Source organism: Chaetodon trifascialis, chromosome 6, assembly GCF_039877785.1.
Source record: "Chaetodon trifascialis isolate fChaTrf1 chromosome 6, fChaTrf1.hap1, whole genome shotgun sequence".
Taxonomy (NCBI): Eukaryota; Metazoa; Chordata; class Actinopteri; order Chaetodontiformes; family Chaetodontidae; genus Chaetodon; species Chaetodon trifascialis.
The window spans coordinates 9,638,252-9,897,500 of NC_092061.1; the positions used below are offsets into that span (position 1 = coordinate 9,638,252).

The 259,249-nt window shown below is 41.2% G+C and overlaps 8 protein-coding genes across 10 annotated transcripts; 5 read left to right on the forward strand and 3 right to left on the reverse strand.

Moving 5' to 3' along the window:
* Nucleotides 1–2,616: 2,616 nt before the first annotated feature.
* Nucleotides 2,617–3,579, forward strand: foxb2 (forkhead box B2). Its single transcript, XM_070965147.1, has one exon. The coding sequence runs from the start codon at nt 2,617–2,619 to the stop codon at nt 3,577–3,579; it is 963 nt and encodes a 320-aa protein (XP_070821248.1).
* Nucleotides 3,580–14,079: 10,500 nt separating this feature from the next.
* Nucleotides 14,080–15,336, forward strand: LOC139332145 (C2 calcium-dependent domain-containing protein 4C). Its single transcript, XM_070963864.1, has one exon. The coding sequence runs from the start codon at nt 14,080–14,082 to the stop codon at nt 15,334–15,336; it is 1,257 nt and encodes a 418-aa protein (XP_070819965.1).
* Nucleotides 15,337–16,508: 1,172 nt separating this feature from the next.
* vps13a (vacuolar protein sorting 13 homolog A) lies at nt 16,509–48,718 on the forward strand. The gene is made up of 76 exons (XM_070963723.1): nt 16,509–16,703; nt 17,393–17,436; nt 17,534–17,576; nt 17,659–17,754; nt 18,207–18,308; nt 18,568–18,677; nt 18,800–18,859; nt 19,021–19,080; nt 19,411–19,491; nt 19,895–19,952; nt 20,311–20,438; nt 20,655–20,761; nt 20,866–21,037; nt 21,571–21,633; nt 21,767–21,899; nt 21,999–22,093; nt 22,236–22,378; nt 22,601–22,802; nt 22,896–23,010; nt 23,374–23,510; nt 23,686–23,818; nt 24,156–24,273; nt 24,394–24,535; nt 24,686–24,797; nt 24,942–25,117; nt 25,256–25,412; nt 25,606–25,685; nt 25,814–25,873; nt 26,019–26,217; nt 26,301–26,417; nt 26,575–26,678; nt 26,902–27,069; nt 27,178–27,485; nt 27,656–27,803; nt 27,885–28,056; nt 28,288–28,412; nt 28,553–28,722; nt 28,959–29,215; nt 29,374–29,558; nt 29,648–29,791; nt 30,551–30,760; nt 30,988–31,131; nt 31,270–31,371; nt 31,475–31,627; nt 31,714–31,972; nt 32,177–32,337; nt 32,703–32,806; nt 32,912–33,224; nt 33,353–33,489; nt 33,760–34,054; nt 34,425–34,529; nt 34,705–34,851; nt 35,370–35,501; nt 35,689–35,822; nt 37,062–37,130; nt 38,677–38,809; nt 39,157–39,214; nt 39,397–39,568; nt 39,806–39,959; nt 40,090–40,236; nt 40,403–40,484; nt 40,580–40,649; nt 40,869–40,983; nt 41,118–41,231; nt 41,587–41,732; nt 41,842–41,923; nt 42,115–42,228; nt 42,449–42,524; nt 42,853–43,016; nt 43,262–43,307; nt 43,450–43,573; nt 43,972–44,086; nt 46,695–46,780; nt 46,915–47,038; nt 47,160–47,234; nt 47,444–48,718. Exons 1-76 carry the CDS (start codon nt 16,604–16,606, stop codon nt 47,492–47,494), a joined length of 9,837 nt encoding a protein of 3,278 aa, XP_070819824.1. The 5' UTR covers nt 16,509–16,603; the 3' UTR covers nt 47,495–48,718.
* Nucleotides 48,719–49,149: 431 nt separating this feature from the next.
* gna14a (guanine nucleotide binding protein (G protein), alpha 14a) lies at nt 49,150–57,759 on the reverse strand. Its single transcript, XM_070963805.1, has 7 exons — nt 57,573–57,759; nt 51,730–51,914; nt 51,214–51,368; nt 50,405–50,533; nt 50,145–50,274; nt 49,893–50,046; nt 49,150–49,540 (listed from the first exon to the last, which is right to left on the reverse strand). The coding sequence occupies exons 1-7, from the start codon at nt 57,691–57,693 to the stop codon at nt 49,350–49,352; spliced, it is 1,065 nt and encodes a 354-aa protein (XP_070819906.1). The 5' UTR covers nt 57,694–57,759; the 3' UTR covers nt 49,150–49,349.
* Nucleotides 57,760–62,673: 4,914 nt separating this feature from the next.
* On the reverse strand, nt 62,674–80,104 carry LOC139333151 (guanine nucleotide-binding protein G(q) subunit alpha). The gene is made up of 7 exons (XM_070965434.1): nt 78,897–80,104; nt 69,082–69,266; nt 67,124–67,278; nt 66,819–66,947; nt 65,907–66,036; nt 64,936–65,089; nt 62,674–64,090 (listed from the first exon to the last, which is right to left on the reverse strand). The coding sequence occupies exons 1-7, from the start codon at nt 79,030–79,032 to the stop codon at nt 63,900–63,902; spliced, it is 1,080 nt and encodes a 359-aa protein (XP_070821535.1). The 5' UTR covers nt 79,033–80,104; the 3' UTR covers nt 62,674–63,899.
* On the forward strand, nt 77,719–90,815 carry wdr31 (WD repeat domain 31). 3 transcript variants are annotated; one of them, XR_011602311.1, is made up of 12 exons: nt 77,719–77,990; nt 82,313–82,394; nt 84,378–84,448; nt 85,020–85,152; nt 85,498–85,572; nt 85,699–85,843; nt 86,827–86,927; nt 87,125–87,192; nt 88,608–88,749; nt 89,357–89,519; nt 89,642–90,217; nt 90,284–90,815. XR_011602311.1 is itself a non-coding variant. In XM_070965431.1 (10 exons), the coding sequence occupies exons 2-10, from the start codon at nt 84,402–84,404 to the stop codon at nt 89,842–89,844; spliced, it is 1,077 nt and encodes a 358-aa protein (XP_070821532.1). In that variant the 5' UTR covers nt 83,351–83,660; nt 84,378–84,401; the 3' UTR covers nt 89,845–90,815. The 3 variants fall into 3 exon arrangements, 1 of the variants encoding a protein (XP_070821532.1); XR_011602310.1 differs by lacking the exons at nt 77,719–77,990; nt 82,313–82,394 and adding an exon at nt 83,351–83,660; XM_070965431.1 differs by lacking the exons at nt 77,719–77,990; nt 82,313–82,394 and adding an exon at nt 83,351–83,660 and having other exon boundaries at nt 89,642–90,815.
* A 1,416-nt stretch (nt 90,816–92,231) lies between these two features.
* Nucleotides 92,232–98,333, reverse strand: bri3bp (bri3 binding protein). Its single transcript, XM_070963728.1, has 3 exons — nt 98,017–98,333; nt 96,488–96,590; nt 92,232–96,361 (listed from the first exon to the last, which is right to left on the reverse strand). The coding sequence occupies exons 1-3, from the start codon at nt 98,191–98,193 to the stop codon at nt 95,940–95,942; spliced, it is 702 nt and encodes a 233-aa protein (XP_070819829.1). The 5' UTR covers nt 98,194–98,333; the 3' UTR covers nt 92,232–95,939.
* Nucleotides 98,334–100,534: 2,201 nt separating this feature from the next.
* stpg2 (sperm-tail PG-rich repeat containing 2) lies at nt 100,535–157,126 on the forward strand. Its single transcript, XM_070964006.1, has 14 exons — nt 100,535–100,640; nt 101,118–101,221; nt 101,607–101,774; nt 103,681–103,839; nt 107,916–108,031; nt 109,404–109,515; nt 113,153–113,260; nt 120,069–120,222; nt 121,322–121,485; nt 121,783–121,875; nt 142,702–142,867; nt 145,824–145,939; nt 155,988–156,188; nt 156,816–157,126. The coding sequence occupies exons 1-13, from the start codon at nt 100,535–100,537 to the stop codon at nt 156,153–156,155; spliced, it is 1,734 nt and encodes a 577-aa protein (XP_070820107.1). The 3' UTR covers nt 156,156–156,188; nt 156,816–157,126.
* Nucleotides 157,127–259,249: the final 102,123 nt, after the last annotated feature.

A 259,249-nucleotide genomic window follows, 5' to 3' on the forward strand; every position in this document is an offset into this window, starting at 1 on the left:
CGCTCTTTTATGGGCAAACGGAATGATGTGCCGTATTTTGCCTCTAAATAATTTCCCATTACACAAGTAAGGCTTACAGCGTCTGCACAACAGTCCTGAACTGGTTTAATTTTCCATTGAAAACAATGGGCCTCGCTAATTGATTTTAATGGCTCTCTCCGCGACGATGCGCCCCTTATGACTTGGAGAGAGGTCTTTAAGATTATTATTATTAGTATAATTGCCATTACCCCCACACTTTCCCTTTGCGAATGGGAGAGAGAGAAAGAATATCTTTGCCCTTAAGCTGAACAAATAATTATTAGAGACAGGAAACAAACAGACGACCGTCACTCACACTCTCACACCCACCCACCCACACACACACATGCGCGCTCCACCTTAGACTAGACCCCCTCCTGGCGACCCTCATTCCCTCCGCCGCCCTCTTCGTGCAGCGTGCCGCTTGTAATTTATGCAAAATTAATTGATACATCTTTTATAATTGATGTGCTGTAAACTTAATGAGTAATTTATGTAATTAGTCAATTAAGGATAATTCCAGCATATGTTCCCTATGCCCAGAAGGTGTGCTTTACAACTAGTTATTTGTCCAGGAGTTGGGTGCAGGCGAAGACTGCCGTAGACTACCTAATTAATTTTGTTATGCAGATCAGCCACGGTGTCTATTTAACGGCCCCCTTTGTGAAAACAGATTTAATATTGATCTTTCCCGGGCGTTTAAAGAGGATGCTTTTACCCGTGTTGGCCTCTGAGGGCCTCAGAGTTTCAAAACTCATTTTTCAGACGACAGGAAAACAAGAATGCAAAGAAAACAAAACAAAACCAAGTACAACAACGACTGTCTTTATTTAGCAGTGAATATATAATTGTCCGCTCTTTTTCAAGCAAAGTGGCACTAAAAAGTGATTTCCTTGCAATTACATGATGTTCTTAAAATATGCTCTCCGTCGACACAGTTGACCTTTTGAGTGGGCATGAAGGACTGAGACATAACGGGAGAGACACAGCGGCTAATTAATTGACACAGTTTTGAATATTCATACCTAATACAGCGAGCTTGCCCTTAATTACATTGTTGGACTTCTCTCCTAGGAGGCTAAATCACGGAAGGCTTAATTATTGTAATGTATTCGGGGGCCCACCGGGGCACCGGGGAAGACAGGAGCCGTCAAGGACCCAGTCATGACACCTGGCTAGAGAAAAAATATATATACAGGAAAGGGAGCAGCTTTTGTTATTCTCCACTGAACAGAATTCAGAGCAGGGATGAAGTTTGTTTACATCCTTGTAGGATTCACCGGAGAGTGTTTGAACAGACAGACAGCCGCCGGACTCCCCTCTCAGCAATTAATCAACAGCAGCGCCTCTCTCTCTCTCTTTGTGTGTGTGTGTGTGTGTGTGTGTGTGTGTGTGTGTGTGTGTGTGTGTGTGTGTGTGTGTGTGTGCGTGCACGCTCGTGTAATTGAGAGCAGAAGAGTAGCGCTCTGATGATTGTGCGCAAAGGAAGAGATGATTTATTGTTTGCAAAGTCTGAAAGTGCAGTCGAGCAAATTTAACAAAGAGGTTGTATTCATTTATTCCATTCTTTACTGTTTATTTCCTCAAGTGAAATTTGAGAAGATGGCAAATCAAATCCACGTTCTCTGTCATGGCCGATTCAATCACGTCATCTCAGCATCGCTGAACATCTTGATTTTAAAAGCAGGCACGGTGGTTTTAGTCATGTTTATGACACAGCAAACTTCAAGGCAACAACGCCATAACATTACAGCATGTGGTGCACTCCATTGAAATGGTATGTTTTTTGACTGGAGAGGTCAAAGGTCAGGGTCAGCTTCTGAGTAGCAGTCATGGAGCTGAAAGACATTTGGAAGAATGGTCCCTCTGAACACAGTTTTGTGGTTAAAGTCAAAGAGTGCTGTGTACTTTACGCAGGACTCTGATTGGCAAACAGGAGATTAGAGGAGAACGCCTGTGTTGAACGCACCACCCACCCCTCATTTTTATTCATTTCTTTACTCCATCTCTCCCTCTCTCTCTCTCTCTCTCTCTCACACACACACACGCACGCATGCACGCACACACACAGCCCTCTGCTCTCCCCTGACGTGTCCCCTAAGTGTCTGGATAATAGATAATAGAGCCAGAGACCTGCGGGGGTCTTACAAAAACGGCGCTCGGCGAGTGGGAGCATCGCACAAGAGGAGAGGAGCACACACCACACACAGACAGCGGAGCAAACTGGCCCCTCACATCCTTCACCAGCCGCGGAAACAGGGGGAAACTGAGAGGACCTCTCAACTTTTACGCACAGCGACTGACTTTTATGCACAACGCCGAGAGCATAATTTGACAGAGCAAAGTCTTCAGGAGAAAGTGTTTTGGGATGCAGAAGCCTCTCAAGGACCTCACCTGACAGCAGCAGGCCTTTTGGCTACACTGTATTAATCGATATAAAATTTACCATCTTCTAATCTGATGGCTCAGAACTTTGGAACAGATCCGTCGATGGAGACTGAAATGAAGTTTGCTCCTTAAAATTCACTATTTCAAATATAACTTCAAAGGCTGTTTAATTTAACAATTCAAACTTCAAGAAGACAGTAAGCAGTCATGCCTCGTCCTGGGAAGAACTCTTACAGCGACCAGAAGCCTCCATACTCCTACATATCACTGACAGCGATGGCGATCCAGAACTCAGCCGACAAGATGCTGCCGTTGAGTGACATTTATAAGTTCATCATGGACCGGTTTCCGTATTATCGAGAGAATACCCAGCGGTGGCAGAATTCCCTGCGACACAACCTCTCCTTTAACGACTGCTTCATCAAGATCCCACGGCGGCCTGACCAGCCAGGCAAAGGCAGCTTCTGGGCTCTGCACCCGGACTGCGGTGACATGTTTGAGAATGGCAGCTTCCTGAGGAGACGGAAGCGCTTCAAGGTGATGCGCCCTGAACATATGGCCTGCAAGAGCTCCCAGATGATGCATTACTTTCACCATCACCACCACCACCACCCGGGCAGCAAGCTGGGCACAGCACCCGGCCACCACGACCACTCAGCCGGCCCGGCAAACACCGTCGGTCGGCTCCCTCACTTTCAGGGTTACGGGGGCATTGCCTGCGCACAGCCCGGTGGGTTTAAACACCCCTTCGCTATCGAGAACATTATAGGACGGGACTACAAGGGTGTGATGGCCAGCGGGCTCCCACTCACCTCGGTCATGCACCACTTGGGTTACCCGGTGCCCCCACAGCTCAGCAGCGTGGTCAACTCCATGTGGCCGCACGTCGGGATGCTGTCGGAATCCATGGGTGGCGTGCCCGTTCCTGCATCATCTGAGTACGCGCCCTTCAGTATGTCAGCAAAGGGCCTGTACCACAATGCCAACGGGCAGACCCTGCCCGCCGTTCCCGTGCCAATAAAACCCACTCCATCCATGGGTCCCGTTCCCGGTTTGACGGGTCTGCAGTCTGCCCCGACCCAGCTCTGCTCACCGGCCTCAGTGATGGAGAAAAGTGAGCTGCTGGAGGGGAAAGGCAACCCCCTACACCCGGCCCTCCTGCTGTCCTAACCGGGTAAATTGCGGGTCATTTTTGAAAAGTAACGCAAACATGAAGGACATTGTTATTGCATAAAATAAGAGAGAATCAGCAATTCCATAGTTTAAGTTAAGTGCAGCTGTAGGAGAGTTGTAAAAAGTAAGGTTTACATTGTGCTGTGTAATGAATTTTTCATTAGACCCATGTTGATTGAAATCATAATTTATTTGCACAATTTGTGAGGGCATTTACCACATACTGTAATGTGGCACTGATGAATACAATCAGAGAAGCAGATACGCTAAACCCAAAGAAAATTTTGTTTTAGGAGACAAACAATTCTTTCCAAATGCAAACCAACAACTCTGTTTATATTTTTTGCTATTCTATTTATTTTATTTGAATCTATGGCAGGCCTATCGGCTAAAGACAAATAGGCCGACATGCTGTTCAATTAGGCCTGTTGCACTTTTCTGTGTGTTACTTAGCGGCGCATTGCAAACGTCATGCTTGTATTATATGACATTATTTATCTGAGGATATTTATAAAGAACTTAAAACCGAATCTTCTTTGTTGCTGTATTATTTACTCTTTCTAATTCCGACATGTTTTCCAGGGGATCACTGCTGCACACCACAACTGAGTAAAAAAAGAAAGATAAATTCCGGCATTATTTTACATGAAATTACCTAGAGATTAAATTAATCTGGCGCAAAAACTCATACCGCTGTAGCTCAATCTGACTTTCCATTATGTTGATTATAACGTGTGTAATAATTACTTCTCTATATACAGTTTTTAAATATTAAAAAAAAAAAAAATGTGATCAAATCAGCGTGTACAACGGGAATGATAACAGCGCATGTGTGCATGCTTGCCACCAGTTGCTCAATGAAATGCATAGTTTCTAACTAAGATTATTTTACTTATTTCATACCAGCACTTGGCTTGTAACAGTAAAGGGGACACTGAGTAATAATGTTGCAGTGATCATGCTGCAATGTGGCTATTTTTATTGAATCTAAACATAATGACATGAACATAATTTGAGGGGTTTTTTTTTTTTTTTGGACTCTGGACTCACTCCTCTTCAAGATCACCCCCCATCTAACTCTGAATGGTCACAGGGGGAAGTGTATATTAAATATTAAACAATTCAACATGGATGATGGAAACTTTCTTCAGTTCATAATTTCAAGTTGTGCATTCTCAAAAAAAAAAAAAAAATGAAAAGCAATCTCTGCCTGAACAACTTTCCTCAGAGAGATGTTTAAATAGAGGTCATGGTATCATCTCCCATTAATCACAATTATGTGCTCACATTCATGTACAAGTGGGCATCATGGCATGAATCACATCTGGAATGGACATATGTGCTGGTGCATGTTGTATCCAGGAGAGGTGTGAGTGATCTTCATAAAATGGATATGAGCAGCCGACATTCTGGGCTGCAGCTTCGCAACTTCAAAAGCAGGCAGGCCGATCAGATCAAGTTTTGCTCTTTTGTTTCCTCTCTTTAAACGTAGCTTTGAAGCCGCTCCTCTCCAGAAGCACAAAGCGCCAGGTTCAGCCCACTGAAAATGACTTATATTCAACCTCCTGTGCCCTGCTTAGCATCCCAAAGGCTCCCACAGCCGACACTATTGTCACACCAGCCTCTGAACAAATAATTGAGATGCACCAGTGGAGGAGAGGCGTGGGAGTGAAGAATTAAAACCTATTTGGGTGTCATTGCTAACGAGCACATAATAGTGATTGCCCTTATCTTCGTCTTCTTCACCCTAACCTTCACCCTAAATCTTATCTGATTTTTTTGAGACAGTTCAGCTGACTTGTTTTTGCTGACTTTCTAGTTTCTTCTCTATTGTAGCTACATTTCCAAAAGTCATCTCTTGCTTTCTCTCATCTACAAACACACATTTTCACACACACTTTCACGGCAGGGTGTCTGTGATTCCTAGTTAAAGGGAACTGCAATTTCAGTGGCATGACAAAAGTGTCTAAGGAAAGTGTGTACCTCTGCTTGTAGGTGTGTGTGTGTGTGTGTGTGTGTGTGTGTGTGTGTGTGTGTGTGTGTGTGTGTGCGTGTGTGTGTGTGTGTGTGTGTGTGTGTGTGTGTGTGTGTGTGTGTGAGTGTGATGCTTTAATTCCCTGATCAGCAGGCCTCAATGTCTTTAATAGCCCTCACTGCATTAGTGTATAATTAAATGCCACTAATTAAGACACAATAAGAGGAGTAATAATGCAGCCATTATTACCCTCCGTGATCCTCTGTCCTCACAGCACCGAAGCTAGATGCCTCTGGAATCATAATGCCACATGAGGTCTCCTAATGTGCACATGTGTTTATGCATAGGCTAATAGGCAGTATAAGTGCAGTTTATTTTTATCAGGGTATACACTGCTGGTTGTGTCAAAGCATTTAACAGCATATGTTAAATGATTTTCAGTACATGTCTTGTTCTTGGAGAGAAGAGGAATTAGTCTTAGATGCTCTTATTTTTGTAGCCATGTTGGCGTGCAGGTTCCATTACCGTGTTAGATTTCATTCTGCATCTGGCTGCGAGTTTCTGTGGTGTCTCAACGTAAACGTTTTGTTTGATATGCTGATAAGAAACATAATCAAGCACATTCACATGCGCCTGTGCATTCTGGACAACTTGTTCAGTTTGTGTTTTAACAAAAAATTAAAAGCAATAAAAAATGAACAAAAATAAATAATATATATAATAAAAATAAAAGCAATCAGTCACTTGTATGGCATGTGGCAGACATATGTTTTTAGCAGATATGAATTTGAATTACAAGATGAATGTCATCATGGTGTAAAACATCTTGGAGTATTTACAGTAAATAAAGCTTCAGCGTCACGTCTCACTCCAAAATTAAAATCGCTGAAAACTTCAAGTTTGCACTGGCTCAGTGGCCTGTGTCAGCCTATATAATTACTTTCAGTAAGTTGTAAGTTGGTTTTCTAACACGCTAACCCTTCTGAGGCTGACAGTCATATGACGATAAACAACAACAACATAAACAAATCTAACATTACACCATATGAAAAACTGTTAGCAGTGATAAAAGTGTAAGGGATAATAATATGAGAGAACTCTATTCATGGAAAAACTGTTCATCATGTGAAATATGAGTTTAAAATGAATAATAGGAGTCTTATGAATGAATAAAACATTTAGGTCAGAGGTGTTTCACTGTGAGCCCCTTAGAAACGAAACGTTACGGTCTTGAATAGATGATGATACATTAGTGGTAATTACCCACACTTCATAGGGGCCAGGGTGGCAAATTCTACATGCGTTTTTCTTAATGACCAGCAAGAGGAGGCCATCATAATGAGCAGCTTAATTCATTGATCTGATCTGCCGTTCGCACTAACTCAAGTACACTGGCACACATTCACACACACGAACATGAACAACCTTCAATATTATTCTTTGTTCCAGACAGCAGTCTTTTATTCAACGTTGGCAACATCAGATAACAGAAATTTCTTCTAATTTCTTTAAACCTATAATTGCCATACAAGGATTCCTTGTTCAGTCACAGCTTGAGCGCTAATGAAAAATATCAGTGGAGCCAATTCAACAATAAATGGAGGCATAAATCTACATTAAAGCAAATGTTAACTTTGTTGAACAATTTTACCAGAGAACAGAAATCTGTCTATCAAATGATCTTCATAAAGCCCTCATTATTAAAAGTTAAAATGCATCAAATTGTTTCATAATTTACAGAATTAGAATACAGTGAAGGGAGCACATTAGAAAACTCCCACTATTGGAGACTCGCTCAGGCTTCCTCACTTTTCTGACAGCAACCATGAGAAATGAAAACCAAAGGGGGATGAGAAGAAGCAGAGGGATAGAGGAAAGCAAGAACAGAAATGCAACAAGAGGAAGAAAGAAATACAAGAGGAAAGCAGAAAGGTCATTGTGACAGAGAGATGTACATGGTCATGAGGTCTTCATGCACTCTTACAGAACGAATGAAAGTGTAATATTCTTAAGAGGTTTCTTCATACTCCAAATTTGTCTTAGATTACAGGAGGTGACCTTCTGACGCAGTCTGAGGAGATCTGCACATGAGGACCTTGAAACAGACACAGACAGACAGACAGACAGACAGACAGACAGACAGACAGACAGACAGACAGACAGACAGACAGACAGACAGACAGAGACTTCAGGGAGACAATGGCGATACCACACAAACTGAACAGAACTGAATTCATTTGAAAGAGATGGTGACAATCACTACAAAAGGACATGATGTTGAAATTCCTCCCACATTCTCATGGACCAGCTGTGTGATTTTTAAGAAAAGAACATGCATGCGCTCTGAGTTCTGGATACATGCTTTTTTTCCATTTAGGAACTAAAATTTCCTTTTACATAAGAATACATTGTAGTGTTTTTAGTAAAATATACATATGATCATTTTAAATAAAGTGAGATCCCGATAAAATATGAACTGAAGAACTCCCATTTTGGGATAGGAAGAACTTAAATGAAGTCGTCTGTCTGTCTATTATATCAACGTATATATGTTTAAATTTACATGCAAACTAATCTCTATGTGTAGATCCATATTTATTCTCCATTTTCACCAGCTGCTGCAATATTTGCTGCAACCATTTATGGAGGCTGAAGTGTAAATTATCAATAAGTTTTCAAAATTTGAAACGGCTTTAGATTTTGAAATTTGACTCTTTATTAATCAGTTTGCTAATGTATCAATGAATTATATTCCACCGCACAAATAATGACAACAAATATCAATTTTACTGTCATCCACAGTTTAATTAAGATAGTTGTATGAAAGTCTTGAACTTCCTTCTATGTGTACTTAAATCTTCTCTTTAGAACAATATGTAATTCCAGTCACAGTAACAGCTGTCATCAGCCGGGGCCACAAATAAAGCCAATTTCAAAGTGTGTAATTTTGCGAGTTCTTATTAAACATGTATCAAATTTTCTATATCCTACATTTAGTCCATTGATCTGAAACCCTGCTGCAGCATAGGGTATTAGAGAACCTATTTCATATTATTTGACATCAAACAGACATAATTTTGTGGTGCAGAGAGCATTTATTTCTTTTGTAGGTCACACTCCACAGTTACACACACTCACATCTGGAAGCTGCCGGGACAACCACAGTCTGATCACCGCAGAGCAGCTGCGGTTTCAGGGCTTTGCTCAAGGGCGGCCCAGCCGGTCTGGGGATTGAACTTGGAGCTTTCTAGTCACAAGCCTCCTCCTCATACAAATCATTGTATTATACCTACTTTTCTCCATGTCTGAAAAATCACACGTGCATTTCCATCTTCACTACCACTTATCGTAATGCCTGCCATGGTGGGCTGCAGCTCTGGTGTGTAATAACTTATTATAACAGGATCCTGTATGTGATTCAGTGCAAGCAGGCAGCCGACATACGGCTATATCTGCTCTTATCTTAGAAACGGTTGCCTTGCCATAGTCAAAGCCATGCTCTTTAATAGTGGGACGAGGGGACAGTCATCTGGCGCATGTCGACAGGAGTCAGCTTCAGCCAATGAAAAGGCCATCTGAGGGGAATTAGCATATTGGCATCACGCCTGGAGACAGAGAGAAGCTGTCAGGGAAGAGGGTCCTAACGACAGGTCACCCTGGACCGCTGCACATTACTATAACTCTTCTGCTCTGTCTTTCCTCCATAATGTACCCTATTCTCTTTCTCCGTTTTCTCCGTTGTGTCTTAAAGTGCATCTCACCTTATCCACCAAGCCACAGACAATGTTATTCTCATACTTTTTCTCAGTTCACTCCTGTTTTGTTCCTCCTGTTTTCCAGCTATTCTCCAAAACTGTTTCTCATCTCCCATTTCTGACAGTCTCCCTCCCTCCCTCCCTCCTTCCCTCTGTCTCCCTCTTTCTCCTTAATAATTAGACAATGATTCACTGATCTGGGGTCAAATTTTATCTGCCCCCTCTGGCTGCAGTCTATTGTCTCTGCACCGTCCTCGAAGTAAGGTCTTCTGACGCAGCCCATATCATCTTCAATCTGTCATCTATCTTTATTGTCCCAAATTATTACATCTTATTAGCCATTATTGCATTTATTATCAATTCAAAACAGGTCAGTGGTTCAGCCATTCTGGCCTCCTTCCCGCTGTTTCTCCTCTCCGACTTCCTCACTTTCTCTTGGGAGCACAGACCAAGAAGTTCTCTGGCCACAAAACTTCAGCAATTTTATAAGAGGTTAAGTGCTTTGCAAGAGGATGAGTGCCCATATAGGCTCATCTGACTCCTCAATAATAGAGATTAAAGTGAAATGGAAATTAACAAAGTGTATCATCAGCTCTTCCCCTGCTCAGAGTTTGTACTTGGAATTTTAAATCACACCACACAATGTCAAAACATAATAATTGGCAGTGTTACAGGGAAAAGCTTATAACAAAGGTTTGGCTTACTAAAACTGCCTTGGATAGAGTCAGGAGCTGTTTGGTTACATGATGGGACAGAGTGAAACAAAACATCGTCAGACTTTTGCTCTTACAGCCCCGGTCAAACTGTTTGAATCAGGCAAAATCAGTAATGCTGACACATTGCTGCAACACTATAGTGTAATTTAGGACTTTAAAACATATGTTTTATTGTACCTAATTCATATTGGCCTTTTCAATACATGTGCGTAAAGTGAGTGTTTACATGCTGGTTGTGTAACATTGCAGCAGTTAAATACGCATCTCAAATTACTGTAATGAAAATGATTCCATTTGTTACCCTTTGATATTGTTCGGTCATCCTCTTGTCTTTCTGTAATGCAGTGAACTGGTGGGAGGCACTTTTTTTTCACACAAAGTTGATTTGCGTCAGTTTTGTTGTATCTGCTTATTCTTGTCTGTTTTAGCTTTGAACTCACAGGTTTAGTCCACGTCTTACTCTGCGTGGACCCATGGAGGCTTTCTCTTTACTTGTATCTTTGAATGACGTTACACTACAATATGTATGCAACTATCATGCAGATTTTACAAATTTTAATGCAATTATTTTATTGTGCCTTCATTACTGTAGTTATATGATTTCACAGTATGGGTGCAAGGTTTTGCCCATCATCGTGCAAAAAGATTACTTAATGAGTCATTAGTTTCAAATGACAATTTAGCAGCATAGGCAGCAAGCATGAAACTGATTTATCCTTTGAAATTGGAGCAAGAGATGCTTTAAACAAAGCCTAACCACATAAAATCGACAAAGACTCATTTGACTGAGCTTTGATCATCAGGCACCAGAGGTCCTTTCTGTCCAGCCCCAAAAAACCACCAGAAAAACGACCTGTCACTGGTATTCTCCATCATGATATTTGTCATTTTTGGAATCATTAATCTGCAATCTATTCAGTCACTTAAGCATGAGGATGTGTCATCCTGTCCCATTCACTACACTGAACTGAATCACCACGGGCAGGCAGGAGTAATTCCTCTTTGAAAGAGTCAACTTCCTTGAAAACAGTCTCCAGTGAACCTTTGTGATGAACGGAGGCTAAAAGGTCAGTATTAGCTCTGGGCAAGTGGTTAGAGGGATGAAGTTACAGCCCTTAGTTGGGAAAGAAATGTAACACATCAGTTATAATATCTATAATGCAGCGGTGGCTGTTTTGCTTATTGGTTTAACTCCCTCCCTTACCAGAAGCTGCTGGTTTATCCCAGCTGCAGCCAGTATTAAGCAACTATGGGGACTATGATGTAGACAGTAAATTTGGGTTTGAATTTGAGTTTGGGTTTGTGTTCATGATGCATCAAAGTGAATGTGCAAGATATTCAGACTTGTTTTGTCCATACTGGGAAGTATGGCTTTGTTGCATGTAAGTGAGTAGCATAAAAGAGGGACATTGTAAGAGCATATTAAATTACAGAGCACTTCACACAGATTCACTCTACTGTACTTCAGTGGATACTTGGCCTGTAGCCTATTTTAGTGTGTTTTTCACAAAGAAATTGAATTAAACATGATTCAATATAAGAATATTGTGAAGAAGAAACCACTATTCTAAGGTTCTGAGTCCTACAAAAGTCTTTTCAATGCAAGTTAAGCTGAATAAAATACAACATGTTTGAGAAGACCTTTAAAGCATTTTGGCTGATTAGTTAACATAGTATTTTACACAATGAATTACCAAAATGAAGCCCACAAACTAAAAAATAATGAATTATTATTTTGAAAATGAAGAGCTCCAGAACAAAAAGGTTTTAACACTAATGCACTTGACAGCGGTAGTGCATTTGGCAACAATGCACTGTTCTCTCGTTAGCGTTAATTGCCGCTGTGACAGCAGTTAAAGGCAAGGTCCTCCTCTGACTCCCAATCATTTATCTCTCCATTACAGAGAGCACTCTGGGTTTTTATTGGTGTAATAAAGTCGATCTTCACTACCACAAAAAGCCTCCTGACCCCTGGCTGCTCCGGAGGCCCCTGACTCCTCCCCAATGTATTCATCATCCTCATATTCATTTTCTGTCACACACACACACACACACACACACACACACACACACACACACACACACACACACACACACACACACACACACACACACACACACAGGCTAGGATGCTGTTTCACACTTACTGTTTAATTAGAACAATAAGAGAGGATCATTATAATGAAGCAAGGGGATCTTGAGTGTGGATGTGCTTGTCTGTATAGGTTTTAAATAAATTTGACTAACTGATTTCCATTTCTTTTGTAATCATCTTTATAGATGTTACACTGCTAATAATGCTGTACAAAAATATTATCTATATCCCACTGATGTCTTAATGAAGAGTCACCTACCTTTGAGGTTGCCTGATGTATATATAAACCATGTACGCCCTCTTGTGGTTGAAGAAGCCACATTGTTCAGAGGGTTCAGTTCAGCTGGCCTCATCTGTGTACAAATTGAGTTTGATGACATGAAATATATGTAATTTCTTCACACGATGACCTTTGGAAAAATCACACCAACAACTCTGAATGACAGGTATTCTTAGATAGAATTGACGCTGCCTTATGGATTAGTGGATACATATTCAGAGGACCATGACGAGTCCTGATCTTGACTTAAGCTTCGATAGAGTAGAAACCACAGAATATGTTACTTATGATTAGAACTATTAACACATTATTATAATTTAAATCTGTTCAAAATTTGGACTTCAAGGAAGGAGAGGAAAGTCAAATCATGCCAAAGAGGGCGAGGAAACAAGTCATACTTGGATTATTCAAAATAAAATATTTGATTTTAATATGTGGAAGTCCATGATGAATCGAACCCGTACCAATAAAAAGACTATTTGATAGCAACCAATAAAAGCAGTTGGACTAATATATGCAGTATGTTACGTAAGACTACAATCCCAGCAGGAAGTACAGTGACCACGTCTGTCATGTCTGAAATGACTAATTTCCTCGATTACTTGAAAATAAGTGTAAACATTTTAAAAAGTGATGTGTTTATCAGTACACATTTCTGCATAACCCAAATAGGAGTACATACTGACAGAGCTGTTTCGTACACATCAGGTCAGTTGTATTTCAGGACTGCCAGCTGTTTAAAGGTCAGTGGTGACGGCGGAGGTGGTGGCTTTGAGGTGGCAAGTGCTGTCTGTAGGCCTGGGGTGTTCCTGTCTTTGAACTAGAGGTCACTTCTCTCAAAAGCAGATTATAGTTTTGTCATCATGACCACAACGACACACAATTCATCGTTTTCTTACGTGTTTTAGTTAGCCTTAGAAAAAAGTTGTCGTCATTTGGATTGACTGTCTTTCTGCCATACATCATACATGATCTAACATCTGTGTATTATGAATATTAAGACTCAAGACATCTTAAATGTTTCGCCTCTCATATCAAAATACATTTGATGTTGTATCAAAGTTGTCATTCGCACTTTATTTTTTCACATTTTATTGGAAATTTGCATGGCGTATGATGAAGTGGAATTTAGAGCCTCATATTTAAATTTATATCTATGAAAGCATATTTCAGTGTTGATGTAAATTCCCTCAACTAACTGAAAAGCTGACATCACATCCTTGATGCACAAATGAATACACACCATTGCACCTGTTTCTGATTACCACCCACCCAGCAGGCACAGAGTGACTCCATACACTGTGTCCGTGTGTTCTTGTGTGTCTGTGTGTGTATGTACGTGCACAGCCTGGTTTCTGATGCAGGCGGAGGCGGCAAACCAGTGATGCAGAGCCACACAGTCACCTTTAAAATCTGTCATTGGCACATCCGTTACACTCATACAGATCTTACTTCGGAGAAGGACGTATCAAGACCTCAGCAGGTGAGAAGAAAATATTTGTCATTTCAGCATTTGGAATAAACTTCTTTTTTTTTAGTGTGGTCTGTTTCATGCATTGTTAGTTTGATTTGCCTAAATTGTATTTTTTTGTTCTTGTTGCCAAAGGGAAAAAAAAGTTTGGATTTGTGTGCACAGACTTAACACACACGTCGTATTAAATCATCAGAAGATAACAATGTGGGTCCTTGGAAAGATCAGGGAGAGCATGGAAAGCATTCCTCTAGAGCTGAGTCGCTACATGGGGAAGAGCGAGGAGGATATCCGTCTCTCTTCAAAGGCCAGTCTCTCTCTCAGTCTGCACAACAACATCCTTACCCCAGACAAGATCCCAGAGTTCTGCCTGCCACCACGGCTTTGCAAGAGGAGCCCTCTGCTGGCATCAGAGACAATGGTACCTAACCTGCATGGTCAGAACCCCGTATCCAAGAGCAGCACCTCTTCAGACACTACACATGTAAAGGCAAAGGATGTGAAGATGAAGAATGGTGATGCATCAGCGGATTGGAAAGCAACAAAGAAACCCTTGCCATTCTCTGCAGAGGGGTATGGCCTGACTGGGATACATGAGAGCCTCAACACTCGAAGGAAAGAGTCTTTGTTCCACTCGAAGTGCCCTGATTACATTTTTGATAGAAGCACTCCTACTAAAGCACCTATGCTAGCAAAGGAGACAAACCTGCCCAAAAAAACTTCTAGGTTCCTTCCTCTGTTGTTATGCAAGAGCCTGTCCGAGACGGGAAGTACAGAAAGTGAAACACCTTCCACCTGTGACTCCTCTCCCGTCAGTTCCCCTTACAGTGCTAAATTCTTGCCCTACATCCCATCAGGCTGTGGCCGTCTTAAAGGAGCGGCATCCTGTCCTTCATTAATTGACAGCAGGGAGAACAGGGGGAGGTGGAAGAGGAGTGGGTTAAGTTTGACAACCTCTCCCAGTTGCCCTCCAAGCTTAAAGGGAAGCTCACTCACCTTAGCCCCACCTGCCCCCTCACCAGTGGACGTTCTGCAGTGCCAGGAGAGACCTCACCGTGGACATGTCATCCGTATGCAGGGCCGTGGTGAAGTACACCTCATCGCTGAGCACACCACATTCTCCACCGACACATCCTCCTCCCTTTCCACGGTCAGAGTCCGTGTGATGTCTGTGGAAGGCCTGTGGGATGATACTGACCGACGAACCCTGAACTGTTCAGTGAATCTGTGTCTGACTCCGGGGAAGCTGCAGCGACAGGAGAGCACCACCATCAGGAACTGCCACGGCCCTGTGTTTAATGAAGATTTCTTCTTTACAGAGCTCAGAAGAGAGGACCTCCTGGGACTGCAGCTCAGGTTAAAAGTGGTGGATAAACCTACATCTGGAACTCTGAGAAGAGGGACAGTGATTGGAGTGATCACCAAACCACTGTTTCAGTTGCTCCCTCTTAAAAACGGGTAGAAGAATAACTCATTTAGTGTAATGTGGTGGAAAGACAGCACGTGAAATATGACATTACAATATGTACAATAGAAAAGGGTTAAAGAAAGGGATATAATAAATACTATAACTTGTGTTGGCAATATGTGCATATGACAGCTGCCAGGAGGCAAGAATACTAACCAACAAAGTACATTATTTCAATATGATGCACAGTATACAATTTTAAATATAAGTACAAATAATTGAATTGTATGTTTGCTACCCCCTCTTACTCTCTTTAAAGTACACATAAACAGGTCTGGATCTGCAAGTTGATTAGAGATACTCATTGATTATTTGGTCATGTCAATGAATAGACAGAGGATCATGTGTGATGTTTCCACCATATTTTTTCTGAAATAGTTTTTAGTGCTGCAATAGAAAATGAACACAATGTAGCAGAAAACTAAGAGATGTTTATGACTTGACATATTGCTGTATGCGATTGCTTTTACAACCACAACTATTTTGGAACATAGTGACCTGATTTTAATGTGTGTGTGTGTGTGTGTGTGTGTGTGTGTGTGTGTGTGTGTGTGTGTGTGTGTGTGTGTCTGTCACACGACCGAACAAAATCAGTGATTGCAGGTGTAATGTTTTTGAATTGTCATAGAAGTTTGCAAAAGCCAATATAATTGCTGACTATGATTCACTTTGTAGTTTAAATTCAACATTGCCAAAGTTGAATAGTTAGAAAATAACGGATGTCTGAAATTTTCTGCAACTTATTTGTCTTCTTGGTCCAGAAACAGTTAAACATACTTAATCATGTTTAAAAATAAAGTTTAATCTCTCAATTGAACCATATGTCACTGAAGAGACCAGAGGACACAAGGATGTCTTTACAAAAAAGCATGAATTCAATTAATTCAATCAGTCAATTTAGCAGCTTTTATACTGTTTGTAAATTCTGTCATTGTACTGTTTGGTTGTAATAAAGATTTTGAATTTGTGGACAAGTGTTAGAGTATTATAATTAAAAGAAGAAACTATATTGTCAGTTGTGAATCTCGTCAAATATTCCCATTAAAAAGCCCACATGAGGACACTTCCTTCAGCTGCCCTCTTTCTCAGCGTTGCAGCAGCGGTTGAAATTTGATGCGCACGCGCCGCAAGCAAGTAATCGTATTGCAGGAACGAGATGACGTCAAAGCCCCGCCTCCAAAGACCGTCCGAAACTGACGTTGAGGCAGCCGAGTCCTCAGAAATGTAAACATGGTGACAGATAGATGAAAGAAACGCCGAAATGGTCTTCGAAAGCGTGGTGGTTGATGTCCTCAACCGTTTTTTAGGGGACTACGTTGTCAACCTTGACAGCTCACAGCTACAGCTTGGCATATGGGGAGGTAACTGAACGCTTGTTTGTCAATTCAGTAGACTAGCAGGCTCGCCAAGCTAGCGAGCTAATGCTAACAGACGTTAGCCACCAGTCGTGTGTGACAGGCTCGCTCAGCTGTCAGTGTCACTTTATCGGCTCTTAAATCTAGTTCAGTTGTCCTGTGTGAGCAAGAGGGTGCCGCTAAATGCTAATTTATGGATAGAATAATGAGCATTGTTAATTTCTTCCTTCTTCAGTTACTGTCTATTAACGAACCTTATTTGCTGCTGCACGCCTGTTTGCTCAATGCATTCACTCAAGTAAGAGAGAGGCGAGCAGTTCAGGGTCACACCCTTTTACAGAGCCAGGTTGTGACTCGCTACTGTTTCATACTGAGCCCAGAAAGTTTGATAGTGAGAGCTCTGAAATACTATCCAGTTAAATGGGAGGACTAGAAGAGAGGTTTCCGACCCACTGCTAAACATGTCCGAGCTTGTAAAACTAGCCTAATTATAGAGCGTTTTAACAAACCTTTTCATGAAGGGCTTGAACGATAAACATGTGCCCCATTGCCCTGTGTGCTGAATTATGTCATTGGACAAAGGCCAAATACCTCTTTAGATTGGACTGTTGAGCCTTATAAGATAGTGCTAATCTATTTAGTTTATGAGAATGTGCATAGTAACAGTCAGTAAAGACATATTCCTGTCTTCACAGGTGATGCTGTTCTAACAAATCTTGAAATAAAGGAAAATGCCTTGGTAAGTTGCAAGTAAATGCGTAAGTAAGCAAAATTAGTCTGTCATTACATTCTAGCATTCACTTGTGCTACAATAATTTGCTATTCTTTTGTCACAGAGTCAACTTGACATTCCTTTTAAAGTGAGAGCCGGTCATATAGGTGAGATTACAGTCACTGCCCTCATCTGCCATCTTTCCTTTGGTGCAAAAGATTTCTCACAATGTGTTGTTTCTGTGTTCAGGACGGCTGGAGCTAAAGATTCCATGGAAGAACCTCTACACCCAGTCAGTGGAGGCGACACTGGATGGTGTCTATCTGCTCATAGTCCCCACAGCAAGTAAGATCACCATCTATGTCCATCTAAATACATAAAAAATTAGACCAAAGTGCTCATCTTATACTGTCAATTCCCACCAATAATAGAGATATGTAGTGCCTTTAGGATATTAACCTGCTGCATGTCAGTGTTAAGATGATTAGGCTTCTCATTTTACGTGAACATTTTAATGATTCAAAAACACATTGAAACATTTTTGCATTTTAATGACATGTATTGTCATGAAAAGCAAGCCTTTAAAATATCAGCAGTATCAAGTACAGTCTAATGAATAACCCCTATGATTAGTAGAGTGTAGCACAGTAGTCAGACAAAGGAGGTCTGTTACTTATTCATGATCCCAAAGTTCTTGCCAGGACAAACCGGAAACTTAGGTTAATCATTCTGTGTATTTAATAGTTTTCAGAGATGTGCAGGCAAATAAACATTTGTATTGACCACATTCCTGCCAGGTATAAAGTATGATGCAGAAAAGGAAGAGAAGCAGCTGCAGGAGGCTCGTCAGAGGGAGCTGCAGCGGATAGAGGAGACAAAACTGAAGGCTGCTGAGCAAGGTGATGATTTTAAGGGCTCTGTGTGTGTAAGTGTGTGAGTCCAGCAAATGGTGTGTGTGTCGGTGGTGATTTGTCTGGTTGTTAGTGTGTTGTCTTTGGATCAGCCAGCAGTTTTCACACTTCATATTTTCTGTGTTTGTTGTTACAAGATGAAGACTACACCTTCCTTCAAAAGATACAGATTTTGAGAGAATAAATTCAAATAGTCTGTCAGATAAGACTTGTTCTCATGTTGTAGATATTTGTTTGTGTTTGACAGAAAACCCTAAGCTGGAAAAGCAGGACACCTTTGTGGAAAAGCTCGTCACCCAGGTCATCAAAAACCTGCAGGTCAAGATATCTAACATCCACGTACGATATGAAGATGATGTGAGTATTCAAGCTGAGCTACCATAGTGATGTGTACATGTACGGCATAACTCAAATGTTTGTTTGAAAAGTCAGCTGTAAGTGATGAACTTAGCTTTTATTTCTCTCTGTATTTCCTGCAGGTCACTAATCCAAACTGTCCTTTGTCATTTGGAGTGTCACTTAAAAACCTCAGCCTTCAGGTAATTGGTTGTACTTTCCCTCCGGTCAGAGTATATCCTGGATAACATTCAGCAGTTAAGGTGTTCTTCGTCTCTAGTCACCTGCTGAAACATAATTGTATGTGTGCATTATATGTATTTAAAAATGTAAAGTAAGGCTCCCATACCTCGCTGCTTCACAGACATCTGATGAGAACTGGAATCCCAGCCTTTTGGATGAGAATTCCAGGCTTTTCTTCAAAGTAAGAGATCCAGCCACTTAATCTGTCAACTATGCCTGTACTTTAAAACCTATACAATTATATATGATAGGAAACATATGTATGCTGTTTTTTGCATTTGATGTCTCTGTCCCTTCAGGTTAACTGAAATTTCAGTTAACGATTTGGCAATTTGTACCAGTTGGTTCCATCCTCTGCAATCAGTTTGTCAGCAGTTGTTCTAAGAACTAATTTTATGTCATTGGCCCATGATCCAAACTTCAGAAATCATTGTACACTGTCAGCTCTGTTTTGTTTCAGCTCTGTCAGCTCTGCGGTGCTCTAATTGATTTCTGTTTTCCTTCTTCTCAGTTGGTTCAACTGGACAGCTTGTTTGCCTACTGGAATGTCGACTCAATACTCTTCTCCAATCACAGTGCCGATGAGGCTTTGGTGAGTCACTGTGTTTTTGCTGTATTGCACCTTGTGTCCGCCAGCCTGGATACAGCCATGTCATTGTTTGTCTCATTCTGCCTTTTTGAGACACAACTTCATTATTGTGTGCACAATAATCTTAGGTTATCAAGTTATAGAGTCACAATATGAAAGGCCCTTTTCTCAAATCGTTTTGAAGCCTTGCTGTGATTGTCTTTGTGAAAATTGAAAAAAGGCCTCTGCAAATCCTTCATTGATCACTGCAGATTTTGTTAACCATTCATTTCACCTGTCTATGGGTAGATTGCTTATAAATGTGGTGTTGTAAAGGTTGACTTCCCCATGTCGTCAGGAGGTTAAGCAAATATTGAGCAAAGAAAACGGATAAAACAAAATGAAGCTCTTCTCCCTGTGTCTATAGCGATGTCTCCAGAGCAGCATGGAAATCCACAACTCTCTTTGTTTCAGCCATGACTTCAGTGAGTGTCTCACAGTTTTATACTGTATTTCATTTGCTCACTTTAAAAATTTTAACATGTAATGTTTGCACTTACACAGCAGTGCCTGAAAATTGAGTGAATCACACAGCTTGAATCACCACCAACAGATTTTAACAGGTTTTGTTTTGAGCTTCAGTTGTCAGCTCAAGCTCACAGATTTTTGAACAGCTAACCTTGTTAAAGAAAAACATATTCACAGTTTTTGAAATCCCAGTGAAATACTGGTTAATTTTTTGCCCATACAATCATAAAGTCATGTTCAGACCCAAAGTTTATAAACGCTTTATTAAATCAAGGTTGACAATTTGCTTTAAATAATCTTTTTGGTGGTCCACAGTTTTTCGACCTATCTCAGCGGACGCTAAATTGCGGATGAATCCCAGGTCAGATGTGGACTTCTCTTCTCCCAAAGTTGACCTGATGGTCAATCTCAGTGAGGTGGCCATTGAACTTAACAGACCCCAGGTAGGTGTATGTGTTGTGTCTAAATGTGTCTATATAAAAGCCTGGTAAAAACAGGGATTTTCAGAAGAGAGAGAGAAGTTTAAGACAAACAAGGTGGGAGAAAGTGAATTCAGAATTTGAAAGGGTTCATAGGTAAAGATGTTGCTCAGTGATGATAAATCCTCTTCTCTCAGTGCTCAGTGCCAGAGAGTAATTGCTGACTTCCTCTCTTTCCAGTACATTAGCATCTTGGAGCTGCTAGGCTCAGTGGATATGATGTCACGGAACCTGCCGTACAGGAAGTACAGACCCATGGTCCAAGTTCACAGGAATGCTCGTATATGGTCAGAAAACACATTTTTAATTTGATTTTGAGTTTTGATTCCATTCAGTGACTACATGCCATATGGCCATATGCTGCATATGCTTTTATGTTTCTACCTTACAGGTGGAAGTATGTGATCACAGGCATCCTGGAGGTGGATGTGAAGCCTCGTCTCCACATGTGGTCATGGCAGCACATTCGCCGGCACCGGCAGACGGTAAAACGCTACCGGGAGCTCTACAAAACCAAAATCACCAGCAAGAAACCCAGCGAGGAGCTGCTCAAGGCATTAGAGGTGGGACAGGGCTGAATTTTTAGATTCTTACTTTGATCCTTTTAGATCCTAACATTTGAACCACTGACCGCTTAATGTGATGTTAGAAGGAGGATGAGGGTAAACGCAACATTTTTCATGTATTTGCCTTTCATTAGCTCTGAGTTCTGAACCTTTTTGGCAAAATTTTGCCTAATCATCACATATATCTGGAAGGGTGCTAGTGCCAGTTAAAGTTCAGAGCAGCTGCTCTGTTCTGTTCTGCTCGATTGTACGCTTGCAAGTACCTACTGTACTTGACTGCAGTAATCATGATTCATTGCTTACATGAAATGGAATATGCAAGTAGTTAATTATAAAGATATAACCATCTCAATATCCTTTTCATTACATTACAGTTAAAGGTCTTTTTGTCCGTCTCTCCTCTGTTCTGTAATCTTCATCTTTTCCTAATGTGATTAATAATGGGCGGTTAGTAATAGATGCATCACTGCAGGGAGTAGCAAGAATTTCAGCCAAAAGCTCTAATCAGTTTGTCTTGTATCTATTCTCAGGAGCCTGAGAAGACCTTGGATATTTTTAACATCACGTTGGCAAGACAGCAAGCTGAGGTGGAGGTAAGCTCGCTGTCTCAGCCACTTTATAGTGGGAATCTTCACTTTGTATGCTTACTTTGTACTGGATCTCTAGCTTCAATTGTAATGACTGCAAACAAACAACAACAAACAAATTCTTCTTTTACTTCCCCAGGCAAGCAAGGCAGGCCTGTGTATTTACCGTCCAGGGATGAAGATGGAGGAGGAGGAGTCTCAGGGTTGGTTCAGCTGGATGTGGAATTGGGGAGGAGAGGCTGATACACCAACAAAAGAGGTCAAGACAGGAGGTAGGATGTAGAGAATAGATGTAAGGATATAGAGAAAACAGAAGATTTATACATTAAAGATAACATGGAAAACATGTCAATTTATTCTCTCTGTCTCAGGTTTTGATGAGCTGTTAACCCCCGCTGAGAAATCTAAGCTCTACACTGCCATCGGATACAGTGAGACCGCTGTTAATCCCAACCTACCAAAAAATGTGAGTCACTTCCTTCCCTGACTCCCACCTGTCAACTAATAATACGCTTCCGTTTGGCTTGCCATCCACATAAACAGTATTACAACGATCAAAATACCGCGTCAGATACTTGATTATGTAATATGTTGTCACTTCTTTATAGTTCGAGGACATGAAGGTCAATTTCCACATGGAGAAGCTGTCTGTGTCCATCAAAGACGACAAGGACAAAAATGAGATCATCAAGCTGACTGTGGGGGAGCTCAAGTCCACGCTCACACAGAGACCTGGAGCACAAGCCATCAAGTTTGTCACAGATTTTTGTTTTTTGAGGGGTCTTCCTTAGCTTTAACAGTACCAGCACTGTTTGTGTTAAAGAGCCTAGTCTCCAATGCAAGCAGGGGAAATTGTAGCTGGTCTTTTATTTATTCACCATCCTTTTTGCTCCCAGTACTTAGAGTATATGTCCTCCTTAGTATTCTGCCATGGATAGCACTGACAGTTAGTTTCTCTTCCTCTTTTTATCAGACTCACAGCCCTGCTCAGTTTGTTTGAAGTCACAGGCCTGGCCAGTAACCGTCCTGCACCAACACTCCTGTCATCAAGGAAGGCAGCCACAGGTGTAGGGACCCCTCTGCTTTCCATCCTGTTTGAGACCAACCCGCTAGATGAGAGTGCTAACCAGCGGCTTCATGTGGAATCACAACCCTTGGAAATCATCTATGATGCTGTGAGTGGTGTCTGTCAGTGTGCATGCATGGGCAGGAAAAAAACATGAAGGGGTTACATATCACATGTCTTCGCTGTTTCTGGTTCTGTGCAGATAACAGTGAACAGCATGTCAGTGTTCTTCATGCCTCCTGACGACCTGCAGCTGGATGAGCTCACCAACGCAACCCTCATGAAACTGGAGCAGTTTAGAGACCGCACAGCCACTGGTCAGTTGCACATTCATGTAAACACATTGACTATATGTGAGGGGTTGGTTTAAAGCCTGCTCTCAGCTCTCTGATGGGCAGCCTCTGTCCTTGTTTTTACAGTTTTCCAAATATCCAAGGTCTTATTCTAGATCTATGATCATAATCTGAGAGTCCAGTTACAGAAATGTAAAAAATTGTACAAAGCAAGCAGCCCTTAAACACCCACTCTTTTCCCCACTGAAACATCAAATATAACCTAAAATATCTTTTAAAGAAGCAGAATTAATTAAATATTATATATTTTTGATATCTTCATGCATATTACAGAAATGTTTCCTGTTTTGGCTGCATTTGTTCAATTAATGAAATTTTGTTTTTTAGGTCTAATGTATGTGATCGAAACACAAAAAGTTCTCGACCTGAAGGTGAACCTGATGGCCTCCTACGTCATCATTCCACAGACTGGCTTTTACAATGGCACTCAGAACATCCTACTGTTGGACCTTGGACACTTTCAGGTCTGAAAGTGCAAAGCTTAACATCGGGCTGAAAAATCCAACCCACATAAAATTATGTCAAAATCCTAAACTAGTCCTTCTTTTGACCATGTTTGTATGGTTTCCCAGAAGAACTGTTTTCGAGTTAGTTTGAAATTTTTCATGTGTGAAAACCATTATTTTGTTATCTTTTCAGATGTCCAGTCTAAGCAAGAAGCATCTGCCTCAGCTGTCAGCGGGCACCAGCAACATTGAAGACATCATATCCAGAGCATACGACAGCTTTGATGTACAGCTTAGCAGCCTGCAGTTCCTTTACAGCAAACCAGGTACTCACATGAGAAAATGCACCTGTCATGAGCCAAAGGGTCTTTACTGGGACCCTGTAGAAACTGAGAGGTCACATATTGAGTTGAGAGTTATTTCAAGCTGCAGTTTGAAAGTCACGATGCTCAAAATTTTTGGATGTTATTAGTATATTTTACAGTGTAACACAATTTGTACAGAGAAAACTGGATTGAGAAAATGTCAGTAAGTAAGTAAGCTAACTTTTGTGGGCCTGTTGACTGTACTTACCGAAGAAAATAACACACAGACATCAGAAGAGATTGTCTCAAAGCTTTAAGCGTTCTTAAAATAATCTAAAACATCTTCTGTGTCTGCCAGATGGTGACTGGAAAATGGCCCGTAAGCAGAAACAGTCACCGCTTCACATCCTTGAGCCAGTGGATCTAAAAGTTGTGTTCAGCAGGGCGATGGTTGTCAAAGACTCCCGCATGGCAAAGTAAGTTTGTAGTTTTTTTTCCCCATGTTGTAAGGATTAAAGGTACTGGGCAGACTTACATTAAAGGTTCTACTTTTGTGTATGTGTCTTTGTGTTTCCACGTTTGCTTGTGTGTTTCAGATATAAGATGTCTGGAGAGCTTCCTCTTCTGTCTCTTCGTATTTCCGATGATAAGCTTCGAAGTGTTCTCGAACTGGTGGAAAGTATTCCACTGCCTGAGAGCAGACCTGCTGCACACGGCACTGCTACATCCTCCACAAAGGCAAGAACATCATGATGGTCCCTAGATGAATGAATAAAGGAAGAGGCATATCAAACGATGTATATGGTGTACTCCAATGATAACACTGTCAGATTTGAATGAATTCAGTAAGATAATAGTCCTCATGTTCTGGTTCTCTGTCCTCCTCAGCCAAAGCAGTCATTTACCCCACAGCTCACTCCCAGACGACCTCTGAACTTAGCTGACCAGCGCTCCTCTCTCATATTTGAGTCATGTGAGACCATCAGCATCACCTCACTGGGTAATAGCCATGTCCTTTTCACTCTGCACCCCACATGCAGCCATGCATACATAATCATCACACCAAATGCCTTGTTACACTCTGTGTGTACCTACATTATACCAGGTGGGTCATTGTGCGTGTTTTTGTTTTGTCACCACTCAGGGTCAGAGGAAGATTTGTTCTACGATGCTCCCAGCTCTCCCATCGGTGAGCGACCCTTCTTCCCAGATAATCCCATGCCGCTGCGCTACGCAGACCTACACAAAAGAAAAAGTCTTGCTAAGGAAGATGCTCAGAAGAACATGACTGACTTCATCATGACGTTCGAAATCAGTGAGGTACAGAGAGGTCTTGGGGAATTAGGTGACAAACAATGTCTGTGATGCGTTTTTAATTCTGTCTGATTTTTCTGATCTATGTTTTCCTTTTTCCATCTACATGTTCTCTTCCTCTATGTCTCTCTATGTTTCATCTAGTTTTCTGTTCAGTTGTGTCGTCTGTCTGGGGATCAGGAGGTCACAGTGCTCCACTTGGACATCGAGGGTCTGGGCACTGAACTGAAAATACGCACCTTTGACATGACATCTAACACCTACCTACGAGAGATCTGCCTCAAGTGCCCAGAATACATGGGTCAGTAGATGCTTGCAGGACCGTTTGTCCCCTCACTTTTACTTCTGTCACTTCAGGAGACATTCCTCATAACTCAAATATTTGCTAACATTGGTGATTGCAAACATTAAGATAAGCATTTGCAAATAAAGGTCAGGTGAGTCTTGGCTGCAGTTTTTATATGTCACCATTTATTTGTTTGCTTCTTATATAGATTCTGAAGAGAAGCAGGTTCAGCTGATCACAACGCTAGACAACACAGAGGTTGACCTGCTAACCCTGGAGTACATTAAAGTATGTGTGATGACATAAATTAAAGTACATTTGTTTACAGCTGTTTCATAAATTGTCAGTATCCTGGATTAATATTTTCCAAATGTTGGTAAAAAGCTTTCTCATTGAGGATTGTTTGTCTTTTCTAGGCTGATAAAAATGGCCCTGAGTTCAAGTCTCAACACAACAACACAGAGCAGCTCATCAAGGTGAAGGAAACATTAATTTGCTAGTAATTAACAGTATTAAAGCGTAAGAATAAGAACAAATGATGTGTGATGCAAAAAAAAAAAAAAAAATTCATTCTTCTTCTCCACCAACATTTTAAGGTTTTTGCATTGCATTCCCCTTCAGGTGACCTTCTCATCCCTGGATGTGCATCTCCATACAGAAGCTTTACTCAACACCATGAACTTCCTCAACAACCTCCTTCCTCCATCCACTAAGAAAGAGGGGGGGCAGGAGGAGCTGCCTACCATCCCTGAGGAGGACGAGGCAGAACCAGAGAGGGAGGGAGAGAAGAAGGAGGAAGCTGTTGTAACCAGGAAAAAAAGTAACTGACCCTAATAAACCCTCTCTCGAAAGCCATCATTCTTCTGTGGTCATCTTCACTACATGCCTTTTTTTTCCCCACAGGTTCAAAGAGTTCAAAGTTCGCAGATGTGGTGAATCTGCATATCAGAGCTGATCTCCGCTGTCTTAAGGTTTTCATTCGAGGACAGAAAGCCAGGATCTCTGAGATTAGTATTGAAGGTATGGAAGTGATGTGACACTCTCCTGCTCCATGAATGGTGTTGCATGTGTTCCACCGCTGCCTCACAGAAACACTGCTGCCACCCAAAGCTCTTAACTGACCGCGGTCGTATGCAAATAAATGCTGTCTCACTGTCTCACTCTCTGAACCATCCAGGTCTGGTTTCTGAGGTTCTAATGAGGAAAAAGGAGATGGAGGTTCTGGCCAACCTGAAGAACATTGTGATCCTAGACTGCGACAAAGATGCTCTTTACAAGAAGGTACAATCAGAATGTGGCTTTCCTTCACAGATGTGAAGACTCTAATAACTAATGATTATAATCTGTTTTGCCTCTTTTTGTGTTTAACTGCTTGTATTTGTGGCATCCATAAATGTTGACCGCTAACTATGAGTCACTCGATAAGAATTGTATCTGACTTGTTGTTTCCTGTAAAGCTCTGATCATTTGAATTCGTCTGCCTTATCTCTCATCCATTTCTTAGGCTGTATCTATAGCGGATAAGGAAGTGTTTGCCTTCCGCATGGTGAACTACACAGATGCAACAGAAGGAGACGCCTATCTGGACATGTCTAAAGTTGACACCTTCGTCACACTGACTGTGGGATGCATCCAGGTCATCTTCCTCAACAAGTTTGTCTCCTCCATATTGGTAAGCAGTTAGTGGTTGCTTCAGCAACAAGTTTTTTTCTGCACTCCACCACCAACTCCTATTAATTTCTCACCTATGCTCTTGTTTTCCGTTCTTTCATCCTCCCAGGCATTCATCAACAACTTCCAGGAGGCTAAAGAGGCCCTGGCTGAGGTGACAGTCCAGGCTGCGGAAAAGGCAGCATCAGGTGTGAAGGAGCTGGCAGAGCGGAGCACTCGGATTGCTCTGAATGTCCACTTCAACGCACCTGTCATCTTCCTGCCCCAGTCCTCCTCCTCCACCAATGTGATTGTAGCTGACCTTGGTCTGCTGTCTGTCAAGAACCGTTTTGCCAAGCAGCCCTTTAAAAGTGATGCTAAGATCCCGCCTGTGGTGGATATAATGACTGTGAGACTGACTGATCTCAAGATGTACAGGTCAGAGACCAGCTATCCTTCGGATGATAAACAGTGAACTGTGATTAAACGTTCACCTGCTGAAAGAAGATGTTTTGCAGAATACTCAAACATGATTGGTTGATATTTCCAATAATCATATATTATTCTTGATAATTTCTCTCATTACTCAGTGTTGTTGTTGCTTTCAGGACCTCATACGTAAATGAAGGTTTTCAGGGAGAGATCCAGGTGCTGAAGCCAGTCAGCCTGGACTTGGAAATCCAGAGAAATCTTTCATCCAACTGGTACCACAACATACCTGACATAGAGATCACTGCTCATCTCAAACCAATGAGTGTAAGTAGTGCTGTAAGAAATGACCAGTCCAGGTGTTTTTTATTTATTAGTATTGTAAAATCTTGTGTCTGTTCCCAACAGCTGATCCTCAGCCAGGATGACATGACAGTGGTCCTGAGGACGCTCAGTGAGAACTTGTCAGAGAAGTCCGATGCTGTTCCACCTCCAGCTTGTCCGCCCACCACTGACCCCTCCTCTGACTCTGTGTCTAACAAAGAGTCACAAGGCTCTGGAACCACTGGACCTGCCAGCAGTAAGGACTTGGTGTTATGTTTTTTGTGTTCATGTGTATGTAGTGGTTTCAAACAGAAGAAAATTAGACAAAGGATCTTAATGGGTAGATAAGTACATTTTTGTCAGTCTACAAAATGAAAGTGGACAATTGACCAGTTAAGATGAGCCAGCTACAGGTTTTCCAGGACCACAGCAATCCTGGAAAGCTTTTGGAATCTGAAAATGTGTTTGTGCTGTGATCACTCTGTAGGTAACACAGTAGTGACGGCTGCTGTCGTGGAGACACAGAAAAACAAGCAGCTGAAGAACACACTGAAATTAGACTTCAAGTTCGACTCAATGACGCTGGTCTTATATAGCCCTCATGAGAATGTGGTAATGCATACACACACATATACACAGACAATATGCCACTCACAAGTGATGTGTAAACATAACATGAGGCGTGTACCTCTTCATTTTACAAGACATGCGTCACTAGCACAGTCTAACTCAGTGTATATGTCATTATCCAGATGCAGCTGTTGGATTCACATGATGAGCAGCTGAAGTTGGCAGAGTTTACTCTGGGCACCATCTCCACCTCCGTCCACATGTTCTCCGACAGCTCCATGAAGGCCTCGGTCTGTCTGGCTGCCTGTCTTCTAGATGACAAGAGACCCAGGATCAAGATGGTCACCCCGAGGTATATGCACACAGACATATGAACATATTTGTCTGTATATATCCTGCATATACACCTTGCTTTGCACTTTTACACACAGTCGCACATGCATTGTCTATGCACATCCAGACAGAGAAGTATGTATTTGTACACTTGCCTATCAAACCATGAAAAAGCTGACAAAAAAAACGTCTGTTTCTCTCCTCCACATCCCTCTTGTTCATTTCTTTAACACCGTTAAATGACGTCTTCTCCAGGATGATGGCAATGCGTCCCGGTGCAGAGCAGAACATGATGGTGGAGGTGAACTACCGTCAGGGCCGTGATGGCACCATTTTGGACACAGTGGTGCAGGATGTGTACCTGTGTGCCAGCATGGAGTTCCTGCTCACCGTGGCAGATATCTTTCTCAAGGCCACCCAGCAGGGTTTTGCCCAAGTGCCACAACCAAAGAGCAGCACTGGAGTGGGAGATAAAAAGAACATTAACTCCTCTGTCACATCTAAAGAGTCAAGTGAGTTAATCATATTCCTTTCTAGTTAGTTTTAGACTTTATCTGTCTGGTAACACAATGATTCACATACTGTGCATAGAGTTGTGGGTAGATATGAATTAAAGTAGTCTTCCATAATTTGTTCCCTGTTCTCTGAACTGATGTTTTCCTCTGATTAGCTGCAGCTCCAGCCGTGGTGACGAAGACGGAGATGAAAGTTTTGGTGCGAAACCCGGAAATTGTATTTGTGGCTGACCTGACGCGTGCTGACGCTCCTGCCCTGGTGATGACCACAGAGTGTGAACTAGTGATGAAAAGTGGCGCAGAGGGATCACAGATGACTGCGGCTATCAAGGACCTCCAGGTTTGTATTGCCACTGCAATGTAATTGGGAGAAGGCATAAGCAACAGCAACTAATATAAAGTTTGTCTTGATTATGGTTGTTATTGTAGGTAGTGGCGTGTCCCTTCTTGACGGAGAAGAGGAAAAACAATGTGACCACAGTGCTGCAGCCGTGTCAGGTGTTCTTCCAGAGTACTCAGTTCCCAACATCCCCTCAGGCTATGGAGGTCTCCATCAATGCTCTCACACTGAAGGTAGTTGTTTTATTATTTTTATTATTATTACACATTCTGAGTCCAGGAATATGTGTTAGATGTCTTGCAGATGATGTTATACATGTTGTTATTTTTGTTATTATTAGGAATGTACATAACAGTAAGTATGTAGTTGTGCTTAACAAAAATCTGAAATGCGTAACAGAATTTGGTCTGCCTCATATAATGGACAATGTCGTGAATGGGATCCCTTGTAAATAGTGACACTGTAAACAGTTCACACAGTAAAGCTGCTGCAATCCAACAGATGGCGGTAGAAGCAGATGGCAGCAACTGTCATTTATCGTCAACACAAATTTCTTGTCTAAACGCGTTTCTTGTCAACACATGATGATGCACTGAAGTAACCTACTGTGAGAGATGTCCAAAGGACACCTGACATTAATATTAATATTAACTTCTCTGGTGTTCTGCCACCATAAAGACACATTAACCCCGAGCAAGAAAAATAGATTTCAAGTGGCTCCAAGATGTGCCATGGCTTGAAGCTGATGGTTAGCACACCAAAATGTGGTGATAAGTCGTTTTCATCCACATCTAGCAAACAAATCACATCCCTTTTATCCAGGCTGACATATTTAAAATTATTCATTATCTGATGAACATTTGTTACCTTTGAAAATGGTCCACAATAAAAACATCTGAAAGAAGAAGGTTCACTATTTGTATGATAATAAACTGAAATTTAGCTTTGAGCTATGAAATTGGTATGAACCAGTTGTATGTCTCTATGCCCAGGTATCTCCTATCATCATCAACACAGTGATCACCATCCAGTCAGCACTCACTCCCACAGCAGAGACCCCCGAGGAGCTGGAAAGTCCTGTTCCTGTGGACCTGTGGGAGAAAAGGGGCTGGAAGGAGCTCAAACTCTGGTTCCTAGAAGAGGATGGGGATGAAGACACAGCATCACTGGCCCCACTGATACCACAGGGAGAGTCATTGCAGGTATTTATCTGCAATGTGACTCAACTAATTATAAAGTATGATTGCAAGCGATAATACCATTTCAGTTAAGATTTGTTTTGCAGTTTTTATATATAAACTTTGCTTACTCTTATATTATAAACCTTGATCTCTTTTGCTGTCATATTTTATTCTATTCACATAACGAAACACATTCTAGTTTGATGCATAAGAACTGGTTGTGTCATTTCATTGGCTTTTCCCTGCAGGTGACAATCAAATCCATCTGTCTGACTCTGGAGGCTGGAGTCGGGCACCGCACTATCCCCATGCTTCTGGCCAAGTCCTCCTTCCATGGAGATGTGACAAACTGGTCCACACTCATTAACTTGCACAGTGAGCTCATCCTGGAGGTAACACACACACACACACACACACACACACACACAATATATCGATATTCACAAAAATAATTGTGATTATGATTTGTGGCATAATCGAGCAGCCCGACTGTGAAGGTTACTGAAGTTTTCTTGTTGAATTGGCTTCAGGTTCACTATTACAATGAGGTGGTGGGAGTGTGGGAACCACTACTGGAGCCCTTAGAAGATGAGACAAGAGACGGTTTCAGACCATGGAGTCTTGAACTGAAGGTACTGATGTGTACGACACATGCACATATATAGAGTATATGTATACTCACACATGCAGATACACACACACACAGTGTTTCTCTTTTTACCATCCTATAACCAGATGAAGAAGAAGCCAATGAAGTACACAGGTTTATCAGATGAAGTGGATTACAATGTCCCAGACTATAAAACGGTCATCGTCATTAGCAGTAAAGACCAGCTCAACATCACGCTCTCCAAATGTGGACTGGCCATGCTGAGTAACCTGGGCACGGTAAGAGAAGGGCTGTAATTGTTTTTTAACAGGAAGTCTAAGGATGGATGGTCGTCTGTAACATTCATGTTCTCGCCTTTTCTCAGGCATTTGCAGAGGCTGCCAAACAGACGGCTGATTCCTTCCAGAAAGATGAAGCTCCTTTTGTAGTGAAAAACCGCCTGGGCTTGCCAGTGTCCGTCCGCCACAGTGAGATGTTTTGTCCCATCGGCCAGCACAGCACCAACTACACTGTGAAGCTGCAGGATGGGGAAACCCTCGGGATGGATTATTCAGCCACAACAGACTCAGACCAGTTCTCAGCCATGATCTCCTTGAGTGCAAAGGACTACTTCATACAGCCTAGTAAGTTAACCTATATACATAAATATACTGTATATGCACATGCAAGACTATCAGTTGCTGTTTCAGTATCACCCACGTGCACATTACTGCCAACACTATTTTGTTATACACACATCTTACAGTATACTCAATTTCATCATCTAATATATGAAAAATGTCAACATGTTACATATGAACTGCTCTTATGTCCTCTGCCTTCTCCAGCTCCGATGGGCCACACCTCAACCAGTGTGATCCCCCTGATCAAGGTGGGCAGGGGGATGTACAGTGTGATGCATAAAGACTCAGGAGTCACTCGTTTCCTGGTCTGTCAGATTTCCTCTGTGGAGGGCAGCAAGTACATCAAGATCCGCTCTCCTTTCCAGGTATTTAACTGATTATCTTATACATGTTTGCACATTTTCATGTTTAAGTTATCTGTAAAATATAATGTAGGATGTGTTGTAGGAATATAAATGACCCTCTCCCTTCAAGAAGCATACATTCTTTATTAGATCTCCTCTGAACTCCATCTTTTAAGATAATGAAATATGTAATAATGTCAATTAACCGGACGGTTTAGGCTTCAATCATTGTATATCAAGACATGAGTGCAAAAAGTTGAAATCCTTCCAAAAGAAATGACAATAAGCAGCCGTCCCTGAGGTAGCTCTTTACGTATCAAATAGAATAGAATTACAGATGATAATCGAAATACGATATTTTAAATCTTTTCTCTCCTTTCTTGCAGATCATCAATCATTTCTCATTCCCATTCAACGTGTTCGAAGGATCAACATGTCTCGGTACAGCTCTTCCTACTGAGGAGTTCTGTGTGCCTCTGGACTCATATAGGTGAGGGCAAACGTGAAAACACATCTTCATACGGTCTCTTTTTTGTGTCCTTTTCTCTCTCTTTCAAAATCCTTCACCACATCTACTCTCTGCTGCCCCCCTCAGGTCTGAGCTCAGCCTTCAGCCGATAATAGAGGGTGACGGTGACAATCAGGGTGAGCAGTTTGAGTGTTCAGAGGGCTTCAGTTACGAAGACATCAGCAACCAGCAGCCCGAGAAACACCTCCAGCAGACCTGCCGTCGCTGTGGAGATGAGGGTGGTGTACTGATAGTCAACATCGTGCCAGTAAAAGACGCTGTGACATGCAAACACACCGGAGGTGTTGGGGAGAACTTTGATGTGCCCTTTGTGCTTCACCTGTGGCCTACCGTCCTGCTACGCAACCTGCTGCCTTACCCCATCTCGTACAAACTAAAGGTAGGATGTGCCTGGTAATCACTACTCAGGTCAGCCTTCTAGGTTGAAAATATACTATACTATACTAAAATCTGATAATCCAGCTCCACTGTTGTACTCAGTGTCCTTCTCTGCCTCCTGCTTAACAGGACAGTGGAGTGTCTGCCCCTGAGGCCACTCTGAACCCAGGCTACTCTGCCCAGCTTCACACTGCAGTCATCAACCAGTCAAGTCTCGATCTCTGTCTGCTGGACTACTTGGCTCAGGACTGGTCTTCTGAGTACAGGTTTGACTTCAATTTCATTTAAAGTTGATATTTTACTTTCCCATCATTATTGTGTCCTTGTTTTCTACGTATTGGTCATAACTAACAATTGAAAAAGCAATTCTGTTCATAGGTGGGCCACAGTTCCCACATAGTATGTTTTTAAGAACACAGCAGATGAAGGGATGCATATTAATCATATTAATCGTCTTTATTGTATAAAAGGAAAGTTTAAAATCAATTGCCTTCTGCAGTTCTCATCAGAAATAAACAAATGATCATGTCATACAGTCTCCGCAGTGATCAGGAAGAAATCGCCTTCATAGTGTTCCAGTCTCTGCGAGAGAATGACGAAGATGACGGCGAAGGGACGGAGAGGAAGAGGGCTGAGTTGGACATAGCAGTGCATGTTAAATATAACCCAGGACAAACGGTGGTTGCTATCCACTCTCCATATTGGATGGTGAACAAGACAGGCAGGCTGCTTCAGTACAAAGCCGACGATATCCACCGCAAACACCCGCTGGACTATGACATGCCCCTCCTCTTCTCCTTCAAGCCCCGTTACTTCCTGAGAAATAATAAGGTAAAGACTTCATTTTCTCACATGTATCAGTACAACGCTGAAATATCTTGTTTGTTTTTGATAAGGGCCCAAAAAAAACTACCGCAATTTGTCCAGACAATATGGCAACTTGGTATCTGAAATTACTATTAATACAAAAAGATTTTATCCATTTATTTATTGCCCTTTTTCAAGTCAATCATTGAATGAATTAGTCAGAGAAATCAGTCAGTGTTTCTTTGCTTGTACATAGTGATATATGTAATATTCAGTACAGTACAGTAAAGCACACAATTCAATAGGCACTTCCAAAGATCCATCTCAGTAACCTCTTGCTGTTTCTTATTGTATTTCTTATCGTATATGAATGTCATCTTTTTTCATCCCTCAGGTGCGTCTTATGATCTCAGACAGTGAACTTTCCGATGAATTCTCCCTGGATACAGTTGGTAGCCATGGAGATGTCAAATGTAAAGGCCGATACAAAGATTACCTGGTAAGATTTTGCCACAGAGGCTGATACTGAGATATAAATTAATCCAGACTTACTGTCACATAAGCTTGATTTAAAAAGTCAGATGTTTTGGGTGGAGTTTTGAAGTACTTTTGTATATAACTGAGGAAAGTTTAATAATCATCTGTGTATTTGTGTGACGTCTGTCTGACCTCAGGTTGGTGTGAAGATTGACGCGAGCAGTTTCAGTCTAACCCGCATTGTGAGCTTCGTGCCGTTTTATATGCTGGTCAACAGAACCAAGCACAGCGTCTTCATATGTGAAGAGGGGCAGGACACCTGGACGGAGGCTCAGCCAGAACAGGTCAGAGCCAAACCAGTTACTGTTTGCATCAGTTCTTCCTTGCACAAGCAACTGTTTTTACAGCCAGTGAATTATACTTACACTTAAATGCTGTATACATTCACTGCCATGGCAGCAACAAATGAATAATACCAAGCAGTACAGCTACCTGACAGTTGGACATTTTGACTCTCACTAATGCCAAGTACAGTTAAAATGTTTGCATTATTAATCCTTAAAATGTTAAACGTTTCAATTAATGCCTGGATCAGAAAGATGTTACTGATTATAGATGTGCAGTGTATAGATGTACAGGATGTTGAAGACATCAGCTTTAACTTTCTGAAATTGCTTAAATGTGATAAATCATTAATCATCAAGTAGAGTCAGATTTTTATATTGCTTAGTTTTGACAGAATCTACAAACTAAGACCTTTGATGGCTAAATTTACTGTTTTTACTGTGTAACACTGGCAGATGAAACCCTGACTGTGCAGTGTCATTAAAGGTTTTGTGGTTTTGTTTTATTCCACGTTTAGTCAGCCATTCCCTTCTGGCCTGAGAACGACACCAAGCAGCTAAAGATCAAAGTAGGAGGCTGTTTGTTACCTCCACGGACTATTGACTTCACACGACCAGAAAACTGCCTTTTGCTGCATCTGGACAACTCTGTAAGTAGAAGATAAGTGTTGTCTCTTCATGTTAAGTGATTTATTACAAGGTGTGCTGTTTTCATCTGCGATGAAAGTTCATGTTCCTGTGTGTCCAGGTCTAATGAAATATACTGAAAGTGGCTGCAGAACATTTTATAAACCCTTATACTATATACCAGTATGTAGACTTGTTATTTTTCTGCAGGTGGGTGGGATCATTGTAGATGTGAACCTGTCAGAGCACTCGGCAACGATCCGATTCTCTGAATACCATGACGGCGCGGCCCCTTTCCTGATTATCAACCACACGAAAGACCAAACTCTGCAGTTCCATCAGAGGTGAGAAAAGACACAGCACTAAATACTTACTGGGAAGCATGTACTTAAATAGGCACATGCCTCGTCCACATGTTTACTGGAATTATAGAAAACAGTTTTTCCTCTCACCTTCTCAGAACATGTTAATAAAAAATATGATACACACACTGTTTCAAGGCCAAAACACATAGAAAAGCAATGTTTTAGAAAGAACCTGTGCACATGTGGGTGAGGAGGAAGGATAGAAGTTTGATAGGAAACATGATGGAGATGAATTATGTCACCATGGTTCATCAGTACAAACACAGGAAGGAGACAGGGAGTGGATGAGAAAATGAAATGTGGGTGAAGTATTTGCTGAGGATTGATTTCACCGATTTCAGTGAAGTTAAATTACTGAAGGAAGTTCTATCTGTTTGGAACATGTTATCTTCTGTTAAAGGGTTAGTTAAAACATTCCTGTCATAACATTTTCTACTGTTTTATTACGTGATAATGCAGCGCTTCTTTGGTCTAAATGTTCTCTGTGAATGTGCTTTCAAAGTGCTCTAAGTTTCCTTTGACTTATGTTGTGGATTTGCCACACTCACGGTAAGATGAGGAAGTGCACAATCAAGTGTAAACACAAAATCTAAGGTAGGTTGCCAGTTGTGCCATACCTTTCCATTCAGCTTCTGTATTTCCTATCAGGTTTTCTGCTCATTTTTATCTCGGTTATTTTTGTTATGCTTCCGCACCAGCAACAGCTGTGCCCCGAGGAGTTATGTTTTTGGGTTGTGCGTCTGTCTGTCTGTCTGTTCCATTCTTGTAAATGCATTATGTCAGGAATGCCTTGAGGGAATTTCCTCAAATATGACACAAATGTCCACTTGGGCTCAAGGATGAACTGAGAAGATTTTGGTGTTCAAAGGTCACTAGGACCACACTAAACACGTTTGACCATAACTCATTATGAGCATTTCACACAAATGTCTCATAGGATAAAATGATGAATTGATGACGTTTTGTATTCAAAAGGTCAAAAGTCAAAAGGTCAAAAGGTTTTACCAACAAAGTCGTAGTTCTTCATACACAACATTTACATTTGCATTCTTTTGATTTTTTTGTTTGATATTTGTGGAATGAATGAATGAATGAATGAATGACAGTACTCTTTTCTCCTTGTTCCAACAGCCTTAAACCATTTGGTTAATGATAACTGACAGTGCTTTTGTTTTTTGCTGATAGTGATTTATGTTTTGTGTGTTGTGGGTCATGCAGCACCAGGACAGAGCCCACGTGGGTGGCTGACAAGCTGCTCGACCTCTCCTTCTCAGTGGAGGAGGACAGGTAGAAAAATTTGAAAAGGAGAAACTCTTTTGACACACTCTAAACTCAGGAAAGGACTGAGAATTGAGAATGGGAGGGGAGAATAAGAACAAATGAGGATCTGAAAGGATCATCTCAAAGTGCTGCATTAGTTGTTTATTGCTGTCGCTCTTTATGTCGGTGCCAACTGATTTTTACTTGCTGGGAAAAAAATAGAAAAGTTGAGTTGCCAGTTTTCTCCTTCACAGGAAAAATATATAAATCTATAAAATTTATGTCATAACAATTTACTTACAGTTTGGGAATTTAGTCTTCTGCTCTCACTGTGTGTAGGTGAACAGCTGTGACAGAGCTAAACACACATCCTGTGAAGGTTGTGAAAATACACAACAGTCCATTTAACAGTAAATTAAGAGTTACTTAAAGTGTTTTAGAAGCAACACAAAAGCCTTACAAACTGTAGTTAGTACAACACCTAGCTTCTGCAAAATGAGCAGTTGAGGATGACACCAGTTGGACGAATGAAGTACAGCATAAAAACGCAATTTACAAGGCAGGCAAGAGGGCAGAAACACACAAATGGTGCAGCACGTACATGTGAAGTGGTGTAACACTAAAGGGCAACTGCCACGGTCACTTAAATGTGAGAGCATCCCTGAGTGCAGAGTGTGTTCAGATGAAGAGTGCAGGTAAAAGATAAGTAGAAGAAGACCGCCTCAACTGTGATCCTGGTTTGCCTGTGTAGTCTGCTCCTAACCCTCACCAATGAGAAATAAATACTGTGTGGACCATGCAGAAATTATACTGTGTGACACATACTTTTGAAATTTCTTAGAAATATGTGTATCATGAACTACTTTTGCTAAATATTTCAAGCCTTAAAACAATGATATCCGCTTTGTACACTCTTTCCTAAAGACCTACTTTATTAACCCCCTGTCTTGATCCAAAGTGTTTCAGGACCATTGGTGCAGAGTAAAAGGAGCGGGTTAGACATGTAAACCCATTTACTCATTGATTACTGTGTTTTTCTATCAAGTATTAATCATCTTTACTTGTAGAAATACTAGTTGTGAATGCTGCTGACTGGATGGGATTCTGCCAGTGGAATCAAACCTCCTGCTTCTTCCAGTCGTTCTGTTGCATCGTATTCTCTTGTTTTTCATCTCCATCTGTAGATTATGGCTTCTTTCATTTTCTTATGTCTGCTTTGTCTTGTTCGAATCGAGATCAGTATCAAAGTCTATGTGCATACTTAAACCTTCTCTCTCCAGAAGAGGTCTTGGGTACTTTGGCTGTCGTACTGTCATATACGGTCATGTGTCTGTCTGTTTATGGGAGTGTTTTGTGTCTTCTGTCAGACAGGTACTTTGGATTGGATGGTTGTCATGGCGGTATCGATTCTTGGTGGCTGGGCTCTCTTGTATCACTGTACTGCCATCTGTCATTATTTGCTTCCGGTCATCTCAAATCAGTGGAATATTTTTTTGATTTTTAGTAGTTTTAAGCAATGTTGCTGATGTATACAGTATGTGTGTGACTGGGTGGATGTCGTGTGTGTGCCCAGCTCGCAGAAGGAGGCGGAGCAGGAAGAGCTGGAGCCTGGAAAAGCTGTGCACTACACCTGGACTGAACCCACTGGCTCCCGAGAGCTTTGCTGGAAGTGTGGTGCTTACAGCGGGAAGCTGAAGAATGAGGAGGTACTGTACTGTACCCGAGACACAGTACTGTTTGTGGTTGAGGAATGATACAGTATTTATTCATTTACCTTAACTTCTCACCTTGTCAAAGTAAAGGTGCTTTACCTTTCCAGCTGATGACCTTGTAGACATCACACTCGGTATTTTGACGATGCGTACTTTTAGAATTAGAGTTGGTCTAGATCATCCATTTTTCTGCCTCTCTTAGGAACGAGTTATGGTGTAATTCATATAATGTTAATTGTCAACACAGTTTGTTGTGTTTTAGATGTGAACACAGTTGTCAGATGAGACCCTATGATGTGCGTTTTAACAGTATGTGCCTTTGTCTGCTCCTGTGTGTTTAGGACCTGCGTAAGGACATGAACAATGAGGGAAAACTGTTTGTGATCTCTTTCTATGAAGGTAAAGTACAAGGAGTTGAAATTTGCTCCCCAGACCACTTCAGTATATTCTGTAACTTTGTTTTATGCAGTCTTACATTCACTGATTCGCCTGGAGCAAAGGGGAAAGGGATAAGGAGAATTCTACTCTGGAATAAGTAAAGTTTTGAATCAGTATTGTTTGGGTTTGTTGTTGATCCAAAGGTCTCCAGCGCGTTGTGCTGTTCACTGAGGAGCAGCGTATCTACAAGCTGCTCTGTGAGAGCGAGAAGGCGCAGCTGGCTGAGCAGGAAATCATCTTGATGCTACAGAATGTGGGCGTGTCTCTGATCAACAACAGCAGCAGCCAGGAGGTCTCCTTTATTGGGATCACAAGGTAGCTAACCAGCAAGGCACACGTTTACACATACACACATACAGTTAAAAGTGCAAAACCTGACCAGCAAAGCCCGTGCATGTTCATGTTATGACCACAGCTCACTGCCAGTTCGGTGCATCAAATTGTGTTTCAGAAGAGGTTGCAATGCTAAATGTTTGCACTGTGGAATGCAGTTGAATGCATATAGATTTGCATGAGGTTTGATTTTACACTGTCTTGTTTGTCTGGTCATAGCTCTGATGTGGTGTGGGAATTAAAGCCTAAGAAGAAGAGTCGGTGGAAGACGCTGAGCACTAAAGAAGCTGAGATGCTGGAGAACAGCTTCAGAGAGTACATTGAATCTGGACCTGTAGACGACAGCATTGTCGATCTGGAAAACAGCTTCCAGGTTAGAGAATGAATGCACGTATAATCAGCTTTCCTGGTTTGAAACTGCTGCAGGTGGTTAATTTATAATGAAAGCAGTCAGTAGTCGCAGGCTCCTATTTGTTCAACTGTGTGATGTAATTGTCTTTCAGGTGCGCTTTACTCCTAATGGCGTGGATATGCAGATGCTGCAACCGTGTGACGTTCCCCTCAGGAGGCACTTCCTGCCTGGGGTGAAGGTGGAGTACAGTGTCTCACCACGACAGAGAGCCTACCGTGTCCAAATCCACCGCATTCAGGTGAAAAGAAGTCATATAAACATGAGTCTGAAGTGTATTACATAGTATTATCTGTATTACGGTATTACAAATTACCTTCCTCAGCATTTGTTCACTATTGTATTTTGAGTCCTTTACTTTGTTCCTATCCACCAGTTTTAGTTATACATCCTTTTTTGTGCCACAGATCCAGAATCAGCTGCCAGGAGCAATCTTCCCATATGTTTTTTACCCTGTGAAACTGCCCAAATCTATCACCATGGACCATGGTCTGTTAATCCACGTTTTATGTCATGTTTAATTCAGCGTTTTGTGCTGTTTATTTGCAGTATTTCAGAGCGTGATGGTTTTATTTTTCTTACAGAACCTAAACCTCTGACTGATATCAGCATTGTTACCAGAACAGCAGGGCACTCTGACATCTCTCGCATCAAGTAATTGTTTTTCCTTTGAGTCTGTTCTGTCGTGATGCCCTGAAATGTATTTTCGCAATGTTTTCCATTTTCTAATTGATTTTTCCTACCTTCAGAAGGCACGAGTTGTACTTTGATTCGGATTCTGAGCCATTTGTATTCGAAATGCTTTCCATTTTTGCATCAACTGTTTTCTCAGTCTGGCTTCCAAATGGTGACGGGAATGTCTGTCTACCTCAGGTACTTCAAAGTGCTGATTCAAGAGATGGATCTGAAGCTCGATCTGGGCTTCCTGTACGCCATCCTGGACATGTTCACACCTGAGAATGCCAGCATCATGAGCTCAGAACAGGAGGTCAGATGCTCACGTCACACCTCTGCGTTTTGATCAGAATCTGTGTCTTTAGCGACTTGAAGAGTTGAGATCCTGCTGTTTTTGTGCCTGTACGTTTATATTCCTGTGCATTTGTTCTTGTCTTATTCCTCTAGGTGGAGCTGTTTGAGAAGGACATAGAGTATATGAAGACAGAGCTAAATCATGTCTCTGCTGCTGACACCTCTCCCATCAGCCTCTATGAGTACTTCCACATTTCTCCCATCAAGGTTTGTGCAGTGTGTGTGTAGGTAGTGCAAAAATGATGATGAACAAATATTAAGCGGCAAAGTTCTTATAACCCTGATTCCAAAAAACAAAGAAGCTGTGGAAACACAGGGTCCTAATTTTTTTGGAATTGGCGTTGTAATGGAGTCCAATTAGTTTGTCTTCTTCATCTCTGCAACAACAGCACGATTTAAAAAAAAAAAAAAAAACTTAAGCAAACCATTTACTTTTGAAAGGGGGAAAAGCATGAATAAAACAGCATGAAAATGTTTTCACAAGGCACAGATACAGTGCACATTTCTGTCGTGAGTTTAGCACCGGAAACAGCCATGCTTAGTCGTGTTTTTGTTTACGCAGCTGCACCTTAGTTTCTCTCTGAGCACCGGAGGAGAAGACGGCCTGAAGGAGGTGAGAGAAACAGAACTCATTCCTGTTCAGTCCCTCAACCTGCTGCTGAAGAGCATCGGCGCCACACTCACTGATGCGCAGGACGTCGTCTTCAAGTACGAACACATGCGAAGGCCCAAATAGAAAATATATATTTATTTACTTCTGTGTGATTTGTTTATGTAAGAATTTCTGCTACTTGACAGATTCTGTCATTTATTTCAGGCTGGCCTTCTTTGAGTTGACCTTCCAGTTTTGTACCACCCAGCAGCTACAGTGGGAGGTCATCAGACATTATTCCAAGCAGGTAAGACACACTCACGCATTACTGACAAAGACATAGTAACTGAGAAACTGCAGTAATGGAGTATATCCCATATATTGCTCTTTTATGTACCCATCAAGGCATTAATTCTGAAAAATTGTGCATAATTTAACCAAAACCAACCAGGGCCTGGCTAAGAGTGGGCTTACCAGTTTCTATCCATCATCTTTCAGGCTATTAAACAGATGTATGTGCTGGTGCTGGGCCTGGATGTACTTGGAAATCCTTTTGGGCTGATCAGAGGACTGTCAGAGGGAGTGGAAGCCTTCTTCTATGAGCCCTATCAGGTAGAAAAGTAGTACAAGTACAGATAAATGATAAAATAATGTATCAGTGTTGTGGCATTCAAATAGTTAAGTGCTCTTTATTTAAGGTGAACATTTACATTTTAGGACTCCAGTAATTGTGAACAGCTATCAAAAACAAAGCATTAGGTTTATGTTAACATTTACAGCCGTGCAGACTTTACATGTTCTTTGTGTTTAACTCTTATCTGTGGTCTTCTAGGGAGCCATCCAGGGGCCTGAGGAGTTCGTTGAAGGAATGGCTCTCGGGGTGAAGGCTCTGGTGGGAGGAGCTGTAGGTAAGCACCGGCCTCATATGAGAATGATATCTCTTAAAAGGTGTTTGATACCTTGGGTGTGATGACTGTTGTATAAAGATACACATAAATACACTTAATTCCTTGTTTAGGTTTTTGTGTTTTGTATTAGAGCATGTTATTCTTTCATGTGCCTGTGGTTCGTCAGTTTCTTCCTGGCCTTCAGTGTTGTTTGTTCTTTGTTCAAGTTGAAGCAAGAGTAGAATAAGACAGAAGAACATAGTAAAGAGTCTCTACCACAAACAACTTTAACAAGAAATAAACATATTAAAGAGTTTTGTATCTGGAAATACTCCCATCTGCCTTCCAGGGGGTATAGCAGGTGCGGCCTCCAGGATCACAGGTGCCATGGCAAAAGGTGTCGCTGCCATAACGATGGATGAGGAATACCAGCAGAAGAGACGAGAGACCATGAACAAACAACCCAGTAGCTTTAGAGAGGGGCTGACCAGAGGTGGAAAGGGATTAGTGTCTGTACGTACTCAAACTTCTGTTGGTCAGAAGAAAATGTACCTTTGCAACATGTTTTTAAGTGTAAGAATGTAGAATAATGGCCTGAATTAAGTTGTCCGTTGCACCTCTCATTCAATCATTTAACAGATTAACTAGTAAGTAAGTAACTAGTAAGAATAGAAATAAAAAGAGGGTCTACCATTAGGAATTCTCCTGTCGTGAATGTCTTGCTGCTCCCTGGTGATATTGTTGTGTTTTCCTTTTAGGGATTTGTCAGTGGGATCACAGGGATTGTTACCAAACCTATTAAAGGTCTGTTGAATTGGCCCCTCGTACAGATTGTAGTCATAACATATGAAACTTTTACGGTCAAAATAATATAACAATATGTACTATATACTGTAATTGTGTGCCCAGCTTTGTTTGGATGTTTGATGATGTGTTATTTTTGCAGGAGCCCAGAAGGAGGGTGCAGCAGGCTTTTTTAAAGGTGTTGGGAAAGGTCTGGTTGGTGCAGTAGCCAGACCGACCGGAGGCATTATTGACATGGCCAGCAGTACTTTCCAAGGGATCAAGAGGTACGTTCTTTTCTGCGTGCATGCACTCCCATGGACGTGCAGCAGTGTCCATGTGTTTACAGCACCAGTGTGTTTACAGATAAGTGCCGCATATGTTTGCACGTTCAACGTCTGGCCTCTACACAGTGCTTATTTTTAGCGATTTGCCAGTTTAAGAACATACAATTCAAGTTAACCTCCAAGGATATATGCAAAAATACTTGTATAGTATAGGTAAGACGATAATGATTTGTAGCAAAGTGTGTTTTCAGAAATAAATCATGCACAGTAAATACATAAAGAATAACCAGCTGTTTAGCACAGCTGGTCATTGAGCTGTGGCAGAAGCTATTTGGCAGAATAAACTCTGTTTTGTTTGTGCATGAAGTACACATTTGTGTGCCTTGCCTCCTTTTTAGGGCAGCAGAGACTTCACAAGATGTTGAATCGCTGCGTCCTCCTCGTTTCATCCACGAGGATGGTGTCATACGACCGTATAAGGAGAGGGAGGGCCTCGGCAGTCAGATGCTCCAGGTAGGACAAACATCTCTGCATCATCAGCTCTCCATAGTCAGACCTGGGCAAATAACTTTTCATTAGTATTCTTTTAGTGATACATTCGTCATGCAATCTAAACAATTTGCCCCGGTTTGTAAGAAGAGTTGTGTGTTCATGCAGGCACATGCACATAGACATTAATTACTAACAGTAAAACCTGTTTTTTTAAACCATCCTCCCTTCAGTCTGCTTTATTTTAATTATCGTTAAACCAGTTCTGTATTTTAGCGACTGCTTTGGCCTGTCTTGTTTATAGATCCTCAGAAAGCAGTTCAGCTCAGCTCTCTGTGATTCATTCACCTCTGTGTCTGTGTGTAAGAAGGTAAAAATACATTTACAACCAAAATGAGGACATCTTCAGTTCCAAGGCAACAACTGCAGTTACTGAGACATTCAGTGTTCATATGGATGTTCTCACTCATTCATAGCAAAATCTTGTATTTTTGTTTTTGCACCGTGTCTGCTGAGAATAACATGATTGGTTTAGTGCCTTGTGATGTGGAGCACTGATTTTGTTTGGCAAATTTTGCTGCATCTGGAGCAAAGTGTCCTCAAGTATTCCTTGCAGCTATTTGACTGAACATAATGTTGGTTAGCACACTACTCTGAATGTGGCTCAGTCAGTCAGTAACATGGCTTTCTCATATTTGTAGATTTTATTGTAGCTTCAAAGTATTTAAGATATGAGCTTTAAACTGGGGGGATTTTTTTTGTAATGACATTAGCTGTCGTGCTGGATGGACTGGATTGAAGTTTCTGCTCACGAATCTCAGGTCAGAGCTGCACTATTTGGCTGATAGTAAAGACGTCTTTTGTAGGATTACCCCCCTAATTTACAGATAAGTGACAAATTAAAGTGCACTAGTGAGGCAAATCTTGAGATCTACGCAAGAAATTAACACCATTCATCCTAAAGATATTCCCTCATGTGGTGTGTTGGTGGAGAGCGTGTCCAAAACATCCACCCAGAATCTTCCAGGTCGTTCAGTTTGGTCGAGGTCGGGTGACTGTGAAGGCCATAGCATACGATTCATTTTCATTCTCATCATATCTCATCTTGTCCCCTGTATAGAAGCATCTGCATTCGTCATGTTTCTCATGTTGTGTTTTCCTTTTGTTCAGGTTTTTCCTTTAATTTGTCACCTATCTGTATCACCAGCTTTAGACCCAGGCTAGCTTTGTGTGTATTTTGATCCTTTAGATTACAGACAGACTCATGTAAAATTGTGACTAATAAGAATAACACAACTACACACAACTACAAATCACAATGGATGCCACATCTCAGGCCCGCTTTTGTGTTTGTGCTGTAGTTGATTAAGTTGGCATGAGATGTATTTGAAAGGCCGTTGCGTTTTGACAAGCATGCAGGAACTTTAATGCTTTTTGGAGCGATTCCTCATCAGATATTTCATATTTACTTACTGTTTGGAAATGTAAAACCTTAAAACCTTTCCAACAGTTAGCGGTGCATTTAGAGATTTGAAACACGGAGTTGTACTAACTTTCAGAAAGATTAAAGAATGATCATTGGCCGATGCAGTCAGATTGTGGATGCACGATATATTTTAGGCCAATAAATTAGGGTACGAGTTTTAATTTTAATGTTGTGTAACTGTAAAGCACTTTGTGAAAAGTGCTATACAAATAAACTTTGCTTGCTTGCTTGCTTGCTTAATCTTATATAGTGAGTCAGATCTGGTTAGGTCAGAGCTATGGGATCGTAAATCATCCGCCTTTGCTCACTGCATCTTAGCCTTGTGCAAAAATACAAAAATGTCTATATCGTGCATCCCTAAATCAGATTATTTACTTCCTTGTCTATCACTCAAAGCACTGCTGACCTCACTCCACGCGTCGCAGTGAGCCTTTGCAGCACAGTGGCCCTCTGGGTAGAAACAGGCTTTTGGCTCTTCGTGCTCTGACCTTCACTCTTCTCTCTTGTCATGTCCACAGAGGAGATTGGCCTACAGTGAATGGTGTAGAAGTGGCTCAGAGGATGAGGGTGATGAGGAAAAGTGACAGCCGTAGTGTAGCGTTGGTGTTGTCTGTCAGTAGTTCGCTGTCGCAGGTTTTGAACGAACCAAAGAAATGAGTGCGAGTAGTTTAAGAAATGTATTTTTATGTATTTTTAGCTGTTCATGAACTTCATGTGTGTTTTCTTTATTTTGTTAATATCTTTCATTATCATTTCATTATCATCACCTCCTACTTTATACCTTATACTCTTTTCTTTCCTCATTTTCTCACAAGCCACAAAAGAAACCTTTCTTTGTTTGTATTTGCATTCATTGTCATTCACTGCCTCTATTCACTGTCCTCTTGCTCTCAATAAAAAAACTCACCTTTTAAACTTCTACCCGTCGTTGTCTTTGTTTCATCTTTCCTCCCCACGACATTTTCCAGTTTCATTAGAGGAAGGTTTATTCATCACTCTTTTTGCAGCTCCTGCTTATTTATAGTATGCAGTTGTTTTTGATGTTCTTGTGTAGAAATTCTCCTGGAACGTAGACGTCTGGGCTTCATTTTGTTTCTCAGTCCTGCTGTTTGTGTTAATATTCACATACTTTCTTTCTCCTTTCAGAAAATTGAGAATGGACGTTTCGCCAAGTACAGATACTTTGCGCATGCTAAGGTCAATGACTCCGACTTCCTCATGATCACAAAGAGGTGAGCGGCTTTGGTCTCTGATTCATCTGATTTGTCATATCGTGTCTATATTGTGTCCTTTACCTTTGGAGTCGTCACAGATAGGTACGATATGTTGCTTCTTTCTAGCCCATTTTTTGTTGTTTCTTTTCCAGGGGAATATTTTTTGTGACCAAAGGCACATTTGGCCAGCTGACCTGCGAGTGGCAGTATCTGTTTGAAGAGTTCACCAAGGATCCAATGATTGTAGAGAACCGCCGACTTCGCATTGAGGCCAAGGTACAAAAACAGAAGATTCCTTTTTCCCCCTCGAAGGCTGCTGTTTTTACAAATGCGTTGCAGATTTTAAACATTTATTTGGCAGGTTATTGCACTAATTGCCCTATTTTGTGTTCTGCAGGAGAGAGTAAAGTCTGTCTTCCATGCCAAGGAGTTTGGGAAGATCATAAACTTTAAAACTCCTGAGATAGCCAAGGTGAGTTTACAATTTGACAGTAAGAGACTCCACTTTATTTTTTATTGTCTTTCAGTTGTGTAAGACATGCCTGACTGTTATATGTCGTCTATATATAATCAAAATGAGCAGATTTGTTTTACTCGTGTTTCCGTGTGTCACCCAGGCCAAAGCCTGCAGTCACAGTGAATGACTGCACTAAAATTTGTTCTACCTTTGGTTTATTTCAGTGGGTTCTTGCCAAATTGGAGGACGCAAGAGAGAGTTTACCCAAATACTAACCCGTGAAGAAGACCAAGAAAAGCTAAAAATGTAAAGAAGAAGAAAAGAAAACATGCACAAAGTCTGTGCGTGTCAGTGCCTTTGTTCCTTACTGCATGCTACATTTGTTTACCTCCATGTGTGAGTAGTGGTAAATACACACAATCGATGCTGTATGTTGACTGTTAGTGTGTGTCGGGGAGTGAGTGGTTTGTATGTGTGCACGCCTGCAAGAGTGCTATAAATGACTCGCATTCATTTCCCACAGAAGCGCAGAATGCATTGAACCAAACCACTCATCCTTTTGTGCACATGCTGCAGTGTTCATTTTTAATGATCGATTCTTATATGAAAACTAATGGAAGTCTGGAGTTTCAAACACATCTCGTCGCAGTGTGTTCGTGTCTGAAATGCTGCTGAAATTGTCGGATTTTCAGTTTCCTCGGCCTTGGTTTCCAGTTCTCAACGTAACACACCTGAACTCACTAATTTCATCCAGTTTGATTTTTATTGAAGATATTTCAAGCTGTGTTTGTTTGGCTGTTCCGGTGCAACAGCTTAGAGATGTGGTAGAACACAGCTTGTGTAACACCGATGCCAAATCAACCATAACTGTAGCACATTTAATGTCGTACACTGTTTATTTCACCAGATTATATAAAAGGGAAACTAATTGAAATCCTGCATATGGCTTTATAACACATGTAATTCAGAATGTGCTGTCTTTCAACCCCCTCTTTTCTTTTACTCTCTTACTTTCCTTTTTTTTATATATTTCTGCAGTTGAAGACTGTTCAGTGTGTGATTTCTAGACGCATGCTATTTTTATACTGTACTTACACGATCAATCCGCTGTATATTGATATAATATAGTATTCTATCTGTATATATCCATCCTCACACAATAGTCTGTATTACAGAGTTACGGATTGTAATTTTGTGATTTTTATGTTTTTATACCACACATATGCAATGCCAACGATGTTGATAAAATTATGCAGAGAAAAGTATATTTAAAAGAAGTGAATGCTAACTATTATCAGCTGCTGTTTACTCTGGTGTGTATTTTATAGGTTTACTTTTGGTTTGGGGTGCATCGCATCGCAGTTTAATACGACTAAATATTGCTGTTGCCATTAGTGATTGTCATTTATGTCATCAGGGAGCAAAATGTTCACTGCAGTGGCTTCATGTTATGTTCCCTCAGTTTTCAAAAAAAAAATAAAATATGTGTTTCAAATTTCAGAGTCTTCTTCCTTTATTTCTTCTGCCAAAACACACAAATTACACTCTTCTTTAAGTAACTATAATAGTTTATTGAAAATTACTATAAATATAATTTCCATTTCAAAGCACAGCTTGGATTATTTACATCTAAAACAAACTCAGTGGCTGTGCTGACTGTCCTGAGTCAGTATTGCATGGCAGGCACAGGTGGCTCAGTGTTAGAAAAGGTAATATTAAATCACAAAACTCAGCTAATGCATTAGCAGAAAGTGTGTTTCAGTTAAAGCTCTCACATCTTATTTTAAGAAGTAGTAAAACAAGTAGCCCACACAATAGATCAATGATATTACTTTACACTAATTTTCACATTCTAACAAATACACACAATAAACAGTCAGCAGTCGTTTGGGTATGTCTCATATATGTTCATATTTTCTTTGGCTGGACTTTTACAGGCACAACAGATGGAAAATGAAACCAAGAATCAGCAGTTGTGGAAACAGGGAGGAACTTGGTAAAATCTAACTGTTCTCTGTTTAGACGGCCAAGGAAGAGCTAAGTAAAGATCTGTTCCGTCGCGTCCTCCTCACGCCTTTCTTTGCACCCTCTCGCGTCCTTCTGCTTCTTCTCCTGTCCTGCTGCTCCTCTTCACACCAGATTGAACTCCTTCAGGTTGTGTCTGAGGATGGTGTCTTTGACGGCCACGAAGACGAAGCGGATGTTTTCCGTGTCTGTGGCGCAGGTGAAGTGAGGGTACAGCGTCTTGTCCTTGTCCGGGTTTTGCTCTTGGTACATTTTCAGGATGAATTCTTGAGCTGCTGTAGCATCCTGCTCAGGTCCTGCAAGTCAGGGTTGATAATATTTGCTTAATTTCTTGTTTATTACATGATCTGTTTATAGTACCTCTGGTCTCTGCTTCCTGTGGTGATTGCATAAATGAAAGACTTAAAGAAACAGTGACTTTTAGTGACAGTAACATGTGACTTTTCCTGTTATCTTTTAGAATTTGTGACCTTTGCGTCGTGCATTTTCTTTCTTCTGTCTTTTCAGACCCAAATGCATTAACAGTCTCACCAGTGAGACACTGAAGACAGAAAATGTGCAAAGTCTGCTCACTTCCGATCAGACAGGGCTTCTAATTATATCACAAATGACCTGCCTGCGTATGACTTTTCAAACAAACTCACTAACCTGTGAATTCTGGGAAGTAGGAGGCTACATGAGAGTACATGATCTTCTCCTTGAGGATGTCGGTCTTGTTGAGGAAAAGTATGACGGAGGAGCGCTGGAACCAGGGATAGGTGATGATGGTTTTGAACAGGGCCTTGCTCTCCTCCATACGGTTCTGAAATGAAATTGCAGTGTGGAAACAGGCAGCAATGAAGACACATTTTAAAGGATCAAAGTCTAGAAGATGATCTGCTCTCGATCTCGAATTCGCACCTCGTTGTCGCACTCAGCCAGGACCTGGTCGTACTCACTGAGCGCCACCAGGAAGATGATGGAGGTGACGTTCTCAAAGCAATGGATCCACTTCCTCCTTTCTGACCTCTGACCCCCAACATCCACCATCCTGCCATAACAGCCAACCCAACAACAATGAAAGGGTGCAACGTCAAATGTCACCTGTGCTGCCGACTGCACGACCAGATCCAAAGCAGCATACTTGAGCCATTACCTGTCATACTGGTGTTATATCTCACCTGAAGATGACATTCTCCATGTCAAAGGGGTATTCGATGATACCCGTGGTCGGCACACGGACTCTGAGGATATCCTGCAGGTCAGGTATGTAAGAGGGTTGTGCAATTCGATCCAGGTCGGCGAGATAGCTGAAAAATGAGAGGAAATATGAAGAAAAATAACAGAATAGGGAGAATTTTGTGGCTATTAAAACAGGTAGTCAGTCACGATATGAGAAACCTGATTTATCTTACCATAATAAGAGGTAAGACTGCAGGTTTAAGTAAGTATTGCCATTGAATCTGTGAGTGTCGGTCAGCGATGTGTTAAGTTCAAACCATTAGCAAAGGGGGACACCTTCCATGCTCTACAGTGTCTCTTTATGGACATGGGTGGGGTGGACTTATCTTCTAAGTTATTAATTTTAGACATTTTATTTCCCAACATTAAGGTCAAATACTCAATTTTTTTCCAGAAAGAAAAAAATGTGGTGGAGAAATACAGCATCCTTTATTTCCTCACCTATCTAAGGTGTGCTAAAAGAGGACAGATTTGAATAATCTGAATCTAAAAATACAGTAAACACCATAAAATATACCCACTCTGTGTATGTTTTGCTGCTGTAAACTCCCTGCAGATTGACAAAACCACCAAATTTAGAGGAATCAGCACTGAGACCAATGTCTTCAACTGTAGCTTCAGCCCCACCCACTCCAATACTTTATCCTTACAACTAACAGAGTATATTATCTGAAGCATTAAATATTTGGCAGTGCTGAAGGAGTAGAAGCTCTGTGTGCATATTACATGTTGTATGTCTCATGCTCACTATTTGGTGGAGTCGGACAGCTGGTATTCCCTGCGTCGGTCGTAGCACTCTTGTATTCCCGCATCGTCCCACAGACTCCTGACGGCCACCACCAGGCTTTGCTCTAACTCCTCCACTTTGTCCACTTCCACCTCCAGGACTGAGTCTGCATGACTCTGCGGACACACAGACAGCCACGAAGACAGTGAGAAAAAGGTCCAGCCGACGTGACGCTAAACGTCTCTTACTTTGTGGAAAAGCACCAAGGAGAGGAAAAGAAGCAGGACACTAGTTTGGATTTTGAATTTTTAGATTTAAGTGCAGGGAAATGTAGACTTGATTTGTAGTTGTGTTTGCAGAGCAGCAGATTCTCCCTGTACTCTGCACTGAAGTTGACATCTAGAGCCTATTGGTCGATGAACACAGGAGCATGTTTAATACATATCATGTAGAGACAAACTGAGAAAACCACAAAGAAGTAGAAATTGCTGATGTCCTCACTGATAGCTAAAGGAGCCATCTTGAGTCTGTCTGTACCTGGTTCTGGTGATTAGAGAAAGATATGCTGAGTGCCTCCATGGCTCGGATCATCGCCTGCATGGACGTGTAGATGTTCTGGTAGACCAGCTTGGCGTAGCTCTTCTTGTCCTCATCTGTGTATCCTCCTCCATGGATAATCCTCATTTGTTTGATAAAGGTGCTCTTTCCACTCTCTCCCGTGCCTGTTGGGTACAGCGAGGGTTCAATCCAAGGATATGTTTTTATACTTTTACATCTTAACGTGCTACAAACAGCGGTGAAGGGAAACCTGTGCTGGTGGGGAGGCAGGAATGAAGGGTGCTGATCAACATTATGATAACGAGTTACATTTTGTCTGTAATTTGTAAGTAATGCATTAATGTTGTCAGTGCATGGTTTTAGCTCTCATGTTTTTGGCTTTGAAATTTGTTAATCCGTTTTCGACACATGCTCCACTGAAAACACTACAAAGACAATATCATTTTACTTCATCAACTTCATTGATTTTTGTAAATGTATGCTCATTGTGAATTTGATGCAGCAGCATGTTTCAAACAAGTTGGGACAGGAGCAACAAAAGACTGGGAAAGCTGCTGAATGCTCCAAAAACACCTGTTTTTCCACATTCCACAGGTAAACAGGCTCATTGGTAACAGGTGAGAGTATCATGATTGGGTAAGAAAGGGGCATCCTGGAAAGGCTCAGCTGCTCACAAGCAAGGTTCACCACTTAGTGAACACATCCATCCATCCATTGTCTATACCGGACTATCCCTTTCCAGGGTTGCGGGGGGGCTGGAGCCTATCCCAGCTGTCAACGGGCGAGAGGCGGGGTACACCCTGAACCAGTCGCCAGTCAATCACAGGGCAAACAAACAGCCATTCACGCTCACACTCACACCTAAGGACAATTTTAGAGTCACCAATCAACCTAATGAGCATGTTTTTGGTCTGTGGGAGGAAGCCGGAGTTCCCAGAGAGAACCCACGCATGCACGCATGGGAAGAACATGCAAGCTTCACACAGAAAGGCCCGACCCGGGGATCGAACCGGCGACCTTCTTGCTTTGAGGCACATGCACTACCTGCTGCCCCGCCGTGCCGCTAGTGAACACATGGTTGTATAAAATTACAACATGAGCTGAGGAACATGCGTTGTTTTTATTTAGGTCTTATACGGAGCCCCATCGTTTTTGGAATCAGTGTTGTATATGTGAGCTGCCAGTTGATGATAAGCCGAAGCAGGTAGGTACAGCAGGTAGATCTACTGCTTTCATTCTTTCATTAGAAAGCAATAGATCTACCTGCTGTACCTGATAAATGAGCAAATGTTCAGTAACCGTCTTAGTTTAACACACACGCACACACACCCGTGCACACACAGAGTCTCTGTCACGTTCCTCTTCAGTTCCCCTCATTTTCTCATTCAGACCACATGATGCACAATCGATTTGTTTAACAAATGTGTGTTTGTTAACAGACCTGGATAAGTTGCCCTGTCTGCGTGTGGGCTCACGCCATGCGTGTGTGTGTGTGTGTGTGTGTGTGTGTGTGTGTGTGTGTGTGTGTGTGTGTGTGTGTGTGTGTGTGTGTGTGTGTGTGTGTGAAAATACTCCTGCCCCTGTATCCTGGCCTCTCAGCCAAGTGTGTTAAAGCTCGGCGATGAGCCTGAGTGGTGCCAGCAGTTTTGCATGGCACGGGGAATTCTCCAGTCTTTACATCTTGGCAAACAAGGTTCAGACAAATTGTCTGCATTTGAATGCATCTTGTTTACAAGTCAAGTTTCTTGGAGATGAGGGGGATTTGGGCAAGACAGGCAGGTAAACCCTGAGATGGAGGCAAATCACGATCCTGCACGTCTGCTTTGCTTCACTTGTTCAGAGAGACTTAAATGAGCTCAGAGGCCTCAGACTTTCATCACTCCGTGCACAAACTGGGGACACTGATGGAGTTTGAAAGACAAGTTTACGAGCCAAAGAAGGTATAACAAGTATATGCTTTAAGATGTATTTCAGGAAGTGCGACATTTCATAACCTTTTTTTTAATTTGTGTATCATGATTGATTTCCCTCAGTAGACGTGACACATCACATATACATATTTGACCACAAACACAACCCCACACCTACACGCACCTCGTTGGGGGAGTGTGGTGATGTGACGAGTGTGTGAATGAATGTGGCGTTAATGTGGCCGATGTAAGAACGATACGTAATAAAAAGCCATGTGGCGGTTTGGGAAATTCTACTATTTCCTTGTGTGCTGTGGAGAGGTGTGGGCTTGGTTCCTGTGTGTTTCCTGTGGTTCTCCTGGTGGACTGGGAGCTCCAACACAGCTGGGACTCGTCACAATCAAGCACAGCATAAAGGCTGGACTGCAGAAGACTCGTTGTTTCAGCTGCCTAGTGGTACAGCTGGCTGTTTACTAGAGCGACCTGCGAGTAGAAGTCTATATTTAGTCTTTGTTTCTCTCGTGTCGATAACCAGTACTTGATCTCTTGTGGCTTTTTCTTTATGCTCACCCGCCTCGACCCTCTAGTCCACAACCATCACCACCTAGTTTCATATGTGCCTCCACCACCACGTGCCCTCAACGCTGCACTCCACCTGAGCTCTGTGCACTCCAGCGTATCCCTGAGCTGCTCTCTACCTCAGTGCCTCACCTGCTAATCTCAGGACTTCCTGCATACCTGAAGTCTCCAGCCTACCTCCACCCACGACCGTTGATCATCTATCGTCTCAATAAATTCCTATTTTAGACAACAAACCAAACAATGAAAGGAAGGCAGCATGAAATCAGTTGTAATAATCAGGGGGGTGGGACCGTGGGGGAAAAGGGGAATGAGTTAACCGGCCCTCGTGTGTGGAGGGCTCACACATACTACAAAGCCATGGAGAACACCTAATGTGCAGGTTCCAGAACTGTGTGCCACGCTCCTGATAATAAGAACACTAAATAACGTGCCTGCGAACAAAAAATGAATCTCTTTTTACAAAGAGCCACCGGTCATACCTCAATCCATTTTATTCTTGCTTCTCTGGGTTCTGTTGTTCTAAAATGGATAATCAGCTTCATCTGTTTTCCTCTTCTTCTTTGTGTGTTTTGTGCTTGCATTAGTTTGTTAATATTTAATACTAATACTGCATCTGTTCAGATGTGCATGCCAGCCATGCATGGTTTATGGTCCCGCTTTCTTTCACATTTTCTATGTTTATTCTTTTGTTCATGCATTCGTCCAGCTCTTGTAGTGAAATTGCAGCTGAACTAAATGACCAGCACTTGTACCCTGCGCTGTATAGAGGATTGTTGATGTGTGTGCGTCGTCCTACAGCTTTTCACGGTCGGTCACCGAATCGACAGAGGAGGCAGAATGCGTACGTGTTGATCTCTCATTCTGCTTCACTCCCACTCGTCCTCTCCGGGGACCTGACTGTGACCATCCTAATGAAATCCTCTGAGAGCTCTGAGTCACTCTGATCAGGTAAATGAATGTTATTGTTAAAGCACTTCCCTTGTGATAACCTGGAATCACTTATTCTGAGTCATCTTTTTTTCTGGTGACCTGTTCAACCTGTTTCTGCTCATCAGACAGTTTAGCCTTTGTGCAGCCGTTTCAACAGCCCAATGACTTGTTTCTGTGTATGTCATCCACATAAATTGCTCAAAACTTTGTCGCAGCTGACAGTAACTTTGTCATCCTGAGCAGTGATGTAACACGCTCTGTGCCGGAATCCATGTAATAATGAGTTTTAACATATAGATAAGAGCTGAGATAAGAGCTTTCACAGAAAATAAAGAGGGATTTATAATGAATTTAGTGGGCAGAGGCCTGACACTCTCTGAGAGAAAGCCCTTTCTCAGAGAGCAGTGGAGGCAAACCTACAGCTCACATCCTGTGCGGGGCTGGATTTGCATGATATTTGCATGAGGTGCGCCAGTAGCAGCTAGTTATGGCTTTCAAACACACCACTGACAGAGGTCTTGACAGTGACTCCCGTGCCTGACATGCTACGGCACTGCTGCGGTAAAGTGGGCTGTGTCCAGAGCACGAGCAGAGTCATGGATGGAACCTGTTCCCAGTTCACCGGATCTATAAAAGCTATGCACGTGCATAGGGGGACACAATGAGTTCAAGCCTCAAGTCCTCTATCTCAGCTGGCATCAAACCTGCTGAGGATGAGCACTGAAATCGACCACCACCTGTCCTTCACACAACATGCAGGAGGGGTCTACAAAAAGGCCCAACAGCGCACGTTTCTCCAGAGGAAGCTGAAAGGTTTAAACATCAGACATTTTAACAGCAGAACGTCACCCCTCGAGCGGGCATCACCAGTCAAACCCAACTCTCAGACCTTTACAGTCAGTAAAGAGAACGGCAGACTCCATCATTTGGGACCGTTCGCATCCCCTTCATCACCCCTTTCAGTGACTCCCATCAGACAGCTGCTTCAGGGCAAAAAACCCCCTTTCATTCCCACTGTAATATCCATTTTAAACAAGGCCAAACAGATGTGAAGACTTTTTGACGCAGCTTCCACGCCTGCTCTTATTTAGTTAAGAAATAGTTTGTGTTTAAACACAATTTTATGTGACTCGTTCATGGGTATATGTTTTAATGTTCTTTGTGAGCTCCTGGGACATTTTTCTATCATTATGTGATGAAGTTTATGAATCTTGAATCCTTGAAGTGCCCTCGGACAAATCAGTGAGCTCACACCAGGAAGTGTAAGTCCCTCCTTCACATTATTGACTCCTCCATAAAAGACCCAAGGTGTAAACATCACAAGCATGAAGCAACACAACTGCCCCTCCTGACACAATATACTGATAACTGACTCCTGGACATCATATTCATACTTTCCCCTCACTATTTTGTTCTTCATTCCGTTTTCACACTAAGATGAAACTGCAGTTCAGCCCAACAGAGGAATGAAAACGGCCACCTTTGTCCACTCCAGCAAACTCTGCGAGAGAATTTAACTGGCAAGGAATGGATGCGCTAAGTTTCGGTTTCCATACACACTTGGACAGGAAACGAGCTCAAGTCAAAACACAATATCGTCTTAAACTGTCAAATCTCTCTGTGCGTAAGACAGTTTTCAGTATTTCTGTGGGAACATTTGAATCCAGACAACAAATGAATCAAGGCTAAAAAAATCTCCTTAGTGCGTAAAATGAACGGTGCGGCTACGGCGCGCAGCTACTCACACTCTAACGGTTGGGGCTTAGCCCGGGCGCACTGCACATCCGGAGACCAGACCGAGGACAGAGGAGACAGGACATGTAGAGAACAGTTAGATATGAAGTATACAGTATAGCTGGTCACACTACTCTTGACTTGGTTGCTTTACGCACAGTCACGTCTATCCAAAACATCTTAACACACAGAGCATGGATATATTTTATTAAATGTTTTTTGTTCCAACATTTATCAGAATTAAAATTTAATTTAGTTTCATAGTCTGCTGAGTGCTGACCCACCCGCCATGATACCTGCACGCCCAGGTGTGGTCAGGAAGCAGTGAAGCGATGGGAAATTTAAAGCTCTCCTTGATGACTCACTGATCTCCCGTAATTGGTACCAGGGAGATAAACCACAAACCCCCAAACAGCAAAACGACAAGTACGAATTATTCCATCACAGAACATTTTTTAAGAGCTTTGAAAGGTTGATTTTGACTGGAAATGGACAGAAAAGTTAAGGATGGGGTGGGTAGGGCACGCGCCATCAGTTTCCTCCCATTAAGACCATGTTTTCATACATAATTCGGTGTCACTGGGGTAAAGACCACCATGTATGTGTGTGAAGGACGTCAGCCATTCTGTACAAACTCAGTTACCCTCCAGGCTCAGCGTTGCTCACCTAACAGCAGCAGCTTCAGCTCCCTGCGAGAGTCTTTCTTGTCTCTGCGCAGCTGCTTCTCGATCTCCTCGTTGATCCTCTGGTTCTCTCTCTCCTCCGCCGACACGCAACATCCAGCCATCGTTCAAACGGAGCAGCCCGTCCTCCGCTGAGCCCTCTGCTGTCGACGAGAAAAATGCCGAAGGCGTTTGGGGATGTCAGCCGCGTCTTCTCCGCTCGTTCCACCTCTTTCGCCTCACAGATTCAGAGGGGAAAAGGCGCAGAGCATCACTGACGGTGATGCGTTCTTCTGCCTCTCCACTGAGAAAAGCAGCTTATTGAAGAAAATGAGGAGGTTCAAATAGAGAATTCCTGGTCTAAGGGGAAAATTCAGAGATCTTTTTGTTAGGACTCACAGTCTCTGACAGTCTTTGATAAGGTGCTGCGGTTGGTCTGAGGCTGGACACTTGTTAAACTTTACCCACCCGACTGTGGAGGGCGTGGCACGAGCTGCAAATAGAAAAGGATAAAATGGGAAGTTAACATCCGCAGCGGGCAGAGTGCGTTGCCTTCACCCCACAGAGATGATATGATACATAAGCAATAACTAAGAATGGTGGAGTATGGCCGCTGTGTAGACTTTAATTAAAGAAAGCAAGGCCCAATAAATGCAGGAGCTATAGGCCTGTCTTAAATACGTGTGCGTAAACTGGCGTTGGTAATATGGTTGCCAGCTGCAAGTAGCTGTCTTGGTCATTTTTAATACATCAGACATATATTATAATCCGGGTTTTAAGGGGTTCGGGACGTGAAACAGCCTCCACAGTTAAGCAGCACTGCAAGGAGAGGGGCAGTGAAGGATCTTGCCTCAGTGCGTCCTCTGACACTGCCATGTCTCCGTATGACCGCTAGGGGTCAGCAAGGCCAGCTGGGATACGGGGTGGCAGCCGATGGGCACAGAAGTTCCGAGTTGCAGTCTTTGTTTGTGCATTGGGTCATTTTATAAAATGAGTAAATGACCGAGAGAAGGGCAGGTGCAGGGGAGCAGGAGAGGTTTAGAAGACAAGGAAGACTGACAGGGAAGGTAAAGGAAGGAAATTCATGTTCCTAGACTGCCTTATTGGAGTCATGTTACTGTTCTTATATTCAGATTTATTTCACTGATTGTCTCCACATTTACTTTCACTTTGTCAATTTTTATTTTATAATATTTATTTTTCTTTCTCTTATAAATGTGTTTATTTGTGATACTGTTCCAGAAAAACATATATGCAAGAGAATTATATACTGGGTTCATAGAAAACTTATATATATCAAGGGAGATGAAAAGGTGTTACATGTTTTTAGAATACATATGACCCTGTAGGAATAATATGGTGACTTTCCTTTAGATTTGGGGGTAAACTCTAGATCTAGAAAGAAAGCATCTTTTATTGATATCATGAATGCACAAAAACAACCACACATTAAAATACAGAAGACAGTGAAAAGACAAGCAGTTGGTGGTTTTAAGGGAATTAGATCATAAAATGAATGTGAAGATGACAGAGAGTAAACGTGAATGTGCCCTGACTTTAACCATTAAAAGACAGGAATTGAGATTGTTGAGTGTTGGGTATGGCTGACCTTAACAAAATAACCATCAGCAGTCTTTGGGTCTTTGTGCAGTTTACTCTGTTTATCCACACTTTGGCCTCAATACAGACATTTTGGAGAAGTCCAGACTACTCTGTCTCATCATGATTGCCTTGCAACAAGAACGGCTGAACGTGTTACGATCAGCCGGAATACGTAAGTACTTAAGAAATTGGTTTATATCTAAATAAACTTTATTTATGGTGCTTGCTTAAAATCAGAATGTAAACAAAGCCAGACAAGTTTTCATAACCTTCTCAGTGTATTTTGTTGTCTCGCACGTAAAAATTAAAAAATATCGAAGATAACAAGGGAAAAGAGAACTAAACTAACCTCTAAGAGGCTGCTTCACCCAACATGTTGGCAGTTTGCTTGGGGCACATTCTATTGAACTTTATAGAGCAACAAGAACCACATCTGTGTCCACTTTAACTAAGCTTTCAAAGCTTGACAGAGGTTTGTAATTCAAATTGGACTTCAAATACATATGGCGAGGACGTGTGGCAAAGCACTACGCTCACAGACATACGATGGGGAATAATGACATAGGTTTAAAGGCATTGAATGGATCACACCGTAAAAATGAGCCGCATCACTAAAAGATAGGAAAATAAAAATCAGAGTCGACATACTTTTGAAAAGAAACGTGACTTCATTCAGAAACATGTTGAAGGAGTGCGAATTTATGGATACAGGAAACATTTTACACATTGTGATTGAAGATCGTCATAAAAGCACTATTTCAAAATGAGTCATTAAACTTTATGTCTTCATGATTTGGAGAAGGACACTCAAAAGTAAGACGTGACTTTGACTTGAGTTTATGGGAAGCTGACTTCCCCAAACTTGACCCCACTTAACGTAATTCACCATATACTGTATGTAACACTGCGCTGCTCTTGAACACGCCGCATGAAATTTGAACCGCGGCACAGGTTTCCAAACCATGTGTGCGAGTCAACACCAGCTGGAGTCTGTGCTCTCTTAAAGGGAAAATCGAGCCTGAACAAGTCACATGAGCTCCCTCAGAGCAATGACGTGAACATGAAGTCACTCACAAAGCTTGGAGGCTTGTGTCTCGATCAAAATCCGATTAGAATTTGTATCTTTACCAGTACAATGTGGTGTTTTTTCATAATCTACCTTCATCATTGTGTAAGAAAGTGAAACCAAAACATTAATCTAAGCTTCACTGTCAGTTGACACACTCCAGGTTTTATCACTTCAGCTTTTTGAATTACTCTTTTAGGCTCACAAACATGGACGGATGGTTTCCGCTCAGTGGGTTGAACGCAGTAAGTGAAACAAGGATTTTCCCTTTAAGTGACAAGGACAGTGTAAACAGCCACTTTACAACAGCAGGGACACAAGTTACTGATTACTGCAACTCTACAAGTTATCGTCAACACTGACCGGGTGAAACTTTCGTCCAGCTTCAAAACATCTCCTCTGGCACCAAGCAGAGTCACATTAACACCATTTTAACAATCAGCAAAATGTGTGACGAGCTGGCCCCCAGTTTTTCCTATTGGGCCCTGCTGTTGGTGAGTGGTGATTGTAACATCTTCATTTGCTTCAAGTACACTGTGAACTGGACTGGAAATTAACGTGCTGAAGTGGGTGTTGCCTGCCAAAATCAACCATCCTTGTAAGCAATTTCACCAGCCAGCTGAAATATCTGAAAACAACAGGACCTCCAAGCGAAGGCTGGTCACCTGCCAAAGTGGCTGGTAGATGCCAAACCACAGCCAAATGTCGCAAAAACACTCCGCAGGTGGCTGGTGGTGATTTGGAGTCCAGATTCTGACACCTTGCAAGCACGTCAGGCAGTTCAATGCGTTACAATGCACTGCGGCACAGGTTTTAAGACATGAATCTGATGTGACAGCATTATGAAATCAGTAATAATGTAATCAATGATTACAGTTCACTCATGGTGTTCTTATAATGGCCTGTAATGATGTCATATTAGCTACATGAGCTACACTTCAAAGCTCTTCCCCGGTCTTCTTATAGCACAGAATAACAGAGCGACCGCCAAGCCGAAAAACCAAACAATCTTCCAGCTGCACAAAGGGACATTATTGGCTGCACTAGCTTCACTTCTCATAAAAACACAGGTGCCTTGCATGGGACTTCAGAGGCACAGCTTATTCAATAAGGCAATATGTACATGTGAACTGTGTATTTTCTCCTATGCTGTCATTTCATAAGTCTAAAATAATACTGTACATTCTAATGAAATGGTGGCAATCAAGCTGGAAATGAAGTCAAAAATAACAATAAAGCACCTGTAAATGTACCAACCTAATTAGGCCAAATGGTTGAGTTGTCATTATTTTGCACAGTCAGTCACAGAGACTCTACAATGCAGTTTCTATCAGGGTGGAGGTTCGTTTGAGGGGTTTAAAGGGCGATGGCATTCCCATCTGTGAGCACAAACAGATAGTTACATCGCCTCCTTAACAAGATCTTTATACTGTAGACTAAGAAATCCCAAAGTGAATCAATACTTATTGAGAAGCTGTGTCATAAAGAAATTAAATATAAAAAAATCAGGAGTCAATGAGTCATGTGATTACACTTATATGGCAAGTGCTCTGTTCCTGAAGCCAGTTAAGAACTAAACTTTACAATTAGCCCTGTAGGTTGGATTCAGTCTGTAGTTTGTCAAATAAAAGTCAATTCAACAGACCGGCTACTAGAAGTACTGGCATACCAATCGATCAGTTGGATAATAATATTCCTCTTTATGCATTTCTGAAGCTGAACAATGTTTCTGTGCTGAGAAATTAAAGTAACACAAAATAAAACACAAAATTTACATTCTCCTCTTAAAAAAGGGAACAAAAACAAACATGTAAATAACTTTTTCTTCTTCCAAAAATGAATTAGCCATGAGACATACAATACAATTACATAGATACATATTTTCAATACTGCACATTCAATCTGCCAAAGAAGTAATGATTACAAAGCCGACAAAGATGCTGCCATATATATAGAGAGATGTATGTACAATGATTATAGCATTCATAATTGCACTATGCCTCAATAAATGTAAATTACAGGCTTATGTTCTTGGGACTTGTTACAAAAAAATACTTGGAAGTAATCCAGGAATGAGGAATTGCAAATCAGAGGTGCCAATCAGAAACAAGAAGGGCTTACTTTGGTACAAACTGAACAACAACCCTTTTATGCAAGAATTCACCAAATTTATCCTCCACTGCTATTGAACTACAACAGTCAGAACAGCCGGGCTGTGATTGGACAATTATAAAGACACAGCTAAAGTGTGACTGGCTTATCTGCAGGTCAGACGGAGGGGACGCGCGCAAGGTTGCGATTGGGCAGTTCGAGCAGTTCCGCACACTAGGTGGCGTCCTCCCCTCTGACTGCCTGCTAACTAACTGTAGCTTCAGTCAGTCCAAGCTGTGTGTGTGTGTGTGTGTGTGTGTGTGTGTGTGTGTTTGCTAGAGGGGGGGGTACCATTGTTTAATACTTCAAAAACTGCAGAATCAGTCGGTGGGTCAATAAGTCAGTCTGCGCTCATTAGCCCTGCTTTTTTCCTGTCCTCAACACTTTTCATTTAAATAGTAAACAGCGCAAAGTGGAGCCTGGTGCTTGAGTTGTTTTGGCATTGGCAATAAATACACATATTACCATAATAAAAAGCATTATGTGGCACAGTCGAACATAATCTTTTAACAACATTGTCTCATAAATTATTACCTCCTCAGCTCCCTTCAGTCTGAGTAAAACAACCAGCACCGTCACGGTTTTCGTGACAGAGCAGAAGTCCGCGTGTGCCTCCTCAGCCGGTCGCCTCAAAGCTCAGAAAGCGCTTCAACACCAATTTCGCTCACACTTCTGAACTTCAACGGTCATGTCGATGCCGGAGAACTGACACGTGACTGTCACTCAGTGCATGACTTGGACGACGTCCCCTCAAAATGTTGGGGGCACGCTGACGCATGCTCTACCCATCAGATGATGCCAAAGTCAATGGGATGTAATAATTAGAATGACTGAAGTCAATGGATACCAAATCAGTGTGAAATAATTTAAAAACCACAGTCTGTGCCTATTTAGAGAGACGAGCCAATCAGTCCTCTGAAGGGAAAAGGTCTCTGTCAATGAGAGATCTGTTGGGCAAACACGTAAACGGCCAGGACGAAGCTTCAGAATGAACCGACAGGGAAGGAGGGAGGGTTAAAAAAAACAACAAAAAAAAAGGGAATGAAAACTTGTTTTTTTCTTCTTCTTGCTTATAAAAAAAGGCAGGAGGGCGGGAGCGCATTGTGTTCATTCCTGCTCAGCTGTATCAGACCGACGAGGCCCCGAACCTCGAGTGCACAAAGAAGGAGCTCCTCTCTTTCTGGCAAAAAAAAAACAAAACTTCACAATGCGCGAAGCCTAGAAATGAGGATCATTGCTGTACATACTCAACAGCAAATCCCTCCCCGACCCTTCGGAATATCTTGCCCGCCCCCCGCATTTCATGAACTCCTTAAATAGCGAGATAACATTTACTCTGCTCACCTCTCGGGGACCAAGAGATCAACAAATGGCAAATAAATTAGTATTATGCAACCACTAGATTTTTTTTCTCTGATTTTCTTTTCGTGTGTGTGTATACGATGCATCTTTTCACAGATTGCGTCAGTCAGTGTGTGTCGACGGCCTCCTGCTGGGCGGCCCCGCTCCGCTCTACACCAGGTTGTACTCCTTGAGGTTGAGCTGCAGGATGGTGTCTTTGACGGCGGCGAAGACGAAACGGATGTTCTCTGTGTCAGTGGCGCAGGTGAAGTGAGAGTAGATGATCTTATCGCTGTCTGGATTCAGGTCCACAAACATCTTGAGGATAAACTCTCGGCCTGCTTGGGCATCCCTCTGGGGACCTGGAGAGGAAGATAAAAGGGGAACCAGTAAGTTCTCATCGCTTTACTTTCTCATGCAGGATTGTGTATTTTTGGGATGCAGAATTCTGAAATACAGAATAACTGATCTGAACAAAAGTCTACCTTCTACTCAAGGTTAATAAATCACTGCTTTTTTGGTACTTTTATTTACTTTGGTGTGGGATTTAGGGGAATCTAGTGACAAAAATGTGATATAATACTCATAATTACATTTTCATCAGTGTATGATCATATGAAAATCAGAATTAGAGTTGGCCATGTTGCACAGCCGTCTTTCTACAGCAGCCCATAGTGGACAAACTAAACACTGGCTGTGGAGAGGGCCTTTCACTTTTTTTGTGCCCACTGAACGGAGGCGAGGGGTATTCAGTTGGTTGTAATCTGCAACCTCATCGCTAGATGCCTTTCAGTCCTACACACTGGTCCTTAAATGCAACACAGTTTATGCATTACTCAAGAAAATGATCACAAATTCCTCTGACAATTTTAAACATCTTCATTTTTCAACATCGGGGATCACTGAAAGCCTTCCTGCTAGATGTTGATCAAACACTGTTTATGCATCAGGCAGAATATTGTATAATAGTATAACTGTTGGTGTTTAGGCATTTAGGTGTGATGACTGCCAGCATAATTAGATTAGAAGTAGATCTATTGCTTATTTATTATACAGTTTATCTATTATGGATCAGAATAAGACAATAACACCTTTAAAAAAGTATATCAGTATTGGTCCAATAATATTCTCATGGCTGAAGAAGAGCAGAGAAGAAGAGCTTTGTGCTCAGAGTGTTTTTTTAATTTGGGTTGCTGCTGTCACTCACCGTCATACTCTGGAAAGTAGTCAACCAGATGAGAGTACATGATCTTCTCCTCCAACAGGTCCTTCTTGTTGAGGAAGAGAATGACGGAGGAGTTTTGGAACCAGGGGTATGTGATTATTGTCCTAAACAGAGCTTTACTCTCCTCCATCCGGTTCTACAGACAGTGTGTGTGTGTGAGTGTGTGTGGAGAGAGGGGAGAGGTAACACGAGGGGGAGAGAGACATAAAGAGAGACAGAGAAAAAGAGTTAATCACTTAATTAAACTACAGTCTTTCATGCTCATTAAGTACAGATTTTAATAAACGTCTACCGCACCAGAGGGAGAGCAGTAAAGATGAGAGAAGGGCGGCCACGTCGCCTTCAAGACTTTAATTTCTCCTCTTGCACTTAATTTCAATGTTTGACTGAACAAAACAACCACAGTGAAAGCAAACCTTAGCCACCACGCCGCCAGCACTGCAGAGTGCGAAACAGAATATCTCCTGTATATTAGAAAAACTAATCGAATGGCGTCAGAATACAAAGGACATGCAGCTGCTCCGTCTCCTCTTTCTGCAGTTCGCAGCAACAAAGGAAGGAAAACACACAAACGCACAAAGACAAGACGACACACACACATATGAACACGCACCTGCTCATTAATATACTTTAACAAACTGACACACATGCTATATTCTCTTAAGGAGACGTGGCCCGAGGCGGTATTCAAAACAGCTGGCTGATCATTTACAAATGCTTTCCAAGGGGAAAAAAAGGTGGAGCACGTCCAGGCAGGAGGAGATTTCCATTGTTTTAAATAAGGAATAGCTTCTCATCTTCAGAGCCAACTCATCTTCTGCATCACATGATATAATAAAGGCTTTCAATAGGCCAAAATGTTAAAAAAGGGTGAAACAAAACAGTCGTTTAGCTGGGTCTTTAAATTCACTTGCTGTTTAAAACAAATCGAATTGCGTGTGTTCATCAGTCACCTCGTTGTCCGATTCCACCAAAACTTGGTCGTACTCGCTGAGCGCGACCAGGAACATGATGGATGTGACGTTCTCAAAGCAGTGGATCCACTTCCTCCTCTCCGACCTCTGACCTCCAACATCCACCATCCTGTCAAGGCAGCAGCGGTGTCGAGGTGAGAGAAAACAGTCACTACAAGCGCTGAAAATGTTGGCCAGTCTGTCTCAATCACTTCTGGACTGAGGGATCGACACGTTTCGAGAGGTCAAAGATGAAACGTGATTTTTCTGTTGATCTTTGAGTGTGATGACTAGCAGAATATTAACATCGTGACTATGACTACTCCTGCTAGTCAGACTAAGCACAAGGGGAATTTGCTGTAAAATATACTGAAGAAACAAAAGTGAAACTGCATACTTGGGTTAGTAAAGTCTATATGCCAATATCTCAAAACTTTAATTGAGTACAGGTAAAAAAAAAGTTTGCCATTGTTAGATTTAGTGGACTTCAGAGACAGTGAAAGCATCATTAAAAGCATTCTTCGATTCATTCTCCTTTGGGTCAAGTCAGTATTTGTAGTTGATGATAACTGTTATTCTACTATTATAAGAATGGCTCTGAGGTCTAAACCAAAGTGTTTTCTTTGAACTAGCTGGCAAAATCAGTTTCATCTTTTAAATCCCTTCTAAAAACACACTTTTATAAACAGGCTTTTATGTGAATCCCTCCCCATGTGCTGCATTCAGGAGTCTGGAACCACTGAAGGCTCCTTGTATTTCCTGTGTTTCTCTTGTATTACCCTCTTCCTCCTCCTCCTTTTACTAACCTGCACAGCTGTACAGACAAAACAGCTGTGCAGCAGTTATAAGCTGTGAGTATTCACAGTGATGCTACTTAGCTTTTTCTGAAACTGAATATACGTCTTTACTCACCTGAATATGACACTCTGCAGGTCGAACGGGTATTCAATGATGCCCGTGGTGGGGACTCGAACCCTCAACACATCCTGCTGGGTGGGAAGGTAAGCTGGCTCAGCGATCCGGTCCAATGCGTTCAGGTAACTGCAGACACAGAGGGAGGAAATGAACCAGGACAGCGGGTTCGTACAGCACCTTCTGGAAAGTCTTGTATTTCACATATTTGGAAAAGTCCTCCCTGAGATGTCTTATAAGCCTGAGCTCATACTGTCAGAGTCTGATTTTGACATCTGCGATGTGTTGTCTTCCACTCTACTCACTATTTAGTGGAGTCTGAGAGTTGGTATTCCCTCCTTCGGTCATAGCACTCCTGGATGCCCGGGTCATTCCATAAGCTCTTGATTGCATCTACGTAAGGATTCTCGAACATGCTGACCTTCTCTACGTCCACCTCTCTTACAACGTTGGCGTTGCCCTAAAGGGAAGAAACAAAGAGAAAAACTTCCTTAACACATCTTTATTTAACAACAGGCAAAAAGTAATACTGAAGTCATTAAAACTTTCATGCTTTTCTGATCATCCAAAAACACAGTAACTGCAAAAGCTAATCAACGTACAGGTTGTGCAGTCCTAATTATCGCTGGCTTATTTTCTCCCACACTCACGTATTCTATATCCAGAAATTTCTTTACACCTCCAGGCTCAGCATGGACCTAATATCTGAAACTCAAATCCCGCTGGGCCTATTAAGGGGAAAGTTTTGCCGTCCCAGATTCCCATTAAAACTCTCCTGTGTCCCATGACGAAAGATCAACATGTGCCTGGATGTTAAACTGTCCTATTACCTTAAAACAGACAGATATTGTCTCACAACTATTTTCATTGTTGGGCTTGATTAGCCAACAAGGCTACAAAATGCCGAGACAGCCGGTGTGCACAAGATCGGCAGGTTTCATTTTCACTTCCTTTTTGATCTTCGTGAGCTTTGTCAAAGGTATAATAGTTCCCGTTTTAGCCGTATGCATATGAGAGCTCGGGGATGTTGTACACAACGTAAGACAAGTAATCAGTAGTTCTGTTTTTAGTTTTTCAGCGTGCACTTCGATTTCATTACACACACAGAGGGTGCCTTGGCCTGGAATCAAACCCGGGCCACTGTTGTGTTGGGAGCTTGCTAAGTGCCTTCAGGATGGGAGAAAACTTTTAATACAAAAGGATTACCGGGCACTTTTTTTTGCTCAGTATATTTGAGGGGTGTAGTTAGTTTTTACTGTGTTCAAAGTGGGTGAAACGAGAGTGAAAGCGGTGAGCTGAAACAGCACATTCAGTTTCATTCTTCACAAGCACGAGGGAAGCGAAAGCACACACGGGGAATGACGATCCACCACAAGAGCACAGATTCAAAAGGCTCCCGTGCCTGAGTGCTCGAGCCATTTTAAATCTCTCGGTTTATACTAAGTGTTACCTAATGCACACCTGGTAGACAGGTGTTTGAGATATGGGTGTGAATTCAACCCTTTCTTAAACAAAATCTCAAAGTTATGACTAAAAGCTGCCTCTAATCCGTCACATAAAGTCAGATACAAAGCAACAGAAATGCAGCCAACATGTGGTGGCATCTGTTATGTGGCATCCTGTTGCTTTATTTGGCCAACAGGCTTCAGAAATCTGCCTATAAAGTCTATTCAGAAATAAATGACGAAATACTTTCTTTAAGACAACATCTGACTCCTGGTGTAAATCATCATTGAATGCATCAGTCAAATGTTCTGCACTTTCCAGACCACTCAATGAGAAAACACTGAAGCAGGTACCAGCCCTTCAAGAATTCATTTAGTAACATATTTTACATATTTTTAACATATTCTCTGCAAGTTTCCTCCTCAAATGAAATAAATGGGAGCCAATGGCAACTGGTGTACCTGCTGACGCATGTTTACAGATACAGTTTTTATCCACACAGTATCCCATTTTTTCCATTTTTTCTTTTTTTAGAATCAGGTTTGTACATATGCACGGAAGCACGCAAGCAAACACAAATACACGCAGGCTGTGATGGAGGGCTGGAGTGTTTTCAGGACGCAGGAAATGTCAAAAAGGGACAGGAAACCATTATGGATGGCTGTTACAAATAAGATAGACAACAGTCTAAAAATACACAAGGACGCTGCGGCTGCTTTGTAGCGTCTTTCCCTCTTTTTCTCAAATTATGAGTCACCCTACACGACAGCTATAACTGAGGAATTTGAAATGGCTTGAGTGAAAAGATCCCATTTACCTTGTTGTGCTCATATTTGTAGGGGATCTTGAGCGTCTCCATGGCTCGGATCATCGCCTGCATGGCCGTGAAGATGTTCTGATAGACCAGTTTGGTGAAACCCCTTTTGTCCTCGTCTGAGTAACCGGTGCCGTGGATAATCCTCATCTGTTTGATGAATGTGCTCTTCCCACTTTCCCCAGTGCCTGAGAAATTAGACAGGGGAAGAGGACAAAAGAACAGAGTTTATTTATTTTGTATGTTTGTGCAGGGTTTCATTTAACTAGACAACACATTTAATCTCCTGTGTCAGCATCCTTAAATGGACATTTTGCAGATAAGAGTCCAATCAGAGACCTAGTTCCATGGTTGTACATTGGGGTGGACTTGCTAGTGGGAAATTCTAACACTCACCATTCGATTCTGACAGTTATGTGGATATGAAGTCCATTAAATAGGTTCACATAGGTTGAAGCTGCTGAGGAGATCACTCTCTCTCAGATTAGATGAAACTATTCTCGCCTTGTGGTGCTACCGGAGCTGAAAAAATTAAAAACCCTCGCACAACCACAATCCCAGTCTGATCAGCAGGATGACTAAGTGAATATAGGTGAATATGCTTTACATGCAGCATTGAGCAAATAAGAATTAAAGTTCCTTTTCTTTTGGGTGCACACTAGAAAATATTCACATGCTTAAATGTTAAAAAAAAAAAAAAAAAATTCCACATGCTGTCCATTGCAGCAGCACCTCACTTCACCCTCTGTCTGAAATGCTCCCTTTTAGTACCTGTCTCTTTAAGGCCTCCCTCCCAAAAAGCCCAGTCTGCTCTGATTGGTCAGCTCTCACAGGCCTGACCAGTCACCGCCCACCATGATTCCGCATCAGCTCTGTTTTTTTCAACTGCGGTTGGGCTGGGGGCGTGGCTGAGGGCGGTGACTGTACGGTCGTGACATCACAACCTTACCGAGTCCCAACTTTACATCCCGTCATCCAAAGCTTGTGCAGTGATGGATATTATAAAACAGGCAGCAGACTTCTCTCTCAAACAGCGTTAAATGATGAAATTGATGTGGAAATGAATCAGCGGATTCACTTTGACAGGCGGGCGTAAGTGTCCCTCGCACTCACGATGATCATTAATTACTGCTTCAAAAGCAAAGGGAAGTTTTAAAATCCCTCAGTGACACAGCGAACATAAACCACTCCTCGCTGTTATACCATTTTTAATTCACCACTGCTCTCTCTCGCTCTCTTGCCCGCTCCCTCTTGTGCATCAGGTGCCAAATATTACAAGTACGCAGCTCTTTCCATAAATGTGCTGTCATGTCTGAATGAAGCCGTAAGAAAACATTAACATGTCTGAATGACATCACTTTAACGGACAGATGAAGCCGGAAATGTTAAGTATTCCGTTTCTTTCTTGGGCACCAGAAAACCAAAACACTGATCCACAGGGCCTGGGTGATAATTCTCCGTGGGTTTCTCACTAAGAACAACCCTTTCACATTGCACAGTGACTCATTTGACCATTGTTAATACGGAAATATTGACTAATGCAGCAAAGTTAGGTGCACACAAAGCAAAGTAAACCCCGAAGACTTGACTGCATTTGGATGAAAACCATTCTACAAACATCTAAAGACGTAAATGTGCGTGAGGATTTTTCCTGAGGGGGAAGAAAAAAGCTGAATCATGGCTCCTTGTAACACAACATGCTATCTTGGAAAAACCATGCCCGCATGCATTTCAACACACAGACATACCGTACATGCACACGCAGATACAGTATGTGCTCACACACTCCTGCACTCCGCCAGTTACGCATTTAATATTATGTGCTGGCTACTTTCCTCTCAGCCTGTTTGCTTGGTCTGGTGACAGACCAAGAACAACATCTCTCTCCTCTCAGTGGTGACAGGGACTATTTGGGTGTGAAGAGCTGGGGGTGTAGTTTCTCTTTGGTTCATTGAGAATCTTGGCAGACCAACAGAACAGTCTAACTTTACCTCACCGCTAACTCTTGAATAACTCTGGCAGGAGGGAGTGGATGTGTGTGTTTGTGTGTGTGTGTGTTTGCACGGCAGCGGCCAAGAGACGTGTGCTGCATTCCAGTGTAACCTACAGACTCTGTTATAAAAGTCTGGATGTGTTACACTCCTTTGTACTGTATAATATAAACCCTATTTTAGCCAAATTAGCCTCTCGACTGTGAGCCCACAGCACAGACTAAGCACTTAACAAACCAAGCTACAGACTAAACTATGGCTGAAATACTATAACCTCTCTAGGGTTGTCGATTTAGAAGCCTGGAATGAGCAGGGAAGGCAGTAATGACAAAACTGGAGTTAGCACAATTATCCTTGAAGCCAGCAGCCTGGCTCTGTCCGAAGGCAGGAAAATTCACCGACCAGCACCTCTAAAGCTCACTAATTAACACTTCATACTGTATTTCTTGGCCAGTGTTCAGGCAACCAGTGGAGTACAATGCTAAGCTAACTGTCTCCTGGGTGTGCTCAAACACTCTAAAAATCCTATTTATGAATTCATTTTGGAAAGTGCATGAAGCAGTGAGGAAATGCAACCGTGCACACAGAAGCATACGTTCTCACGCAGCTTATTCCCACTGATGTACTTGTTTGGTTGAGGTGGCTCTGAAATGTGAAAGTATGGCTACACTTATTTTAGCCACTTATGATGCTAATTTGTTTTAACATAATAAGAAGCACTAAACCTAAGTGTATTACATCCCCCTGTCCATAGATCCCTCTAAAACAGACCAAGGGAAAGTTCATACATGCTCATGCTATTTGATTTTGAGTGGATTAGGTTTTCAATTACTTGTTAGTGCAACATGCTAATGCCACACAACTACTGTTGCATTGTCCTTTAGTGCACTTTGAAGTATTCACCTTGGAGCACCAAAGGGTGGGTGGGACTTGTCACCACCTGCTTTCCGCCCACACACTCCAGAAATCAACCATTACATTAACCTCAGTGACAAGTCGTAGCTGTTGCAGACCACAATAGTGTTGCACAAGAGTTAATGCCTTACAGGATCCACCCTAAAAATAGACATTCTATTTTTTAAACAGGCAAAGTGGAACAGTGAGTAATCTCAAAAAACTTAAATTAACTGTGCCAGTGGGCTTTGGATTTGTAAAGGAAAAAAGGATCCGAGTTGCTCTTGTGCGGCGCAGTTCTAATCCCTTCATGGCTGTTCAAACACAGAAAAGAACCTGATGTCCTCACACAAGAAGCAGAAGAATGTGAGTGATTCATAAGTTCATCCGTAGACAGAAACCTTTATGATTATAGCCGGCTTTAATTTAAGTATAACCTGAAAAATTGGTGCTGTGATGCTGCAGTTCTGTTACAAAAATGGAATTCAGTGAATTTCAAGACAGCTGAGTCTACTTTTAAAGGCTGAATGTGTAGAGCGAATGTTTCCTCTGGAGATCCACCCATTCAAGAAAATGTTCCTCACAAACTTAAATCATAAGCTAGGATCCTAAAAGGCTACAGAATTTTTATACAGACGAAAACAATCTCCCGAAAATAATTCAGGATTGCTTGACAACATCTGAGTCCTAATGGGTTTTCTTTATTATACCAACAACAGTCACTGAAAACGACAGAGACAGTGAGCATGAGGAGGTACGGGCGACCGCTGTCCATTACAGGCTGCTGAGTCACCTTTCAAACCAATGCAGGGACCTGGGATGAAGCTCATGTTTGAGGTTGGTGAATGGACGGATGTTACATCGGAGGTGAGTGTGTCTGATCCAGATCCACGTCCGGAGGCCGAGCCCCAGGACTCGAGAAAGCAGTCATACTCAAAACGAATCAACTTGACTGTGAGGTGCCAAATATTCAAAACCTACGCTGTCACAAACTTAAACTGGCTACACTAACAATTAGCACACATTACGTTAATCGAAAGGATGTGAATTTGGTAGCTTCCTCCACGGACAAGACAAGCCTTTAATGTTGCATATTCCTACAACCCCTAAATGCATCAGTGTCAGCTATACACAGAAACGCCTGCAGCTGACTCAAAGAAGGAGCCCGATTCTACGGTCTCTCAATGTTCAATGCCAACACATGGCTCTTCTTCATATGGTTTAAGTGTATTATTAAATGATTACTAGGCTTATAGTATAACATAAGCCTCAGTTTAGATTCACCCTTCCTCAACAAGCATTACTGGACTCTTACTAGCGTTTAACGCGCGACTGACACTGCTTGGCGCTGATTTGAAAGGAAGAACTATAGAATTATTGTACAGCTTTAAAGAACTGAAAGTAGACAGCTCTGTTTAAATAATTCACAATATACAAGTTCAGGTATGAATCTGTGGTGAAGCAGTGTTAGAGGTGCGGTGATTCACGCCTGTTCAACAGTCTCGATCGAATGATAAATCCCACGGAATGAAAATGATCTTCCATTGAGCAGTTGATACTCTTGAATGGCGTTCATAGAAATGATCCGAGGAGCCGGCTTTGTTTTTCGCTTTCGCAGAAAAACTCACTGCTGTGGGTGTCAAAATCGATTCAGTGTGAATGGCAGGCGGCCTTAAGGCAGCACCAGCCGATCTCTAGGCAAAACACAAGGCAGAGACACGAATTCAATAAAAAATACTGCAGCGTACCCGCAAAGCTTACCAGACAGCATTCTGATGTTCTCCACCAGCATTCACAGTGTGGATATCTACATGTGAGTTATTTTAGTTTGGGGCAGCTGAATGTCAGTGAGCACAAGCATAAGTGAGAAGAAGCTGCACGTCAAAGACATGCAAGACCTGCATTATACTGGAGACAATGCTGATCCTGTGTTTACTTGCATTATAGTATATACAGTAAAATGGTCAATAAAAATGGTTTTCGTTCTGTGCTTTCTATTGCTGTTAACTGTTAACTTTGTCGCATTCATACAAGAGTCATATGATTCTTCAGTGCTTCCTCTCACAATTACAAGCATGTGTTTGTTAAAAGCTTGTTAAACGTTTGCAGCGGACTTTGTTCAGTCGTAGCCTTGAAAAAGTTCCCACAGCTTTCATTCGTCCGATAAAAACAGCCGACAGGGATTGCAGAGATCAACACTTTCTGCAAATGCTATGCAAAAACTGAGTGCAAAGGAGCAGACGACACATGTTGTAAAGCTGCAATGATTTTAGAAGCAGTTCATCTGCGCAAACTTTCAACACAGCTCATTTTCGGCTATTTTCTGCGATTCCACGATCGAAGCTGCTCATAGCTACACCTTTTACCTTCAGTCATCCCACCTGCCTATGGTCTGCTCTGTGTGTGTGCACATGTGTAAAGGGGGACAGGCATCACAAACTAGGTCCAATGGCCTCTTGAGGGTTCAAGCTGGGCTGTGCCACTTTTGTAATTGAGCAATTCCAAATCAATTTGGCAGATGGAGACAAGTTTGATAATTATTCATGTTTAACCCTTTTGGCTGTCAGCTGATACTTGAAACCTCAATACATAGAGGTCACATGTATGCAATACATGTAGAAAAGCAACATGAAGTACCATGCAGCAATCATATACACTAAAAATTTAAGGCACCGATTAGTTTTTAATTCTTGATTAATGCAATGATTATTTACTCAATCATTTTGATGAGAAAATGTCAGAAAATTGTGACAAACTGGCATTAAAAATGTATATACTGGATCATGGGAATTGGGTTAGTTGATCATGGGAGTTAAAAGTAACTGTTCTGCAGCTGACTTTTGAGTCTCAAAAGTCAAAGTCAGAGCTTTCATAACATCCGTGCTCACAGCTGCAGCGCCATGCTTTCATAAAAAATAGCACGCAGTTTTGAATGTCGTCCCGTCATCCACGCTGCACTATAAGCTCACCAAAACAAGTCCTAATAACTCAGAAATAACTCTACTCTACGAGAGTCACTGTTTTTATGAGAAACAAGCTGAAAAGACGGCAGCCTGGAAGGTAGAAAATCCCTCCTAAAACATACATTTGGAGAATGTTCAGCAGCATCATACACGCAATGTGTGGCTTATGTGCTAAGACGTACTTTTTAAAACAAAAATGTGTTGAGATCTATTTCAGAAAGTGTCCTAGCTGTCTAACACACACATATATCCCATTCCCTTCACACAGACGTCCCTCCAGACTCCAGCCACCATTCCCCCGGCTAGGTTGCTGCTTTCCTCTCTCCTCCATTCATCTTGAACTTCCCATGACTGCACAGGTTTGGAATCTCAGCTAATGCAGTGGAGCCGCGGTTTCTAGCGTCACTGGCCTGTCGCTTTACGTTTCTCGGGGCCCAAAGTCTTGCTTAAAGAAGAGGATTTTAGTCTCCTCAAAGATAAAGACAAGAGAACAATCTAAGTCTGGAAGTATTCATCATTTTCATTGTGTAATTGCCCTCAAACAAGGTTGTTTTAGCCTAAATGCTCCCACGCCAGCGCGCAGTCACGGGGATGACAGTAGCATTAAAGGCTGAGTTGGAAAGTGAGGAAGTGCTCCTCTTTAACTCAACAGCTACTGAAGTGTCCTCTAAAGCATTGTCCACTGCTCCTCCAGTGCAGCAGCCCAGTCAATGAGCCTCGACTGGAAAACAAGAGTTCACTTGTTCACTTCTAAATACGCAGACTTCACCTACTCGATTTTTGCCGGGTTGTCAGCGGGAAGGTCTCAGACGTATTCTCTGTCCCCACAGCAGACTCATTTCTCTACAGCTGTTGATGATACAGCGACATATTGATGCAGTGTAAATGATAAATAAAACAAAATGTGATCATTTGCTAATCCTTTTTTTTTCATATACTCAATCAAAGGCAATACATTCAATGTTTTACCTCATCAACTTTTTGTAAATATCTGCTTATTCTGAATTTGATGCTGCAACATGTTTCAAACAAGTTGGGACAGGAGAAACTAAAGACTGGGAAAGTTGTGGAACGCTCCAAAAACACCTGTTTGGATCATTCCACAGGTAAACAGGCTTACTGGCAGAAGTGGAAGCGGGAAAAAAAAGGATATCTGTGTTTTCTTTCCTTGTGGATGATGCGAGGTATGAGCTGTTCTAATGGATTATGACAGTGATTTCATTTCATGTGTTTACACTCATTACTCGTATTGCTAGAAGAGATCAATTTCTGCTGCTTCTTGCCGCGGTGCCCCACCTCTTCGTTCTTCTGCTTTGGCAGACATCGATTTTTACTGGACTTTTCCTGAGTCACCGATCTTAGTGAAGCCTTTAGCATCTCTGACTCATTAGCTGGCTTTAAACTATCTGTGTGCCAGACAGCTCCTAAGTGTTACACTAGCAAACCTCCTCCTCCTCCTCCTCCTCCTCCTCCTCCTCCTCCCGCTGCATCAACTCCTCCACTCTGCTGCTAGTTATGTATTCTTGGTAATCTGCCCAGGTTAAATGAGTGTTAATTCTGGAACATCTCCCATATTAGTTTACAATGCATTAATGGATATTAGCTGCACAAGGAGGATGGATTAAATGCTTTCAATGTTTTGTTTTTTTTAAACTTGCTCATTTCTTGTGTTGTGCGGGCTTCAATGTGCACGGTCCCTGTGGATATAAAGCAATTAGTGGGTTTGAAAGACTAAAAGTGAAGCTGAAAAGCCAAGATGATTTGTGAAAAAACAAGCGATGGACACTTTGAAGCACTGAGAAACTTCTCAACTGGAGAGTTTCATGCTGGATCCCACAGGACATTAAGCAATTAGTGAGTTTGAACGCCATAATACACTGATAGCATATGGATTAATAGAGCCACACAGAGCACGCACAACTTCCTCCAGTTAAGTCTACCACTGTAAGCAGGAGTGATGGAGTCTGTACGAAACACACGCACAAACGCTTTCAGCTCATACAGTTAATGAGCTCCAGTCTCACAGAAAAAAAAGGCCAGAATTGTGTGAGCTCAGACGTTGGTGTATGAGCGTCTCTTCTGCCCATGATGGTCAGTTATCCTGGTTAAGCCTCGACCATCACATTTCCTGTTTAGACTCCTTTCAGCCTCTTAGTGCCATCACTTAAATCGTCCCTACAAACTTCATGACAGCTCCACACTGCAGACGATGTCAGAAAAACTCATGACTGTCCGGCGGAGTAGAACCTTCTTCGTGTAGAATCTAACTTTCTGATTAGAGAAAAGTCCTGAACGTTATTTGTGTTTGTTCGAGCGAAATCACACTTATCATCCATCATTACAGGAAACTTTTTACTCTGCTGCTTAATGGATCGAATCTTCCCTACAACTCAAAGACATTAATTGTATGCTTCCTGTCATTAGAGGCGTGCTATTAAACCACTCTGAAATATAATAGCCTATATTGATAGGACCTACTGATAAGCAGCTACCACAAAAAAATAATAAATATCAAACATGAGTCATAATCATTCATTCTTTGGTTTGTATCACATGAGAACAGTGACTAATCATTGAATAAATACCATATACTGTCTTATGAGAAATACAGCGACAACCTCAAACTTTTTGGTGTGGGTCATTGGTTGTTTGTGTGTTTGCATAATGGTCGAATTGTTGAGTATTAAAAAGGGATTAGAGTGCAACAACACCACAATTATGCGTCCGTAATAACAAAGGAGGTGGCAGCCAGCTCCTTCAAATCCCATTCAGGGGGATTCATTTCATCATTCTGTGCTAACGGGAGGGCAAAGGGGAAACCTCTCTCCTTCAACCTCTAGTAAAACGTCCCTCAAGCGGCAAAAACCTCTACATGCCTTCATTAAAAACTAGCCTGGATGATGTGATCTCAAGTCCCAGCCTGCTCCACCACCTTCTCCCCTGTGTATTCTCCGAGGAGCTGAGAGAGGAGGGCACTGGATGAGGAAGAGAGGTTTCTGGCACCACTCACCACGGCCATCACAACTAATGGGCTTTTTGTTGAAATCTAATTAAAAACGGGATGGTGAGTAGATGACTTGTTTTCCTCAAATTTCTCCAGCATGACTAACGCTTCTCGACAGGATTGCCCCCCCCCCCCCCCCCCCGCACTCACATTTCACAACCCCACGCTGTAAAAATGCACAGGTACTGCGTGTTATTAACAAAAGTTTAACCTCTTACGGCACCGTTACTTTATGGTCAAGTGTTGAGACATTGATGGTCTACCTCAGCTCATTGTGGCTCTGCTGCGAGGAGTGAGTCTCATGCATTTATGTATATAAAGGTGGGCATACCGTCACACAAGCTTCTATACCTGATTGGACAGCATGCTTCCAAACTTGCTCCACAGACTTGACACCTGTGATATCAGTGGCCAGGTGAAGCTGCAACACTATCTCGATTACTCCAATAAAACGTTAGACTTTGGCCCAGCTGATGTCTCGCACACACCACCTGAATGGGCAGGCAGGCAGGCAGGGCGAGTGAATGCATGGAGAGTAACAGGTAAGCTTCCCAGCCATTGGAGGGCATTTGTTTCCAAACTGCTGGCAGTTATTCACATCAGGCAGGTTTTTTTTCCACATCGGGAGCCCTGTAGGCCTGGCAGGGCATCACCTCCTCCCTCTGCTGACCTGCCAATCTGTGCACTGGACTCTCAACACCGACATATTTCAACCACCCACTCCCCAACTTCACTCAGGTGGGAAGTCCCACAAACAGACCCCTACCTCGATCTACCTTCCCCACCCCTGCCTGACAAAAGGTATCTGTGGTGACAGGAATCTGGGCTTTGTTACCCCCCCCCAACACACACACACACACACACACACACACACACACACACACACACACACACACACACACACACACACACACACACACACACACACACACACACTCCTCCCGTGTTTCTCCCTGTCGAGCTTACCGAGAAGCAACAGTTTCAGCTCCCGGCGTGCGTCCCTCTTATCCCGGCGGAGCTGCCTTTCGATCTCGTCGTTGATCCGCCTGGCTTCTTTCGCCTCCTCGCTGAGGCAACACGCCATTATGGATTCCAGGGTCATTCTCGCTCCTTTTTGTCCCCCCCCCAACCCCAAACAAAAACACGCTTGTCTGCTTTTCTCCTCCTTCACTGATTCATTCAGATTTCAGCTTCGTCGGAGTAAAAAAAAAAAAAAAAAGGAAAAAAGAAACAAAAACAGAGGCCTGTGAATGCCAAACTGCGTCCTCATACAGGCCTGGTTGTGGTGAAATAACGCGTGGACGCCCTTATAATGAGTGTGACCAGCGCACAGATTGTGCTGGAAAGGAAAATTAGATTTTTGAGAAATTATTGACCCCCCCTCCCCCTTGTTTCGCTTCGCTTTCTGGGCCTCCCGACAGCTTCAAAATAGTGTCCAAAGCGGTTTGACTTGAATATCTGTGCAATCTTAATTGGTGTAATCTGCTTTTCCTACTCAATATGATCAACAGATCCTTTTAAGACACATCCTCCGTGTTGCCCTGTGTGTGATCTCGTTAAGCGTTGCCATCCGTGCCCGGACACCCTCCTTTCAAAGTCTTCAATGTTGCTATTTTTCAATCAGCCAAATCCCTTATGTTCAACTTATCGTCCGTGGGTGCGGGCAACGGGAAAAACACATGAGTAAAGCTGTCGCTTTATTTTCCAATGGCTCGACTCCCGGGCGTGGTAAGGCAGAATATGGCGGACTTTCACTCCAATCCGCTAGGCTGGGATACAGTACAGTTATCTCTCTCCGTCTGCTCAAAAAAACCAAGAAAGCCACACATAACATAGCATTTCAGCCGGAGCCCTCGATGCCGCAGCGGAAATATATCCCCGTTCGTGTTCAGAGGCGTTCACGGCCGCCGCCGAGTAGCGGGCTGTGGAGAAAGGAATAAACGCGGTGTTGTTGCCGTTTTTCCCCCGGACCAATCTTCTCCTTTTCCTCAATTCTCTTCATGTATTTTTATTACAGAGGCCATCCACTCCTCCGCTGGCAGGGTGACGTCGGCCTCCCATCGACTCGGGGGGAGTGTCACGTCAAACAAACGCCGCACAAGTATTTATACCCCCCAACCTGTGGCTTAGAAAATGTGCATGAATGGAGACGCTGAGCTCATATCTCTGTGGGTATGTGTGCAATAGACGGCAGATCCACTTAAATTCTGTTATTGTGTTGGCTTAGCCGGAGAGTCGTCACAGGCACACCTCTGTATATGTCAGCAAATGTGGGGTTTTTATGGAAAGCACTGTATGACTGGGCTGTGACAGTCTGTGACTGCTTCTAAATGCCCTGTGGTTCTTTTTTTTTTCTTCCACAAATCATCACTTAATATCCTCAAGGACTGTGCACATTTAAGCCCACACAAAACAACAAACGAGCAAGTTTAAAGAAACTGAAAGCATTTAATGCGTCCCCCTTATGCATTTAGTAAGCATTAAGGCATTGTAATGAACAGTGTGTACACTTGCAAATACCCCCTTTGAGAATAAGTTCTATTTTTGTTAAAAATAAGAAGGGTGCACATTGCAGCGTTATTGTTTCTGGTTGCTCGATGTTGTGGGGACTTCTTCAAAAAGTAGAACTGAATCTCCGTCACAAAAAAGTCATAAAAATGATATGTTCCACAAATGTATTATTTATTGCAGGCAGTTATATTGCACCAGTGTGCTTTAAATCCACCCTGTGTAAATGCAATATGTGTTTAACCTGTTCCATGTGTCTTTAACAAAGTGAAGAGGTATACAGCAGTTGTTAGTCACCCTATTCTAACAATAGGCCCACACACTTACAGACTGATGAAATGATAAGTGGATGGATGGCTAGATGGATGGATGTTCGAGGCCATATCATGTATCCACAGTTGTTCCATTACGATCATCCCTGCTGTTCTTGTCTGTGCCAAGTTACCAATGATTTAGCCTTGTACTACGGCCTTTTCCACAACCAGACACCTACCTATCATCACCCACACATTAATGGAAGGACAGTCAGTCATCATAAGTCAACACATTATTGTGTGAGTGGTTTTGTTTTGGGTTTGGGGCTCTAGCTGGGTCTTGTGGCTACAGTGGACTTCTCTAGGCCTTCCCAATAGGAACAGTAATGAGGTTGGATGCCAAGAAGCACATTCAATTTCTCACTTGGGTCCCAGTCAGACTCATGTCCAGAGCCATAGCTGAATGAGTGCTGACCTGTTTCCGTTATGGTTTAATGGCCTTTTGTGTTCAGGGCCTGCATGAAAATTTGCTAGTTTTGTTTCTCGGTGGGTCACATGCTGTTTCACCTGCAATTCTGACTCCATTACAAATCATTTCTCTGCACCGCTTTGCTTTGATTTGCCTCTTATTTTAGGAAAAACTCAGGCTCCACTAGCATTATCTAAAACCTTCAAATGGAAACACATTAGCCAAATTAGAAGATTGCCATTTCAGGGCAAAGTCCAGGACTGCATCGTAAAAGATATACAGAACTACAGTATACTTTCAGCAGCGTGTGATATCTCTAGTCCTCGTGACAGTGTGGATGAAGCAAATGGTCTTGAAGTGAGATCATTTTTCTTCATGAGCTGCTTTTGTTTTGCCTTACTACGTAATAAAGTGAGTGAAGTACTGTGTATGTAAGTCAAGGCAAGTGGAGGAATGGAAGCAACTCAAGGCACATTATACCAGGGGATCTCAAACATATAATTTTAACAGACCCTTCAATTCAATTCAATATTCCTTTATTAGTCCCACGAGGGGAAATTCCAATTGTCAGCAGACAAACATGAGACCACAGACTGTTGTACCTGGACAAGGACATGTAGGACAACTTTTGTGTTACTGACTCCACTGTGCGTACAAAGAAAATACTTCTAGTCAAACAGTGGAATAGTCATACATACTCTAATTTAGAAACTACGTGTTGAAATAACATGTCTTTGTAATACAATTAGTTGATTCTAATCAACCTTACTTTGCTGTAAAATGCCTGACAAAACTAATCTGAGATTTTAAATTGAGTCATACTCTCTTAAACCATTTGCTGCAAACAAAGTTAGAATTGAGGTCATCTCACATAGGTATTGAGCAGTGTTGATTGTAACCTAACTAAGTGGCCTATTTAGACCATTTAAATGGGAACATCTCAGTAACTCAGTGCCTAATTGCATGCAATGCATTTGTTTGAATCCAATGAAGTGAAAGCCTTTCTTATCTTTCCCAACTTTATCTTCCGAGCAGGCAAAAGTCTGAGCTATAATGAAGCACATGAGAACCTGACATATAATGAAAAACCTTTAAAGTAGTTGTGGTAGAATTAATGTTAGCTGCTCAGGGACCTGTCTGATTTATGCCAGATTTCCACCTTGGGGAGCCATTCAACCTGTGCCTGTAATGAAGGTCAACCAACCAGCTCTCTAGAGGGACACACAGCCACAGGTAGGTAACATTTTAACCTGTCATGTGTTGTTCTGCATGTGTTGTTTAAGGTCGAGATTCCCCTTTAAACAAACACATCATGTTCCTGGCTGAAAACCATATCACCCCAGTTTATTTTTCATCAACTAGAAAACCATGTAAATTTAAAATCTTGTACTTTATTGGCAAAGTGTATTGTTCACATACTGCATAATCTTTAGATGTACATTTCAACCAAAGAAAAGAGCATGAAACTTTGTGTCAGATTAGACAAGGCTTATTCAATATATTGTATGTGCAGATAAAGTCAATGTATAATGTCTAAAGGGGTGGAGACAAAGAGGGATTATCAGCTGTGCAAATCAGACAACTGCCTCAGGCCCACACCCCCAGGGCACCAAGCTGCCATATAACTGTTGTAAACTGCTTTAACTGTTGTAAAGCACTTTGTGTTGCATTTTAATATGCATGAAAAGTACTATATAAGTAAAGTTTGATTTCATTTGATATGACAGCTGCTTTATGGTACTTGTGATTTTTGTTAAGGAACATACAAATATGGATAACTTAAGCGCCTTAAGGTGAGTCCTGATTTATCTTGAGGTCCTATTTTAAAAAAGATACCTCTGTCAAAATTTGGTTTTAAGGACTTTATTTTATCTGATACTGTACTCACATGGTGCACATTTGTGAACTGTGTTTCATCATTTATACTGGAGACAATGCACAGGTAATAGGAGGGGAAGCCTGACAGCACATTTGGGCTTAGATGTGCCAAAGGAGAACAAAAATAAATATATAACCTCATCAATTTTGAGCCTGTTCATATTAATAGAAATTAACTTTTGACACATGTCCAGAAAGTCTATGCACATGTAGCACCCAGCCAGAAATCCAATACTAAAGCTAAATAGTACATCCGACTTTTATTTTGTAAGGCAACATTTGACTTCCTGTTCCATGTCACGTGACCCCAGCCCTCGCCTAGATACGAGAAAGCGTCGCTCCATGGTCGCTACGGAGAGAGGGATGGGTCCGTGTAGTTAAAAGACACTTCTATGTACTTTCCCGTGCAGTTAGGACAACTCACTACCATGGCAGTATGCGAGAAACGCTTCTCGGTCGTTTCGACAACGTCTCTACCAAGTTTTAACGTTTGTACATGCACGTTTCGGTGCTACTAGTGCATTGGTGTATCTTGGCATGACAGATAAAGATTAGTTAGCATGCTAGCGAGCTAGCCACACTGCCTCAGCATCACACAGCGACCACACCTGCCAGTGACAGGTAAGAAATCTTGCTTCACTAGTCTTCCATCAGTCATGCCATTTTTCACCCTTAGTAACTAAACTTAAAATCCCTTGGTGATGTTGCGTAATGCATGGCAGCGCAGTTCATAGCAGGTGTTTTCGAGTGACTAGCTAATTCCTTGTGACAGTAATGATGCGGCTCTAATAGGATTTGAGCCCTCTCCTTCCTGTCGATTGCTTTAGGAGTACGCCAAGATAACGAGGGAGTGTGCGTGTGTGTGAGAAAGCAGTGTTTTCCTGGGCACTTGTTGCTTAATCTCACCTTGCAGACTGGTCTGTCTTACCCTTATGCAAGATATTTCGCAAGGAGACTCTATCTTCTCAAGTTGGGATGTGTGATTATATCATACCGAATTCAGTGAATGGAAAATAATTAGAACACGATTGTAACAATGTGATCTACGGTGATACATTTGCAGTAAGCGGAGACTTTTATGCTCTCAGGTTAAAGTTTCAATCTGAAATATTTCGGATTTCAGCAGATGACCTGCGTGTATTTAATGGCATTGTTACACTTTGTAACATTCAGTGTGCTGTTTTCTTTGTGCTTAATGTGATTGTCGCTGTTGTAGGGAAGAATTTCCCTTACTGAGCTTTTGAACTGTCCCTCATCATCACAGCTCATTAAGGGAAGGATAGATACGGAGGCAGCTGCGATTGCCAAAGTTTTATGGTATTCCTCTCTCTGTGTTAGTGTGGCTGCAGGTTCCTAGCAGACATGGGCAAACTCCAGAGCAAGTTTCGGAAGAGGTCTGAGCTCTACAGGTGAGACAAGTGCACTACTAAACAGTTTCTTTGTCCTTTTATGCACTACATACCAATTATAACAAGGTTTGCAGTATACAGTCTGTTCACACTATGGAAAAATAAAGACAAAGGACCATAAATGGTATGCATAAGGAAGGTCCTCAGTTTTTGGGGTGTGGTTTGGATGATCATTGTCCACAATCCAGCGCATTATGGAAGTGAAGGAGGCACTCAGATTCAAAATTTAAAAAAATCACTCACAATTTAATGTTGGGAGTATTAGACACCAGTACAATGGAGGTAGGTATATTGCATGTTGTGTAAAGATGATTTCTGTACATAAAGTGACGTATTAAATGTAGGATGTTGTTGCATACAGTTGCTGAGGATTGTTTTCAGCTCAAGAATTCATCTTCAGCAGAAGAGTTTTAGCAGCGCAGCCTGTAAAACATAGTATGAGAATAATGCACATAGATGTAAGCGAAAATCAGGTACCATCACCAGCATTAATATGGGTACAAATAGTGGCTGAATATGTATTTTTTTCTCTGCTAGTTTTTTTTTTGTTTTGTTTTGTGTGTGTGTCCAGGGCCTCTCAAGGGGAGAAGGCAGACTGTACCTTCGACAGTCAGGTGGTGCAGTATGAACCTGCGCATCAAGGGTCCATCAACACTGTCACCAATCTCAGCCCAGATCTGTGCGTCTCTGGTGGGAGTGACCAGGTAAATTGAGCTATGGACTATGGATCTATAGAATTTTACACACAGTATTAATGTTGCTTTTAGAGAAGTTCAAGTGATAAATGAACCATTGTAATAGTTTTAATATCATTTATTGGAATGCCTAAAGCAAGAAAAATAAATAATTAAGGCCTCATTTTTGTTTAGACCGTATAAAAGGTGTAATGAATCTAAAAATAAATGAAAATATCTCAAATGACTACAGTAAAAATGTGAAATTCTGTGGAAAATCCATATGTATGCAGTGATTATTGTGTGTGTGTGTGTGTGTGTGTGTGTGTGTGTGTGTGTGTGTGTGTGTGTGTGTGCGTGCGTGCGTGCCCGTAGGCTGTGGTGGTGTATGACTGGAAACAAGGCCGCATGTGTCAGTCCTTCCAGGGTCACACCCGAGAGGTTACCAAGGTACCGTCAATACTGTGTGTGCGCAAACTGCTAAAAGGTGTGACGCTGTTCAGAGCTGTTACACATTTCACACATGCGTATAATCGGTCTTGTCTACTCTGAATTCTGCCTCCATCTATCTGCCAGACGGTGTGTTATCCAGGCAGCACATGGATCTTTAGCGGCTCGCGGGACAAGACTGTTCTGATGTGGGACCTAAACCAGGGGGATGAACCTATTCAGGAATTTTGTGGGCACGAGTTGGTGGTCAATGGAGTAGCTATCAGCCCTGGTACACACACACACACACACACACGCACGCACGCACACACACACACACACACACACACACACACACACACACACACACACACACACACACACATAATGAGTCTACTCACTCATGAGAAAATCACCAGTCAGTGATTAAGAATGTGTCACGGTGCATGCTTAAAGTCAAGGTTATCATACCAAATGTAATCTGCTTTATCTTTGTGCCAATAGCAACTTATTTAGCCCAAAATATAGCTTACTATCAAAATCAATTCATAGTTATACATTTTCTCAATTCCTCGCATGGTGGTTGGTTTGGGATTTGATAAGTCTGTTCTTGAATATTAAATGAAAAGCAGATCAACAGAGCCATTTACCAGAAAACAGAAACATCTGCAGACTTGGTTAAATATCTCTGTTCCTACTGGCTGCCAGTCACTGCATCACTAAATATACAAAAGTAGTGTAAAGACAAGACTGTAGGTGTAACTGGATGACAACTCCAAACACACTTAAACAACATTTGTCTGAGTGTTCGCCATCAGACCTCCTGAGTATAGATGCAATTATGAGGTGCGACAGAGACTTCTCAACGTGCTGCGTAGTGTTGACGGCTCAGGGAATATCTCTGGACTGATCTCATGTCTCATGTCAAGATGCTGCTACCGTAATGCGTGAAATTGCCACCTGTCATGAATGCTAGTGGTGGTAAATATTAAATCTATTATCAACTTTGACTGGATTATATGTTTTTTATCTCAGCTGTTTTAATTACTAAGAAAGCAGATAAGGTAGATTTCCTTTGGATTCTTCGTTTTAGCAATGGAAGAAATGTTTTCATGTTTATTTGTATATATATTTCAAGTGAGCATTTTAGCAAGTCGTAGAGCTTTAGATGCTTTTCCCTGTCATTGTGATTTAGTCATCTTATGCACACTGTCATTCATTTCACATTATTGATCTGCGCTGAGCATATGGATCTGTTTTCCTTGTGGTTTGTAGATGGGAGAAAGCTGTGCACCGGCTCTCGTGACAACTGGATGTGCCTGTGGGATATTGAATCTGCAAAATGTGAACAGAGACACAACATCTCTAGAAACCTGGTGAGAATAATAGTATGTGCTTTTTTTTGTGCACACAGCCTTGTACAAAGAATTGTTTCAAGCATGCTGGATAGCCTTAGGTGTGTGCCTGACCATGTAAGAAAAAGAATCAAATCAATAAGCCATTCAGTCTTTACTTCCTGGGTTCATGCTCTGCAGGCTTTAAACTTTTGCACTCTCCTTTCATCTCTGTCCAGGTTACTCATGTTTGCTGGGTGCCAGGCAGCTCCTCTGTAGTCCAGACCTCTGAGGATAAGACCATAAGGTACAGAATGATTTGCTACTGCATCTATATTACTGTAACATAGCAAGACAATTGAAATTCAGTACAAGTTCACCTTGTTTACAGTTGGCAATGTGAAGTGTTTCTACTTCATAGAGAAATATAGAGGAAAAAAAGGTTTTGTGGCATGTGATACTACTGCTATGCTACAATTATATGATGATGAGTTGTCTGTGTTTCTCCCCTCTGGAGGTCAAAACGTTACACGAGCAAATCACCAAGTCTTTTTAAAGCTAAAATCAAGTGTAGACAGAGCTGCACGGTGGTTAATTTGTAAATGATGAGTTTCCAGAACATGTGATGGTGATGGCTGTGGAAATGAATAGTGCTGTTATGCTGACAATCAAAGGGGCCTGTCATTGAACACTACAATGCACGATTTAATAAAAACAAAATTCATATCATGCCCATTTTTACTGAAGAGCATGGATCTTCATTGGCCTTTAATAATGTTCAACTCAGAGATAAGTTAGTTTAGTTTATTGTCCTTTTGGAAGTTTATTCTGTGCCTATATTTGCTACTTGCATACTAGCTGCTTTCTGTCTTAGTATATTCTGCATCTATGGTAGCTAATTAGAATGCTACAGATGGTATTAAGTTATGGGATGGTGCCTATACGAGAATGGTAGAAAAATCTCTTGAATAAATACTTCTAGATGCATGTGATATGAAGTATGTAATTTTAGTTAATGAACTGGCAGGTCAACACAGTTGTGGTTGACAGCAGCTACCTGAACTTTAGCATCTGGGAGAATGTAGTGATTTCACATCTTTGCACCCAGCCTAACAGCTCCAGTTCAGTGTGTGAGACACTGGGTTTTCCATACTGTAAAACTTTGATGTTTTACTGTTGTCTCTCCTGTGATTAATCACACACTCTCACTTCACTTTATTTTATTTTTTGTCTCCAAATGTATTTATTCTTTATAATGTCTGTCCGTGTGCTGCTGTAACAAACAAATTTCCCCAGTGGGAAACAATGCAGGTTTATCTTATCTAATCTTTATAGAGATAGAAAGATGTTTTCTTGTTCTATAAATGTGATCATCATCAGATGATACTACTACTGATGATAAAACTGCAAGCATGTTTGGTTTATTACTTTATTTCTCTTTATTACTTTTTATTATAGTTGGAGGATAGATTTTGTCATGTGTTTAAGCAATATGTCTTCCCCATTTCCACCTACTAAGTGGCATAATCTAACAGAATTTTATACATGCAAGTAATTCTCAGCACTCGTGATAAAAAAAATATTGAGAAGAACTTGACAACAGCCTGAGCTAATTCAGTATTACAGTAAAGTGATGATGATCTTCAGTATCCTCCTAATATGTCAGGATGACAGTCGGCTCTCAGTGTGATTCTACAGTAATGTTTCGGTGCGTATGTACAGGGTGTGGGACAGCCGTGCGTGGCAGGTGACCAATACTTTTCCAGCCAAGCAATACATCCAGACCCACTGTGACATTTCTGCAAATGGAAACTACTTGGTGTCCAGCAGCAACGGCTTTGGAGGCCAGGGCTGTGAATCCACGGTGAGAGCACTGGAGGTGTTTTTGTGATTGTAGGCTGTATAGGTGTAGATGTACAGATGGTGAACAGGTCGAGGCTATCAGCAGGTTACCTATTGCCAGGGTAAAGTCGATACTAGACAAACACCAACTGGAATAAATGCGTTTTGTGCAGTTAGCAGTGTGAAATCATGCACTGATAAAGCAGGAAGGCCAGTGGCTACTCAGTTAATGCCAGTTCTTTTTATTTTTTTCTCAGACAACAGTTGCTAGACATTGCTATTTTGCCAATGGCTTCTGAATGTTTCCCTTGTGGGTTTGAGTCCCCCACCTTGAAGCTTGCACCCCCAGCTTGACCAGTTTCTAATCTATATCATGTAAGAGAGATGAGAGTTAAATATGGAGAAGTTAATCCAATGCAGGACTGCCTATTTGACTAATTACCAGTGGTCCTGCAGGACAATCAGGTCTAGTGAAAAGTACCTTAAAAAGATTTGTTGCTCCTCATTTGGGCACACCTTGTTTCCAACAGAGCCTTGAAATCACTGATGTGTCCACAGTCTTGTGCAGATAGTTCTGAAACCTGCGACATTGTTATTTGTTCTCAGTGGAGTTGTGTCTGTGTTATTAGCTCTGGGACCTGCGTCAGCCTGGCTGTAAGGTCGTGGAGTACAGAGGCCACCTCCAGACCACAGCATGCTGTATGTTTCTGCCTACGCCTCCTGGTGGCACACCTAGGGTAGCAACATCCTCCCATGACAGCTCCGTCAAAATCTGGGATCAGAACACAGCAGGTAACATCCACCCATGGGTGAAAACAAATAGAAACACACACATGGGCACACACAGACTGTGTGTGTTTTAGTCTTTTTTCTCTAACTCCTCTCCAACCCTCCCTCTGCCATCCTCTGTTCAGTCTGTTTAGCAACATTGTCTCTGGATGGTGCTGGTCCACTGGTTTCTCTGTCTCCCACTGACTCCACCAGTCTGCTGTGTGCCAGCTTCAACTCGGGCCTCCACCATATCCAGGTGGGCCAGGGATCAAACCAGGCCCAGGGATCTGGGGCAGGCTCAGGTGGAGCTGGTGGCCTTGACATAAAAGTTGTGGCACGCTTCTGACCCCTAAGAAGAGCCTGCTGTTACTGGAAAGCCTGACCTGTGAACAGCCAGCCATCCATCACTGGATATGGACATCATGACTGTTCTTTTTTTTATAATTTTCCATATTTCTATAGACCTTTTTGCTTTGCTAGATTGCCATATAGCGAAGAATGATGAAGGAGATCAGCGAGAGGTGACAGTGACGGGAATGGAGGATGCACCTTTTGTCCAGCAGAGACACCTGGATGTCAACCAGTGCTGCTCTTCTGCTCTGTAAGTCACATCACACATTAACTGATGAGACCAAAGACACCAAAATGATCCTGCTTGGATTGCTGCCTTTTTGGATCAAGTCAGAATAAATGGGGATGGCTGAATTTATACACTGCCGGTGGACTCAATGAGGTGCTTCATGCACACGTTGTATTGGTTTTATTTGTGGTAATACGTTTTGGAGGACATCCTAATGTGGCAGGAGTGATGTTAAGAGTTTGGAAGCATTTGGATGTAGCAGGAAAATATATGGTGTTAATTCTGAGTTGGATAGAAAAATGGAAGCCAAATAGAATTTCATACTAAAAGTATGTAATTAGTTTTTTCCTGGATAAAATATAGTCGGTGCAGTCAGACTTGTGGTCTTGTTTCTCGAGAACTTTGTGGAAAGTTGATTTTCTCATCAAAACAGAGTAATGAGGAACACATGTATGCTGATAATACTGTAACCATTGATTAGCTTGTACTGTACTGTAGCTTTAAGCATGGGACCAAATGAATGCTGACTGTATAAAGATGCTTTGTTTTTAGGTGGAACTCAATCGATAAAGAATACAGATTCTGATATTTTTGAGCTGAAGCTGATGTTTGGTGCCGAAATCCAATATATTTAAATTTGAAAAATACTATGCAAAGTACCAGAGTAATTAACATTTTTAATAAAGCATTGTTGAAACAAACAAATGGGAATAAAGACTTTACAAATGCAGAAGAAAGCTGCTCTGTGACCTGTCAATATTAAACCTGCTACTAGTTTGATCAGCTTTTTTAAATGTGGTGTGGCATAGTATGTTACAACCATTTTGATAGAATTAGCAATCCGGGCTCGTGTAGTTTAGCCAGCAAATGCTATGTTAACATGTTAACATTAGCAGCCAGCTGGCTACAGTAACTGAATTTGGTCACACATACATTCCTATCTGAACTGATTGGTCAGGAGTCACGAGTTACAACACTCGACATAAATGAGCTTTTGTTTGTAGATGTCCAGGTGACCATCGCCCCCAAAGACAGTGAGTGCTGTATCATCCAATTCCAGTTTAGAGAATTATCGGCAGCTAGAGGAACACAATGGACAGGCCAGGAGGTGGATCAGAGTAATCAGTTTAGAGGTAATGTACTCTCAGGTGATTCCAAATGCACTTATAGGGATATTAATGTAAAAGAATAAGTTGATTTAGTACCTACTGAACATCAGTTTGTTCCAGGCAGACGAGACGCAGTAACAAAAGATTACAGATTACAGTGAAAACGTCAGAGTTGCAATAATACAACTCATCAACAAGAGTGGTAAAGAGTAAAATTTAGGGAACGCTAAAAGCAGTTAGTAACCAAAGGTGATCAGATATTTAATTCTCTGAGAATATACTGCATTTGATCCGTTTGATGCGTTATGATTAACCAATAAATGCGATATTTTATAATGTCTGAGGAGTAAATCTTGGTTGAAACTCTAACAGCTGAGATTTTTAACTCGGCCACAGACTTGTTTAATATGCCACTTGCATACTCGTCATGAAATATGAATGCTTTCTTCATCTCATTCATGGTACACCAGCTCACTCCGAGAGATGTGTCCCAATACAAATCCATCATATGTGCCTTGTGTCTCCTGTGAGTAAAGATCTAGTAGAAGAAAGAGAAGAGTGACTTTTTTTTTCCCCCAGTAACATAACTGATGATAATGGTTAACTGTGACATCACTGGCATGTTCCAGCAGGTTTGTGCCTGAAAGCTGCTGCGTACAACTTAATGCTCTGTTATCAGCCACACACTGGCCAGTTTTCACTGGATCTGATTGGGGTTACTTGTTTTTCCACCATGTCAACTTGTTTCAAATCTTTAATTCATGGTTAAAAGAATATTCCTGGCTGCTGCGTGAGTCATAACAGAGCTATGCAGTGCGTTTTTGAGCACACTTTCTTACATGAAGAGGATCAGCTGACACTTATTTAATTCCTTTTTACACTCCCAAATCACCATGAGCTAGTAGGAAACACCAAAGATTCATCAGCGCCACCTAGTGTCAGAAATGTCCTTGGTAGAAAGTTATCAAATACTGCATCTATGAAAAGGGAAAAAGGGACATCTACACAAAATTGTAATGAATCAGAAAGTAGAAGACTTTGCCATACTGTGGTGTTTAATTTATTCAAATCTGGACCTCATTTTCACTTTTTACACAAAAAAGTACCACTTAGCCATCAGCAGGTTTTGATAAAGACACACTCGCACAAAGTAGACATCAGCAGGCAGAACAGTTTGGTGCTTGCCACATCACTGAAGTACAGAAATACTCTGATTAAAAAAAGGTCTAAAAATATTGATGAAATGAAAAAAAAAAAAAACACCATCTACTCAAAATTCAACAAATACAAACAATTGCCTGAAAGAAAGAAAAATATACATTATTGGCACGGAATGTTATAAAAAGCAGGTTACATGGAGAAATGGGAATATGGAAGATACAGTACATAAAATTAATGGAATTACTAGTCGGTCAACAGGCAGAATAAATATAATCTGAACGTAGCGTTCAATCCAGTACTGAGAGACGCCAGCAGAAAGATCCACTGGCATCTTTCAACATCCGAGTGGTAATGTTGAGTGGTACATGAGTAGGTCTCTACAGCTAGTGGCAACTCGAAGTGTTCAGTGTCTCTTCTGTGATATTTGAAAGGAAGGTTTAAGCCTCCCTCTTGCAGCCTCTCGAGTGTTTTCAGGCTTTTTTTTTGTCTCAGAAACTGACATTTTTGTGGTGCTAGAAAGAGTAAACCAGTGAGAGAACTTGTGCACAATTTGAAGAGAAACAATTTCACTCCTTGTTCTTTTTTTCTCTCACAGTTTTAAGTGTCTAAAATACAAGACCTGATAAGAACCCCTCAAAATCCTCAATCTCTTCACGTCCTGAAGCATCTAAAGTACAGTATCACATGTCTGAGACTGTATTCCCTACAATTATAAATGAGAACCTGACCCTTAACATCACTTGACTCCAACTTTAGGATTTGTAAACTGGATAAAACTTTCCTTCAGTGACATTCATGATTATTACAATTCAATTAACACCTTCATAAATCACACATGATGTCATTAATACAACATACAAGTCACAGACTGAGATCACGAATAAGACAGAATGGCTGCAATGATGAAAAAAGAGGAAAATTCAGAGGGCTTGTGTCCAGTTTAGTCCTGTATCATGAAACAGGCCTTGCACGTGTGTTAATTTGGTCTATACAGTACAGTCATAAGTGCAAATGTTGACTGTAATAGTACAGAAAATAAGACTCATTATAATACAAATCTCTAACATAATCATCACATCACATCACATTTTGGAAGGATTCCCTACCTAGGCAGTCAACAACATGTATATCATTTAACAGAACATTATAGGCATAAAAACAGCATGCAAGAAAATCCCAGATTATGGCTATGTGGGCTGCCTGGGGGTGGGGGTGGGGGGGGGGGGGGGGTTTACTGCAGAGATGAACTGGGTGTGTTTGAGGAAAACGAGGACATCTTTTACAACAGAGATTTTCAAACAAAACACGGTAAGTTAATCATCATGTATTCACTCCAACTAATTTTGTTACAATTTGGTGGCACTCAGCTTTCATTCCCAGATGAAGATAAAAGGCAAGACAAACGGTTGTAGTAAGAATATGTGGATCCAGGCATAGTACTGAGTACATGAAAAACCACATGTACAGATTCCACGTGTCTGTACCTGGTGGTACTGTGATGAAACACCTCAGTACACTGAGAAACATTAGGAGTGGGGCAAAAAATGCATCCCAAGGCATCTCATATAAACTAACAGTTGCTGAGGAGTCTGAAATCTAAGCATCATGGGTAAAAATACAGGTTGGTTCTTTGGCCTCCGTAGTGTCATCAACTGTAAGAGCCATCTGATCAAGTCAACCATCCTGCAACATTACTTTACTCAGTGTTTCTCATTAGACAAAGCAACATTTCACCCAACAAATTTGCACAGCATTCGGGTCGTTTGTATAAAAACAAGTGTTTACAGAGTCCGGATTCTAGAAATTTAAATTACAAAAGACTGTGCCAAGGGGAATATGAATAGATGAAGAAATATGTGTTAAGCATAGAGGAGCATGGCAGGGGAGGTCTGTTATGACAGTACACGATGAGAAATATAAAAAAAAATTGGCAGAAATAATAAAGATATAAAAAGCCCTGTCAAACTAAAGTTGGCTACAGTGATGCACACCAAGCATGTGTCCAAAGCACACTTTGTATTAATTAGGCTGGTTGTAGATCTCTCATTAAGTGACTGATGAGCGCAATTATCACATACTAACATGAAACTATGTAGCTTCAAGTCTGCCTTTTCCAGTGCAGGTGCAGGGTCAAATGGGATTGTGCGGTACAAGCTTTTATTGTCGCCACAGGATAAAAGGCACTAGACCTAATTTAATCCGTAACCAAGTTGAGAAATTGATCCCATTTACTCTGCTCCGCTAAAAATCCTCTGTATGAGATGTGTTAAGACATGCTTCGAGCCAGTGCGATGTGACACAAAACGTTTTTCTAAACCACTTTTTGTGCAGAATCTGTTTGTGCATTCACACATTTAAAAATGTTTTTTTTTTCCTCGATTTAAACGTTAGAACCGCTAACCGCCGTTCAATAATTCCACGCTGGTATCAAAATGAAGAATGAGAGTCAAACTTCAGTTTCAACATGACGCAAGAACACAGACTGAGCGGCCATTTATCGATAAGTATTCTACGTTATCGAGACAGATTCCAAAGCATATCTGAAAAACTGTGAAGTGACTCAAAGAGACCAAGACGTGATTTTTATAGACTTGATGTCTCTTTTCCAATTCTATGTGTGTTGGTTGAGTCCCTGAGATATTGCTGCCTGTCTGCGTTCTCTCCCAGTCTGATGGTGACTTTTTGATACAGAGCTTTTTCTTTTCACAAGCTTGAAACACACACACACACACACTGACGCATTTGCACACACATTCGAGTAAGCCACCCGGATGCATTTGCTCATGCTTATGCGCACACACACAAGCACACACACAATGAAAAAGAGGTCCTGATGTCAATCTACTGCCACAATGGAACGGTGACTACATGAAACAATCTAGATCTACATGATTTCAACATTTTGGATGGAAAATGGAATAAATAAATGTCACTATGAACAATTATCCAACGTGTTGAGGATTTTTACATATTAGAAATACAATGTTTGCGTCATCCCCTGCGTCAGGCACCCAACCCCCTTCCTACTTCAATAGTTTCAAAAAGGGGAAAAAAATATTTGTGGGCAAACCTGTGTAAGAATCACATCCCCCAGTTCAGTCTATTCACAGGAACAGAAACAGACAAAGATACATCAAATTATGCTTATTCGTTTGTCACAAGCATTGACAGTGCTTATCCAAACACCCAAATTCAAGCCCCAACTTGGGAGTTTTTCAAAAGTAGCTGAGGAGTAGAATTAGGCCAGCATTTAGAAAACCATGGACATTTCTCTGATAACTTCCTCAAAGATGTAGCAAAAACCTTTCAAAACCTCGACACAAAAAGAAAAGGAAAACTTGTTTGGTTGATTTGCGTAAGCTCCGAGTCAACTGTCCACACCTCTGAGGATTTTTAGGTACTCTGTGACTAAAATCAGCTCAAGCAGTTAAAATACTGTTTCAAATCTAGTTTTGTCCCCCATCTGACAATAGAGTTGTAAATACCCAGTAGTTGTGTAGCTGCAGATGTGTACAGGAAACAGCATTCTGACATCAACTGCAGCTGGTTCTTAATATCCCCCCCTCCCCCCGCCGCCATCCTTGCTGCCACCTACTGCTCGCCGGGGCGCTCCAGGCTGTCTATGACGCGGCTCAGCCTGATGTTAAGCAGCCTGATCTGAGTGTCCAGGTGGTCGATTTTCTCTTCCAGGGAACCTGCCCCGCCTCCCCGACGCCAGTACGCTCCCACTGGGCCCGTCATGAAGTACACCGCCATGATGAAGCACAGAGGCAGCACCGCACGCTCAGGGTCACCCTCAAACTTCTGCAGGATGTAGAGGCAGGACAGAGCGAAGAGCGTGACACGCGCCAGCCAGAAAAAGCGGCCAAACACAGCGTGCAGCAGGTAAAAGAAACCCCCCAGGAACATGGAGAGAAACCAGTAGGCCAAGAGCACAGCGGCCACCAGGAGAAGGGCTCGCGCTGGAGAGTTGGTGAGAGATGTGGGGCTGAAGTAGTGGCTGAGGTTTGAGGCTACAGAGAGAAGAAAGAGAGAGAAGAGGAAGTTGATAAACACACAAAAATGTACATTCTTAATGCAAATCTTACAACATGCTCCTCTCTTTGTGAGCATCTTTCTTTGATCATTTTAAAACTTACAGTCGATGCCCATCACATCCAGCAAATCTGACCAGATCTTCCAGATGGTGTCGAGAAACGAGTCGACTCCATGGACAAACCGCTCCGTCGTCTTGGAGAAAAACTACAGAACCAGACAAAGTGCAGAGAGAAAAGTATGTTTAATTTCTAGTCTTGACCCAGTGTATATGCAGAAGAATAATTCAGAATACGGTAATGTTACACAGTGAAAAGCAACAGTAAAAGGAACAAGACTGTAACTGTAAAGATGAACTGACTGTGCAGAAGAAGATGAAATATTGTAGCATAAGTCAATACAGTTGTTCCTGTCAGCCAAAGGGTTTTATTAGCATTGACAACATGTAATTTCACAGCTATTCCCGACGTGGCTGCTGCTCATTTTGTGCTGTCCTCTGAAACCTACAACATAGACTGCATTGAAACCCGACACCACAGGTTTGGGGAAGTGACAGAACAGCTTTTCTGTCCTGAGATTTTCTAACAGCTTAACGTATCTGGAAAAGCACAAGTATAATAATTAGTATAATTATATAATTACTGACACCTATGATGCTGCATTTTGAGATGTGCGAGGAAGCGACAGCACAGTATGAGGGTTGTGCTCTGGGATGCTCACCTTGAGTGCAACCTTATACTGTATAAGCTACACCTGTATTTGACACCATGTCCCTCACCACAAAGGTCTACTCAGTGTCACTTGGAAGTCAAAGATGATGTCTCTGCTGATCCTCTCAGCCTTGACTGTGAAGACATTAACAAGAGGGGCAGTCTGGCGTCACAGTTATTGTCTGCAACTGATCCATAACTTTGATCAGTCACTTTCTGGTCTCGTGTGATCAGTTAAGCATTCACACAGAGACACAGGGCTTTCATTATACCTCGTCCACTAAGAGGGTATGTGCTGTAAATGGGGTCATTTTTACATTTTCCGAAATAGTTGAAGCAGCTCTGTGCAGTCACACAGTGCATGATCACGTGATTAGCCCAACATGTCACTTCGGCTGGCTTTGGCGGCTCAAAGCAGGAAATAACATGAGACTTCAAAATGCAGGAAGTGGAGCTGGACCAGTGAGAGCACATAAGCTAACGTGTTTTCTTATAAAGAACAGATTTTTCTGATCAAGTGTAGATGAAGTCGATGTACGGAAGTAGCTGCTCTGCTCTGGTCTGGACCAATGGGGTCCAACCATCTGTGCGATGACATTAGATGCACTTGCTGATGGACACAGCACAATGAATGACAATACTGGTCACACGACAATATAACAAATTTTAAGTGTTACTGCGTGAAAACAGACCTCAATTTACTGTTTACGGCGACGCTACCTCACCTGACATCGTCGAGAGGTGGATAAAACATAGAATGAAGGCTAATTTTTCAAAATGGCATCCGTAAAATTGGTGGCCAGGCCTAAGCGCGCTTGTTTCCTGTTCGCCACTCTCACACCACAAAACCGCCTTGGCGACCAGCTTCTCCAAACCAAAGCCAAAGCGAGGCGTTACCCTGACAATAAATGTTCTATACTCACCTTGTATAACCCTCTAATGTTGTCCTCCCCGAAAACACTGCTCAGAGTCTGGTAGATGCCATTAGCTGCCCGTCGGAAGCTGTTCTGGTTGCTGGTCCTGCTTCTGGCCGCTTCGGTTGTGCACAGCAGGGACGCGGAAAGCACCAAGAAAACCACGAAAAAACTGATTCCCTTCATGGCATCAAATGCCCCGAGATGTCAAGCAGAAATGTGTATCAAAATAGCTGAATAAAACGCAAGGTAGAACAGATAGTTAGCTGCCTGAATTGACACCTTGCAGGGGGGTGGCTGACTGGCTGTGATGGTGGTGATAACTCGTGTTGCCTTCAGTGTGTCTCGTAAAATTCCCGCCTCCGCGCCATGAATTGACTTGTGCTTTTAAACGGACGTGGTAAAAGCACTCCATTGATGGTTGCTGCTTCATCTTTTTGGTTAAATGAAACTTACATTATCTTCTGCACCTTGTTAACACGATATCGGTAAGTATCCTCATTGGTGTTTGAAATGGTTTATTTGCGAAACATAGTATATGTATGTCTACTTTAAACGTAGAAAAAGACTGCCAGCTGCGAAAAGACTCGTACGCGTGAACACTATTTAGAATACCTAATTAGAAACACATATTCATTACATGTATTTTCCATCCCATTTATCTCTCTTGGTGTCATACCTCACTGATATGACATTTCCGACGATTATAAAGGCATCAGTTGTCTTCATGTGAATTTGGGGCAGGACAGACTCATCAGAAGCTAGCTGCTGCCCTCTAGTGGTAAAATAGTTTCACTGCCACCCTCTGATTGTTGGCTCAATCCAGCCCTTCCTAGATCTCCGTTCTGGTTTCCTGGACGTCATGACAAACACATGTCTCCACATGCGTGTCTGCAGCTACACAATTAAATTACTACCCAAAATAATGAAATACATTTACCTGTTGTTGTAATTTAATAAACTCAAAGTGATCTACTTTTGATGTCCATAATCAGTTAGACACATGATTACTGTCTGCAATTAAACCTGATTTGGTGCAGTTTTAGTAAATGTTTTCTGCTGTTTTCTTACTGACTTGGTATAAAAGTGAAGAAAGTCTTAGGTGATAAATTGTAATGCAAGTTTTCAGACAATAGGATGTCACTTTGAGCAAATGGATGACCGATTAACATTTTAGCTTGTGACGCAATGATAGATGTTTCATGTTATCTCTGTTACACTGATGATTGTAATTTAGTACACCAGTGACAGGTTGTCCAGTACACTTACAGTTATCATGTCATTGAGAAAATGCAATATTTTTCTCCACTGTATATATATAATTATTACTGTTGTTATTGTGTTATTGGATGGCCTGGTGTCTGACTAGGTTTTCCTCTTGGGGATTAATCACGTTTGTTAAATCAAATACAAGTGCACAGCCCAAACCTCTGGCTTATGACATGACAGGATGCTCAAATAAAGATGCAGTTCACTGCTGTTCCAGAGAGGCACTTATTACTTGGATGGCCTTCCCCTGAGTTCTCATTATCCAAATCTTGACTACATTTCGGGGCAGGCTAATGGTGCAGGAGGAAGTAGGTCAAGACTGCAAATAATGATAACGGGAGTGGTAACAAGAGTGGTACAATAGGGCCAAAAACAGGAACAGTTGTTTTTACAACAGAAATGAGCAAGCAGTGTTGCAGAAATTTCTTTAATCATAGAAACATGAGTGTTTAGTCGTGTTTCTCTTTAAATGAGCATTAACTGGCTCATTTTAGAGAAAGATGAATATACGGTTGGAGTCACCCACTAGATAGGAGGATTGGACGCAGACTGCGCATTTACAACACTTACCATTAAAATATACATGAGATAAATGTATAATAACCTAATTGAGATGGCTTGCAGTAGGTGGACATTTATTTTGGGATGTTTTCACAAATATGTGAACTATTTATGGTAATAATAGTAACACTTAATATTACACTGATACAACATATAATTAGGAAGTAAATGATAGATTAAGCTGCATAAAGTCATGAAAACAAGCTCCACTTATAGCAGCTGCAACACTAAAGTGATGATCACATGAATGCATCAATAATTATAATCCAATAGTACGGTACATATCAATCTGAAATGGGTCATGATTCTGCATAATGAGTACTTTTACTTTTGGTATTTTGATGCTAATACTTTTTCAACTTTTAGTCACGTCAATTTATGAATGCAGCTCTTTCACTTGTACCATTTCTACACTATGGTATTAATACTTTTACTTAAAGGTCTGAGTACTGACCTGTACAGTACTTACTTGGTTTTCTTCTGTTTTCTGACACCATTCGCTGTGTCACGATGCGTGGTATCCAAGCAACGACGCACGCTAAGCAACGCTGAGTGCATATGGGACGCTACGTAAACAGAGCAGTGAAGGAATGTTCAACATAGTTGTAGGGAAACAAATACGGTAAAATGGGAGCTATATTTAATTTTTGCGCCGTTTAGTTAAACTTGCAGTCTGTTTAAGGCGGGGTAAGTTAAAATGTATGACCGAGCTCCAAGAGTGACCTTCATGACACCAACCGGCACCTCACCTGCGGTTGGCCCCGGATCGTACGATGTCACCCAGCGCGAGTCTAAAATATCAGGTAGGAATCAGTTAATTACAAGTGTGGCTTGGGTGGAAAACTTTTAGTTTACCCGAGAAATCCACCCGCTACTATTTCTTTCCCTTTTGTCTCCAGAGAAAATTGGCAAAAATGTGATGTAACGTTAAATGTTATCTAACGTACATTATTCAAATTAACATAGCTAGCTATGCTGGATGTCAAAATGCTAACGCTAACGTTAGCTGGAAAACAGCAAGTTCAGCTAACGTGAGTTCTTTACAGTTATACAGTCAAAATGTAGATTATTTATTTGCTAACTTCCTAGAAAGATGACAGCATTCAAACTTTGTAATGTATAGATAGGTGTAGATTATGTAGCCTACAGATGAAGCGCAAAATAATACAGGCCAGGTTTTAAAATGTCATCTTCCTGTTATTTTGTCCATTTGCTGCAGTGTTTAGAAACCACTACTGCAGATTGTATATTCTACTTTTGTAAGATTTTCTGTTTTGCAGATGGCTATGCTCCTTTCCTGTCCTTGACCAGCAGACAGTCAGTAGTCAATGAGTCCAGTGAGAGGACACCAGCACCTGGACACTATGAGTCTTCACCTGTCAAGGTACGGTAGGTCAGAGACAGCCTTTTGGTTCATGCAGTTCAAGACTTGGGTGTAAATGAGAGCCATATACTGGGTTAGGTGAGGCTGGATCTCTTACTAAAATGCTTGGTGAGACTAGGGGAAGAAAGAAAGAAGTCTAGATATATAGAATATGAAAATATGGTGAATATTTAATGATGGTGGTGGTCTGGCTGTTAGCTGCTTCACCCGTAACACAAAAGTTATCAACAAAGGAGAAGCAATCAATATTGTGATAAGGTTGTTTGCATAACAAGTAATTTGTACCCAGAAACTCCTGTTAAAATATATAAAACTATTAATTTAGGAGGGCAGCACATGCAGCCTGTAATATGTCTGTCTCAATGTTGAACCCATGTCCCTTCAGCTGAACATCCATGGTGGCCGCAGTCTCCAGAACCGCTCCAAGCGTTTTGAGGAGGTGATATCGACGGTTCCGGGCCCCGGGGCCTATAATGTGCTGCCTGCTTCAGGAAACACGCTCAAGGCTGTGACGGCTGATGCGGGAAAGGCTGAGACGCTTGGCAGGAAAATGGTTGGCATATGGGTGAAGTTATGGGGACAGAGTTACAGTCAAGCTACAGAAAGTTATTTATCATTGATTTTCTCCTTTCATCCCCTTATGTTGCATAAAAGTCACAGTATGGCGTCTGTATAGATGAGGTATACATGTGGAAAACTCTTACTTTGACCTGGTCGAGATCCAACATGGATCATAAGGCATCAAGTCTAGGTTTGTAGCCTAGTTAGTGTTTATCTCTGCTCTTAACAATCAAAATACTTTTGTCCTGTTTATTATCAGCCTGACACTCAACCCTAATACTCCTCAGTGCTATTGAGAGGTCACCCTTTCCCTCTGGTCACATCTAAGCAGGCCAGTGCTTCATGTTCTGTTAGCACTACACGTACACACATAGTTCACAACTTTTATTTTCATACGTACAATAACAATCCAACAACTTCTGAAACTCTCCTCAGCACTGTGAACTGTGATGTGCTGGATTTATGCCATTTCTCAAATGAAGCATGAGAATAGCAGCGCCTCCTCCAAATGTGGTCACTGCCAATACATGCAGGCAGTACTTTGCCAGTACCTTATCCCTTAACACCAATCTATGAGAATTAGAAGCTGATATTTCAAAACCTTTAAGGAAAACAGTTTTTCTAGACTTTTGTCAAAGCAGTCACTTCTCTGTTCTTATAAAAAGAACACCATCTGGTGTTTTTGCTGTAACATTTGAAAATGTATCGCTTTAAGTAAGGCGTACTGTGAACATGGATGATGAAGCAAAGGAAAGATAGAACATGACAACTTTTGTCCTTCGTAAGTCAGACATTCTTTCACTTCCATGTAAAGCCTCTCATATGCACAGCAGTCATTTATGCTGCTCAGAGACAAATTTGTGACGAGACCACGAGGATTAAAACTATAACGATGCCAAATGGAGAGAGTCTTGCAGGGACATGTAAACTTGATTTTAACTGTGACAATCACCTTTGTCTCAAATATGGAAATGTTAAATACATGAATCATTGCTATTCATCAAACTGAACAAACAGGAGAGCCTTGTGGCTTTGTAAACCCACGGTTGGCACAGCGAACCTCCCTCTTGTTTGCTTTGAAAGATAATGTCTCAGGTGAGTTGAGAATTTAAGACGAAGCACTTACAAAGCAGGCAAAAAAATAATTTAGGTCGCTAAATACAGTACCTTCTTTTATATATGAACTCTGGAGAAAAGCTGTTGAATTTTGAACATTGTGGCCTGTCAAGTCGCCTCCAACTTCATCAGCTGTGATACTATAGTACTGAAACATAATAAGTTCGGCCTCGCAGGGAACTGAAATGACATTAAGTTGCTCTTTCCATTTGCCCGCTATGTTAAATATATACCCAGAGTATGCACACACAGTCAAGCTTTTAGTTAACACTGAGCTCAGGGCTTTTATCTGATCTAGACTGATACCAATGATTGGCTCACTTTGTACCGTGAGTAGAGCATTTGAAACACTGAAACCTGACCAATCATGAAAGAGATAGATTATGCTCACACTTTCCACCTTCTCTGCTCGCTGTAGTTATCTGAAGAGCACACAAACATGCATGCATGCACGCACACACACACCGTACTTCCAGCTATAGAAAGTTAGTAGACAGCATGCATTTTTACTGAGATGGCCTTCATTGCCTGTTCCCTCAGCAGATATTGTTCATTTTCCTCCACTTCGATTGTGTGTCTTTCTTCCTCCTTTTCTCTTCTCCTTTTTTGTGTCTTATCGTTTGCCTCCCTTCGCTCCTTCTCTCTCTGTCCCTCCCTCAGCCTCACGCTCCGTTGGCCCCAGGCAGTGGCCAGCTACTTTGTAATCCAGGGCATCCTTTCCATCGCAAACTCTGACTTCTCGCTCCACTCTCCCTGTCTTTCTGTGCTCACCGTGGCTGCAGGCTAAAAGTCTCCGGTTGGTTCGTCAATCAGATATCCCATCCATTCCCTCCCCGGGCCAGGCCTATGGCTACGAGGAGGACGCCTTGGGTGTACTCAGCAAGCAACAGCCTCCTCCCAGGGACACAACCCTGGGGCCAGCATACTACAGTCCGCTGTCGGTAAGGACGGATACACACACACACACACACACATGCACACTCATGTTGAGGTTTCAATGTACATCCATCTGACAATGTGAAGTGTTCATTTGTGAGTGCATGTGTGCTTTCATTAGTCTGTACGAGTGTGTGTCTGAGTGTACTTACTCTGCCCGCGAGGCGAGGTCCATTAGCGTGAGGCAGATCTGATGCACCACTGAACCCCCACCCCATCGCATTCAGTTGGCCCAAAACCCATTTCCATAGCTAATGAATGCAGCTCCACTTTAAAAAAGCCACAGCGCACCAACGCTCATCCATTTTACATGCCAACAAAGAGAGCCATTAGTAATTATTCTTCAAGCTATATTACAATATTCACTTAAAATAATGCACATGCCTGCTGGTCTGGCTCTCAATTAAGTCATTTTTCATCTGTTAATGACCACAGGAAGTCAACAGCGTCCTTGAGTGTTGGCCGAGGTTGTGTCAACACACCGGCGCAGGCACAGAGGCGCGCTGTGATTTAGGGCTATCAGCAGTGCATCCATCCACAGCTCTTTTTTCCATCTCAACTTCTGTTGCTCTGCCTTTGAAAGTTCAGCCTCCATTTTTGTCTGTCTTCCATCCCCCCGTCTCCCCATCTGACACACTCATTTCTTTAAACTCAAACGCTTCTCCCCGGCCCATGCACCGACTGAGTTCAAAAGTGTGGAGAGGCGGAATTAAGCGCTTGTCTGAGGACGTTACTTCAAAGTGGCCGGGGCGGCCTTTGAATGATAAGGCATTAGACAGAACTCAAAAGAGCATGTTACAGAGAAAAACAAAAACATCTTAATCGGTTTTATCCATTGACCCTAAACTTATGACTCGCGTCTGTACGACTGAACAATTGCTTTACTGCATCGACTGATACTTACAACCGAGTGCACAGAGCTAGAGACACACTCATATGTTTGAATAGTGAGTAGTTTTTGGCAGATACAGACTTATCTCAGACATATTGCTGCATTCATGTATGATGACTGATACATAAAAAAATACTGTGAACAATGCAATAAAAAAAACACAATTTAGAGACAGTATCACAAAGAGATATATTGTTCAGGCTGTGTCGTATTAGATTGGGACATTATCATAACACAGCTGGCCAGATAGTGATATGGAGCCCAGATAGTGTTAGTATGAAGGAGACAGAGCACCTGAATCAGTTTAGAAAGACACACAAACCCAAATCTGTTGTAGGAATCATGTATTTGTTACCGCCTTCTTTCTGCTGTGCACTGCATGCTCAATATGTCGAGTGTTCACAGTTGAAATGAGGGCAGCAAGTGTGCAGAAATGCTGTAAATCCTTGTACTGAGTGTTACAATCTCACTGGTTTTTGAGGCTGGGGTTGGCAACGATGCAGAGAAAAAGCAAAGCAAGGTTTCCCAGTTCACGTGTCCCTGGCAAAATATGATATGTAAGTGATAAAATGCGTTCCAGAATTTAGATAAAAATGTGCACTCTGTGGAAGCACCTTAATTCAGTTTGTCTTCACTCATTTCTACAGATTTTTCCTTTAATTTGTTAGCCATATGTCAGCCACAAAGTTTGTTTCCTAATAAGGAGTCTGTGTTAATATCATCCCCAGAAATCTAGTATTAAACTGGAAATGGGGGGCAGCACGGTGACGCAGCAGGTAGTGTGCGTGCCTCACAGCAAGAAGGTCCCCGGTTCGATCCCCGGGCCTTTCTGTGTGAAGTTTGCATGTTCTTCCCGTGCATGCGTGGGTTCTCTCTGGGCACTCCGGCTTCCTCCCACAGACCAAAAACATGCTCATTAATCGTTGGTGGTGACTCTTAATTGTCCTTAGGTGTGAGTGTGAGTGTGAATGGTTTGTCTGTTTGTATATGTTGTCCTGCGATCGACTGGCGACCGGTTCAGGGTGTACCCCGCGTCTCTCCCGTTGACAGCTGGGATAGGCTCCAGCCCCCCTGCAACCCCGAAAAGGGATGGTCGGGTATAGACAATGGATGGATGGATGGATGGACTGGAAATGGAATTGGACACATGTCCTCTCCATCGAACCTGAATCTGATTCAAACCCATACTGCGTTGTGTTTATGTTATGTAGAAAACACACCATCAGTTTCAGCCCGCAGGATCCTGCCCACGCACGACCCTGCTGACGTAAACTTTTATTTATGGTCGACTTTTTTTTTTTCACATTTAAATAATAAATAGCCTGCCATTCCATTTTATCAAAGCTGAATGAATATGTTTATACCCAGTTGCTGTGTTTTTGTTTTGCTTTTAAAAGCTCTCCTTGACATAAATAGGCAATTTGTGAGTGTGAACTCAGTGCCAGCTGCGATACCATCACGGTGCTTGTATGCATCTGCGTGCAAAGCAGAACCATTATGTTTTTCTTTTTAACTTGAAGCATCTGAGCATCCTTGTTTCCTATCTCCCCTCCTCAAAACTGGATTGGTAGATCACAGGGGACAGAACCTCAGATCTTGTCCTCCAGCCACCGTTGAAGTTGAGATAAGGAGACAGACACCACATGGAGTTAGAAACTTTTTGAGACTCCCTGCCCGTCCTCCCTTGGCCTGCACCACAGAATAGACACAGGCAGTTTGGGTCAAGGAAAAGTTAGAAATGAAAGGGAGGGATTTGAGATACATTGAGTTCTGATTCAATAAGAGAACTTGTAAACGTCTCATTTTTGTACAGGTGTTTTCATTTTGGAGTGAAAAGCAGCAGACTTCTTTCAGTGTCACCGATGTGAATGGAAGTCAATTGGAGTAGAAGCCATCCATCCATCCATTTTCTATGCCGCTTATCCCGTTCGGGGTCGCGGGGGGCCGGAGCCTATCTCGGCTGTCTATGGGCGAGAGGCAGGGTACACCCTGGACCGGTCGCCAGCCGATCGCAGGGCACAAACACACAACCATTCACACTCACACTCACACCTAGGGGCAATTTTTAGAGTCACCAATCAACTCTAAAAATGTTTTTGGTCTGTGGGAGGAAGCCGGAGTGCCCGGAGAGAACCCACACATGCACGGGAAGAACATGCAAACTTCACACAGAAAGGCCCGACCTGGGAATTGAACCTGTGACCTTCTTGCTGTGAGGCACGCGCACTACCTGCTGCGTCACCGTGCAGCCCTGGAGTGGAAGCCCTCTAAGAAAAATAACTTCCTTATAACTTATCCTATTTTCAAGTTTCAATTCATATTTTATTTACCCCATATACCTCTCCCTGCTGTGTGTGGCATATTAGTGGCATAGCTCTAGAGAGGGTGGTGTTGTGATCCTGACAGGCTGATGCCTAAAGACTGAAGTTATCCTGACTCTTCCTGTAGCGTTGTTATGTGTGGAAATTCATGAAGTACCTGCAGAACTAATGGAGGCTGTACTGATGTGTTAAGCGCTAATTGGCCAATGGTAGCATGCTAGCACACTAAACTATATCTTAGCATCTTTGTAAACCTTATATCTGCAATGCTAGCATAGTTTTTTTGAGCATGCTGACTTAAGCATTCAGCTCAAAGCACCATTGTGTCTGAGTACAGCTTCACTGACTCACTAGCATGGCTAAAGGCTAACTTACATGTTCCAAAGAAAGATTAGAAGAAGATTCAAAGTCCAGTAGTCAAGCTTACTTTTTTTTATTTTTTAGCAGCACCATTGCAATATATGTTTGAGAAAATCTCACACCTAATATATTTAAAATGTGTGTGGCGACAGCTGGCCAATTTATTTCCAGACGTAGCCTCTCTCTGTTGTTAAGCTGCACACTGAGCTGGTCCTATCTGAAAGGCCGGAGGCAGGGGAAGCAGGCTGTAAAACTCAGAGAGATAAGAAAGGACGGAGGGTCTCCCCTAGATCTCTGACATACTCTGACATTTGGCTGGACTCCACATTTCATTCAGCCCTAACTCCATGAGCCCCGACTGGAAGGGAAACCAGATAAGTGTGAATGAGTTAGTTCTATTTTCTTCTTCTGTGTTCATCCATTTATCCTCCTGTTATCTCATTGTCTCCCTCCTCCTGTCATCTTCTTTTTCTTGTCCTTTCTCCCCTCACTCTTTCTCTCTCTGTAGTCAGAGATGAGTTCTGCACAGAAGTATAAAGGAGTCCACTTTGGCAGCATGAAAGGGAAGAGAGGTGAGGTGATGGTGGAGGAGGGACCGGGTCCAGGACACTATGACCCTCAGATGTGAGTATCACATGACATGGTACAGTATCGAATAAATATTGAGTGGCAGTGGCATCTGAACAACAGTGCTGACCTAACAGTGGCCCCAGCAGGGGTGTTAAATGTTAAAGAATTTTCACATTTCACATTTTGTGAAAGATGCTTTTTTGCTAAGAGTTTGATGAAAAGGCTGATACCTTTCTCAGATTTGTATGGTAAATATAGCTTAGCTTGTAAGTCCGTTAGCTAGCCCGGCTCTGTCTTTGGTTGTATGGGATGCTAAGCTAACCAGCAGCTGGCTGTAGCCTCATACAACTGCATTTACCCTTCAGACATCAGAGTGGTATTGATATTTGCATCGACTCTTAGCAAGAAATTGAATAAACATATTGCCCAAAATGTCAAACTATTGCTCTAAACTGTCACTTTCAGTTTTAAATTTGATTTCATGTAAACCATTTGGGGATAGCTCTTTTAACGGCTGAAGTAGAACAGCATTATTTCATTATCGAACAATGTAATGGTTTGGCATTTAAGTTCACTGTAGGAACTGCTGAAGTTAGCAGTACCTTAGGAACTTTCCTAACTTAACAAGAATGTGGCATCATCTGTGATGCTGGGATCGTGATGTTGATAACCAATGCATGTATTTGAAATAAAAACCGTAATGAATTCACATTTTGAAGCATGGGTTAAGAGTCAAAAGGTCGGTTAGATTAGTTCTCCAGGGCATCCAATCTTAGCATTTCACTGCTTTTGAGCTCTTACTGAGATCCGTACTAAACAGAGAAGCTGTTTCACCAATGTGAAATATTGCTTTGATCATACAGCCGGGGCATTATGTTTGACATTTCTCACATAGTTTCTATTGATGGCCTCAGAGAATGGGCCTTACTAAGCACTTCTACATCTGTGGGCACACATCCAGCCCAGCCACAGTATTCATAAAGGAATGGACGGAGTAATAACATTCATGTGAAAGTGTTCTTGTGAGCAGGCAGACTGTATACGCATACGTGGAGGCTGACATTTGCATGCCAACACAAATGTTTTTGATACACGTGATTATTGGAATCATTTCAAATTGACTGAAAGTGCCGTGTTTACTCCTGTTGCAGTCTGACAGAGACTAATTTTTTCACTCCTCCTTCTCTAATTCATTTCTTCCCTCTCTAGTCCTCTGCTCCCATCTGTCTTTGCTTTGTCTCTCCCTATTCACTGTTCCATCACACAAATCTCCTCCCCTCTTATTCAATATATTCTATGTCCCCATTCCTCTTACTTTGTTCTCTTATATTTTTGCATGTCCCCCCCCCTTTATTTCTATCTCGTCAGTGTGCTTGTTTCTGTCTTCTTGTCTCAAAGACGTTGCTGTTGTCTTTGTCTGTCTCAGAAACCTTAAAACGCACTATGAGAATGTGAATCTTCAGAAACAGCAGAAAGACAGAGCTGAGCTAATCATCCCTCGCTACCACGAGCTGCTGCCTAAACAAGAGGAAAAGAAGGCGAGTATGCGCTTGTGTTGGTGGGTGTTTGTGCCCATGTTGCGCTATACATGCTAAGCTTAGATGAAGGCAAAGTGTAAGAGATAAAAACTTTAGCGGACTGGGATCAGTGTCAAGCTCTGCCCCTGTGGGGGACATAGTCCTTTGAAGTGAGCCTATGTAACTGTTGCCGCTGTGGCAGCAAGTGGCAATTAAAATCTGCATTATTGGATTTTTTGGGGACTTGGTGCAGCACAAGAAGCTACAAAGACAGCATTGACATATTATCTCCTTATTAAAGTTGATATGGTGGACGTGTAAGAAAACTGTTGCAGCAGTAATGACAGCAATAATAGCATTCATTTGGAGTCATTCTGCCAACCTGATGAATGTAAGTCTGATATTCACACTCCTCCTCATTCTTTTTTGCCCTCTATCACTCCTGAGGTAAATATTTGGCTCGATGTTCTTTAGCTAGTCTCGAACTTTGTCTGTCTGGTGTTGGGAACATAGTGTTAGTGGGTTTATCTGAGTTTTTTTGCTTCTTTCTGCTGTTGAGAGAAGCAGCAAACTTTGAGAACCTGTCATCAGTTTGTAGTTAGTATATTAAGAAATATCTGAATATTTTGTCAATCTTGGGATTGTAAGAACAAGAGATATAACTCAATGCTTGTAACGCTTAATTTAAAGTACATTGCAAGTTATCATAACCACATTATGAATCAGTAATGTTGTAGGTCATGTACAATGTTTGCTCGCATGCTCCTGCCATTTAACCTGGAATCCTCAGGTGTTAACAATTTCTGCCCATTTTAACATGTTTTATAAATTTGTGGAGGTTACTGTACAATAAGACATGACAAGTTAAATTGTGAATATTTTTTGCCTAAGCAGACATCATTTCTCTTTGCCAGTTAAACATCTTGTCTTCTTTCTTCACTGCACTTTGACTCAGATAAAATCTTGACACAACAGGATTTGAAAACTGCAGATTAAGAATGAATCATAGTAGATCACCGTGATTTACAGTGAGAACAGAGTCAAGGTAAGTACTTCGGATTTATTCTGGATTTACTCAAGTACAGTTGATTTAAGATGAAATGATTCAACCCCTCCTCCCTCTCTTGTTTTAATTCATCAGTTCATCTGTTTGCCCATAGAGGGCAGTAGAACATAAGCTCTCATCACACTCTGGCAGCCGCACACACACACAAACACACATTGCTACGCTGGAGCCGGTTGAGTCGAGGGGAGTTACTCACCTGCATGTGAACTTGAGTGTGCTGCCAGAGTAATGCTTTGTGATGCCTTATTTCTGCGGTTGGGGGGTTAGAGTGGGCGAGGCAGAGTCTGAAAAATGTGGGACTGGATTTGTGGAGAGAAAGGTGAACGTATCCCTCCTGTCAAGGACTCGCACCTTTGCCTGTACGTCTTCTCATCCTGTTGTTCTTTGAACATTTTGCTTTGCTGCCTCTCCTTTAGGTTTTATTTTTTTTAATTTTGCTGTTCATTATACGTTATGTTGTATTGCATTTGTTTTACCTCTGTTTGTAGAATGCATGGCCAGTAAAATGGACTATAAATACCAGTGAGTGAAAATACGATAATTCATCCTGTGACTTTGAGTCAACAACTTTGCCTTCTCTGTATGGTTGTATGTGTACACCATGCTGTATTTGGACCCCCTACCGTGATGGCTGCACCTTCCATCCATCATCATTAGTACCTGACACCTCAACTCGCATGTACTCCCACACACATACACTGACCAGATGGGTCATTACCCACAGTGGGGACACTCAGGACAAACACCTTTACTTCCTAGAGATCAGCAGACAGTCTGCCTCTAATGGCTTGGGGCTGCTGGCGTCCCATAGAGTTTAAGAGTCTGTGTGTGGGATTTTCCCATTTAATAGGCATTCTGACATGGCAAGGGCGACGACTGAACAAACCACTTTAACAAACCATTGTCGTGTGGATCCCTGCAATCAAAAGAAAAACAGAAACATTACCCTGAAAATATGAAGTTCACTGTCAGTTCATCTTTAAAATGCTCTGAATTCCACGTTAACATCATCATGGATGATGCTGTTATGTTTGCAGCACTTGTTATTCTTAGAAAAGGGGAAGCTCCCACAAGGGAAAAAAGAAGAAAAAAAGAACTTGGCACAACTGTCTAACACTGGATCTCGGATTACCTGCCTTAAAACTGAGCAAAGCACTGAGACGTATTTGTTGTACAGTATGTACAGTTAAATTTATTGGGATTATGCTGTGTTTGCACAGGTTTAAATAAGGGTCATTATGTTTTTGAGCTTGTAAAAAGGCGTTCAGAGATAATGCCAAAGCCTGTGGTTGTGTCACCCTTAGAATAAGACTTGTGGTTGTAGAAGAGCTAAAATGATATCAACATAGATGCTTTTGTGAGCATCTGAATGCAAATACGAAGCAGAAACCTGTGTGTGTGAAACACATGAAAACACACATTTAAGTTACAAGTACATATTTTGGCTTCCACAGCTGAAAGGCAATCATTTTTTTTTATAACCACAAATCTTTTCTACACAATCGCAAACTTGAATTCCTCACGCAGAGCACATGACATCATTTGACATCAGAGTTTAGCTAGCTTAAAATCATGATGACCTTTATTTGACACCAACCAAGTCTACCACAGAGCTGATGGTGTTGCACTCTGCGTCTTTATCCCAGAAATCTATTACATTTTGTCTTAAGAAAAGTCAGTGGCAGCTTTGTGGTCAACATGCTGTTTGTCTGTATGTGACATTTCAGATTCTGAGGACAGGAACCTTGTGTCTGGCAAGAACACATTGCAGTCAATGTTCATGAATAAGAATTGAGCTGTCCTACGGCATTGGGAAGACATTTTGTGCTGAAATTCCACACTGTTCCCCCTCACAACGTGGGTGTAACTGCTAACAATCTCCACAGAAATCCGTGCTCTTTTACTGCAGACCTAGTTAAAGCACCTCTGGCCCAGCAACCTTGTGGGTTTACCACAAATGCTGAAATGTCCTGGCCCTGAACTAAGGAATGTGGGAACGTGCGTGCATCTGTGTGTGTGTGTGTTTTTCCATGCCTCTCACTGTCAGCACCTCTGTGACTGTGAGGTCTGCTGTTGTTAACTGGTTTGCGAGATACAATAATTACTGGTGCAGCAGTTTTGAGTTGGCACATGACATGATTGTTTCCTATGGCTCTGAAAGGAGCAACACACGCTCCTCTCCCGCTCGCTGCCTGTTTTTTAAATGTAAATGACTTCATTGCAGAGTAGAGAAAGCAAAGGGCTTTTTCTTGGCTATGCTTTTTCTGTGTTTTCTCAAGTTGTGCAATCATCTGCCGTTTCTTCATTTTTCTCTGCCGTGTCTTTCATTCAACTCACCCTCATAGTAGTATTTCCACTTCCTCCTCCCCTCACCTCCAGGTTCCCTTCATTTACCTTGAAGACAAAAAGAAATCAAAGCAACTGTCTGTCTTCTTCACCTCTTTGCTCTCAGTGACTCTTTCGCTTCCTCGGGCTTGCTTCTCTATCACTTGTCATGCAGTTGTGTCAATAAGAAGATATTACGAAAGCAAAGCTTGTAACTAAAGATATTATCATCTATATGTATATCTCTTGTTTTCTGCTTCCCTTCAGGGAGTTCCTGGTCCAGGTCAGTATCACATCAGGAGTCAGTTTGAGAAGCCTGTGATGTCCAGTGGGAACCTGTCAAAGTTCTCCTGCCCCTTCCTCTCTCAGACTGAGGTACCAACCAAACAGAACTAGACGCAGTTCACAGTAAAGTCATTCAGGCCTTTGTGTGCAGGCCTGTGGGTGCATTTTCAGGTGAATTAGGTTGTATAATATAGAGCAGGTTCTTTCTCTTGCAACCATGGTGCTGCTTTTGTCCACCAGGGCCTATTTCAGTTTTTGTGTTTTTGCTTTCACCCTCCTGTTGTATTGATTCAATGTGTGCATGCATTCAGCACTACACTCCAGAACTACAGTGATCTCTTCCCAGGAAGTGTAATTTTGGTCATTCCACTGTTACCATCAGACAATAGAGTTGCATATAATTGATAAAAATCAGACAAAGATAACATATTAAACATTATGTAAATTTTTTTTTTGGTTTTGTTTTAGTTGTGTGGACACTGATTCTGGGTTCAGACTACACGATTTCAGCCCGATAATAGCCCGACCCCACAGACACCGGCCGTCTTATCGCTGACGTTTTCTGCATACCATTTGGTGCTGAGTAAGAAGTGTGCAGTGGGTTTATCAGAGCAACACCTGTCACCTTGCACATAGTCATTTGATTCCTTCTTAATATAAAAATATTGATTAGTGGTGCTTGAAGAACAGCAGTAACTTGTACTGTTTGTAATGAGTAGCTGTGTAACTTCATGAAGCTATGTATAGCTAAAACTAATTTAACATCTTTATCTTGTACATTTGCTGTAATGATACAGATCAGGCCCCACTCTGAGAGGGAGATTGTCATGCACAAATGTTGATTATACCAACTAAGATAAACACATTCAGAGCCGTAAATTTAGTGGTATTACTCTGCATAATTCACTAAACACAGAGAAAACAATCAGACCTTATTGAAAAGACTCCTCAGACATAATCTATGGGAGGCTAATATATTCACTTTACAACTTCTCAAAGGAGACTGGATTTTAATATGGAATATGTAAGATTAAGCCACAGATCCAAGACACTGAGTCGGGCTTTGCTTGTTTAATTGATGTGCTGAGAGTGGAGGGTTTCTTCAGATTGGGGTGAAGATGAGTTTATTAAGAGGCTCAGAGGACTGGAGATGAAGGATGTGAAAATGTGTGGTTTTACGTCTCAGGAATAGCTGAACTCCTCTGTGGCACTGCCCCACTGATTCACTCCGGTGAAACTCTCTGAATGATGTTTCAATCACCACTCTGACACACAGGCACAATGTGACAGTGTATTCTCTCTCTCTCTCTCACACACACACACACACACACATAGAACAGCCAGATATACACATGTGTGGGAATTTTGGTGCAGACAGATACAATACGGACATTTCCACAAGTGCTGCCGACATGAAAATGCCATGTCAAATTAACACACCCACATTTTCATATACATGTGTACATACACACACACACACACACACACACACACACACACACACACACCCGCAGAAATGCATTCAAACTGTAAGAGTTATTATATATATTACCCATTTGTTGGAAACTTGCCAATCATTGATTTGCACTTTCAATTTAAACAAGTTTCAGCCTATGTAAAATTAGTTGTGAGGTAATGAAAAATGTTGGTAATGCACAGTTGAATTATTGAGCTTTTAGTCGAAAAGGAGAAATGAGAGGAAGGGTAGAAGAAGTAAAGCGGTGTAGCCGGAGGAGCAAACGGAGAGCTGAGAGGAAAACTGACTGAGAGAAGTGTTTGAGTTGGAAAGTGAGTGAGCATTTGAAGAGAAGGGAAGGAGTTACAAGACTTGCTGTTTCAAGGCCAAAACAAACCATGTCCATTCAAAGTCAGCTGTAGAACTGGTCTTTGTGTCCAACTGTCAATCCAACATTGCCCAACTGGCTTTGATAAAGCCTAATTCATGGACGCATCTGTGTCTCTGTAGAACTCACTGACTTACATTGATGCGTCATCTATTTTAAAGGTGGCTTTTTTTTGTTATGCTTCCTGTTGTTCCATTTCCAAACACACATACAAACACAAGTACTTAACATTCAAGGAAAATCATGCCCAAAGCAAACATGTTATCCATGCAAGGCGCCTCTTTGGGCACCTCACTGACAAAAGGTCTTAATGTCTGTTAATGTGTATTAATGAGGCCGGAGAGTGATGGAACAACAGAAATGGCATAAGTGCCCTTGTGCCCAACCAAACAAAGCCTCAGTTCCACTGTTTAGCTGAGGTGAGACTAAGTGTGAAGAGAATTTTACAGGCAGTGTGCGTCAGTCAATGCGAAGGCATAAATCCACCCTGGGCTGCAGAAAAAGGCAGAGATGCATCCCCACTGGTTGAAAAAGTTTCAACGTGAGCAAAAGATTTTGTATGACTGCAGTTTCTTTGTCTGGTCTCATGCTGTGTTAGTGTGACAGTCCTGTAACATTATCACTGAGGAATGTGAGTGTGTGTGTGTGTGTGTGTGTGTGCGCGCACGCGCAGACAGGTCAATTGATAACAATAACACAAGTAATAATTTGTTTGTATTTGTTAAGCTCTCTACACCCAAAGTGCCAACAGACAGTGATGCAAACCAGTACAGATAGTTATACAAGAACAAAAGCACACAACCTTGTAGGGACTGACTGTCTGATTTTGATCAGGTGTTGAAAAAGGTGTGTTTCTTTAAGCTGTTTAGACTGGGTTCAATCCTGAGCTCTTCATGCAGAGCCTTCCACATAGTGTGGGGCCTCTGTTGCCCATGTTTTTGAGCAGGGGTGGTGGAGAATGGGTAGGTTACTTGAGCACAGAGGGCAGGAGGGTGTGCATGCCTGAATGAGGTCACAGAGATAATGGGACACAGATTCAAGACCAGGTTAATTTGAGGATTTTATACTCAAAGCGCATGTGAGAATATGGCCAGCATGGTTTTGAACGTACTGAAGTGATGGGAATCAGACGAGAGAGGGTGGAGATACCGCAGTGCTGTCAGTAGATTTAGGTTGCTTGTTTTATTTATAGCTGAGAGCCAATGTCACAGTACTGTATATGATATATAGTAATCAATTTCCTCAACATTCCACTCAAGTCCTCAGCTTCATGTTTTGGCAACCTGCATCCCCTTTGTGTGTATCAGGCCTGATGATTGATGGCTCATGAGAGATAAAAGATCATGCAATACTGGGACAAGTCTCAATGACAGAAAGCTCATTTTTCTATCAACACAACATCAACACACTTCACATTACAATGCTTTGTAAGAAAGTGTTTATTTTGTGCTCTCGGGAGCTCAGCTACAGTCAGCTACAGAAAGGTTAAGGATTAAATGTCTTATGATTTTGAATGGGTTTCATGGCCTTAAGGTTCTGTGCTTACTAAGTGTTGACTAAAAATTTTGACTAAAAATTAGAAAATCCACCGCACATGATTTTAATTAAGAATGTGTGGCTTTTAACATTGACTCCCAAATTACAAATTAAAGTGATTCTTAATTTTATATATATATAAATGAATATATACTTATTAAAGGTTGTGTGGCACTAATAGGGAAGATGGTCTCCAGGGACACAAGAAGTTCAAGGATGAAACAACATATGAATAGAAAGGATGGAGTAGAGATAAAAATATCCATAAATGAGGAGAAAGAAGAAGGAAATGGCAACTGGAGTAGAGGGAAGGGAAATCGAATGATAAATGAGGGAAATAGAAGCATCTTGTAGCCTTAAAAAATATCCAGAATAAAAGAGATAATAGAGTGGGAGCTAATGAAGAAGTGGAAAGGAGGGAACAAAAAGGCAAATGGGGAATGAGTAGGGGAGCAAGGGCAAGCAGAGTCGAGGAAAATGCATGTTTTCACAAAGTGTCATATTAATGCTTTGATACTGGGAAATTGGGAAGTCAAAGGGAGGGGAAGAGGCAAGAACTGGAAGATTCCAGCTGTTCCTCTTATCTCCCCCTCCCTCCCTCCTTCCTTCGCTCCCTCGTTTCCTCTTCATCCCTCCGCAGGGTAACAGTGTCAGATGGAACCGGACTCACAGGGAGACGAAGATCTAAGAAAACTGTCGCTCTCAGTTCTGCATCGGAGATGACTTGTGACACATGTGCGTGCGCGTACACACACACACACAGACAGTTCCTTGGTGGGTGTCAGTGACGACATCACAGGGTCGACGCACAAACACAGCATGTGGCCAGGGAAATTAGGTCAGAGCCAACTATGACACACACGCACATACGTGCACACACACACACACACGCACGCTTGCATATCAAATGAACTCGAGAATCTTGCATCAGTTGTTCTCAGGAAACTAACAAATTATTTCATGTTTCAGACATTATTAAGGTAACTTCAGGGATCCGATGTCTGTGTGTGTGTGTACGTAGATGTAGGTTCACGTGTATTACTCATGCTGTGTGGACATAAATCTGTTAACACAGTCACATTGTGGGGAGTCGTCTTCCTTATGGGGACAAAATGCAAGTCCGCATAATGTAAATCAGAGTGAAGACTTGGGTTAAGGTTAGGATGAGGGTCGTGGTTATGGTTAGGGGAAATCTCCAGGGAATGAATGTAAGTCTGTGCAATATACCCAGAAGTGATGGAAACACGAGTGTGTGTGTGTGAGTATGTGTGTGTGGCCAAGTATTCTTCGCGTTGTGGAGCCATAAATCTGGTAACACACTCACATTGTGGGGACTCACCTTCCTTATGAGGACAAAACACAAGTCCCCATAATGTAAATCATTAAATTTTAGGATGAAGACCTGGGTTAAGGTCAGGGATAGGTTAGGGTTAGGCAAGAAGTGGTCATGGTTAGGATAAGTCTCCAGGAAATGAATGTAAGCCAATGTTATGTCGCCAAAACTGATGGAAACACAGCAGTGTGCGTGTGTTTCTGTTTCTGTGTGTGTGTGTGTGTGTGTGTGTGTGTGTGTGTGTGTGTGTGTGTATAGCGTTGTTAATGTGGACATGCTGGTATTTGTAAGAATCAAGTTCTTTTTATTCCTCTGCTGTGTTCAGTAACAACCAGCTGCATGGTTCAGTCGTGAGAGGCTGCAGAGAAGTGTAGAGCTACATTGAAACTCAGTTCACCTTCAGTTATTTTGACTGAAAAGGCAGCTTATCTGCTTCGGTTCCTTGATTGCCTGTGTTGTTACAATAGGCTATCAGATAAACACATTTATACCCTGGAAGTGAAGCTGCCAAGCAGTTACAGCACTGAATCAGCTCTGATATCAGCAAAACATTCAAAGAACATTATATACCTGATAGTGTGCATCATTATTTTGGAGTTGCAGATGCTGTTTACGCCATCTCATTTTCTCTGTCCTCATCTCACCACTTTGTTCTGGCTGTATGCATTTTATTCTTTTTTATTCTTTGTCTCATACAGTTATTTCTTTTTCTTTTTTCTTGTTCTTCCTTTTTTGTGCTTTCTGCTTTCTCTCAGTTCACTGTAGTGTCTTTTGGTTTTCAAGTTTCCGCGTGCAATTGGGATTGCAAAACAGCAACAAGGCATGAAAGGCATGGTATGAATGGCAAAATCAGTGTGTTGGAAGGATGGATGATCAGTCCATCACTTTAGTCCAGCCTGAAATATCAAAGAATTGTGAAAGAGTTTTCTCTTGAATCCAGACTTTTCAAAACACTGTGTCAAGTTCACATAGCCAAACTCAATAATCCATTACATGTCATCTGTCATGTCATGAAATTTGATACAGACATTTAGGTCCCCCTCAGGATGCGCTATAGATTTGGTGATGCAGGTCACAATTTGAATTTGTCTCCTACTTTGATGACATTCCTCTCAGCCTTGGTTGTGCTTTGTGTTTACTGCCCACTGTTCATATCAATGCTAAAATGGCAAACTAACACGGTGAATTATACTGTATAATAATACCAATTATGAATATGAATATGCTGATTTGCATTAATGAGAACATTAATTAACACAGCAGCATGCATAGCAATATGTTGACATGCTATCGTTAGCATTTAGTTCAGAGCACCACTGTGTTTAAGTATGCCACACAGAGCCACTGGTATAGTTGTAGATTATTAGTTTTGTTAATCCATAATTGAAAGTACGTATATATTCCGTTATTTAATGCTAACACTGTTTGAAAATGCATATTTGTTTTTACCACCACTGTAGAAACCCGAGCCATAATTTCTCAGCTGATTACATCATTCTCCTTGCACAGCCGCTATTAGTAAGAAAGGCAGATGCTATGAATACCCATCTAGTTATTATATTACCATAGGAATCTTTTCCGTCGCTGCCATTGATCCCATGTGACCTGAACAGAGCAGGGGTAGAGCTTGAAAAGAGCAGCTTACACTGATCAAACCTGAGCTGGCTCTGACAATGTCAGGCTGAACCTACAGACAAACACTTTGATTCAAACACCTCAAAGTTGTAGCTCCAGTTTTCATCTGTCCACCAACTGTGCTTTCTGGTATGTAATGAGCAGTAAACCCTCCCAATGCTGATGGTGTGGTCACAGACTTTTGTCTCGTCTACATGTGGGCAGTTAGTCTATATTCGGTCGGGTTATGCTTCTGCTTGATGTCTCTGACTGTGAAGAGATACACTGCTCTGCCATGTTTTGTTCCTGTGGATAAAGCAGATATTCACAGTTGGATTAATTGTTTTGTTCCAGATGAGCACAGGTTAGTGAGAATTAATGGAGTGCTTGTCACCTTCAAACGGTGCTGATCTGAGTGTCATCATCAGCAGAAAGTGCTATTAATTGTTAAGTTGTGTGCTTGGGACTTCAGATGCATTTTTCCAAGTCTCTGTCCTCCTTCATGTTCTCTCACACTCATATTCTAACCAAACCTTCATCTGTCTCATTGCCATTTATGTCCCTTTACTAGAGGTTCAGCCATGTGAAAGAAGTGTCGCCCCCTGTTGGTGTATACAATGACCCGCGCTGTGCCCTGGAGCTGCTGAAGAAGACCACAGGAGTGAAGAAAAGCCCGTTTGGCATCACTGCAGTCCGATTCACTCCCAAAAAATGCTCCACACCAGGTCAGTATGTATGTCATCAGCATGTGCCAGTCTGTGCTGTGCTCAATATGAATGCCATTCAAAGTGATATTCCTCTTTCATATAGAAGTTTTCACATTTTACAGGTGCAACCCAGATCCAGCATTGCATTGTTATTTAATATCCATATACTATCAGGTATCATCAGCACTTGAGCGACCTATGCCACTGGTCTGTGATCTTGTCAATGTGCCCTACTGCACCTCCAATGCTTACATCCTTGTACAGACCTCTCTTTTATGTGTACATAAATACATGGTTAAAATGTGCATGTGTATGTGTGTGTATGCTCGTATTGTCCCAAGAGTGAACCATTATGTTGTAGAAGTATGAGTTATCCAGTTTTGCATCTCACTTTTGAAATTACAGTGGAACCAAAAGTCTAAAATTGGTTTAAAATGAGTCTTTTTTCATACTATGTGTTTTAATCTTACACATTATGTGTAAAAACTCCAAATCCAAACCAGACGTCTTCTGTTGTTTCTCGTTTGCTTTCCCTTGCAAATTGTTGCATTTCTATGTTTACTTTCTCTTTCTATGTTTTCAATTGTTGCATATGTTTGTATCTATATGTATGTGTCTTTCAGTTGAGTGTTTTCTTAAGATGCAGTACACAGGCTTTTCTCTGAAACTGCGTTATTAGATATGGAGAACCATCCTTCAGTGTTTTTGAGGATTTTCTTTTCAAGCTGTCACCAAAGCAGGCGCACCGCTGAGAAGACAACAATTAAAATAGCAGAAACACACGAGTGTCCCCGTATGAAACTCTGCAAGGCACAGGTGTAGTGCATGTGTTATTTTCAGCCTAAGTCAACACTGTATGAAGTCTACACACACTGCCAAAAATGAAAGACACAAAGCCAAAGTTACACCTACGCTGCATGTGTCTGATGTCTGTGTCCCCTGTGTGGATTGCTTTGCATCACAAGGCAGGTTTGGACAGAATTAATAGGTATTAGGGAAAATAAGCACTTCAGGATCTTGTCTTGAACTATTTTATTTCAGGACAGTGAAAGGACTATTTAAACACATACTCTGCACAAATACCTACAATAACCCCACGTTTCTGTGCCCTGTGCAGGTCCAGGGTCCTACAATGTGTTCGAGCACGGATTAGCCCGGGAGAGTTTTAAAAAAGCATTTTTAGAGAGGACCAGGAAGGGAGGCTTTGGCTCCACTGCTGAACGCAGCTGCATCTTCCACAACAAGGAATCAATAGAGGCCCCAAGTCCAGGACAGTATGAGGTAATAATAATAATAATAATAAATAATAATTTATAATTTATATAGTCACTCTTTCTTTTTTTAAAAAAAAGTCCTGATCATAATACAGCTCAAGTATAAAGCTTGAGGGTCTAAGGACAGAGGGTGAGCTATGCTGTATGGATTGTAAAGACCCTTTAGGGCAAATGGTGATTTGCGATCCTGGGCTGCATAAATAAATAATGAGTTGATAAAAAGTTCTGTAATTATTTGACAGAAAACTTTCAAATCCTAATTGTAATGTGTGTGCACATGTCTGGGAATGCTGTTTGCGTTCAGGCAGAAAAGAAGACAGAGGAGCGCTACAAAAAGCAGAACACAGCGGTTTTCAAATCAGCCACAGAACGTCTGGCATTATCACAACTGGCTAAAGTAAGTGTCTTTCCCCCGACTCCCTCTGGCTCTTTGGCTCCCAGTTTCCCGTACAGTTGTCTTTGTCTCAGTTGTTCTTATCCTCACAACATGTTTCTGTTGTAAAGCTGTTGAATCCTGCTCAACGGAAGAGTCTAAGATGGAGTAAAACAGCATTTCATGCCAAGCTCTTACTTTCATAAATGGGCCATCGCAGTGGTCGCATCTGACCCACTATGCAAGGGTCCTGTTTTTCCAGCAGCTAATTTTCTTTGACTGCTTCTTTCCTTCTTTTCCTCTTCCTCTTAATGCTTATTTATGCTGAAGAAAACAGGTCACAATTTATGATAATTAGTTTCTCTTTCCTCACCCATGTTCCTTTCCCTTATGCTGCCATCTTTCTTGCTCTTTTCTCTCTCACACTTTCCCAACTTCATTCCTCTCAAACTGATGTTAATGTGAACCTAATACAGACCTGACTCTTTCCACTTCCAAGTATAGCCTCATTGAATTGTCAAAATAATTCTTTTCCTTTTTTATTCCTTATTTTCCTTTTTTATTCAAGTACTGGCTAAAACTAAAGGAAAAACTTTTACTTTTATGTTTAGGACTATAACTACATTTCATATGGAAATATGTTACAGAGAGATATTCTATAAACATATTGTTTTTTTATTTATCAATACCGCAATAGTAAAAAGAAAGTAAAAATCTGAGTATTTCTGGTATCACTGGGCATCAGTCTTAAGGCAATGATACGCAAGAGTGCCTCATTTATCTAAACCTCAGAAGTAACTTTCCTTCAGTGACCTGAATTTCAACAACGTTTGTCAAAGAAGTGAAGATTGACAGATCTTTATGGAATTACAATTGTTTTGATATTATTCCACCAAATCACTCAAGTGTCAAATGAAATAGATGTAATGGAGAGGGAATAAAAATATTTTGAAACCAAAACAACAGCCAAACCTACACTTTATCATAAAAAAGTGTCCCTTTGGAAAGTTATCCTCTTTCATTTCACTCTTCAAAGTTTCTATTTTGCAATCATTTTTATTCGTGTATGCTGCTGAAAGTTTCATTTTCAGTTCTGATACAGTTTGTATCAATTTTTGCACTTGCAGGCCTTTGACCTGTTACTCTGAAAGTTTTTGGCCAATGGGAACTTTTTCCCAGAACTGAAACTGAATTGTAAAACGCATAATCGCACAAACTGTGTAAACAAAAACATGAAAGCGAAAGATAAACATCAATGGTTACAATGAAAGTGGAGGTTGTTGCAATCAAAATAGACACTTTGATTCATGATTCAAGTATAGTTGCTTGGTTTCATATTGTGCATATTTAGCTGAATACTAGTGAAACAATTTTAGTTCCATCGTATGCAAACATAATTAGAAGCTCATTGTAAATTTAAGGAGCTTTCAGTATCTTATCCGTTAGCTCATCTTCAGTGACATCCAAAGATCAAATGCTGCTGTTTGAGTGAATCACTTTCAAACTGCTAGGCCTGTGTTTTATATATATTTAATATTTATATATTTATATTTCAGCAAATTAATAATTGCAGCAGTGCAGCTACATTTGAAAAAGTGACCATGTTTGAATTTTGAAAGCTGGATTTCTTTTCCCTGTGTGACACAGGATGGTGTTTACTTGCATATGAATAATGTGCTAATGAAGAAAGACAGAGAAGCTGGATATGAGGGTTAGCGATTGAATTTTACTGACTCCAGTATTGAAAAAAATGTTCCAGGTGTACGCTCCAGCATGTTAATATTCAAGATACACAATGTGTATTTTCAAGTACCCTTCTGGGAACCAGCTGGTGTTTACTCTGATTAACTCCAAAGGTTAGAAGTGTTATCTAAATCTTGAGGCAAAGGTCTCCAGAACTGATCTTAACACTGCAAACTAAACTGCTCCCTAGAAGGACAGAGTTGAAAGGGTAATTCGGTACTTATCACACAGGGCAGCAAAAGGTCGGTGTAGTGCTCCACATTACTGGGTTTAGTTTGTCATCTCGTAGCTTTCATGCATATCTCTCACTCAGTTCTACACTATGCTGATGTAACGGACTTCCTCACAATAGCATCATAGCAGGTGTTTTCAGTTTCTTTCTTTCACAAGTCCCTGCTATGAAATCATTACATTTCAGGGTGAAGACTTGGGTTAAGGGTCTTAGTCCATTAAGCGCATTGTATGAAAGGAGAAGGACCTTAAAATCAATCAAAACTGGACTGATGTCCTCTCGTGCTGGTTAATAGCGGTGCAGCAGAGGTTTGAATCAGCTGGTCTTTCAGTGTTTTTTGTTGGGAGGTGAGTCAGTAGTGCATTAATATCTTTCTGATTTATAAATGGTTGTACTTCAGTTACTTTTTCTAAGTTGGAAAAATGAATTTTTGTCACCTCGTTGATGTTCAGACTTGAAGCTTAGATCTGAATCTAACATAACCCCAAGACTTGTAACCTTTGATTAAGATATCATGGTCAATCATATCAAACACTGAACTTAGATCTAAGAGGACGAGAACTGAGACCTTATTTCATCAGGATTTAGTCTGAGGTCACTGATTTTTTTAGTCAGAGCAGCTTCAGTGCTGTGGTTCTAAAGCCTGACTGAAAGTCCCCCTGAATGTTCTTTTCTTTAAGAAAGGCGTTAATTTACCCTGAATCTTTTCCAGTAACTTACTGATGAATGGAAGGTTAGCGAGTGATTTCTTTAGTAATGGTGTTACAACAATGCATTGGGGAGGATGCCTGTCTGCAGAGATGTCTTTACAATCTTGACACACTTGTCAAACACCAGCTTTGTAAATGCTGTAGGTACAGGGTCAGCGCAGGAGGTGACAGTATTGCAGAGCTCAGTAAATGTAATGCTGGTGACTTTTCCCATGGTTACATCTTTTTTACAGGGTTTATTGAGCTCATCTGTGTTGACCTCAGCAGCACCACTGGATCTGATCGAGGCTATTTTGTTGTTGAGGAACGATGTAAGTTCTTCACAGTTTGATGTAGAGAACTGTGGACAGATGGGGGCACTGCTTAGTAGCTGGCCAATAGTGGAGAATAATATTCTAGAGATCCGAGCATTCTGTGATAGTCTTGGAAAAGTTATTCTTTTCTTGCTAGACTACTGCTTTGTTGTTGACAGTCATGGCTTCTTTGTACATATTACAGTGAACTGCGAGCTCTTTGTTCCTTCATATTCTTTCAGCTGCTTGACAGATTCTCTTGCTCTCATTAACACTGCTGTTGTTTAACCATGAGGAGATTCTGACAGTTTACCTCTTTTTAACCCTTACAGGGGCAGCAATATTTAAAACAGATGACATAGTGTTGTTGAAATGTTCGACCATGTCATTTAAAGAGCAGACAGCAGTGTATGACTCAAATGATGGACTTGTTATTACCAAGTCCAGAATGTTACCATGCTGATGAGTGGCTTCGCAAACTCCTTTGGAGCTTTGGAGTCATTCTTTTTGTTGACATGAATATTCAGGTCTCCATTCAGGATTAATCTCGTATTTACTGATACCAAGTGCAACCAGCTCTGACAATTCCTGCATAAACAGCGATGAATATCTTTGTGGCCGATACAGTATAATGATGAGCACTGATAATTCTGCTTTGAGCTTAAGAGCAAGATATTCAAAGCACAGCTTTTATTTATCAATCTACAGAAGAGGCTATGGGCTTTCAGAAAGCCGGTGATGTATATACTGTACATGGATAGGAAATCAGCTTTCTCCAAGACAAATCTAACTGAGCAAATCAAATTTCTCCTCTCTCCCACCATGATAATGGAAAACAGATTTCTAGTTTAACCACAAAAGAGAGAAGGAGGAGGAGATTTTCCACCCCATACTGAATGATCTATAAACTGTCACATCCACGAGAAATGCTGTTATTTAAGAGTCTTGCTAATAAAAAAAAACGTATTTGTGAAAATGATGTTTCGAAAGTTAGAAAGGCCTAGGTCTCACCAAGCCCGGTAGTTATCAGTCCTCACCGTCCAAACGCGAAGTCCTGCTGGTTTTCATTCCTGCTGTCTAATCAGGGAGTGGTTTACATCTCGGACACCAAGTGAATGCAATTAACTACCTGGCAGGACATAAAACCAGCAGGACTCTGGGTATAGAGTAGCAGGATTGAGCTACTGCCCCAGTGCATTAGGATGGGAGTCTGTGTACAGATGTTACGTTACACGCATTACAAGGTGAGCATACTCATATTATAGGACATCGGCCATCTCTTAAATTCTCTTGCCGTCTTATGTGGTGAGGTCAGAGGTCAGGGTCGGCTTCATCTTGGGGAGGGACGGTCACTTCATTCCCTGTGCCATCCTGCTGTGCCCAGCCTAGTCTAAACATAATGTCATAAAATGATCTTCATAGTGAAGAATATCAGTTTTGCAGGGCAGAGCATTAGTCTGTCACAGCTTTGACCCTAGTTTTACTTTTTTATACGGCAGTTTTGACAAACTTAGTCACCAACTTTTGTGTATTTATACATTTACATTATTGTTAGGGTTACATAGTTTATGCATTCAGATAATGTGAATCACTCACATTTTGTGCACATCACAAATGAACCTAGGCGAGTGTGATGAGTCTCATTAGATAAACTCAGAATTCTGGTGCTGATCGCCTCTGTAATAGTCTCAACCTCATATATCTGTCTGCGCTGTTTGCCATTTTTCATGACAATGGCTCCGTGTAGTTTTCTGTCAGGCTGCAGTATATTATGCTGATGGATGATCTGGCTCTCTCAGAACTCTTGGTGTGCTAAATCCTAATGTAGACAGTGGAAAACTTGACAGCCATACTATACACAGTCCATGTAAGGTTTGTGTTTCACATTGTCTTGCAGGGATACAGTGTAACTGCAGTATAGATTTGGATGTTGGAGGGCCACAAGTTCAAATGATCAGTGGTAGACTTTCATTATATGCCAGACACACAGTGTAATTAAATATTTAACAATGGCTTTAACTTGGCTCAATTCCCAGTAGCAGTACCTCCAGCTTGGTTTTGTGTTCCCACAAACATAATTGGCTGCAATCGCAGGTGGGGAGCTGGCGAGGTCGAGGTGAAAAGAAGCGGCTGGTGGCACCATGTGTCACGGAGGTAGCACATGTCTGCCTGTAGCCCTCCTCGGGCAAACAGCAGGGTTGGCATTCATGAGGACTGAAGCAGGGCTTTGGCTTTCTAAATTTGGAAAAAATGGGCAAAAAATGCGAAAAGCTGAAAAGCAAACAATAACTAATGGAACTGTTCTTCAGAGGCAATATTGCCTCCATATTTCCCTCCCTGTCTCACTCTTTTTTCCTTTCTGGTAGTACCTCTGAGTGCTCTGTGGAGAAGATCTGAGGCCACTTGTAATGGCTCCACACAGAGCCTCCTTTATGACCAGTTAATGAAAAATCACCCGGGGACGTCTTAGCTGTAACAGTTAGCCACATGCCGCGCTGCAGCCTAGGCTGTATCCCTGGTAACAGCCTCCCACTGGGACCGATATTAAAACTGTCTAATCAGGAAACAATCACAATCATGAGAGGGGAGTAAGACAAGAAAGAAGAGAAAAAGAATAAAGTCAGAACGCACGTCTTATTATATTTTTCATGTTTGGACGTTTATGTCTTCTGTACTTTGACATAAAAGCTTCATCCGGCAGTAGAGGTCGACATTTTGTGGAGAAATTATTCACACTGCATAACTTTTGAAATCAGCAGTGTGAAAGATGTACCATGTCAGTTGAAATGCCAGAATCTGTCTTGTGGGGTGCATCAAACGCAACGGGGAGACCTGTTATCTGCCTGGTAGAGGGGATTTATTACATTATTCGCTCTGTCTTTGCTGTTAGCTGCTCTGCTTTTTTATTTTCCAGATCTTTTGTTTCTTGCTGTTTGTTCTGTTTTGAGGCGGGACAGTTTCTTTACTTTATTTATTCTATTGAAACTGTGAATTTCAAATCTGTCTATTCCCAAGCCCACTGTACAGTAAAAGTATTAGATTTGCAAACAGCGGTTAAATACATACTGAATCACAGGCATGGCATGATTTATTTAGGTTGATTTTTCTTATCTTGTGGCGTGCCGTCTTTCAAAGGATGTTTAAATTTCTGACAGTCTTAATCAAACACACATCGACTAGTTCAAATATTTGAAGCTATGTCAGATCTGTACTTCAGCTACAGGTCTGGATCTGATAGGAGTTGATTACCTGTCTGTGGAGAAGAAAGAATCAGACACATTGTTAAGAAATGATAGATCTGAAAGGAGAGATGATTATAAGTAGAGTCTTAAATGTGACTTCTGTAATCCAGTGCTCTTTTCCAGCATTATTTCCCCTGATCCCTGGCTTTCTTTGTCCTGATCTGTTCTCTCTCTTTCTCTTCTTTTCCTTTCATCCCTCTTTTCTTCCTCCTCTTACTCCACAGTCCCTCCTGTCCTCCTACTGCCTCTCCTCCTTCTTCCTGGCCAAGCCCTCCTGATACTGACCTTTGTGTTGTGGAGGTCGTGGGATACCCTCAGGCAGCTCAGGGAGAGAATAAGTATGGAATTTAATTTGGACCTATGTTTTTCCCGGAGGCAGTGGAATTCCTCTCTCATCTATACATCAGTCAAATATTGCCCTGTCCCTTGAAACGACAGGAGAGAGGTTTGACAGGGCATTTTGTCTGTCTGTCAGTCAGTTTTTACTAATACCTTTCTGCCTTTCGTCATCTCAGTCGATTTTGTTCTTTTGCCAATTGTGTAGAGATTAAAAGAGGTCTTGATGGATGGCTATTGTTATACTCGGTGAGATTGAAGGATTGTGAATTTCAAGGGCCTTGGTTCAATAATGAGGTGTTACCAATGGTGAATGGTGGGCAGTGGGTTAAATTTGCAATGTAACCTGTTGAAATACTGTGCTGAAATGATTTGGATCCTTTGGTTCACAGCATTGTTATGTTAAACATGTATAGAAAGAAAAATACAGAATATTAATAAATTCAAGTGCTGCTTCGGACTTGCTATATTGCACCAATAAGGCAGGTAAAGACATCCATCGAAGAAGAAGCAGAGACACAGGTTCCTCCATCAACAGCAGCCTCACTTCCCTACAAAAGTACTTTAAGGCAGCGAGGGGTTGCCACCGCCACTGTTGTTTCCATCACAACCGTGACTGGAGGCGTTCTGCTGACGTGGGTAACGGTGGCGAGGAGAGAGAGTGCGGCGCTACCCTCTGAGTTCACTATGGTGAGACTTCTGTTTAAACTTACCGCTGCTGCTCGCTGTGTGACCATGGCAACCACAAAAAGCACACAGAGGAAAAGGATGCGGCTTTCTGGATTATGCTTGAATAAATATACCAATCAACAGAGACTGTCTGAGAGTAACATCAGTTCTGAAGTATGAGTTTCTAAAACTGGACCCTGATGTCGCAGGGCAGCAGAGGCAATCACCGACAATCACATGCAAAAATTGTCTCGTGCTCATAAACTTTTCTTCTGTGTAGTTGTGGTATATTTACATACCCACAGTTCACATGTGATTGATGAAAATGCAAGCAATCACCAATGGTGTGCAAAAAAGGGTTGAGGTAATGTTGCAGTGTACGGTTTCATAGTGTCCAAAAATGGATTCAATCAAAACACAGTACAGGTTTTCATATTAGTTTAGTAAGCAATGCTTTTTAACATAACTCATGGGAGCTTCAATAACATCAGTTTTATTCTGATACAAAAGCAAAATATTTGACAATATGGGAATTCTTTTTCAAGCAGTTCTGTTCACTCCATGCAAGACATTTTAAAGTGATGTAACCAAGCAATAATGCCTCTGCCAGTCAAACAAATTCCAGTTTATCTGCATTAATATCTGTTACGCTGACAATGAACAACATTTCGTAATTCTCCTTCCTCAATGTGTAACTGGCTTGATGGAATCAGGCGGGCAATATTAAAACATGGCTTTTATTACATTTACCACTGATAGTGATTGGAAGCGGGATTCATAATGCACCAAGAGTGTGAAAATAATAACGAAAACAAATAGAAAAAGGAGGCAGCCCACAACTGGAGACATTTCCATCCTTCACTTGGCAACTCTCGCTGTTGTTTGTGGAGGTTATACAAAGACTTTCAGTGCCATGTCAATATGAAAGATGTTTTTAAAGGTTACTCATTATACACTTTGTCATTTTTCACAAATTCGGCAGGGAATAAGGCACACGTGCCAGAATTACAGCAATTTCTTTGGGAAAATGGTTAACTGTGAAGGCCGGATTATGCATCTGTGTCAGGTGTTGCTATATGTGAAGCAGCTCTATAGGTACACAGACAGTCCAGCTATTGTTATTGTGTACCTCCTAGAAAATGTAACTTCAGTACGAGCTGTGTGGGCTATGTGGAGACCGGACTGTTTTCCCTCCTATCAGTTTATAGTGCCAGTTGTATTTGTGAAAGTCATATACAATATAAAAATCATATTCTGTTGCCACTGTATTGTATTTCTGGTCAAGCGTCACAGACAGACACCAGTCATAAGGCCTGACGCAGTCAAGGAAAGCCTCATTAATGTCAATTACAAACAGAAAAAACCACATTGCTCTCAGAAACAGATAGCACACACAATGGGCCTGAGGAAGACAGAAAGAATGGAAGAAGCAGTGGGAGGGAATGAAGGAGAGACAAAGAGAATGAGAGAGAGAGCGCCTCTGTGTATAATGTGTAATTATCTATCCTATTAGCTCTGGTTGAGATAATTAGAGTGTTTGCTAAACATACATTTATCAAACTGAAGAGCAGCATCACCTCCCTGCTCTGCAGAATGAACTGAACTACAAAAATCCAGGAGGTGAAATTATACTTAGAATAAAAGGGAGTGAGACAGAGGGGTGAAGGATTGAAGGACAGACAGAAAGAGAGGCTGATAACAGAGAGAGAACATAATGTCGACAAAGACAGAAAGAAAGACGGAAGCAATAAGAGGAAGTGAGACGTTTCTATCTCTCTAGAGAGGTGAAGATGATAAATAAATAAAAGCCGTTTGAGTGAGACAACGAGTATGAGAGCTGCATGGAAGGTAATGCCATGGGCAAGATACTCTTAAAGTATCTGGAATAGCAAAATATGCAGTGGCCCAGTCTTTGTCACTTATTGACTTTTTGTCTCTGTGTTTCATTGCATTTTTATGATATATCCATGGACAGCTAATGGCATGTCATGGTGCAGCCTCTATTAATGGGAGACAAGGGAGTCGGGTGATGAAAGAAAGGAACAAAAACAGGAAAATGGAGTTATAGATTTGATATGGATTTTACTGTCAGCTGTCAGGGTAATGATGATGATGTGAGTCCCTGTGAGTATTTGAGTGCGGTCACATGCATACACCAGCGCACATACAGAGACGGTGACCCACTCAAAATCTGCCCATACACACAAATATAGGTATATTTATGCAACAATACCCAGTACCCAATACCCATGTACATGCAGGAAACATATATGCATGTGTCCAGTTGCAGTGCGCTTATGACTACACATATATTGTAGTACCACATACACGGGAGACACACATGCACAATTAAGTGACCAAACGAGAAGTGTTTAGTGACACTTCCACCCCGAGGCTTCAGACAGGCTCCCATCATGCTCTGCTCAATATTCGCCTGAACAATTCATAAACATGATGGATAGAGAGATTTGAAGATGGGAGGGAAGAGCAGAGGAGTGGTGCTGTCATATTCAGTTGCTGTACTGACTAGTCTTTCCGACAAGAGCTTTTTACTCCCATTGTCTCTCTTTTTGTTTTGCCCTCACTCTGCTCACTCTCAACTGTAGAGAATAAATGCAATGCAGCAATGCTTCTGGTTCTGTGCACACCAATCGGTCAGTTTCCTAATGTATAAAAGTGACCACTTGCCTCTCTGTCGGCTGATGTACCCATCTAGCTACCTGTCATCACTTACCTCAAAATATAAAGTCACAGTGAAACTGTATTTAAATTAGTTTAACTCTGCAATTTAAGATGATATTTAAAAGCCACAAGCAACAGAGCTCTGTATGCACTAAGTCTGGGCTGCCTGGCCATTCAGACAGAAAACAGTGCTGTCTTAAAAAAACTCAAGGACTGCAATCTCTGACTCTACCACTGCCTGAAGTTTGCCTTTGTTTAATTACACAGTAAGTCACTGTGAGCTCTACCTTTCATCATTGAACCAGAGTTACTATTAGTAACTATCACTCTGCAACCTATGGATGTGATCATCAACTGGCAGCCTGCTGGCCACATACGGCCCACCAAAGCTTCCCATCCGGCCCGTAGAATATTAATGAATTCAGAAAATGAACTAGTTACTTACCTTTGGAAGAGGGCCCATCTGTCCTGAGCGTGATGATTGAGCATCACTTGAGTTTATTTTCAGCTATGGACTCATTCACTGGGAGCTGAACTGTGGGTTTTGTATTGAACACTGACGGCCTCCGTGGTGGAGGTCTGACAGCATTTACTAGTTATGTATCTATTTATCATTACAGAATTTCCATGTTTTTAGGAGCCTGTGCACACTGATATAATAACATTAATTTGTAAGAAAGAGAAAATATTGAACAATGATAGGCTAAGTAGCCCTAATGTTTTTTCAGTAGCCCCCACAGTGACCTTGGACAATTGTAGATGAGGACCCTGATACTCCTTCACAGCTTGTGAGGCAGAGGGGGGGAGGCAATCAAACAAAATGCTCTTAATGTTAAACACTTGAGCCAGAAAGTGCTTGCCGACTTGTGGCAGTAATGCTGTTTCAACCCAGTACTTTCACTCCATGTGTCCATTTTGTAGAGTTGAAAAAAGAATCAAAAAACTCCACCGGATACAAACTGATGAACTGAGAAGCCATGCAACAAGTTGTTGTCTGTAAAAATGTCATCCATAAAATACGTCATATTTGAATAATTTATGAACATTGTTCTGCGTATTTTAACCTATGTGTCTCCAGTCGGTGTCTCAGAATGAATTATGAGTATAGAAGTGTTAGAAGTAAAAACTGTACAGTGCTTTGGCCTGATCTACTGTATGTCTCCCTTTTACTTGTAGACATTTTATTGATGGTCTATTTTAAGCCATTGCCTAGTCTCTTAAGTACTTCTGTCTGGGCCTATATTCTCTTTTCCTGCTTTTCGGTTAAATTGTCATTAAATTGCTGTCCATTAAAAGATGTGCAAGTGTCTGCCTGGGAAGAAAAACGTCTGCAATTCAAACAGTTTGTTGGATCTAATTGACATCTGATGCTCGGATCATATAATGGCCTGATCATCAAACAGAGATGGACAAAAAGCCTGTGTGATAGATGATTGACAGAGAGGTAAAGGGGCAAGTTCTGCCAGTGACTTCTAGAGGCTGCAGTATTCATTACCCTCACACCATATTAGAGAAGTGCTCGCAACGAATAGCATACAAGTAATTTTTATGCTCTTAATTAATTCTTGTACCGATGGTGGTGCTCAGAAAACATAAGTCATCATTAAAATCAAAGCAGAGTGTCCCCTTTGGAGCTTTAATAAAGTCCGAGAATTATACAGTTTGGAGACAACAGCATCGGTTGTTTCAGCAAATGCCCCCGAACGACATTTGCTTACGTCCAAGTGATAAAGTCCTCTGGCAGGTATAGTAATTTCTCTTTTCAATCGGGAGCAAAAGAGGAAGTAGAATCAATTTGTTATAGAGCCACAAAATCTGTAGGGATGGATGGGTCAACAAAACATCAGACTTTAACACAGTTATGAGTATTAATCTTTTACAAGATTTTTAATTTGCCACTTGCTAATGACTGTTGCTCACTTCTAACTTCACCTTTCCTCTAATTAACTTGTGGTAAGCTTAATTTCCTGCCTTGAGTGGGAAAGATACATATTAAGTGAGTCATATCCAATGAAAATATACTGTTGACATCTTTTAATAGAACTAATACGTTGTTTTAAATCTGTCTTGATTTACAACCACACCATAGGGAGAGGGAGGGCGGTAAAGTCAAAGATGGCTGAAAGTAGAGAGCGTGTGTACAGTAAAAAGAGAGCTTCAGCGACTGAAATAAATGAGGATGCATGCATGAGCAACAGCGGAAAAGACAGAAAAGAGAGAGCAGAACAAGTGAGTCTTAAAATGTGTGATAGGGCACAGATGGAGAACTTGTCTGTGTAGCACTTTCAGATTTTATGATGTGTGGATGCTCTCTAAGTTATTGCTCGGAGGAAAAGATCACATACGCTCGATGAAGTTCTTTTTCTCTCTTTCCTCCTCTTCCTCTCTTGCTGTGAAGTCCTGGTTATTGTTACCTCCCTTCTGTCTTGCTGTTATAAAACAAGCCAACTGAAAAACAGCCCTTCCTCAAAAACAGCGGTTGACTCAAAATAAAAGACTTTTCACAAGTGAAGGTAGATAAACACGACATGATTTCTCGCAAATTCGCACAACTCCAGAGCAGGCCTTTGTAGAGTCGTGTATTGTATGCTTCATTAGTTTGCGGTATCCATTTAAGTGGTAAATGGCTGCATTTATATCAGCCATTTACCACTTTACCTCTCATTCGTCCAAACATACACACTCTTACACAACAGTTTGACCATCGGGAGAAATTTTGGGTGCAGTGTCTTGCCCAAGGACACTTCGCCATGTGGACTGCATGAGCAGAGGATGAACCCTGTGATCAGTGGACGACCTGCTTTCCTGAGCCACAGACGTCCCTGCTAACAAGTCCACAAAAAAACGTCCTTTGACACAAACACTGAAATTAAACATTAATTTTCCTTGTTTAGAAAAAAACTCAACAGGCCACCTTCAAGTTGAGGCACTAAAAATACTTTGATGAGTTTCAAGATCAATCATAGTTATGGTTGAAGTAAGCATTTGGTTAAGGTTGGGGAACGACCATGGTCATAGTTCACGTTGTTTGTGGGTGGGAGAAGAGAAGCCACAAGAGGTTGCCTTGGCCCAACCCAAACCCAAACATACATTGTTTGGCCAACGTATCTCTACTCAGTGTAGATAAATGATAACTGAATGCAGTTGAAAGCTCAGAAAAAAAGCTTTAGTTTCCAAAGTGAGGAAAAAACTTGAGCTTAAAAACATGGCAAATTGTTTTATTTGAACAAAAAACCACCAACTGCTTTCCTGTTTCGGCACCACAAAGAAAAAAATCACATTTGGGTCAGTGCATACTGTATTTATTGTTTTGAGTGAGCTAAAGTGATTTTTTAGTTGTTTTTTTCTCTCTCTCTGGAAAAAGCTGGCACATGCACTCAAGAGATAATGTCCTCTTTCATGTGCTGTCTGTCTCTCGCGGTCTTAAATCCAGTGTTGTGTTCAAGAAAACAGAGTAACACAAAGCAGCTCATTAAAAATACAGTCAGGTAGCCGCTTGTACACAGCACGATGTAAAATAACATAATTTTGATAAATTTCAGATGCACCTTCTCTGTCTAGTGTCAGAATCAGCCACGTGCTCCATCTGTTAAATTTCATTTGTATCGACCTGCTTTTGAAAATCTTCAGTAGCGTGTGAGAGATTGGATCCCATTTGTATTTATTTATCTTAGAATAATGGAATCGTCAGCAGATACCTGTGGACCTGTGGCACTGCCCAGAATAGAGATCAGTATTTAAACAAATTAAAAACTTATTTTCCACTTTAAGATTGGATTAGAGGAAGTGAAATGTGACCGGGCCTAGTCCTTTAATTTGATACCGCCAATGTTTATTATCAGGCTTGAATTGTATTTCTGCTGCCAATTTTCTCAACTTCTTTTTTTTTTTTTTTGCCTTGGCACTTTCTCTTTTCTCTCTTCATCCTATTGTACTTTTGATTTTCTTTCTCTGTATTTTCTTGCCATCTTGTTCCACATATTTATTTTCTCTCTCCCTCTCAGTTAATCTTGCTCTCTCTCTGTCTGTCTATCTTTCTCTTCACTCCACCCTTCATGTGGATAATGGCGGCACATGTGGTTAGCAGCTGTGTCCGGTGTGTGCATGTGCATGCCTACATGTACATCTCTCCGTCCAAAGTATGGGCACCAGCTGTGGGTAGCAGCTGTGTAGTGTATTGTGTGTGTGTCTATGCGCACACACCCATATGCAGGTGTGGGCGCGTAATCATTTTATGCAGCAGCTGTGTGTTTTGGGTGTGTTTGGTTATGGACAGCTGTTTTGTAGCAAGTGCTGATTTTAGGAGCCATGGAGACAGCCAGGCAGGTGGCCTGGGGGACAACAGGGAAAGCTAAGCCTGCTGAGATGTAAGGAGGTCCTGGGCTGGGTGTTAACTCAGCCAGGCCTTCTGGACCTCTGCTGGATGGCTAGTGGTTCAGGAAGGACCCCAGCTGTGGGTGTCAGTGTGTATGCAGCCCTCTAAACCTGTCAGACTCCACGGACAGCTTATCGATGACTACTGTATATAAATCACAGGGAGACAGCTACACTGATTCCTTTCTCAAAGCAGCCAGGGTTTAAACTCACTGTGGTTCAGATCTAAACTTCAGTCTAATTCTTCCACACTGATGTCCATCAAAATCAGATTAGCTGTTCAGGTCTGCCTGTAAATACATGAAATATAAGGAAATGAGAGAACTGAGGCTATTAGATAAAAATAGACAAAATGAGCACTTGTAAGATAAAGAGAGAGATTAAGCAAAAAAAAAGAAAAAGAAAAGAAAAAACAAGACCGCAGAGATACAGTTGATATCATAGACATAAAGGAGAATGGAGTTTTTGAATTGATAGGAGAAGAGAGGTGAAAAAAGTACAGAAAAAGTGGAGCAGTAGGCATCAAAAGACAATGGACAGAGAAAGAAATAAGTAAGACAAAAAGAGATGAGAAGGCAGTTATAAGCAATAAGGCAAGGATGAAAAGAAATGAAGGAGAAAGCAAGATATACAAGACTACAAAACATGGCAGAAAACTAGCTGTCAGCAAATTGTTAGACTAACTGCTACCTATAAAGTGTGAATAGGAAGCGAATGGGGCCCATATGGTTTCCTTCTGTCATTCCATCTATATTGAAGACCTGTCTAGAACCTCATTAAGGCCTTATGACACCAGCCATACCTCCACTACTAAAATCAGACAGATGGTTATCAAGCTCTATGATGAGACACCAGCTGTGCTTATGACACAGAATGACATAGATAGTCTATTCTGGGAGGAAAACAAGCAAACAAATGCTGTGTTCACTTTTCATTTAAATACTAGCAATCCATTTCATTACATAACATGAAGCAACACAAACTAAAAATTAAGCGTAGAACCTCCATTTAAAAGAAATGGTGCCATTCAACAGACTTTTTCAATGTCATGCTTGTAATGGGTTTGGTAACCACTGTATGGCTACGTTTAAGGACAATAGCTGATCTTAAAAACTTTTGAGAGGATGGAGAAGCTGTTAGCTTCATTGTTGTATAAGCTTTACCGTGAAATTAACGGATCGCCGAGCTCGTTGAGATGCCTCAATCATTGTGCGTCCTGCTTGCGTCTGTGCATTTAGCACGTTATATTGATTGTGTGTCCCGCGCTGTCAGGTTTGGTTTTGTGTTCGTTTTCTGCTACTGTATTAAAGCTGGTAAGCTGCACTTTATCAGTTATCAGTTACCAGAACTCTGAGCTGAGCTCTCATGCTGGATTTCTGTGTGATAAAGACAGTTATTGTGTCTTTCTGTGGCTTTGAGCATCTTTCCCTCCGTCTTTCTTATACTACACACACGCATCCATGTGTCTTTACAGGCATTCTCACACACCTTAAATGCACAGATAGCAGTGTAGCAGTAGTATAACTCATCTGTGCTCCCTCCATCTGTTGTCAGAGACATGTAAACACATCCTCCATTGTGCGTCTCATTCTGCTTTGTCAAGCCTCCTGGTCTTGAACCTCGCGTCATTGAGCCACACGGTCACGTCTGCCATTTTGCCTTCTCTCTCTTTCTCTCCTCCCTCTCACATGCTCGCACACACACGCACACGCCCACACACATAGACAAACATTGACATGTGGAACATACCTGCTTGCTGTCTTTACACTTGTTATTGTAGCTGCTTGTATATTGTGTATTAATTGAAGAATAATAATTGTTCATCAGTATTGTTGAAGCTAAATGAACGCTTTTGTACATTTAAAGAAAAGTTGTCTGATTTTGTGCATATGTGTTGTGGTAACAGCTGGTTGTGGAGGTCAGTGCTCGGATTCAACCCTTCACCTGATAAATGGATTTTTAACATTTCCATTTGAAGTCAACAGCCCTCTTATGTAACTGTATCCATAGTTGGTGATTGGTCCCTGATATCAGGATGGTGCCCTGTCAATTCATATTAATAATTTTATTAACAATGCCATTATTGAAATCAATTACTATCCTTAATATCTGCTACCAAACCCAACACATGTATGCGTAGTTGCCTGATATATCAAGCTGTAATGAGTTTAGGTGTGTAGTATTTGTGCACAGTTAATATGCTACACTCCTTTCCTGCCAGCGAGTTTCACTCTTAAGAGGAACGGATAAACCTCACATGACACTGTGGATTTAAGAGGCAGAGCCTAAGTAACCATTATTATTTATTAGACTCTAAATGGGGATATTCAACCAACCTGTTCATTATCTGCATAGCATGCCAACAAGACTGATGACAAAGTACATAGTCGGTATGATGGGCAGTTCAAGGATGCGTGGCTTTTAAAACGGACACTGTCTGCACATTTTGTTGCACATGGAAATACAGCAAAGTAAGTTTAATTTAAAGGTCCAGTGTGTAGTATTTAGTGGTATCTATTGGCAGATATTGAGTAAAATTTTCATCAGTATGTTTTCATTAGTGTATGATCATCTGAAAATAAGAATTGTTGTGTTACTACAATACATCATCCCTCCAGTACTCTATTCAGTTGATTGCAATCTGCAATCTCACAGCTAGGTGCCACTAAATCCTACACACTGGTCTTTTAAAGTCTGCAGACATGTCTGTAGACATGTAGCATCAAGTACAAATTAGTTCCAAAAAAATTCGGAACCTAGCCTCAGACTAGTTTCAACGTTTGAAAAGTTCAGTGATTAACATTGTATCAGTTATTTCTATACAGAACACAAACTACCAAATTAATTTTAACCTAAGAATATAAAATGTATGACAAAAATGAGATAAAAGTTAATAAGAGCCATCACTCTTTAATGGATATGTGAATATGTGAAGTGTGTTTGTGTACTGTCCATAGTGTAGTTGTGTTGCACACATACACTTCATATGCATGCACGTACACACAGAAATACATGCTTTAGCATACATACACACTGAGAATATATATTCTAGTGCAATGATATGAAATATGAAAATACAGTCTGAAAATAGCAATTTGCTCTGTGAGGATGAAAGGTTTTAAGAATAATGAGAGGATGAAGAATGGGATGTGGTGGTAGCACACTCACACTCTCTCACACACACTCTCTCACACAAACACACGCACACACTCGCACACATCTCATGTGTCATGCCTGGCCATTAGTCAAAGCTGTCATCGTATATACAGCACGAAGCCAAATCATTAGTATGGCGGTTGTCAGATGTTCTCGAGTAGCCATTAGTGTAGGAGAACATGGTATGGCTATAACATAACAAGTACAGTAACATCTGATTTTGTGTTTGCATTTTGTTTAGACTCTTCTGAGGCTGGCCAAGTAACCGAGAATGTGCTTTACACTTTCTGTTTCATGTCAAGGATGCTACAGTGTGTGTTTTCATTCCTGCAAGATGTCTTAAATTTGGCTTTTCTAGGACTTTCCAAAAGGAATACACAAACCTTGATTTAACCACCAAACACTTGAGCTTTCAGCAGCCAAGAAAAATCTCTGAGGATAAAACATTTTCTGAACAAACAGTTAAGCAATTGGGAAAGTCCTTCCTTCCCCACTGTGCTTGGTCAAGGCAACGGCTTTGAGTCGTGTACACTTCACACTTTGGATAAACTTGAAGCAGAAATTTTGCTGCTGTGTACTGCTTAGGGAACCCCACCATTATGTCAATGGGGAATGTGCAGCTGCGCTGTTTTGTGACTACAAGGTTTGTTTGTTTTTTTCAAATACCAACAGTGACCTGACACTGGACAGGGATTATCAGTTTTTATCAGTTTTAGAAACGTCCTTCAGCAATGTCAGATCCAACGGATGAAATCTTCCCAAACTTGCACATCCTTTCATCCAGGTAGATAAACCCTCAAGGAGAAGATCATTGTCATCGTCCATGAGCCAAGGGAATCTTATAATGTATAATTGTATTTTATGGTCAGCTTTGTTGTTTTGTTTGAATAGATTAAATTTTACTTTACAAGCCCGTTCTTTGACCTAAGCCTTGAATTGTCTGCACTGTCATATCTAGGATTTCTAAGAATGTTTTGTTTGACAGATGACAGGCTTTGACAGTATCTGTATGTAAGGCAGCATCGGCCATTGCAGCATCAAATCCAGGACATATTGTATACAGGTCATGGATGGACTTCTGCTGCCTCTCATTGTACACTTTTACTTAATTTAGTATTTACCTGTTCATTTATTTAGTATTTACCATGACTTCATGATTTAATGAATTCCCACAGCATGCTTCATCAGTTGTTCTGTAGAGTCCTGATTAACTCGAACTATGACTTGAAGTTTATAGCATTTGTAGCGTTTGTAGCATTTTGCATGCATCAACAATTTGAAGTTATCATTTTTGTTGATTTTTCTTGCTCCACTTTTATTGAAAATGCTGTCAGGCCTGACAATCTGTCTTGGTGCTAGCATCGCATCAATATTCTGTTTCAAAGCCTGCCTGCCACAAACATGTACATCTTCCGTATATGCGCTCTGAGATATTTTTTAGACATTCAAGGGCATTGTGACAGAATCATTAGGAAAGTGTGTGTGTGTGTGTGTGTGTGTGTGTGTGTGTGTGTTTCTATCTGTGTGTATGTAGGAAGATAAGTATTGAGCTGTCTAAATGTTGAGGGTGTGTAATTAAAGACAACCTGAGTGCTGTCAATAGGTGATGACTGCTACTGTGAACAGTGGTTCGCTCCATATTCAGGTATAATTACAGACCATAGGACCCCTCGACAGGTGTGTGTGTGCGCACATTATGTTTCAGAGGTTGGAGGATTATTGTTCTGCACTGTTAGATAGATCCATGACAGATGTGTGCCTACAGGTGCATGTGTGATACTGTGTGTGTGTGTGTGTGTGTGTCCACATTGAGACATACTCCAAACCAAACCATGGGATACAGTAGCAAGTTTTCCTCACCATCATTCACTTCATCTTATTTTTCAGCAACAGTAGCTTTCAACATCACACAGAATCTTGTTTGTGTCTCTGTGTGTGTGTGCCTGTAAATTGACTGTCTCTGCGGGTGTGCAAGGTTGCATTGTCGTGCACATGGTGTGCTTGCCTCCCTTTCCTCCCACTGTGTCTATAATGAAAAGCTAAATGGCCTGGGTTAGCAATGATTAAAGATGGACGACTACCTAGGTGGAGAAGGAGAAAACAGCGGTCGGGAAATGACAGTTTGAGGTAAATGACAGCTCCGCTATGTTTAGGATGAATGGATCGTGCAGCTATATTCAGCCTTCGCCATCAATTATTCAGCGACCCACCGACAAGACAAATCCCCAGTAACTCAGACTCCTCTGCAGTGGTGGTCGTGAAAGTTTCTAACCAGGTGACATGATTCACCCGGTTCCAATTTCTGCAACTGGGTCCATTATATGTTCACATCAGCAAGGCGCCTCTGTGAATGTGTTCTTAATTATTAGCAATTCATTCATGACTAAGAATGTAATGCCCTTGTTATGGAAGCTATTTGTCTGGAATTTACCTGTGACATATTGGAAATGTCACCCATGTTTCATCATCATTGTTCCTCCTTCTCTGGAGAAGCAGCATAATGACAGTTGTGACCACTCATTACTGTGTGTTTGTGTGTGTTTGTCTTCATTTGCATGTAGATGATGTGACATGTACTGTATGTCATTGCGCCCACACACTGATATTCATGCATGAATGTGTGTACATGGGTGATATTGTACCAAGTTTGGCAGTGTGTTCTGATGACAGATGGGTGAGTGGGTCATTTGTTGTTCATTATGCATGCGTGTCCATTATACAGTGGACCGGTCAGTTGCGTAATATAATAAGGGGGGCCCAGAAACACCATGTTTTGTGTGTCCACTTGTCTGTTACATTGTCAGACAGAGTGTCATTCAGTTCTGTCCAGTATGTAGAAATGATGAGCAAATGCTGTGTTTTTAGTCTACTGATTTTGTCTTTTTCCCCATTGCAGCAACAAGGTTAACATTTTTTGTTTTTTTTTACTGATGTGTTTTGAAAACCATGGATTTTCAATAAATTTGGAACAGATATCCATGGAGTTCAAGGAATGAATCCAAATGACTTCAGTGATCTTCTGACTTGTTATCCAGTGCCAGCAGCAGGTCAAAGTTTGCATTTATCCAGCGAAATATCTCAACATACACTTTAAGCATTAACACAACATTTAGTCTAATCCTCTGAAAATGTATCCTAATGACTTTGGCCATCTTCTGCCTTTTATTTTAGTGCTAAAATATTAAAAAATATTGTCCAATGTTTTTCCTGTAAAGTAACACTTCCTTTCGTTTCAGCTGTACATTGTGTTTAATGCTAATTAGCAAATATTAGCATGTTAACACGCGAAACTAAAATGATGAATATGGTGAACATTGTACCTGCTAAACATTTGCATGTTACAGTAGCATTGTCATTTTGAGCATGTTCACATGCTGATGTTAGCATTCAGCTTTCCTCTCCTCTCTCGGTAGGATTCTCCTCCACCCAACAGCTATAATGTGAGTCAAACATTTGAGAAAGCTAATGGCCACTCGTACTTACCACCCCGAAGTGAAGGAGCTAAGAGACGTCAGACCTGTTTCCTCTCTGCTGCACCGCGGGATACTTTCTTCTTGCCATGTGACCCCAGTATGCCAGGTATCACACATGCACACACACACACACACACACACACACACACACACACACACACACACACACACACACAGCATCACATAGAAAATCTATCTATCTATCTATCTATCTATCTATCTATCTATCTATCTATCTATCTATCTATCTATCTATCTATCTATCTATCTATCTATCTATCTATCTATCTATCTATCTAAATGCTTACTATTTGGAAACCATACAGCTCCACCCTTTCACCATCATGCAGTCCAATTAGCTCCATCTCTGTGGGCCTCTAACCTAATATTTACCTCAATTACACTCCCATTGAAAAATGTTGTTTCAAAATTGATAGATTCATGACTTACTTGGATAATTTATGACTAGCCCCATTTCACCAAGGGACTCAACCCATGAGGCACCCCAAACCGTTTAACCAAAATCCAATTTGCATATAAATAGATTTGGACTGTTTGCAATAGTGTTTCTTCTTCATACACACACATACACACACACACACACACACACACACACACACACACACACACACACACACACACACACACACACACACACACTGAAGCAGATATGCAGACACAAGAATGTTGACACTCATACACACATACAGAGACACACATTGATATGTGCACAGTAACACACACATACAATCATTTTGCCCATTACTGAATTTGCATTTATGAATAGGCCTACAGTATATGCAACATTAGAGACATTATATTCCTCATCATGCTGGGTCCCTTGCATTTTAATAATGGTGAGATCATCTAACCATTCAACATTTTTCACACATACACACACACACACACACACACACACACACACAAAGTCCCAGAATCTCCCAAAAGGTCCAGAATGACAGTGTTTGTTGTTTCTATAATGCTCTGTGATATTAACATTGGCTCAAGGTGTTTGTGATACACGCGTGTTTTTTTTTGGTATTTATTTGAAATAGTGTTAATTTCTCCAATGAAAACTATGACTTCATCAACAACCTATTTTTTTCATGACTAAGATGAGACAGTGATGACAGTACAATTAAACACATTGACTGTAACAAAGCACTATTTTTGATGAAAAAAGACAAGTTTAAAATGTAGTTTGAAAAATCTAAACTTCAACATAAGCTCTCTTTATTTTCATTGACAAAAGAGGAGATGAAATATTCTACTGTTTTGTTTTGTCTTGCGGTGCAGTAGTTCCATGTGTGCTGTGCACATACCAGGACTACACCAGCAGCACACACCATGAGCAGAGTCAGGACTGAGTGTGTGTGCATGCTCGTGTGTCATATGCAGGGCCATGCTGACGTGAAACTTGCGGTGCAAACTGTCTGGGAATGCTGATGTTTCAGTGAGATCGCAGGTTCATTAAAGCAGCAGTAAGAGCGTCAGCCTAAAAGTAGCAAGCTAAATAGCTAAAAGCCACACGCCTTTATGCCTTGCGATCATAAACAGCCCAGTGTGAACCTAAGATCTGAGCAGAACTTAGTAATGGATGTACTTCAAATTACCACCAATATGAATCTGATTATTTTACATTGATACCATCGGACCACTAGACCAGACATTTTCTGAAAAGCTGCACTCTTAATCACTTGCATCAATCAGCCTGTGAGTTTCACCAGATATTGATTCTATAAAATTAGTCAACTAAAACTAAAACAGGATGAGGTTAACTATATATATAATTATATATAAAACTAACGAGGACCTTTGACGCAAAAGTAAAACTTGGATAAATAGAAAAATAGTTGACAAATTTAACACTAGTTTAAAAGTCACGGTTAAGCTAAGTTTTGCCCCTTGTCCTGTGCGACGTTTGTTGAAGTTTGGACGATGGCATGTAAATATTGCCTGATATCATACAGAATCATCAACTCATTGCTGCACATTTCCATCTCATCACCATCTTCTCATGAAGCAAACTTGTCTGCTGGCATTGGGAAATGAATCAGTCGCCTATTTTTAGCATTTTAGCATACTTTTGTTGTTATAGTAGTATATTTGTTAGTCATATGGTGATTGTGTAAACTTATCAGTGTAATCATGTCTATATGTACACGCGTCTCTGTACCTCTGCTTGTGTGTTTGTCTCATAGTGCATTCTTAACATGGGCACTGTTTCCAAAGGACTAAAAAAGAATTTATAATACCTGCAGAGTTTTTGGTCCCATACAGAACCGCCTGTATACCACATCGTGGTGTTGGACAGCAGGGTGGTTCAGTTTTCTAAAAACCTGAGCTTTGATCATAGTATAGACAGTTACATGAAAAAAAAGTAGTGTACCCTGGTGACTCAATTCATATTTACACGGTCCAAGTCATTCTGCTGTGACTTTCTTGTCCAGTATAGATTAAAAGAGCAAAACAACCAGGAAGGCCTCTTACACAAGAGAGAACATGATCAAAACCTTCTATTAACCTTGAGCAAATTAGTTTATTAATGTTATGGCTGATTCAAATAAACAGCACCGCTACATTATCTGCCACAGCAGCTTTCCTGTATACCTCCCAGCATCGCCGAGGGCAGAATGTGCAGAAAATTACAGATTTCAGCTTCAACCAGAATGTTTTAACCTGCCTAACTGCCTAACATCCATCCATCCATTAGTTTTACCTGCTTATCCTTTAAGTGGTCACGGGAGGCTAGAGATGATCCGAGCTGACATCGGGTGAGAGGCGAGGTGCACTTTGGACAGGTCGCCACATGTAGAGTCTCATGTTCACACCTACGGGCAATTTTAGAGTCACTAATTGACCTAACCTGCATGTATAGGGGCTGTGGGAGGATTTGGATTATTAGTAGTAATATCTTAAAAATATACTCTGTAGGATATGATACTCAAACCTCATCTCTTTGCAAGTTTGTGGGGATACACCAGTCTTACCTGCCTCTGTTAAAACACCTATGTAAGAACTGCTTTACTGAGCTGTGGATTATGTGTGCATGTGTCCATCAGGCCCTGGCCAGTATAGCATCAGTGTGAAGTCCTTCCCACAAAAGGCTCTGATCTCCTCCAGAGAAGATCGATTCAAAGTCTCCGCGAACACCAATCCTGGACCTGGTGCTTATCAGGTAAACATGCTGTTAAAGTTACATTTAACTCTCATGAAACATTCTTACCTGCTCGCACTTTCCCGTTCTTCATGAGCAGCCAACATTCAGTGAAAGTGCACTGACATCAGTGAACCTACAGATGTGTGTGCGTCCTTGGATTTTAGTGTGTTTCTGTGCAACCAAGAGTGAGTGAGAGTATGATGAGATATTAGACTCTGTTTGTGTGTCTGATGTATGCAGTGAGGCCACAAACATGCTATATGTCTGACATCGTCTCATATTATGATCCTCAGAGAAGATTTCATATTTCCTCCTGTGACCTTGAAGCGCACAGGAGAGATTGATTGCTTTGTGAAAAAAATCCAAACTTCAGTAAGTTGCTGTGGTTTCGCACAATCTCCACTGATTCAGCAGAAGGCTGAATGATGTGGTTTCCTGCTCAAGGCGGCTTTTCACTTTGGGAGGGAATTGCTCTTAATTAGCCTGCCTGGTGAAATTAAACTGGTAAAAGTGAGTGCATTTTTATGAAGTGTAATGTCTAATTCAGCCACCTTAGTCTGCTGACAGAGACAAATGCACTTTATGGTTGAGACATACTGTAATACAGTTGTAATGAAACCTAACCAGGTCCTAATCTCTCTCTGCTCCATTTCGCTGTGTTTTAATAGGAGCTGCAGCTTTGGGTTACAGCAGCTGGTGAATGTGTGTGTGTGTGTGTGTGTGTGTGTGTGTGTGTGTGTGTGTGTGTGTGTGTGTGTGTGTGTGTGTGTGTGATGATTGAAAGAGCTAATGTTGCTTCCAGTCCCTGCTGACATTGAGTGGTGAACATCAAAGACAAAACCGCTGCGTTTGATTTAAACCTCGCTACACAGTTCATCACCATGTTCATGTCCATGGGTGTAATGTTATCACAGGGCTCTTTCTTCTCTCTCTCTCTGTCTGCATGTCTCCCAGTCTGTCTGCTGTGTCTGTGTGGATTTAGCTCCTCAAATTGTTCCTCTCTTCTCTTCTGCGGTTCACTTCGTCTCTCGCTCCTCTCGCTGTTTTGCCTGTTTCCTCCTCTTGGTCCCTTTCATCCTGTTCTCCCCCATTCCCTGTGGTTGTTTTGTGAAAAAGTTCAGTGTGACTGTCACAACCAGTCTTGGTCAGTTACTGTCGACAGTAGACAGATAAAATCATGCTGTGTACGGTGCCGAATGGTTGTCTTCTGATCCACTTCCTGTCCATCGTTCTCATTGAGATTGTTGAAAACATTTTTACTTTTATGAGGGGAAATGAGACTAAAATGCTGTCATGGGAGGAATAATAATCACAGATGGCAAGCAAGAGGCAATCAAGTTGTAAGAGACACGTCAAGGAATTGACATTTAACAGGAAATGGTTTCACAGTCAGATTTGCCAAAAAAGGCACAAAGCTCACAAAGAACCAGAGCAGCAATGAGGATTCTGCTTGGAGAACAAAACCAGCCTTAGTGAAAAACATGAACCCGAACTCAACATGAACTCAAATTGCCAAAAGAAAAAAAAAAAATCAAAAATCTCACAAGGAAGATAATGGAGGTGGAGAGAGCTGAGGCAGCAAACGATACTGACATGAGCCTATCAGCACAGTGACTGAGAGAGATGTCAGGTTTTAACTGCCACGCTGGACATCATCTTGAAGATGATTAGACATTACCAGTCAGGTTGTTGCCAAACAGCAAATAAATGAAGCAGCTTTTGCCAATCAGATGATGCAAGCGTGTTTGAACATACACCCCGCTCCACGTTATCTGGTTTCAGTACAGGGCCACAGCTCACTGAGGTTCACCTCCACTTCACACAACATGAAGTTTAGCTATTTCCAGCTCTGTCTGCAGAATCTACGCTCTTTCATCCAAATATAGCATTTTCCCTCCATTTCTATGCAAATTCATAAATTAGCAAGGCAAACTGTTTTTGATGGATGTCCACTTTGGTACAGGAACATGTGAGAATTTGCAGGATTTGATTGCTTGAATATGATTGGACGTGATTGGTCAGCTGGTAGCCAAGCAGCTGATGAATAAGCCAGGGATTGTGAAGCATGAGCAAAGCAGCTCATGCTAACACCACTTCATTGCCCAGCCTAACTGAACACCATCCTCTGTTCCAGTTCATCAGGTTTCAGTTCAGAGCTGCAGCTCAGCTCAGATCCACCTCAGTCTTATGAAATTCATTCTTCTTCAGTTCTCTTTTCTGCACAGCATCCAAACTTTGTTGCCTGCATCTCTCCATTCAGCGTCATCTGAATTTCGCATTTTTTGCTACTTTTCTTTGTCTTTTTGATGCAAATGTAAGCATTTAACTGTTTTTAGATGCCCATTTCTATTTTGGGACAGGAACATGACAAGAATTTGTGTTCTCACTGGCTTTTGGGAGTTACTAAGCAATGCAGCTATAATCACAGTTTACTTGTTTTTCAGTTCAGCTAATTGTTGTTTTCTGTGGATGTTGCAAAAGTCATGATGTATATGTATCATGTTTTGTCTTTGCTGGTTTCAGTAATCTTAATGTTAAACAGTATGCCCCAGTGTTTGCATCACTTTGTACATGCTAAACCTCAGTAACGCAGGCAGAGTACAGTGCATAATTTTTCCACATACATTTCAATAACCTCTGTCTCCCTATGCAGATGTATGCTGGTGAATGTTCTTTCATCATCGTATGCTGTGTTTTTCCTCTCTTTATCTGCTCACCCCTCTCTGCCTCTCACCCTGTCTCTCTGCTCCATTTCTCTCTGTTGGAAGGGAAAACTGCAGGAATTTTTACCCCTGTAACCAGTAAAGCTGTTGAAGTATCTCACATGATCCTCCTCTACTCTATTCTCTCACCTCTCCTCTCCCATCTAAAGGCAAAAAAAAACATCAACTAAGGCATTAAATTAAAAGTATAATCAAAATCCTCAATTTTGGCTAGTCAAGTGTTTGTCTATAGCCACTTCAGTCAAATCAGAGTTAATGCTGGAAGATAATTGGCTCAAAGTAAAAATGGATTAGGTTTGGCAAACTTTAGAGCAGTGAAATAACACGATTAGATCTTCCATACCAGTGATAATCAGACCAAAAACTAAGTCACGGGTTTGACTCCACTTAGAGGAGTTTGCATGTTCCTCTGGTCCTTGCATGAGCTTCATGTGGGTGCACCAGTTTGCACCCATAGTCCAAAGACATGCAGGTTAAGTGAACTGGAAATTGACTAGCACAAGAATGTGGGGCGTGTGGGGCGTGCCTATTGTTTTGTTTCCGGTTTACAATTGGATCCTGTAGTTTTTGTAATGTTACTAGCAGTGGCCACAGCCTATAAAAAACTACAAGTTCATTAGGTCACAAAGAGTGTTAATCGCGCAATAAAAACAATGACGCCGTTAAAATTGATTTGCGTTAACACGATATTTTTGACAGCACTAGTCTATATGCATGTCAAGTGTGCAAAGGTTGTAAAAAATTTAGTGGAAAGATATTACAAATAGTGGATGATTAAGTCTGCATGTATACATGTCTCTATACATTTTGTACAGCGTGCAGGATTTATATTGAGAGTGAAAGTGCATGATGATTTGCAGATGGGAAAATGTGCATATAAGACTGCATAACAGTAATTTGTAAAAATAAAAAAATCTGATATGTAGTGGATGGGGCTGCATGGTGGCGCAGCAGGTAGCGCGCGTGCCTCACAGCAACAAGGTCGCCGGTTCGATTTCCGGGTTGGTCCTCTGTGTGAAGTTTGCATGTTCTTCTCGTGCATGCGTGGGTTCTCTCCGGGTACTCCAGCTTCCTCCCACAGACCAAAAACATGCTCATTAGGTTGATTGGTGACTAAAATTGCCCCTAGGTGTGAGTGTGAATGGTTGTTTGTGTATATATGTTGCCCTGCGATCGGCTGGCGACCGGTCCAGGGTGTACCCCGCCTCCCACCTGTTGACAGCTGAGATAGGCTCCAGCCCCCCCGCAACCCTGAAAGGGAGAAGCGGCATATATAATGGATGGATGGATGGATGTAGTGGATGTTTTGGCATTAGAAGGTTATTGACACTGAATGACTTGTGCCAGGTTGTTTTGGCGTACAAGGTTCAGTAGTTGTGAAGTTTGCATGTTCTTCCCGTGCATGCGTGGGTTCTCCCCGGGTACTCCGGCTTCCTCCCACAGACCAAAAACATGCTCATTGGGTTGATTGATGACTCTAAATTGCCCCTAGGTGTGAGTGTGAATGGTTGTGTGTTTGTGCCCTGTGATCGGCTGGCGACCGGTCCAGGGTGTACCTCGCCTCCCGCCCGCTGACAGCTGAGATAGGCTCTGGCCCCCCCGCAACCCCGAAAGGGATAAGCGGCATAGAAAATGGATGGATGGATGGATGGATGGTTCAGTAGTGCCTCCAGAGGGCAGAAGTTGGGACAGGTTGTGGCCGGGGTGTGATGAACCTGCAGTTTTACAGATAGAGTGCTGTACAGATTTTGGGTAGTGATACAGTACACAGTTCATTTTGATATTATTTTGTGACATGTTCTTGTCTTTTTTAAAGATTCCAACCCCCTGCAACATTTTGACGTGCTTGTTAATGTTTCAAGTAGCGTACACTCTCAGGTATACGGCACACTGTCAAAAAAAAAGACATCTGCCATGAGAAATACTACAAGCTGTGTGCACTGCTTGTATTAAGTCCCTATACAAAAACATATTGTGATTTGTTCCTTATAGAGATTTATACATTTCTGAGAGAGACATTTCATGAGTCAGGTTAGCTTCAGGAGGTTCACTTCTTTTTTCTTTCAGTGAAATGCATGTCTAAGCTCTTGTCTCAGTAATTAGCTGTGTGACTGTGAATCTATACGACACCACAGGCCATACAGAGTTAAAGATGGTGTGAAGTGGTGCAGAGAGGAAGAGAGAGATAAAAGAGCATTGAAGACAAGCAGTCAGAGAGAGTGGGATGATAGCGATGAGAGAGAGAGGTAGGGATGGGAGAGAGAGACAGAGGAGACAGAGGTGAGGCAGCAACGGAAAGGTGGTGGAAAAGCGTAGAGGAAGAGAAGCAGAGAGATATACAGCAGCAAATGGAGCAGCTGAAGAGGGTAGTTAAATTCAACAGCTGAAAATGTGTTTGGAGGGCCAGCAGTCTGAAGCAGACGGCTGAGTAATGGAAAAGTATCTATTAAGCATCAGTGTGTGCGTATGTGCATCCATCCATACATGTGCCTGTAATGTCACAAAGCTCCTCTTTCAACTAAATCTACCTGAGTGGCATTAGGTCACAGTGTGGGCTCATTTAGTGTTTCTATTAAGTGCACCATGTTAGGCACCTACTCCTAGAAATTACGCTCGATTACCTTTCCTATACATGACACTTTTCTTATTGGTTGAGCTTAATTTATCAGAGAAGGGGGTGAGGATGGAGCACAGGGATATAAAAAGACACTGGGAGCAGACGTCAAGCAGATACAAATATTAATTAAATGTTGTGATCTTTGCTGATGCATGAGCCTGCCAAATGCAAAGCACATGCAGAGCCAGAAAGAGGAAGCTGAAGTTTATTTGATATTTATTTTGAGTCAGAACAGAAGGTGTCCTAAACACAGCTGACATTTCATCAAACCATCCTCGAGGTGTGTTGTTTATGTGAGAGTTTTTCTACTTCTACTTTTAAAGCTTGCACGTGGGAAGCACTGCCACCTGATACCATCTAATCATGTTCCCATTTTCTCTGAAGGGGGCAGTGAGATAATATTCCTTATGATTTAAAATGCGGACATGCCCCACCATTGCTGCTTTTTAACCAGTCACACTCAAACAGCTGCTGTTTTCATGTGAAGTTTGCATGTTGTTTGGAGAGCTGGAAACTTGCATGTCTATAATGTGTGTGTGTGTGTGTGCGGTTGAAAAGGACCAGAAATTTCCTTTAAATTAAGAAACACCTCAAGCTAGTTCAAACGTCCAACTCGAGTTAACCACCGTACTCAAATTACTCTTTTCACTGCAACATATATCCAGCGCACCCTTTTTATCACAGGGTACTCAAACCATCAGTACTCTGCTGCTTTGTACTGAGCTCTTTTGCTGCCATGCCTCATGCCACACTGATCACCTGAAAGCCATGCTGTCACTCCTTTTGATAGAGCGTTTCTGAACCACCCCCCCCCCCCCCACTGCAGCATCCACTTGCAGGCGAGGCAAGGAAATTATTGTTGTCGCTCCTTGATGTGCTGGGCTTGGGGAGTGATGACATCAGGGCCCAACATCATTGCTGTGCATTGTCTACATTCACGTAATAATCTACAGTGAGTTGGCTGACTGAAGCGCTGATGAAAACAAGCTGTCTGCTTCTGACAGGTGTTTTTATCATTATCGCATCAGCATCGGTTGATTATCCAAGCGCTTAAAGTCACCCATGTTTACACCTCTTTAGTCCTCTTTCTAAGATGGGTCATTTGTCAAGGACTCGAGATCGTTCACTCGGTTGATGTGAGTGGATCACTGTGATTTAGTCCCGGTAGTTGTAGCTTATATTGTTGGTAGATGTTCCTTTATGTTTTGCTCAACAGAACTGAGCTCAAGGGTAATTATCTGTGGATTTTCCATAGAGGAGAGATGTTGCAGTGTTCACGGTCATCTTCCAAACTGTCTTGTCCGCAGCATCTTGTCGGAGGAGGCTTTTGCTCACTTCTTCTTTACTGTTAACTTGATGTTGTTGTTGCTGCTGCTGTTTGTGTCCTCTTCTGCAGGCCATGTTCTTGATTGCATTTGTTCGATTATGACGAGTGTTTTCATGCCAATTAAAGTGGGTTTAAAGCAAACTTAAAAGACTGAAACCGGAGAACGTGCTTGGGACATGTCTCACTCCATGGACGCCATTTACGAAAGCCCTCTTATCCCATCTCCTACCTACAATCAGCAGTGGGTTTCTTTTACCAATGCCTATCAGTTAACCAGGCCTTACCCACAGAGGTGGCAGATCAGACAGAACACTCTTACAAATCATTGAAACAACACTGTCAAACAACCCATTTTGTTGTTTATGTGTGTGTAGCAACATAAAGGCATCTATTTGTGTGTGGTGAACATACATATTCGTGCATGCTCCACATGCACAGTCTTTGTTTTGCTGCCATGAGTGAATGTGTGTGTGGGATAATGCTTGTGTTGCTCGTCTGTGTCGTGTACTGTATGTGTGTTGTGGGAAAGACTTTGCATCCAGCACTTTTTTCTCCTGCGCTTGTGTGCACATTTGTACATACTGAGCAACATCATCACCAACTCCCCTCATAGATCCCCTTTACCTTCTCCCCTCTGTGACCTAGTGAAACATCCCATAATCTCCCTCATCATTGCCATGCCGGTGGTGTCGTCACTTCCAAGGGCTCCTCCTCATCTCCTCGACCTCCTGGGCAACCCTGAGGGTGACCTGGAGTTGAACCCACAACCCTTTTCCCATTAGGATCAATACTGAGATCTGAGCAGCCCCGCCAATGTGCCTAAATCCTACTATGTTACCTCTGGCATACTGATGTGTGTATGTGCGCTGGGAGGTTAGGGGGGAGTTGGGGTGGAGAGAGAGAGAGGGAGGGAGAGAGTTTTGATAGCACAGAGGCAGATTCCTCAGGATGTATCTGGGTGGGAGGGATGGCAGGTCAAGTGGGTGTGTGCATACAACATTCATGTAACTCTCTATAACGTTTCATTCTCCACATGCAGCATCAAGAGTTGAACAGAGACGAAGATGAAATTCACTGATACGTCTCAGTCAAAAATAATATGCTTCACACTACACTTACAACAATTTACACTGAGTAGTAGAACTCTGTATCCATATATGTTATCTGGATAATATATGATCCCATCTTGCCTTTGTGTTTAGACCTGGTACTTTCAATGCATTCTCCACATTCTCATTGAGATCTGATGTCTGTCCTCCAGAGCAAACCAGCCCTGGACTACCTTAAGAAATCACAGAGGTTTATGAGTTGTTCAGTAAGGGAAAACTGTATAAAAAATATTGCCTGAGTTTGCCCCAGTTTGTTACAATACCACGTTGGCTACTCTGTGACTAGGTAAATTTTATGCCTCGTTAATAGCAGATCAGCTGCACAGTTAAGCACGCCATCGCAGACACAGTTATTTTTTACTGAATATCATTTATTTCCCACCCGCAATGCTTTCATTTTTCACGCAGTTCTGTTGAATAATAAGTCTTTTGGCGCTTTCATGGCACAGAGCTGACGTATAATCAGTAATTGGGCGTGTCTCTTTCAACCTTCTCGCTTGTTCTCTAAAATTGAACATTTTGTGTTGGCTAAAAATCTGTGCGTTGTGTAGCCTACAGATGCAAGCATGTTGTACAGATTGCATTTACTCCTATCTCAGATCTGAACACATTGCGAGCAAGTCTACATCCAAATGTAGTCAGACAGATCCACATTCCTATCACGAGACATTGACGCCATGCATTAACATGCGTTTTTCCTTCTCCAGATAACATGTCAGATGCAGATTGCATTTTCATCCCAGGTGTAAATGGGGTCATAGATAACTCCTCAGTTCTGTCAGGACAGTCATGTCAAGGCGTCAACCTTTTGTTCTGCACATGAGGAGGCTGTTGAGGTAGAGGATGCTCAGCTCAGCGTTGCTTTATGCAGACTGACAGAGCAGCAGATGTTTATATGGACCACCTGCTGTAAGAAATGAGGTTGCGGACATATATGATTGGATGGTGGGGAACATGTGACTATAAAGTGACCTCCATACCTGCCTGAACCACCGTGAGCCTCCATCCTTCAAAGAGTTCTGTCTTTTTATGGCTTGTCCATTTCTTGGAAGACACTGTAAAGCTGTTTCTCATGAGGCTGTTGGCTTTGGTAAACAGGTTCATACACTGTCAAGGGATACAGTTTATGTGAAGTTTTATTAGAGTGTTAAATGCAGTAAATCCAGGGAGTTTGGTGGAAAATGCCAAGAACTGTTGATTACTCCTGTTTTAAAGACAGAGGACAACCGTCCAGCACTTCTCACTTCACCATACTGGCCTCCATTGATTCATCTTTCTGTATTTGTGTGTCTTTATTGCCTTAGATCAGGGGTCACCAACTGCAATTGCCCAAGGGCCAGAATTTTCCAAGGACACACTGTGAGGGGCTTTACTTTCAGATAAGAAAATACACTTTATTTAGGCCTAATTAGCCCATTATTGTTTAATATTTTCACTTTTTTTTTTTTTTTTTACAAATTTATATTATTCCCATGAGCGTATATTAGGTGTGAACAGACTCCTAAAAACAAGGAAAATTAATAATGATAACTAGAAAATTTCAGAGCTCCACCAAGGAGACAGTCAGTGCTCAGTGCAAACTCCACAGTTCAACTCCCAATGAATGAGTCCGTCTCAACAAAAAACTGCTGTTCAGGATCCCAGAAAGCTACAAAAAAACTCATTTTGAGACTCCCAACTTAATAAATCCACCCTCTTGCCTCTAGTAGACAAGCCTTGTGAATCTCCACCGGAGTTACCAACTATAGTCCAGCCAGTGCGCTGCGGTCGGCTCCGAGGAATGGTCAGCCTGGGAGTCGAGCGGTTTGATGTTGGGTCCGCAAGTAGAGAAGATGGAATTGGAGAATAATCCAATTCTGTAGAGCAGGTGAACTATGAATTATGGACGTCTTGGCTTGTTGTCAGGGGTCGGCAAGCTAATCGCACATCATTCTCTCAGGACAGGCTGGGCCTCTTTCACTGGTGAGTAACTAGATATGCGCATTTTCTGAATTCATTACTATTCTGTGGGCTGGAGGGGAAAGCTTTGGTGGGTCTGCAGGCCGCTAGTTGTCGATCACTGCCGAAGAGTATGTTCTGTTCGCTGTTTACATTTTTTTGTGATTGGAAATGAATATTTCTTTCTTCATGCTTATTTTCACCGGCTTGTTTTCAGAGTTTAACATCAGCCCGTTGTACAGATCGTTGATGCTGGTGTTTTATACCCACATATTTCACACAAACACACTCTATTACTCTTATTTTACCTCCATGATCACCCCTCATCTCTGTCCTGTTTGTGTCTCTGCAGCTGAGTCCAGCTACCATGAACACAGTAATAAAAGGCACCTTCAATGTGACACTCAACAACCCTCTGGGTCCCTGCTGTTCCCCCCGTGTGGCCCCTGGCCCTTTATCAAACCACACGACCGATAACACTGTCGAACCGAACACCTTCATCGCCACCAGCACTTCTTAGAGCTCTTTGTGGGTCAAAGTTGAGAGGTGAAAGGTGAGTGGAGCAAAAGGGCATTCTTAAGGTCACACATTTCAATTCATATTCTGGGCAAAGCTGATTTTTCATGAATATTTATGGTTCTATCCATAATGAGTGAGCTTATTTTCAGTTATTGAATGGTATCTGGTATAGAAGCTTTTCAACTAAATGAACGGAAATGTAGTGAGATCTAAATATTGCAGTCATAATAATACATACTGCTATTCATAATAAATCTTGAGGAGGTTTTCTAAACAAGCTGTTTTTGGATGAATTGCAATAATCATCAATCATCACTTTTTGGCTTGTTTGAGTGTCTTTCTCTTGGCATTATTTCTACTCCCTGCCACCTCTCGAAAGCTTACTGAAGCAGTCTGTCCAATCTTTGTTTGTTTTGCTGTGTGTGTGTGTGTGTGTGTGTGTGTGTGTGTGTGTGTGTGTGTGTGTGTGTGTGTGTGTGTGTGTGAGCCCAAAAATCAAATAACAGCACACAGTGGATCCCTAGAGCTGTTGTTTTGCTAATAGTCTACAGTTTTTCAAGTGTTAGAAATTGCTGTCATAGTTCATTTCACACTTAATTTACAAATTAGAGCAGCAAATAAGTTTTTCAAACCTAAAAGTTGTCCTTTTTTATTGTTTCAGGCAGCAGTTGGGAAGAAGATGCCTTTTCTTTATTCAGTGTTGCAAAGTGAAATATTTACGATGGACCCTGCATCTCCTCCTGATGGTGCTCTCATTCTGGACTTGCAGTAATGACAAGCTTGACACTCTGAATCAGCTGTTTTTGTGCATGGGTTCCCTCCGTATAAACCACTTTGTTAATCAATAACAATTAAAAAGCTATTAATATGAATATTGCCTGAGGTCTTTTGAAACCATGTTCGTCTTTAAAAGGACGTCTCGTCCGTAGGGCACTTTGTTTTCTTAAAGCAGCAGTCAAAAGATCCAATATGACACAAATAAGACGGATTAAAAATGATGGGAGGGTGGGGCTTGATTTTAACTCACACATTCTGCAACTTCCAGGATTGTCAGAAATCATGTTTTATTTAATGACAATGAACTGGGACATGAAACAATTTGAAAAAAATGCCCTTAGTATTCCTACAGATTCGTAGCCGTACATCATTGCTTCACATGCATAAATGATGAAACCATTCATTGTGTCTGTGGTGTGAAAGTCATATAGAAGACTCATAGCTTATGTTTTAGTTCTGTTGTACATTGATAAACGTTGGTCATAAATCAAAGAAGCGTCACCTTTTGTTGCCCAACATACAGTAAGGAACACACAACCTGCATGTGAAAGTTCATGATTTTTTGGTGCGATAGCGTGTCTGTTGCGGCATTATTTGGTGCTTTTGACTTTGCTTTAACTCAGCATGCACAGGAGAGATCTGATGTGCGACTACAGTATGAAATATTGAGTATACAACACTTGGATCCTTTGAAATGCCCTGCAAGAGGAGAGAGGCTGGAGAGTCAAGAAGAGAAGTGAGAGGAAAGTTGTGTGTAGCAGCGATGGAAGAAACTATGCCTTAAAGGAATAGTTCATCATTTTGGGAAATATGCTTATTTGCTTTCTTGCCGATGGAAGAAAAAGATTGATACGACTCTCACGTCTCATACGTCTCTTAAATATGAAGCTTCGGTCAGCAGCCAGAAACCTTGGGGGGGAGTGTCTGCTGATTTCCTGGCAACTTAACAGTGACGGCTGTTGCTGGCTAAAAATCCAGAACATAACCCAAAGTAAACAACTTGTTGTTTTTACACTTTTTGTATGGATTGAACAAACAAACTAGTTAATTATTGAGCATCAGAGGTGCTGATTTTGTCACCTTCAGACAGAGCCAGGCTAACTTCTCTCCCTGTTTCCAGTTTTTATGCTAAGCTAAACTGCTTGCTGGCTGTAGCTTCAAGTATGCCGTACTGTAATGTGTGATATGTTTTTTTTCTTTCTTAACTGAGTGAGCCCGCATAAAAAAGCTCAGGTTAAACACGAGGGCAGACTTAGTTTTTCAGGTGATTGAAGGTTGGGATCATTTTTTTCAAATCAAGGACATTAATCTACTGTATGTGTTGCAAAGTCAAGCATGCAAAGTTAAAAGAAGATACACGGGGAGGGCGGGCAAGTTGCTTCAGGAAAGCATCGGCGAGAACATCAGAAAGGTGAAGGAGAAAAAGTTCCTGACCTTGTACATCTGCTCTCAGGGAGGCAGAGATGGCTGGCTGGGACGAGGTGATGCAGGCTGTTCAAAGTGTCAGATAAACCACTTTTACTGGCCGTTACCACTGGAGAGTGTAGATTTATGCTCCTCTTCTCTGCTGATCACTCACCATAAATCAGCTATTCATGGCTGTGTGCGAATGTGCGTGTTCCCGGTCGTTGAAGACAGAACGAAAAGCAGGAAGATGCGTTTAAGCTGACACCGTGCAGGTAGATGCTGTTGTCAGAATGCAGTTTGGTCATATCTGATTTGAAATAACCTTTCCATTGAATGACTCACTCCACCCCCTTCCCTCTTCCTGTGTTGGATCCTTCCTTGTCCCGCTGTGTACAAAATGTCTTGAGCGTTCAGAGTAACAGGTTCGACGGAGTACAATGTCTCTGATTGCTCCTGTGGGCCTTTTAACCTAATGAGGTGTTTACCCCCTATCATTATTCAGCTGGGAGCAGAGCAGAGGGAGAGGGAGAGGGAGGGAGGGGGAGACGCTGGTGGGGGTAGAGAGAGGAAGGTAAGATATAGAGCAAAATGGAGACAGAGGCAAGCTAAGAAAAAAGGGGGTGTGGAAAAAAGAAGCCAGTGGAAGATGGAGAAAAATTGGATTGTACATGGGCAGAAGAAAGATCAGACAGTTGAAAGAAAACGAGAGGCAGGGTAGGAAAGAAAGGCAGAGAGGAAGAGGAAAGAGCCTGGTGTTATTTATGCCTCCCCCGGCACTCGTCTTTACCTTTTTTTTCCCTGCGAGCTGTTTTACATCGACGATCTAATTAAATCAAATAAATCACAGTGCACACACGCACGCACAGCCACAACAGCCGCTCCTGATTCTGGGATTGTGAAAATCTCCTCCCCCTGCCCCCTCCACCCGAGATTGAATAAATCTCGATTATGGTGCATTACACGGCACATCATTCATGTTGTTTATAGGTCTAAAATATGCAAACAGACCGGGGGCATAAAAGTGATCGATGCTCAAATGGGTCCTTATTCCAGTTCTGGTCTCATCTCTCACACAGCACCGTCACTTACAGATGTTGTGTTTTGTCCTTACATTGTCCCCTCGTGATGGCTGTTTTCATTGTCTTTGCATCCAGGCACCAGAAAGGCATTTTTATTACCTCATTCACTAAAGCGCCCTGTCTCTGCTTTTCAGCCATTATTAAATCTAATTAGCTGTGCCAAACCTTGAAGCTGTCCCTGAGAGATCTCATGATAATTGTAAAATAGAGGTAAGCTGATCAGTGTTTTCATTGGTTATAGTGCAACTCTGACATGAAACACATGCAAACCGCTCGCTGCTGCTAAAGCTGCAGTTTGTTTCTAGGGAATAACTGCTTCTGGGAGGTAATTGTTTGGCCATATGTTGTCCAAATATGTTGTTAGGAAATGTGTAATTTTTTGGCCAAACCAGGAATGAAATGAATATTCATATTCCATGATAAACATACTTTGGTAAATGGTTTATTTTGTGAGTTCATGATTGCGATGGGTTTATTTGATTCTTTCTTTTACAATTCTTTTACATCTACTGTATTTCCTGTTGATCATGAAACGTATTGTAAAATTTGATTTTATTACCAGCAAAGAGATTTCAGTGGATTGACATTTATTTCAAATTATCCAATGCTTTTTAAATGGTTTCCCATGACAGAACTGTCTACAACGAAGACAGCTAATGAGTTCGAGGTCATCTTAAATCAGTATTTTAACTTATTTTGGAGATTTTGTTTGCCTGTCAGCAGTGTAGACCTTGTTTGCCTTTTTGTGCAATGTTTTAAACCACATAAAATGTAGTTTTTGTTCTTGTTCTTTAAGCTTGCATTTCCAGTAACTTGTAACTGAGCTTCAGAATCCAAAACACTGTGATGCATAACTGTGACCTTTTTGAATATTTTAAGATATGATAAGACATTTCGTCCATGTTATTTCACTTTTCCAGTTATTTCTGCAGGCTTTTAAAGATGGCTTAGCTTACAGTACATGCTTAATTGGGAGCAGGAGGCGGTTGCTCTAATGTGCACAAGCCATGTCAAAGATTGAGATGAGAGCAGTATATTTAATTGCATTTTGAGCATCTGTGCTTAGTTGGAACATACTGATTGTGTAGATGGATAGTGGAAGTACGTATTATGCCACAGGAGTGGTGGTACTTTTGTCCCACGGTGAATGAGCCCAAGTCATTGTAAACAACAGGTCAAGAGAGAAAGTAGAGAAAGTCATTGGGGAAACTGACCAGAGGTCAAACTAGTTTTGTCAGTCCTCTGCTGACCTTATAACACATTTTGTCAATACATGTAAATGTAAAGTGCTATATTTAGCCACGATCATTTTGAGATGACAGCTTCACGCTCTCAAATACAGCTTGGTGAAAGCCAGATTAGCCGGTGTCTTTAATTAAAGGAGATGTATAGTAGTGCAGAAGAATCAATGCAGAGGTTAACAAGTGCTGACAAGGGCAGAACAGACGGCAAGGCTTCATTTAGATACAGTGAGAAGAACGAGACAGGGTTACACTCATGGACAGCCACTGCTGAACTCCTCCCTTCATCAATCCACCTTTAGGCCTGGAGCTGCTGTGGATAATTCTTTCCTTAATGTAGTGCACAAGGGCATTATGAGTACTTCATGTTTTGGATTTTGCCAGGCAGCTGTTCGGGGCTTCTGTAGAAATGAGATTCACCAAACAATAACTCAGCTTCTTGAGAGTAAAGCTTTTAAAATACATGTTTGCTGTTATGTATATTACATGGAGACTACTACTTGAGCAGCCAGCGGTCCAAGTCTGCGACGTAGACCATCTAACTGTGATGTCCTGGTTTGATTGAGGCCACAGACTTAAGATGCTTCTTGTGCTTCCTGTCATCCTCTGCCATCATCTATCTAAGAGAAAACTCTTGTTATGCTTTCTAAAAGTGTTGTTGTTGCAGGTGCATGGAGCAATCTTCTGATTAATTAAAAAGTTAAAAATGCAGACCCATTTCACACACTGCCAAACACTAGCTGGGCAACAAATCTCAAAGTATAAATATATTTTATACACTTGGCTGCACGACTTCAACTTTCTTCTCTTTCTGTTTCACAAACATAATCATAAACATCCACACAAACATTATCTCTGCATTATTTCATCAACATCTTTTTTCTTTTTTTTCTTTCACCCGTACCCTTGCCCCCATCTCGCCCCCTCTTTCTTCATTTTCCACTATAGCTGCAAGTTACTGATGAATTATTAAAATCTTGTCTGAGACAGACCGTCTCCCTCATTAAGACATTTTTAAATCTTGTCCAATAAATTTTGTCTGCTGACCTCAGAATTGGAGGGCAGTACTTTCAAAAGGCTGAAACAGTATATTTCCACATTCACTGTTCATATTTTTATACTATGAATACCTTTTATTGCATACTGTTGTCACTACAGTAGTAGTCACACATTCACCATTGATACTCCAATGGTGGCAGTAAGGGTTTACGGTGGTGTGCCCATATTACCAGTACCTTCTTTTTCCTCTATTTTGTCCAGGAAAAGCTAAATGTGGCCACTTCCTCCCAGGATGCATTTCAGTTATGCTGCTCAGCTAGAACAACTAACATCTTCTGACCCCAGATGGCCTCTGTGCTGCTCAGCTGGACTGTTTGGGGACTACACTAGTCACAGCAGTCAGTCAGGAAGGAAAGGAAACATGATTAATTCATTCATTTTGCCCACTCACACTTTTACAACTCATCCTGGAATTCAAACCAGTGAATTAAAGACAGTATATTTCATAATCAAACCTGCTATAAAGGCCAGTGATGGCCCTGGAAGTGCTTTTTCTGTCCATTTAAGTTGGATTTCTAATGCATGGCTTTTCTTTCTTTTTTTTTTCTTTCATGCAGTAGGCTATGTCATCAGATCTGTCAAGTTAGCTTATGTTGATGTGACATCACAACAATAAGCCATGTCTCCACTGGCATAATTATCTTAATTATTATCAACACTACCATGACGTGTTGTAACAGTAGATGCATTAATTCACTGGGGCAGAACTTGTATGCATACAGTCTACATCCTTATGTGCATGAAGCGTCAGCTAACATTTGTGAGAGAGTAAGAGATTGTGACTGTAAACATATTGATGCTCTGAGACATTTATCATGTGAGATTCAACTTTATGTTTTAAGATGAATATTTTCTATAAATAAACAGAATGTTTGATATTTAATTCTTTGTCAAAGACAGCTCTTACAATTTTCAACACGTACACATTTTTAGAGCAGTTCAGCGATCTCATTGTCCAAAATCACCCGTTAATTTAATAATAAAAAAAAAAAGAAGAATTTATTCCCCGGTTTTCATCACTGACTCGAATGAGGGAAACAGCGCCTCTCTGGATTGTAACGCCTGCTCAATGTTTACAAATGTGTGTGGTCAGAGACGGTGTTGCAGCCTTGCCGACAGGTGAAGTTGGCGTCAGTTGATTGAAAACTATGTGGCGAGGTAAATAATTTAATGCTGTTAGTATCACACAGCTGCGAAACTGAATTGACTGGAAAAGAAACGATTTCGAAGCCAATTATACTCTGGAATAACACAAGCAGACAAGAGAAAATTGACATTTTAATGAAACAAACAATTTATAGCTACAGTAGCTAGCTAGCTTGTTTTTCCGGCGTTGCCAAGGATAGCTACCGCGTTTAAGACTAGTTAGCTAGCACAGTTAGCTAGCCGCAAAAAAGAGGAAATAAGAACTTTTGTCGGCAAAGAAGCAAAATGACAATCGCAGGATTAAGTGGAATTGGACATTATATGGATTTGGACCACTTTATTTTCAAATGGACCTCTTCACAGAGAAGTGGAAGAAGAACTTTGACGTCAAACAACCTGAGTGAGACACATCCTCCATCTGTAAGTCCCTTTCTGTCTTCGCTGGTTTCTTTGCTGGTGGCCTCTGTGGTTTTGTGATTTAACTTCGCTGTACTGAACATACAGCTGAGGTGTTGTGTTACAGCTGCTGTCCACCACAGACATTTTGAAATTCTTCAAGTTTGCTTGTGTTGGTTGTGCAGTCACCTGTTGACTGTGCTGTGTTTGGTTTGTGTGTTGCTCGTTGCTTCTGAGTATTCATTCTTGCTTTTAGATGTGCTGTTATTTAAAAGTAGAAATACAAAGGACATGCATGCTTTCGTTTGTATGGTAAGAATATAGACTACACTGTAAGTCATTAATGTGATACATGGACTTCACTAATGCTGAGGTGTTACTAATGTTTTGGTCACCCCATCTGCAAATATGTGTGGGCGAGACAAATACACATGATTATACAGTTCAGTTCTACTCCACTGAAAACTACAACCACAATAATAAGCACACAGTTAAATTAATACCTCTCTGACAGTCTTAATCAAATCTTATTGTCTTTAAAGGTAGAGTTTATGGTTGAGCTGTGGTGTTAGATTTAGTATGCCTGCCTTGTTCAGGCCATAACAGAGCATGGAGGTCCACAAAGTAACAACTTAATTAAGCAAATAATTAATTACAAGGGTAACTCCAAATAAGTTAAAGAGTGATGTGTGAAGTCAGTGGCGAAGTGTGGGTGCTGGATGCTGTGAAGCTGTTAGTGTTGAGCTTAGTCTACACTTGGACTAATTAACAAGGAATAAACCAAACACAGTGAACCCAAACAAAGCCAAGTCGAGTGCCTGAAAAGCACCACCCTTCGAGGAGGGAGGGAGAGTGCCATCTGGGAAGCACAAGTCGATGGCAGGCAATCAGGGAGGACCTGAAAGAGGAAAGCACAGGCAGGAAAAAACAGGTACTGTCATACAGCCCAGGGCGACACTGATTGCATTTAACAGGTGTACCTAATAAAGTGGGCAGAGAGTATATCTGTTGGCTAAAAGTTTATTAATTGAGCATTATGTAGTTTGCCATATTGAACCACAGAGAAATTGCATTACAAATCTCAGTTTGTCAGCTTAGTGGGTAAAATGACGCATTGTTGTCCTTTAAGCTTCATTTCTCTGGTGACCTGTCTCACTTGGCTTCTGAACCTCTCCAGGGAATATTATTTGATTGAACTGGACTCTCAGCTGGCCCCTCAGACTCTGTATCTTAGTTCAAAATCTTGTGTGTTTGTGCAGCTTTTTGTGTCGGTGCCTTGGTGCATATGTGAGAGAAGATGAGAAGGTGTGGCGTCTTCGTTTTTGCACCTCGGCAGACACTGCTCGGATGTGTTCTTGTGTTTGCAACCACACACACACACACACCAGGATTTGTCCACGTGTGTGTGGGAGTGTCGACGCATGTGTATGTTATTGTGACATATTGAATCCATCCCTAAGCTCTGTTCGCTCCAGTGCAGCGGGGGCCTCGGGGACACTCATCTATCTTCCTGGTCTTTGCTGTTGGGCACAGCTAGGGTGATCCTGATTGGCAGTCATTACCGAACCCCCAGTGGGAGGACACACCTCATTGGTTCAGAGAAGATTTGAGGGTGGGTTGAAGTGAAGGATAAAGAAGTGTGTGTGCGTGTGTGGATTTTATTGATGAGCCTAAGGTGTACTGGGGCGACTGTGTCACTTTGGTATGATTCATGGACATACAGGGATGTTTAAAGAAATGACGCATGCGCTTACAAACACGTACACACAGCCTGTATTCAGATTTAAGTAAACTGTGTGTAGTTTTGTGCTGTTTGTTTACATGTGTTTGCATTACTGTATGTGCACATGCATCTGTATGGCTACATGTAGAAGCCTATGTGAGTGTGTGTGTGTGTGTGTGTGTGTGTGTGTGTGTGTGTGTGTGTGTGTGTGTGTGTGTGTGTGTGTGGTCTGGGTGTGCCTCTCTTCATGCCTTTTTAAGCTGCAAGGCACTTTAAATGGAAATGTACTTGACATTTAGGAGGAGATGTAATCAGCGCCCATTAGAAAGCAGCTGATTTCCTCTTCAGAGCTCCCTCACCGCCCTCCCTCTCCCGCTGCCTCCCCTTGCTTCTCTCTTTTTTCCATCTTACCACAGTATATCATTTCTTTTTCACACTTTTGATTTATTTCTATTTCTTCCACATTCTGCTGCCAGGCCTTCTCTCTCCCTTTCAATCTAATTTACCTGTGCACACTCTTCCTTTCTCTCCTCTCCCTCCCACCCGTCCTCCTCGCGTCTTTCCCCATCAGGGCATTGTAGTTCAAGAATAGATGTCTGATTTCATTTCCACATTTTGCTGCGCTCATCTGGGTGTCATTATCAGGGCTTATTCTCGACAGATAGCAGGAGTGTTGTATAATGGCAAATCATGCAAAGTAGTGAATCATTGGAGGGACATTCTGTTTGTATGTTTAAGGCTGAGATAGCAGCAAAACAACATACAAACAAATCTACATGATTATGAAAACTGCTGCTCTGTCTCTCATCATTAGTCAGGACATTACTGGAAAATGTAATATATTAACAATTGCTCACAGGTACTTTAATACCCATGCACATGAGAGTAGTTTTCATGTTGCTTTGTAGAACATATGATTGAAAAAGCAGTTTTTGTTTCAGTTCTTTTAAACACCTTTGGCATTACTGGGCATCAGCTCAGTTAACTCTATTGAAGTGGTTTTTTGTTTTTTTTTCAGAGCAGGTTTAATATTTTTTGGGAATTATGCTCCACTTTCTAAGATGCATCCTCTAAATGTACAATCTCCCTAAGGACAAGCTATTTATAAGGTAAATATGAAGCGAGAAGAACATAATGCCTGACAGCCTTGTTAACAGTAAGTTATCAAGTAATTTCTGCAGCAGCTGAGCAAAACTGTTAAAATAAATAGTCGGCATGTGCACAGCACAAGTGCGTAGGGCTGCAGCTCATAATTATTTTCATTGCTGATTGATCAGTAATCCCAAACCCAATGATTGTCAGTTTCAAAAGATATAGAACAGTTGAATGCAGCAAGTCCTCATGTTTGAGAAGCTGCGACCTGAGAATCAAAATTATCCAATTTCAGCACTAGTTCATTTCTTTCTCAATTGCGAAGAAGTGATTTAATAGAACCAGTCATGTTTTTCAGATTCGATTACTTTAATAATGTGCGTATGAAGTATGTACGCTTCATATTGTTGTCACTTTATGTATTTCCTGCTGTACTTCACTCTTTCAGACCGTGTGATGCACGTCGTGAGCAGTGGTCTGTTTTTCTCATTGTATTCGTCACTCGTGCCTCTCTCGGTCCGTCTTTCCTCATCAGGAGACTGTTGTTAAAGAATAGAGGTCTGATTTCATTTGCACAGCCTTCTATGTTCATCTCGATGTGATTATGAAAACCTCTTATCAAACAGATTGTACCAGGGTTGTGCTGCGGAAAGGAATAACAAAAACAGTATCCTGATTTACATATACTGATTAGTGTTTGCTTTGAATATCCTGAAAACTTTTTACCTAATTCTCCACAGAAACAAGACCAACTTCCGTATCATTAGTTGTGCTTCTCACTGACGCAAACATGTCCTTTATTTTGGAAGGACTGTTAAAAGTCAAACGTCTAATTTTTTGAATAGAACTGTGCGCATGTGGTTTTGAAGTTTAGGATATGTGCATTCTTTTTTCAACATGACTTTCATCCGGCATTCAGATAAAAAGCTCTTTTTAGACTCTTTCAAGTCAGATAGGTGACAGATGGAACTCTTGAGTGAGAAACCAAGTTCATTTTAGTTCACGCATGGAGTCAAAACAACAAACACTAGGCGTGCTATTTGCTGAGAGATGCTCAGAAGAATGTTTGAATAATAGAAATGATGGAAACAGGTGGGAGAACAAATCATATTAATTAATGATAAACAGCAGAGAGGTGAGCGCGTGTCAGCATAGCGCAGATGCCTCGGTGAGAGTGTGGATACATTGTTTGATTTCAGATCACAGGGTGAGAAAGAGTCTAATGGAAAGAGATACGGAATATGAGTAGGAGTAAAGAAATCAACAAGGGCAGGTGCGCAGGGGTAAAGGACAATGAAAAAAAAAACACTTCAAATATCTGCAAAGTCGGGTCGGCTGAATCTGTAGCTTGAGAGGAGAAAAGGCTTCTCTTTCAGCCTCTGTAATGATGAGACTGAACCAGCGGATAACACGGTTCTTTGTGGGGACTGAAGACGAGAAGAGGAAGCAATTCTGCAAAGAAACCTTATTTTCCAAGTAACACTTTATGTTAAGGTGCTTATAATCATTATTAAATAGTTGCTTATTTCATATTAGTACCATATTGGCTCTTTATTAATAATTGTAGGCACTTATTAATGCCTTATTCTCGGGACAAGGGTTATGCAAGCTCAGGGTTAGGTTATTAAGTTTGCAATTCATGTACAACTACTTCCTTACTTACTATCAAAAAGCAGTAATTAGCATGCTATCGGGGGAAAACTCTTAGCTAATAGCCTAGTATTTGTAGAATACAGTCATGCAGAATTAGGCATTACTAAGTGCCTTATAATGACGAATAAAGAGCCAGTATGCATGCTAATAAGCAACTAAAGTTGAATGTGCGTACCTTAAGTGTGTTGCTGTATGTGGACTACCAGCTAAAGATTGACCTGATTTCCAATTCTATGTGCATCTTGTTGTGAGATTGTGTCCAAAAGTGACTATAATGTCATTTTGTGAAGCTTGAGGCAGATTTGCTGATAATAATGTTTCTCTGGAAACACAAAGCAGCATGTACTTGAAAAGAAATATGAAGTTAATCCATTTCTGTATCTCTCCATGTGAGATTGATGGACAGAGATGGCACGAGGGGCTTCAAGGCACCAAACAGATTGAAGGTCAAGTAGATTTCATTATTTCACAGCAATGTAGGAGATGTGATTTTTCTTTTCTTTCTCTCTGATTATTTAATTTTTGCTGTCAGCAATCAGAATTATTTTTTCCTGCTTCCAGCTGCACTTGGATTTTATCTGTGAATGTGTTTGTATGTGTATGTTCTGGTGCAATCATGTGTGAGGACGACTGCAGGATTAACAGTAAATGAACACTGCCTTTGTGACGGTAATTATGAAGCCAGAAGTACTGACACGAGCTGCTACATAATTTACATCAGTGTCACAACAATGCACTTTCTAAACCGTGATTTTTGGCAGATGGCATTTCTTTTTGAAACATTTTTCATTTCAGTCACTCTGGATGTAGAATTGATGTGCCGCCACCCAGTGATTTTTGGCTGCTCTCGTGACAGAGAAGAGATGAATGCTGATCAAGTTTTGACTTTCATCTTCAGAAAATAAACGAATCAGTAAGAATCTGATAAAATAACGAAAGCATTGAATTGTAACAACTAGGACAAACTTTCACGCTGATTTTGTGATACTACATCGTGTTTAATTCCTATAAATCTTTATGTTTTTTAAACGAATGATGGGGACTGTACATTCTGTGGTACAAAGACTTTCGAGTTAATTAGGTTGAGAATTGCTCGATCAATACAGTATAAGCATGTGTGATCAGTCAGCATTGATACCTCTGATACATTACTTCTCAGTAATCTTGGATTCCAGCTCCATTATTAATGACGAGCCTCTATGTGTATGTTGAATGCAAGAATAGCATGTTATTTCTGATGTTAAACCTGCATTGACTGATTTTTCTGGGCCACTTGGAGGCAATGGGAACAAGTTGTGAACACAAGGCTGACATCACTTTTTAATTTGACATATTGAGCGTGTTAGGAAACAGTTGCTTATTTACAAAGCCGACAGATGTAGAGCAACATCAATATTTGTTTGGAGTCTTATCTCTGGTCACCTGACAAATGGAGAGCCAATATTCACTCTTCTTTTAGCTTTGGTTTGATCTCCACCCACTCCTGAGCGAAATGTCTCACTAAAAAGTGTTTGGCTGCGTTCATCACTTTTTAGTGTCCCCTGGAAACAGTTTCCATAGATGTGAGTGCTACTTGCAGCGTTTCTGGAAATGGTCGTGTTTTCTGTTTTTACACCGTGTTTCTTGTTTGTTTATATCACTTTGAATTTTTTCTAAATGTCGTACATGTCTTGAGAAATTGGTCAGTGATTTCTTAATTTGCTGGTGTTTTGTCTGTTTGCACGTGCTTTCTAAAATTACAGTGTGTCGAGCTCTCAGGGCCACCATACATGTCTTCGTTTGAGACGTGAAACAGTTCAGAAAACAAGGGTTTCCATTCGAAAAGAATTAGTGCCGGTCCCCATGTCCTGGAGGATTTCAATGTCCTGCACAAATGGGAGAAATTCCAGTCAAATATCATCTGTGTTTATGGACCTTGTTTTCTCATGTTTTTCTGTCAAAAATGACTAATAGGGACCACAATTTTTGAAATTGGCCCAGTATTGAGCGAGAGTACTGCAGCCGGCAGCCTCCAAAAGGACTACAATGCAGTCCCTCTGTTTGCGCGCTGTCAATGTACATCCATTAAAAGTGTTTGTTTTTGCTGCTGACAGGCTCAGCTTGTTATTCTAAGTGTCTGACAACATTATGAAAATGTTCCCGTTTTGTGTAAGATTAAGATCCTTTTTGTTTAACCTACTGTATATCCTCTCGTCAAAGCCGCCGGACTCCATTTACAGAGGCCGTAAGTTTATCATTGTAAAACTCACTTCGATCAAAGTCAACAAGAAACTCATCAAAACCTTCTTGGTTTGTCTTAGACTGTTCCAACAATCACCACCAGCTCTGGTTTGAGCAAAATAAACCCTTAATTTGCAGATTTAGGTGTGGAACAGGGGTGGACATCAGAGAAGCAGAGGAATATTCCTTTTAACAGCTGTAAAATTCAGAAGACTTTTTAACACCTGGTAACGAATACAAAGCTAATCTGAGGTTCAACAGACACACAGAGTGACTTAATTAAGCTAAATTTCACTCTTAAAATCAAGCTGGAAATGAAAAAGGATAATGATGTCTCAAAACTGAAACTAGAAAAGTTTGTTTGTGGTGTGAATGCATTAGTGTTGTAATCAGTCAATCCAGCAGAATAACAGCTGGTAGAACTGAGACAGAAAATGAGGCCTCAAAAATAGAAAGACTTCAAAGAGAAACAATCAGCAATGTCAGTCAAAATCAGCATGAAAGCAAACAATAATGAAAAATATGATTTAATTAAAAGACAACTTTGTTTTAGACATAATGAATTAGGAAAAACTTTTATCATAACCGCAGTCATCGTTTGGCGACATTTATTTAGCTAACAAGACAAGGTATTGATTGAGTATTGACAGCTCATGTATCATCTCTAAGACTGGACTAAGAATCATGGACAGGTGCTGTGTGTGTGTGTGTGTGTGTGTGTGTGTGTGTGTGTGTGTGTGTGTGTGTGTGTGTGTGTGTGTGCGTGTGTGCGTGTGCGTGTATGTGTGCGTGTTTGTGTGTGTGTGCATGTGTGTGTGTGTGTGTGTTTCTATGCTCCTGTTTCTTTCACTGAACAGTGCATCAGAATGCAGTATGGGCAGTGTATACAAACTGTACACACACTGATATTGTGTATACTGCTGTATATTGAGCAGTGTGTGTTCATATGCGCATAAACTCACTTTCTGGCTGCGGTATACAGAGTACATAAGATGCTCTATTTTTCTCTCTCTTACACACACACACACACACACACACACACACACACACACACACACACACACACACACACACACACACACACACATTAAACTTTCATGTCTTAGCTCCATTAAGCAACATGTTCTTGATTGAGATTTTAGAGGAAATGTGCCAATAATTTGGATTTACTAGCATTGTTCATGACTGACAAATGCGAAATCTGCATAGCACTAGTGACAAGTGAAGCTGTGTGTTTGTCAATTTTTTGGCACAATTTGGCATTCTGGATGTTGGGAGCATACTGCGAGCATAAGGATGAACAGGAGAGAAGTGGGTTATGCTTCAGGAGTGGTCTGAGAATTTTCAGCGGACATGTTCACATATGGAATCTGGGTCACCGATCTGTTGTGAATCCAAGCCGACTACAGCTGCTGCAAACTTTTCACAGTCACCTTTCAAGCTTACGGGGGGGTGAAGGTCTGATGCTCAAAATGCAGGTTTTAGTGAGAGACAATTCATTTCAAGCACGCGCTGTTTTTGATACTGTATAAAAATACATGGAAGACAGAGTGACGCATTACATGAGTAGTTTAGAGTGTGCTGTGTGAACTCAAGCCCCATGTGATCAACAGCATTTAGGGGTGTTAAAGACATCCAGCGTGATGTAAAAATTAACTGCAGTAACAGTCTCCGAAGCAATAAAATGTGGACTGGAGAGACGCTTTTCCATACGATGGGATAAGCCTTTTATACTGGGGACGCACCAGGCCCAGATCTGCCCCATTGCAGTTAATGCAATGTCTGCATTCATCTGCTCAAAGTGGAAGAAGTGAAAAAGCAGCGAACAGGACAGCATGGATGTGATCTTACTGAAGAGCCGCATATGGGCTAAAGTGGAGCAGGATACTCTGTTAAAAGCTTTTATTCACAGAGTAGATACTTCTGGTATCTTGCCAAAGAACTCTGGTAAAAGCATAATCTGTCAAATAGCATCACTACTGCGTGAGGACAGAGATAGGCCTGTCTGTGATGGCGGTGCAGAGATAGGCCTGTTTCTTATGGTTGTATCAAACCAAGCAGCGCTTATTGGAATAACAGCACTGCACCCCCAGGTCGGTTCAGACACTGATATTTTGGATGAATGGTGGTTACTGGCCCGGGTGCTTGGCTGCTAAATGATTGCTGGAGGAACAGACTGTGCAGTGGCACTGTGGACAAGGGACATGTTCCATACACAAGATAAATATTTATTCTAATGTGCCATGATGGGAATGGTGCAGCAAAGTTTTTCAGGCACTAGATGAGGCCAGTTTTGCTTCTCGCCTCTGACAGAATTTAATTACTTGAAACCATTGCAGTAGAATGGAGGTACAGTAAATAACAGCACAAACCTTTGATTAGAGGATTGTACATTCTGTCAGTTTTGGCATATTGTCATGTTATTGTCACAGTTAGTGGCAATGACTTCTAATAGAACCCTAAGGGACCTGTAAAATGTCTCACGCCTCAAAGACATTTAGAGAAGTGTTAACTAATTTAGCAGAATACTGAATTGTTCCATATTAATTTAACATACAGCATATGTGGACGATCACAGTGGATGATCTTATCCAAAGCGGCTTACAGAGCTGTGGTTGCATACAGTACATTTGGGTGTCCAAAGTGGGAGCAAAATCAACTAAACCTAGATAACAATAATGCTACTCTACTTACTGAACTATATGGTTTCACCATGTACAAGCAATACAGTGACAGAGTATGTATGTTTTTATATCATCCGTGACCATCTATTCAATTTTACTGTGCAATCTGTAGCTGTAAGCCAGGACTTATGGCATTTGCCTTACTGGCTTGTGAACCAACCACTTGGCTCTGTCTGGCATCCAAATTGCTGATACCCAACTGCTCCCATTAGTAATGTTGCTGGGCAGCATGCAGTATTCCAGCCCCTCAGAGTTTTAGGCTGATTTTCATTCATTCCAAGAAGCAAAAGTTGCATCACTGGAGGCTTAAAGTCACAGATGCTCACACTGCCACAACTTTGCCTCAGACGAGCATTGTCTGCATTCATTCAAGAGAGCTTTTTAGCATAAAACAGGAGGGTGGGGGGGGGAAGGTGGTGTTTATCTTGATGATATCTTGGAGGTCTGTTGAAGCTGAAATGAGCACATATCACATGCAGCTTTTAACATAACCTATTAATTTCTGCCTGCGTCTCTTGTTGTTATTCCTTCCTTCCAACATTTAAAACTGACTGCCTAGTCACTATCCTCAAGTTAGCAGTTCCGTGTATCTGTTTCACAGTATAATAAGGGCATCCAGTGGATTGCAGTTGGAAACCTTTGCAGATTAAAACAAATCTCTAACCTGCAGTTCTTTGCTTTTTCTTTTGTTCGCTGCATAACTGCATATGTTGAGCCAGTTCACTAGAACAAAAGTTCTGCACAAGGTTCAACCCTGATACTGTATGAAGCATAGGTATGATATCAAGTGTTAGCAGAGTTAGCTCATAGTGCGGTGTGTAAATGCATACAATCAACACACAGCTCCTTTGCACAGCACACAACCAGTGGAAAAATACAGGTTTTTGTCTCTGACAAGTTGGTTTTTGCTGAAGAGGTACTTGACAGTTGTAAATAGTTTTTCTCCTTTGTGGCCCAAATTTACTGAGCATCTTTTGAACAATAGAGTTGGTGGCTGTTTCTCTAAAAAGTGCTCAGTAATCATGGCATTATTCAGAGTACAATAGCATTCCTTTAAATAGAGGCGGCATGTGAGTAGCATTCACTGATGGAGGGGCTGTGATTAGGGAGAAGAAGAATGTGATTTTCTTCATTAGAACGGACAGTTTTGTTGCTTTGCAAAGTTTTTCATTCCTAAAAGCCTATGCATCACAAGATGGAGAGAAAGATAATGAGATAGAAGGGGGTGGTGGTAGAAAGAGCTTTTACCAGAAGCCTGAGACACAGAATGGGGGAACAATCAAAAATGAGCAGTGAATGAGAGACTGACAGTAAGAGAAGGAGGGAGACACTAACTCTCATTTGTCAGGTCATTTGTAAAGATTTCTCCGTATGAAAGACCAAAGAAAGAAACAGAAAAACAATGATCTGCTCTCCATGAGTTGCTTGTTACTTTATTACAGCTTGCGGAACCGATTAATCAACATAATGCATTTAACCAATTATGCTAGATTTGATCTGGCCACAGAGCTAATTCAATAGAGATCCTTGGTGATTTACGAGGGCCAGTGTATTGTTGTGGCTGGTTGGGAGGTCCGATGTTCCACTGGGAGATAACTAAAGGCCTGTAAGGAGACCTCAGGAAACATCTAAACTGACATCTCTCAACAGAAGACAACAGAAAACAACACAAATATCTGACAACCTTTTGTAAAATCTTTCTTTTTTCTTTTCTTTTCTTTTCTTTTCTTTTCTTTTCTTTTCTTTTCTTTTCTTTTCTTTTCTTTTCTTTTCCCAGAGACCGAAATGATCATATTCTATTAAAAGAAGTTATGGTGTAATAGAAATGCTGTTCCTATAACCTTCCAAAGACAAAGTGAGAAAAAGGCAGAACGGGATGAGAAGAACTTTTTGTGAAACAGGGCCACACGTTTTTCCCAAAAGCTCTGTTTGGATTTGGTTCTTAAAGAATTTGACGACTTCTTACTAAGAGATTTTATTAAATGTTAACTGCCTTATGTATCTGTTGCAGGGTTAGTGAAGCCAACCGAGAAAGCAAATGCTAGCTTGCTAACATATGAACTGTTTAGACTGAAGAGTAAAGGAAGTAATCTTTCACAAAAATGACATAATATACCTCAATTTACATTGCCATTGCCATTGGTTAGGTTAGCATCAATATCTTTGTTCTGAAACAGAAGTGGAGGTAGGTTTAATATATCCTTTTTTTTTTTTCTGTCACGTTACATCCCGTCTCTTCAGTCCCTCTCACCTGTGATGTCTTTTGTTTTAATTACTGTGAGCAACGCTTTCCAGATGGTTTCCTGTAATATTCTGTATAGTGTCCCATGGTAATTAGTCTGCAGTCCTATTGATCTGTTGTGGCAGGAAGGTTTGGACTAGATTCAGACAGCCTCTCTAACATGAACAAAATATAGTTCTAATCTAGCTTTCTCAGCAGCACTTAAAAAGGATGGTTTTGTCGTGACTGACGACTGTTTCCTGTCAGTACAGTTACACTGATGGCATTTCTTAAATATACTGTTTTCATACTGTCATTGTTCATGCCATACTGTATGGTTCTGTCAGGATGTGATTTACCATTATGGAAGTCTTTGCACCATAATGCTGTGGTTTTATTGGCTAAGTTATAAATGCAATGATGTAAATGGATGAATAAATCAAGGAAATCACATCGCATAGACAGAATATTGTGAATCTTGCATAGAAGATCATGATGCAACAACCTCACACAAAATTTAACTTCATCAGTTTCTCCCTGAATTTCATCCAACAATGTATACATATATGAATATCAACAGTATTTATTTTATTTGTCCTTTATTGTTTTTAATAGTAAATGGACACATAAAAAAGAAAAACCAGATGTGCGTCCAAGAAGTTTCTTCTGCTGTAAAAGCAGCCTGTAACAAGGATTTGATTTTGTGCAACATACAGGTGCAGCATAACTAACAGGCAGACAGGCCTATTCTGTATACACAATCCTAAGAGGAGGCCTAATCAGACGCAGTAAGCAAAAACACCTCCGTATGTTAGATAGTATTTCTAATCAGTCTTCATAAACAATGTTATTTTGGGAACATTCTTCCTTTTTGGTTCTTCGGCTACTGTTTTTGTAGCTTTTCGATCTTGTATCCAGACAAGCAGCCTCCTTCTCCTGCACATAGAGAAATATAACATAAACATGGTCAGACTGTGGCCAGTAGTCAACAGCTTTTTCAAGATCTGATTAAAACTTCCTGACCATTCTGTGTTAAAAGTCTCTGATCTTAGCATTGCTTGCATATATTCTCCAAGAGCTCAGGAAGCCCTCTTCACTTGTCATGACCACCAAGGTCACTCAGAGGACCCCGCTAATACCTTTTTCAAGTGTCTTTGGAATTTGTTTTAGATTCAATACTTAGCATTTCTCTGTTAATGAATAAAATTTGTGGTGTTTTTTTTGTTGTTGTTGTTGTTTTTTTTCCATAATACATTTTACCGATTCATAGAAGCCTTTAACTGTACTGGTGTGCAGGGAAAGTGCAGGCAAATGGACAGTTATATATAATTATAAACAGCTGAGTGTTTTTCTGGATTGCTGTTATACAGCAGGTAAATGACATTAAGGCTTTTCAAAAAGATAGGACTGATTGTGTGGCTTTATGTGAGGAAAAACATTTCTAGTCTCAGTTTTCTTTGGTCAGTCTATACCATCTCTTCCTCCCCCCTCTCTCTATTCCTTTCCTTCTTCTCTTTTAACATCTCTCTATCATTTACTCTATCATTTTGTTCAGTCATCGTTCACCTTTTCCTCCAATGTGAATTTTTATTCATCTCTGTTCCTTCACACGCAGACCTTACTTGTCTCTCTTTCTCCCCCCCCCCACACTCCATTATCTCTGTTTCTACTCATCCTTTGCCTGGCTAATGTGGCCCCTCCACTCCAATACACACTCAAACACTTAAGCGCGCGCGCACACACACACACACACACACACATACACACACACACACACACTCACACTCACACTCACACACACACACACACACACACACACACACACACACACACACACACACACCGAGACCATTCAGTTCCGCCAGCTTGTCGGAGTGTGACTGATTGATTACTACCCAGAAGGCTTGGCTTTGTTGATGTCAGAAACAGGACAGGTACCCCAGACCACATGGGGCAGAGAGAAGATTGATGTCTCTCTTTCATAACCTCCCTCCCCCCTTTCTTTCTCTCACTTTCTCTCTCCATCTCCATCTTTATTGTGAGCCACTCACACTTTCACACATGCATACTCATTGACCCCCACTAATCACTATAAGGGCTTTTATTGCAAGGATAGCTAAAACGTGTAATTTCTTCAGTTGTAAATTCTGCTGTTGGTTGTAAATTGTAGTCACTCATGGGCTCTTGTATGTTAGTTGTTAGTTGTCAGTGCTTGTCCAATCACAACCACGCATGTAAATTATATTGGCACTTGACCAATTACTCTCTTGCATGTGTATTTAAGTTTCTTGGTGGGGGAAACAAATGCACAGTTATACAAATACATTTTGAATGAAAGCATATAACCACAGAATACACAGGTGCGGACAAGTGAATGTGGCTTAGACATTTCAATAAACAGAGTCCATGCATGGTCCTAGTGTAATTGCCTGATATCAAACAGAATTCTCAGATGGTTACACTCTGTATCCGTTGTTGTCGCCCAACATCGTAACGGATGTGAAGAATAGCCTCAATTGTGCCGTCTATCTTGTTTATAGCAGTCGCCACTGTTATTACTCCTTCTTGCTCCATCGCACAACTTAACAACAGCATGACAATGACGTTAGTCTCACCTGTGCCGCTGATTGGCTAATTTGTCAGTCCCGCTGTGGCGCTCATTGGATCGTCTGCTTTTTCTGATGTGAAACCTCACTTTCATGTCAGCATGCTGATAACGTCAATGATGTATTGTTACATCTTACCTTGTGATCAAAATAATGCCGCTTGGATAATTATACAGATCAGTAAAATCCTGCTGTGTAGAGTTTTTGCATCAAATTCAAGGATCTCTTACCCAAACTGGGCTTCCTAGATCATATTTCATTGTCTCAGTGGCACCTTGAACTTTATGTCACCACTGGTGCAGCGGTTCTTTAATGTGGTGCTGATTTCAGCCTGAACATGCTGGTTTTTCTCAGACTGATAGTGCTTACCTGCACGTGTGCTCTTTCCCCTTTACGTTTTCCCTACACTTTTCTGGTCAAAAGGTTCAGTCTCAATGATAAAAGGTGCAACTATACCTTTATTGCCACCCAAACGAAACATAATTCATACCCCACGAAATTATATGCGCATGTAACGAAAACACGAAAGTAGCGCTAGTCAAAGGTACCGCATCTGCTGATTTCACCACTTCACACAAACCACAAAAGCCCAGTATCACGTGAAAGCAGAGAGTCTGATGATCACAAAGATGTCTGCCTCCACACTGTGTGACGAAAACTCGACGAGCTAGCAGCCAAAGAGTAGCAGAAAAAAACTAAGCTAAATCATATAGTATGTCTAACCTTTGCTGTTTTGTGGTCAAAAGGTTTCTTCCAGTTCGAAAAAACACTGCTAATGTCTCCTCCTATGACTCTGTGTTAGTTTGAGATCAATCACGAAGGTCCTGCTTGTTTACATAAAGAGGAGGTGGTTTCTAGAGTGGGGGGAGTGCTCTTCATGCAATAACCTATCTCTGGGGTTACTTCCTTCTGGATTGTCATTGGTGTTTCTATGGTGAATTTGGGCGGGTCGCTGAGCTATTGACTGGCGTAACTACGCAGTTAGTTTCACCGCTCCAACTCATGAATGAGCAAAGCGCTCACAGAGGACTCTGCTGAGCAGCCCGAAATGTTATTGTACTGTTTTATTTGCATTTCGTCCTTTTATGAGAGCCAAGAACAATAGCTAGCAGAAAAAAGGCTCAAAAAGTGTTTTCAACAGAGGAGTTTCAGCGTATGTTTGGACGAGATAACGGTCACATTTTTCTCGAGTAAAAATTCAACCAGATACATTGAACGGAGTGGACTTCATTTTTGATATGACGATGCTACAATCATGTTAGGCCCCTATAGACCTAAACTGATACCGTTGCTATTTTTAGATACCGCGGGATACGTTAATACCGGATTACCGCCCAACCCTACTACTGAGCACCAACCAATATTGGAGGTTAGGAGAGAGAGAAGAGCTTTCACCAGGCATCATCTCCCCATGTGCCTCACTAGCTTTCTCCCTCTATCTCCTCCTCACTTCCTCCCTCTCTCTGTGGTTCAGCTCTGCAGGAGGCATTAATGATCTGATGTGAGATCTGCCCTTTACTACCCCAACCAGCTGTAAAACTGCATTTGTAATAATAATAGCTGTGGGACCACCCATTGTTCACCCCCAGCCAGGTGTTCCCAGACACCTGGAAATTTAATGATCTGACCAGGGAAGCGACCCTTTGACACTTGGACCAGTTGTCTGTTTCAGCTGCACCGCTCACATCACCTGAAGCCACATTCCATAAGACTAGCAGAGGCAGATGGGCAAACACACCTGGTCTTGCTGAAACAGTCGGTGTTGGCTTTATGTGAAGTGGGTATATGTGAAATATGGATTCCTACAGTAACTGGTCCTACAGGGACTGCAGATGAAAATATTTAGAGAGATTGTTTGGTGCTGCTATAAATACTTTACCATTATGGTTGCTATACTGCTTCAAAAAATAATACCCCCTACTACTGCGATTGGTACCACAAGTCCTACTATTTCAAGTATTCATCAACTGATTTAGCCCTTTACAGCTACACTTCTAATTATTCCAGATCTTCAGCTTCCTGTTGCCTCTATAGGTTGTTTGCAGTCATGTGACAATCAGGGCCGGAAGTGCAAATTGCAATGGACACGATAGAGGAAAGGTCTTACTGTGCTCGTTTAGATGAAATTACAAGAGAAAGGTATTAATAAATCATAACATATGTTGGATGTGACCCTTACGTTATAAAGAGGAGCGATTTTTCAACTGAACTGAAAGATTTGTCTGCCACTGAGGCAGCAAATATAACCGACTACCTGGTCATTCAGACGTCTGCTCCAGAAAACACATGAAAGCATACAAAAGTGTGGAGGCATGCAACTTTCTTGTTAGCGGTTGGGTCCACAAGCTTTCTCCTTTAAGCAGGGCACAGAACGATTGCAGTGAAAACATGACAAAATTGCGCTAATGAAGTGCACCGAATACATTATGTGTTTGCTTACTGCCATTTCTATTTGGCTTGTGATACTTTTTTTTACCATCTATTTCAAGAGAAAATGAGTAGAAGGTTTTTCTCTGCAATGTTCTCCCTCCATGTACTGTATCCAACACTCTGTAATTTTCCTCTTCTGTCTTTTAGCATCCTGTACATAAATCACATGCTGATTGACAAACACTGACTCCAGTGTAGTTTTGCTGCATTTCATTGCAGTGGTGAATCCATAATGTGAAGTAAAGCATCCAGACAAGGGTAGCATGATAAAGTAGCTAGTGGAAGTCGTGCTGGGAAATATTGCACGGTATGTGGAGCTTTTTGTGTTGGAAGAATAAAGTTCTACTGTGTAGACAGTGCAAGAGGTGAAGGAGATGTTGTTTTTATTTCTCAAAAAACATTTTGTGTAATATTTATAAGTCCATATCTCTCTGTTCCTCATGTTTTTTCTCTCCCTCTGCCTCTTTCACCCACTATTTATGCATATTTAGACAAATATATTTGCACCTCTGTCCACTTCCCTCTTGCATATGGCACGAGGCAAAAAAAATTAGACTGTAACTTCAAATTGCCTCCTTCATCATGGCCAGTGGTGCTGCAGGGAGTGTGTCGGTAGGCCCCTTGAACCCCTGCAGAGCTAGGCTCAGTGTGGAGTAAATCCCCAAACCTGTCTCTCAGATAGATTACTCTGCACATCTCTCTCTCTCTGTCTCTCTCTCACTCACACACACACACACACACACACACACACACACACACACACACACACACACATACACATACACACACACACATACACATACACATACACACACACACACACACACACACACACACACACACACACATGCAGACATCTTCCCATGGCTTTGGACTACATGCTGTGCTCTGTTCCATATTCCTCTCACAACCTTGAAGATTCCCAGCCACATAGTTTGATGAATTTACACTTAATGCACCTGAATAGTGATACTGTATCCTTTTATGGGCTAGACATGCATCACAAGAGGCACAAACTCTGCTTTTTTATTGTTTCCCTGCGCATCTTATGTAATCAAGGAAGTGCAATTAAATGTTATTAGATTATTAATTAGTTCTGTGTTACACTGTATCTTAAGAGGATCAGTCTTAATTTAGTGAGTGGCATATTTCATGTCAAAATAGTGTCGATATTTTTTGTCAACATTACGACATCTGACAAAATTCAGCTCCCTGAAATGTCTCTCAAATGAAACCTCTTAAAATCTAGACAGAGAACCATCTAGATGAAAATTTAAATAGGCTCTTATGGATGTGATTCAAGAGATCATATTACTTGCTGCAAAATGACACGTCTGTCCATGCTAATTAGTTTACCTCACTGTAATAGTCATTTACATCTATTGGATACACATTTTTTTCATAAACATAATGAGAAATGATAATGATAGTGATAATGAAAAGCACGATAAGAGATATTTAGGCCAGTGACTACAATAATGACCACAGCCTGGATGCAAAATTAGGTCACATTTATTTTGGATAGTTGCTAGATGTTAACCTACCTAAAGAGAGGAAGACGGCTCACACTGATGTCTAAGAACTTTGGCACCAACATCTGAGACTGTGCAAAAATATCAATGTAGCTTACAGCAGCCAAAACATTATTCATAATGAATGGGCAAAAAGTGGTCATACTTGGCTTCCAGAACATTTGATACAGGCAGTCATGTCATATGGATTGATTAGCTTGAAATGTCACTTAATGTAAGGAGTTGATGTTGGACTAAATATGAAAGTCTATTATTCCTTGTCATCAATTTGAGGACGTTTTGGAAGTGATTGTAATAAAGAATATATAATATATGATATCATCTGCGATAATTACCAGCTGTTTTTCAAGATGTGACTACATATGAATACATCCTCAAGCTGGTGACTGTAGGTCAGTGCTTTTTTTGTTATCAGACTTATGCATTTCCCAGAAAGACAATCTTTTGCTCCCCAAAAGGATGAACTGGAGAAGACAGTTTTGTCTGAAAGGGTTAATGAGGACATCTGACACCATATTGTGCTGCATGGTTAATTTAAATGTCATTTCAAACCATATTGTGAATACAATCTACTATACCCATGAACATATTGTACGAGAGGTGCCAAGTTCCACTCAACCATATGTGAAACAACAGAGGGATCAGCAGAGGGCTGTCGGTGTCGTGAAAGAAAGCGTGCAGTCTCAGAATGGTCCAACTAATTTCAAATTACTTCAAAAAAAAAAAAGAAAGAAAAGATTTTCTTTGTCTTGCTCATGGAAGTGGAAGAGCTTCCCGTGTCTAGTATGAGTACGCAGTCATCACACTTTTAAAAGCAGCCATATCTTCCTTTAGCATATTGTAAGCAACGAGAAGCTGCAAACAGCCATATGTGAATGACTGGAGGGATAAGACGCAGAACTGGACTCAAGGTGTCATCCCTGAGGGCTGATGAAGGACTATGCAAAAACTCTTGCTAGGAAAACAACATATTGCTTCATGTTTTAATTGGAGCAAGTTAATGGTCCGTGAAGACTTGTGCATTAGTCAGTAAGACAAGCTGTTCTGATCAAAAATGTGTCTTCCTGTGTATGTGTTTGTGTCCCCACATAAAAAGTTTGGGTTTCTGTATCTGCCTGTTTTGCGTCAAGCCTCCTGGGGGGGAAACTATGCAGTTGTTCTCTTCTACCACCAAACTTGTTCTTAGCTCAGATTTCTTCAAAACTTAGTTGGAAAACTTGTTCACAGGTAGCCTGTGCACTCGTATACAGTAAAAGAACCAATCAATAATTACACTCCATGTGCAACATAGTGCACATTTTAAAGGGAGATAAGAGGAGAGATAAGAAAAAGTTGACTCTGTTTTGGAGGCATTACAAGGTGTGTGTGTGTGTGTGTGTGTGTGTGTGTGTGTGTGTGTGTGTGTGTGTGTGTGTGTGTGTGTGTGTGTGTGTGTGTGTGTGTGTGTGTGTGTGAGTGATTGAAGTGTTTGACTTAATTGTAATGTGCTACATGTGTGTTTATGTAAGGGAGAAGCAGAAAGCTAGTGTGATAAGACGACAGCATGTCTATCATCTTTAGTAGCTGTCACCACAGTTAATGGGGGAGACAGCTTTTTAAACACACATACACACACATAACGGGAAATGAGGCAATTCGATTAGACTCATATATCTTGTCTTTACGAAGCAGTTCATTTTACACCTCAGTCAATATGTAATTGAATTATTACATTTATCAGTGTTTCCTCCAAATTTAATGAAATTGCCATTTTTTTCAGTGTTGCAGGAAACACTATCATTGTGTCAGTGCTATTCAACGTTTGTACCTGTCTTTTGACATTTTTAACATTATGTAATACACAATGGATCATAAAAAACAATTTAAAGAAGACTGAAAGACTGAGAGTCTACAGCTTTGCTACTGTCTCTGTGAGGCTGTGTTCATGCACAGTGGCACTGTGAGCTTACTACTAACGTGCCCACAATGACAATGCTAATACGCTGATATTTAAGAGGCTTCATTGGTACCATGTTCACCATATTGTATCGTTAGTTTTGCAGGTATTTGGCCAAAAAACGAAGTATTGCACAAACTGAAATTTTTACCTGATAATGGCGCTAGATGAAAAGTTAAAGAATCATCAAACTTATGAGAAATCATCCTACAGGGTATTGCACCAAATTTCACAAATGTGAACCTAGGGCTGGGCGATAAAACAATAATGATATGTCTCGCGATAGACACGTAATCAAGATCAATGAAAAATGCGTTCAATAAAACATTTGATAATTTTTTTCTTCGTCGGAAGAAACCTGAAGTTGCGAAGCGAGGTTGGTTGCATGAACAAAGGCACTCGCTCTCAGGTAACTGAGCACCGTAGGGAGTAATCGCTAATCAGTGAGAGAGACACGCTAACACGCCAATCATGTAACATTATCAAGTTCGGTTGCGCCATGTCATTGTCATGTGTTTGTTGCTCCGCGAGGAGTGAGATGAGAAATAGAAAGTGAGCGCTGCAGCGAGCGAAGAAATCGTCGATAGAACAGGGAAAGTCAGCTCGCCAGTATGGAGTTTTTTGGATTTTATAAGTCGGACCGTAGTCAGACCAATGTGGTCTGTAACTTATGCAACACTGTCGTCCCCACCAAGACCGGTAATACCACAAACTTATTTAACCACCTTAGCCACGCTCACTCTTTGGAGCGCAGCCGTATTCGTCAACGTCCGGCAACCGCAGCACCTCCGCACAAGCAGCTGACCACCATGCAGAGGTATCTGCTTCAGTGCCTGATGACAAATCATCTAAAAGGCATGAAAATGTAATGGAGGCAGCGGCATATCATATAGCTAAAGACATGCTTCACTGAGCACTGAGGAGAAGCCAAGTTATAAACATCTCTTACACGTGCTTTTTTTTTTCTTAAACACACTTGCAATAAAAATATAATTGAATAGTTCATGTATGTTTAGAGTAAGAAGAGTGACTAAAGTTGTTCATATGTCTAGGCTGGTTTTATAGTTCAGTCAGTGTTACTGTACTGTCTATCATGTTTGTTTGTTTGTATGTTACAGATGTCAAGTCTACGTCAGTTTCTGCTATTTTTCCAAAGCACTGCACATATTTTAAAACATTTTATTCACCAGAGGGTGAATCAGCTTGTGAACTTCCTGCACTAAACCTGCAGAAAAAAAAGTTCTCAGGTTTCTCTCTGTTTACATTTGTACACTTTTTTTTTTTACATTTATTATTTGAGTGTTTTCCATGGTTGTGTTGACATTTCCTTTCCTTTCTCTCTTGATAGCTGAGGGGATTATAATCAGAGGAAGATTCAATTTAAAATAAAAAAGTTTAAATTTAATGTTTTTTTCTCCTAGTCCTTATTTTAAATAGGTAATAAAAAATATCAATAATTATTGATATCGACCGATATAAAACACTTATATCGTGATACAGTTTTCAGCCATATCGCCCAGCCCTATGTGAACCTCACGGTGAGAAGAAAAGTCAGTGGGTCATTAATGTATAGCATTAATCCTCTGGGCACACAAAACTTTATCAGATAGTTGCCAAGATTTTTCAGTCTGGGCCAAAGTGATGGACAAATCAACCGATCCACATTACTGCCAGCGTGGATAATAAGTACAGAAGAACAATAATATGTTGATAATGAAAGTAAATAGGCAATGACTGAGAGGTCAGTGAGGTCAGGCTAATTTTATGATGATGAAAATTTTGATGATGTAGAGGTGATGATTTAGTTAACATTGGCCTGATATAGCCAGTGAGGGTGGAATTACTTAGTATTTAGCATCACTTTCTTTTTAACTTCAAACATGTGAGTGTTGCTGTATATAGAGATAGAGGGAGAAAGAAGCATACAGAAACATACCTAAGAACATGAGTGAGATAGAGAGAAAAAGCAGCTTAGCTGTTTGTATTTTGAAGGGGGCATTTGAAAACATGGCATGAGAGTCAAGCGAGTGTGAAAAGAAGGACGTGAAGAAAGAGAAGAGCTACAAAGCGATAAAACCAGCGACAGAGAGGACGGAGAGCAGATGAAGGGTCTGAGGTTTGTATTTAATCCTCCTGCTGTTTGTGTCTGCAGCTCTCACAGGAGCACTAAAGCTTCCAAGGCAAGACGTCTTTATTACAGCGTATCCCCACACCACATTTAACCTGCCCAGCATATCCTCTTCCTTATCCTCTTCTCTCCTCTCTGCCTTCCTGCAGCTTTTTTTTGTGGCTTTCTCTTTCTTTTTGTTTTCCTTTTTTTTTTTTTGCCTTCTCTTCCAGCAGTCCTTAACATGCGTTCACAAGTCTTTTCATTGTAACAGTAGATCAGACTACGTACTGTTGCAGGCCCACTTACTTTGATCTATTCAATTCAAGCAAGGCATTTATGCTACTTACACCCCCTTTCACCAGTCATCCTTCTTCCTCCATAACCTTGGTGTGAGCCAAGCTGGCAGGAGTACACATTCTGTTTTCCCATTGTGTATATGTGTGTGTGTGTGTGTGTTCTTTCACTTGCTCAGCAGTGTATTGTCTACACATCTCCCATGCATACGTGTGTGTTCTTGTACATTTATGTGCTTGTGTGTCTGCTGGTGAGTGTTATTGGCTGGTTAAAGCCTGAGTGGTTGTGCAGATCAGGTGGTGTTTATGTGGTGCTCAGGGATCTGTCTTTATCATTGTGTGCTGTGGCTCATAGTAAACTTGAAATGTTTGCAGCAGAGAGATCTCTTTATTTGAAGGTGAATGAAGCTGATAAAGTAGTTCTATTTGTCCTCCGTGGTCAATGTCAGCTAACTGGGCTCTTTAAATTCAGATCGGCAGTTGTTAACAGGTGGAGTGAGGATTACTAATATAATGTGGAGTGGGTTTTAGTGTACTCCAAAAGGGCAAACAAATGACTCCTATTCAACTGAATCAGCTTAAGTGATCAGTTCAGTGCAGGTTTGACCTTATTGAGAATTTCTCTGTGTTTGGAGCGCCACAATAGTGATCATGAAACATTTGCTGCTTCTCTAAAAAGTATTGTGTTGCCAGAAATTCTAGTCAGGTTGAAGCATTCACTGCATTCACAAGATGTTTTACATTTGTCATTTTGTTCACAGTTTTTTTTTTTTGTGATTTATCCAAGTAAATCTAAATTTACAGTCAGTAAAAAAAAATATTGTTTTGTTTTTAATGCCTAAATCTGTTTGGCAAACTGAAAGTCTGAACATAACATAAATAATTAGCTGGCAGTTGAAAGATTTGCAAGATAGAAATATGAAACATACTGAACCACAAATTTCGGATTTGTCTTTAGATTTCCAAGGATTGAGTGGAACAAAGATATCAACATTTCTGCTGCCCGTTCCTTAATGCAGCTGTGTGCATTCACACTTCCAGTCAATTATAGAGGCATTTTCTCATACAGCGAATTGTCACCAAGAATGAGATGCCTAAAGTTAAAGCCTTTTAATATAGCTACTATAGCTTTAACAAACAAATGTTTAGGATATGAGATGATTGACACCAAACTATTTGACACATTTAAGTGACAGCTTCTGCTCCAGTTGAAGTTTATCACTCTAACATCACTTTTTGAGTCGCTGAGACAGTCAGAAACCACTACATCAGTAGCACAGTTTAAACAATGATTGACACACACACACACACACACACACACACACACACACACACACACACACACACCCCAGTGTAACCCTCAGATAGTGTCCTTGCCCTCAGCTGCCACTGGCTAATGTGTCGCTCTCAGAGGTGGTGAAATCTGGTCATAGATGCTGGCACTTGCCTTGGGTCACACATAAACACACCCATAGACACACACAAATGCACAAATGTGCTAACTTGTCCCCGAGGGTGTGACAAGAGGACAGTGAATCAAAGGACGCTGAGAAACAGTCATCTGTGACACAGATTGACTCAGACACCCATGTTCTTTTTCCTCCTGTTCATTCCTGCCCGATTAATAACACAGAATAACCTTTATGGTACACTACTTCAGATGTCAGTCTGTGGAGTATGCATAGTAATGCAGCAGCATGGAAACAAAGTTAATTGCTTTGATACAAAATACAAATGCGTGTGAACACACAGGCATCATCTTTGCATCCAGACTCCATGTTACCCCTCAGAATTAAGTAAAGTATCGCATTATTAACGCGTTAACGCACATCAATTTTAACGACGTCATTTTTTTTGTTGTGAGATTAACGCTCTTTGTGACCTAGTGAGCCTGTAGTTTTTTATAAGCTGTGGCCACTGCTAGCAACGTAAGAAAAACTACAGGATCCGATTGTAAACTGGAAACAAAACAATAGGCACGCCCCACGCACATGCTTGGTCTTGCGTGCTCGCTAGCTGTAAAGGAGTAGGCTGCTGGTTTGTGTGGATGTCAAGTGCGAAACGTAACCAAGTATTTTTTTTGTCATCTGTTTATTGAAAGTGTTAAATTGTGTGAGATTTGATTCATTCAAATGTGAATGACTGCTCAGTGAGAATGTTAGTGTGAAATATAAAAATACACGTTGTTGTTTTCAATAAAAAACATTTGCACAAAGCAAGCCTATCCACTTTTCCATGCTGGTAACAGTATTAAAATGATAATTCAAGGGACATTTAGAATAGATGAAAATGTGTGATTAATTTGCGATTAGAGGAAGAAGAAGAAGAAGAATCGTACTTTTATTATCACGTCACACTACATGTTGCACACAACATGCTTCACGCCATGCTTCCCGTGAAATTAATTCCTCCACATTTGACCCATCCTGGTCGTCCTTCCTTCGCGGCAGACCAGGAGACCAGGAGTCACGAGTTAACTATGACATTCATGCGATTAATCGCGATTAAATATTTGAATCGATTCACAGCACTACTCAGAATTAAATGAGTTGTTTGTGTTTGATTGTTTCCTTTATTTGACTCACTCTTCTCGCTGGACTGTGTGTCACAGTGTGATGTTTAATTACTGTACTCCACCACATTCCCATCCAGTGACCTTTGGGTGCACAGGGGTTTAGTTGTGGATGTGTGGGTTGATTGTCCCATTTTGTCCTAGAGAGCAATTATTTGCTTCCAACGCCCCTTTGAATAATTGTACAGTGTTGGTTAAGGTCACAGCTAGACAACTCCAATTCATCATGATTCCTTTTTACTTTGACTCTATACCCACAACATTATCATTACAAATAATAACTGAAGGTGAACAAACATAACTCTATAGCTGCTCTTTTGAAGTCCTTGAGAATCCACACAGATTTACTTGATGGAAGCAAAACCACATTGTGTGTACACTCTCACACACACACACACACACACACACACACACACACACACACACACACACACACACACACACACACACACACACACACACAGTGAACCAATTTTCAAGCTACAAATACATTTCCCATCAGTTCATTGTGGAACAAACAGTTGAACGGTGAAGAAAAATGCTCCAGGGAGTTCAGTTTGCCATTCATGTGTCCTATCTGTGTGAATTAAGAGCTGAAAGTGCTGGTGTAGATATTGCCTACCCCCCCCCCGTATCACCCCCACCGCTTTATCCAAATGTGTAGAAGGAGGCAAGGTGGTGCAGACATCAGCAGTTTAGAGAATCTCTGCATGCACTGAGAAATAGGAGGACCTGAGGGAAAAGGTCAAAGCAATATAAATTTGACATGTAGATAGGAAGGGCTTTTTTCACCTTCTGGGGTTGTGGATGTTCTATTACGCAGGGCTCTGTGCCGTGTGCAAAAGGTCTGTTCTTCCTCACAAACCTAAATGTTTTTTGTGTTTCATGGTGTGTGCATGCATGCAAACTTTGGCAGCATAATGACATCTCATTTAACAAATTCAAATTACATTAATATACATCCTGTGCAAACTAACAGTGGAACTGTACTTACTTGATACACATACAACTTTAGTTTGACTTTACTGCAGTTTGATTATTGTGAATTGGAGACATAATGTAAGTTACAGAATATGGGCAGAAGCCATCTATTAATACCTACCGGGCTCCAAATATTTCTAGGTGTCAAAGGTGTAACAAATTTATTATTCTTGGAGTTTACTAAAAATCCTTTTAGTGCTTGGCAGTTTTTTTGTTTATGAATAAAATGGAATGCACCAAATTTGAACTGATGCCAAAAATCTACTTAAGTGGATGATAATTTATTTGGATGACTATAAACATATTTAAGATTGTAAGACTGAAAGTTCATTCTCGACCTTGGAAATAAAAGTTGACAAACAAAACTCACCACAAAGTCCATTTAGTAGCTGTTCTGGAGGTTTTCTGTGATTTCTTTTTGGTTTCCTACAGCACTGTCTCCGATGTTGGGACCTCACCACATGGATTAACAATGACAGGCCAGCATGGAAAACCAAAAGCCTGAACAAATGTAACACCTGTGAATGTAACACTAATTTAGTTTCAGCTACCATGTGTCAGAAAATAGATGTCACATGTCCTCAAGAACCAAGCAGAATTTCCAGCAGATGAGCACAGTGACTCGCATCCTGACAACTTTAGCCCAGGGTCAGTAGAGGAGTCTCCCCTGTGCTTCCTGAGCAGTCTGAAGGATGAAGCTGGTGGTTTCTATTATGCAAGCTTTGTTAAAATTATGTCAGTTTTTACCTTAAACTTCCTGCTGATTGAATGATGAGAGCCATAAAGATGATATTGAAATCTATTTATACAGCATATATCTAGCATAGGTTTGTTACATTTTCCTATTTTCCTATGCTTGAAAGTATTCTTATCTACTAAATACATTACTTATACTATTGTGTCATATTTGATCATTTTCTCTTTATTGTTGAGCACAAAATAATTATTAAAGAGCTTCGCTGTGAGAAGATGGAGGAAAACTGAAAAGACACACAGACACACACCCACACACACATGCGAAAGTGCTGGCGTACACATGTGAGGCAGAGTTACACCCCTCATTTGTACATGCTCATACAGACCCACACACCGCTGGTGGCAAAATATCTATTCGCACATTCCCACCGACGGGGAGATGTTAATGGGAAGGGACAGGCTCCCCCAGGCGCCAATCAATCAGCATGTCCTCACGCACTAAGACAGCCTTCATGTGGGACAGACTTGGTGTTGTGTCAGTCTGTGAAGTCTGATTTTTGTGATGAGTGTTTGTGTGGATTTGAGTACAGTCTTTGTGTGCAAATATCCACATCGATAATTGTTTTGATCAAACGCTCACAAATGAAATGGAACAAGATAAAAGGCAAACTCGGCCTGAACACAGGGTGTCTCCGTCAGTCTAACCTTTTAACTGCTTCTCGTCTCCATGACACACAGAAGAGGCATGTAGAAATGATTTCTGAGAGCTGTATTGGTCTCCTGTGTATCTCTAAGGACATTGAGGATGAAGTGATGAGTCCAGGTTTCTTACAAGTAATTGTGGGTGGAATGATCAGAGTACGTTAGTGTTGAGCCATTTCTTCTGAAAATAGTTTAATCCGAACAAAGTGTAGCAACGACATTTAAGAGGGGTTATGTACTGGACTATTTCTTGGCCAGGCACAGTCACTTCCTGGAGTCTTGCTTTGACCTTGAGGTTGTCCAATAACCAGCAAAGACTTCATGTAGTGACTGCGCTGGGCTAAGGAGAAGTCTGGCACATAATCCACCATAAAACCAGCAATCATTTTTACACTTTGGCTTTTGTATGGATTAAACAAACCAGATGTGATGGCAATTGGTCATGTGTAGAGGTTGGATAGAGGCAGGCCAGCTGTTTCCCCTGTTTCCAGTCTTTGTGTTAAGCTAAACTCACAGCCTGCTAGCTTAGCTTAAACTTAGCTTCAGATGTGGTCTCAATCTCTTCATGAAACTCCTGGCAACAACAACTGAACAAGTGTATCTTGCAACAAAAGAAGTCAGGTTAATGGAAGATTATGGTCATGATTAAAGGAAGAGTTCCCAAGTATCCTGTTACTTAACTGAGCATAAAGACTAGAAACAATGGTCAACAGCTGGCCTCGCTCTGACCAAAATCCAGCAGCATCTCTAGTTCATTAATTAGCGTATTTTGTAAAAACAGTAAGTTGGTGTTGTTGTCCTTGATGTTGCCAGGCCACCAGCAGGGACTGAGGGAAGTTGTTGCTCCTGGCCAAGAAACAGTCCAGCACATAATCCCCCATAAAACCACACCTTGTCATTTTTATACTTATTGAAAAAGTCATTCCTGAATTCAAGGTGAGATGAGGTGCAATCTCAGGTGTCCCATGCCTTTGTCAGACACTTTGCACTAGGGCTGCAACTAACGACTATTTTAATAGTCGACTAGTCACTGACTATTGAAACGACTAATCGGATAATTATTAATTTTTTCTTAAATTTAGCATGAAGTTGATTTAATTATGTGGCAAATGATAATAAACACAAGAAAGATGGGTACAATGAAAAATACATCTTTTATTGAACATACTGCGGATTCGTACAAAAATTAAAAAAAAAAAAAATTAAAAATTAAAATACGTTTGTCAGGCACAGTCTGGCATAACGCTCAAGCTCTCTTTTATAGCGAAAATATGCTTATAAAATGTACAATGTATGTCATAAAAACCGTACTGGCTTGAATATTACTTGAATCATACCAAGGCAAGTCAGACTCTGTTTCGTTCAACTGCCCGACGTGCTTTCTCTTTAAATGTTCGTGCATCACCGAGGTACTGCCATTATACGCAAGGTCTGCTTTGCAAACCTTGCAAGTAGTCTTTTTATTCGCTGTATCCAGGCTAAAATGCTCCCAAACTTTAGAAGTTTTGGTACGTGTACCTGATGTTGACACCGCCATTTCCGTATATTACCGCTCAGAGACAGAGACGCTATTGCGCATGAGCGACTCACGGCAGAGATTATAATCAGGTGAGATGCCTCACTCTGTTGGAAAAACGCGTCTGCCGACAGTAGTCGATAATGGAATTCATTGTTGACTATTTCTATTATCGATTTTTGTCGACAACGTCGACTAATCGTTGCAGCCCTACTTTGCACACCTACTCAACTCCCTGACATACACACTTGTACGCTGCCCTGCGTCTTGTCTTCCTCCTTTGGCAGAAAATGTTTAATATGAATATCTATTATGAGGTGCCTATGAACATTATTCATAGGAGACAGGGTTGCAATTGAAACTGCTGTAGCACCCAAGAGTGTATATGTTTGGGGGAGGAAGCAGAAAAAAAACAAAACAAAATATAGCTAAGAAAAGTGAGCAAGGACAAAGGACATGTAAGATAAGGGAGGAAGGAGGTAAAAAGAGAAAATGCTAAAGGTTGCCATAATTTTTCTATTAGGCTTAAAAGATACTAGAATCTGATGGATAGATAATAGAGGAGGAACAGCAGGATATCTTGGCGTTGTGAGTATGTTTGTGTGCTTCATATTTCTCCACCCTTCTAAACACATTTCCCCTTCTTTCCTTCATTCCGTCATTTCTTCCCCGTTATCCTCCACTACACCATCACTAATCCGTCTACGTCTGAGCGATTCCTCTCTCCCTCTATCTGTTCTCCCTTCCTCTCGTCTCTCTTTGCCCTACCTACACCTTCTAAGTGACCAATTCCCCTTTCAACAACATTTCCTTCCTTTCATCTCATCCCTCCATCTTTGTATAGTTTCATCTATTTGCTCTCCAAATCTCCCTCCTGCTTCTCCATCTTCCCTCCCGTCCTCCTTTAGAGGAGATATGAGTAGCTCTAACTTTTTCTCCCTCCAGCCTCGGCTTTCATCTCTTTTGGTCACCTTGCATCCCGCTGCCTCTCACCTCAACTTCTAACCCGCTCACCATGCCTCCATCCGTCCCTTTACTGCAGCCAGCTTCCGTTCTCTCTGTCCTCTCTTCCGATCTCGTTCTCCTTCACCGTCAGCCTCCATCCTCCTCCAAGCTTTTTGGAGTTTACTCCTTCCATTTTCTGTCGCTTTCCCACAAGCTTCCCTTTCTGCTGTCCCTCCCACTATTCACCTATCTCTCCATCTCTGCCTCCTTCCCTCTGTGCAACAGATCTTTCTCTGCAGGTCCTTGTACACCTGAGAGCACACTACCATCTGCTCAATGCCTCTCTTCCTCTGCCTTACATCTTTTACTATGATATTCTGCTCGTCTCTTCTTCTGTTTTCAGTTTTCTCTGAATCCATTTAAATGCATCTCAGTATCCCCTTCAGGAAACACAGTGTAGAACAAGTGAAAGATGTGATTTTGCAATTTATTTTACTTTTTTTTTATCTGTAAAAAAGTGATAATATAGGTTAAAACAGGGGCAGGGAAATTCCAGCCTGCGAAGCAATTCATTGATACAAAAAACCCCTACTTTTTTCAGTGATAATGAGACTAACATTAGTTAGTAGACGAGCATGTCCTTCCAAGTAGTCCCTGAACGCTACACGCATGGAGCAGCTAATAACACGTCAATGCATCGTACCTACTGTCAGCAAGTAGGTGCAGGGTTTTCTTGCAAGTTATTGTTATTTTTTTGTTGAAGGACAAGGCAAGCCACTGTGCCAAAGTTAGTTTGTGGAGACACACTCACAGTAAACAAAAAAGGTTAATCTTGAGCGTCATTACGGCTACAAACATGCGAAACTGAACGAGGTGCGAGGACAAATGTGCTTGGATGTTAACACTCTGGTTAGGTTTGGATATCCAACAAAGAGTTTGCATATGCTCAATAAGCTGTCTCTTTTTTTCTTATGTTGTCTTGTTAGTGTGTTTCATTGCCTAATTTAATGATTCATTGAATTTAATTTCGCCTCAGTTCAGTGTGACTCCTTAACCTCATGCGATCTTTGCATATTGTCATTTAATATGACAACATTAAAAGAAGTCTTGGTAATGTTCTAGCAGCTCGGTGTCTAAGTGGCAGAGCAAAGAGTCATAGCTTTTTTACTGTGAATGTTTTTCCTCTCTCTCATTGTTTCTCTCTGTCTTTGTTCTTGATTTCTCTTTTATTTCTGTCATGCTCTCTTTGTTGTTAATATGTGAATGTCATTTGCGTTATGAGTCACTTCTCTCCTGTTGAGGTACAGTTGTTTCCTGTGAAAGAGATTAGAAGCTACATGAGAACATTCACATCAGGTACACTCACGGTGTCTTGGCACTCACTCCTCTGAGACTTGTGTGTGTGTGTGTGTGTGTGTGTGTGTGTGTGTGTGTGTGTGTGTGTGTGTGTGTGTGTGTGTGTGTGTGTGTGTGTGTGTGTGTGTGTGTGTGTGTGTGTGTGTGTGTGTGTGTGTGTGTGTGTGTGTGTGTGTGTGCGCGAGTCCTTGCGTGCAATTGCATATGGGAGGGTGTATATGGTGTTAACAGACGGTTTCTGTGTGGGAGAGCAGCACTGTATGGCTGCAATGTGATGTTGTCACTTCAAATGATGTAAAGGAGCTTAAAAGAAGGTTGTCACCTATGTGTGTTTGTGTGCATGTGTGTGTGCGTGTTTGTGTGTTTGAGAGCTAAGTACGAGTTCGGCACCTGTGTACTTACTGCAGGGACAGAAACACCAATGCATGTGAAGTTGTACAAGGACAACACAAGGACTTGGATCAGGAGAGGTGCTATTACTTTGTGTGCGTGTGTGTGTGCGTATGCTCTGTTGTATGTCTGTGTTTGTGGAGGGGAACATTTTGACTGGTCCTCACTTCTTTAAGTTAGAGGCTCTTTAAGTTTTAGGGTTAAGGCATGTCAGTGAAGATCCTCAATAGTACAGAAGTACAAACATCTACCAGCACACACGCACAGGGGTGATGCAGTACAGCTTTCTGTTAAATGAAAAGAGTGATATAAATGTGTAAATGACAACAGAATTGACGAGTAGATTTAGAGATGGTCAGTTGTCTTCCCATTTAGCCTGTCTCCTGAGTTTAATAACTTTCCATGTTTTAATTCTTACTTCAACAGGAAACATCTCAACAGTTGTAACCAGTAGACCTGTATGTAACTGATGGTAAATGAAACTGAAATCTACCTCAAAGTTTGACCGTGTCTTCCAAACGAAAGAGGCTCTTTGATGTCTCTTATATATAATCCCACAATAACAGATTTTTTTGTTTCTTGACCGACTGATCTTCCTGTCTTTTTTCACTGAGCATTCATGACTTTCACGCACATTACTGTCAGAGGAGTGAGTGCCAAGACACCACAAGTGTACCTGACGTGAATGCTCTTATGTAGCCTCTCATCTCTTTCATGGGAAACCACTGTACCTCAACAGGAGAGAAGTGACTCATAACACAAATGGCATTCACATATTAAAAGAGAGCTTAAATAAAGGGAGAAATATATATAAACCCACAATAACAGATTTTTTTTTTGACCAACTGACCAAGTTTTAACAAATTGTTCGCCCTCCGTTTGTTGTTTCTACAAATTCCTGAGCAGAATATCTAGTCGTTCAGCTGCTTACGCTCACTAGTTAATTCACTGTGTCTGCTGTTTGGTGCTGGGCAATAGTGTATAGTGGGCTTTTAGAGCTTCTTCCCTGAAAACAGCTACCTGCTGTGGAGGATGACTCTATGAGAGTGAGACAAAACAGTTAAGGTGCAGGCCAGAGCTGAGACTTGTTATAAAGCTCTGTGGAGCTGAAGGAAACTGGAAATCTGTGTGCCAAACCACTTTAGGTTCATTTCTACAAGCGACCCCTGCTACATTGTCATTTGATGCATCCATCCATCCATCCATCCATCCATCCATCCATCCATCCATCCATCCATCCATCCATCCATCCATCCATCCATTTTCTATACCGCCTATCCCTTTCGGGGGGCTGGAGCCTATCCCAGCTTCAACGGGCGAGAGGCGGGGTACACCCTGAACCGGTCGCCAGCCGATTGCAGGGCAACATGCAAAGACAGACAACCATTTACGCTCACACTCACACCTAAGGACAATTTAGAGTCACCAATCGACCTAATGAGCATGTTTTTTTTTGGTCTGTGGGAGGAAGCCGGAGTACCCGGAGAGAACCCACACATGCACGGGAAGAACATGCAAACTTCACACAGAAAGGCCCCACCCGGGGATCGAACCAGCAGCCTTCTTGCTGTGAGGCACGCGCACTTCATTTGATACATTTTTATTAAGAATAAAGCAAATCATAACTGCTTTAAGGATACCCACAATATTTACTCTGAAACACTAAATAGTTTTAATGAGAGAAGTGTCTGGAGCAAAATGTGTACAAAAGTGGGAGACAAGCGGCCAAAAGGAAAAGAGGACAACTAAAAGGAAGTAGAGACATTATAGGATTCAATAGTAGAAAGATGAGAGTTGCGTGTAAACATATGAGTCTGATAAGAATCAAAGAGACTTAGCATCATGTGACCTCTACATCTATCAAGTCGAGAAGCCACACTGGAAAGACCCCATTAAGATTCTCTCAGAGACTGCTCTCATTCTTAATTATTCTCTCTACATGAATATTCCTTTTATAAGCCTTCGCATTTGATTTCAAAAGCAAAACATGCATCTTTATAAGTCACCACACAAAAGCTCAGCTCAAAAAGAATTGACTTACCCAGCCCTTCACTCTCTGCACTTTCAGCATAGTGTTAGTCAAAAGATTTTAAATCTTTTTAAAGATTTAAAGGGGGGGGGGGGGGTCTTTCTCTGCATGGGGTGCACACTGAATTATTCCTCTCTTGACACTCAAGGGGCAACAGTCCACACCATTTTGTGGGATGTGGACTCTTGGACTGAATGTCAAGATCAGATGGGTGTGGAGCTCAGAGTGAGAGCACACACCCACGCACACTGATTTACAAACACACATACACAAGGAAGGAGGGATTAATGTCATACTTTTTGGCACAGTGCTGCTGTGCGCTGATATTTTATTCATTTTATACATGAGAAAAAGACCTGAAAAAGGTCACATAGCTTTACATTTTATTTCATTAAAATCAGAGGTGAACTTGTCACTTGGTCGTAGCTTCTTATCAAAAAAATCCAAAGTTTTCACTACCATTATGAGCCATATTATAAAGTGAACAAACATAGCTATAAGCTTTGGTATGTTGGCAGAGATGTATTGTGTATTTTCACCTCTAGCAGAACATTGGCGATGGGGGATTCTGCAAAAACATCGATTTTGCCATTAAAGCACTTGGTCAAGGGAAAGATGATCATGATTACGTATCTTATAAAGATGCGGCTTACTGGTTAAAGAAAGGACACAAGCCTACACTAAACACTGACATCACATTCAAACATGTTGCTTTTCACTGGGCCACATACATGGCACACCGCTTATTGCATTGCACTAAACTTTCACCTTGAACCTTGAGCTGTGTGCTGCAGAATCACTCAGTGAATGAAATTACTAGGACTAGAGACTGGGCTTGTGTTTTCCCTTGTGTCAGTACGCTCAGTTGGCCTGTGTGACAGAAATCTTACATGATCTTTACTGAAGAAACCTTAAATGTCAGTAGACATGTACTGTGACGTAACCAGCACTACTCTGCTGGTGTGTTATAGGTATGTTGTAGTGTTTTCAAAGCTTTGTGAGGGAAGGCAGGTTTTGATATTAAAGAGGCCGCAGTCATCCGCCTCTCTCTCTCTCTCTCTCTCTCTCTCTCTCTCTCTCTCTCTCTCTCTCTCTCTCTCTCTCTCTCTCTCTCTAACTCTCTCTCTCTCTCTAACTCAGTCTCCCTTTTGTCCTCTCTTCAATTTTTGTACTGGTCAAGTTAATGGGTCTTTAACCTTGTGTCAATGAGCTAGGGGCTTTGGTGTGATCGCCCACACCACTACTGTTCCCTTCCCAATTAGGCAGCAATGCAGGCCGGAAGACAGCTTCAGTGTTTGTGTGTGTGTGTGTGTGTGTGTGTGTGTGTGTGTGTGTGTGTATATGTGTGCGTATCTGTGTTAGTGTGTTTAGTGTGCGTAAAAGATCCTCAAAACATACCCCGAGGTGCCCACAATGAGTGCCATTATTGTCGTTAATGACAAAGATAATGGGATACAGACGCACACACACACACACACACACACACACACACACACACACACACACACACACACACACACACACACACACACACACACACACACACACACACACACACACACACACACACACACAGTTTCCCTCTCTCCCTCTCCCTCTCTAAAAATCAGCTCACCCTTCACCCTCCCAACCACAGATATAAACATAATAATGACTGTTATAATACACACAGATTCCCACTGGGGGCTTGTGAAGATAATACAATCAGGAGATTATTAGCATCACCAGACTTGAAGCGATTAATTTTATCAAGAGATTGCCTGATTTGATACCATACAATTTCATTGTGTGCGGCTGATGTCTGAGAGATTGCATTAGGCCTGGTATTAGTCTGATGTATTATTAAAAGCCTTTGTCATTGTGTTTGCAGGGATGACAGTGACCTTACATGAACTACAAACCAGGCTGTAATATGTCTTCTGGCCTTTTTGACCACATAACCCTGAAACTAAATCAGAATCAGTGCTGTGAAGTTCCTTTTTTTTTTCCATTGCATTCCTTATTGCATTTCCCCTTGAGATTTTAATGACTGTGAAGATAAGACAGATTAGACCAATAAAGGATTTAACAGACATGAGTTTACTTAAGATGCAAATATTGCATACAGTAAGATATTGTGTTCAATATTTATGTATACGAAATGTTTTTGAAATGTATTCTCATGCTACAGTTGAGTAGTCATGTTTTCTTAATTAGTAGTAGTAGAGTCTCCCACTCTTTCTTTTAACTTCCTTTTTTTTTTTTTTAAGGAATTTAGCAGCATTGTTTTGTTTAATATCAGTAATCCCAACTCAGTTACAAAACATTTTCCGGTCCAAGTCCTAATATTGAAACAGTTTGAAGGAATGCTGTGAAGTTGCTGCTTTGCCAACGCTTACGTTTGATCAGTTGGTGATGGATAGCTCTGAAACTCCATCCTGATAATTGACAAAGTATGAGTACTACCTCAGGAGCACTGAGACTATTTGAGTGGCAGGAGCTGTCGTATGGCTTGGGGACCAAAACTGTACCAAGTTACAGTTAATATGGAAAGTTTTTAGACCCTTTCAATACAAGACGGAAATACCTGTTTACATAAGTGTTCAGACCGTTTGTTATGACGCTCCCAATTGAGCTCAGGTGCGTCCTACTTCTATCAGTGATTCTTGAGATGCCTCTACACCTTGATTGAATGAAGCATCTTGAGAAACTGTGCCTAATTGAATTCATTGGCCCTCATTAGGAAAGGCACACACCTGTCTATATAAGGTCTGACAGTTGATGTGTGTCGGAGTGAAAAGCAAGCCTTGAGGTTAAGAGAATGCTCTGTAGACCTGCGAGACTGGATTGTGTCAAGGCACAGATCTGGGAATGGATACAAGAAGATTTCTACAGCACTGAAAGTGCCCAAGAGCATGGTAGCCTTCATCTTTCTCAAATGAAAGAAATTTGGAACCAGCAGCAGTCTTCATAGATCTGGCTGCCCAGGCAGATGGTCAGACAGGTAAGCAGGAAGCCAATGGTCACATGAAACAAAGATTGAACCATGTGGCCACAATTCAGAACAGCGTGTGTGGAGCAAACCAGGCACTGAGTATCAGCTCATTAATACCATCCCTACAGTCAAATACGATGGTGGCTGCATCAGGCTGTGGTAATATTTTTCGGTAACAGGGACTGAGAGACCAGTCAGGATAGAGGGAAAGATAGATGCAGAAGGTTAACATTTCAACAAGACAACAACCCCAAGCAGAAAACATAGGGCTGGCTTTGGGAGAACTCTGAAGGTTGTGGTGTTGCTCAAGAATAGTCTGGATCTGAACCCTGTAGAGCATTTCTGGAGAGATCTGAAAATGGCTGCGCATCGACGCTCCTCATCCAGCCCGGTTGAAGATTTGAATGGGAGAAACTTTGAAAAGAAAGGTGTGCCAAGCTTGTCAGATTTTCAATAAGACTTGAGGCTATCAATGCTGCCAAAGGCGCTTTAACCAAGTGTACTTTTAATTAACAGCACTCAAAAGAAGTGTTTTTGCTTTGTCAATTATGCATAGATTATTCAGAAAAAAAATGTAATCTATTTCAAGTTGAGTCTGAAGCATAGCAAAATGTGGAGAACTTGAAAGGGTCTGAAAACTTTCCTTTGGCGCTGTCCATTCAGGGACAATGCTGCAGAAGTCCTTAGTTCCTAGATAGGTTGTTTGACAAGTTGGAGGACACAGGCCTTCCTACTGCCTCTGTACACTGCATGAAATGATGTATACTCCCTGCAACATGTGTGCTGTCAAATTTCTGTGCATTTCTCAGATTCTGTCAGTGTTGACTGGCACACACACACTCGCACATACACACATTAAGAAGTCTTTTGCCAGGCCAATTATTGTAAATACAAATTTTACACTTAATTGAGTTGCCTGCTTAAATCAAGCATAAAAAATTCCTACAGGCACTTCTGCCACAAGTGAAAAAGAGAGATATAGCGTGTGTGTGTGTGTGTGTTTGTGTGTGTGTGTGTGTGTGTGTGTGTGTGTGTGTGTGTGCGCGTGCGTGTGTGCGTGCGTCTGTGTTTTTGTGCAGATTGACTGAAAATGAATGTTTGTTTGTGTGAGTTATGGGGCTGGCATCTTGCAACTTGAGTACCCCTCTCCACCACCACCACCACCAAATCCAACTTAGAGCCCCCCCCCCCCGGCAGAGAGTGTGGTGGGGGTGGAGGGGGAGTTTGTGTGTGTGTGTGTTGGGGAGTCAGAGGAGGCGGGTTAGAGGGAGAAAAAGGAGGTGAGGGGGGTGGCGGGGTAGATAAGAGGGCATTATCTACCCAGCTCATTCTCTCTTTCACCAGCGGGGGGTGTGGCACTTTATCCCTGCTTCCTGCTCTGTGGGTCGCCTTCACAGTCTGGGAGAAACTGATGGATGTCACGCAGACGCACACACATTCACACATGCTCATTGTCACTTTCCTTCACATCCGCGCACAGCATCACACACTTTCACACAATCTCATGTCTGCATTGGCACACAAACACACAGACAGGGACTGTGTCACTCGCATATACACTCCACTGTCTTTCTCTGATTCACATGCACATGTACACACTTCCACACACACTAGTGTCTGGGGGGGGGCATTGCAAGCCTAGACAGACAGCTTATTATCACATTGTAAAACGCAAATTTCAAAGGCAAAACAAAACAAGATGCAGTGGAAAAAGGAAAGGAGGCGAGATGAAGGGAGGGAAGAGACTGAAGGGAAACAGAAAAGAGCACAAAAAGTTATGCTGAAGGCAAGAAGAAAAAAAGAAGAGAGGCAAGGGGACAAAAATTGCAGAATAGTTGAAAGGGAGTATCCAGGGATGCGAGGACAAAGGATATAAGGAAAGAAGTTAAGCAGTGGGAAGGAAGCGGATGTTTTGCGTCCCTCTGAACCGATCCTGGCCTTTAATTTCTTTCACAGCAGGGTCAAAGTTATCAGTATTCCTCTGAGAAAGAGCTTTTTTAATTGAAGACTGTGCTGTTATTTGCCACATATTCTTTAAAAGCAACACACTGATGATGGTCTTTGCAAACAGGATGCTTTTTACATGATAAGAGAAAAATGGTGCCATAATGAAAAACAGGCCAAATTGAGGCAATCAGTGTAACATTTGCAAGGGAGATGTGTAGGAGACGCAGTAATCACATGAAAATGCCATCAATTTATTGTAAGACACAAGCTTTTGTTTTGGTTCTAGTTAGTTTCTCGTGATTTAATTTATTATTCAGCAGTTTTCATTCAGGCATTGAAGCTGCTGCTGTTTTAATTTCCTAAGAAAATGTCATTATGTTACCAGAATGTGATATGAGTTAAAAACCCCACACACACTTTCAAAGTGAATATCTTGATTTGTCCTTGAGGTGACACTGCCTGTACTTTGTGTGAGTGTGTGTGCCGTGCCAGCCTTCCTTATTAAAGCCTGTCCCTGCCACACTGCACAGCAGATCAGCACCCTAATTACACCAACCAACAGGCTTTTTATCTTTAGTAAATACGGTGGGTTGATCGGGGCTGCAGAGGATTTTCATCCCCTCACAAGGACCGCTGATGACGATGCTCAATTTGATCTAATATTGTGCGTGTTTGCTCTTGTGTTTGTTGGAAAAGATGCATTTTCAGACTGTGCACAGGGGCATATGTGTGTCTCTGTTTCGTCAGTGGTGACATACTGTTGAACATCTTGATTGACTCAGATATGTTTCACAATACCAGTGGAGCCATATTTATGCACAAACTCAGGAGTCAAATATCTGTGTCATCACATATGTAAACCCAGCCGTTTCCCCACTTTTTTTATTTTAAATTTTTTTACTTTCTGTGATTCAACAGATGGAAAACACTGTTTTTGTCAAGTGACTAAATAAACAAAAGACAGAATATGATCTCTTTACTCTGACAGAAAATGAAGACCAAAGAATTTTGCTCTCTGCGATACATTATGTGATTTCCATTGAGTATGTCAGTGCTCTACACAGACAGTGTTTTATTACCTGGAATAAAACAATCAGAAGTGTTTGTAATGAGCAAAGCATACACTTAAAATAAATGGACAGCTGAATATCCAAATGTTTCCAGCTGCACTTGGAATGAGACATGATTTCCACTCTGCCAGCTCGTAAATGGAGAGCAGATAATGAGCGAGTAGTAGAGGCACTGGGCATCTGGAGCAAGCATATGGATATCTCTGTTAATGGTGAGCAGACAGACCATAATACTGCAGCCTTTCGATGGTGTCTTAGCAACAGCTGGATCCCAATAAACACCATTGTTCTGAACTGCAACTGCTACTTAATGAAGTAAGATAGGATAAAGTGATGTGATGATTGATGTTAGGTTTAGAGTCTTTGTCAATTTGCCATGAACACACACACACACACACACACACACACACACACACACACACACACACACACACACACACACACACACACACACACACACACACACACACAGTTGCACCGATTACATAATGCCTATTGTTTTTGACTTGTTAAACCAGTCAGCAGTTTTGAACAGTCATCACATTTCTTGAGAAAAGAAATATACTAAAATACAAAGTCAAGTGGTTGCACACCAGTGGAAGTTTTAAGTTCTTCTACCGCTGTGACTTTAGTAAACCCACGTTTGTCTACCCATATTCTATATCAAGCTGATATAGAACTGGAATTAATCTCAGGATTTTCCTTTTATGAGGCAGCTTCTCTAACAACAACACCGCCATGCCAGTCTTAGATTTTAAGACCCTAATTTTTGATTAGAAAATGTTGTTAAGCCACAGAAACTGAAATTCACACTGTGTAATTATGATTCAGACAGGTTTTGTTCAGAAGCATTTCAAACATCTTCAAATATATAAGTTCTACAGTGTAAGACCACGAGCATAAGTCTTTATAATGAAATGCAATTTGCAGGATACCCGTGAATAAAATGCTCTCTGAATAGCCCGTAATTGCACCTTGCACTCACATACATTGTGTGTTTAAAACCATATTCAGACAGTTTGAGTTGATTAAAAGTTTATGATGATAATTGTGAACACTTTGCTGAATTTTTCTGGGGTATATTAGCTGTGTAATTTCACACAGACCTGCCAATGGACCACTGAAAATCTATTTTCAAGCTGTTAGAGCCCCAGCTGTATTTATATTGTATATTCTTTGTGTTGCATAAATCTGTTCTTGTTAGCACTTGAGAGCTCTCTTTTCCTGTGAAGATCTGTGTAATTTGACGGATGCTGGTTCCAGCCGGGACTGGCTGACATTCAGTGATGCTGGCACTGCAGATTGACTGATCTGTGGGCTGTGCCTGTTTAGCTTCAGGGTTGCCCAGAAGATGCCGAGGGTCGATGCCAGCAGCCTTGATCCTCTTTGTCCTCCATCCTTTTTGTGATATTGTATGAAAGTGAGATTGAAATATTTGTGTAATTAGACCACTGAGCTAAATAATTTGTGGCTGTGTTAGTCTACTGCTAGCTTTTGCTAGAGCCTCGTTTGTAGACTGTGATTAGACCACGTTTTCTTGTGCTAGCTTGCTGCTAGTTTGTCAGCTGTGCACTACAGTACTGTTGTAGATATTGTAAATAGCCATAACTTTCTGTATCTTTGTGTAGCACAGAGCAGTTGGAGCTAATCGCCATTTTTGTCGAACACTGTTTTCTCCTGTTCTTGTTTAGCTGAGGGAGTTGGATTTAGTCAGTGTCTTTTGTTTGTTTGTTTTGCTCACTCTAGTAGTGTTTTTGGGGAGGTAGTGAGGTTTTGTTAGTTGCTTTAGCCTTTGGCTCACTGTGAGGTCAGCTTCGCTATTTGTTAGGCTGCCTTCATTGTGTGTGATAAGAAATCGCACACCTGTTTGCTTTTCGCTTTTGTGCTCATTCTTATGTTGCGCTCTCAGACCCCAAGACCGGGCCACAGCAAAGGCAGTCCAGCCCAAGCCCCCCCCACCCCCCCACCCCCCGCAAATTACATTTAAACAGTGATTTGATATCTGATTTAATTTGTTGTGGTAAAATTTGTAAGTCCATTTTATGAAACCAAATGTATGACCAATCTCTGTACCTGAGCAAACACTTGTCAATTAGCCTGTCAAAGTGCTTCTCTGAAGCAAAACTACTCTGTGCAACTCTTGACTCTTTTTAGTGATTTCAGAGAAGAGGAATTCAGTTAAAATAATCAGTTTGAATAAGGAGATATGACCTTTAACACGCCTGAGATGAATCTGGCACACAATCATCATCACTTCATGTCTGAGGCTGAATCTGGTTATTAGCTGTTACAGGTAACTTAACTAAGAGTTAAGTCAGAATGTACTGCTTGATTCTGACAATTCTGTAGTATTCCAGCTGTTTAGTGCACGGCAGGTCATTACCCACACTGCCTTGATACTTTGTGCCACAGCCCCACTGACATATGTTATTATCAAAGCAGCCAAGCTAAAGCAGCTACTATACAGTTTATGACAGTCATACCAGCAGACAGCTTTATGACCTCTGTCATGTCTGCTGCACTCTTATAACTTATGTCACACCTATGACAGCTTAATGGGGTGTGCTGATGTATAGACTTCATAGTGTCCTACAACTTACAATAACTTAAGTGATATTATTCCTGTATGCTGGGTGTGTAGAGCATCGTTTCATGCTTTGAATGCATGGTACATTCTGTATTCAGTGGAGAAGAGCCTTTGGCACCGTTCACCTAGACACGGCGTGTTGTGTTTAGTGGCATTTTGTGCTGGGAGACACATTTATAGCCACTCTCTCTGCTTTCCCTCGCCGTCTCTTAAGTGTGTGCGTGGATGCGTGTGTGTCCACATCTGTGCACATGCATGCCCTTCTGAAAAGTAGCTGTCTGTCTTGCCTCAACTCCTTTCCTTCTCATTAAATTTGGGGGTTAAATTTGCATGTCCTCACCTTCAGAAAGAAGGTTATTCGTGTGCTGAGGTGTTTCCTTTTTCTAAGTGTGTGTGTGTGTGTGTGTGTGTGTGTGTGTGTGTGTGTGTGTGTGTGTGTGTGTGTGTGTGTGTGCATGCGTGTGCTTGTGCCTGTGCCTGTGCCTGTGCCTGTGTGTATGCATGCATTTGCATTTGGGAGAGAGAGAGAGAAAGAGAGAGAAACCACCACCAACACTTTATTATGGCATCAGGAGATTGAAACGACTTTTTGCAATGATATCAGTGAAACGTGAAATCAGATTATCCAATGAAAAACACCTTTAAACACATGTAAAATGAGACTGTTTTGATAATTAACATCCAAAAACAAGCCCACAAAGATAAGTGCCTTCAGTGCACCCAAATTACACGCGTGTAACAGTAACATGACAGGTGCATCAGGAACAGGAATGTGGCGAGTCAGGTAATACACAAGCTGGAAAGTGTAGTCCACTAGGCTGGAATGATGACTTATTTTAAACATGCTTTGCCTAATATCAAGAAAACGACTGTGAAAAAACATTGACTGCACTTGCTTTTCTATATACTCTGTATTTGCATTTTTCCTCTCAGTTGCGTTTAACTATTTCATTGCTTAATGAATTTATTGAACGACCTGTACTCACCTATCACGGCCTGCCTAACACAGGCCTCCCTCTTCTCTCCTTTCTTCTCATCTATCATCTTGTTTGTTCGTCTGCTTCCAAAGATTGTCTTGTTATTCTTATGAAGATGTGTCAGGTTTATAGGTCGTTTTGAGATAGTTTTGATCATGTGTTGGATTTGGACAAAGGATTTTTGGGGCACGTCGTCCCCTTATGGGGACTCTCCATCCAGCCCATCCCAATATGGATCAGCCCCACACCACCCCCATCATTAAACACCATCCATGAATAGATACAGAGATTGTTTTACAGGGAGGTATATGAATGACTAAAAAGATTGTTTTACAGGTAAGTATAAAATAAACAGAGGGATTGTTTTCCAGGTAAATATTGAGTGGACACAGAGATTGTTGTCAATATATAAATGTCCAGATGCACACACGAAAAAAATCCATGAGAAATATCAAAATGAAGTATATACATATTTTTTTTCTGAAGTACATTATCTTGATCTGGGTCCCAAAATACCAAATGAATTGAGGATATTCTACAGATACTAATAATAATATTAAATAGGGTTATAAGGGTTGGGGTTAGGGCCAAATTCAAAGGGTTAAGGGAAAACGGAAAACCGTCTGGGTTAGGGTTATAACATAAATAAAATAAGGTTGGGTTTAGGGCCAAGTGGTTAAGCGACTGGGATGGGGCTATAATAATGACTAAAGAGGGTTGGGTTTAGGGCCAGATCGAGATATGCAAATAAAATTCAGGAACAAAAATACATTCTCTCATTGAGATCCTGTGGGTATGTAGTCCCCAGTTTGAAAATCCAGTCTCTTTCAGCTCTTCTTCTTCCAGGACCAGGGCCTGCACTGCACCCAGCCATGGGAGATGAAGTGCTGTACAACATGCCAGTCAGTGTTCTTATGTCGTACAATATTATGTTTGTGACATGTGACACGTACATGTATGGAAAGTCTTGTTTCTCCCACGTATCTCTTGTCACATTGTCTACAGGTGATCAAGTATACACAGTTTTTGGAAAGAACACTGCCCCGTTTGGCAGTTCTGAAGACCTGTTGCTGGTGAAAGTCATAAACCCACTCCTGTCATTTTGTGGGCCGGTTGTCCGGTCAGGCCTAGATTTGGAATTATATTGGAATCAGAGTTCTAAGTAGGACTGCAACTAACGTTTGTTTTCCTTGTCGCTTAATTATTTTCTCGATTAATTGATTAGTTGTTTAGTTTTGAAAATGTCATAAAATGATGAAAAATGTCGATCTGTGTTTCCCAAAATAAGGCAAGGCAAGGCAAATTTATTTGTATAGCACAATTCATACACTAGGCAATTCAAAGTGCTTTACAGAAGAATAAAAATACATTGAAATCACACATTTCAAAGAAAGAAAGAGAGTAGAAGAGAATATAAAAATAAAAATAAAATACAATTAAAGGAAAATTAAAAACAGAAGCCAGTAAAAGACAATAATTTAGCATTTAGAATGATTAAAACCATTGAGCAAATACATTTACTTTAAGTAAAAGCTGTAGCAAATAATAATGTTTTCAACCCTGATTTAAATGAGCTGACACTTGGTGCAGACCTCAGGTGTGCAGGGAGAATGTTCCACAGGTGAGGAGCATAATAACTGAAAGCTGCTTCACTTTGTTTGGTTCTGATTCTGGGAACACACAATAGACCCCCTGATGACCTGAGGGGTCTGGAGACCACATATGGAGTTAATAAATCTAGAATATATTTTGGTCCTAGACCATTTAATGCTTTGTAGACCAACAGTAAGATTTTAAAGTCTATTCTTTGACTCACAGGAAGCCAATGTAGTGATCTGAGGACTGGTGTGATATGGTCCATTTTTCTGGTGTTTGTAAGGACTCGTGCAGCAGCATTTTGGATCAGCTGTAGTTGCCTAATTGATTTTTTGTTTAGGCCAGTAAAGACTCCATTGCAATAGTCCAACCTACTGAAAATTAATGCATGAACCAGTTTCTCCATGTCTTCTTCAGACAGACATCCCTTGATTCTGGTTATATTTTTCGAGTGGTAGTAGGCTGATTTGGTAATCAGCTTTAAATGGTTGTTAAAATTCAGGTCTGAATCAATAATTACACCAAGATTTCTGGCTTTATCTGTTGTCAGTGACATGTTTAGTTGAGCACTGATCTTTGAAATAAGATGACGTCCTGAAATCTCTTGTGTTGTCCACAACCCCAGGATATTCATCTGTCATGGAGGAGTAAAGAAACCAGAAAATATTCACATTCAAGAAACTGGAATTCAAATAAGAGTTCAAAGTATATGGAAATTAGTTTACTACATCTTAAACAAATGTTACATTAGCAGATGGCTAAAAACACAGCAAGTGTTAAAGGATGGAACTTTTTGTCTCAACAGTCTCTGTGAGAGCAGTTTTTTGGCTGAATCATGCTTCCCCCTTTCTTACTGTTATAATCTAGATGTGTCTTGTGGGTATCTATGCTGCTCTTCCTGGAATGTCTCATCTCATGTATTATCTGGTATCATTAAATTCATGAACACACGTCGTCCGACTCGCCATTCTCTCCCTGTCACTCAATCTTTCTGCCTCCCTCTCTCCCTCTCTATCTTTCTCATTTTCTCAATTTCTCTCCGTCTCCTTTCCCCTCTGTGTCTGTCTACCCGCTAAGCCACAATATGTCGTCTTTTTCTGAGCTTCATCGACCGGTAAGAGGAAACAAAATCATTAAAGGCCACAGTTTAAGCAAAATGCAGCAAGTACATAATCAGCGAGTGCCTTTGGTGCCTAATGCCTTAAATGTCAAGAGTGTGGAAAAACTGCAGAGAGAGAAAATAAGAACACAACAGCAAAAACAATAAAATAAGGTACTGTATTTGTGTAAAATGTGGCAAATATATAATAGCAGACTCTAATGCCATGTAATTGCTTATTAAACTCTTGGGGAAACAGTATTCAGAATTCAAAGAAACCAATTAAATTAGTTATCCCTAAATAATGTCAATCACAGTATTTTTGTTTTTAAAGAAATATTACCAATTGTTGGGCGTGTATGACCAGTTATATGTGATTCAAGGCACACAGGAAGTTATGTAACAGCCCTAAGAGGAAAAAATAAAAGTAAACTACATCTAAGTGAAATATATTTCCATGCCGCCAAACCATGTTTCATCACTGTTGACATCACTGCCAGTCCTTCAGCTTTTAGACTTTCTATGCCATTTTATTTTCTCAACTTGGTCTCTCTCTTTCGAAATATGTGAGACCTTTGGTGTCGAGCAGTATTTTGTGTTTTTAAATATCAAGCTATCACTTAATAAGAACTCTCATTTGGTTTGTCTCCTTCATCCCAAGGCTGGGAGCTTTTTGTCACTAGAAGTGATCAGAGCCAAACTGACACACAACTCATTCTGATTAGACAGCTCCAAGACAATCCAACTGATTTATGATCCCATCAGAGTCCTCCAAGAAACAACTGCAGTTTTTTCTTTCCGCTATTAAACAACCAAATTCTTACACACCACCCATGTGCTCATTTGCTCATTGTGTTCGAGACACCATGCGGTGAAATGCCTAAAATACAGCCAAAACTATGGGTGGATTCCAGGCTCTTGGTGTTAGGGAAGGCACAGTCAACAAGTTCCTGAACTGCGCATGCACACCACAATTGTATTTTTGTGTGGCTTTGGGAGATGAGGCTAAGGCAAAATGCACACACTGACTTGGGAATAGTGGGGCTGGATAAAGTACAAACAAAAGAGCTTATCAGACCGCTGAAGTGTGGAAGAAAGTAATAAGGAGAGAGCCACAGAGATGTTTTTTGTGTGTAGCGGGAGGGCAGGTAAGGTGATCCAGTCTAAGGGAAGGATAAGGGCAGGCAGTGCAGATGTCCTGGTGGCTTTAGATGTCTTTAGAGGTGTCAGCATGCAAGCTCGTGTTCGTGTCTGTTCTCTCTACTCCTTATTCAGACCACTTGGTGTGTTCCTGGTCCATAGGTGGGATTGTCAGTCGCTGGTCTTGGTGCTTAATTTGCACCAACAGAGCTGGTGGCTGGTGCCGCTCTCCAAGGTGCTGATCCTCTGGTGCTTTATAGAACCCTGGAAAATTGGTGTGAGTCATGTTTTCCATTTACCTTCTCTTCATTTTCCTCTGCCGACTGATTTAACTGAATTCCATCAGAATATCAAAAGGCAGGGTCCTGTTTGATCCGGTTTTTTACATTGGGTAATGTACACGTATAGTTTTTATCTACATTTTGGATAATCTCTGTCGCTCGACAGATATTTGAGACACACAAACAGCACAGAAGTGTGTTTGTACAGCCTAGCTTCTACAGTAAATAGCCTTCAATCCCCTTCAACACTCCATTACCGACTGCTCTTACCTATGACTGTATCTAGGTCAGGTGGCACTTAGTGAGTCACCTCATGACTGTGATTGCCAGAGGAAAATGGTAGCAGATCGCCATCCTCATTTCCATCAGCCCATCACATGGAAATATCAAGTCCAGCACAGCTTCTTTGAAAAAGTCAGGAATCAGGAGGCGACATTTACAATGCATGTTTTTATTGCATGCATATTGTCCATGTAATCTTGTTTCAGATGTTATGACTTGGTGAAGTTGCCTGTTGGCCTTTCTTTTAGATTGGAGACTGAAACAAAAGCTAGCAGATAAATGATATCGAAGAGAAAGTGCCACATCCACACTCACATAACTGCTGCTAAATCAACATATTGGAAGCTGCAAGATGATTTCATATGTATTTAGTTCTGTAACAGTCCAAGAACAAAAAGACTGTAAGAATGACTTGCAGTGAGATAATCCAAAATACACTGCTGACATATGTTTCACCTCCTCTTTTATTTGGTTTGTAACACTGATCATTTTGGGGAAAATACTAACTCAAGCACACCACAGTGAACCAAAGCAACACAATTTATTGAATAAGGATAAATTAAAAAAATGTCTTGTTTTCATGCTCCACTGAAACCAATATGTATCTGTAATCAGGAGCAGAAGAAAGTCAAGTCAGCCTAATTACAGGCCGTGTAATGAACCACCTGCTGTGAGATTGTGTCGCCGAATGTTTATGAAGTGGGCCAGAAATGCTGTGCTCTCATATTGTATATAGACACACACAAACACAGTCTGTCTCTCTCTCTCTCACACACACACACACACACACACACACACACACACTGTTCCCTACAAATTACACTCATACTCAGTGAGAATTTTAAGAGCTCCGCAGCACAGAAAACACAGGGATGCATCCACACGCACACACGCACACAGAGCTGAGCACAAATTTCCCCCAAATAAACCATGAGGTGACTGATAACTAAAGAGCAAACACTTGTCAGCGTCCCCACTGTGACAGGTATTAAAACAACGTTTCTGTTGTCGTTGCAGATCAACACATTCACGCTTTTCATTTCTCTGCAGATCCTGCCGCATTCACCACATGCACAAACACAAATGAATGCACGCAGATCCCACAGCACACAAATTACCATAAAACAAACTGAAGTGATTAATAATTAAAGAGCAAATATCCATCCATGGCCACTGTAACCAGCCTCACGCACGCACACACACACACGCACTCACGAGCACTCACGAGCTATAGCTACCCATCTAACCTTTTATCTTCAGATGATGAATGGAGGGTGTGAAAGATTCTGCCTTAGACAATGTTGCCAATTTTCTCCTTCCATGGCTTTCAAATTCTAACAGATATTTTTCTGAACTTTCAATTCATCATCCTGGACACTGTCCACTCAACCGGCAGAGCTGAGCACAAAGGCCAGATCCATCCTAACACAGACACACACGCACACGAAATGACGGTACATGCACACACGTATACACACAGGCGTAGTAGTAAGTAAAGTAAATGCACATGCGTTTCTTTGCCTGCAACGCTTAAGATGGAAAGAACTACTGTTAAAGTTGCAGTTTCCTTCATAGTTCAAATCAGATTTTCTCAATTTGGCTGCATAAAATTCTAAACTACACACCGCTGAGATTTGAATCTTCAAAACAATCCAATTTATGTACTGAAGTATTGTGGTATTATTTGTCTAAGTCATGTACTTCATGTATAATTTCCAACATCTTTCTAGATCTCCATGTATGTTTGTTTCTGCTTTCTCATACATTGATCTGAGACATCTAACGATCCTGTAACATGATTATGTTGCACTTGTACGTGCAGTGTAGTAGTTTGTCCCTATTATCATATTTTAGCACACAGACAGTCTCACACAAAGAGATGCTGTCAAACAAGCATATTTCTTGTTGTAGACATCGACAGTAGTATACAGTGTGCAACATCCGTTTTGAATACAATGATAAAGAAAGCAGGGCAGCCCTCAGTGGTGTCTCACATACACCAAAAGATACTTTTAGAGAGGTATCAGCTTACACTTCTTCTTCTTCACAGTACTCTGAAAATGACTCTCATACAGAATAAAAATGAAAGGCTAAAGCTTAACACATATCTCAATGGTTGGGAACCAAATAAATCTGCAAAAATGCAGCGTGGAAGGTGAGGCGAGGCCAGAGAGAAAAATTCTGTAACTTGTAAGAGGATCATAAGATGAGCCACATTGACGTTTTACTGCAGATACCTGTATATACTGCAGAGGCTAATGTTATGTGCAGGGAGATACATGAAGGTGTACACATAAACCCACATAAAAACAGTAAGTAGCGAGCACACACACACACACACACACACACACACACCGAACAGGGACCTCTTGCCCACCAACATTTGCTAGCCTTGTGTTTATGTCCTTGCCTACAGCGATATCAGTTTCACCAGCTGAGCTTCACAGGGATGACAGTCCTACAGAAATGTGCATTTCTGTGTGTGTGTGTGTGTGTGTGTGTGTGTGTGTGTGTGTGTGTGTGTGTGTGTGTGTGTGTGTGTGTGTGTGTGTGTGTGTGTGCGTGTGTGTGTGTATGTTGTGTCTATTTGTTTATAGAGAGAGCAAGAACCAGGGAAACAGTCAAATAAACAAGGACCTGTTTTCAAGGCTCTCAAACCCTTTGTGAGGAATCTGACCCTTGACTCTTTGCCAAAGCTTTGTCGAAGCATCACAATACTTTTGGATCAAGACTGACCATCAGGTGCTATGGCAGCAGCACAAGAATAACTCTTCTGTAATTTTATGCTGCTTTATTCCTGACTCTAGGTGCATTCGCAGTTAACTGAAACATAAAGTATGCACAGGAACACATACAGTTCTGCCCGTCAAAGGAGAAGCATATTCATGCACAGCTTTCTTTGCCATATTGTATTTTGTTCTCAGTCAGTTTGCAAGATAAATATGTGACTTGTCAGGATAAAAGAAAAAGTGTGGCTGATGGAAAATCTGTAGTACACCATGACGGATCGGCTTGTTCCGGCCCTTCCTCAAGGGAAATTCTTTGTTCTTTGTTGATTTGCACCTTAGCGTATGAGGCCACCATCATTACTTCCTCACCCTTAAAGGTGTACTGATTTATTCATTGCATCGATTAGCATTCACAAATAAATGCCTACTTAGACATTCAGCAGAAGCAAAGCAACACGGGCATCCCATTGGAGTCGTGTTTTTGACCCACCTGACTATTGTAAGTCCGGTATTTCGTTGCTTGATTGTTCTCCTGTAGTCCACCAGCTACTGAGAACTATATCTGGTCAAGAAACATAGCCTGACTCTCTTCACCCTCCTCTTCTCTGACATATTGTGGGAGGCATAGAGTCTCCTTGTCAGAACTTGTTTGTAATCATTCCAATGAATGACTTTCTTGATCCGCTGTCACCATTGTCCACATTTTAACTTGTTAGGCTAGATGTACTCAGCTGCAGTGACCTTTTCCCTGCTAAGATGAAACAGGAGAACAAGAGGACACATTAATTAATAATGAAAATAATTATGAGTTGAAGCCGTAGCTGAATTAAGTGGAAGTTACCTCTGATAGGCATCTGCTAATTTGCTAATCTCACTGTAACGTGGAACTGCATGCTGACATGAAAATAGGGTCCATGAGTTTGTATTTGTGTGATTCGGATACAACTCATCTGTTTAAACTTGTTTTAATATTTTTTACACAAATAACAGGCAAACAAATGAAACAACCAGGCCAAACATAGAGCAAAGAGTGTCAAAAAACTGGAAAAAGGAGGTGAATGGAGAGCAGAGAAAGTGAGGCAGTGAGCCTGTCAGTCTGAGGATGAATCAAGATTCACTGCACTTCGCACCATGAGACACTAACCTGTTTGGACCAGGTCAAAAGCACGCTGAACATGCCTGTTCTTTTCTTTTTTTACTTTAGTTGTTTAGGGCACACACAAAGCATTGCTTTCCTGTTTCTATTTTCTCCTTCAGTTATTTCACTTCACAGTACACTTGACTTCCAGATGTTACACAGTCTTCAACCAGGAGACAAATTCAACTGCAAAGAAGGAACTACTTTTGTTATATCATGATAATGGCAGTGGTGCTCGGAAGGCAAAGTAAAGATTGTCAGATTGCTAACTGCATCTCTCAGCAACAACATCTTCCATGTATGAAGGCCTTCCCATTTATCTGATTAACTCTCGCATTGGCACTGCGTTCTATTTGCAGTCTGTAATTTGAGTGACATGCATTGTCAGAGTACAATCATGTGGTTATCTTGATTAAATCTAGACAGACATCACCAGGTTGTTGCAAAAACAACCACATAAACTGAGTTTAGTTACGTCTTATAGACATCTGCTAAACAACATGAAACTGCATGTAGATATAATATAGCTTCCATGGGTTTGTATGTATGTAATTGGGGTAAAACTGATCTGTTTAAACTTGTTTTGATATGTTTTACACAACTAACAACCAAACAAATGAAACAATCAGGACAACCTAAGAGCAAAGAGTGTAAAAATTAGAAAAAGGAGGTGAATGGAGAGCAGAGAAAGTGAATGTGAGGCAGTCATGCAAACAACTTGTCGGCACACGGCTGGATAAAGAGCACTTGGTTTTCTCGGGTCGCATTTCATTTCTATAGCGCTGGCTCTTAGCTGCTCTGCTGATTAATGCTCTAACCTGTGACTAAAAGCCAAGAGCACTGCAGCAGCTGCACAGCGAAAAATTAAATCACTGGATCAAAGTGTTTGAAGAGTGTGAGGGAGCTAGATCTGTCTTTGCACGTCCTGATATGAGTGAGACTGCTAGCTGAAATATACAATAGATGGTTCTGGAACAGGCACTTGACAAACTGCAGAAAGGCACGCTCACTGAGCTAACTAAATATTTGCATCTTTGGATTTTTAATGATGAGCGCACAATTCTGCAAAGTCAAATACACTGTATGAGCGATAGCTGCTTCCCCTTTCGATTCAGGGAAAGTGAATACAAGATGCAGATGTGATTTCAATTCAGAGATCAGAAGGTGACACAAGCTGCCGTACTTTCTGAAGAGATCAGTTATTATGTAGGAAAAGAATATGAATAGTAGCTTTGCTGCTTTTGTGAGAGTGAAGAGTCCATCTTTAGGAAAAAATCAAGTCTGCGAAGAGAAGAAGGAAGCTGACATGCTGGCTCGTGCTATCTGCTGCAGCTTCACCATCACCCAATTTAACTGAGAGAAAGATTAGTGCAATCTAGATTATCCATGTGCTCCTGGATCATTCTGTCTTTAAAGTATATCTTCCATCTCTTTCTAATGAATGCATTAGAAATTGGTAGGCTGCCTCAGACCATCTTGTAGTCATTAGCTGTTTTCTGACTCCACCAACATTACTTTTCAACATAAACTGTGTTGTATTTTTATATGCGTTATCACTTCCTCTCTTGAGATTCTTCAGTCTATATTTATGCCATTGGAGGACAAATGTGTGTAACATTACTGGTTAGACATGTCTCTAGGATTTAATAAATGGCCTTATTTAAATTATTCTACTTATTTACTTTGTTGTCTCCTGGCTCTGTCTATCCGTGGCTCTATTAACAGTTACCTAGGAAGCGATAGTAGTCGATGGAAAGGGAAATTGCACGTAACAGCATCACATTAAGTGAAATGAATGAAGTATTCCTGGTAATAAGAATGAGTTACAGAGTGATGATGAAAAATGGATGAAGTGGGATGAGTTAATAGAGATCTACTGTACATGACACGAGTCATTTCTGTCCATTAGAGTAAAGCAGTGATCAGTGCATGCAGTGAATGTGCCTCTGCTCGTATCACAGTTCTAGCTGGCCCAGGTGACCTACACACACACATGCACCTATGCACACAGTACACCCAGTTGCATTTGTACAGATAAGCACAGGTCCATAAGAACATGCACACACACACACACACACACACACACACACACACACACACACACACACACACACACACACACACACACACACACACACACGCATCCACACAAACATCACGTCAAGCCAAATAAAGAGCAATGACAGCTGGGTAAAATTGCACCTATAAATCATTTGTCAGACAGGTCTAAATTCTATCTGCCAGCCATACATGCAGTCAAATCTGTCCCCATAACCACACACATACATCACACATGCACGCACGCACGCACAAACACACACACATACTCGTGGATGAATCTGTTTGTGATACTGGACTGGCTACGCTGACAGATTCTCTGCCATAAACATATACAACCCTGCGCTCCATTTTGAAGCAGGCACAAAGCTGTTTTGCACCATGACATGCTAACCTGTTAGCAGCAGGTCAAAGGGACGCTGGACATGCATTTCCTCTTCCTGATCCTTTTTTTAACTTTAATTGTTTAGGGCAAACCCATGTGTATGCACAAAGTATTCCTCTTCTATTTTCTAATTTACTTTTGACTTCTAAATGTTGTACATTCTTCAACCAGGAGACACATTTAGCTGCACAGGAGAAACTGCTTTAATTATATTCTGATAATGGCAGTAGTGCTCGAAAGGCAAAGTAAAGATTGTCAGATTGTTAACGGCGTCTCTCAGCTACAACATCTTCCATGTATGAAGGCCTTCCCATTTATCTGATAAACTCTCTCATCAGGATTGTGTTCCATTTGCAGTCTGTAATTTGAGTGACATGTATTGTCTAAGCATGATTATGTGGTTATCTTGATTAAATCTCACACATGAAAACAACCACATTAATGTCTGTGCTCCTGTGACCGTCAAATTACTGGGCTCTGATTTGGTATTCTGCACTGCCCTCTATTTTATGGAATAAAAATTAGAAGAAAGTTGAAGACATTGACATCCTCAGGACACACTGAACAAACAGTTCATTTAAAGGCATGAAATGTCATAATGTAATTAAATCTTCTCTCTCCTTTTGAAAGCCCCTCAGGACCACCTGTTCTGACCAATTCTCTGTACAACACTGGAAGCATCACATTTTTAATTGTGATGGAAGCTGACCTGTGGCTACACAGAAATACTGAATGAAATGTGAATCAGACATGCAGAGCACAGTCATGACTGTTGGTTAAACGTCTTCGTTGTTGAGGAGCCAGAAACAAGAAACTAAAACAAAGCCTAAACGGTCAGTGTGTGCTGACATGTAATGGATTATGTAGACATCAAATATGTTTATTACGTGACAATGTGTAATAGAATAATCCTAATCCCGCTTTGTTTTCATGTACATAGGCATGCATAGTCTGTGCATAATCCAGAAATACCAATGCCACTGCTTTTTCCACACTGCAGTTTCTTATTAGAATTTGTGCTTTCCACCTTGATTCATAAAATTAGTGCCTGTCACTGACTCACTCTCTCAGTCTCTCTCTCTCTCTCTCTCACACACACACACACACACACACACACACACACACACACACACACACACACACACACACACACACACACACACACACACACACACACAAATCTTCACAGCATGACGATCATCTCCTTGTGCAAATAAATCAATCAATCAAAATGTGACAATTGCACCGGCCCACTCAGGGAATATTTAAACACAAAGCAAAAATCAAGGGAAAAAATATTGCCATACTGTTGTAAATCTGTGTATGTCAAACCACAGTGTATTTTTTTGTCTCGCTTTTCCTATCACAAACATATTCTCATTTAAAACAGTGGGAAATCGGAGGGTGTCGTACGTCTTTCTGGTGACATTTGTCACTGAGAAAAGTGCAGCGATCAGGCCTGGGTGCTTTGGCTGGGGGCCCTGCCATCCATCATGGAGACCGGGTGGTAAATGGCTTATGTAATTCTGTTTCAGATGAATGACCATGGAAGGGAGTGTCACCGCTAACATTATTGTGATCTATACAGTAGCGATGAGAGAGGGAAGGAGGAAGGAAGTGAGGGAGAGGAAAGAGAGATCCTTTCGGGCTCACAACATGCCACTCATTGCATATGAAAGTAGATGAAATTTGGTTGAAGGTGGAACTGCTTTTGGTGTTTTCAGGTCAACATCAGCTGTGATTTTCCGTTCTCAGTTAATCTCTGATTAATCTTTTACTCTATAAGGAAAAAGATATTTAATTGACTATCATATATGGGAACTTGGAACCAGCAAACATTGTCAAACTGTTGTCAGTAAATAATCTGACAGAAAAGGGAAAGGGTCTATGTTTTCCTCCAACTTAATATCAAAATTATTTCAACATGCTTGAACATTTACCAAGCTCCTGCAGAACCGTTGCATTTATTCGTGTTTTATCTTTAATCTGCAGCAAGAGGCTACTTGAGTCTTCCTCTAGTAATAGATACAAGCAGGTGATACAATCACAAAATGAGTTTGTGCCGAGAGACATCGTATTATCAGACTTTGGCTGAACAGCATATATTTCTGTGTTTGTGGATAAATGTTGTATAGCATTTTCCCTCAATTTATGCTTCAGTTACATACACATACCTGAATAAATAAATCGATAAATAAATGAATAAAATATATGTGTGTGTGTGTTTATATATATATGTGTGTGTGTGTGTGTGTGTGTGTGTGTGTGTGTGTGTGTGTGTATATATATATATATATATATATATATATATATATATATATATATATATATACTAGTGCTGTCAAAAATATCGCGTTATTAACACGTTAACGCAAATCAATTTTAATGCCGTCATTTCTTTTATTGCAAGATTAAAGGTCTTTGTGACCTAGTGAACTTGCAATTTTTTATAAGCTGTGACCACTGCTAGTAACGTTAGAAAAACTACAGGATCTGGTTGTAAACCGGAAACAGGTATGCCCCACGCACATGTTTTTTTTACACCTTGCTAGCTCTAGAGATTAGGCTAACAGTTTGTGTGGATGTCAAGTGCGAAACACGGAAATGGATGCAAACAAGATTCTGAATGGAAAGTTCAGTTTCAAAAAGTTGCCAGACGGGTCGACTGACAAGACCAAAGTTATCTGTGTGTATTGTTGGTGTGAACTGAGTTATCACCGGAGCACATCCAGTCTGAAATATCACTTGGTGGCCAAACACACCGCCCCCTTGTCAAAACCAGGCAACAATGGATGGCTTTCAACAGAGGCAAATGGATGCTGTTATGTTCAAAGGAAACTTAAGAAAGGAAAGTTTAAGCCATGGTTTAACTGCACTATAGCCTGAGTCCTAGTTTACAATGATGTGCACTTTGTAACTTTATTTTGAATCACCCTGTTTTGAGATATGATTCATTCAAATGTGAATGACTGCTCAAAGTGAGAATGTTAGTGTGAAATAAAACACTACACGTTGTTGTTTTCAATTAAAAAACTTGAGTATTAAAATGATAATTCAAGGGACATTTAGAATAGATAAAAATGTGCGATTAATTTGCGATTAATTGCGAGTTAACTATGACATTCATGAGATTAATCGCGATTAAATATTTTAGTCGATTGACAGCACTAATATATACCTCTTAACATTGCAACCAGGCAGCCCTGCACATGTCAGTGTTGTCACTATTAAATTAACCAGCTACGTTGCTGTTGAAAGACTGCTCGGGACATTGGCCATTGGTCAAAAGAAAAGTGGTGTGCAGAAGATTTTCCGGAGTAAATATGATTGAAAAGTATTTTAGTTATGTGTTCTGACTTTTTTTCAGGCCCAGCATTAGTGACATCTGTCTCATGGTATTCTTCCATCCCTCTTTCACCCCTTTCTTTAATTTACATGGCATAGACAAAAAGTGCAGTAACTGATTGGCCACTGGGGGGCAGCAGAAACAATGTGTGAACACAACATTGACATATCCTCACTTTTAAAGTTGCTAGTGAAGTTGTTCGGAAGTGGTTGTTTCGTTACACATCCAGCTGTTCCAGAACAGCCTCGTCATTCATTTGGAGCCTTGTTTCTGGCCACTGATCCATCTAAGTATTTTAGACCTGTTTTTGGTCTCTACCCACTCCTGAGGGAAATATCTGGCTCTTTAGCTGCTAAATGCTCCACTGTGCTCATCAGCCAGTCGCTGGTTGTGTCTGAGTGCTGTTTGCTGCTTAGCAGTGAGTTGTTAGGGCTCTGAAAACAGCTGACTGCTGCGGCCATAAATGATATTACAGCATTGAGAATGAATCAAAACAGTAAAACTACAGGCTTGACATCTATGACAGCCAACAATGAGCTGAAACTTGCTATAAAGCTCCGTAAAGCTGAGTGGAGCAGCATGTTCACCACTTTGAGTGACCCCTTTCACATTACCATAGTGTTGTCACGTTCTCATTTGATATTTTGTAATTATGAACATATTTATTAGAATGGCTTTAATTTTGATTTTTGCAGAACTTCATGAAATGATCTGATTGGATAGCCTAGATGAATAAATTTAGTTCCAAACATTGCTCCTTCCATCACTAAAGCCAGTTTTCCTCATAGGATTTGCTAACATGATGCCATCCTATCTTTCTTTTTATCTTGCACCTCAGTTTTTACTTTGTGTTTGATTTGCTACTTGTTTCTGTGGGAACAAGGACAGAAAAGAATGACAGATGAAAGAGAAATAGAAAATGATGTTGACATTTCTGTTCCCCTTCTTTTTAAGTGTTATTATCAAGAAAATGGCACCATTTACAGCTCAAAGATGGAGCAAGAGAGACTCACAGAAATGAGTGACTTCTAATTGCCCCATATTTCTGATAATTGTTGTCATTTTTGTGACCCTGTAATGTTCTTACTGGGTCAATAGGTTAGTGATTGGCAGATTTCCACACTGGTTGAGGTTTTGCTCTTTATTCCTCTACTTTAACACAGCGGGCTTAAAGACTGGAGGTAGACTCCAGAAAGAGGCAGAAAAGGGGTTTGTGCTGCACAAATACGCATGTCACTTTTGACTTTTTCTATTTTACGTTTCACTTTAAAAATTGATTGGGAATAAGTAAATTACTATTTGAATGACCTGTTATGTGTCAGGTTTGGCTATATGTAACATGTCTTAATTGGATGTTAAATTAATAAATAGTAGCAATAGCAGTTGTATCTTTTTCCTCTTATTGACTATTGTCATCGTTGCCGAGAAAGAGGGAAAAGAGCAGTTGACCTTACCTGACCCCTCAACTCTTCCTGTCATTAACCCCGCCAAATCAATTTCACCCTCCCCTGCTCTCCAGAAGGACTGAGAGTAACGACTATGACCTCTGCTTTCACAAAGGTGGCAACATTTGCGAATGAATTACCTCTTAAATAAGTGTGTGTCTGTTTGCGTTTGAGAGCAACATGCTCTCTGTTCTGCTAAACCCTTCAGGCCACTGAACGACAGCAATTCAAAATTTCAGAAGAATTTTCAGAAATGTGTACACTGTGCATGTGAGTGACACTTGACACAGTCAAATATATTTGGCCTGACTTCATCGACCGAGGAGAGAAACACTGACTCTCCTGACCCAAATTATCCAGATGGTGCTGATTCAGATCAGTAAGTTCAGCTTTTGAGCTTCACGCCCGGATCCTTGAGATTCTGTATTCTCTCTAAGATCCACAGACGGGGAGCCCAGGCGGGATTTAGACAGCACAGAAAATCTGGGCCTGTGTGTGCAAAGCTTCTAAGAACTAGAGGACTCGCTCAGGATCACTCTTGAGGTCACATTACCATGTGAACTATGACGATACTTTGAGGCAATGCAGTGGAGCAGTCTCACAAAGTGATAGCATATTTTCCCTTGTCACTACCTGTTTGTTTCTTTACAGAGCAATATTTCATCCACCCCATTGATCACGGTACATTGATCAGATCACAGTGCTGCATAGGAATGTCTCCCAGAGTCATTTCAAGCTCATGTATTATCACCCCTTAACTTTGAAGATATGTCATGAGATCAGTAATTCCTTACATCACTTCATGATATGCCCCTGCATGAGCACAACCTCAGATTTTGAGGCTGCCATGCTTCAAAAAGTATGCTGGTCTTTACAAGTGTGAAGACAAAGAGAGAAGTGGGCAACACAGACGAAGGCAGGGAAATTTCAAAAGTTGATTTTTTTATTTTTTTTCCCCCACAAATGCGTTCAGAGATATTTGCTGACGGCTGATTCGATATCTGAAATGAAATCCTTTGAAAGCTGTCTCTCTACCTTAGACTAGATGGGGTTCAAAGAGGCTTTATAGGCGTCAGTCAATAAACAGCTCATACCTATGGATGCTATGGCAGTAAAATGTAATAATGGGAAGACCGTGATTTTGTCTTTATACATTTTGTGTCTCGTCTTTTTCATCTTTTCTTTAATATGTGCATTTCCCTAAACCCTATTCTCACCCTGTTCTCATTTTCCTTCTATGTTTCATGGTTGTAGCTTGTGTTTCTTTCTAGATCCTGTTCATTTTGCTTTTTTATTTACTTAGTTACTTTGCCTCTACCCCCTGTTTCATCACACCTCTCTCTCTCTCTCTCTCTCTCTTTTTTTTTTTTTTTTTTTTTTTTTTTTTCCATTTTTCATCTTCTGGCCTGGGTTTCCTGTGACAGATGGAGCCATGGTGGCATCATTCAGGTAAAGATGACTGGGACTGACAGGCCTACTGAGGACACACTGGGCTTGTACAGCACCAGTCTCACATGCTCTCACACACACACACACACACACACACACACACACACACACACACACACACACACACACACACACACACACACACACACACTCCCGCACAGCTTGTTATGTTACCAAAGCTTCCTCATACTTCTTGTGTGTAATATATGTATACTAATTACTGTTCACTTTTTTTTTTTTAGCTGTTCCTCTATATAGATAGCCTAAAAGCCCACTCAGGTCTAGGTTGTGAGAAAAAAAGGGAGGAAAAAATCTTTGAAAACTAGTTATTTCTGACATTTGAAAAAGCTCAAAGGCACTGTCATAGATCAAGGGTTTCTTCAGACTTGTTAGTATACAACTCACATAACAAATTTAGCCTTGAGCTCCTGTGCTAATGAAAATATCTTGCTCCCATAGTGACAGAGAGCCCACTAGTCATTGGTAAGGTCCCAGTACAATTACGAAACGGACAGAATATCAAGTGCTTCCTGTATCAGGTGCTTTATTTCTTTCATTCATGTGCATTTGAATTTGAAGTTGGATTTTCAGCATGGACCAAACTCCTAAAAGACTTAACCAGAGAGCCACACATGTGGCACAGAGTGGATGTTGCTCGCCACTTCCGAGACTCAGGGGTTTGATCCCCAGTAGCTGCACTCTCCCAGCAGAGCTTTCAGTAAGAGCCAGCTGCCGGCTAACCCACCGACTACTCGTTTAAGTCCAGCTGGCTACTTTATTATATTAATTTTTGAAAAAATACTGCTTAGATTAACAAGTTGTGACTCGTTATATGTGTGCATTTCATGAACACTTGCTTCTGCTTCAGAACGATCATGATGGAGAAACGTGCCCATCCATGTGTATGGGTGATGCCCCCACATGCCCCGAGTGTGCGTGCGCTCAGCTGAGAGGTTTGGTCCTGCCGAGTAGAGAGTGGAGAGGCGTCTTTAGTGTTTGGCAAATATTAGCAAAATAGTTGATGACAAAACACATTAAAAACTGTGTTGATTGCGCAGACAGGGAACATCCTCATTAGACGGTCTGCTGTGGAAAACACCGTTGGCAGCTACTTGATGATTGCACAGTAAACATTAAAAGTCCTCTGAAAGTGCTGCATTTTCCATAAACGTCACATATTTTTATGAGCTTAATGAATGAACAAATGAATGAATTATCTTTACCTTTTTAACTTGGCATGGACTCAGATGATGTGACGATGAAAATGAAGACTAGAAGTTGAGTTGATTCAGTAGATTCACATGATTTGAGTGCAATGATTCACAGGTCCCCCAGACCCCCAGACTCCCCCCTTGCCCCTAATGGCTTCTTTTTTACTGGCTGGCTAGTCCATATCCTTGCAGAGAGCTCCGTCCCTGTTGGTTTTTCATTCCAGTGAACACAGTTGGACATGTTCACAGCCATTTTTTCCACACTAGTTGCTTTTGAATGAGAAAATGAAAATAAAATGGGAGTAAAATGTAAAAATAAGTAAAATAAAATGATTCACGTTTACATTTTGTCTTCTCTTCTCCAAAGAACACATTTCTAAAGTGCACCTTTATTTCAGCTGAAGTACAAACACTCAAATGCATCACAGTGTGTCCAAGTGGGTTATTGGCCAGTGAGCATCTCCACGGGAGCAGCTGATGAACTGCTCAAGGGCACTTCAACAGTTTTCGACAGCCGTTTTTAAGGGAGCAGAGAACATCAATTATTCACTTAAACTTGCAGCATTTCTCTAGCATTGACCAGGAATTGCTACCATAGCAATGCAATTTTAAGAATAATGGACTAACATAAAAACATATCACACTCTCATTTTTAAAATGTCTGCTGTTCCCTCCAAGGTACTTATTTTTCTGAGTCACCGCTCACGTTGGGGACAGAAGTCAAACAATATATGATGTTTTGTCAGCTAGTTGATGACACAATATCAGCAGAAATTGACCATTATAAGCCAGTAAATGTGATATTTATTGTAGTGCTGTTGTACTGGATTGCTTACTATGTCCACACTTTCTATATCATACACCTCATTATGTTTAGAATTGGATATCTCATATTGCTTCCACAATATGTCATGTTAAATTTGCTTTTATCATTTTCTCACCGGCCTCATGTCTCCGTTCTGCTTTTGCTGTGATGAAGTACTGAGGATGGCAGCTCTCACCCCCCACTGCTGCCCCATCTGGCCCCTCAGTGTAACTCTCGACCACAGTCGCTACGATACTGCGACCCAATCACCTCTGCCCAGGGTTCGCATAACAGCCATGGCAACCAATTTGTCAGCTGGCCAACCAGCCGCTGCAGCCAGTGTGTGCGTTTGCATACGCTGGCTACATTGTTTTTGGTCACTAACACTTCTTCAGACTTCTACATTGGTAAATTTAGTCACTCCATCAGAACACTGCTTTGCAGTTCGCATCAATAATTAAAAAATGAAGTGGAGTGTAATGATGGTGCCCAGACTGTCCTCGTCATTGAGACAAATCCTTCATGTTACAGAGGGACTGTCGTGGGCAGGACATTCCAGCTCAGCGCTGAGCACCTGTGTTGGTATTCCACTTGAATGGAGTTAGTTGTTAATCCGTAGCCTTTTCTCTGTTGAGTCAGATTACTGTGCTGTCATCAGAGTTTCATGAGGAGAGGCCATCTGCTCAAACAGATCTTACAAGATGGCAGTGGGATGATACCAAACACTCCAGGGGCAGGGGGGCCCGCTGACAGGACCCTGTAAAAAAAACATGCATCTGAAAATTGACTTCTAATGGTTTTCTAACTTTCCCTTTTGCATGAAAACAGCTTCATAAACCAAAGCCTGAGCTGTAAACTTTAAAGTGCACTGTATAACATCAAGATGGATGGCTGTTCACGTCATGTTAATGGAAAAAACTTTCACTGAGCTTTTTTTTGTGGTCCCTAACTTGATTACTTGAAGATGCAGTTCAGTTTTCTAAAGCTGTCTATTCAAGAATATTGTATGTCCTGGAATGTAAAAAAAAAAAGCATTAATGCAAACAGAATCCAGGATGCAATTACGTTTCCTCCCAAACGTGTTCGGTAACGCAAATTAGCAGAGTTTAAACCCGCAGTGTGGGAGATACAGTTGAGAATATGCATGCCACACTGGCACCTGAGGGGAAAAACTCTTCGAAGCTGCAAAGAACAAAATCCATTCCTCATAAAATTGCCCGGAAGGAAAGAGTTAAAACTAACACACGTATGGCATTTATTCACTCAAGAACACCTTCTTCAGCAGTTCATGAAAAGCAACCATCTGCTTGGATCTTACAGGATTGACGAGACGATACAAATACTGATGAGTTCTCTATAGTAAAGGTAGTTGACCATATGCCAACAGAATATGAAAACACTGCGCTTGGCAAATAAGGCAGAGGAGCATTGCTGTGAGATAATGATGAGGAGAGAGGGACCGGAGGAGGAGAGGGGGCAATGGGACTTGGAGCGACGGGAAAAGAGAAAATGCTGACAGCACCGGAGAGAAAGACAAATTGAATGAATAGGCAGAGGAGGGAAGATGAGAGCATTAGGATAACGATGGAGGGTGGATGGAAGAAGGGACAAGAGGGGTGTGAGAGAGATGCAAAGTGACAGACAGAATGGAAGAGGGGTGAGGGGAAACAAGGAGCCACAGACTAAAATGGAAACGGATGGACGAAGAAATGAGGAATAACAGTGCGGCAGTGAGCAACAGCGAGCTTTGGAGAAAGACAGTCAGTGCGTAAATCAAATAGAGACAGAAGCTAAGGCAGCCGAAATAAAAACACCAAACGGACAGAGATAGATAATACAGGGAAGCAGGAAGAGAAGGTTTGTGTTCCCATTACTTGTCTGTGATGAATCATAGTCCATTTAATTAGACGATTAGCCAACACACACACACACACACACACACACACACACACACACACACACACACACACACACATACACACACACACACACACACACACACACACACACACACAGACACAATTTCTAATGATAGTATGGTGGTCAGCCATTAGGCTTCGCCATGACAGACTAATAGAACTTCCCATTAAAGCCAGCCTCCTTCTCACAATGGCAAACGGTTCCTTTAATTACTCGAAGATTTCCTCTAAATATGGTGCCTGTTGGAGTCCCTAATGACTGTGACTGGAACATTATAGGGATCCATTAAAGAGGAATTGTTTTTCCTCCACTCAGGGCGAGTGCAACGCTCGCACAGGGAAAACAAATTTCTCCCACCACATGAATGCATCACTGTAATCCACACACACATTTAGGTCTCAGTCAGGGGCACAGGGTGTGCAACATGTCAGAAAACACACTGTAAGAAAGGAGAGACTCTGTCACTTCCTGTTTGTCCATCTGTCTTCTCATCCAATATCTGTTTTTGCATGATTACAGCATCCATTGGTCAAGACAGTCATTTGTACAGTATTGTCATAATTTGTTCCCCTTATAAATAATTTACCTGTGCGTGTCGAGTTGTGCAAAACAGCTTAATTCACATAAATGAGGCTATTACGACTTATTTCAGTGATACGTTAGTAGTTAAATGCAACTGCAGAGCATTTTAATTTTGTTAAATGCATCTAAAGTTATTACCATATACTATGTGTTGTCTGTTGAAAATGTGTTTGCAATCAGTAGAACAAATGCTTCAGAGGTACAGTAAGCGCTGTGGGAAGCCAGTGCACCTGCTTTATGTTTTTTTTTTTAATCTTTCAAGTACAAAGTTATGAGTCCTCTCTCTGTTCCTGCTGTAAATCCTCTTATTATTATGCATACAATATAGTGCAATGCAACATCACAGATAGAGTAATATACAGTAGCCGCATTAAAAGCGCAGCATATTTCCACATTTCAAACAAGAAAAAGTCACCTCTACAGTTGGACTTAGTGGAAAAATAAATAGATTGAAACCCCTGCAGCCACATTGGGTGAATAAATAATAGGTTTTCCAGTGTTAGGATCTATGTGCAACTGGCCATTTTCTCTTGGAGGCAGGAAATTGTTTATTAACCTTTGTGTTAACTCTCGCAGACATAGGATGAGCTAATAAAGCTGCCTATCCAGCCAACTATCCAGCCGTCTTTGAGGAGTTAAATAAAAATGGCTTCTGGATGTGACAGTGCAGTTAGATTGATAGCTGAATGTGGAGGCTGTTCATATAAGAAGCAGCTGGGTTGGGTTTTCAGTGTGTTGTGGCATCATTACAATTACAGATTGTCTGCATGTTTGTCTTGTCTTTGATACACTGTCACATGCAGTGATTACATCCAGCCGTGGACACAGGTGCTCTGGCTGGAGTCCCACCTTTTTGCCTCATTATGTCTCTGTGTGCTTTGTTCTGTTCTGTCTTTGTCACTGTCCACTTTAATGTCTGAGCACCTTTCATGGGGACACAGCGCACACTTTTTTCTTTGGCTTCTTTTTAGTCTAACTCAGGTAGACTCAAATTGTTTTTTAGTCATGTAGGGTAGGGTAGCTAACAATGCTAACAATTGATCTTTCACTAAACCCCTCCCCCAAACCGTGACTGTCCAATCATAGCTTGGCAGCCATAACTAGGCAGGACAGACCTGTCAAGCTTTGAATTTCTAAACATACTAAACTGATGTACAGGTGGCACCAGTGAGGGCAATGGTCAGTATTTAAGCATTTCATTGCCTTTCCAAAATCAAAAACACTGAAGCAACACTGTAAGGACTGGATTAACCAGTATGTTTGCCCGCTCTAACTTAAAATCTAAACGTTCAGCAAGCTGAGGTTAGAGAGGTGACGCACCCACCCACACACACACACACACACACACACACACACACACACACACACACACTGGAAGCAATGATATCAAAACCACAATAAAACAATCTACTGAACACTGTGGTTCGAGATGTAAAAGCGAAGCTCTCCATTACTTTTTCCACTGAATTTTAATCAACCTCATCGGTCGATTTGTCTCTTTTTAAAGAGACAATCCAAATGAAATCCATCTTCACCCACACAACACTCATTCATGACGCACCAGTAGATGTACGCGCTACTGAGCAGATTACACATTGTCTTTGGACTATCGTCTGCTTGTCTCTGAGACAGAAAAAGGTGGGAGGGAGAGAGAGGTCGAGACAGTGAGATGAGGGAGAGAGACAGAGACAGAGGTCTGGGACACCTTCTGCCACTATATTGCGTCTGCCAAGACCCTCTCCTTATGGGAGCTCCCTCGACATGAGGCTTGGCACCACTTCTGACTCTGCAGTGATAACAAATGAAGACGCACTGTTTGTTCTGTTCTCCTTGTTCGTGTTCATGAGCGTGTTTTCTCTTCCAGATTGTTGTCCTTGTTGACATCTTTAATTCCTCTTTGTGTGTGCATTTCCACAGGGCTGCATCTGCACTAAAAGAGGCGCAGAGTTTCAGAGTTTTGTTTGATTTTGATTTTTTTTTTTCTTTGATGGCACGCTTTGAGTTCAAACACACCAACAACAACTCAGTAACAATTCACAGTGTTACAGTTGTTTACGGAATATAAACGGTAAAATCTGAATATCAACAAGCAGCACACAGTGAAAACTGCAACATGACCACAATACACTTTGTATTTTAGTAGACAGCTTGTAATAGTGTCATGATTGGGTATGAAAGGGGAATCCTTGAAAGGCTCAGTTGTTCACAAGCAAAGATGGTGCTGTCCCCCCATTTAAATGTGTCAATTAAAAAAAAAAAAAAGCAGAAGAAGAATGAATGTGAGAGGGATGGAGTATCTGCCAAAGAGGCTAAAAGGTTTGCGCCAAATGGGAGGCCGCTTACCAGAACATTGGTCAAAGTCCTGCTTCTCGTAAAATATGTCACATGGACTTTCGTGCATCACACAGAGGGAAGAGTGACGAATCTGCCAAGCATGAGTTTGCCCAAGAGGCATGGAGACATGCTCCACCAAGGACTATTCATCCTATCTCTCCCATCCATTTTCATAATCACCCTCTCCTACCAATTGTGTCTCTTGCCAGTAGCCTCTTTCAAAATCACAAGTGAAGCATGATGTGTTAGTGATGTGCACATATCCTTCAAGAAGTAGATAAAGTAAGTGCTGAATTGATTTGCCTTTTGTCTTTTCTTTTATATAATGTGGGGATTTTAAAACATGTCACTTTGAACCAGGTATCTGATTCTGTTAGGTTAACCCAGTCCTTGTAGCTCAGATAATTTTAAAGCAAGTGGTTGCGTAGTGGTGATTTTAGGATACACTGTGTGTACCCTTGTCAAAGGGGTATGTGGACAAAAGTAGCAGGATGCCGGAAAATATTCAAATCCCTAAATTGACAGGGATACCTGAAGTTGAACTAAGGCTGCATACATAGAGTCCTAGCGTAATCACACTCATTTTCAGTTTATCAGGTGGACCTTGCTAAAACTGATTAATCTAATTCAACAGCTCTGCAATAAGTCCCACACTCATGAAGGTTATGTTTTTGTTGGAACTGTTTAAGAGATGTATTGGTTTAACTTAACGAGCAGTTTGTGGTTTGGAACTGTATTTGGTTACAGTGTTTTTAATATTTAATTTACCCTCATTGATACAGCACCTGCTCACATGTCTCTGTTCTTATACTCACAAATGAGCTCATTTTACCTCAGAGATTGATATGGTTACACTGAAAATACACTTAGTTTGGTTTGCTAGTCCCAAGATTATGTGGAAGCAGCTGTAGGACTGGAGCAAGGAAATTAAAAAGATGGCGCTGACCAACCCGAGCCGCTGAGGAACTGACGCTTAACTCGAGTGATTTTTACTCAAGTGTTGCTCTCACTTCAGCCCTCAGCTGATTCCTCAGGTGTTGTGGCAACTGGCTTCCCTACACTACTGCTGGAGTAGAGTGTCATGAGAAACCATTGTCTTATTGTTCTTGTGGTATCTTTGCTATCTCAGCTTAGGCCCGTGGTGTTGTATCCACTTTTTCTCACAGTAAACATTATATGAGTGGACACGTTTGCGCAATCTGATGTCCTGTTATGGCATTCTGTCTTGTCTTTTATAGTGTCTGAGCTTATGTGGTCATGCATTACTGTTTATATTTATAGTTTTGTTCCACAACACATTTGTAATGCACTATACCGGCGCTCTTCAGCACACCAGCCATACAATACAAAATATGCAGAGTCATGACACATTAATAAAGTTTGTTCTGTTTTCCTATTCTATTCTGTTCTTACATGCAGTACTTATTACTGAAGCCAAATGGGATGATGGAGAAATACATGCACTGAAACACGTTGTCAATTCACCTCAGTTTTTATGTGATGTGAAACAAATTTCAGCAGCATCAGGGAGAGATAGTTTTTATACAAGTGTTTATGGCTCATTGACATCCTGTCGCTGTGTTTATGACTCACTGTGCCCGTCACACCACTAAACAGCTCCACTCCCTCAAGGGCATCAGGACCAATCAATATAGACGGCACCAGACTTTAATAATCCAGCAAGACATATTCTCTGAGGCTTATTGCTGGGTCGCAGCTCACACCACTGCACAAGTGACAAGCCCTCAATTTTATTTCCATAATGGTGACAATGCATGGGTGGGGCTGAATCTACATGTAGCAGATCGTTTAGTGTCTGATATAACCAACAATTACTGAAACACAGGTTATAACAGCCACGTCCAGAATGGGAGGTTTTATTCAAAGCAATATTTCTCTGCTCTTTCTATTACAGCAAACATTGGACGTATCAGAAATGATTGGATTCTTTGCACAGTCATAATGGCAACAACAATCAGATGTGCACAGCTTGCTTGTAATAATATAAACTCATATCCCTGGTGGATTTTCTGTGATAATGAAATGTATTACGGATAGAACAGACGCTCTTAGACTATTGAGTGAAAGGCTTTGGCTGTGGCTCATCTGATGTTCTAAATATGTTGATTTGAATTGGGTGAAATGTGGAATAAATACATCCTACCAGACCAGTCACATGTTTTACACACAATACATGAATCCCTTTATGTAACAGATGATTCTAAAAAATCTGAGGAGAATAAAAGCATGCCTGGCCACGTTTTCCATTGTTCCACTTGAATAAATGGATCACTTCATTGTGTTGATTCTGAGCCTTCTGCTGTCCTCTTTCATTGATAGAGCAGTGATTGTTGGAGCTAGCAGCAAGCTATGGTAATACACAGTGAAATGGCATTGTGACAACTGTGATCTAGCTTTGATTCCAGTAACTGCTGTCCCAGCAGGGTGAAAATGGGCCTCAGCTTAGCCTTGTCATACAACAAAAAGCACTTAGTGGGAATACTTATGAATAAAAACGCCAAGCAAAAGGCAGACTGCTCCAAGACAAGCTTTTGACAAGCTGGCAGTCTGCCATTTTGATTATCTAAATTCACCGCCAAGGAGCTATGAAATATGAGGAAAACTATCAAGCGACATCCCTTTGGCAGCCACAGGAGATGTAACTGTTGTGTTTTTGTCCAGTAATGACTTCTCTCCCTCTTGTCAATATGACCTTATACAAACCTTATCACCAAAGTGTGTGTCAAGTTGGACACAATTTGAGCTCTAGATGTATAGATTAGTGCCTTACCTGAGAGTGGAAACCTGTGCAGTGTTGCCTGTTGCATTTTCCTTGGAGAAGGTTTAGATTGACCTGTAAACAGCCCACAACTTTCACTCTGTTCAACAGATATTTGGCACAGACGTCATTGCAAGTGTTCAATGGACCATCTCTCCTTCACTGACTCAACACAAACCCTTCCTATACCTAATTGCACAATCTGATATTGCCTTATTGGTGTTGTGCCTACAATGTTATAACTTCAGAGACTCTAGAAAATAACCAGAAAAATATGCACGAGAGACGTTAGCCTTACATGTGGTCAGTTTTAACCCAAACCGTGACCTTTTCCTAAAGCAAACCGAGTAGTGTTGCTGCTCAATCCTAATGCTGCATCAGAAAACTGACAATTTAAAAACAAATCTGAAAACTATTAGCGAACTAAGTCTAAAAATTAAATCTCCCAGTGAAAGTGCCATGCTTGACCCATTCATCCACCAGGACATGGTGTCATTATGGACTTTGTCACTGTGTGATCAGTTACGATGATGGTCCTGGAGCAACTTTAATTATGATGTAGGAGCAATAAACCATACCTGATCAGACAAGTTTGCCACTCACTTGGCTGTCATTGATCTTTGCTCCCAGATTTCAAACTGGAAAACGAGAAGGCCCAAAGAAAAAGCTGCCGTTTATCTGGAAAAACAACCCTTGCTTTCTGAGTTTTGAATCCTGTGCTGCATTGTCTCCAAATTTGAGGGACTGTTTACAAAAGTGGGCGTCTGTGAATCCACCATTACTTCCCCCACTGCAGACATGAACACTCTCCAACACCCTTGGAGTTGGAAGTCAGCACTTTAAACTCATAGCCACTTCTTCATTTCACATCCAGAGTGCTTGGGTAGAGACTAAACAATGAAAAACATACTCTCTGAATTCTCTGAATATCAATATTCGCCTATCCTATCTACAGATCCTATTGTGGCCCCACGAAGGGGGTACCTCTCTTTGAATGGCCTCTCCTGAGGTTTCTTCCCATTTTCCTTATGTGCTCAGTTTTTTGAGGAGGTTTTTTTCCACCCCGTCTCTTTAGAGAGCTCCAGCTGGGTACGCAACTGTTGCTGATGTGAGACTGTAAACTCCATTGAGACATCGTATGTGATACAATGGCTCAATTACAGGACTCCAGACAAGTTTTTTTTCTTTCCAACAAGAAGCACTGGTGCATCTCACTAAAAATTTCATGAGGCCCTGACCAAATTTTGAACTGCCACTTAATTTGGCTTCTGATGCGTAACACATTCATGCTTTTTCCATCCTACTTCAGCTGTTCATTAATGCTTCAGTAATAAACATTGCACACAATTAGCCATGTGCTGTGCTTGTGTACATCAATTAAATGCATAGAGTTGAGTGCAAAACATAAAGTTCCCTGTGTCTAATGCTCACTGCTGCACTTAAGATCCTTGTGTCTTACAGATGGTTGATTCAGCAGTTCTTTAGTTTGCATATACGCACACACAAATGCACACATATATTTTGTTGTACGTGGCCTCATTTTGCCCGTCCCTCCCTTCTCTGCTGGTGCGAGTGGGCTGATGTCTGCAGGTCTTTTTCTCATGCATGGGCAGAATCTGATGAAGGAATACGTAATCAACTACTTTGACTAGAACAATGGCTGTTTAACAAACTAACATGCAAGCTGGTGAGTGCAGTCTACTGTGGAATCATCCCACAGCAGGAAAAATGAGCTGAACTGAGCGGTTTTATGTGGCTAGCTGCTCGCTATAGGAGGTTATAAGATCAAAGATGGTTGCTCTTGTCTCGTCTATGGGCTACGGAGGAGATGATGAGGATCACAGGTCTGGTTATGCGGGAGGCTGAGGTAGGGTGCTGCTCTCAGTTGGCACCATGGGGAGCCTTTGTTCAAACTGGTTATGTACAGATGTATCAGCATTCTGCTCTCATAACTAGAGTGGACCTGCCTCTGCTTGCTGTGCTGAAAAGACAAAACAAGACAATCTCCTGACTATGGGAAACTGCCAGTCTAATAGGCCCCAAGGTCATCTTGATCTCACTGTGTGTTGTCATTCGGCCCTGACTGCCACACTTTGAAGAGGTTATCTTTTGATTCTTGGACAAAAATGTCCCCTTTTCACCCTGATGGTCTTCAGTGGTGTCTGCATTATCTGAAGATGACTCACTGTGCTCTGGGTTGTACTTTTCATCATCTTTATCTTCGGGTATCTCCTCTTCCTCTACTTTAATGTTCTCTTGTTCCTCTTGAACATTTCTATAAAAATGGGGTCAAGATCTTTTGGCCTTTGAGTCATGCTCGCATGGAACTGGATACCACGGAAGTGAGGGGACAGACGTGTGCAGCACCTCTGTGTCTTTATGTCTCCACCGCTTGCTGACTGTTTCATGTGACATAACAATATTTCATTGTGCACGTTTCTCACAGGAAATGTTAGCCCAGACAACAAAGATCAATACAAGATGCGAAACTGCAGTTATTAGATTCACTATTTAAGGGCCACTTGGGGAACATGTTTTCCTTAGCTCTCAGTTCTTCTACCATGGGTGTTAGAAAACTTTATTCCCACTCAGTCTCTAAATGCTGTCATACAACCAGAGAAATTGCATAGTTTTGATCAAAACAGTGTTGTGGGGCATAAGTGTCTCTTCCATGCAGATGTTTATTGTCAAGGGCAACGTCAAGCACTGTGCAGCCCACAAGCCAATGGTTGAAAACGTAATGTTTGTCACACTGTAACCTTTTTCTATTGTACATCCTCTTAAAATGCTTTTAGAGTATGCACGTTTAACACTTTTTTTATTGCACATCTTTTCCTTTTCTTCCAGTCTTTTTGAGAACAATAGAAAATTGAAGTTAAAATTTGCATACCTAAAAGCGAATGCTGATTGCATCTTGCACTTTCCCCTGATTGCAGCATGTGTTCCCTGAAATCTAATAAAACTGAGCGACAGCGTGTTGGATTACATAGAAACATCTGTGAATGGGGAAAAAATAGGCGGTGAGATTATAGAGTCCAGCATAATTTGGCGTATTTTACAAATTATGGCAGGGAGTGATATTTGAGACAACTATTGAAATTATGAATAGAATATTGTGTAAAACTGAAGAAATAAAAAGGTTTACATGCTAAGAGATGAGACTCTTTTAGGAGGCCTGAGCCCAGAGTACATGGAGGAGATCCATTTGTTTGGAATTTTATTTGATGTCTCATAAAACCAAACAGCTTCCAATAATCCTGTTTCTGGGATGTGACGCCCATATCGTTCAGACCTCCATCAAGGACAAATTGCTTGGACAGTGAATGTCAGATTATGTTTTCATGGGAATACATCTTTATGTTGCGCATTTCCTGTCCCCCTCCATACATCTCCACCTGTCTCTCGCCCTTTCAAACCATCTCTCCATCCTACTGTCTTCTTCTGTTTGCCAGTATTTTTGCCTATCTTCATTTCTTCACACATGTTCAATTTACTCCTCCTTTCTCTCTCGTCTCTCTGCCTCTCCTCTCCCTCAGATATCAGTCATACTTCAGCTTGGCTGGGCAGGGCCATGACTGGGTAGAGAGGGGAGGTAATTGAATTTCTCTCCTAGAGTGACTCACATCAACACAGACAATTCAGACATAGCCAGGCGCGACGTAATAGACAGGGAGGGCATCGCGTCGGCTTAGAGCCGCAATTAACTACAGGGGGACACAGACGCTTGAAGCCTGAAGAAGAAACCTGGGGAAATAAATGTGATGGCACTCTCTTCAATTTTACAGTCCATGTATTCATGGTTCTAAGACTGATATGTCATTAGAGCATCTGCTCCTCAAGTGAGAGGATATCAGAGGGGGCTGTTCTTATTCCGGTTTAGGTTAAGCAGTGCTGGAAAAATAATGTTCCCCAGTTGAAAGCATAAAGATCACAGTACTTGCTTTCAGCTGACCAAGACAATGAGGAGTTTCACATATTTGTGATTAATTCACACTTAAATCTGCCAAAAGTAGTTAATTATTATGTGACAGTTGGTGGTTAAAGGTTAAAGTTTTATTTCAAATGTACACAGGTCTTTGTTCTAAATACATTTGCTGTGCACAGTTATTATCCTGACATTCAACAGCCTTTTACCAAACACCACCTTTGAAAATGTATCCAGACATACAGTATAGTGGTTGCGCTTGCAGATTTGCATATCTTAGAAGAGTGGACTACTGGCCTTGGTGGAGGCCAGGGCTCCTCTAATTGTATCTGTGGAGCTTTGCATAGGAAAGGTCTGTTCAAGAAGTCTGCCTTGGATCTGATTTACATATGCCTTTGTATGTTCGAAGGAACCACAACCAAGTGTGGATCTGTACTGAAAAGAGTGAAGATTTAACCTTGACATTTTGCCAACTAAGTGTCAAATTATGTCCAATTATATTCTGGTTGTCTCATTCATACGGGGATTCATGAAGAGATGTGAACTCAAAATGAATATAGCTGGCATGCAGGCTCCTGCGTCAAGTCCAGTCACACAGCTCACCCTGCAGACACCTGCAGAGTCAAAAGGTCAAAGCTGAGATAAATTCTATTCTGTGTGAATAAACACGTTAAAAAGATCCCACAATGAGGTGGCAATTCTACTTTTTCCATTGTTTCCTTTCATTTGATGTTGCCATTCAGTTTCACTCTGCTGAAAGTTAAACATAACGAGCCGTGATCTATGTGACTGTGACAACACATGAAACTGAACCTTCATCTTACGGACGGTGATTCCAAAAAATCTGCTGAGCTAATAAGTTCATCCCATAAGTGCCGGAGCAATATTGTAACTTCTCAGGCCGTCGATCCCGTATCGATTGAGGCATTTTAAGGCAGATTTGAGGCAGATTAATCACCTTGTTCGATACTAATACAGGGGTGGAGTGTTATTGCGTTTGAATAAATGCTCTCTGTGGCAGTTACGGATGAACTGGCGCAGGATCTAATATGCCGTCTATTTTCTATTGATTTTGTGCAAGTGAATGAAAAAAAAAAAAACTGATCTCAACATTGATTTGTACCAGTATTGATCACTATGTGGAAGATGAGTGTTCTGAAGACTGTTTCACCCTTTGATTCTAACAACTGGAAAATGAGTAATTTGTGCTTTAATGTAATCATGGATTTGTGGATTCATTTCACTCACCTGGGCTTTTACTTAACACGGATTCAAAATGTATCAAGAGGATGATGAAATAGCCACAGACAGAAGGGAATGAGTCTTCTAAAACAAACATTAATACAATATCTGTGGCTTTTTGAATTTAAGTGTGATAAGACGTGATCGATGAAAATATGAACGTGGAAATTAAATCTCTCAGCCCCAACTCACAAGGCACGGCTGAGCACAATAGACCCGTTCAGTGGTAAACAGATGTGTGACTGGACTGCTCAGCTCCCGGGCGCGAATGTGCACAACTTAATGACTATATTTCAAGTACAGATGTAGAGTGTGAAAATGTCTGATTAGTCAACCTTCCCTAGATAAAGGCTTGGAAAAGAAATCCAGTAAACTTGGCAGGTCCGCCTTGGCAGATCAGCATAAGCTGTGAGGTAATGAGGTTGCATCAGCTAACCATCTTTCTCTGTGCCCTCATTATACATTTTCATCAACCTGCCAATTGATTACAGCTGCTGCTGCTTTACTAACACAGCCAAGATAAAGAAATATGAAGTAATCAACGCTTGCAAGGGACTCACTTTTTTCCAAAGGAGTCTGTTTATGGTCATAGCGGAGGATGAATTGACTATCGAGTGCACGTGTTTCATTTTTTCCTTATCAGGAGTGGTGCGTGAAATGCCGTGTTGTGTGCTGATGCTTTGACCACTGCTGTACTGCACACAGACATTGAACATGAACAAAAGGAGGGACGGAGGAGAAGGAGTGCAACATAAATTACATGCAAATGCCATTCAAGGAGACATGTTTACCAAAGTGCTGACACAAACAAAATGGGATGCGACCGCAGCATTGTTTTTGAAGGTTGCCGAGAAGATTCAGATCATTTGCTGTGGCAAAGAATATGGAAAGGTACATAAAGAAGATTTTTCCAAATCATTTCATTGCAGTTTGAAAATGAACTAGCAGGGACATGAAATTTGGCCGTCCATCGCACTGAACATCCCGGTTTAAATAACATGTTGTGGTTGTGTGGAAATGCAGTTGAGCATTGTACTATCATTGCACTTTCTTTTAAAGTTTCTTTCATTTGGCTTTAAGAAGCAGAAATCAACTAACCAGTGACAGCATTTTGCACTGATGCACCAGTGGCATATTGTGAATAATGTAGCCTCACTGTTGCGAGCATGCCGGGCTAGTAGAGTGTTAAATAAAGTAAATATTGGGCCTGACAGTTTTGGCAGACGTAGTCAGCTGAGTTGTTTGGCAGTCAGTTTAGGTGATCAGGGCACAGCACTCATAGTTTGTGAATGTAATGTGCTCCTTCTCACACTCACAGATTTCAAGTAAAGGGGCCTCATTAAGAAAAATGTTCTGAGAGTTACGCTTAACCTTAAGATTAAGATTATCTCCGATCATGTGCCTTCAATTCATAATAGATGCTGAGTGTAAAACACATTGCTGAAGCAACTTCTATGAATCCCTTTTAGAACTTATGACCTCGAAATCTTAAATCAACTTAAATCGATGGTACTTGCCTTGAACCTTTTACTTATATAATGCGAGAACAAATGTGAGTATTAATGTAATGGTGTAATTGATAAGTCCTTTCACAATGTTCATGAAGCTCATGCAGTGTTTCCCACAGGCTTGGATGCATATGCGTCTCAAACTACAACAAACTGCATAACAGCAGGACAATCACTTATGTCAAGTCTAGACTATTTGTATATGTTTTCTGTTCATACTTAAAATCAAAACTGATTGTGAGTCCGTTTCTTAAATGAGAACCCAGAGCTTCACAACAGTGCTGTGCTCTGATTACATTCACTTGAGTAATGAATAATTCTTAGCTTTTGGACAGAAGTCTAATTCACGCATGAAATACTCAAACTATTTGCAAAATTGCATATTAAATTGCTAACGTGGTATGTTTTGTTAAAATATAACACACTATTCTTTGGTAACTCCTCATACACTAGAGCAAAAGCCAGTCCCAAACTTAGTCAACCATCTTTATAAGCCTTTGGAGCCAAAGGTCTATCCCATAATGTGTTATAATGGTGCCCCCGTGTTATCAAGAAATGGCATATATTTCTCCAAAGCAGTGAGGAGTTATGGAAATATATTGCTGTGGGGTATTGTGGTTGTCTCAGTGGTGCTGAGCCCATTTATCATGATACTGTGACACCTGGGGGAAGATACTCTCTGGGAGATTCCAACACAGAGGCTGATGCCAGATTTACACACATACTGTGTTCAGACACACACGCACACACATACTGGTGCACATATGCAAGCATGTATGCATGCATCTGGGCACAAAGACATTGAGGTATGGTAGATACCCATCTGGCATGTGCATGCACACGTATACAGTATCACAAGTTCATATACATGATAACAAACATTGGCACACAAGCACGCACTCACAAATACATCTCATACTTACACATTAACACAATGACAGCACAGCCCTCCGTGCACTTCCGCCCACATATGTAGATAAACCATACTTCAGGTATATACACATGCTGTATGACACACAAAAGCTTGCAGCTACATTCAAAGTTTGCACATATGTGCACCCACAGACATAAACCACACATAGAGCAGAAGTAGCCAGAGCAGCACAATCAGACAGGCGAGGCTGAGGGAAACCCAGAGGACACGAGAGACTTGCTGTGATATGAGCTTGTTCCCTCTCAGTCCACCGACCCTGTGACAGATGAGACATTCGGAGTGGAACAACAGGAGAAACAGTGAAAATGAGTAAGAAAGGATTGGAAGGAATGAAAGAGGAAGCAGAGAAGGAGGAAAAGCAGTAATGATAGTCTGAAATGTTCACATAGGTGGCGACACAAGAAAATAACAATGTTGGCACTTACCATCAGCAGATGACAAAATCAATATGCCGTCTCTCCTTTGAGTCTAATCAATAACATTCTGAGTGCCCGTCATTAGAGGAAATGATCACCAATTAGTTTTCTAGAAGTTTTCAAATGTCAGCACAATCTGAACTCTGCCCATGAAACATTAGAAATATCATTGCGGTGTACTTAACAGTAATTGCTGTTCGAGAACTTTGATTAACCAACTTTTAAAAAGACAGACGGGTACAAAATGCATGATGGTCAGTCAAGCTGCCGTTCAGTAGTACTGCAGCTGAGGAAGCTGTGGATGTGTTTGAAGGATGGAAAAACGACACATTCAAGGTCATTCATAGTGAGGATTAAAAGTCATTATGGTTGGTAGATAATTTTAATGGTTTTCATAGTGCAGTGATAATGTGCCCACATTCTGATGCACATGCTGACACACCATTATTCTACAGATGGAAAATAGAAGCTTTGAGCGAAGACGGAGAAAGTTTCTCAAAGGACTGTTATTTCCAATTAACAAGGGTATTCGAGTTTAGAAGTCAAATCCATAATTTCTATCGGCACTTTGGAATTGCTGTTTTTCAATAAATAAATAAAAAATTGAACGCACAAATAAAATCCTTTTCATGTTTTTTATCGTCGTATCCCAAGTCGATCTCAGGAGAGATGGAGTCGGACTGTTTTAAAGTTTTTTTATCAGCTGGAGACAACAGAGTGGCTTCAGCAGCATACCGAGACATCATTCCCATCAAAATGATAATTTTCCCTTCAAAATGTTGCCTCTGAGGAAGGCAAGGTTGAGTCAACAAGCAGCTTGTCTGGTTATACATGATAAGAGAGGCCTGTGAATGGGTAATGAGAGAAGTTTTACACGCTTGCACTTTGCTCAGGTAATATCGGATTGCTTGGATTGTGTCTGTTGGGGCTAAAACTCATTTGACTCCACTAATCCTGACTCGTGCCCATGTTAAAGGGTAAAGGTAGTGCATGTTCAGTCGAACAGTAGAGTAAATCTGCAGTCAATCTCTGCCTTAACCTGTTCTGTGTTAGGACCTCTGCCACTATCCATGCACAAAGACGTGAGTATAACTGCGGCTTAACATAGAGCCACGCAGGTCCCCAGAGGAGGGTGAAAAAGCAGTTTTATATCAAACTTCTTAACCACAGAGCCACCATTAAATGAACTGTGTGGAGGCCCTAGTGGCTCTCCTTGTAGTGTTAATTTAAATAATTGCCTATTAAGTACGAGGCACTCCTGGATAACTGCATTAATCTTTGTGTGCATATCATCTTATTAGAAACAGCACAATATTAACGACCATATTGGCCTGAATAAAAGAATATAGTTTAGTGCTTAAGGTTGCTTGGCTAGCTTGTATCTGCAAGTCCATTTTACAGAATTAGTCAGCTCTGAAAGTGTTAACCAGCTGCATGGCTTCCTGATGAGGATATATAAATCCCCGACATGTGAAAATGAGTCAAAATCATCCGCTGACAGAGAAGAATTACTCATTTAAAGCAGTACATTTACTCAAGTACTGTATTTAAGTGCAATTTTGATGTACTAGCACTTTTCATTTTCTGCCACTTTATACTACATGCCACCACGTCAGAGGCAAATATGATACTTTTACTCCACAACATTGATTACCTTGATCAAATTACTAACTGTGATGCATTATTATAGAAATTCTCATAGATTTATTTAGAGTAATTCAATTCAGTTCAATTCAATATTCCTTTGTTAGTCCTGCGAGGGGAAATTCCAATTTACAGCATCAATAAAGTGGATTTAAAGAGTATTTAACAAGTGCAATGCAAATTCAAAACAAGTATATATACAAAAGAGTGGGATAAAAGAATAACGTCATCCTAAGAAGTTGTAAATAGTATTTACAGATTGTTATGCACAGATTATTGCACAGTCTGACGGCTGCAGGAAGGAATGACCTGCGATACCGCTCCTTCACACACTTTGGATGTAGCATCCTATCACTGATGGAGCTCCTCAGTGCAGTGAGTGTGTGTTGGAGGGGGTGGGATAACATAGTTTGAGTATTTTCTAGTATTATATTATAGTATTTTATATAGAATTTTATATTTTTATAGAATAACATAGTTTGAGTATTTTTTGCAGTCGCTACAGCAGGGGTTGGCTTGGGGGTGAGTGGAAGAAAACATTAGGACACAAACAGTGAGTTAGTTCATTGGTTTAATCTATAATGGAGACATGAAAGCAGATAGAAGCGGTGCCAGCTGGACTCGATGGCCAGTCAGCCTTCATTTTCCCGGGAGATCGTACCTGGTGGCAGACGAAATTGCGTATCGAAAGCGAGGCTTATAGGAAACAAATCGAAACGCAGATGGTGTCATTATTCTGTAGCCATTGCATTGAGTAGTCAGCATTTACTACATAATGATACATACAGGAAAAAAAAAAACAACTTAAACAGCAGTTTATAAAGTCAGTAAACTGAGCCTTTAAAAGCTGCAACATTGCTGACCACATGAATGTATCAATCATCACAATTGAATAATATACATTATTCTGAAATGGGCATTTCTGCACTTCTACTTTGGTATTTTAAGTATATTGTGATGCTGACACTTTTGTTCTTAAGATTTTGATGCAGGACTTTTACTGAAGTAAAAGGTTCTGAAGAAAATCAATCCAACAGCTTCCATGAGCCTTACAGCAGAGCGTCTACACTGCAGAGACAAATGTGGGATTTACATTCTCAAGTATTTTTTGCCACTAATTTGTGGTTTCCACACTATAATGTGGAGTGAGAAGACGAAGGGGAGAATTGTTACTTGTTATTGCTTCATCACCACCAGAGAAAATGAACTTGTGCCTGTTAAGTTCCGTCAGGAGGATTTCTGCCAGACTGAAGCTGTAGCTCTGTCTGACACGTTTCTTTACTTTGAGAATAGTCGTAATTAAGCCTGAATAGATAGCATAATAGGCCCACTTAAGATAGTTGAGAGTTAGACAGCTTTGAGCAACTGCTGAACTTGGAAATCTGTTTGAAGTCTCACTGTTTGTTCTGTGTTTGTGAAAGCAGCCCCTGGCGTTAGCTTGTTTTCCACCCTGATTACATATATGTACTGTAAGAGGAGACATGCAACAAGGCAGGTATTTGAATTTAATTGTATTATAAATTCGTCACGCACTCCCATCGTTTCCTCCCATTGTCCTGTCACATAAATCAGAGGTGAACTCAGACATTGTAAACGTGTGTTTATCTATGTGATGACCATCAACCATGACCACAAACTGGGACGGGAAGTCAATAAGAAATGAAGATGCTGGCTCAATTTGCAAAATTCCTCAGGATGTTGCTTCAGTAGTTGAAGCCAGGTCATGTTTCTGGAAATCATTTTAATTGAGCCTTGAATATATTGCTTATATATCATCTAAACAAAGCAAATAAAAATTTGCATTGTGGGGCGACAGCTGAAGGATATGTGAGCTCAAAGAGTTTGCCTCGTGTTTTAAAAGACAAAAGCGTGACAATCAATTTAGATTTCAGACACGCCGCACGAATGACAATTCACATTGTCTGGCACAGAAATCCAAACACGCCAAGTCAAGGTCTGTAATTACCAAATTATTATCCAATCATTACGTTTTTTTATACAGGAATAAACAGCCAATTGAAAAACAAATTTATGAGATTTTCATGCCCGAGCTCCCACAGTGGCGATATGATATTGACTGTGAAACACAATGTTGACACATTCTGTCTAGTGGCCATCAATAACAATTTATCCAGTCAGCATCACGGCGGCGTACTTCACAGGTGGCTGTTGTGTTGCAAAACATGAGATTTGCAGGAGATAAAGACAAAAAGGAATTAACAAAAACGCAGGCAAAGAAAGGAAGAAGCTGACTGACAGAGTGAAGAGTACAAGATTCAACTCAGTGTGTGACCACAGTCATCAGTCCCCTTGATCTATTGTTGGCTGACATGCTGCGCTGACCTTTACTTACATTATCTGCCATCATTTCACCATAAACCCCAGATTTACGACTTCAGTGAATGCCAGGGCCCTAAAAATCTTGTCTCCTTCTTCTCTTTGTCATCCCGTCCTTCTCTCTCTCACTCCCGTTTTTCTCGGGGTTTCTCCCCCCTGCCATCCCCTCATCTCCCTCACTCCTTCTCTCCTGCTGATGTGGTGTTTAACAGTGGAGAAGGTCAGAGTCGTTATTGGCATGGTAATAGACAATGTAAATTAGAAGGCCAGACTTAAAGGAGATTAAAGTGTAACTCTGTGTCAGGGCGTAATGTCTTCTGTCGGTTAGAGCATGCAGTTGTTCATGCAGCATGAGCATTATATTAGTTTCGGGTTGTACTCAGTAATAATGAAGTAAAATAATAGTTGCAATAATGATGATTATGTACAGAAGGTATGCATTATTTGCCATCAATGTTTTGTTGTTGCAAGAGCAGACAGAAAATGTACTGTTTTATTAACTACTTTGATAATTGAATGAATTTTGAGTTATTTCTGAGCAACATTTGATGCTCGTCTTTGTCTCACATTATCGTAAACTGAATATCTGTGGGTTGATAAGAAAAAACAAGACATTTAAAGAAGTCATCAAGGGCGAGGGGAAATTAGAACTCACCATTTCCTGATATTTACGTAACTGACAAAACAATGAATTGATTAATCGAGAAAAAGACAATATTAAGTCACTTAACTTTGCGCATTAGCCAAGAGCCAACAGAGGTTTGTTCCCCGTAAACCAGGCAGGGCTGTTAATGTTGTTTTGAACTCTTTTTGCTTTTTAAAGTCTAACTTGAACATGACGGCAGCGAATGCAGCAGATCACGGGCGTTGTTACTGACAGTGAGTTAAATGCATTATTTAGTAAAAATGCAGTGCGGGGCACACTGTCTCACAAACACTCAGAATTTAGAAAACAGAGTGCGATTCATGAATAAACAGGCCTCACCATGTTTGGTACATGTTTGCAGCATTATTATAGCAGTACTTCTGCATATTAGAAGAGGAAGCTGTTTCGAAATTATGCATAAGTCATGCAGAGCAGAGCGAGGGCACAGACCTCTGCAAGGACTCTCAGCATGTTTGTTTGGTTTGTACCTTTCTCTCAGTATGACCTGTGTGCACTGGGCTGGGTGAGCATGTATAAGTAAATGTAAAGCAAGGCTTCACTGAGAAAGAGCATCCACGCTCAGCTAGGTTTTGTCTGATGAATATACTTTTCAGAAATTTCAGGGCATGTATGTTGTGAAAAGACCAACCTTTAGCTAATGAGCTTGACTCGTGCAGTACAACTTCCCACCTGAGAAAGAGCATTTGTGTTTCACCCTGCAGATCAAATTGACCTTCCATGAAACGTTTATGTTTCGAGGGGAGGTTTTCATAAAACTTTAAAGAAGACCAATCCATATGAAATTGCTAATGCCATTGCTGTCGGTCCTGTTCAGCGTTTCTGTCTGTGAGTTGTACTTTCTTAATCTCATGTTGTCTCTCCCACTGACTAGAGGTGGTGAAGCCTTGTGGCAAAAACTCTGGGACTTCTTCAGCAGGTTTTTTGGCCAGAGAAGAAAAGCTGTAAAGGTTAACAGTGGTGACTGTCTTGTGCGTCTGCTCCCCACCGTTAACGTCCTCTGTGAAATTCAAGTGAACATTAGCATTGTGTCTAAACCTCATCAGCACCCCGTTCCCTTGTTTGATGGTAATTGACACGTGTTCCTCCCATCTTCCAGCCTGCGACTCCATACATAACCTTGATTAATGACGGACAAAGACAGAGTGCCATTACATGCCTATTGACTCTAAATCCCCAACATCAGGCAGGCTTCAGCATCCCCAGTTAAAACTCATTTACAGTAATTAGCACTGATGGAAGGGCAGACAGTGGAGAGGAACAAAACAGTGGGTGGTTTCAAGGACATGCAGTGACATTTCGATTTTTTTGTGTTTGTATTTTGTGTAGTAATAGTACATAGTAATGGGTCTCTGGGAATGCTTGGAGTGCTGGGAAGTTTAAACGTTTGTCCTAATGGATTTTGTGGTTAGATAGAGGAAAGAGGAGCAAAATGCTGCTTTTTGTGTGTACGTGCAAGCAATGTGTGTATGTCTGCATGCGTTGCGTTCCCTGCAGACACAGGTCACCTATTGAGGTTTCCAGGACTTGGGCTCCATGGGAAATGAAGTGAACCCTGAGGAATTAAAAACATAATAATAACCACCATCAATCACAGGTGGTAAGCCTTCGTTTCGCATCACGTGGGCTCAACACATGCTGAAAAAGAAACGCATCAGATGTGCACTTCATGCTGAAATATCTTGGGTTTAAAGTGGAAGTGCAGCACAAATGTACAACATGCAGCAATAATAAACAACTATTCAGGCGCTTTTGAAGGTCACATACTTACCATCTCTGTATAAAATGGCTTTTTCTCAGGCTAAAGCTGACTTGGGCAGGTGAGAACAGCTTCATTGAACGCTGGTGCAGAGGAGCCCGGGACAGCTGGTCTCATCCAAGTAAACCCCACAGCTGGTCGCATTAAGTCAGCATTCACACTAAATGCTCAGTGCTGTACTTTGAGGGTTTCACTGCAGGCTGCAGTCATTTGTTGTCAGCTGAGCATATGTACAGCAAATGTCCTTCATCTGCTCAGTTATACAACTGCCTCTAACCTTCAGTACAACTCGCGCATCTTAGCAGGTCATGATAACGCAGCGTCACTTTCGACTCTTCTTCCTGATACATGGCTGTCAGTCTTCTCAGTTCAAAAGAACCAGCGGTGTCATTAACAAAAACAGTTTTTCCATACAATAGCACCAGTGCTTAATTAATAACAACACAATCACACACTAAACATTTTAAATGCATCCTTACTCTTCTTTTTACCCAAATTCCAAACCGATGAAGAGAACACATTTTCAGTGTGGAGGATTTAGCGGCATCTAGTGGCGAGATTGCAGATTGCAACCAAATTAGTATCCTCACAAATATTATATTCCATTTCTGCCTTATTCTGCCAGTAGATCAACTCAAGAGGTCACTTGAGGAATCCATCAAAGTTGTTTATTGGTGTTATAGTTGGGTTTTCTGGGTTTTTTTTAGTGCCATGCCTTCATTATTTGTTTCACTTATGGATTACTCTCATTTAATTTATACATTTAGGGTCATTTCATTTGTTTTGTGATCTTTATGCTTTGCTTTAATTGCATTTTTGTGGTCTTATTGATCCAGCACGATTGTAATTCATATTTCTTGTTGTTGTAATGACGACTAGACTAGCAACCACTTTGTGGAAGCTAACAAGGATCCAATAGTCATAAAAAACAATCAAGTGGAAGTTTCTGCTGGGAAAAGAAGAAAAAGAAGAAAGAAAAAAATGACACATGAGATCATGCAACACACACACACACACACACACACACACACACACACACACACACACACACACACACACACACACACATACACACACGCCCATGCAGATTAGCATATTAGCATCGTCAATCATATGTTTGAAGTCATAATAGCATAAATCTTTGGCTAAAGATGATTATAATTAAATCCTGTCAAAGACCAATGACAACCCATCTCTCTCTCTCTCTCTCTCTCTCTCTCTCTCTCTCTCTCTCTCTTTCTCTTTCTCTCTCTCTCTCTCTCTCTCTCTCTCTCTCTCTCTCTCTCTTTCTTTCTCTCACTCTCTCTCCCTCTCCCTCTCTCTCTCTTTCTCTCTCTCTGTTAAGTCCCATCGCTTCTTCCACCAGATTATCCGTTACTTTGTGAATTAGATGTATTACCCCTTTATTAGCTACAGGGACAGGGCCAGATCTATGGCTTATTAATAAAATACTCGCTTGACATTGATGAATACATAACATGATGGCCAAGTCACAGGAATTAATCTCCATTTCGGGGATTGTCTTTGATTCATTAATCCATCTAATTACCGCAAATTTCACAAAATATCTTCGTCATGATCTATCTCATTCAATTTCTTCTCCTCTCTCTCCCTTTATCTCACTCTGCCTCCTATTCCCTCTCCTCCCTCCCTCTTGATGTCTCCCTCTCTTCAGACTTATGGATCTCTACATAATAGATGAGTCTGTCTAAGAAGACAGAATAAAGGCTCTTACGGTGTGATGAATTTTGTACATTATCAAATTACATTTCTTATCAATTCAAATGCCCCTTTGCTGCACTGGCAATCAGCCTCCACGGCCAAAAACCTGAGTGCACATGTGAACAATGGTCATAGATCCAGCACTAAAGGTACGGATCAGATTGTTTTTGTGCCTTTTATTTTGATTTGCAAATTCAGAAACAAAGATGAAAAAGCCATTGAGGTGCCCTTCAAAATTTTGTATTTGTATCTATTTGCATTTTAGAGTCAATGTACATTAATCAGTTTAGACTTTCTGTGTTGAAATGCAGATCTGCTTTGACTTTGTGTCTTCTGTCTTGATGTCTCAAGATTGGTTCCAGTTATTCATATCAGTTTTGATAAGGTTTGTCAGTTATTGTTACAGACATTGTATGGATTAACCCTCATTTTACCCTTGTTAATTTTAGAATGAAGGCAGAAGCTCTGGTAGGCAGATTGTAATATTTTCCATCATTGGGCAAGACTTTCATAATAATCTTTCAGCTTGTTGTAATTCAAGTGGTCTGAGAGAAGACTAGACGTCTGCACCTCCTCTTGGCTGCTTTCTGGCTTTAGAAAATCTCACCCATGATGGGAGACTTTGACCAATCAGGGGTCATTTCAGAGAGAGGGCCTTCCTATTGGCTGTTCTACAAATGCAGAGGCATTCGCATGCACCTGGAGATGCTGACAGCCTGATTTGTGGCAGAAAATCCTGCAATTTGTGGTAAATTTCCAGTTCCTCCTACAATGGCGTGTAGTATGAAAACGTGTGATGTCCCGGCTCCACGTGGAGCTTCAGGCTCTTTATGTTATGATGCCATGGCGCTCGTATTGACGAGTGGCAAAGAGGCATGATGACAAACACTGTGGGATAACTTTTGAGGGGGGCAGGAGTGTGTGTGGTGTACTGGCTGTGCAGCTTTCACTGGCACAAAGCTGAGCATGTCCAATTTCCTTTCCTGTGTTATTAGAGGTTGGTGTGACAGTCCAATAATATGGCACCCCCCACCTCTCGGAGAAATAAGGTCTTCCTCTGTTTCTCGCTCCTCGCTGCCGAAGCAGATTGTTGCTGAGGCATTTGAAAAACACATGTGGCCCATCCTCTCATCCCACTGTTTGGCAGCGTCACAACTGGGGGGGTCTGGCCTGTTGCAGTGAAACGCTGGAGGGGCGTCTTTGTGAAGGCGAGTTACGGTGAAAGGGACCCGGGTCTCGCGGAGGCTCATCATGGAGGATGGGCCCTGTGAGGCATTTGGTTTCGCAGGGCAGCCGACTCCCTCTACTGCCATTCCAGTTTGATATAAGGAAGCAGACATCGAGGGAGAAGGGTTTGTGCATGTTCACACTGCCTACTGCAGCTTTAAATTTGACATTTGAATCAGTCAGTTTGAGTGATATCATGTCTGAATAATTACCCACAAAAAATCAACAATCTGGCTGTCTGAAATTTAGCAGTTTGAGCAGTTCCTGCTGTCGTGAGCTTGTGATATTATTGGAGTTTTCTCATTTTCATGTTGTGCCTAACTGCAGCCTTGTGTCGTGATATAAATAAACCTGAACTTCTCTGTAGAACACACCATATTGTTCACCTCTTTGCAGCCATCTGCAGGTACAGAGTTCTTTTTTTTTTTTCTTGCTTTCCTTTTAAAGTAAAACTTGCAATCTTTCCTCACACTTTTTGTAGCCACTTTTGAGACTGTGGTCATTGTCTTTGAATAAAACTGCACTGGAATTGTCAACCATCTGGGAAACTGTGTTTAGGTTCTGGGTGCGCACTCACATAAAAGCGGCCCATATTGTGTGGGCATGTAGGTGAATCATACCACTTGCAGATGAAAAGGTGAAATGTGAGTTAACCCCCAAATTTAGGCCTGAGGACTAAGCAATCAAATCAGACCTGCAGGCTATAGATTTTTATTCAGGCTAGTAATAAACAGAAGACATCCATGGTACAAAAGCTCTGAAAGGAAAATGAAGAATCAACAATAAACAATAAACAAAAGATATTATTATTTATTGCGCATGCTTTAAGTTTTTTGTCTCTTCTCAGTAAAAATGGTTTTGTTTGTAAGCTGTGTGTTTAGCTCACTGCAGTCGTACACCTGCACCTGCATGAATTACTGCTGCTGCTGTGTGTATGTAAAGAATATAACACAAACATGCAGAGCAATATTATTTGACTTTGCTCAGGAGGAAAAGGATTTGTTCCTTTGTGGACCTATCATAGCTTTTTGATGATGACAGAAGAAGCTTATTTTTAGATATGTTTTATTTCCCATCTGCTTCATTGCACATTAGAGGGACAAATTGAGGTGCTGTAAATGCAGATAAGTGAAAGATCTCAGTGGCTGTTTTGACAGCGTGCACATGAGGCATGTATGCATGTGCTCTCCTTAAAGATTCAGGCTTAACTGTTGCGTCAGCTGCTCATATCGACAAGGTTGTTTTCATTATTGGTTTCCCTAAAAATCTGCAACAACGTGTTGAAGGAACACCTCACATCGACTTAGCTGAAGTGGTAAAGCAAGGGAACTTCGTATTTTGACAAAGACTTCAGGGGACAGAGAGAAACACAGCAGATATTTCCCTTGGCAACAGAAATGAATGCTTCCTAGAGCCATTAAATGTCAAGTCAAACGTAAAAACAAATCTCAGCATGAGCCTGGTGATGTGTGTATAGTCTCAAATGGACTGGAAAGGATTTTGACAAAATAACACTCCTGGATCTAAAACCAGTGCAGTTTTGGTAAATGTGCTTTTAAGTTGTTGTTTTGAGGTTGCTGTTCTTTGCTTGCTTTACATAGGATGTTAGACAGTGTTCACACATTTACTTTTCCATGAGACACACTTTTTAAAAGGGTACAAATCATTATTACCAAAGGTTTTTGGTAAAAAAATTCTTCTCAAGTTTTACATTCTCCTTGATCAAATACTTTGCTGCTTGCAGTAATGATGTTATCTGTTCACCATGAAAAACATTCCACATCCACTGTCGCACATTGATGTGAGAATTCTCATCTTTGTGTAAATGTACAGAGAAATGTGTTAAATTAAGATTTTGGACATGAATGACAGATCCTTGAGCTGTGAAGTCATCACTCAGATCATTAATAGTCATAATAATAAGTACTGTCTGACTCATAGGGCTATATTTTCATCCCTGCTGCTGGCGGGGTGCAGGGTGCACACCCCGCACAGTGGTATTTTCGTGCAGCGCAGGCAGATGCGCAGCGCACTTGGTATTTTGGTAAACTGAGGCACCCAGAGGTACACCAGGATGGGCATTGCGGCGCATTAGGGGGAGGTGTTGGCATAATCAGCCAGCGGATTTGGATTTTCGCTCCATGCTCTGAAAGCTCGCCACCCCAGACCTGGTCAACTTTGCACGCCAGCAGCGCACCGCCGGGCAAGTGGATTTTCGTGAACCGGCGGAGTCATGCGCCCACGTCACCAATACCTCACAGTCAGGCTGGGCGATATGGCTGAAAATTATTGCGATATAAGTGTTTTATATTGGTCAATATCGATAATTATTGATATTTTTTATGACCTATTTAAAATAAGGATCAGGAGAAAAATACATTCAATTTAAACATTTTTATTTTAAATTTAACCTTCCTCTAATTATAATCCCCTCAGCTATCAAGGCAGAAAGGAAATGTCAACACAACCATAGAAAACACTCAAATAATAAATGTAAAAAAAAGTGTAAAAATGTAAACAGAGAGAAACCTGTTTTTTTTCTGCAGGTTTAGTGCAGGAAGTTCACAAGCTGATTCACCTTCTGCTGAATAAAATGTTTTCAAATACGTGCAGTGTCTTGTAAACATAGCAGAAACTGAGGTAGACTTGACATCTGTAACATACAAACAAACAAACATGATAGACAGTACAGTAACACTGACTGAACTATAAAACCGGCCTAGACATATGAACAACTTTAGTCACTCTTCTTACTCTAAACATACATGAACTATTCAATTATATTTTTATTGCAAGTGTGTTTAAGGTCCACATATTCACTATTAACTAGTTGCTAATTAGCATGCATATTAGTAGCATTTTGGCTCTTTATTAGCATGTTTTATTACCTTCTGATGGCTTATTAAGCGCTCATAATTCATACAGAGTAACTTCCTTATTTACTATCAATAAGAAATAATCAGGAGGTAATGGAGGGAAAGCTCTTGGTTAATGGCCTAGTAGTAGTAGAATAAGGTCATGCAGAATAAGGCATTAATAAGTGCTTTATAATGACAATATGCTACTAATATACATGATAATAAGCAACTATGGTGAATATGTGAACCCTCATATGAAATGTGACCTGAATAGTGCTGTGTTATCTAAGGATTGCGGTGTAGGATTGTGGCTGGTTATGTGTTGCTTCCCTCTGCAGATGACTCTTCATTAAAAGAAGTATGAAAAACTTGTTGAGAGGAGTTCACTCTGGCTTCCCAGTCGGCACTACACTGGACACTTGCTGCCGGAGAGAGGATTTCTTTGCTGCGTATGTTCGTGTCTCAGCTCCTTTTCTGTTTGGTGAGCAGCTTAGGTGCAGTATTACAGAGCTAAAGGCAGGGATTTCACTGTTTACTAATAGTCTGAACTGCCTCATAGACAAGCAACAAGAATGTGGGACATTGAGACATGGAACAATGTGGAATATTGCAACCTGACGCCTGAACCTGCCAAGAAAATGTAATTATAGAAAAGGGACTCATCTTCTTCAGGCGGTCGCTCCTGCTGTCAACAAGCGTTTTGATCTTTTTGAGCTAGTGACTCACGTGTCTAATCTCTTTCCGCACTCTCTCCCTGCACAAATAACTTGAGACGTAACTAACCTGGTTTCCACAGAATAAAATGCTAAATTCACCCACTGTTATGCCAGCGTCACAGTTAAAAAAAAAAAAAAAAAAAAGGCTGTGAAGGTGAGATTGTTCATTGTAATGTGGATGAGTGGAATTGAGTGTGTGTGGTTTGCATCGGTGTGTGAGTGAGGGCACACATTTGCAAACGACCGCTTTTTTGTGTTCTGTCAACATTTCGGGCGTCCGTGTTTGGACTGGTGGATGTAATGTGGGAGGAAAACATCCCAAAATGTTGCATTCTTTGTGCGGCGCGGCGCTGTTTAGTTTAGCTGTGCAGTGATGTGTGCTCAGATGCTAATGCAGACGTTTGGAGCGCGTTTTAGGCCCACTTTGTGCTGCTGCTGCTGATGCTGCTGACACTGATTTTGTAAAGCTAATACACCTGTTTTATGAATATGAAATCTGAAATCACTCATTACCATCCATACTGTTTACACTGATAGTGTGGCAAAGGCTGGTCGCATGTTTCCACCCAGGGCTTTCATGCTGACATGTGATACGTTCTGTTGCCATAGAAACTGCACTCTTATCCTTACACTACACCTTACATGTTTTGTGCACCTTGCGCTGTGCTGTGCTGTGCTTTAAGCAATTTACCTAATGTACATCTCCATAATTTACTCCTGTCAGATTTTAGTGGCCTCTCTGAAGATGTTATTATAGTTCTGCCTGCCATGACATGATGTAAAGAAGTTTAAGTAGTATTTTAATTTAAGCACTTCTGTGTTATTCGTCTGTTTATACAGTAAAACACCCACACAGTCAAATAAGGATGTCACATCCAAGCCCCTTCTGGTGTGGCTTGCATAAACAGTGCATCTCCGAGTCAAACATAGTGCACGCCACATGCGTTGCTGGGTGTAAAACACTTTTAGCAAAAGTGAAACAACCAGCTTTATATTTAGCTCCACAGTAAAACTGTTATCTTGTGGTGGCTCAGGAGGTCGACTGAGTTGTCCACTAATCACATGGTTCCTCCTGTCCACACGTCAAAGCGTTCCTGGTCAGGTCAGCACCTTGCATGGTAGCTCTCTGCCGCTGCTACCTTAAAGTGCTATATGAATACAGCCGGTTGCCACTGGGTTTCCACCAGTATTTGAACCTGTGTTTTGCCGTGACAGTGCTTCTTCATACTATCCAGTGGGTCTTGAGAGGGGTTTGAGTGATTTCAATAAATGAAAAGTATTGCATAATACTCTTAATTGTAGATGTAAATAGGATGTTGATGAAATGAGACAGTGTCTTCAGGATAAATCAGGATAAATACCAAACCTACCTGAGCCTGTGGATGTGTCACACACAAAAAAAAAAAAATAGATCCAGAGGGGAGCAGGTGAGAGATGAATAAATCTGGCCCTGGTAGACCTCTGCTGCGCACAGAGCTTTGCACACTGCACCAAAAGTCGTAGCCTTGTTGCACAAACTTGCGGCTGTTATCTCCAGATGGCTTAGCATTGTATTGACAGCTCTCCCACCTCATCTCTCTAATTCAATAAAAAAAATACACTTTACCAGGAATGAAAATATCCTAAATTTACACTGGAGAAGTGTGCGGTGTATGGCCTTGAGAATGTGGAAAATACTGCAGAGGGCATGGCCTGCAGAAAACTAATGCTCATACAGCACACATCCTTTTCACAACCTGATGAATTTGAGGTTACATTAAATTTCCTGAGACAGATGCAGTGAGTTACAATGACTCTGCTGTTTGTATAAGACGTGTAGAGGCATGTTGAGTATTGTGAGGAGTAAGTTAGCGTGTTACTGGCATGTTGTGTGTCAAATGTCATGACAAGACCCATCCGTTGGCTTCAACCGCCTGCTTTTGTGCGTTGTTTAAAATGTGCCGTATTTACTGCTCTTGTAACTGTTGTAGTCAGATCAATTAAGCTAGCTGCATATATAACACCCCGAATGGCCTCTGCAAGTGATAACAGGATAAAAAGATGAGACGCTCTTGCCTTTCACAGTATGTATGAGCCACTAAAAGCAACAGTTCGATGAGAATACCTCTCAAAAGACGGACAGATGGACAAGATGTGGATCAATTGTGTATGAACAAGATTATTGAGCCTTCGCACACCATTTCCACGTCAGCATTCAAGCTAATGGTGGTTAAATGAGCACAAGAAATAGATAGCTTATTGTTGACAGCACTTCATGGAAGTCTGCACATCAAATCGAAATACCGAATCATGTAAAATACCAAAGTACAAAACCTGACTTTCATAGGCATTGCTTGGCCAAAACCTACTGTTGTGCAACTCAAACAAGGAAGGTAAAGCTCCAGTGCTGCCACTCCCACTGTGACACGACATGATAATGTTTTATGAAACCGAACTGCTTAAGCAATGAATGCTATTTTAAGGCATTGCCATTTATCTGGACAAACCACCGGCTTCGGCTTGTGCGAAACACTGTCATCGGCGCCATTGGATGTAGGAACAGTGATGTCACTGCAGTGTGTTCTTCACAGTTCTGCTCCGTCGTCGTTGCTAGGTAACATGTAGTTTCTTGGCAGCTCAGCGTGGCGATGTTAGGGAGGAAAGTGTTACATATTTACAACACTTCCTGTTCAAGAGAAGAGGGAATAGCTTGGTGCCCACAGCATAAACTGACCACGTTCACTAAATTACTGAGTCTGACAGCCTTTTTGTGTGTGTGTTCTATAAAAGGAGCAGTAGATTGCAGTGCACAGCGCTGCCTGACCAAAGCACCTCTATCGGTGGCTCGACTCTTATGAGAGCATTATAAATCTAGACTATGGTAATAGAGTGGCCAGCCTCTCAGGCCTGAAAATGACTTATTATGTGTCAGTATTTTTTCCTTCCTCTTCAAGGTATTTTGGCTTGAAGTGTAAATAATTAATTTCCCTATTTAAAGAGCGTCATGTTTGATTTATAACCACAGAGGTGCGGTGAGGTGACTGTATAGGGGTGGCATTCACTTCTGAATGACAGAAACACCTTCAGTCTGAACTGGGTAAGAATATGGAAAAGAAACTGCGGAGAAAAGTGAAATAAAGGTTTATATGAAGGCTATATCGCTGTATAAATAAATACATCAACATAACCTTTACAGAGTCTTTCTTTTCTACGAAATGTTGCTAACTTATGAATCAAAAGAAGCTACACCTGACATGATTAATTTTCACAGCATAGGTTGCAAATAGATTTATAGCTTAACCTTTTAGAACTAAGAGTATGATAATAAAGCAAATTGACCCTTCTCATCAAAAGCACAGCGATCTGTTTTTTTGTGAAGCATCGCGCTTGTACAGCAGAACTGCTGAGTGAGCATAATGTGGAAGCTTTTGGAATCCTTAAAATTGGCTGTTGTAAGGCGGCCTATTGACAGGGGTGTACATAACACCCCGTCTGAGACACAATGATAGAAGTTAAAGCTGAAATAAATCCACCATAAGGCAAAAAAGGCTTTTATTTTGGAAGCGTTGCAGACTCCAAGCCATTAGCCATCACAGTAAAGTTGATCCTAAATAGAAACGTGTCTTACTCGAATGCAGTCTACTACAGGTCTGAGAATATGAGTTGCATATTAAGTTTACTGTGGTTGTGCACATGTTAGCTATCATCAAAGCTGTCTTCCTCTCAGAGCTCATAGGCTCTTCTCTCTCTGTGAAACAGCAGCCTGACTTTCAGAGACGAGCCAGACGCGTCACAAACTGGCCAATCACAGTTGAGGGTGAAGGGCCTGACGATGGCTGACTTCATTGTTTACAGACAGAAAACTTGGAGGGAGCACAGTGTCTGAACACAGAATATTTTTTTGTTGGCAAATATTAGGTGTAATGAATGTGGCACAAACGGCGCTTTATGATGATTGAACAGTTTCGAATTCTTGCTTTTGGAGTCACGCAGCTAATATGATGATGCTGCCAAACGATTCACAAGACAGGAACTTTATACACACACGTTTGAGTGCCCTCATTGATGCCAAGGCAGTCTCAGCGTTGATGCCAATTCTGGGCATGTTTTTGGATCACTGAGCCCCCTCCCCACCCCAATCTTACTCTCTTTCTACATATAATACATATCTGTCTTTTACCTTCTCTGAACTCGGTCCCTCTTGTTCTCTGCCTCCACCAGACCTAAGAGTCGAAGAGTCTGCCTCCAGTTCTTTCTCCTGCTCTTTCTTCTGTCTTCTTTGTCTTTTTCCTCTGTAAGAACAGTTGCCAAACATGATGCTTCTCTACAAGTCTGTCCAGAGAGGGAAGTGATTCACTGAAGGTCAGCCCTTCTCTCTCTCTCTCTCTCTCTCTCTCTCTCTCTCTCTCTCTCTCTCTCTGTGTCTGTTCTCTGTTCTCACATCCAGTGTGACCATGCACACACACACGCACACACACACACGATGCGTTCAGATTATAACCAGTTTCAGATGGGAGCTTTGAAAGCATGGCAGGCTGGCTTTCTTTCATCCCAGCATTGACTCATGTTCCATTTTCATATTTTGGTAATTTCATGAATATGTAATGCCTTCCTGTTGACCTGACTAATGTGCCGGAGACACACTGACACACTCGCACACACATTTTCTTTATTGTTTATATTAGAACAACTAACACCACTTTAAGGATGATTCCAGATATTTTCAGAGTGGGATAGAGTTCTATTTTTGATTATTCTGATGATTGAGTGAGTTAAATATTTAATAATTTCCTTCACTTTTGAGCTTTTAGCTCCTGGAGAGAACTTGATCCAATATACAACGAACAGGCTGATGCTAACTCTAACATTTAAACCCCAAACAGTTAAAACCAGTGGCTGTGATTGTTTTGAAAAGACACTCATTCATGATGTGCTTTGGGGTTAATTCATTTTAACAGATAGCATTTATCTGCCATGAGAAGCCTTTAATTTAAAGGTGATTGAGTTGCTTGACTTGTCTGAAAGCCTGTTGGAGTGTGGCGTGATGAGTCAGGTCTGAGCTCACTGCTCAGTGCTCTGCGTTCAGGTGATGTTTTAGGCTTGAAGTGTTTTGTACCTGACAGTGCTCCTATCAATACTTCCATCTACGTGTTTGTTAAATGTAAAAGTTTTTTCATCTGCTTCCATCATTTTTCCAAAGCTGCTGTGGACTCTTTAGACTCAAAAACATTTAGGGTC

Coding starts and splice junctions, on each gene's coding strand:
- foxb2 (XM_070965147.1), top strand. CDS start 2,617: ATGCCTCGTCCTGGGAAGAACTCTTACAGCGACCAGAAGCCTCCATAC.
- LOC139332145 (XM_070963864.1), top strand. CDS start 14,080: ATGTGGGTCCTTGGAAAGATCAGGGAGAGCATGGAAAGCATTCCTCTA.
- vps13a (XM_070963723.1), top strand. CDS start 16,604: ATGGTCTTCGAAAGCGTGGTGGTTGATGTCCTCAACCGTTTTTTAGGG. Junction 21,900..21,998: donor AAAAGAGGTCAAGACAGGAG/GTAGGATGTAGA, acceptor TCTCTGTCTCAG/GTTTTGATGAGCTGTTAACC. Junction 25,874..26,018: donor ACACAGAGCAGCTCATCAAG/GTGAAGGAAACA, acceptor ATTCCCCTTCAG/GTGACCTTCTCATCCCTGGA.
- gna14a (XM_070963805.1), bottom strand. CDS start 57,693: ATGGCTGGATGTTGCGTGTCGGCGGAGGAGAGAGAGAACCAGAGGATC. Junction 51,369..51,729: donor TCTCTAATCACCAGAACCAG/GTACAGACAGAC, acceptor GTGTGTCCGCAG/AGTCATGCAGACTCAGTCCT. Junction 49,541..49,892: donor CTACTTCCCAGAATTCACAG/GTTAGTGAGTTT, acceptor CCTGACTTGCAG/GACCTGAGCAGGATGCTACA.
- LOC139333151 (XM_070965434.1), bottom strand. CDS start 79,032: ATGACCCTGGAATCCATAATGGCGTGTTGCCTCAGCGAGGAGGCGAAA. Junction 69,267..78,896: donor GCTGAAACTGTTGCTTCTCG/GTAAGCTCGACA, acceptor CTAATTTCTCAG/GCACTGGGGAAAGTGGGAAG. Junction 67,279..69,081: donor ACAAATATGAGCACAACAAG/GTAAATGGGATC, acceptor TCTTCCCTTTAG/GGCAACGCCAACGTTGTAAG.
- wdr31 (XM_070965431.1), top strand. CDS start 84,402: ATGGGCAAACTCCAGAGCAAGTTTCGGAAGAGGTCTGAGCTCTACAG. Junction 84,449..85,019: donor AAGAGGTCTGAGCTCTACAG/GTGAGACAAGTG, acceptor GTGTGTGTCCAG/GGCCTCTCAAGGGGAGAAGG. Junction 85,573..85,698: donor ACACCCGAGAGGTTACCAAG/GTACCGTCAATA, acceptor TCTATCTGCCAG/ACGGTGTGTTATCCAGGCAG.
- bri3bp (XM_070963728.1), bottom strand. CDS start 98,193: ATGAAGGGAATCAGTTTTTTCGTGGTTTTCTTGGTGCTTTCCGCGTCC. Junction 96,591..98,016: donor ACATTAGAGGGTTATACAAG/GTGAGTATAGAA, acceptor CTGGTTCTGTAG/TTTTTCTCCAAGACGACGGA. Junction 96,362..96,487: donor GGATGTGATGGGCATCGACT/GTAAGTTTTAAA, acceptor TTCTCTCTGTAG/CCTCAAACCTCAGCCACTAC.
- stpg2 (XM_070964006.1), top strand. CDS start 100,535: ATGTATGACCGAGCTCCAAGAGTGACCTTCATGACACCAACCGGCACC. Junction 108,032..109,403: donor GGACACTATGACCCTCAGAT/GTGAGTATCACA, acceptor TGTCTGTCTCAG/AAACCTTAAAACGCACTATG. Junction 145,940..155,987: donor CTGGACCTGGTGCTTATCAG/GTAAACATGCTG, acceptor GTGTCTCTGCAG/CTGAGTCCAGCTACCATGAA.